This window comes from Lepus europaeus, chromosome 6 (assembly GCF_033115175.1).
Source record: "Lepus europaeus isolate LE1 chromosome 6, mLepTim1.pri, whole genome shotgun sequence".
Classification (NCBI taxonomy): domain Eukaryota; kingdom Metazoa; phylum Chordata; class Mammalia; order Lagomorpha; family Leporidae; genus Lepus; species Lepus europaeus.
This window is the reverse complement of record NC_084832.1, coordinates 19,418,457-19,706,814: the sequence shown is the minus strand read 5'-3', so window position 1 is coordinate 19,706,814 and position 288,358 is coordinate 19,418,457.

Below are 288,358 nucleotides of genomic sequence, written 5' to 3'. Positions count from 1 at the left end.
GTGTGTGACCATATCTATTTTATCACATATATCACTTCTTTTTTAGTGTACATTGTTGTTTATTTTTAAAATTTTTTAGTGTACAGATTCTTCTAGTTTCTTATAATGAGGCTTCCAACTATTTTTATATTTTATATTTTTCCTCAATTACTTACCCTGGATTTTTCAGTAAGTTCTATATTTTATGTGACTTCTTTTTTTTTGTAGAAATTGTGAATTCTTTAAAAAGAAATTAAAATTTCTTGGAGAAGGCAGGCAATGTTTTCACTGAAATTTTTTTCCTAAGTAAAATCTTCTAAAACTCATCTTCATCACTTTTTGAATATTGAAGGATGATTTACTAATCATCTATGGGTATATACAGAAGGACTTATTTTGCAGTATGCAAAAAGATGGTGTAGACAGATTATCAATGGCTAGCTTCTCTTTAATAAGCTGTGCTTAGAATCATTCCTCTTTGTATCCAAATGTTTGTTGTTGTTTGTTTCTGTGTTTTACCCTTTAGCTACTTAGGGTGTTGGAAACATTGAAACAAGGAAGTGATGAATGCCTTGGAGGAGCAAACAACTAATTAATAAGCTTTTATCTCTACACTGTAAGTCCATTGTATCTTCTACAGAGAGGGTGTGGTCAGTTTCTCGTGTTAGACATCATCTTTCATCTTTTGTCAGTACATTATCAGCTTCTATAGTTCCTTTGGTACTGGATAGCTTACTATTCTCTCACCAATGCCTGTTCACTTTTTGCTTCTTTTAATATATCCCTTTACACCATGTCATCTCTGTTTTAGAAGCCCTATGTAGCATCAAATGATCTGAGATCACAAAATCTGTGCCATACCCAACTCCAGCTCCCCTAGAAAATGAGAATAGCTCTCCATCTGATTGACCTTCACTGTGTTTCACTCTTGGCTCCCCATTCTACTATGATCATGATGTACAATTGTCATGTGCCTTATTGAAAACAACTTTATATTCACTATTTTGGAGCAACTGTTGAATCTAGGAGTCTTCTATCATCTTGTTCAATATTTTCTTTTATCTGGAAGACAATCTTCATAATTTTTGTTGAGAGGTAGTTGGAGATTGATAGTTTTGTTGGACATTATGTTTTTCTCTTTTTATGTAGTTTGTATATTTTGTTGAGCTTCAAGGATGGGAGCTTTGCCAGTGTTAAAAACGCATTGTCCTGAAAAAACCCTAATCAGCGCTTTTTAGCGTGACAGATTTGTGATTATTTCCTTCTCCTAAATTTTCATATGCTGCCAAGAAGCTCACAGGCTTCCAGGAATTTTTATTAAGAATTTCAGATATTCCAGCAAGGAATTTTATCTCTGCTTACAAGATCAAGTGTATAACTGGGACTGAACATGCCTTATTTCATGCTATCTTGCTGCTCAGTAGATAAATGTGAAACGTTCCTTTGTGGCCAAATGTACGATACAATGGAATTGCATTGCTTCAATTCTTTAAGTGCCTCCAAGTAGCAAGAAAAAAGAGTAAAGCTTTCCTGATTGACATATGTCAACTGCCATGAGCCTTATGGACATATACCAGGGTAGGAAAGTTAGTGACAGTTGGGACTCAAGGACAGTGCTTCTTCTATAAAATCTTCAGCAATATAGTGTTCACCCTTTTGAGTTGTGGGGCTTGTCTCTGGCCTTAAGAATCCACATTAAGACAAGCTGTCAAAGATAAGACAGGTTTTAAGAGAGGCCCTGCTACAGGGCACCTGAGGTAAGGTTAATAATTTGTGCTTGAATGAAAATCTGCCTGATGCCTAGTTTTTTTCTCCCAGTACAATGAAGTAATATCTTCATATTTCTTAAATGACACTTCCATCCGGGAGAAATACTTCACTGCACTAATTGATGCCAATTTCACCTAGAACAATTTTATGGAAAATATTTAGCTCTGATTTCTAGGTATATAAGAATAATATAAATATTCTTGTTTCAACATGTACAGAGTCATCTGTTGTTTTATGTATGACAAGAAGAAGAAAATGGCCCTGGATTCTATCTAAGTAGTAGGGTGTTTGTAAATAGGTAAGATTGGCATCTGCTTTTCTCTCGTTTATTAATATACTCAATTGATATACTACTGGAGTAAACTATATGTTACTGCATGAAAGTAATGTCATGATCATTGCTTGGCAAGCACACGATAGGTAGACTGAGGTATGAGAAGGCTGATACACTGCACAATAAACAGACTAAAGGCAGGCATTTTTCTGATTTTTCATTTTTCTTCTTTCTACAAATGTTCTCATATTTTTATATAAAACATAATTAAATTCCTTACAAGATAATACTGGGTATTTATACCTCTTCTCCAGGCCAGTTTTTCTTATGCATTACTCAGTGCTGACACGGAGCAATATCTCAGTGGTATCCCAAGGATTATCAGTCAATCACAAATGTTCATGGAGCACACAGTGTGTGTGTTGCGAACAATACCATCCATTCTGAAGTGGTTCAGGGAAAGCAGAATATCCGGCCATAGCTTTTGATCTAAATATAAGAACCAGAAGAGAAAAATGAAATGGAATACAATAAAGGACACGATTCCTGGTAGTTTTCAAAGGTTCATCCCAGGTTTATCTTCTCTCTTTCTCTCTCTCCCTGCTTCACAGGGCCCTGCTTCATAGGGATCCAGCTATTCACAGAGGCATTTAGTTCATGCATTATACAAGGAGGAATTGAGTGGTTCAAATGTGTCGTGCACTGGGCATGAAGCCAAGAATTCAAAGAATAAGACTTATTTTCTATACTCAATGAGCTTGTGGTATAGGGGTAAAGATGAGAACACAGATGAACACATGGACTCATTATGAAATAAGTGCATTAATTGCAAGCATATGGTGCACCTAGTAAAGGCATCTAATTCTTCCTGGAGGGGAGTAGGGAACATTTCCGAAGGAGCTAATATTTCTGCATACCTCTAAAGGGTGGATAAGAGTTAAAGCATGAATATATTCTAACCAGAGAGGACATCATGAGCAAAGCAACAAAAAAAGGGAAACTCAGAAGTGTTCAGTATTGCTGAAGCTGAGAGTGAAGATAGAATCAGACAGAAGAGATTCCATCACATTGAGCTTTAATTTCCATGTTGAGATACTTAGACTGGTAGCAGGCACTTTGTAAAATGGTTAAGCCATTGCTTGGGATTCCGCGTTCCATATCAGAGTGACTAGGTTTGAGTCCCAGCTCCACTGTCCATTCCAGCATCCTACTAAATGTGTACCTTGGAAGAGAGCAGGAGACACTTCAAGGAAACCCTGACTGAGCTCCTGGCTCTTGAAAGCAGACTGGCCAAGCCCTGGCTGTTCTGCGTTTTTGAAGAGTAAATCGGCAGATAGGAGATCTCTTCCTTCCCTCCCCCCACCCTGGTGGCAGGGACACTTTCAAATAAATAAATAACAAACAAAAAAAGAAAAAGAAAAAAAGAAAAGCTTAGACTGTATCCTTTGGGCAATGAGAATCATTCAATGGTTTTAAACAAATGAATGACAGAGTCAGATTTCTATTTTAGATCTGATGGTTCAGTGACAGACTAATTTGAAGTGAGCAATGCAAAAGTTAGAAAAATTGGTTAATAGACTGTTTCTGTGGTCAGGTTTCAAGATGATGAGAGTACCACTAGAGAAAAGAAGAACAAATCTGAAAAACATTGAAAGGTAAAACTGGCAAGACTGTCATTATTAGGAGCTGGAGTAAGGGATGGAGCAGAGTAAAAGAAACCCCACTACCTGATGTACTCTACAAAAGTGCCACAAGTGCATTCCCTTTTATTGTTCAAGGTTCCAGTTATCAGTCCTGAATGAATGTGATTCTCTTCATTGGTGAGCAACTTACAGATAGGACGGTTTCTGTGACAGTTATTTGTCTATATTTTCAAACATGAGAATCTTTTTATTGGTGTGAAATCTAAAAGGGACACCATGTACTTCCATATACCAGTTGGAAACAGTTAACCCAAAGTTCCTTGCCTTTTCTTTCTTTTTTTTTTTTTTTTAATTTTTGACAGGCAGAGTGGACAGTGAGAGAGAGACAGAGAGAAAGGTCTTCCTTTTGCCGTTGGTTCACCCTCCAATGGCCGCCACGGTAGGCGCGCTGCGGCCGGCGCACCATGCTGATCCGAAGGCAGGAGCCAGGTGCTTCTCCTGGTCTCCCATGGGTGCAGGGCCCAAGCACTTGGGCCATCCTCCACTGCACTCCCTGGCCACAGCAGAGAGCTGGCCTGGAAGAGGGGCAACCGGGATAGGATCGGTGCCCCGACCAGGACTAGAACCCGGTGTGCCGGCGCCGCAAGGCGGAGGATTAGCCTAGTGAGCCGCGGCGCCGGCCTCCTTGCCTTTTCTTGTATGCTCTACAAAAGCTTGTGCTTGTCCGTGTGCAAGCCTGGGGAACTTTTCATAGTGTTCCTCAGGAGTGCATGACCGAAAACAGGCAGAAGGTGCCGTAGCAATACCAGCACTGGCAGGTATGCTCTGTGCATCACAATTTCCCCCTCCTGTCTCCTATCTGTGCTACATTCACTCCCTATCAAAGTAAAGCCCATGAAAAGAAAGAAAATGCTGAATCTGCTACATCAATATAGCAAAATGAAATTCCTGGAGCAGTTGCTTCATTTTACCCTACCATATATGGCAACTGGCTCTCTCCCATCATAGATAAGTGAAGTTGTACTACATAAGTATGAAATGTTGGAGACTCTTTGCCCATTGATTTCCCCAAATGGCACTTTTTTCATCTCTCTGAGATACAAGACAATACAATGTGTTTTGTTTTGTTTTGTTTGTTTTGTTTTGTTTAGGTTTGGTTTGGTTTGGTTTGGTTTTTTTGAGACTTTTTAAAGTTTGAAGGGGGAGATTCCCTATTTCCACATTCAGCATATGTTTCAATGTATTTCTGCTTCATGTGTTAGTTTTCATCTGTTATAATAAAATACCTGAGGCCAGCTAACTTTATAAAGAAAAGAAGTTCATTCTGCTCACAATTTTGAAGGCTGGGAGTCCAAACAACTTTGCTCAAGCTCTGGCAAGTACTCCCCTGGGCGGCTTCATTTCATGGCAGAGGATCTTCTTGCTGGAAGGATCTCCCAAGACGTCACTGGCGCTTCACATGGTAAGATACAGGGAGTACATGTACATGCATGTATGTATGTGTATGTGTGTGTGTGTGTCTCCCTCATATAATCACCAAGATTCAAGCTGGGCCCCCAAAACCTCACCTTTAAACTCTGTTGTCAAATTAAATTTCTACCCTCTTATTACCTAAGGCTGTAACCAAGAGGGACAGAAAACATATCTAAACCGAAATAGGTAATACACTGCTACTTATATTAATGATAACAGCAAGGTTTAATGCCTGAAATTTTTTAAATGATGAATTAGTTGTAGTTCTAATAGAAAATGGCTGTAACCTTTAAAAAACATCATTAACAGAGTATAGATTAACAATATGAGATGAAAGCTATAAACATTCTTAATACAGAGAGATGACACAAATTGGGCCAAGTAATTACACCCAACTCCAAAAAAGCATAAGAAATAGTTACCTTAACATAGAAAGAAACTTCAAAAACTCATCTAGGAAAACAGAAATTTTCTTTTAAGATTTATTCTCAAAGCCACTGTGTAATTAAGAGTATGCAATTCAAATACAGCAAAAGAGAGAACAAGGCTAGCAATGCATTGCCAAAACAGCAAATGTTACAACAGCAAAAGCCACAACCAGAAAACAGTTTCTATCATAGTCTCTCAAGCAAAATTTTAAGAGGAAAATTACTGTGCTATCTTCCAAATTAAGTAAACATGGCTACTTGTGTGGCACTAAAACTCATTGCATGCACAGCATGCTTCTAGTTTGTATCTTGATGATGACTGAACTATTGTAAACAAGTGTGCCAGGAAGAGTATGTCAAGAATGATGTACTCATTTTATAGAGCTAACTAAGAAAACATGTTGCTAATCAAAATAACATTGCAAAGAGACAAATTCATTTCCCTATTGACACATTTATGGGCTATATTTATAGTATTTTAGTTCCTTATCCATAATCACTTTATAAACATTCAACCATCCTTAACTACTTTTATATTCTATCTTTTAAGAAATTTGTCAATATGAAAGAAATTAGAAACAAGCTCAAGATAGTACCACCTACAAAAGTAAAATAACATTCTTTTGGATCAATAATATAAAAAAAAACAGCATCCAAACTTTATGTAACTAATCAAATTGCATTCCTATAAATGATTGTTTAAATATTAGATTTTCTTTATTTTTTAATAACCAGGCTGTTAAGATTAAATTATTCATGTGCTGAAGTTTGATGTCCTGATTCCTAGGGGGCAGGAAAAGAGAACATGAGGAATCTGAAATTATTGAACATCATCAGCTCCTTTAATGAACAACCTCATCATGTTTTATCCTAGGGTCTTAGACAAATATTATCATTTTTTGCTGTGTGCCATGATGCTAGCAACATAGGAAGAACTGTTTTAGAAAATTAGTTCTGTGTTTTGATGTATGTAGGGGGTGGTGACAATGTATATTTGACTTTAATAATCTGGTTTATCTCTTAGTTCCCATCTAGTGTTTTTGTCTTGTGTCACCACGGCTTGGAAGTATATTCTTTAGACAGCCAGTGCCTCTGAGAGCGATAATAATACAATCGCCCTACAAATTAATGGTATTCCAACCAGGATAATCTTATGCACTGAATCTCAATTGTAAGAGCATCAAGCAAAAAGTTACCAAGCTTTGTACCTCCCCCTGATTATATAAATGGAAAATTCAAATTTTTCTCACAACAAAAATACTCCTTTTCTCATTATTCTTAGTTATTTGCTACAAAGGAAAACATGCAGGCAACACAGATTGTTATAGATGGGAATCATAACACTTCTTAGCCCAGAAGTCTAGGTTTTGTCTTCCCCACATTGGCCCTATGGGCTATTTGAGTTCATTGAGTTTATTTCAGTTTACTGAGCTGGAAGCAGCATTTGACAGTGACAATGGACCTGTTGAGAACACGCCTAACAACGAAAATTGCAATTTCTTGGGGAAAATGCAATCTTTTAGCCTAAAGAACATTATCAACAATAAAGATCATTTGAGGACATCTACTGCTTTGAAGCCTCAAAGTAGATTTTAATTCATTACAAGTCTCTTCCCTAAATAAACTTCCAATGCTCAGAGTATAATACAGTCTCCATTTTATCTTTAAATGCCTTGTATGATCTGTGTTTCCATGTGAATATATTGCATCTACCATTCCCACCATGGATCACCACATTCCAGCCTCACTGACTTTCTTTTCTAAGAGCAAACATGCAAGTGCATTCCAACTCAAAGAGTTGTACATGTGTTCCCTCTACCTGGTAGTCTCTTTCTCCAATTGTTCTACTTTTTTAACTTATTGCAAGTTAAGATTACTTTGCCTATTTATTTATTTGGCTGTTGTTTCTTACTTATATGTTTGCAGACTCATTTCCAGTTTCTTCCCACTAAAACTTAAACTGGATTCTACCAGAGATTATGGTAGACTGCAGTAACTACCACAATTAATCCATTCATTAAACCAATCCTCCTTTTCATATTTCTTTGTAATGGCTCCCATCACATAGATTATTCTACCTCTCAAATATAAGATGAGTGTGAGTCTATAAAATGCACAGAAAATGGCATTTGTGTCCCAATTTAGGCCTCAAAAAGTCTTGCTCAATCCACACACCATTTTAGTCTTCTGTCTGGCTTGCAATGAAGAAAGCTCCATGGAGCATGGCTGAATCATCTAGTTTTTGCCAACAGTCCACAAACATGTCAAAAATACCCAATCAGAAACAGCAAAGCTGAGCCATTTTGTCTGCATGCAGCTCAGCACCATGCCTGAAAGAATCCTGCCAGGATCAGCCATGATCAGCTATGTCTAGCACCGAACAGCAGAAATGCTCGGCTCACGTAGGCATGTAATCATTAACAGTAAACTACGCCTAATGTCCAATCTGAAATTGTGATTTATCCACCATCAGCAAGACCATAGGCAACAGTAGGCCTACAGCTAAATCCTAGTGACCCCTGAGAATCCTCCATGACCCTCTTCTTTCCTGCAGCTCTGGGATTTACTGCTGCCTTGGGCATAGATTTTCTTCCCAGTCCACTGAGCTGATTATTCTGTTCATTTCTGGTTGGATTCCACTGTCCTTCCTCATTCCAAAGTGCTGAATTTTGGTTTCCATGTTTACATATACAGCCTTTAAAATCTTTTCCTCCAATTTTATTTACAGTTTTAATTTCCAAAAACCCAAAATGAGTGATTTATATACCTTAGTGCAGGTTTCCTTAAAACCAGTTGCTTTGCTTTAAAGACCTCAAATTGATAAGCCATGTGGTCCACGAATTTCTTTGCAGAGAAATTGCAATCCTATAGCCTCAACACCTATTAAGTGGTGGATCTGAGTGCCTTTATTCTTTGCTAAATATTGTTCTTATTTTTTAAGTGAGGCCAGAAATGTTTGTAAATTATCATCTTATTTGAATTTCTTACATCTTCTGTGATAATAAAGAATCCATTATTTTGTCTGTAATCATTGATTCCATCTTTTGCTATTAATTCAATAATGTCTTGATTTAAACAGTGATAATCATATTGATTCTTGTCTTACATTAAAGTATATTTTGAGTTCACAGGATGCTGAGGACCATGTTTTTCTAAGATGGCTTAATGACATCTCCTGTCCTTCAGGTTTTTTGACAATGTGAGCTTGTTGCTTCTTTATCATAAAATGGAGTCTATATACCTCACCTTAAGCCTGAGCAGAATTTTTTTTCCCGTTTTGACTAGTATAATATGCCATTTGTGAAAACATGTGACTTTTGAAGAAAAATTACACAACAAAACTGGAGAAGATTAAAATGATACAAAACAACATAGCAATTAAAGGAAAAGCAAAAGCTTAAAAACAAACGACAACAGTGACTCTCACACTGTAGTACAGATGATCAGAACACCTAAAGAACTTGATTAAAGAGAGTCCAAGGTCTCACCACCAAAGCATCTGTAAATCTGGGATGGAGTATGGAAAACTGAATTTCTAACAAGTTCACAAGTTTCAAATGATGCTTTTGCTGCTGGTCCAGGGACTGCACTTTAAGAAACAAGAATGAAAAAAAAAATACAAACTGACAAAAAAAATTTGTTATTAACAAATTTAGTTAGACAACAAAAATGAAAAAAAATCCAATGTCATATTTCTTTATTAATGCACCAAACTAGATAAATTAAAATATAAGAAGCAGCCTGTTCCTAGTCTTTCAACTTCATTCAGCAAACTTAACAATGGTAATTTTAATTTTTTAAGAACCACAATACCTACATTTTCAGTTGGTCCCACATCTAAATATCACCTGTAGCTCACCAGTAGTACAACAGAGCACCCAACTTCTTCAGCAATTAAAGACAGCTTAACAAGTCCATAAAGACAGGAAAGCAATAAATGAACTACACTACTACACTTGACCACAATCTTAAGATTTCAACACAAACACCTCATGCTAAGATACTTGACCCTTTTTCCTAAATTGCAGGGTTTGAGAATTAACCTTTTTTGGGAGGTAATTAGAGAAAAATTAGTTTGATTTTGAGAATAAACTATATAAATTACTACATAAGAACTAGAAGTAATCCCAAATTATCATAGTTGCAAGCTGAAATAGATAAGCACACCTGAGTGTATGTAACAATAGTGATCTTCATAATGTCTAATCAAGACAGCATCGATGTTTTAGCTAAAAGTGTGACAATTGACAGACTTTTTTTTTCTTTTTTTTTCCTTAACAGGAAAAATATTGAAATGAGAGGACGTAATTGCAACTACCTGCTAATAAAATAGAGCATAAAAATTTTAAATTGTCAAACATCCTTTCAGTCTAGAAAAAAAACCCATTACACTTCTAGTTGCTATTTCACGTATTTAATGCTAACTTAAAAAATGACATCATTCTATAGTTTTACAGATTTTCTTTTCTCAAATACACCGGTTCTCTATAACAACAAGCCTTCTGTTTTCCTCCTCCCAGGAGAAAATGTTGAATCAAAACTGATATGAAGAGTTACACACAACAGCAATACGGGAGGATTGATTGCATTGTGAATTATTCTCAAGCATCTAGATAAAAATTCCAAGCTCTCGTTGGTTCAATGTCCATTATCCAAGGAATTGATAGGTAATTAAATATCTAAAAGCATTTTCAAGTATTTAACACTAGTAGCAACCCTAAATCCAATCATCAGTATCTGTGCTATGATTTTCTGAGTGCAGAAGAGGGAAACATTGCTACTAGATAAAAATTTCTAACTAAACATCACAATTTCTTAAGGGGCTTTAGTTTTCCCCTGAACAAAACATCATTTTCTTGGAGTTTGCTTACTAATTATCCAGAATGTAAATAAGGATTACTATTTCATTATTCAAAACAAATATACTCAGCAATCTGTATGTTCCAGTTAACCTGGTAGATACCAGGTATATGCTAAAAATAAGATATATTTTCTCTCAGTGAACTATGTTATCTAGTATGATTTTATACATGAAAATAAATAATTACAATACATTTCAATGAGTGTTATTTTAATGATAAATACTGAATATTTGAGCCATAAAGCATGGTTATAAATCCCTGTGTTAATTTGTTATAGGCACTCTTCACAGAAGCTTGACATTTAAACATCTAGTCTGCGTCTACTAGGAATTATGAAAAAGGAATTACAATAAAAAAGAACATAAAAATCTGTATGGGGGAGCTTCATAAGCATAGGGCATTGTACACTGATTGAAAATAAAAATCCTGGCTTCTGTGCAAGAGATGAACTTTAAGAGGAAAATACAGTGTGGGTCCTAGGGGACCCACATACCTGGTTCAGGCTTAACACCTGCAGCAACATGATTCCATCAAGGGAGAAGCATTACTCATTTTGTTTTGAATTAAGTGTTCTACTGAAATATAGGACTTGAGAGAACACATTACCCAAGGGAAATAAATTGGTTTTCATGAAGGTGAGGGAGCTACCTCTAGCCCTTTCCAACTTGCCTTGTATCACCAAAAAGTTTGAGGTTCAATTGGGCACCTGAGAATGGGCAAGGACACTGTTCTCTGTGCCTCCAGCTGGGTTACAGGATGGGTGCAGATGAAGACATACCTCCCACTTCACCAACTTCACACTTGCTCTTCCAGCAGTTCCTGTTGAGTGTGGGGGGAACAACGGTGTGTAAACAGTGTGTGAGCACCAGCAAAATACAGAGAACGAAACCATTTGAGAGGTCTATGAATTAGTACCAACGTTCATTTAGATCAGATAAGATGCTGATGGTACTCTGAACACAAGGTGATTAAAAACACATTTTTGAAAATCTCATTTGTGGTAGATATCACTCTCAGACTTGGCAGTAGTATGATCTTAACAAATATGGTTTTAATAATGAATTAAGGTTTAATTTATGGATTTTTCTTTCAAGATTGTTTAGAAATCAGTGACTGGAAAAAAAATCCTTTTGCACTGAGATTAGTGTGTGGGGAGTGGTATAACATTAATGAACTGGGTGTTTAGAATGTATTTTTTCACTCAGTCCATCAGTAAGGAAGTTTGAGACCTTAAAAAAATAAAACTATCACCATCTATACAGCAAGAGTTAGTTCTCATCAAAATACTTTGTTAAAATAGCCAGTTCAATTAAAAAAATCCTATCAAATCCATGAAGAGGATCTGTGAGACCCTTAGTGAAAATTTGTATGACTAAAATATAGGACTGAAGAGTTTAAATGTTTTGTCTAATGTGATTTGTACAGCATCAGCAAAGCCACAGACAATACGAGGTCTTCTGATTGTAAATCCACCTTTTCTTAGCTAGACAATAGGAACTCTGATTCCATGGCTGTTTATTTGTGTAAATTAGGACCATATTATTCTCTCATATGTAGGCATGAGCCATCAATCCAGATTGGACAGGAATGTACCAGTTAGCCTGGACATTGTTGCTATTAGGTAGCATACAAATCTTTCAAAGTAGCTCTCTGGTCCACAACTATGCCTTTTTCATGGGAATTTATCTCCCATTTTATAGATCTGAACCTCTGGAAGCCATGTTTGTATTATAATACCCAACATTCCAGTTTAGAAGGGACAGTCCAAGATTCTGGAATTGTAAATGAGAGGTTCTGATTCACTCAGAGCTATCTCTTTGAATCGAAGCAATGTAAATTCTGGAACTGCAGTCCTGCCAGCAGCCAAGAACTGCAGGTGAAATGTCAGCAGAAGATAAGAATAAAGCTGACATATGGAGAGGAGCAGAGCAAAGACCAGGTAACCCCAGGGTCAGATAGTGCCTTGGATCCTCATTATTTTCCAGTATCTGATGGCTGTCCAGTCCCAAGACTCATCTGTATTTTCTACTCTTGCATTTGGCAACATATTTCTGAATTCTCACAATAATATTCTTTGAATTCTCAAAGCAGGAAATGGCTTCTCACGCTACAGACTTGAAAGTATGAAGTCATGAGGATTCCCCTGGTATTGGGCAGGCAGCTGACAGTCTTCAAAAGTAAACTGGAAGGATATGAAAAAAAGCTTGGTAGGTCTCCCATATCTTGAGCATACAAAGTCAAAACGACACAAACTCTGGTCCATATGTTTTCCATGGAAAGTGAAAAAAATCAGGACATCCCACATAAAGACAGCTTGTCTCTAGGTCGAGAAATTTATAACAAAATTTTCTGTTTCACGCCTGTATTGCCAGAATAGTCTAACTGATATGATGAAAAACATCCAAGTTTCAGAAAGTTTAGCATATGAAAAGTTTATCTCTTATGCAAATGTTCTTTTTAGACAACTGCCTGTGACAGATACCCTACAAGTGTCAGAGCACAATAGCTCGGTGCATCAGTAGCTCATTGTGCCCTAGTGCTTTATTTCCTTTGTTCTATCTTCTATATGCAGGCAGTAGACAATTCAGAAATTTGGAAGCTTGCAGGTTAAAACTGTCTTCTTCAGACCTCAAACAAGAGATTTAAACATGCAAAAGATTTTGTGCTGCAAAAGACCTTTAATTTTCTGCCCCATAAAAATGATCACATTCAGGGTGCAGGCATTCCATCTATTATTTCAGACAGCATTAGAGAGATCAGCCACAAGTGAAGAAGGAGGCATGAAGGTGACAATGAAATGATGTGAACCAAGCATGAGAAATCTGCATAGAAAAAAACTCTGATTGGTGCTTTCACATTGAGCAAATTACAAGCCTAATAAGTTTATAAGAGTACTGTTACCAAAAGCAAACAAAATTAGAGCCTTAATACAGCTTTGACTGCAATAATCTTAATATGAATTTTGAGCTCTTGAATTTGCAAGAGAAACAGATGGGCTATGACAACTATATAGTAGCTAAGGAAAGCATGGTCCTTGATAGTGATTTCAGAGACAGTCATGAAAAGTATAAAAGAGGAAGCATCTTTCAGAAAGTACTTGAGTTTGCAAAGAGCATTATTAAAGTAGTGTCTCTAAAAGAGCAGAATTGGCTTTTTTTTTTTTTTTTTTTTTTTTTTTTTTTTTTTTTGACAGGCAGAGCGGACAATGAGAGAGAGAGACAGAGAGGAAGGTCTTCCTTTTTGCCATTGGTTCACCCTCCAATGGCTGCTGCGGCCAGCACATCTCGCTGATCCGAAGCCAGGAGCCAGGTGCTTCCTCCTGGTCTCCCATGCGGGTGCAGGGCCCAAGCACTTGGGCCATCCTCCACTGCCTTCCCGGGCCGTAGCAGAGAGCTGGCCTGGAAGAGGGGCAACCGGAATAGAATCTGGTGCCCCAACCGGGACTAGAACCCGGTGTGCCAGCGCCACAAGGCGGAGGATTAGCCTGTTAAGCCACGGCGCCGGCACACCGGGTTCTAGTTTTCTAAGATTTATTTAATTATTTGAGAAGCAGATAGAGGGATGGAGAAAGAGAGTGAGAGAGAAATACTCCATTCACTGGTTCACTCTCCAAATGGCCCAAATGACCAGGGTTGAGTCAGGCTGAAGCCAGGAGCCTAGAATTCTATCTGAATTTCCCACATGAGTGGCAGGGGCCCAGACACTTGGGTCATCTTCCACTGCTTTCCATGTACCTTGGAAAGTAGCTAAATCAGAAATGGAGAAGCCAGGGCTTAAATCAGCACATCTGCTTATCCAACAGTGCCACAATGCTGGCACTAGAATCAGGTTGTAATCAAGGAACTTTTCTAATTCTTTGAGTAAGATTATGCAGCTTTTATGAGTCCATTATTGCCATGTCTGTGCCATTTGATCTATTTCTATACAGGAAATTGGTGGCTATTTTCTGTTGATGTACACAATTATGAGCGGGAAATGTGGAGTAGATATCTTCTCACTTTAATTCTAAGATAACTGGATAAAAATACCACATTTTCATCGGATGGAGACTAGCCATTAAACTAGACTTTGAGCATATGTGGTAACTAAGTCTTTCTGATATGTGTATATATGTTGTGCAATATAGAGAAACAGTATTGGGAAAGAGAGAACTGTTGCAGTTACAAAGCCTGGCTTGATGTTTACCAAAGTCATGTCATTTTCCCTCAGAGGGCACAGCTAGATTTTTCTTTCATTGCATTTAGATACAACACTGTGACAACTTCTGGCCCATGGAGTGGCATTTTCCATTTCTAGACTTTGGCTATGCAAAATTCTCACAATCAATTAGCTTGTTCTTCCCTGTTGACTAGTTGTAGAATTCCAGGAAGAACTTGTAAAACATTTTTTTTTTAAGATAGCACAAAAGCAGGATTTTTTAAGAGGTTTTATTTATTTATTTGAGAGTCAGACTTACAGACAGCAAGAAGGAGAGACAGAAACAGGTCTTCCATCCTCTGGTTCACTCCCCAAATGGCTGCTATGATCAGATCCGAGCCCACCTGAAGCCAGGAGCCTCTTCCAGGTTTCCCATGTGGGTGCAGGGGCCCAAGTACTTGGGTCATCTTCCACTGCTTTTCCAGGCCAAAAGCAGAGAGCTGGACTGGCAAAGGAGCAGCTGGGGCACAAACCAGCACCCATATAGGATGCCTGCACTGCAGACGGAGACTTAGCCCACTATACCACAGTGCACCCAGAAGCAGTGGCTAAGACGATGCTTGGGACACTGACATCTCACATCAGGTTTCTGATTAACAGTCCCCACTCTGCTCCTGTTTCCTGCTTCTTGCCAATAATGTGGCCCCTAGAAGACAACAGTGATGTCATCTAGGTCCCTCCACCCATCTGTGAGACCTGGATTGAACTCTGGGCTACTGCCTTCAGATATCCCAGCCCTGGCTTTTGTGGGCACTTGGGGAGAGAATCAGTGCACACAAAATCTCTGACCATCTATCTGTCTATCTGTCTCTCTCTTAACCTGTGTCTCTTTACCTTTCGAACAAATAAGTCTAAATAAATAGAGAAATTAAATGAGGATGACACAAAGTTATCCCAATTTCTTGATTGACTGCCCACTCCAATGGTGGCAAACTTGATTTCATATGAATTAAAAACTTTTATTGTGATAAACTAAGAACTGAGGTTTCATCTATCAACAAGTAGAATTATCTCTGTTGATGAAATATCTTGCTCACTACTAAAAATGTTTGATGATTTCTTTGAGAGATGTATTTTCCTAGCAATTAAAACAAAAACAACTTAAAGGATCCTAGTGTGTGGCCATTCAGTATTCAGGCATCTCCAAGGACTACAAGATACTTTGTTCTGAGCCCAGTCCCATATGAATCAAAAATAACCTCGATAAATCAAAACATACATAAATTAAAAGTAAAACAAAAGACTTTGATCTTTAAAGCTGCAATGTAAATAGAGCCCCTGCTGTCTTTGAGTCTTTATTCTTAGTGAGGCCCTGAAGTTAAGGGCATTCAGGAGGAAATGATAGTGTTAGATTTCCTGCTAAGAATCTGAAGTCTTAAACTACCTGTGGCCCAAATTTGTATTTTAATTAAAATATGCAAGGATGTTCCCAAATACTTGCAAGAATGTTTTCAAGAATTTTTCAGATGCCTCTTGGTAAATAAAGACTCCAAAATTATCTGAAGTTGTTGTAAGAGAAGTGTAGTAACAGAAAAAAATGCCAGTTTTATGAAAGAGGAGCTCTGAGGCACTCAGATAGAACACCATTGTGCCCTGTAGTACCGGTTACAGAGGTGCAAAAGTAAATCTGCTAAGTTCATGTATGTGTGTCATCCCAAAAGGACTATCTTATCTCAAAATTTGATATGTGGTTCCCTCAAAAACGCATACAAAAAGATATTTCAGAGGGCAAAAATATCAGTCAGATATGCAAACCCATTATCACACATCATTGTATAAGCAGCAGGGCCTTTCATCTGCTTCTCTTTCCCGATGCTGTTTCTCCTTTGTACATGTGATTGTGATAGAGATTGGAGACAGCTAAGATATACCCACAGGCAGCTAGTCTGGTAAGCAAAGGCACCAGGACACTCAAGTCTGATGTACAGAGAGAGACTTAAGTGTGATGTGCAGGATAACTTGGAACAGAACACGTACCCCCATACACACACACACTCAAAAACGAGGTAGAGAAACTGAAAACAGGATGCAGTTACAACTGCTGCAGATATTGACTCCCCAGCAAAAAGAAAGTCATCAGTGACTGAGCAACGTGTTTGCAAAACCCTGTACAAACTTCCTCATAGCCTAAAAACCGTAAAGCCCTAGACAACTTTTCATTCATGGTTTCCCTGTTCAAGGACCCTCCTCCTGCTTTGCTTCTCTGCTTGCCTTTCTTTGTCGGTGCTTCTCATTCTTCATGGTCACAAGACACAAAGCCGAACTGCTAGAACTACAGAAACCTGGAACTTTTCTTGGGAGCCTGTCCAGGATTGGCATAAGGGTGGGTAAAGACAGACCACTTATGCTTTTCTTTTTCCCCTTTGGAGATACTACTCTAAATAGTTCTCTATCAATTCAAAACACAGGGCCTCTGTTGGCCAGTTAAAAGGGATTAGTGGGGGATGACAGTCCTGTAGGGATTAGACTTGCTCCTGCAGACCTCATTAACCCCTCCTCTGCCTCCTGGCACTAGGAATGTTTATCTTGTTCTACTTCGGTTTCCTGTCACAGAGATCTATGGGACACATGAGACTGGGATAAAGCCTTGGAGCAACTAAAGGTTTCAGGCTAGAGCAACACCCTGGCATTACCTGCAGGCTCCTAGACTAGGACACAGACTCAAACTGCCCATCACATTGTTGAGCTGAAATTTACATTCCATTCTCTGTTCATTCCTACTCTACCACCTTCTCGAAATTATCCTCTCATATTCATACCATACTCACCTTGATGACTTCTGGCTACTCCATTTGCCCTACAACTTCTCCATTCTTCCTCCGTCAAATTCTCTTGACCTAGGAATCAGGCTCTTCTGGGGCAACTTACTAACTCCTAAAAACAAACAAACAACAGCAAAAAAGACTTTAGGTACCTACTCTAATATGGCTGGTTCCTTCTACTTGTGGTCTTAGACATCGGTCACCTGAGTCCCCAGAGATATGGTGAACTGTATTTACTAACAATCTGTATTGTCACTAGCCTGGTGGCATTGGTCCTGGGACTCCTTGTGTTTGCACCCACTTTTGGCATTTTCTCTTTATAGCCCAGATTTTAGAGGTGCCCCACTGGGGCAAGTTTTATTTCCTGCTACTGAGCCTCTCTTCCTGCTCTTATCCTTGTCATATCACCCTGGCACTAAGAAAGCTCACTTTCCTTGCAAACCATTTGTTTCACAGTCCTATTTGAGAGGCTTTCAGGAGGCCCAGTTTCAGATCCTAGCCTTCCAGTCATGGCAAGCCACAAGGTGACATAAGAATGTTGATACCTCAGGGACACATGAAAGGGATGGAGGTGCACATAAGATAATTTATTACTGTCCTCTGACCTTTCTTTGCTATGGGCTCCAAGAGTTATTCTCTAGAAGCTGAGGAACTTGAGAAACGGCTCAAGTGGGCAGAGGTAGAAACTTAGGACTGCCTTTGTTTCTTGTTCTCTCATTCCACATGGGCAATAGGCCATCTTTGGCATGCACTCCTTTGAAGTGGAAGTGCATTGTCAGGCACTGGGATTCTTTGACCCTCAAATCTAGAAGAAAACATTAGGGCCAATGTTGTGGTATAACAAGTTAATCTGCAGCCTACGGTTCTGGCATCCCATAATAGCACTGGTTCAAGTCACGGCTGCTCCACTTCTGATTCAGTTCTCAGGCAATGATCCTGAGAAAGTAGCACATGACATCCCATGTACTTGGGCCCCTGCTACCCACATGGGATATATGGATGGTGTTCCTGGCACCTGGCTTCATTCTGGCCCAGCTCCGGCTATTGTAGCAACTTGGGGAGTGAATCACAGATGGAAGATATCTCTCTGACTTTGTGTCGCTCACTCTCCCTCCTTTTAACTCTGCCTTTCAAATAAATAAATAATAAATCTTTTAAAAAATGAAAAAATGCCTGATCTTTTACTGCACCAAGGCATGTCCAGTGTATAACGCAGAGGATGGAGGCACTTGGCCCCTCAGAGGGAAGTATTAATTATATCATCATCCTCCAATGAGATCTCTTTTGTCTTAAAAAAGGTAAATGGTTTGAGATCCCTTATGTCCAGGCATCCTTTGCCCTGCAGAATAAGCCCAATCATTGCCAACTCTGTAAAGCAGACCCATCACTTTTAACAGTAGTTACCCACAAGACTCCAACTGCCTCCTCTACTGTTCCCTCTGAAGCCTGCTGCACACTCTACACCATTCTCTCTGCCTATCCCTCCTGTTCCACGTTTCCTGCAGGACAGCATGTTATCACTCAGGAGGAGGCTTATCCTAAAAGAAACTAGATGATCCTACTGATGATTGGAAGAAAAAGTACTCCATTTCTTGTGTCTTAGAGGGACTGAGGAGGAAGAACCAAGACCTTCAGTTACTCCAAGTTATTTATAATAGACCAGGGCCCTCAGGAAAATCTCTCAAGCTTCTTACAGAAACATAGAGGTATTAGTCAAATATACCTTTTTATTTCCCAACTCAGGGTAAGACAGGCAATCCTAAAGGGTAAATTTATTACTCAGTCAGTCTCAGATAGTAGAAGAAAGCTGCAAATGAGCTATTGAACCTAAAAATGTGTTAGAAAATCTTCTGAAGTTCACCACTGCAATTTTTTACAATCAGCACCAGGAGGAGACCCTGAAAAAAAAGTTGCACCTCTGGTAGCATCCAAATGGTCACACTGACCTAGAGATTCTCAGGGGTCTCCAAAGTGCTATGGCTGCATCAAACAGGAAATTTGAAGAAGGAATGTCCACAAGCCTGTCATCAGAAAAAAAAACCGTCAAACCCTGTTCTATTTGTAATGGGAACATTGGAAGATTGGTTGACCCAAAGGCTAATGCTGGAGTCAGTTCTCAGATGACCCAACAGGACTGAGGGGGCCTGGAGTTTCTCCACAGGCTCCTGACATCAGCATTCATGAGCCCTGGGTAGTCCTAATGGTTAAAGAAGGAAAGTTGACTTGACTTTCTCCTTGATAATAGAGCCACCTGTTCTGTCTTTCTCTCAAATTCAGGCTTCCCCATTTCCCTTAGTATGGCTGTAAGAGGTGGCTCAAGAAAGCCACTAGTTGAATATTTCACCCAGCCTCTAAGATGCTGGGATAACTTGTTTTTAACAGATGACTTCCCAATCATATCACAGAGCTCAACATTTCTTCCAACAAGAGGTCTCTTACTCTGAATAGGAACAACCATCCTCATGAGCCCTGGGAAATCTGTATGCTTTCCCCTAATAGATGCAGATATTAATTCAGAGGTTTGGGCAAGTCAAGCAAAAATGGGCAAGGCAAACATTATTCAACTGATATGAATTCATCTTTTTTATTAAAAGATTTTATTTATTTATTTGAGAAGTAGTTACAGACAGTGAGAGTGAAAGACAGAAAGGTCTTCCATCCGTTGGTTCACTCCCTAAATGGCTGCAACAGCCAGAGCTGTGCTGATCCGAAGCCAGGAGCCAGGTGCTTCTTCTTGGTCTCCCATGTGGGTACAGGGGCCCAAGGACTTGGGCCATCTATTATTCATTTCCCAGGCCACAGCAGAGAGCTAGATTAGAAGAGGAGCAGCAGGGACTAGAACCTGTGCCAATATGCGATGCTGGTGCCCCAGGTGGAGGATTAACCTACTACGCCATGTCGCCGGCCCCATGAATTCATTTTAAAGATGCCTCCTCTTTCCCTCATCAGAGACAATACCCCTTAAAGTCAAACACCAGATAAGGAGTAAAAGCAGCAACAGACAGCTTAAAATCATCAAGAACTTTATAGCTATGTAATAATCCCTATGACACCCTAATCCTGGAAGTCCAAAAACAAAATGGGAATAAAGATTAGTACAAAATCTTTACCTCATAATAAGGCTGTGATCCCAATTCTCCTGGTGGTTCTTTACTCTCCAAAATTTCAGAAAGAAATAGATGGTTAGCAGTATTGTATCTAAAATATTTTTTTCTGGCCGGCGCCGCGGCTCACTAGGCTAATCCTCCGCCTTGCGGCGCCGGCACACCGGGTTCTAGTCCCGGTCGGGGCACCGATCCTGTCCCGGTTGCCCCTCTTCCAGGCCAGCTCTCTGCTGTGGCCAGGGAGTGCAGTGGAGGGTGGCCCAAGTCCTTGGGCTCGGCACCCCATGGGAGACCAGGATAAGCACCAGGCTCCTGCCATCGGATCAGCGTGGTGCGCCGGCCGCAGCGCGCCTACCGCGGCGGCCATTGGAGGGTGAACCAACGGCAAAGGAAGACCTTTCTCTCTGTCTCTCTCTCACTGTCCACTCTGGCTGTCAAAAAAAAATATATTTTTTTTTCTGTATATCCTTACACCTTTTAGCCCCCATATTTGCTTGCCTTTGAAGACTCCTCAATTCAACTCACTCAGTAAACTTGTACTGTGTTGCCACAGGGTTCTGGGACCATCCCCACTTGTTTGTGTATGCCTGATCCAAAGACCTGTCAGAGTTTTCCTAACCAGGCCACTGTCATACAGAACACGTTGACATCATCCTCTGTGCTCAAACTGAAGAGAATTCCCAAGAGATTGGTACAATCTTTGTCAATTTCCTGGTGAAGAGAGGCTAAAAGAGCTCAAAGTTCAAAACCCAACCTTGCCAGTCTTCTGTAAAATCAACTTCAGACCTAATGCCAGAGGATGACTTTGACACTTCCAAGGATGGCAAACAATCCTGCTATGTCACTGAAGGACTCAAATGCGTCTTTTTAAAAGAAAAGTGGTTTTGATTTACACAATCCTCCCCTCAGCCTTTTATACCTGAGTCACAATGTGGAGCTTCAGTCATTATGGGAATAGCTCTCCTACTTGGGTAATTGGTCTTTTTATCTTATTGTTCACCTGCTTACTTCTGCTAACGGCATCATGCCCTAGCTATACTTAATCAGCCTTGGTCTCTAATCACCCTCAATTGGCTGTTATCCTCCTCCATACTGGCTGTCAATATTTGCTCCCTCTCTCAGGAGATCCCATCTGAAGGTCTAACTTCCTGGTTAACATCTTTTGGATGGTAGCCTTGGGACAAAACCTTTCCAAGTGCTGGTTTTGTTTTCCCCAAGTAACATATTCCTCTCAGGATCGAAAGCAAAGACTACTCTAAAGTAACTATGAGTTAAAATGCCAAGAAATTTTTTTTTCTTAATTCAGAGGTGTTAGAGGACTGTTTCAAGATATGAATTAAAAAACCAGTAGTTAGAAAAAAGTTGTTGGGAGATCTATAAGTATGACAATGAATTCTTGATTAGAAAAGTTAAGAAAAATGAAGAAAAGTGTGTTTTCTGTAACATTTGTGGACGTTAAATGCTATGGGAGATGAGGATGGATGAAAGTAGGAGGCAGTGATTTTAAAGTTACCTCTTATATCTGAAAGACCCAGATAACAGGATTGCCTGATTATGTATGATGTTTTTAACTTCCCTATATTTTGCACCAGAGTCAGTAGGGTGTGATTCCAGCATGGATCCATCCCTCACACCTTTGTGTATGTCTTTACAGCCACAGCTATCTTTAAAAAAGCAATCCATTTACAAACAATACTTCATTCTGATCAATGAGAGAACAATTCCTTCTACTGAGGGTGCTTAGTCAGGCAACTTCTGTGTGTATCTGTCTTTGCCAACCTGCCTCACTATCACTGCCAGCATGAAATGGCAAGAACAGGAGCTGGCGCTATGGCTCAGTGGATTAATACCCTGGCCTGAAGCACCAGCATCCTAAATAGGTTCCGGTTCTAGTCCCAGCTGCTCCTCTTCTGATCCAGCTCTCTGCTATGGCCTGGAATAGCAGTAGAAGATGGCCCAAGTCCTTAAGCCCCTGCACCCACGTGGGAGACCTGGAAGAACCTCCTGGCTCCTGGCTTCAGATCAGCACAGTTCCGGCCGTTGCAGCCAATTAGGGAGTGAACCAGCGGATCGAAGAGCTCTCTCTCTCTCTCTCTCTCTCTCTCTGTAACTCTGCCTGTCAATTAAATAAAATAAATCTTAAAAAAAAAAAAAAAGAAATTGCAAGAACAGTAACTGGCCCTTCTCCCTAATAGCAGTTAGAATTACCTCTTCAGAGGGACACTAATGAAGAAAGGAGATAGCTAAGATATACATCCTAGCAGATAGTCTAGGACATCAAGGACTCAAGAGACTCAAGCCTGATGTGCAGAGGGAGACATAAGCCTGACCTGCAGGGGAATATTCTCATAAAAATGCCCCAGGGGCTGGAGTTGCGATGTAGCTGGTAAAGCTGCTACCTGCAGTTCCACCATTCCTTTTTTTTTAACTTTTATTTAATAAATATAAATTTCCAATGTACAACTCTTGAATTATAGCAGCTTTCCCCCCCCCATAACCGCCCTCCCACATGCAACCATCCCATCTCCCACTCCCTCTCCCATCCCATGCTTCATCATGATTCATTTTCAATTATCTTTATATACAGAAGATCAGCTTAGTATACAAATGGGCATGGGTTCAAGTTCTGGCTGCTCCACTTCCATTCCAACTCCCTGGTAATGCACCTGGGAAAGCAGCAGAAAATGGCCCAACCCTTGGACCTCTGCACTCATGAGGGAGGCCTGGAAGAATCTCCTGGAGATCCAGAGGAAACTCCTGATTCCTGGCTTCAGCCTGGCCCAACAGCCACTGGAGCTATCATTTTAGGAATCTACCAACAGTTGGAAAATTTCTCTCCCTGTCTCTCTCTCTGTAACTCTGACTTTCAAATAAATAAACATATCTTTTTAAAGAATCTCTCCACTACTTAAAAAATAAAACATTAATCTGGACAGAACTGCAGACTCCTCAAGTAATGTGCATGATATCTTGGACATGTTGGATTTTACCTATTTTGCTAAAAGAATTTAAAAAAAAAAAACTAGTTTTCTCTTCTATTCTTCACAGTCCTCCACTATAGGATAAAGATTTCAGTAGCTGTTGAGTGTTTCCTCAAGACCCTGTGACTCCTTGGGTCTGTGGGTTGCCATTCATTTAAAAATGTTTTTTTTCATTTACTAGGCTTTTCATTCACATCCCAAGGTCTTTCCTTGTGGGGAAGGTTAAAGTTCACCTGGTTTCCTTGGCCATAATTGTTGGTAGCTATATTGAGAAGAGCAGGCAGTACTATACACTCTGAGTTGGACATCATGCTAATTGTTTTTCTGACTCTCATAGCTCAGGGTTCCCACTAGTTTCCTTTTGTACTAGACTGAATGAAAACATTCTATTCTGAATCTTATTTTAAAGTAATAACTTCTGGGGAAAACGAAACCAAGGATTGTCTTCTCCTAAGGAACAAGACTTTTATTTCCTCTCTAATATTTATTCATTTGATTCTTTTTTATTTATATAAAAGAATAAATCTCATGTATTTCATATATAGAATTTCAAGCCCATAATGATACTTCTTACCCTACCCTTATCCTTCCTTTTCTATTTTTTTCCTTTTAATTTTTTGGGGATGATATACTTTCCATTTATTTTAGAATCATGGGATATTTACTCTTTTAAAAATGGCCCCTTACTCTTCCACAACTTGATAGTCAGTTATAATATAACCACATTTAATGCAAGTTTGAATCAAGTTGTGTTATCCTAAAAGCAAAGAATTTTAACACCCAAAGTATTTAACTTCTTATATATTAAACATGAATCAAAGCTAATTTTATTTTCTTTGCATACTCACTTTGGGCCTTATAATTTTGTACAGTTGGATGCAAATCTATTCTCCAGGTACAGAAGCACTGGCCTTTACTGAGTAACTCCAGCCCTACAGCATGTATATACCCTCTTCTACATAAGGTATTTTATTGAACATAAAAGGTAAGGAAATTAGAATGAAATGGTTTCTTCAGCTTGTCTGGGAATCTGCTCTTCTGTCTTTAGCTTGAAAGGGCCAACTTCATTGAGGCAGCTCAGCTCACATTTCTAGCCCTCCTTTCTGAACCAGTAGGTCAGCCCAGGTATACTTTTCTTCTTGGGGTAAAAGAAATACAAAGGAACCCCCCTGAAGTCACTTGAAGTTGGATGCTGCACATCGCCACTTCTGCTTTGTTTTAGTAGACAAAGTGAGTCATCCAGCAATAACAAAATGCCAGATGTCAGGAAATATACTGAACTTTTATCTCAGTAACAGAATCAAGTGTCATAGGGCATAGAAAGGAAAGTTTAAAAATCAGAAACTGTAACGCAATTTGCCACTAACCCACAAACCTCCTACCACCACCCAAAATTACAAATTGGAATAAATATTTTTATATCCTTTATATCTCTAACATTATGGTTTTCTAAAACTTGAATTTATGTTGTATAATTGTAAATTATGCTTATTACTGTACTCATCAGAGATATCTGTGCAAATAGAATTTATAACGCACTAGAGATACTTCAAGATATATGAAATATACATTGCTGCTTCTGGAGAGAACCACAATTATAGTCTATTAGAAAACCTATTAACTACGGTTTTTCTTAATGGGGAGAAATGATTTTGTCTCCTGGAAGGTAATTCATACATTTACAGAAGTTACTGGCCTATATAAATGACTGAGATCATATTAGCATTTTTGCCCTATCACATTTTACTGGTTCTGAAATCCACCTGTATAAATTTCTCTGGCTCCATCCTCCACACATGCACATCTATTGAATCATGTTTAGGAGTCCCCAGGTTGTACTGAGTATGCCTATAAATAAGTTCACTTATATCCACCAGCTCCAAATTCTTCACTGATATCCTTCTCCCTGTAAATACACTAAAGGGCAGCAACTTTACTGACATAAAGTAAAATGTGTCTGTCTGAAGCACACATTTCAGTGAGTTTTAATAATGCTGTACCCCTGTGTAACCTTTGCTATAATCTAATAATAGAGCATGTTCATCGCCTCCTAAAGGTCCCGTGACCCTGCCCATCAAACCTTCCTCTTCTACTCCTAGACCTAAGCAAACATTAACCTATTTTCTGTCACTTTAAGCTAAATTTGCAATTTTAGAGGTTTATATCATTGGGATTTTAAATCAAACTCTGTGTTTGACTTCTGTATCACCTCATTTTATACTGTTGCATGGATTAGTATGTTAGTCCTTTACATTGCTGAGTAGTATTCCAGTATTCCAACTTCTAAAGAATATTTGGCATTTAATCAATCAAGTTTAACATGCATAAAACTAATAGAACATTTTTGTACAAGTTTTACAATAGATACTTAAAATACTTTTTCCTTTATTCCTTATAATGTGACATGTAATGGAACTTGCAATTTTAACATGATATTTTTTAAAGATTTGTTTTATTTTATTTACTTATTTATTTATTTATTTATTTTTTTGACAGGCAGAGTGGACAATGAGAGAGAGAGAGACAGAGAGGAAGGTCTTCCTTTTTGCTGTTGGTTCACTCTCCAATGGCCGCTGCGACCAGCGAATCTCGCTGATCCGAAGCCAGGAGCCAGGTGCTTCTCCTGGTCTCCCATGCAGGTGCAGGGCCCAAGCACTTGGGCCATCCTCCACTGCCTTCCCAGGCCATAGCAGAGAGCTGGCCTGGAAGAGGGGCAACCGGGACAGAATCCGGTGCCCCAACCGGGACTAGAACCCGGTGTGCCTGCGCCGCAAGGCGGAGGATTAGCCTGTTAAGCTACGGCGCCGGCTTTATTTTATTTAAAATGGAGTCACCACAGAGAGAGAGTGGGAGAGAGAGACACACACACATACATACACATACAACACACAAAGAAAGAGAGGAAGAGAGATATCCTCCATCTGCTAGATCACTTTCTAAATGGATACAATTGCTCAGGCTGGGTCAGGCTGAAGCCAAGAGCCAGGAGCCTCACCCAGGTCTCCCATATCGGTGCAAGGGCCTAAGGAGTGGGGTCATCTTTCAGTGGTCTCCCAGGCACACCAGCAGGGAGCTGGATCAGGATTGGAGCAGCCATGTCCCGAGCCAGTGCCCATATAGGATGTTGGCATTGCAGGTGGCAGCTTATTCTGCTATACCACAACACTGGCCCCAACAGAATATTTTTAATTAATGTTATTGAACAGCATTTCCTTGTTCTGTTAACTAGGTGAACAAATACCTCCAAAAGCAACAACAACCTTGCAAAACTGAAGCTGATCCTAATAAATGCCAATTGGTTATAATGCTGTTAATATTTGATTTAAAATTATGCATATTTGTTTTCTGAGTGATCTTGGTGTACAGTACTTGTTGTTGCTGATAACATGTGTGAAAGATTTTCACATCAAAATAATGTTGCCTTAATATGCAAAATGTTCATTCTTGCCCTATGTTATGAAAGAGTTGGAGAGGCTGCTTGCATTTTGTATTCCATAAATGTTCTATTGAAATAAATAGCAAAGGCATTTTTTCCTGAACTGCCTTTGGGGGAGCTTTTCATTATTAAGTCAACTTTATTAATGTATGTATAAAACTATTCATATTTTCTATTATTTTTATTGATTCCTTTTTATAATTTGCTAGTTAAGCAATTGATTCATTTCATGTCAATGGTACAATTTATTAGTTTATGATTATATCTAAGATTCCCTTGTTATACTTTTAATGTCTTTTGATGCTGTTTTGACATCTTTTATTCATGATATTGGTATCTTATGTCTTCACTCTCTTTTCTTGATTAACTTCAATTATATTTGATTTCATGAGTTTGTCCATTTTTAATTTTTATGATTCTAGTACTTTAAATTTATTGATATATGTAGAACAACCTTTAATAATTTTTTATGAATTGACATTGCATCTTACAGCTGTGCTGAATTTGTTTGTTTGTTTGTTTAAGCATTTTCCTGGTGAATACTTTCCGAGTTTTTATATATAAGATCATGTCATCTGCAGAAAATGACAATTTAGCATCTTTTTTTCCAATGTGGAGGTCATTTATTTCCTTCTCTTACCTCACTGCTCTAGTTATGACAGCCAGTATTCAGTTGAATAAGACGGTGAAAGTGAACATCCTGATATTGTTTCAGATTTCACAGACAACTTTCAGGTTTCACCCATCCAAAATGATGCTAGCTTGTTGGTTTCTTATATATGGCCTTTGTATACTGAAGTATGTCCTTTGTATGTTATATATGGCCTTTGTTATGTTGAAGTATGCTCTTTGTATATTTAATTTGATAAGAGTATTTATCATGAATGGATATAAAATTTTGTCAAATGACTCTTCTATGTCTATTGAAGTGATCAAGTTATGTTTTTCCTTCATTTTGTTGAAGAGGTATATCACATTTATTGATTTGTGTATGTTAAATTCCTTGTACCCCTGAGATGCATCATGGTGAATGACATTCTTAACCTGACATTGGATTCAATTTGCCAGCATTTTGTTGAGAATTTTTGCATTTATGCTAATCAAGGAATATATCTTCAGCCTTCTTTTATGTTGCATTTGGGTCTGGTTTTGTCTTAAGGTAATATTGACTTCACAGGATTAATCTGGAAGCATTTCTATCCTCATAAATTTTTTTTTCCATTGGTCAATCATACATTTTTTATTATTTAATAAATATAAAATTCCAAAGTACAGTTTATGGATTACAGTGGCTTCCCCCCCCCCATAATTTCCCTCCCACTCGCAGCCCTCCCATCTCCCACTCCCTCTCACATTCCATTCATATCAATATTCATTTTCAATTATCTTATATAAAGAAGATTGATTTAGTATATATTAAGTAAAGATTTCATCAGTTTGCACCCACACAGAAACACAAAGTGTAAAGATACTGTTTCAGTACTAGTTATAGCATTACTTCACATTGGACAACACATTAAGGACAGATCCCACAAGAGAAGTAAGTACACAGTGAATCCTGTTGTTGACTTAACAATTTGACACTCTTGTTGATGGCGTCAGTAATCTCCCTAGGCTCTAGTCATGAGTTGCCAAGGCTATGGAAGCCTTTTGAGTTTGCCGACTTCGATCTTATTTAGACAAGACCATAGTCAAAGTGGAAGTTCTCTCCTCCCTTCAGAGAAAGGTACCTCCTTCTTTGATGGCCCCGTTCTTTCCACTGGGATCTCACTCACAGAGATCTTTCATTTAGGTTTTTTTTTTTTTTTCCCAGAGTGTCTTGGCTTTCCATGCCTAAAATACTCTCATGGGCTCTTCAGCCATATCCGAATGCCTTAAGGGCTGATTCTGAGGCCAGAGTGCTATTTAAGACATCTGCCATTCTATGAGTCTGCTGTGTCTCCCGCTTCCCATGATGGATCGTTCTCTCCCTTTATGATTCTATCAGTTAGTGTATTAGCAGACACTAGTCTTGTTTATGTGTTCCCTTTGACTCTTAGACCTATCAGTGTGATCAATGGTGAACTGAAATTGATCACTTGGACTAGTGAGATGGCATTGATACATGCCACCTTGATGGGATTGTATTGGAATCCCCTGGCGCATTTCTAACTCCACCACTTGGGAAAGGCCGATTGAGCATGTGCCAAATTGTACATATCCTCCCTCTCTTTTTCCATTCTTATATTTAAGGGATCACTTATATAAAAGGGATCACTTTTCAGTTAAAATTTAAACACCTAAAATTAATTGTGTGTTAATTACAGAGTTCAACCAATAGTACTAGAACAAAAAAAAAATACTAAAAGGGATAAAGTATTACATTGTACACCAACAGACAGGACAAGAGCTGATCAAATCACTGTTTCTCATAGTGTCCATTTCACTTCAAAAGGTTTCCCCTTTGTTGCTCAGTTAGTGTTCGCTGATCAGGGAGAACATATGATATTTGTCCCTTTGGAACTGGCTTAATTCACTCAGCGTAATGTTTTCCAGATTCCTCCATCTTGTTGCAAATCACCGGGTTTTATTTTGACTGCTGTATAGTATTCAATAGAGTACATATCCCATAATTTCTTTATCCAATCTACAATTGATGGGTATTTGGGTTGGTTCCAGGTCTTAGCTATTGTGAATTGAGCTGCAATAAACATTAATGTGCAGACAGCTTTTTTGTTTGCCAATTTAATTTCCTTTAGGTAAATTCCAAGGAGTGGTATGGCTGGGTTGAATGATAGGGTTATATTCAGGTTTCTGAGGAATCTCCAGACTGACTTCCATAGTGGCTTAACCAGTTTGCATTCCCAACAACAGTGGGTTAGTGTCCCTTTTTTCCCGATATCCTCTCCAGCATCTGTTGTTGGTAGATTTCTGAATGTGAGCCATTCTAACCAGGGTGAGGTGAAACATCATTGTGGTTTTGATTTGTATTTCCCTGATTCCTAATGATATTGAACATTTTTTCATGTGTCTGTTGGCCATTTGGATTTCTTCTTTCGAAAAATGTCTATTGAGGTCCTTGGCCCATCTCTTAAGTGGGTTGTTTGTTTTGATGTTGTGGATTTTCTTGATTTCTTTGTAGATTCTGGTTATCAACCCTTTATCTGTTGCATAGTTTGCAAATATTTTTTCCCATTCTGTCGGTTGCCTCTTCACTTTCCTGACTATTTCTTTTGAAGTACAGAAACTTCTCAATTTGATGCAATCCCAAATGTTAATTTTGGCTTTGACTGCCTGTGCTTCTGGGGTCTTTCCAAAGAAGTCTTTGCCTGTGCCTATATCTTGCAGGGTTTCTCCAATGCTCTCTAATAATTTGATGGTGTCAGGTTATTAATTTAAGTCTTTAATCCATGATGAGTGAATTTTTATGTAAGGTGAAAGGTAGGGGTCTTGCTTCATGATTCTGCATGTGGAATTCCAATTTTCCCAGTACCATTTATTCAATAGATTGTCCTTACTCCAGGGATTGGTTTTGGGTCCTTGATCAAATATAAGTTGACTGTAGATGTTTGGATTGATTTCTGGTGTTTCTATTCTGTTCCATTGGTCTATCCATCTGTTTCTGTACTAGTACCATGCTGCTTTGATAACTACTGCCCTGTATTATGTCCTGAAATCTGGTATTGTGATGCCTCTGGCTTTGTTTTTGTTGGACAAGATTGTTTTGGCTATTCGGGGTCTCCTGTGCCTCCATATGAATTTCAGCATCATTTTTTCCAGATCTGAGTAGAATGTCTTCTGTATTTTGATTGGTATCACATTGAATCTATAAAATGCTTTTGGAGTATGGACATTTTGATGATATTGATTATTCCAATCCATGAGCATGGAAGATTTTTCCATTTTTTGATATTCTCTTCAATTTCTTTCTTTAAGGTGTTGTAATTCTCATCGTAGAGATCTTTAACATCCTTGGTTAAGTTTATTCCAAGGTAGTTGATTGTTTTTGTAGCTATTGTGAATGGGAATTGATCTTAGAAATTCTTCCTCAGCCGTGGCATTGCCTGTATATACAAAGGCTGTTGATTTTTGTGCATTGATTTTATATCCTTCTACTTTGCCAAACTCTTCTAAGAGTTCCAACAGTCTCTTAGTAGAGTTCTTTGGATCCCCTAAATAAAGAATCTTATCATCTGCAAAGAGGGATAGTTTGACTTCTTCCTCCCAATTTGTATCCTTTTAATTTATTTTTCTTGCCTAAAGCTCTGGCTAAAACTTCCAGAACTATATTGAATCTTGCAAAGCTCTCATTTGAGAATGAAGGTGAAATAAAGACCTTTCATAGCAAATAGAAATTCTAAGAATTTGTTGCCACTTGTCCAGCCTTGCAAAAAATGCTTAAAGATGTGTTACACACAGAAACACAGAAACATGGTCATCAATATTAAAGAATGTAAAGGAAGGAAACCTCACAGCAAAAGATCACAGGAATTTCAAAGCATATATTAGAAAATATCTTTGGGAAAATGGCAGGGCAAAGTTACTACTTATCAATAGTCATATTGAACAGTAATGGCCTGAACTGTCCAGTTAAAAGACACAGATTGGCTGATTGGGTTAAAGAACAAAACCCATCTATTTGCTGCTTACAAGAAACACATCTTTCCAAAAAAAAGATGCATGCAGACTGAAAGTGAAAGGCTGGAAAAAGATATACCATGCCTACAGAAATGAAAAAAGAGAGGGCATAGCCATCTTAGTATCAGACAATATAAACCTTAACACAGAAACTGTTAAAAGAGACAAAGAGGAGCACTATATAATGATTAAGGGATTCATTCAACAGGAAGATATAATGATTATCAATGTATATGCACCTAATAACAGGGCACTGGGTTATTTAAAAGATTTGTTAAGGGACTTAAAGGGAGACTTAGACTCCAATACAAAAGTACTGGGGGACTTCAATACTCCACTCTCAGAGATAGACAGATCAACAGGACAGAAGATCAACAAGGAGACAGAAGATTTAAACGACACTGTAGCCCAAATGGATCTAAGATATCTACAGAACTTTTCATCCTACACATAAAGAATTTATATTCTTCTCAGCAGTACATGGAACCTTCTCTAGGACTGACCACATTCTAGGCCATAAAGTAAGTCTCAGCAAATTCAAAAGAATGGCAATCATACCATGCAGCTTCTCAGACCACAAAGGAATGAAGCTGGAAATTAGCAACTCAGGAATCCCTAGAGCATATGGAAACACATGGAGATTGAACAACATGATCCTGAATGAACAATGGGTCATAGAAGAAATTAAAAGAGAAATCAAAAATTTTCTGGAAGTAAATGAGGATAACAGCACAACATACCAAAAACCTATGGGATACAACAAAAGCAGTGTTAAGAGGAAAGTTTATATCAATAAGTGCCTACATCAAGAAATTGGAAAGGCACCAAATAGATGAGCTTTCATGTCATCTCAAGGATCTAGAAATCTGCAGCAAACCAGATCCAAATCTAGTAGTAGAAGAGAAATAATTAAAATCAGAGAAGAAATCAACAGGATTGAATCCAAAAAAAATATTGCAAAATAATCAGCCAATCGAGGAGCTGTTGTTTTGAAAAAATAAACAAAATTGACACCCCATTGGTCCAACGAAAGAAAAAAAAGAAAAGACCCAAATCAATAAAATCAGAGATGAAAAAAGAAATGTAACAACAGACACCACAGAAACAAAAAGAATCATCAGAAATTACTACAAGGGCTTGTATGCCAGCAAACAGGGAAATCTATCAGAAATGGACAGATTCCTGGACACATGCAACCTACCGAAATTGAGCCAGGAAGACATAGATACCTAAACCAACCCATAACTGAGACAGAAATTGAAACAGTAATAAAGGCCCTCCCAACAAAGAAAAGCCCAGCACCAGATGGATTCACTGTTGAATTCTACCAGACATTTAAAGAAAAACTAACTCTAATTCTTCTCAAACTATTCAAAACAATCGAAAAAGAGGGAATCCTCCCAAACTCTTTCTATGAAGCCAGCATCACCTTAATTCCTAAGCCAGAAAAAGATGCAGCATTGAAAGAGAATTACAGACCAATATCCCTGATGAACATAGATGCAAAAATCTTCAATAAAATTCTGGCCAATAGAATGTAACAACACATCAGAAAGATCATACACCCAGACTAAGTGGGATTTATCCCTGGTATGCAGGGATGGTTCAACGTTTGCAAATCAATCAATGTGATACACCACATTAACAAACTACAGAAGAAAAACCATATGATTCTCTCAATAGACGCAGAGAAAGCATTTGATAAAATACAACACCCTTTCATGATGAAAACTCTAAGCAAACTGGGTATGGAAGGAACATTCCTCAGCACAATCAAAGCAATTTATGAAAAACCCACGGCCAGCATCCTATTGAATGGGGAAAAGTTGGAAGCATTTCCACTGAGATCTGGTACCAGACAGGGATGCACACTCTCACCTCATAATTTTTTTAAATGTAAATTTGATTTTTAGTTATTTAAAAGGAATTTTGAGAGAGAGAGAGAGAGAGAAATAGAGAGAGGGAGTGATTCCATTCACTGGTTCACACACCCAAATTTTGCAAAAGCTGGGACTGGGCCAGACCAAATCCAGAAGCCAGGAGCTTTATTTGAGTTCCCACATAGATGCAGAGACCTATGTACTTTAACTGTCTTCTGTTGCTTTCCCAAGAGCATTAGCACAGAGCTGAATCAGAAGTGGAGAAGCCAGGATTTGAACTGGTGCTCATATAGGATGCCATTGTTACAGGCCCCTTCTCTTGCAAACTTTTGTAATATTTTAAGGATTTATGTTAATTCTTTAAGACTTTGGGAGAATACTTCATTGAAACCACCTATGTTTTTAAAAAAGAGTTACGTATTTTATTTGAAAAGCAGAGTTGCAGAGAGAGGAATAAATACACGCACAGAGAGAGAGAGAGAGTGATCTTCCAATTGCTGGTTCATTTCCCCAAATGGTCACAATGCGCAGGGATGGACCAGGCTGAATCCAGGAGCCAATAGTTTCATCTGTGGCTTCCATGTAGGCACAGGGGTCTAAGCAGTTGGGCCATCTTCAACTGATTTCCTAGGCCATTAGGAGGGCACTGGATCAGAAATGCAACAACTGGGAATAGCCCTGTGCCTGCATCCCAAGAGGCAGCTTATACTGCTATTTCACAATGCTAGCCTCTGAAGCCATCTTTGATAGAAGACTTTTAATTACTGTTTCCATCATACTAATCATCATTGTTATATTTAGGTATTCTATTTCCTCATGATTCAATCTTGGTGAAGTATATGTGTATAAGATATTTCCATTTGTTCCAGGTTATCAAATTTGTTGCCTTATATTTTTTTCATAGTAATCTCTATCAATCTGCTATATTTCTGTTGTACTACTTGTAATGTTTTCATTCTCATCTCAATTTCTAGATATCTGATATTATAATCCACTTTCTTTTTTCTTGGTTAGTCTCACTACGGTTTTACCAAATACCAGCTCTTGGTTTCATATATTTTTTGTGTATTTTTAGTCTTTAAGTCTTTCTTTGTGCTGAGTGCTATTATGTCTTTTCTTCTGCCTTCATTGGGTTGATGTGATTTTGCTTTCTAGTTTCATTTTTGGAGTGATAAGATTTTTTATTTGAGATCTTTTTGATGCATGCACTTTTTGCTATAAACTTAGTATTATTTTTTCTCTGTCTCATAGATTTTTGTATGTTGTGATTCTATTTTAAGACATTTCAAGAAATGTATTCATTTAATTCCTTCTTGATTTCCTCATTGATTCATAGACTGTTTAATTTTCATGTATTTGTTAAATTTCCAAAGTTTTACTGGTTATTGATTTCCAGTTTTATTGCAGTGTAGTCAGAAAAGATATGCAATATAATTTTGAATCTGAAATTTGTTGAAAATTGCTTTGAGACCTACCATGTGATCTATTCCAGAAGATGTTCCATGCACTACTCAGAATGATGTATATTCCACTCCTTTTGGATGCAAAGTTCTGTAGATATCTGTTAGATCTCATTGATCTATGCTGCAACTTAAAGCTGATATTTCCTTGAAGATTTTCTATCAAGATGATATCTCCATCTCTAAAAGTAGGATATTAAATTGCCCTATTATTATTATATCACATTGCAGTCTGTCTCACCATTCAGGTCTCATGATAATTGCATTGTATAGTCTGATGCTCCAATATTGGGTCCATACGTATTTATAATGTTCTTTCTTCTTTTTTGTGCTTGATTAAACATGTGATCATTATATAATAATCTTCCTGGTTTCTTCTGAAAATTTTTGATTTAAAATCTATTTAATAGAAGTATGACTTTTCCTTCTTTCCTTCTGGAATATCTTGTTTCATTCTTTCACTTTCAGTCTAAATGCATCATTAAGGATTAAGTTATTTTCTTGTAAGCAGCATATACTTATGTACTGTTTGTTGAATTTATTTTGTCACTCTATGTCTTTTAATTGGATAATTTGCTACATTGACATTTAAGATATTATTATTGATTGGTAAGGTCTTACTCTGTCAATTTGTGACTTATACTGAATTTTTATTATTGCCCCTGACTTTTTTTTTTCCTCCTGCAAAATTCAACTGTGGTTTGTGATTTTTCTCTAGTGGTATAATTTGATCCCTCGCTTATTATTTTTGGTAAGACTGTTATAGATTTTTGGTCTGTGGTTAACATGAGGCTTACAAAAAATTTTTCAGGCTACAACAAGTTATCATAAATAATAACAACTTTCTGTTGTCTATAAATATAGGGATAGAGAAGCACAAACAAAGTGATAAGGAATCCTGATCAAGACATCTACATTTGTGTTGCATTAACTCCCCAGATTTAACATTTGTTATGTTACATTTTAATTGTTTCCTCTCAATGTTTTAGTACAAGGATTATACACTTTTAATCTTGACAGTAAAGATGCAAATGACTTGCCAGCGCCGCGGCTCAATAGGCTAATCCTCCGCCTTGCGGCGCCGGCACACCGGGTTCTAGTCCCGGTCAGGGCACCGATCCTGTCCCGGTTGCCCCTCTTCCAGGCCAGCTCTCTGCTGTGGCCAGGGAGTGCAGTGGAGGATGGCCCAAGTGCTTGGGTCCTGCACCCCATGGGAGACCAGGATAAGCGCCTGGCTCCTGCCATCGGATCAGCGTGGTGCGCCGGCCGCAGCGCGCCTACCGCGGCGGCCATTGGAGGGTGAACCAACGGCAAAAAGGAAGACCTTTCTCTATCTCTCTCTCACTGTCCACTCTGCCTGTCAAAAAAAAAAAAAGAAAAAAGAAAAAAAAATATGCAAATGACTTATACACTATATTTACAACATTAAAACACTGTGAATATGTTCAGTTATACTTATCAGTGAGTTTTTCAACCATATAGTATTTTCTTCTTACTCGCTTGTCTCTTTCTTTCAATTTGAAGAACTCCCTTTGTCATTTTTAATTTTTATTTTTAATTAATTTTAATAGATTCAATATGATTTATAGATACAAGTCTAAGAACATAATGAAATCCCCTTCCTCTCACCCTCTCTCACATGCTCCTTCTTTTTACTATTCTTTCTGTATGCTTTTTTTAATTTTTTGAGATAAGAATTAAATTTACATTACAGAAAAAGCCATATTACTTCACTGAAATAGAAGTTTAACAAGTAAAAAAAGCAAGTTAATGGGGATATAGACAATGGCTATAAGCAATAATTGAGTGTATACATCACCATTTGAACCATGTACATTTTTTGGTCAATTTGTCATTCATAATTTCCTACAATAAAGTAGAAACAATGACAATGTAATATTTAGTATTTCTTGTGTGGCTACAAGAAAATAAGTAAGTTTATTTAGAGTTTAAGCCATTTCCTTTCAATAGCATATACACAGAAATAATTTTATGAAGATTGCAAAGCAAATAATTATACATTATTTTTTGTACTCTATTAGCTACCACCGATCAGGGAAAGTATGGCATTTTTCTGGGACTTCCTTATTTCACTAAGTTTAATGGTTTCCAATTACATCCATTTTGTTGTGAAGGATGAGATTTCATTCTTTTTTATGGCTGAGTAATATTCCATTGTGCATATAATTATAACATTTTATCTAATCATCAGTTAATGCACGTCTGGGTTGATTCTCTATCTTAGCTATCACGAATTGAGCTTCAATAAGCATTAGGATACAGATAACTCTTTCGTATGCTGATTTCATTCATTTGGGTAAATTCCCAGGAGTGGGGTGGTTGGGTCATAGGTTAGATCTGTTTTCAGCTCTGAAAAATCTCTATATTGTCTTCGACCATTGGTGTGCTAGCTTACATTCTCACCTACAGTGGATTAGGGAATCTTTTTCACCACATCCTCACCAGTATCAATTGATTTTTGATTTCTGTATGACACTCATTCAAACTAGGGTGAGGGGCAACTTCATTGTTGTTTTGATTTGGATTTTCCTGATGACTGGTGATCTTGGCCATTTTTTCCTAGGTCTATTAGGCACCTCAATTTCCTCTTTTGAAAAATACTTGTTCAAGTCCTTTGCTCATTTCTTAACTGGATTGTTTGTTTTTCTACTGTTGAATTTCTTGTGCTCTTCATAAAATCTGGACATTAATGCTTTATCAGTTGTAAAGATTGAAAATATTTTATCTCACTCTGTTGGTTGTCTCTTCACTTTGTTAAATGTTTCCTTTTCAGTGCAGAATCTTCTTATCTCGATGTAATCCCACTTGTCTATTTTTGCTGATTGTCTGTGCTTCTGGGACCTTTTCCAAGAAGTCTTCGCTTATGCCTATATCTTGCAGAATTTCCTGAAATTTCTCCTCCAGTAATTAGAAGGTATCAGGTTATATATTTAGATCCTTGATCCATTTTGAATTCACTTTTCTACAAGGTGTAAGGCAGTCGTATTTTTTCATACTTCAGCATGTGCAGCTCCATTTTTCTTAGTCCCACTTACTAGAGATTGTCCTTTTTACAGAAATAGATTTTAGCTCTTTTGTCAAAGATTAGTTGGTTGTAGATGTGTGAATTGATTTCAGGTGATTCTATTCTGTTCCATTGGTCTACATGTCTATTTTTGTTCCAGTCCCAGGCTGTTTGATTATAATTGCCCTGTAGTATGTCTTGAAGTCTGGTATTTTGGTGTTTCCAGTTTTGTTTTTGTTGTATAATATTTCTTTAGCTATTCAGGATCTCTTGTGTTTCCACGTGAATTTTAGCATGATTTTTGCAAGAGCTGAGAAGAATGTCATTGGTACTTTGGGATTGTATTGAATCTGTAAATTGCTTTCACTAGTACGGACATTTCGATGATATTAATTCTTGTGATCCACAAACATAGACTTTTTTTCTATTTTTTGCTTCTTCCATTTCCTTTTTTAATTGTTTTATATTTTCTTTGTAGAGATCATTTATCTCCCTGGTTAAATCTGTTCCAAGATATTTACATTTTTGTAGCTATTGTGAATAAAACTAATCTTATGAGTTCTTTCTCAGTCATGGTATTGTCTATGTAAATAAAGGCTATTTTATGTTAATTTTATATCATACAACATTATCAAACTCTCTGATGGGTTACAAAATTCTCTTATTGCAGATCTTTGGTTCCCCTATATAGAGAAGCTTGTCCTCTGCAAAGGGGATAATTTAACTTCCTCTTTTCTGATTTGTATATTATTTATTTCTTATTCTTGCCTAATAGCTGCAGGTAAAACTTTCAGGATTATATTGAATAGCAATAGCGACAGTGGGAATAGTTGTCTGGGACCAAATCTTAGTGGAAATGTTTTCCACTTTTCCCCATTCCCCTGATGTTGGCTATAGGTTTGTCACAAATTGCCTTGATTCTGTTGAGGAATGTTCCTCTATAACCAATTTGCTGAAGCTTTTTTCTCAAATGCTTTCTCTGCATCTAGTGAGATAATCATATGGCTTTTAATCTTCAATTTGTTAATGTGATGCATCACATTTGTTCATTCTTTTATGTTGAACCATCCCTGTATACCAGGGATAAATCTCACCTTGTCCTGGTGAATGACTGTGTGCTGTTGGATTCAATGATCTAGCATTTTGTTTAGAATTTTTTGCATCTATATTCAGCAAGGACATTGATCTATAGTTCTTTGTAGTATCTTTTTCTGGTTTTAGAATTAAGGTGATGCTGATCTCATAGAAGGAGTTTGTGAGGATTCCCTCTCTTTCAATTGTTTTCAACAGTTTGATAAAAATTGGAATTAGTTTTTTCTTAAAATTCTGGTAAAATTCAGTAGGGAATCCATCTAGTCCTGGTCTTTTCTTTTTTGAGAGGGTCTCTATCAATAATTCATTCTCTATCTTGATATTTTGTTGTTTAAATTTTCAATGTTTGCAGGCCTTGATTTTCGTAGATTATATCTGTTCATGAACCTATCTACTTTTTTCTAGATTTTCCAATTTGTTGGCCTAACACTGTGTGGTAATTCCTGATGATTCTTTTTATTTCTGTAGTACCCATTGTTACATCTCCTTTTTCATCTAAGATTTTATTCATTAGGATCTGCTCCACCCTTTTCCCCCTTGGTTAGTTGAGTCCAGTGGTGTACAAATTTTGTTAATTTTTTCAAAACATTAGGTTTTCATTTCAGAGATCTTTTATATTGTTTTTTGGTTTCAATTTTGTTTATTGCTTCTCTAATTTTAATTATTTCTTTCCACCTACTAATTTTTGGTTTGGTTTGTTGTTGTTTTGCTAGGTCCTTGAGAAGCACTGCCAGTTCATTTATTTGATGCCTTTCCAATTTCTTGATGTAGGAACTAATTGTGATAAACTTCCCTCTTAACACTATTTTTATTGCATCCCATAAGTTTTGAAATGTTGCATTGTTGTCTTCATTTATTTCAAGGAATATTTTGATTTCTCTTTTAATTTTTTCTATGATCCACTGATAATTCAGGACCATGTTGCTTGATCTCCATGTGTTTGCATATTTTCTAGAGAGTATTAGGTTTTTAATTTCCAGCTTAATTCCATTGTGTTCAGAAAAGATACATGGTATGATTTCAACTTTTGAATTTGCTGAGACTTGCTTTATGGCTTAGAAAATGGTCTACCCTAGAGAAAGTTCCATGCTCTGGTGAAAAGAATGTTCATTCTGTGTGTATTGTTTAAGGGTGGGATGAGATGTTCTGCAGCCATCAGTTAGATTCATTTCATCCATACTCTCTATTAGCTCTGTTGTTTCTTTGTTGATTTTCTATCCTTTTGAGCTGTCCATTGATGAAAGCAGGGTTTGAAGTCACCTATTACTATTGTACTGGAGTCTATGTCTTCCTTTATATCCATTAACATTTATTTTAAATGGCCAGTTGCCCCAGCTTTGGGTGCATATACACTTGTTATAGTCTCTTCTTCCTCTTGAATGATATATTAATTATTTCATAATGTCCTTCTTTGTCTCTTTTACAATTTTTGTGTTAAAGTATATTTTGTTTGATATTTTGAATGTTTACACCTGATAATTTTTGCTTTGCATTAGCATGAAATATCTTTTTTTATCCTTTCACTTTTGGTTTGCATGTACCTTTGATGGTGAGTTCTGTTCCTTGTAAGCAGCAAATAGATAGATTTTTAATACATTCTGCCAGTCTGTACTTTTTATTTAGAAAATATGCACCATTCACTTTCAAGGTTACTATCAATATGTAATGACTTGGCCCTGCCATTTTCCCATAAGTATTCCTATTTTTTTCTTTGGATTTGTGTTTCAGTTTTACTAGAAGATTTTCTGTTTTCACATTCTTTCATAGTGATGACTATCTTTCTGTGTTTCTGTGTGTAGCACATCCTTAAGCATCTTTTGTAAGGCTGGACAAGTGGTGACAAATTATTTCAATTTCTGTGTCTTATAGAAGGTCTTTATTTCATCATCATTCTTAAATTAGAACTTTGCAAGGTACTGCATTCTGCATTGATTTTTTTTTTTTTTTTGACAGGCAGAGTTAGACAGTGAGACAGAGAGAGACAGAGAGAAAGGTCTTCCTTTTCCATTGGTTCACCCCCAAAATGGCCGCTATCGCCAGCGCCCTGCAGTCGGTGCACTGCACCGATCCAAAGCCAGGAGCCAGGTGCTTCCTCCTGGTCTCCCATGCGGGTGCATGGCCCAAGCGCTTGGGCCATCCTCCACTGCCTTTCTGGGCCACAGCAGAGAGCTGGCCTGGAAGAGGAGCAACCGGGACAGAACCGGTGCCCCAACCAGGACTAGAACCCAGGGTCCCAGCGCCGCAGGTGGAGGATTAGCCTAGTGAGCCAAGGTGCTGGCTGAATTGATGTTTTTATCTTTTAAGTCTTATAGTATTTCTCTTCATTTTCTATTAGTTTGTATGGTTTCTGATGAAATCATCTTCAGGTAATCTGGCATTTATCTGATGCACGTTTTAGAATCTTTCTTTGTGTTTTACTGGAGAAAGTTTTACTACAATGGTCATGTCTATTAGGTGTTCTATGTGCTTCCTGTACTTGGATGTCCCTTTCTTTCTACAAGTTAAGAAAATTTTCTGTGATTATTTTACTTAAAAGGACTTCTAATCCATTCTGTCTTTCTACAACTTTAGGAACTCTTGAGACAGTTTGGTCATTTGATAGTATACTATAAACCTGTAAATTGTTCTAATTTCTTTCTTTTTTTGTACTTACTGATATATTCCCAAGTATATGTCTTCTAGCTTGGATATTTTTTCTTCTGCCTAATCAAGTCTGTTATTAAGGCTTTGCACTGTACTTTTTATTTGACATATGGAATTCTTCATTTCTAGTATTTCACTTTGACTTCTCTTCAAAATCTCAAACTCACGTGAAAATTTTTCATCCATGTCATGTATGGATTTCTTTAACTCATTAATTTGTTTCTCATTGCTTTTGAGTAATCCTGTGATCATTCTTTTGAACTTATTTTCAGGCATTTCATCAATCTCTTCATCTTTACATTCTAATATTGAAGTGTTTTATACCTTTGTGGAGTCATGTTGTCTTCCGTTTTCTTATTTCTTATATTTCTACACTTACTTTTAGGCATTTGTGGAAATACTTGTTGATTTTATCCACTAATGGATTTTTTTCTTTGAACTATACTTCTAAGGATTAGTGGAGTGTCTGCTCATTCAGTTAATACCAAGAGGCATGTGCTAGGTGGGGCCAGGGAGCTCTGGTAAGTACTTAACGATGGGATGAGAATCCAAGTGATACCCAATTGGGCATGATAGATCTACTCTATTATCAGCAGCAAGGGTTTGATCATGACTCTGGCATAATTACCTCACCTCTTCCCTTCCAAGGTGATCAATGTCTTAGGTTAGCCCACAGAGGGTACAACCTTCACCCATGCTGTTGCATGAGCCACATTATGGATTTGTAGTTCTCAGATTGAGCACAGAACTCTCTGCAATGACCTATCCCTGGCAGTCAGGGAGCTCTGATCCTTTGGTGCCAGACAGTGAATGCCAGAGACCCACCTGCACCCTCCATCCTAATGTGCAATCAGAGGAGTCCCACACTGACAGCGTGCACAGTCATGGAATGCAAAGGTGTCCCACACTCACAGCATCCACAATGATGGAATGCAGAGGATCCACTCTTCCCTGCAAGCCTGCCCCATCCATACAGAAAGCAGAGTCAGCTCCAGAGCCAACTGCTTGTGTTTGCTCCACAAGTTTCAGCCCCAGAACCTGTGATAGCTTGAGAGAATGGGATACCTCACAACTTTAATTGGGTGTCCTGCCCCGTGTCAAATCTCCCAGACAAAACTACAAGTCAGTGGGAAATGTAGATTTGTCCCTGTTAAAAGTCCCTGGTAGCACCTGAGAATCAACACAGCCTCTGCTTGTTTCAAGATGCAGCCTTCTCTCCGTGGGTTGTCAGGTGCCCTTTAAGGCAGATGGGGAGAAAGAAATGAGCTTCTTCTTCACCAGATTAGGTGATACCCAGAATCCTCTAGAGCTCCAAGTCGTACTCAAAGACAGTGCAGACATAGACCCTGTCTAGTACACTTGGGCCTCATTCCTTTGTAATCATAACCTCTACTCTACCACCAATGGCTCTACTCCCAACCTATGTGTACTGATGGTCCTCTTCCCCACTTAATGCTGTATAATTGTTCAGACCTGGTAAATGCCACTCTTAGGATCATTGGTTACTATCCTCAACCTGTCTTTTATGACCTTGTCTAAATATGATCAGAGTCGGGGAACTTGGAAGGCTTCCATAGCCTTGGCAACTCATGACGACAGCCTAGGGTGGTTACTGGTGCCATAAACTAGAGTGTCAATTTGTTGGGTCAACAACAGGAGCCACTGTGCGCTTGCTCCTGATGTGGGATCTCTGTCCTTAATGTACTGTACATTTTGATTTAATGCTATAACTAGTACTCAAACAGTATGTTTCACTTTGTGTTTCTATGTGGGTGCAAACTGTTGAAATCTTTACTTAATATATACTAAATTGATCTTCTTTATATAAAGAGAATTGAAAATTAATTTTAATGTGAATGGAAGGGGAGAGGGAGCGGGAGAGGGGAGGGTTGCGGGTGGGAGGGAAATTATGGGAAGGGGAAGCCATTGTAATCCATAAGCTGTATACTGGAAATTTATATTCATTAAATAAAAGTTTTTAAAAATAAAAAAAAAAAAAAACAAAGACAGTGCAGTCCATAAGGCTCTTACTCATGCAATATCACCAGCGGCCTAAGCTGCTGCAATCTTCCCTCACCTCACTCCCAGAACCTGGTTTCTCCTCAAGGTCCCAGCTGCAAGAATTAAGTGTGGTGTCCCCTCTTGCTGCTGTGTGTCTGTGTGTCTTTCCTCACTGCTCCATGATGTTCCTCTTTCTTCTGTAGAATTTCCACTGAAAACTTCTCTCCAACCCTATCCTGGGAATACACGTCCTCTGCTTTTCTTCTACCTTTTCCTAGTCAGAATCAGTATGTCTTTTCCCAATTCAGCCATCTTGGAATACTAGCATTTCCTGTAACACAAAAATGGTGGGGCAAATTCTTTCAGCTTTTGTTTGTCTGGAAGATGAAATATGTTTTTATGGTATTATCTGCTCTATCTTCAAGTTTCCATGTGCACTTGAATGTGAATTATGCTTTTGCTAGAGAAAATGCTATGAATGTAATTTAGATCAAGTTTCTTAATAACATTCTTCAGTCTTCTATATCCTTAATGATTTTTATCTACTTGTTCTATTGATTTACAACAGAGTAACACCAATAACCAAAATGACAATCAAATATCCCTTGCATAACAGAATTATTCCATCTGGGAATTTTGGATTAGAAGAAATCAAGCATACACCAAGAGACTGAGTAAGAAATTGTTGAATGGAAGTAACAAAAGTTAATATTTGCTTACTTTATAAGGTAGAAGTACACATGGAAGGAAAGTGAATAATATGAATGCTTTTGAGAGGAGAATTGCCCTAAGTGCACTGAGAGTTGGAGATGCAGGAAAGAAAGAATGAGGCATTAGTCCTGTGTTTGTTGCTTATACCTGGTAGATGGCTTTTTCTGAAAGGAAGGACAATAAGCAGGTCTTTGGGGGAAAAATATTAATTTTACTTTAGTTTGTTCACTATAAAGTATTTATGAAATATTCAAGGGATGATAGGTTTAGATAATGATTATTTCTGAATTGTAGAATTTTGTGTGCTGATTCTCTTTCCCATTTTCTCTATTGCTTTATTTATTAAATTGTTTATCTTCTAAATATGTATAATTCGCATAATCAGAAAGCCATTGCAATTTTCCACTTTGAAAAAATGAGCACATAATTAAACTTATGATCATAAATAATGTGTTTTAAAAGACATAGCTTTGTCTTATTTACTTGATGTCGTTAACTAAATATTAACATACATTTTACATTTCTGGATGATGTTACTTATATGTCAAATATGGGTTTTCTCTATTTTTTTGGAAGCCATATTTATGTGTACTTAGTACTAATATTAATGGATATACAATAAAGCAATACCTTTGCAACTGCTTGTTTGGTTAGTATGAATGCTCCAAAACATCAAGTTAATTTTAAGTTTTGCTTTATTTAATTCATCCAAATTAGATTTACATTTTCAGTCTTTGCATCATATGGCCATATGGATATAAAATCTAATCCCTGAATTTCAATGATGAATTGTTAAAATGCTAGTTTCTTCATGAGGTTTAAGAAAATAACAGGAATAGAAAATAAAATTTACCTTTCCATGATTCATGCTCATATACAGCACCTCAATAGAATGTTTCTAGTTTTACATAAGCAAAGCATATTTCAGTAATAGGAAAGAAATGAAATCACATTTCAGTGCCTAAAATGCTTTTGAATTTTCACTGCTGTGAACACAAGAATCTCCCATCAGAAAAGACTTTTCTAGTTTTTCCTGACTTCCTTTATTTTGTCTGACTTAGGTCGGTAGTAAATATTTCTGACAAGTACTTGTTTGGCAAATACTTTGTAGATATTTCCATTATATTTTCCTCCAAGGAGTAGATGAACTCTTTTAGGTTACGGGGGTCTGCACAGTACTGACAACATAATTAATGAAAAGTCACTGAATTGTATAAAGGTCCAAGAAGGTCAGGGGCCAACAGTTCCCATCCACCATTCAGCATTCTTTCCTAAGATATTCCCAGTTCTAATCGTGATCTGATTCATTTTGACATCTGCAGAAGTGCTCACTCCACCAATGAAAGTTTCCTGGTCATATATGTGACATTTACTCAAAGTTGTTAGCCTTCCCACAGCAGCTTATTATATGCATTTTGATTTTAGCTACAAAAATCAAAATGATCTCAGGCAACATTTAGGATAGCTTCTTTATCTTGGCTAGCTCTAAGGATGAACACACACTATTAAGATATAGGTTTTATTATGTGTGCATTCTTTGTTCAAGCCTCAGTGCAACTACATTTTCAACATGTACACACTATTAGATGTTAAGTTGCATTAATTGCCAAGGGAGATACTGGCTTACTCTCAAATTTTCACAGCTCTGGCCTAAACAATCAAAGACCAGAAAAAACCTCTGTGACAGATTTATCTATAATGATTTAATGTAACATGTATATTTTTCTAACCCTGATATCAGTAGGTAAACACAAACATAAAAATGAAATATAATATTTATATAAATTATGGCCTCTGAATGTTCATATACCCTTCAAATATGTTTTTAAGCCAGGTACTACTTTTTAGATGTATTCAATTATTACAAATTAGTGGTGATATTTGGGGGAGAAGAAAAAGAAAAGAGGGAGGAAGGGAAGGGATAGGAATTAAGAGAGGGAAACAAGAAGAGTTGTTAGATCATACAAGCGTTTTTAATTTTAATTTTATGAAAAGGGACAACAGAAGGTTTTAATGACAGATCAGATGTAAGAAAGCATTTTTAGGTCAATAAGCAGGACATGGAAAACACAGTATGGGTTTATTATGCAGACATGAGAAAATTTAGTTATAAGAACGTAGGTCCCTTCTTCTATGCAAGAATATTGAGGTCTATGTTTTATTACTTATCTGATAAGAATATGTTTACTCCAGTTTCTATCTAAGTATGCATTACATTATTGTGACACAAATGCTATTTGATTTTGTTTACTTGGCACTGAGTGCAGTGCCTGGCATATTCATTCATTGACTCAACAAGTACTTGTGGAAGTGCCACACACACATATATATGACATTATTCTAGGTTATTGACATATGAGATTGTAACCTCCTTCATGATAACCTCCTCTCTACTGTAACAGGAGAGACAGACATGAACAGATGCCTGAATGTGTAGTAATGGCTGGCTAGAAGGATGGAATGGACAGATGGATGCTTCAAATGGATGACAATAGAATTTGCATGAAACTCTCCAAACCTAGCACCTAGTTTATTATCTGGTATTTAGTTAATATTTATGAAATGTTTGTTCAATGTATGAATGCTTGACTAAGTGAAAAAATGTTAAGTGACTTCAAATACCGTGTTTTTTTTTTTTTTTTTTACTTACCATGTACTAAATGACTGACCACAATCAGGTATACTACTCGTATGATACAGCTCTTAAAAATGTCACTGCAAGAATCAACTGTTTCTAAAGAATATTCCAGAAAGTGCTCATTCTCCACTGCTAACTTATTAGAGCTATTAATGAATAATCATAGTCTGATGAATTAGATAGAAATTATCTTGAAAAGGAAGAATATCAGCCCTGAGAAAACAGATGAGTTTTGAGAGGGTATGTCAAGTGGTACAGGGTAGTAATGGAAAATGGTCATAAGTCCAAAATTCAATTAATGCAGGACCAACACTGATTTCAGAATTAGAATTTTAAGTTACTATTAAGTAATCATTTTAAAAACTACTGGTTCATTTGAATAGTGTAGGACTAATAAAAAGATAACTAAATGAAGAGATGGAGGAAATACACACAAAAAGCCATTTAAAATATACAGAGTAAGAGTTATTTTTATGTTACATTTAAATTCAAAAGAACATATTATTATTGTGAAATATAAGTCATATACTTAGTATTTGCATGTGCATAAGCCAGTTTTAAAATTACAGCCGTATTCAATTGCCTGATTAATTTATGAAAATGTCTATTAACTCAAGATATCTATATGTCTATGTTAATTGTTAGTGAGAAAAATCAGTTCAATTTTTTTGTACCTGAATTTATTTTGGTCTGTATATTTGAGCTATCTATAAGCCTATCAAAAATGCATAAATTTTGCTTTTCACCATTTTTTCTATTCAAACCTATCATTTCCTAATTCAAAGAAAGATTGTATAACTTGGGGATTTCTACCAAAAATTCTATCTTGAGATGATAACTTACCAACACTGGTGCAGATTATATTTAATTTAGTTCTTGAATGATTTTGCAGGCATACTCAGAGAATCTAAAGTAGCTTTGGCAACATTTTCTTATCTTCTCCTTACAGTATTAATGAAAATACACAACAGACAAAGGCTACAGTAAGCAGTATAACTGTAGGAAATGTGTTTGCTTGGAAGGCAGAATGAAATGATTTTGCTATTAAGTATATAAATGCATGTCTGAGCCATGTTCAAAAATATTTGTTAAATAAGTAACATTGACTTGTATTTAGAATTTCATATATATGCAAAATAAATTTAACTTTATATGGAGATTAAAACTATCACAACAAAATGAATGGTATAATTTGTTGACCTCAATTTAGAAATTCAATTAAGTCACTTATAAAACTAAAATCATCTTTATATGACAGTGTGTTGAAAAATGTATTGACATTTTGTTTTTTGCTTTCATCTTTTCTGTAACTTGCTTTTGTTCTGTATGCAACAAACTTTTCAAAGTGATTCTTGATGTTTAGAAGAAACTCATATAATTATATCATTGTTTTCTCCATCAAAAAGGTGAACTAATTAAGGCATAAGACCAAAAAGTCACATAGAAGGAAGAATTCAAAATAAAGTTAGTTACTGATAAAACCAATACTGGCAGCTGGCGCCGTGGCTCAATAGGCTAATCCTCTGCCTGCGGCGCTGGCACCCCGGGTTCTAGTCTTGGTTTGGGTGCAGGATTCTGTCCCGGTTGCTCCTCTTCCAGCCCAGCTCTCTGCTGTGGCCCAGGAAGGTAATGGAGATGGCCCAAGTGCTTGGGCCCTGCACCTGCATGGGAGACCAGGAGGAAGCACCTGGCTCCTGGCTTCGGATCGGCACAGCGCGCCAGCTGTAGCGGCCATTTTGGGGGTGAACCAATGGCAAAAGGGAGACCTTTCTCTCTGTCTCTCTCTCTCTCACTGTCTAACTCTGCCTGTCAAAAAAAAAAAGAATTATTAGAGATAATTCACATTTTTTCTCAAAAATTAACTATACGAGCTCAGAAGCCAAATAGACTTTTAAATGACCTATTTTCAATTGAAATAATACAGGCACATACAAACAGATTTAGAGCAGGTGTTGAAATCCATGTGCATGTTAATATCTGATGTGATAGCCAAATTTCAGTAGCTATGGCCTTTTTGTTGGAAAATTTTGAAAGGTGTGGAACTATATATGATTTTGTTTCTCCTCCTTGGAAACTCTATATCTATTATATGTGGTATGAAACAGCCGTTTACTACAAGGTTAGAAGTATCGGTGCATAGAATTGTTGCTTTGAGACTTCTAGATATTAATTTGAAATCTTGCTCCCTCTCTTTTTCCCTCCTCACACATACTTAACCTATTCCCCTTCTTGCCCCAGCAGATACCAGCTCAGGGAGAGTAAGGTATGTGATAAGGTTAAACATATTATTGGTCTGAGAGTCTGCCTGTTTTTTGTTTCCAAATGTAAGCTCTTAAAAAATCTAGCTAGTTTGTTGAAAGAACTTTTTTAAAAGGAGGTGTGAATAGAGGAAGGTTTATTTTAGAAGTTAGGAGACACAGGGCCAATGCCATGGCTCACTTGGTTAATCCTCCGCCTGCGGTGCTGGCATCCCATATGGGTACCGGTTCTAATGCCGGTTGCTCCTCTTCCAGTCCAGCTCTCTGCCCAGGAAGGTGGTGGAGGATGGCCCAAGTGCTTGGGCCCCTGCACCCGCATGGGAGACCAGGAGGAAACACTTGGCTCCTGACTTCGGATAGGCGCAGCTCCTACCGTAGTGGCCATTTGGGGGATGAACCAGCGGAAGGAAGACCTTTCTTTCTGTCTCTCTCTCTCTCTCTCTTTCAGTGTCTAACTCTATCTGTCAAATTAAAACAAAAGTTAGGAGACACATTTCCAAAGCCATGTGTTTCACGTTCCTAGCTATATATCCTCTATCCATCTATCATCCTTTCCTAGCAACCATCTCTTTATCTGTCTCACTTCTTGTTGGCAAGGGGAGGAACTGAGAGCTCTATTGTAATAATTTCCTTGGCTTGCTAATAGCAATACCTTTGTGGATCACTGGCACTTAGATTAAAAATTGCTATAGAACTAAAAAACCATGGGCAGCAGTCTTATTTTTTTCTCAGAGCAACTTGTAGAGATATACGACTTGGCAATCTACCCCCAAGGAATCTACCTCTATCAGGTCTCAGATTTTATATGACATTGAGGTAGAAGTACAATAATCACTGACAATTTCTCTCCTACCTCAGTAGGTAGAAGGCTGAAAGAGGAAATTAATGGATTTTTGGAGAATAAAGAGATATATTATCTCTTGCTTGCCCAAATTTATAGGTGGACATTCATGTTAATACAAACGGAAAAATGTGTGCTTTTCATTATGGTATCAAATAATATTTAAATTATAAATACTGAATTGAGAACTTATGCAGAAAATCGACATGAAGAAATTGATAGCAATTTGTGTAACAGAATAATAGGGAGACGTGTATTAAAAATTAGAAAGGTTGTGTTTAAGTCTCATCATCATTTTTGATTATATATTTGTAGTAAGTCACATCTTCTTGTCTATAATAATTCTTAAGCAACTATACTAATGATTTGTTTCAAGAAAGAAAAGGGAATTTCAGTCATTTGAAAATCACATTGATTTCAGAAATTAATGTAATGATTGTAATATCATTACATGATACATAGGTAGTATTGTAGGTAGATAAGAAAAGAGAAATCCCTATATGATAAAGACATAATTTATTAGACTTTGATTCAAGCATGTATTTTCATTTGTTTTATATTTCACATTTTGGGGGGTATAGTGAGAACATTTTTATATAAACACAATGTCAAATGATCAAACACGCTATTTGAGCTTTCCATTTCCTTAAAGATTTTTTTTTTAATTTGACTAGCATATAATAATGGCACATTCTTTCTGGGGTATAATGTGACTTTCTGATACGTGTATGAGTATATGATATGAGACTATTACTGTGTTTTTACATAGGACAGTCAAGCATATATTTTACCCCCATTCAGACAGCAAGGAGAAAGAAATTGGGTAACAAATTTACCCCATGCTAGACAACATGAATCTCTTGAGTGAGAACAACCAGTGATTGACCTTTGGAAATATTACCTCATGTTCGAGGAAGATGTCTTTTTGTTCTAATCTCTGAGCTTCAGTTTCTACATCTGTCATCTGGTGATATCTAAAACACAAAAATGAGAGAAAGACAGAACGGATGTGGGCAGTGTATTAAAGCTACAGAGAAGAACATAGCTCTCCTGGGATGATAAGGAAGAGTTCACACAAGAGTGATACTTGACTGGTTGCCCTATGTGTAGAAAAGAAGGATGGAGATGTTGTATGCAGCTTGGAAAGCAGTTGCAAAATCTTCTGCATCAGAGACGTGGCATTCTTAAGTCCAAATGGTGAGGAATTGCTGGACATCAGGATTTCTATGTTGGAATACAGGCAGTTGAATCAAGAACATTACTTGGGGCTAAAAATGATGGCTTTTCTGGGACATACTGAAGAGGCGAAGAATTGACCCAACTAGCAGAATTCTGAGGAATTTTTAAACAACTTATCATCTTGACATTACGGAAGTTTCCTGAGAATTGCATCAATAACACCTAAGTTTTTTCATGTTTCTTCACTACTTTGTGCACCTGTTCTAATTACTAATATAGAACCTGGCACCGCTAAACTCTGAAATCAGTTATTACCCTAATAAAAATCTAAAGGTACAATGGCTGATAAAGTGGATTACTCAAGGTGTGGATCCTTCTTGGTAAATGTATGGCCTATACATCCTACCCTTGTTCTTGAACTCAGGTTGTCACTTTTTCAAGGTTCCATAGTGGATAATTAATATGTATGAGATTTGTTTCATACTTAATATGTGTAATATTTGTTTTAAATTCAGTGCTTGTCAGGTCCTCTAAGTCCTATGTGTGTTGCTGCAATGACTGATTCTGACATTCACCATCTTTCTGGTCAGCTCATCTGATTCCAGCAACCTGGCTCTGATAGGATTGTTTTCTAACCACAAAAAGCTCTTGAATGTATCACCTCCCTAAGTCTGCATTCCATATTCTGCTTTAGGCTTCTTACTCAAGAACATTTTGGAATTTAAAACCTCTTACAACTCAAAATCCTGATGTTATGAACAGTCTTGTCACCCTCTCTCCTTCCCTAAAGTACAGTAAAGTGTCCAATGTAATCTGTGAACCCGAGTTAAGAAGGAAATGTCAAAACAGGTCAAATATCCACAGCCAATACTGTTTGAGTTCATGCTGATTATAAAAGTAAGACTGTCTTGATCCAGAATAGTTATAATATATACTCCTCTCTCACTTAAAAGTAATCTTCCAATTTTCAATAGACCATCTTTGATGTGAGCAAGATCATCCTGTATTTCATTTTACATTAGTATTTGGCAGGAAGAATATGTGGTATAGCTCTTTCTCCAGATGATCATAGTATTCATGAAACTCTTAGCCATTACCAACAAACCTGTTGCCAGTAGAAGCATGGTGGGGTAGGATCTGCCTGTGGCATGCTGGGTATCTAAATACATTGAACCTTGTCATCACTTTTCAGTCGCTATGTTCTGCTTGAAACAACTGAACTATTACCAAGTCCCAGGAACCAAGCAACCAGTATCAAAAGAAATAAATTTAACCATCCTTTTCATTTTTCCTTACTCTTGTCAGATAGCATAAAAAATAAATTTAAAAGTAGGCTGTGTTTTTTTTTCCTTACAGTGTGAAGCTCAATTCAAGTTTTAGATTTTCTACTTAAAAATATGACACTCCATCTTGAAAGAATGCTACACTTTAATTATTAAAAACCAAGCTCCTATTCACAAAATCTGGAGAACAATATTTTAGTGGACAAGTTTTATGATTTACAAAGTAGCAAAATAACAAGAAAATATTATAAAAAGGAAAACTCACATATAATTTGATCTTATAATTCATTTTCCAGAAATATATACTGCAGGTACGCATGTATACATGCAAAATAACACACATAAGAACATTGCACTCAGTATCGCTTATGACAACAAGAAAAATAATTTAACTATCCATTAAAAAGGGCCAATTAAATGTATTCTATTGCATTCATATGATGGAATTTGAAAAAATATTTATTTATTTGAGTCAGAAATACAGACACAGAGACTTCACGCTTAGTTGTTTACCTCCCAGATTTCTTTCAACCGTATCCAGCTTGAGAGCAAAGCCAGCAGTCAGAAACTAAATCCAGGTCTAACACATAGGAGAATCCAAATTACTTGAGTTGTCATTGCTGCCTCCCGGGATCTACATTAGTAAGAAACTGCAGTCAGAAGTCATAGCCACGTATTAAACACAGGTACTGTGATATGGGATGTGAGTGTCTTAACTAGCATTTTTATACCAGTAGGCTAAAAGTCAATTCCTGAAATAAAATTTAACTGTTTTAGCAAATGTAGCTATGCTCTATGAACAATTAGGAAACATTGCCAAGGTGTGTGTATATATATATATATGTGTGTGTGTGTGTGTGTGTATACTTAAATAAATGTAGTTTATTGTTATTTATGAAGGCAGGTGAATCTGGAAATTCAGCCAGTCACTAAAATTATTTGCAACCACCAAATCAATGATAACAGACTTTCTACAGTTATTCTGTGGACAGAGCAACAAAACTTGCGTGGTGTACATCTTCCCTGCTGAAACAGCAGGCTACTTTTTGCCTCACTGTTTCAGTTCTCACACTGCCCTCCTTTGGGTCAGTTTACCTCTACAGTTTTGTATTTTTGTGCTTTACATTAGTGTTTTTAATTGGACCCCAAGTGTAGTGCCAAATGCTGGGGCTAGTAGGATTATTAATCACAAGAAGAACTGTGATGTAACTTATGGAAAAATTATTTATGTTAGATAAAATTCAGTCAAGCATATGTTACAGTGTTGTTGGCAGTGTATTCAATATGAATTAATCAATAATATATATTAAATAAAGTGTCCTTAAACAGAGAGATATACAAAACAAGATTATGTATTGATCAGTTGATGGAAATATGACGAATGTCCATAGAAAACTAACTTTGTATTTCCCCATAGGCCCAATGGTTTTGTGCCTGCTAATTCTGTATTAATTGCGGCTCCATTGAAAACAACTACCACAAATAATGAAACTTGACTGTGTTTAGTACACCGTGCATGATAGGCTATCTATTGGTCAAAAGTATTAAAATAAAAATATTGATACATATATTTGTAAAGGCACAGAAGTGATAGTCTCTACGGAAGGCAACCAGATAGTAGGACAATAGGTTTTTGCACTTTGGAAGATTTTTTGCCAAGTGCATATAATACCATCAAAAACTAACTAAATAATACTATGAAAAAAAACAATAGGTTTTCTTTTCAATGTTTACAATTTAAGTGGTTTCTGATCTGTGGCCAATACCGAAACAGATTACCTGCAGAGGACTGTAACTACCAACACCATCCTTAGTGTCTATTGTTCCCAAGACAACAACTCCTGCCCAGTAGGGGCTGTCCATAAATAGCCTTGAAAAGGATCACCACATTGCATACTCAGCATCTTTTGCCCAAAGAGAAGCAATTGTACACTCTTCCAAAAATTGTAGGTGGGGGAAAAATTAGAGAGAGCAGCACAGGTGATTTGGGTATGTTTCATTTAGCAAGAACAAGTGATTGTGTATTGTTGTGGTTTCACAAAAGAATACTCTGTAAGTGCTACTTATATGAACATTTTCTCTGAAAGTAATAGCAGATAGCTTCACAGGAATTTCAGTCCCACCAAAATTTTGATTAAAAAAAAGTATCTTTGACAATGTCATAAATATTCTCTCAGATATCTCTTACAGCTGATGTAATCAAAAATCATAGAAAAGAAGAGGTGGTCCAGCGATGAAAACTTATATTTGGTAGGATTTGGACTCCCTGAATCTGTTCTATAAATATAAGTCAGAGGTAAGAGGGCATGCCAACATCATGAAGAAATCTGGGGGTAGATGAGATTTCCTTTTGTTCTTGCTTATTTAGGATATATTGAAATCAGGGAATTTGTGTGAATGTGGTACTGATTTTGGATGGTTGAAGGCAATTCCAGCAGCAAGACAGGGGTGATATGCAGCATCATACAGAAACTTGGGAGCATTTAATACCAAGGTCATTAGCACAGTTAGCAAGTCTGGTGCTGTAGCCTCCTGAATGTACAGCACATTCCACTGTGACACCAGAGATTACATTTTCCCAAGTTCAGTTTATCATGCCACCATCACCTGCTTAAAGTGGCTGATGTTGAAACCTTCTGTTAACCAGAGCACCTGAAAGAGAAAGAAAAGCCATGATTAACAATGTTTCTACTGACGATAACTTTAAATCGAATTATATTAAATTAGTAAGATTTCTTGAAATGAATAAAAAGTAAAATCAATTAAAAGTGTGGGCTTTTCAAAGGACAGCCTTTCTAAAGTGGTGCTTGTTGAACAGTGTCAGCTACTATTTGACAACGTTCATTTGGTCTTTCCAGCCAACACTTCAAAGTGTAATAAAACAGGGTTGATTTGGGGTATTTTAAAAACAATACAATTACTGCACTTGTATGTAGCTTGCTCTCACCATCACTACCACCAACAACCACACACACACACATGTGCACACACACACAGAGCTTTAAAAATACTATTTTGTTCTTGGATTCCTAATTCCTTGCCCTGTATTCTTGACCTTGTAGGGATGTGTTTATTTTCTGCTTTTGGTTTTAGAGGAGCTACTAAGCTGGTTAAAAATATGACAGATCATTAAAAAGTTCATGGCAAATCCATTTTATCTTTAACTCAATTTTTCATATATTTTATTTGATTAAGAGAGAAAGAGAGAAAGAGACAGAGAGAACTCCCAGCTCCCATCCCTTGGTTCAATATAAAAGTCTTCACAAAGAGAATTCAATCCAGTTATCTTACATGAGTGGCAGGAATCTGATTATTTGAACCATTGTGGCAGCTTCCCAAGATCTGCATTAGCAAGCAACTGAAGTCAGGGTCTGGAGTCATGCTCAGAACCCAGGAATTCCAATATGGGATGGAGGTGTCCTAACTGCTATGCCAAATGTCCACCTCCCACAGACATTTTGCAGTTCCCTCAGATGTGTTTCAGTGCCAGATAAGATAAATACATACTTCAGAATTTACTAGTTGTGTTACTCTCCTATTGTATTTTAACAAATTTCCAAGAAAAGAATCATGGTTTAAAACAACAAAAGTTTTCATCTATAGTTTTGGAAGTAACTGTGAAACAGGTTTCACTAGATTACTCTCAGGGTGCCAGCAGGGTACATTCGTCCTGGATATTGTAGGAGAAAACCTGAAAACCTATTCTCTTGTTTTTTGTTTTTTGTTTTTTTTTTTTCTGCTTCTCAAGTTCCCTGCATTCCTTGAGTCATGTTTCCCTCTGGCATCCTTAAAGCCAGCAGTTTTATCATCTCCTAGTTTCTCACTCCAAGCTTTTTATCTCCCTTCTTCATTTATGAGGACACTTTTGATTGCATTCTCCATGCCAGATAATCCAGAGTAATATTTCCATCTGAACACCATTATATCAGTGGAGTACATTTTGACATGCGAAGTAAGATATCCACAAATTCTAGGGGTTAGGATGTGAACTATTTTGTTGAGGATGGAGAAAAGTCACCATTTTGCCTCCTACATTTTGTGTCATTGAACAGGTAATGTTTCCTCTTTATGATGAGTTTATCATAAGCCAACAAGATAATATTTATCTCATAAGGTTCAAATATTGATTTGTGGGGAATAAATAAAATCTGCTTCCTTTTTTCCACATTTTAATTTGGCATGAACAAGGTATCTTCTAAGAAGGAAGTTTGGGGGTCTAATTTATATTATTAAAGATTCACTTATTTATTTGAAAGGCAGATGACAGAAGGAGAATGAGAGAAACAGAGATATCTTCAACCACTGGTTCATTCCTCAAATGCCCACAACAGTAAAGGCAAGGCTAGACTGAAGCCAGGAGCCTGGAACTCCTGCATGAGTGGCAGAAACCCAAGTACTTGGGTCATAACCCACTGCTTCCCAGGTATATCATCAGGAAACTGGAATGGAAGCAGAATAGCCCAGAGTGGAACTAGGCACTCTGACCAGGGTTGCGGGCATCCCAAGTAGCAGCCCATTAAATTTATTCTGAAAATCTCTTCATACTCATCAAAAATTTAAGGTCATTAAATGTTTAGAATTGCATTCCTTTTGTTCTATAATACTATACAAATGAGCAATTTGTTTCATATGAAAAGTTTCCTAAGACCTCTATTCCCATGTAATGAAATAGTGCCATGTGGACAGTTTACAGTTACTGCATAAATGCATGTGCATACAGGACTTCAGCCCAGAGGAGGAGCAGATGGAGGTTTAGATTGAAATAATCCTAAAGTATTGCCATGATAAGAAAGAGCACCGAGCGTACACCTTCATGTCTCCAAAATCTAAGCAAGACACTAATCATTTCTGAGAATCTGACCAAACCTCAGACTCTGTGCCATGAAAGAAAACAAAGTATTTCTCAAGGATACAAAGTAAGGCTGAGGACCATCTGATAATATCAAGATAAGATGACCCAAGGAAAATTGTTTACAATGTTTAACAAGACCTTCTAGACTTGTTTCAAGGATGAACTTGCTAAGCCCACACATCATCTTCCACCCCTACACTCGCGTTTATGAAATTAAAGTATACAGAGCGGTAAGAACAGGCAGACAGAAAAGTAATTTCATTAGACACAAAGCAAGTTTCCAGCAAGCATAAGAGTTCATAAGTCTGACTAGTGATCAAGATATTCCTGCAAGAGCATCCATTTCTAACATGACATATAAATTGACCACTTGGTACAATGAAAAACTAATTGGCACTCAGATCTTATTCATAATTTCCCCTCACCATTCCATTCAGAGGAGACTTAAAGGCCTCAGTGGCCTGTGTTCTTTGATAGGTAAGGGTCTTAGACTGTTTCATTTGAGAGCCATTTGGTTGGATTCTACTGAACCTCCAGATAGTCCAAGTACCAAAAATATAACCAATCTATTAACAAAGCAAAATCTGAGGCTATTAAACTGGCAGCAATATGGGGGAAAGAATTCCACTTTAACAAAGCTTTCAGTATAACAAGTTTAGTACAGGAGGGCTATTTATAGGTTTTGGGGTTTGGCCTCAATTGTTATAAGCAAGCCAATCAAGGAAGGGAAATGATTGGGATTGGATGTAGTCCAAGACACAATAGTCAAGATTAATGAACATTGTGAAGTAAGGATTTTAAGGAAAGTTTTGAGAAGTAAACTTTAGTTTGATAAGCAATCCATTTAGACAGATGTGAAGAATACTGTGTTGTTGTTTTTTTTTTTTCAGATGAATTGGTTTAGAAGCATTTCCTAAAGCAAGCAGTGAAGTTATTTATTTATTACAGTCTTATCTCTTATGAGATGGAACAAAAAACTAAGTCACGTTGACACAAGGGCTCTCCTTTCTTATTCTTAGCAGCTTTGCCATAATGATCTAAGTGCCCATACTCCTCAACCATGTGGTCACCTAGCTAGAGATACACTCCTTTACCTCCTACTCCCAACTGATAGGTAAACAGAACTATATGCCTTGGTTTTATTAAAGGGAAAAGAGTTGAAGCGATAAAAGCAAATATAGAGTTAAAAAATAAACACATCCCCCTACTCCCTTTTGCCTTTCCCAGTACCTGCAAATTGATAGAAGGATCAGAAACAGTCACTCTAATGGAAGTATGCGATTTCATGATAAAGATAACAGAGTTACAAAATAATAGAACCTAAGGTCCCCACAATTCTCTGTAATGAAAATTTAGAACCTTAAATTCTGATGGTTGCAAAGAAAAGTCTATCTTTTTTTTAAAATATCCTGTTATTTTTAGATGTTTTGCAGTGATACAACCTGTACTGTAACTGAAACTGCATCTCAACTTTAATATGTCCATCTACCTGGCTAATTGATTTTTTTTTTCTTTTACTTAAAAACCACAGTTAATCCATCAGCATATCTTGCTAGCAATCCTTGGAAGCCCATTCCAAATCCATGTACTTCTCTCTGCCTCCATGCCAACTACTCTAACTCAAGCCACCATCATTTCTTGCCTAAAGTACTCTCTTAGATTCCCAGGCATTTCTTGTTTCCTTATTTGGATCCTCCATAAGCTATCATCTACTTAACCAAGGAATTATCATTTCTCATATGAACTTTTTTTTTTGACAGGCAGAGTGGACAGTGAGAGAGAGAGACAGAGAGAAAGGTCTTCCTTTTTGCCATTGGTTCACCCTCCAATGGCTGCTGTGGCTGGTGCACTGCGCTGATCTGAAGCCAGGAGCCAGGTGCTTCTCCTGGTCTTTAAAAATGTTTACGTCTCTTTTTATATTTGTATTTATTTAAGCTTATTTATTTTTGTGTTACAAATCTAATACAAAATCACTGACGATGGTTTGAAAATTTATTTTTGAACTGAGAAGAAAAGGATAATACTTATTCATTGTCAAATGTTGCAAAGATTGTCCCTGCCAGTATATATTTTCCATTTCTGTCTTTGATACAGGCACATTCTGTATAAACTTCTTTTGAAATATAAGACACTGTCAAACAGTATATATATAAATTACAGTTAGACAATTTCTTTTCAAATTATTTTAGTGTATCACTAAGTGACAGAAGAGAATTCATGCTGGATATCAGAACTATATAATAAACTGTTATAATAGAACACATTTCAGTTTTCAAATTTATATAAAGGGAAGAGACTTCATGTATTTTTTTTTTTTTTGACAGGCATAGTGGACAGTGAGAGAGAGAGACAGAGAGAAAGGTCTTCCTTTTTCCAAAGGTACTCTTTCTTCAGTGGGCTCTCGGTACCTGTTGTTTCCTCTATGTGGATTGTACATTTCTCTGATCTTCATTATGTCTGTTTTATCATCATTTGATTCTCACTTCAGTCACTACTTTGGATTGAGAATTTACCCTACTACCCAGTGTGATTTTATTTCCCCTTCATCCTTCTCTAAAATTCTCTAACACAGTAGCTCTGTGGTTTCTTCATAGCGCAACATCTAATGAAGTAATCTTGCTCCCTCCTTTGTTTTTTTTATTTCATGTCTGACTTCACTCTATGAAAGCAAGGACTTGTCTACCTTATTCATCAGTACAATGTCTGGGGTACAGTAAACACTTTAATATGTGTAGAATGAATGTATGAAACAAGAACATGATAATTGTTCAATATATCATCAGGCATATAATTGGAGATAACAAAATCATAGGAAATAATTTTATTGAGTTCTCACCAGGCTCTTAGCATTGCAGTATTGGCCTTCGTATCGACTGGGTTCGGAGATGAGAAAGCCCCTCCATCAGCACTAACACATCTGAATTCCGTAGCACAGCTTCCTCCTCTTTTCCCACATATTTTCAGATCAAAAAAAGAATCCGATGCCAACCCACTTGGACATCTGAAATGTGTCACCAATAACTAGTCAATTGAATTGATTTACATTTCATGCACTAATAATTGCTACAAACATCTAAATCATCAACTAAATAACTCTAGTTAATTTGAATACATCCCTTGTTTAAAAGAAACTTGTACATGTATTATACGCTAGTCAAGGATTTCAAGCACCAAGGTGCATAGACTACTGATTTGATAATATCCACAAAGCAAAAGAGTTGGATTTGAATTAGAACTTGACTTAGTCATAGCCTAACACTCTCCTTACCACACCATGAAAGATTTCCAATTTTTAAAAGTGAAAAAAAAGTAAAAGAGCTTCAGGCCTCTGGAAGATAACTTAGACCTTGTGACTGAAATTTGAAAAGTTGAAGAATAGTTATAAGAATCATAATCATAATTCAAGGATCTAGATAATAAAGTTGCAACATGAATGTAAAGATTGAAATTTAGTTCTCTTCCTTCTGGGGTCCAATACCATTCTGCGGCCCAGAACATGGAAGTTACATATTCATGTGTTGGGAACCACAGTGGTTCCTCCTTCTTTCTGTTCTGTAATGTCTTCTCATTTTATGTCAATAGGAGACAGAACACGAAAGAAAGTATAGGTGCTAATCCAGTAAAGTTAGCTTCTTTACCTCATCCAGAAGAAATGTAGTGACATTACATAAGAATAGTAAAAATGATAATAATTAGATATAAAAACAAGCAAGTTTGATAAAATCTGTATGTTTTGTGTTCCCTGAGTGACAAATGTGAAGAAATCACTACATTTTTATAATAACATAGCCATATATATACATATATATAATATACACTCTAAGAATATTTCTTTCCCTCTCCCTCTCCCTCTCTCCCTCTCCCTCTCCCTCTCCCTCTCCCTCTCCCTCTCCCTCTCTCCCTCTTCCTCTCCCTCACCCTCTCTCCCTCCCCTCCCCAGGGGTATGATGGTTAGAAAGAGAATTATTGATCATTTAGAGAGGAACTGAGAAGGAATAATGAAGAAGAGATTCTGAATAGGCAGAGTAGCATAACAATGGGCTTTATGGGCTCCAAGCTTTGCCACTGCTATTCTTGAGCTGCGTGTCCTTAGACAAGTTTCTTCATCTCAGTTTCATCTTTCTTTTCTGTAAATGTGAGATTGTCAATCAATGTGTGTTCATGAGTTGTATAATCCCTATTCAGACTGCCTTGTTCATAGTGTGCCCTGACAGGTTTTTGCTAGTTTTGCCCTCCACAAATTAGTTGCTGTGTACAAAGATCCTGGAACATCCAAGTGTGCGTGCTTTTTTATGTTATCCACTTAATGTTTATTTTTCCCTAGAAACCTTTTATTTAAGGTATACAAACTTCATACATTTGATAAATACAGCTTTAAAACATAGTGATTCTTCCCACTTACCCACCTTCCCACCGACACTCCCACCGTTCTTACTCTTCCCTCTCTTATTTCCATTCTTATTTTTAACTAAGATCTAGGCTCAATTAACTTTATACAGATAAGATTAACTCTGTTTTAAGAGTTCAAAAATAGAGGCATGTGAGTTTGTCCCCAGGGGCTGTTTTTCAACACCAGTCACACTTTACAAATTGCTTTATATTTTTCTTAATTTAAAAGCATTTTTTCCTGCTCATCTATATAACATATAGATAAATCTGACTTCCCTCCTAATGACAAAATATACCATAGTATATTTATTGGGTTATGGAGTACCAGAGCCATGAAAGTCCCTAATATATCCCTATAAGTAGTCTAGACTTGGATGTATAAAATTGTATTCCAAGCATAGAATTGAAATAATATCTCAGTCAGTGTGGATTGTCTTGGTAAAATAATGGCCTGGATGGATTAAACAGTACATTTATTTCTCACAGTACTGATAATTGAAAACTCCAAATTCAAGGTGCCACCAGATCTGGTGTGTGACAACGGCCCTCTTCCTGGGTTGGAGAGGAGCCACATTCTCACTGTTGTGTGCACATGACAGAAAGAGGAAGCTCTGCAGCCTAATCCTCTTCTCATAAGGATCCATCACGTGATTCCACTCTCAAAAATTCATGCAAACCGACTTTCCAAGAGCATACCTCCTAATACCATCACATTGAGGCTTAGGATTTCAATAAATGAGTTTGAAGGCGTAAGGGGGCTGAAAACAACTACATAACAAACGGATTCTCCAAAATTAGAAGAGAGAGGTAAATATACCTGTTAATGCTTAACTTCATGAAAAACAGGATAAGATAACATTGCAAAATATAAACCATAGCAATATATTTTAACTTAGAAATAAACCCTGCTATTGTTAATTAGTGTTCAGCTTATTTACTAGAGTGAGTTCTTACAACAGTGAAAAAAACTATGAAGCCATCTTTTGGATCTTAAAATTAATGAGTAAAAGCTGTACTCTCTGGATCACATTTGCATTGAGAAATCACAGAATTGGAGTTAATACTTGTGACAGATTTATCAAATTTTATAGTGATGTCAAATTAAGGTGAGATTAGATTAGTATTCTTTTAAATTTCAAAACCACTGTTTTTCAACCTTAGAAATATTTATTTGGAGAATCAGGATAACAACACAAGAGAACCTCAGAATTTACCATTCATCATAACCCTGGCATCTACTGTTAAAAATTCTCTATTATATTTTGAGAGAAACAAAAGTCCATATAGCTCAGAAATATACATCTTCTCATGAATATAAAACAACCAGATGTTTTCTTCCTGGAAAAAAATGTTATCTTTGTTTAAAAAATGTTTGCTATCCTATCTGAATACCATTAATTGCACAATAGCAATTGTTTTCTGATAGTTTCTTATCTTTTCTCACAAATCATCAATAAAATTATGTTTCTGCAGAATAATGTGGTTTCCAAAGGTCATTTCATTTTTTGAAAAAAAAAGTTCTACTATAAAGAAGGATAAAGTATTATATAGTTTTCTGCTATTTTAAAGTTCAAAGAAATGCAATAGAGAAAGAAAACACAGCCGTAAAAATATCTCCCTTCTTTGATCTTATGTAACACCCATGACTTGTCCTACCCTGTGATTTTTATATTAAAATGAATATCTAAATTGGCTAACTAATCCCTTATATAATATAGTTGCTTTTTTTCAGTACAGTTTATAAACATGATTTGTAGTAGCTGCAAATGAGACAGAGAGATGTAGAACCTTGACCCAGGTTATAACCGTTAATGGTGAGAGCCAGTAACTTAGTTAAAGCACATACCAGATCCTCAATCATTCGTTCTTTTACTTCCCAATAGCCAGGGATTAAAAAGCAGAAAAAATGAAATAGTTAAGTCAGGGTAGATGAGAGGCACAGGAATTGTTTTATCACCACAAAGAGTTAGTTCTCTAGTACTAAATTCAGTGATGAAAGACAGTAACATTTAGTAGCAAATATCATATTCTTCATTGTAACAGTTCAGCGATAAAATGAAAGCTATGTGAAGGTATAAATCATGAATTATAACAGCTATTTTTCATAATACATTGTGAAACCTATTAATAAATAATTCAAGGTCTTGCCCTCAAGGAGCATAAAATCTACTAAGGAAGATAAAAGGTGAATAAAAAGAAGCTTCAGAAGAAAAATCAGACAACCAAGAAGAATAGACAAGACAACTGGATAAAAACAATAGTATTCATTTGCTCAAACATTATTTATCACTATTATAAATATGAATATAATCATTCAACTTTTATGATGTGGTCATAGAATAATATTTTAAAATCATAATATAATTATATATTACACTTTACATTATGTAACATATAATATTTTGAGTAAATATGATAGATAATAAAATAAATTTACGATGAGAATAAAACATTTTGCATAGCCCAAATGAAACAAATCATTTCCTTTAAAGGAAACAATTTAATTAAATGTAATGCAAATCTTGGTACATTGACAAAAATAATTTAGTGATTAAACTTCATTGATTTTCAGAATTCTACTGGACAAAGCAATATAATTAATCTACAATTTTATATGATTAGAGATTTATTTTTATGTGTGCTATTTTAAAAATCCACAGTAACATTGAATTATTCATATATTTCAATACTTTACATAGAATACTGATATATATGTGCTCTATTTGTGTAAATATATGCTGATTCATCCATTTGAGACCACCAGATCTTCATGTTGGTTTAAACATGGTTTGTATTTGTTGTATTTTATCTTTCCATGGCTTTGGGAATAGTAAGTAGTCTTTTAAAAACTGAAATATCACAACTTGCTAAAATTTTATTTTCTCCAAAAGATAAAGGCTGTAAAACAGATAAGATGTTAGCACTAAGTGAAAGTTCTGTATTTATTTTCAATGCTTTTTCCATTTATAATGGTGATACTACATTTTTCCTGGGTAGAATATATATGCAAACGATGTTAGAGTTTTGGTATACCATATAAAACATAATCATAACACTTAGAATATAACTTCTCCTTCAATTAAATGTCTTTAGGAAGGGTCATTCAGGATTTTCTCTTTTAGCTGCTGAACTCTTACTTAAATCACTATTTAACACCTTTAAGAGTCCTTTTCCTGAGCACAATTTCTCAAAATCCATAAGCATGACAGTTTCCTGAAATACTCACTAAAAAGTCATGTAGTTAATTTCTGAACAGGGCCTGAACAAAAGATTGTTCTACTACAAATTGTCAGTCTCATCTTTCTAACTTTGTAAAGATCACACGATGACACCATTCATTTACCAAGTGGCCATTTATTGTAATGCACTAATTATCCTTATATGGGAACTTGAAACGTTTTGTTAAGACAATCGGGTAAAATGAGGTCAGCACTTTTAGAGCAAAGTCATCTTTGTTCAGTAGATATCCCTGTATAATTAGGAACATAACCTCAGATGTGGTAAGCAGAAAAACAGAGGGGTAAGTGCAGTGGAGATTCACAGATTGACCCAGTGAACATGTGGCAGACACATGAATGCTCAATCATATGGTCTTGCATTGAATCCACCCTCATAGAAATGATTTAAGGATAGCAATTTACCAAGGACTAGCCACATAGAATGCATTTATTGAATACCTGTGGTAGTCTTCATCCAAGACTAGGCACATAGTACTTGGAGGTCACTATTATTTTCTTCATACATAGGGCTTTTATTCTGAGGAATAAAGACCTATTTAGATCTCCCCCTGTATTTAGTTTCATGTGAAGCAACTTTGAAAAGGGCACATGTTAAATTATTTAAAGTAAGTCTGGCAAAAACTAGGAAGGAGGTAATTCAATAGTTTCACTCCTGTCCTGCCTTGTGCCAGATCCACTTTCAGGATTTTTTTTTTTTCTGTGTAGCTACTGTTTTAAGCAATTAAATGCTGTACTTGAGTCTTTCAGTGATAATTTTCTAAAATCTGGACTGGTCAAGTTGGTTATTTAAGCACACATGAGTGGTCTGGTGTGTATTATTAGAAGTTAGGAACATTTAGCTATTAGAAGTGGGAAAGGAAAAGGTCAAAGAACAGATTTAATAAAGGATTCTGCCTCCAATTTTTACAAAAGCAGATCAAGTTTAAATATATTCTTGACATTATCATTCTACTTTAAGAACTAAACTCAATTACATTGGCTCAATAATATAAATCAAAATTAACAATTCTGGATATCTAATAATTTCTAAATTTCACATCAGTTTTGGAAAGCTATGAGAATGAATATTTGAGAAATAATGGCAGAGAACCTCTTGTCATTTTTTAGTTAAATGATATATCTAACAGTAGCAAAGACTTCTAAGTGGGAGAAACTCAAAGAGATCCACACTTAAACACAACATTATCAAACTATGAATAGCCAAAGGGCGGGAAAAAAGAGAAACTTGACAGCAGCAAGAGAAGTGACTTTTATGCAAAAGATTTTTAATAAGATTGATAGTTAATTTCTCATCAGAAACCATGAATTCCAGAAAGTAGTGGGATGGCCTATATAGTAGTCCATCTTATCCATGGGGAAATACATTCCAAGACCCCTTGTAGATTCCTGAAAGCATAAATATTGCTGCTCGAATACATACTTTATTCTTTCATTGTAATAAAGTTTAATCTATTAGTTATGTATAAGGAGAGATAGTAATAACTGATAATAAAATAAAATAATTATAACAGTATACCATGATAAAAGTTATATGAATACAGTTTTCTCTTTCTCTCGCTCTCACTCTCTCTTACTCTCTCTTTCAGTCTCTTTCCAGTTCTCTTTCCCTCTCACAATAACTTATTGTATTTTCGTTGTTTCACTTGCAGTAGTTGTTTTTATTTTTTTTCTGACAAGGGCCTTTTGGATATTTATAACATCATTTGTAAGCCATAAAGATTATCAAGTTGAAAATTAGCCTGCTACAGATTCACTGAATTTTTAGTCCTGTCTGCAGTTGCCTTGGCAAGACCAGACCAAATGGTTTTTCAGGTCTTATAAGGCCTGCAGGCCAGAAGTTCATATCCCTAAAGAGAAACGCTTCATGGTTTCTCTTTGGTATATCCAAACTGTCAGCATGGCAATTATTGTGTGTGGGGACCATAGTTACGTAAAATATGGGCTCGTGGAACTTAAGCAGTAAGTGCTGAAAGACTGTGATAGTGGATTTGACAACCAAGAGAACCACTTCACTAACATGAAGGTAATGTTGTAATGTATATAAACATTGATAAGTTGGACATAGGGATGATTTGTGCCACAGACAGGGTAGTGTAAGATTTTATCATGCTATTCAGATTTAAAACTTTTAAGTAGTTTATTTCTGAATGTTTCATTTAATGTTTTTAAACTTTGGTTGACCACAGGTAATAGAAACCTGGATGGTGAAACTTCAGATAAGAGGGTATCTACTGTATTTGTAGTCATTATAGAAAGGATTGTCAAGCAAGAACTCTGTAGCCAACAAAACATATTGAAGAACACTAAGAAATTCCAGGATGAACTGGAACAGAGTATTCATGTGCTTTGCAATAAAATACTGAAGGAGTCCTTCAGGCTACAAGGAAAGGACATATCCTAATCAAAAAACAAAGACCAGTGGAAAAGATATCTAAATAGGCAAGCAGAAAAGGAACTATAACTATATTCTTGTTACTATTTTCCTTTCCTATCTGAATTAAAAGAAAACAATGTAAACAATGGTAAATGTATGTTGACTAGGAAACAATTTGTAAAGATTTCATTTAGGTGACAATAGCAACTTGAAAGAGTAGAAAGGAAAAGAAGAGTAGAAGGGAAATGAGCTATGTAGGAGCAAATATTTGCATATTCTGAAATTAAGTTCTTATTAATTCTAGATTGATATAAACAGATTGTTAATTATAATCTCCATGACAATTACTAAAAAAACTCAAAAATCTGGTAAAATAAATCAAAAGCAAATAAAATGGTACATTAAAAAATGTCTATCACAAAACAGTCATAAGCAAATAGAGGAACAAAACAGACATGGAACATTTGAATACAAAAAGAAAATTAGGAAAAATTACATGTGATATGATTTTTGACTCAATCTTTTTGAAAGACCTGGAGTTGATAAAGCAGAGCATATGCGAAGGTTAAGGCAGTAGGGCCTTTTTGTTTCTTCTAAATTACCTCATCTTTTGCACTGACCTAGAAATCTCTTAAGAGTAAATACATTATCTTCCAAAAGTCTGCATATGGTAAACAACAGATGGAAAAGTGCCTTCGTGAAAGGGGGAATAATTATGCAACTTCCACACAACTCCTTCACTAATGGCCACGTTAGAGTAGCTTACCTGATGTTTTTGTCAAGTTGACTGCTAATCAGGAAATAAAGAAAGTGGGAGAGAGGAAAAGAAGGGGGAGAAGAGCAAGAAAATGAGCTACAAGAAAAGAAAAGGAAAAACGCTTGTTATCTAGGCTTCTACTTCCTTTTATAAGAAGGGCTGGCATTGTGGTATTGTAGGCATCCCATATGGGCTCTAGTTTCAGACCTCTACTTGTGATCCAGCTCTCTGGGAAAAAAGTGGAAGCCGGCTCAAGTCCTTGAGCCCTGCACCCACATGAGAGATCCCGATGAAGCTTCTGGCTCCTGCCTCAGGCCAGCCCAGCTCTGGCCCTCTCTCTCTCTCTCTCTTTCTCTCCCTCTAATCTATCTCTATCTCTATCTCTTTCTCTATCTCTATCTCTATCTCTATCTCTATCTCTATCTCTATCTCTATCTCTCTGTAAACTCTGCATTTCAAACAAATAAATAAATCTTTAAAAAAAAAAGGAAGAATATAATTACCATTTTGTTTCTTACTTCTTTCTTGACTCCCTCACTCTAGTCAACAAGTGCCCAATGCACACCCTGGTATTCCCTGCACACCCTCTTCTGTTTGGCACTTCCTTTGCTGCATCATCAGTCTGTTCTCTCCCAAATACAAAATGGCCTTTCTTTGAGAAGCACTTCAGATCCCATCTCCATTAAATGTTTCCGGATGGCCTCAACTCAAAATGATCTTAATAGTTGAAGTTCGCTTCTGTTATCATGTATTACTTTTCTCCTTAATTCTGGCCTGAGTCAACAAGTCGGGTTCAGATGTACGTAACAGTGCCTGGATTCCAAAAGGCTTGGCTCAGCAGATATGTAAAATCTAGTGGTAGGCAGCGACAAGATGGTGTAGAACAGGAGTTAGCAAACTACAGTCTTTTTTGTGTTGTGAACAGTTATAACTACTCATTTGCATATGTCTGCTTTGACACTAAAACCACAGATTTGAGTAGTTCCTGACCTTCATAGGAAAACATTTGCTTGCCCCTCATCTGCTTACTACAGTAAGTCAACAAGGACCCAAGTTTCTTCCACTGAATATTCCAACATCATCATACCAAATTTCTTTTTTTTTTTGCTTTTTTAAGATGGGCTATTTTTTATTTATTTTTTAAATTTTAACTTTAATTAGGTTTTAACAGATTCAATGTGCTTTGTAGATACAATTCTTTATTGTTATTATTATTTGACAGGTAAAGTTATAGACAGTGAGAGAGAGAGAGAGACAGAGAGAAAGGTCTTCCTTGTGTTGATTCACTCCCCAAGTGGCTGCCATGGCTGGTGCTGTACCAATCTGAAGCCAGGAGCCAGGTGCTTCTTCCTGGTCTCCCATGTGGGTGCAGGATCCAAGCACTCGGGGCATCCTCCACTGCCCTCCCGGGCCACAGCAGAGAGCTGGCCTGGAAGAGGAGCAACTGGGACTAGAACCCGGCACCCTTATTGCATGCCAGCGCCACGGCGTCGGCCCCTGTAGACACAATTCTGAGAACATAATGAACATTCCCACCAACAGTATATGAGTGTTCCCTTCTCTGCTCATCCTCATCAGCTCTTGTCGGTCTCTGTGTTTTGGAGTTTAGCCATTCTGACAGAGTTAGCGTGATATCTCACTGTGGTTTTGGTTTGCATTTCTTTACGACTAGTGACATTGGATATTTTTTCATATATTTGTTGGCCATTGTATTTATTCTTTTGAGAATCATCTATGGAGGCTCTTGCTCATTTCTTAAGTGGATCGGTGTGTTGCTGAGTTGTTTTTTTTTTTTTTTAAGTTGCTGAATTGTTTGGGATATTAATCTTTTGTCAGATAGGTAGATTGCAAATATTTTTTTCCCATTCTGTTGGATGTCTCTTCACTCTGTTGATAATTTCCTTTGCTGTGAAAACCTTTACAATTTGAGGGAGTTCCTTCGTTTAGTTTTGAGTTTGTTACCAGTGCTTTGGAGGTGCTGTTCAAGAAGTCGTCCCTAGCACCAATGTCTTGGAGTGTTTTCCCTACATTTTCCTCCAGCAACATCATAGTCTCAGGCCTTAAATGTAGGTCTTTGTTCCATCTTTTACTCCATCTTGACTGATTTTTGTGTATGGCTATAGGCATGCGTCTAATTTCATTCTTCTACAGTTCTATATCCAGTTTTGCAAGCACCATTTGTTGAAGAAACTATCCTTACTCTACTGTATTGTCTGAGCACCTTTGTTAAAAATCAGTTGGCTGTATGTATCAGATTAATTTCTGGGCTTTCTATTCTGTTTCATTTATCTCTATATTGGTTTTTAATCCAATACATTGGTGTTTTAATTACTATAGCTTTGTAGTATGCTTTGAAGTTAGGTATTGTGATGAGTCCTACTTGATATTTTTGCTCAGGATCGTTTTGGATATTCTGAGTCTTTTTTAATTCCATGTGAATTTTAGTTTATTTTTTCTAATTCTTTAAAAAATGTCATTGGTATTTTCTCAGGTATTGCATTGAAGTTGTAGCTTGCTTTAAGTAGTATAGATATTTCAATGATATTGATTCTTCTAATCCATGAGCAAGGAACCTTTTTCCACTTTTTTTTCATGTCCTTGATAAATTCTTCGTCAATATTTGATAATTTTCATAGTAGAAATATTCTACTTTTAAATTTATTCATAATTATTTCATTTTTTGTGGCTTTTGTGAGTAGAATTTGTTTCTGGATTTCTCCTGCAGTGAGTTCATCATTAGCATATAAAAAGCTAGTTAATTGTATTTTTATTTTATAACCTGCAACTTTACTCAACTGATTTATCAATTCTAATAGCTCCTTGGTGGATTAACTAGTACTCTCCATGTACAGTATCATGTCATCTGCAAATGTGAATTATTTGACTATCTCTTTTCCAATTTTGATGTCCTTTCTTTCTTCTCCTTAATTAATATTGTGAAAACTGCCTCCACTCTATTTAATAAGAGTGGTGAAAATAGACATCCTTGGATTGTTCCAGATCTGAGGGAAAATGCTTTCAGTTTTTCCCCATTCATTATAATATTGGATGTTTATTTGTGATAAGTAGCTTTTAAAATTTTTGAGGAGTGCTCATTCTATACCTAATTGCTTGAAAGTTTTATTTTTTTTATCATGAAGGGGTTTTGAATCTTATCAAAAGTGTTACTTTTACAATCTTTCCTTGCTGTAGATACTACATAACCTAATCAGATTTTGGGAGTTCAAAATAAAAATTTATGAGACAGAAAATCTCATTGATATAATTTGAATCATTTCTTTCCTATCTGATACATAAGTTGTGGTAATGATGATAATTTCCCATGGGTATGCATATAGTTATTCAATAGCCAAAATCTTTAGGCTTGTGTATTCCTTAGTCATATACCATCAATTGTAATGCATTTACATTTATTATTTGAGCCTTCATGAGTAAATATGTTACCTGTTGAGAATTCTGATTCTAAATTGAAGGACCACACTATGTAACAAATATAAGAATAAAGTATGCCTTCTTCTTGGCCTGCCATTACTTTCTAAGGGATCTCCAAAGCAGTACCCAAATACATTATGCAGAGTTAGATTTCTTGAAAAAATAAGGTCTCATTAAGACAAAAATGATAGGAAATTAATGGCAGATACAAGATCACAATCACCACTGTCCTAAAAATCAACATAGGCACATCTAGGCAAGAGAATCTCCATGTACAGAAATCCCATAAATTTTGTAATCCTGACTATATTATAACATGCAAGATAACAACCATACTGGTATTTATTTATCATTATTTTATTACACATTTGGATAAGTAAGGTGTAGTGCTTGTCATATGCATAAAAAAGGAAGAAAAACTCAAGGACATGATTAATACTTTCTGTACTCAATTCTCAGTAATACATTACCCACAATATATTACTTTGTCATTTCTAGAACTTGCTTATTTGATTATTTATTTGAAAGGGTAGAGAAAGGACAGATAAAGAGAAAGAGAGAGAGAGAGAGAGAATCCATCTACTGGTTCACTCCCCAAATGGCTGCAACAATCCCATCTGGGCCAAGCCAAAGCCAGGAACAGGAAATTCACCTGGCTTTCTCATATGGTAACAGAGGCATAACTACTGGAATCATCATTCATTGCCTTCTGGACATATTAGCAGAAAGCTGGATTGGAAGCAGAGCAAACAGGACTCCAAACAACACTGCAATGTGTGTTGCTAGTGTTCTAAACAGTGGCTTAATCCACTGCAACAAAACACTAGCTCCCTTATATATTTACATATTCCTTTTTTAGTCAATCACCTACAAACTAGTTATACAAAAATTAGTAATATTACTGTAAGTAAAATGTAATCAAGATTCTAGTTCTCTTTTTTATTAATTTAAACAAAACCAAGAACACTTCAATATCATTTTATTCTCACTGTCACATACGTTCCTAACATAAATTTCTGTATTTAAATAGAATGCTATTCCAATGATTTCAAGAAGAGTAGCTGTTTATGGTAGGGTCAAGGTGTGAGAGAGAATGGCCATGAGAGGCATTATCATCTGGTAGAAACACATCTCATGTATTTAATTCTTTTCTAATTAAAGCTGTTTTATAGCTTGGATACTTCTTTAGAACCTTTACTTTTAAGAGACAGAGCACTCATAGAAATTTAGTGAATCTAAACTAGGTTCTTTTTTTGTTGTGTTAATTTTTTGGTTTGACTTTATTTTGGAATTCTTTTCTTTATTTGTTTTAACAAGGCCATCCATGGAAAAGAATCACTACAGTAATGGACTTGGACTTCCTTATTCATCTGAGGTGACTGCTATCTAAGTATGAAGAGAGGATTACTGAAGATTGTAATTTCAAAATTGTAGCAATACCTGACTCCAAGCTAAAACATATCTTTCTAACCAGTTACTGTATGTCTGATTTTTTTGTTCATACTGTTATAACCATTGTGGATAAACATTAGGATACCTTCTTTGGTTTTCATAGGTTCAATTAGTTTATTTAGAAAGGAAAGAATAAAAAAGTTCTTTAAAAAACTGTGTCAACGTGTACTACATATCATGATTTTCCACACTCCCTTAATACTTTACATGGTAGAAATTGTCAAGTTAGACACTATGTGTGCAAAAACAAAAATTGCTTTGCATTGTACATCATGACCTTGCTTCATTGCTATCACCAATGATAATGGTCTTGTCTTAATGAAGTATTTTATCTTACTTTAATCCTTACAATGTGCAAAAAACCACTTTCATCATTGACATTGATTTGTTATGCATTTGACTTTTTGATGAAATAGAAGGATAAAACCCTCCTTGTTCTATTAGTGTGATGGCATGGCATTACAAATTGCATGTTTGTTTTCTAGTAAAATATAAATGACACTAGAGAAAGCAATTTATTCTAAAACCATAGTATAAACTACTATATTTTCAAAGAACTGATGTAATCAAGTTGATAAACCATGAACCAGGCTCATTTAAATGAGTTGTCTTTTGGCATATGGAGAGAATTATTTTTTGTTATGAAAATCAAACAAGCTGTTAGTGAATCACAGAAGACAAATACAGAAAATTGTCTTGTGAAATCACATTGCAGGAGGATCCATTGCCCATAGCAATGATGAAAGAACAGCTAGAATATCAGAAAGAAAATCATCTCAGTGTCAGAGAAAACAAAATTTCTTTCTTGATATCACTCTAAACAAATTAAATATTAATCATGCTAATAGCATAAATATTTGAGTAACTGAAATATATATAGTGCTGCCAAAACCCCATAAAATTAAAACTCTGTTTCCAGGAATTATGGTAGATTAATTACCCTGACTGCCCTTCTCATTTCAAACAACTACAAAGTCTGGATGAATTTTCTCTAATATTTTAAAACATATTTATGAACGGAAAAAAGTATTAAGAAATGCTAACAGGCTGAAAAGAAAATAGAAATTGTATCTCAGAAAAGTAAATGGATCATTAAATCTTATTTTCAAATTGACAAGGGTCTTGCTAACCAAGAGGAGCTTACGTTTAGCTTTCATAAACTTTGAGAAAATGTACACTCAGGGAAAAGCCAAGAAACATTCACAGTAAAGAGACTATTAGGATGTTTCCTAGATATTTTGGGGAAATCAAGTTCTATAATTCCAATGTAAAAGTAAAATTACAAGTAACCCTGGATCCTAAAATATCCACATAGAGGATTTCAGGAAAATTACAGAAGATCAATTTAGTATATATTAAGTAAAGATTTCAACAGTTTGCACCCACATAGAAACACAAAGTGAAACATACTGTTGGAGTACTAGTTATAGCATTAAATCAAAATGTACAGCACATTAAGGACAGAGATCCCACATGAGGAGCAAGTGCACAGTGACTCCTGTTGTTACATATTTTTTATGTTTTATTTTGTTCTATTCCTTGTTTTTCTTTTGTCATCAAGAATAAGCTATTAATATTGTATGTAGTCATTGTTTGTTGTTTTACTTACATGTTTGTCATATTTTTCCAGCCATGTATGAGACCTGTACTGAGTTTCAGACTCTAGGCTTTGGTCCATGCACAGCCTCAACCATTTGTGGGCTTTTGGGCATTGAAACTGTGGATGGGGAGCTGTTTTTTGTCTGGGTTTCTGCCTCATCGCCAGAAATTAAAAAAAAAAAAAAGTAAAGGAATATAATGTAGTTAAATTCAAAGGAAGGTGTATTCTGCTCTGTTTTCACTGTTAGGCCCAAAGGGATAAGTAAAGAAGCAATGACAAAAATACTTAAGGAAGAAGCTTTGGGAAATGGCTGTTTTTGAAGAGCAAGTATGGAATAAGGGAACCAGGTCTAACTGTGATGATCACATAAAATGGTAAATAAACTAAATCCCTCTCATCATCATTATCACGCCAATGTTCACCCTTAGGGAAACTCTCTCAGGTGACACATGGCAAAAGCAGTATAGAGGTATTCCATCTAAACAGGGCAGCGTCTTGGGGCACAGATTATGGAGAATGCAACACAAAGGATGAGTAGAGGAAATGGATTTCGAGCATCCAGGAGTGAGTGTCATTGCAGATTTTTGTTTCTCGTGTTTTCTTGGGGCAGAAGAACAAATAGTTAAATATGGTGGTCACAAAACATGAAATTTTATTCAGCATTTTGAGGTCAACAACCCATACAGTGAGAAAATAAAGGTAAATCATAGTGCTGAATGAAATAATCATGTAAAGAAGATAGGGGTAGTAGAATTATGGTTTCCTAAATTAAAAATGCAGATGTGCTTAATATGACCAAATAGAGGGACTCACAATTCCTTCCCTGCTCTACAAAGAACCAAAAAAACAAATAAATAAGTGTGTTTTAAGGTGACTGCCTAGAGGAGAAAATGGAACTCTACAGAAAATACAGAATAAGCAGGACTCAGAGAATATCTGCTAAGGCAAGATATTCAAAAGAAATGAAATCAGCATATGAAAGAGATAACTGCACTTCCTTCTTTATTTAGCCCTCTTCACAGTAGCTAGGATACATAATCAATCTAGGTATCTATCAATTGATGAATTGATTAAGAAAATGTGGTACATATACATAAGGAAATATTACTTTGCCATAAAAATAATGTTATCCTGACATTTGCCCACAAATGGATGGGAGGTTATTATGTTAAGTGAAATAAACAAGTAACAGAGAGACAAATATCACATATTTTCTTTTTTTAACTTTTATTTAAGGAATATAAATTTCCAAAGTACAACTTACAGATTACAATGGCTTCACCCCCCCATAACTTCCCTCCCACCCGCAACACTCCTCTTTCCCACTCCCTCTCCCCTGCCATTCACATCAAGATTCATTTTCAATTCTCTTTATATACAGAAGATCAGTTTAATTAATTTTCTATGCATTTTCCAAATTAACACCAGGGTTTTTTTTTAATTTTCAATTATCTTTATATACAGAAGATTGATTCAGTATATACTAAGTAAAGATTTCATCAGTTTGCACCCACACAGAAACACAATGTGTAAAAATACTGTTTCAGTACTAGTTATAGCATTACTTCACATTGGACAACACATTAAGGACAGATACCACATGAGAAGTAAGTACACAGTGACTCCTGTTGTTGACTTAACAATTTGACACTCTTGTTTATGGCGTCAGTAATCTCCCTAGGCTCTAGTCATGAGTGTCCAAGGCTATGGAAGCCTTTAGGGTTTGCCAACTTTGATCTTATTCTGATAGGGTCATAGTCAAAGTGGAAGTTCTCTCCTCCCTTCAGAGAAAGGTATCTCCTTCTTTGAAGGCCCCGTTCTTTCCACTGGGATCTCACTCGCAGTGATCTTTCAGTTAGGTCATATTTTTTTCCCTGATTGCTAGTGATCTTGAACATTTTTTCATGTGTCTGTTGGACATTTGGATTTTCTTTTTGGATAAATGTCTATTGAGGTCCTTGGCCCATCTCTTAAGTGGGTTGTTTGTTTTGATGTTGTGCAGTTTCTTGATGTCTTATTAGATTCTGGTTATCAACCCTTTATCTGTTGCATAGTTTGTAAATATTTTTTCCCATTCTGTCGGTTGCCTATTCACTTTCCTGACTGTTTCTTTTGAAGTACAGAAACTTCTCAATTTGATGCAATCCCAATAGTTAATTTTGTCATTGACTGCCTGAGCTTCCGGGGTCTTTCCCAAGAAGTATTTGCCAGCACCTATATCTTGCAGGGTTTCTCCAATGCTCTCTAATAATTTGATGCTGTCAGGTCACATATTTAAGTCTTTAATCCATGTTGAGTGAATTTTTGTGTAAGGTGAAAGGTAGGGGTCTTGCTTCATGATTCTGCACGTGGAAATCCAATTTTCCCAGCACCATTTATTCAATAGACTATCCTTATTCCAGGGATGGTTTTAGATCTTTGATCAAATATAAGTTAGCTGTAGATGTTTGGATTGATTTCTGGTGTTTCTATTCTGTTCCATTGGTCTATCCATCTGTTTCTGTACCAGTACCATGCTGTTTTGATAACTACTGCCCTGTAGTATGTCCTGAAATCTGGTATTGTGATGCCTCTGGCTTTGTTTTTGTTGTACAAGATTGCTTTGGCTATTTGAGGTCTTCTGTGCCTCCATATGAATTTCAGCATCATTTTTTCCAGATCTGAGTAGAATGTTTTCTGTATTTTGATTGGTATTGCATTGAATGTATAAATTGCTTTTGGGAGAATAGACATTTTGATGATATTGATTCTTCCAATCCATGAGCATGGAAGATTTCTCCATTTTTTTGTATCCTCTTCTATTTCTTTCTTTAAGGTTTTGTAATTTTCATTGTAGACATATTTAACATATTTGGTTGTTTTTGTAGCTATTGTGAATGGGATTGATCTTAGAAGTTCTACCTCAGCCGTGGCATTGCCTGTGTATACAAAGCCTGTCGTTATTTGTGCATTGATTTTATATCCTGCTACATTGCCAAACTCTTCTATGAGTTCCAATAATCTCTTAGTAGAGTTCTTTGTATCCCCTAAATAAAGAATAATATCATCTGCAAAGAGGGATAGTTTGAGTTCTTCCTTCCCAATTTTGTATCCCTTTAATTTCTTTTTCTTGCCTAATAGCTCTGGCTAAAGCTACCAAGCCTTATTGAATAGCAGTGGTGAGAGTGGGCATCCCTGTCTGGTACCAGATCTCAGTGGAAATGCTTCCAACTTTTCCCCATTCAATAGGATTTTGGCCATGGGCTTTTCATATATTGCTTTGATTGTATTGAGGAATGTTCCTTCCATACCCAGTTTGCTTAGGGTTTTCATAATGAAAGTGTGTTGTATTTTATCAAATGCTTTCTCTGCATCTATTGAAAGAATCATATGATTTTTCTTCTGCAGTCTGTTAATGTGGTGTATCAGGTTGATTGTTTTGCGAACGTTGAACCATCCCTGCATACCAGGGATAAATCCCACTTGGTCTGGGTGGATGATCTTTCTGATGTGTTGTTGCATTCTATTGGCCAGTATTTTATTGAGGATTTTTGCCTCTAGGTTCAACAGGGATATTGGTCTGTAATTTTCTTTCAATGCTGCATCTTTTTGCAGCTTAGGGATTAAGGTGATGCTAGCTTCATAGAAAGAATTTCGGAGCGCTCCCTCTTTTTCGATTGTTTAGAATAGTTTGATAAGAATTAGAGTTAGTTTTTCTTTATATGTCTGGTAGAATTCAGCAGTGAATCCATCTGGTCCTGGGCTTTTCTTTGTTTGGAGGGCCTTTATTACTGTTTCAATTTCTGTCTCAGTTATGGGTCTGTTTAGGTTTTCTATGTCTTCCTGGCTCAATTTAGGTAGGTTGTATGTGTCCAGGAATCTGTCCATTTCTGATAGATTTCCCTGTTTGCTGGCATACAAGCCATTGTATTAATTTCTGATGATCCTTTTTATTTCTGTGGTGTCTGTTGTTACGTTTCCTTTTTCATCTCTGATTTTATTGATTTGGGTCTTTTCTTTTTTTAGTTAGTTGGGCCAATGGGGTGTCAATTTTGTTTATTTTTTCAAAAAACCAGCTACTTGTTTGGCTGATTTTTTGTAATATTTTTTTGATTCAATCCTGTTGATTTCTTCTCTGATTTTAATTATTTATCTTCTCCTACTGGGTTTGGGTTTGGTTTGCTGCAGATTTTCTAGATCCTTGAGATGACTTGAAAGCTCATCTATTTGGTGCCTTTCCAATTTCTTGATGTAGGCACCTATTGATATAAACTTTCCTCTTAGCACTGCTTTTGTTGTATCCCATAGGTTTTGGTATGTTGTGCTGTTATCCTCATTTACTTCCAGAAAGTTTTTGATTTCTCTTTTAATTTCTTCTATGACCCATTGTTCATTCAGGAGCATGTTGTTCAATCTCCATGTGTTTGCACGTGCTCTAGGGATTCCTGAGTTGCTAATTTCCAATTTCATTCCTTTGTGGTCTGAGAAGCTGCATGGTATGATTCTAATTCTTTTGAATTTGCTGAGACTTGCTTTATGGCCTAGTATGTGGTCAATCCTAGAGAAGGTTCCATGTACTGCTGAGAAGAATGTAAACTTTTTATGTGTAGGATGAAAAGTTCTGTAGATATCTGTTAGATCCATTTGGGCTATAGTGTCATTTAAATCTACTGTCTCCTTGTTGATCTTCTGTCCTGTTGATCTGTCTATCTCTGAAAGTGGAGTATTGAATTCCCTCAGTACTACTGTATTGGAGTCTAAGTCTTCCTTTAAGTCCCTTAACAAGTCTTTTAAATAAACCGGTGCTCTATAATTAGGTGCATATACATTGATAATCGTTATATCTTCCTGTTGAATGGATCCCTTAATCATTAGATAGTGCCCCTCTTTGTCTCTCCTAAAAGTTTTTGTGGTAAAGTTTATGTTGTCTGATATCAAGATGGCTATGCCTGCTCTTTTTTCATTTCTGTTGGCATGGTATATCTTTTTCCAGCCTTTCACTTTCAGTCTGTATGCATCATTGTTGGAAAGATGTGTTTCTTCTAAACAGCAAAAAGATAGGTTTTGTTCCTTATCCCAATCAGCCAATCGGTGTCTTTTAACTGGACAGTTCAGGCCATTAACTTTCAATGTGACTATTGAGAAGGAGTAACTTTGCCCTGCCATTTGCCAAAGATATTTTCTAATATATGCTTTGAGATTCCTGTGATCTTTTGCTGTGAGGTTTCCTTCCTTTACCTTCTTTTATATTGGTGACCATGTTTCTGTGTTTCTGTGTATAACACATCTTTAAGCATCTTTTGCTGGGCTGGACGAGTGGCGACAAATTCCTTCAATTTCTGTTTGCTATGAAAGGTCTTTATTTCACCTTCATTCACAAATGAGAGCTTTGCAGGATATAATATTCTGGGCTGGCAGTTTTTTTCTCTTAGTACCTGGGCTATATATCACCATTCCCTCCTAGCTTGTAGGGTTTCTGGTGAGAAGTCAGCTGTGTCTAATTGGAGATCTGACATTTCTCTCTTGTTCATTTTAGGATCTTTTCTTTATGTTTCACTGTGGTTGAGTTTAATTACAATATGTCCTGGTGAGGATCTTTTGGTCATGTTTATTAGGGGTTCTATGAGCTTCCTGTACTAGGATGTCTCTGTCCTTCTCCAAACCTGGGAAATTTTCTGCTAGTATCTCACTAAAAAGGCCCTCTAATCCTTTCTCCCTCTCCATGCCTTCAGGAACTCCTAGAACCCAAATGTTGGGTTTTTTAATAGTATCCTGTAGATTCCCGACAATATTTTTTAGATTTCTGATTTCCTCTTCTTTTCTTTGGTTTGACTGTTTCCTTTCCTGTTCTCTGTCTTCTAAGTCCGATATTCTCTCTTCTGCTTCACCCATTCTGTTTTTAAAGCTCTCTAATGTGTTTGTCATTTGATCTATTGAGTTCTTCATTTCATTATGGTTTCTCGTCACTATCACAGTTTCATGGTCTAATAGTTGTTTCATTTCATTTTGATTCCTCCTTAATATTTCCTTTTCGCGCAAGAGATTTTCTATCTTGTCTATTAAGGATTTCTGTAGTTCAAGAATTTGTTTTTAAGAACTTCTTAATGTTCTTATCAACTTTTTGAGATCTGATTCTTGCATTTCCTCTATCTCTTCATCTTCATAATCTTGAATTGGGGTGTCTTGTTCATTTGGGGGCATCATAGTGACTTCCTTGCTCTTGTTACCTCAGTTTCTGCACTTGTTGTTTGGGATCTTGGAGATAATTTACGTTTTTTTTGCTGTGGTGTTTTTTTCTCACTATACTGTGCCTCTAGATTAAGTGGGCTGTCTGCTTTGATGGATCCTTAGAGGCTGTGATGGGTGTGGCCAGAGAGCTCTGTTTGATTCTTCAGGTTTAAGGGTGTGCCAAAGGTCACTCACCCAGATTGTTCTCTCCCTTGTTCGCTCTCTCTCTCTTTTTTTTTTTTTTGACTCAGTTGGGAAGTAATTCCGCACAGCTGAGTGGAATTGAGGGTAGTTGAAATCTGGCCTCTGTGGGTATTCCTTTGATCTACCCCTGGGACCACACAAAGAGTTTATGCAGCCCTCAATATGTTCTCAAATTTCTCCACAGTCCCAAAGTTACCAAGTTTATGTACTCGGTGAGTTCACTACCCCCCCCCCGCCTCAGTTCACTCCACCCTACTTTCACTAGTTTCTAACCTCCTGTTATTTTTCCCGACCAGAGTCAAGTTTTCCTGCTTTGCTACTCACGGTTGCCGCTTTACTTATGTAAAATGGCACCTGCTCTTTGTTTTGCTTGGCTTTGTAAGGTGAGTGGAGAGAGGCTAGTGTCCGTGCTGGTTCCCCTTATTTATTCACTTTTTTTTCTCTCCTCCAGTCAGCCTGGTGAACTTTCCCCAGTGGGGCCTCAGGCCTCATTCTGCCTTTCCCCGCCAATGTCTCTGGTTTCTGAGGTTTTTGTCTTACCTGCCGTTCCTGCGCTGGCGAGATTCTGCTTCTCGGCTCCTGCGGCTGGGCTTCCATGCGGTGGGCTCCACATAGGTGCTCTGTGTCACATCCACTAGATCTGGAAGCGTTTCCTCTGCAGTTTTTTTCTTGAGTATTTTCCTGAGGCTACAGTAACTCCACTTTTATTAAACTATCTTTTCCCAGACTATTGGTGTGCGCCCTCATTAACCGCCATCTTGGCTCCGCCCCCAATATCACATATTTTCTTTGGAAGTTAATACAATCATTATTTTTATTGGTGTGTATTTGATCCAAATCTAAAATAGTGATAATGGAGCCGGAGCCGTGGTGCAGTAGGTTAATCCTCCACTTGTGGTGCTGGCATCCAATATGGCTGCAGGTTCTAGTCTCAGCTGCTCCTCTTCCAATCCAGCTCTCTGTTAAGGCCTTGGAAAGCAGTAGAAGATGGCCCAAGTCTTAATACTGTGAAGATTTTATCAAAAACATTCATTGTGATGGGAGAAGAAGCTCCCCACTTCTTCCCTCAGGATGTTTGCTTGTTCCTCAATTGAAGTCAAGACTCATGATTACTAAACAAAAATTTTAGTAGTCTCAAGATTCTATATAGACAACAATTAATATTCTGAGCCCTATATATAGTGGGGAAAAGCACCATTCAACAATTCATGCTTTCAGTTGTAACTCTCAAAAGGCTACCAGGTAAGAATTAAACCAACAGTAAGTCAACTACCTTAAAACTGAAACCAAGCCTCTAATTAATTCCTTTTTAGAGGGCAATGAAACAGCCAGAAACTCAAATTATTCACACAATTTTTCTTACACAGCATTCAGTATCATTGCTTACTACTCAAAATATCAGACACAACTCCAAATCACCAAATGCTAAAATAAGAAAAAAGTATAAAAACACTTGCCATTCATTAGGATATTACAATGATCAGAAACAAATAAAATATACAGATTTCATCAATTAAACAAATATATTATGATGGAAAATGTCATTTCATAACTGAAAACTTTAAAAAGTATCAAATATGTAATCTAGAAGAATAATATTCAAATTTAAAAGAAATTTTAATGGATATAGTTAACAGTGAATTAGAAACAGCTAAAGAGAGAACTAATGAATTGAAGATACATCGAAAGGCATTAAACAGAGTGAATCTTAAAGAGAATATATATGTGTGTGTATATACATGTGTATATACATGTCTTTCTATATATGAATCTTGACATAAACAGAATCTGAAGAGTAGAAAAGAGAAAGAATGAGCGGCCGGTGCCATGGCTCACTTGGTTAATCCTCCTCCTGCAGTGCCGGCACCCCATATGTGTGCCAGGTTCTAGTCCCGGTTGCTCCTCTTCCAGTCCAGCTCTCTGCTGTGGCCCCAGAAGGCAGTGGAGGATAGCCAAGTGCTTGGGCCGCTGCATCCACATGGGAGTCCAGAAGGACCTGGCTCCTGGCTTCGGATCAGTGCAGCTCCAGCCGTAGCGGCCATTTGGGGGATGAACCAATGGAAGGAAGATGTTTTCCTCTGTCTCTCTCTCTCTCACTGTCTAATTCTATCTGTCAAAAAAAAGAGAAAGAATGAAACAGGAACAAGATTTGAAGAGAAATGTCCAAGAATACTATACTTAATTAGGCACAGATTCAGGAAATCTCCCAAATATGTATGAGGAAATAAAAAATAAAATGCACATATGCATATCTTTGTAAAACCATTGGAAGCTAAAGACATGAAAAAAATCAAGAAAAAAGAAATATCACCTTCAAAGAAATATAAAGCAGACTGAAAATTGATTTTGTAACAACAAAGAAAATGGAAGTCGGAAGTCAATGCAATGATATTTTCAATTTCCCAGTAGAGTGTAAATGCCAACCTCGTGAAAATATTCATCAAATGAAAGCAAAATAAAGATATTTTCAAAGAAACAAAAACTGGGGAATGTATTACAGCAATACACCAAAACTGAAGGTATCACTAAAAAGGCATCTTTAGTCAAAATAAAAATGATCCATGGGAAGCAAAGAGATGCAAAATAATTATTAGAAAAAATAGACATGTGAGTAAATCTTAATAGAGGTAAAAATATCATGTTTTGCAAATTTATTATCACCCTCTGTAAGAAATTATAGTCTAAAGTAAGAAATTGTCTACAAAGAGCATGAATGTATGTATACATGTAATATATATATAATTTTGAAATTATATATATCAATATGTATTAAATATATAGCACATATTCAACTCATCAAAGTATATATTCAAGAAGTTTGAATATATACTTGCTCAATAGCCCCCCAAAAATCATGCTAGAAATAATGCTAATAAAAGATGTTAATTCTGTTTCTAGAGAAATATTATGCATTATTTAAAAATCATCAGATAGTTAAATAACTTTGAAAATGTACTATACTCATAGATGGGGTTACTCAGTATTATAAACATGGTACTTTTCCCATATTAATCTATAAAGTCTAGACATTTCTAATCAGAAGATTTCACATCAAAATCCTAACTTTGGAGTCAGTGAAAGGTATGTGAAAAGGCAAATTCCCAATGTATAAATATATTGAAAAACAAAGAACTATGAGCAGCCATGAGAATCTGAAAAGCAGAGCAAGATGAGAAAAATCCCACTTATAAGATCACAAAACTTAATGATTTGAATGGTGATATTTTATAATGATGTAAAGATGAACAAACTCATTATTGAGTAGCTCTCACAGAAATAAGCCTAAGCATTTGTGACATGGCAGGTGCGGCAGATGCCTGAAGATGGAGCATAGGAAGCAGATAATTTGATAAATTGGATATTTGGGTACACATCTGAGGCACAAGTATGAAACTGGATGCTTACCTCACCACCTACAATATTGTTTTCAGATAAATTGAAGTAAATATAAAAGACAACATTCTCAAAGACATTACAGTGTATTTATTAACTCAAGGAAAGGAAGATTTCATAAACACAAAAGAAGGACTTTGAGACATAAAAAAGAAGAGCAAGAGCTCCAAGCTGGCAGAATAGGGAGGGAGTGCACTGATAGTCTGTGAAAAGATAGTTTAATAAAAGTGGAGATGCTGTAGTTTCAGGGAAGAGTTAGGGGAAAAAACTGCAGAGGAAACTCTTCTGGAACAAGTGGGAAATGGTGGACTTCTGTGGAGGGCACAGGTGCCCATGGCTCAGGACTCCAGCCACTGAGTCTACACAGCAGCACTGGAAAAGGAGGTGAGGCAAAACCGCAATAGCACAAGATACATGTGGAAAAGCGGTAGGAAGAGTCTAGAGGGAATGAGGCTTGACGCTCCAGAGGGGAAAGTTCACCAGACTAACAAAAGGAGAGAAAACAAAAATAAAAAGGGACCTGTATGGACCCGATTTTCTCTCTCCACTCACCTTACAAAGGCTGGGAAAACATTACAGAGGGTGCCATTTTGGACATACTTAACAGCTGTGCCAGCTCAGGTCCATGCCAGCCCTCAGCCAAGCAGAAAACCTGACTCTTGTAGGGAGAAATAACAGGAGGTTGAGACCTAGTGAATGTGTGGAGCTTATGAACTGGGACTATAAAAAGAAAAAAAGAAAAAAAAAAAAACTGAGGGTGTGTGGGAGAACCCATGGTGTGGCTGAGATATGAGTACTCTTGGTGGGAGACTCCACAAACTCGGTAACCTTGGCAACCCGGTGGGAGACATTGCAGGGGAATCTGAGCTTACACCGAGGACTGCATAGATCCTTTGTGTGGTCCTAGGGACAGAACACTTGAATATTATACCCACTGGGGCTAGTGCTCAGGCACTGATTGCCACCAAGGAGAAGAGCTCAGCTGAGTGGAATTACTTCCCTTCTGAATGAAAGAGAGAGAGAGAGAGAGAGAGAGAGAGAGAGAAGATTTACCACACCAAACCTGGGTGTGTCATCTTTGGCACACACTTAACCCTGAAGAACTGAACAGCGCACTCTGACCGCACCCACCACAAGCCTCTAGAGATTCACCAAAAGTAGTCAGTCCACTTAATCTAGAGTCATAGTATAACGAGAAAAGCCACCACAGTGGGGGGGGGGGGGGAAAGAAGAAGAAGAAACCAAAGAATATCACGCCAAACAACAAACGCAGAAATCAAGGAAACAAGAACAAGAAAGACATTATGATGCCCCCAAATGAACATGACATTCCAATACAAGATTATGAAATGATGAGATAGAAGAAATGCAAGATATGGATTTCAAAAAATTTATGATAAGAACATTTAGACATTATCAAAAACAAATTCATGAACTACAGAAATCCATACTGGACAGGACAGAAAATCTCTCTTGTGAAAATGAAATCTTAAGGAGGAATCAAAATGAAATGTGGAATTTAGTAGAACATGAAATTGTGATATTTAAGAGAAATCAAAATGAAGTGAAGAATTCAATAGAACAAATGGCAAACACATTTGAGAACCTTAAAAACAGAATCAGTGATATAGAAGAGAGAATATCGGACTTTGAAGACAGAACACAGGAAATTATACAGTCAAACCAAAGAAAAAAAGAGGAAATTAGAAATATGAGCTTGTCTAAATAAGATCAAAGTCAGCAAATTCAAAAGGCTTCCATAGCCTTGGCAACTCATGACAAGAACCTAGGGAGAAACTCCACAACAACACAGCAAACAAACCAGTTAAGAAATGGGAAAAGGACTCAGGCATTTTTCAAAAGAAGAAATCCAAATTGCCAATAGACACTTGAAAAAATGTTAAGGATCACTAGCCATCAGGGGAATGCAAATCAAAACCACAATGAGGTTTTATCTCACTCCAATTAGGATGGCTTTCATACAGAAATCAACAAACAACAAATGTTGGCAAGGATGTGGGGAAAAAGGTACCCTAATCCATTGTTGGTGGGAATGTAAACTGGTACAGCCACTGTGGAAAACAATATGGAGATACCTCAGAAATCTCATATGATCTACCATATGACCCAGCCATCCCACTCCTGGGAAATTACCCAAGGGAAATGAAATCAGTAAATAAAAGAGTTATCCGCACCCCCATGTTTATCACAGCTCAATTCACAATAGCTAAGATATAGCATTAACCCAAATGTCCATCAACTGAAGACTGGGTAAAAATTATGGGGTATACAGTGGTTATAAAAAATGAAATACTGTCATTTGCAACAAAATGGATGAAACTGGAAAACATCATACTTAGTGAAATAAGCCAATTCCAAGAGGACAAATACAATATGTTCTACCTGATCTACGATAACTAATAGAGCACCTAAAAGGTAATCTATAGAAGTGATGGGGCTGGTGTTGTGGCATAGCAGATAAAGCTGCCACCCACAGTGCTGGCATCCCACATGGGCACTGTTTCGAGCTCCTGCCGCTCCTCTTTTGATCCAACTCTCTGCTCTGGCCTGGGAAAGCAGTGGAAGATGGCCCAAGTGCTTGGGCCCCTGCACCCATGTGGGAGACCCAGAAGAAGCTCCTAGCTCTTGGCTTCGGATTGGCACAGCTCTGGCCAATGCGGCCAACTGGGGAGTGAACCAGCAGATGGAAGACACCCCCCCTCCCTCTCTCTCTCTGTGTGTGTAACTTTGACTTTCAAGTAAATAAATAAATTTAAAAAAAAAAAGAAGTGAAATTGACACTTCAAGATACAATGACTTTGGACAGCCCTTTTCTCAACTGTTGAGGAACAGCCTTTTTGTTCTTTTTTTCATATTATTTGTTGAACTCTTTACTTAGTATAGAGTTAATCATATATGTATAAATTTACTTGAAAAAAGATCTTAGTAAAAAATAAGATGGGAATAGGAGACAGAGGAGGAAGAAGGGTGGGAGTATGAGTGGGAGGGTGGTTATGGTGGGAAGAATCACTATGTTCCTTAAGTTGTATTTATGAAATGCATGAAGTTTACATTTCTTAAATAAAATATTTCTGGGAAAAAAAAAGAACCTAGGGAGATTACTGGCGACATAAACAAGAGTGTCAAATTGTTAAGTCAACAACAGGAGTCACTGTGTACTTACTCCTCATGTGGGATCTCTGTCCTTAATGTGTTGTCCAATGTGAATTAATGCTATAACTAGTAGTGAAACAGTATTTTACACTTTATGTTCTGTGTGGGTGCAAACTTATAAAATCTTTACTTAATATATCCTGAACTGATCTTCTGTATATAAGGATAATTGAAAATGAATCTTGATGTGAATGGAATGGGAGAGAAAGTGGGAGATGTGAGGGGTGCGAGTGGGAGGGAAGTTATGGGGGAGAAAAAACCATTGTAAACCATAAACTGTACTTTGGAAATTTATATTTACTAAATAAGAGTATAAAAAATTTTAAAAAAATATTGTTGTGTCTGCTAATACTGATAGAATCAAAAAGGGAAAAACAATCCAAAATACGAAGCGGGATACACAGCAGACTCATAGAAAAGCAGATGTCCTAAATAGCACTCTGGCCTCAGAATCAGCCCTTAAGTCAGTCGGATCTGGCTCAAGAGTCCAGGAGAGTATTTTAGGCATGGAAAGCCATGACACTCTGGAAAAAAAAAAGACCTAAATGAAAGATCTGTGCGAGTGAGATCAGAGTGGAAACAACGGGGCCATCAAAGAAGGAGGTACCTTTCTCTGAAGGGAGGAGAGAACTTCCACTTTGACTATGACCCTATCAGAATAAGATCAAAGTTGGCAAACCCTAAAGGCTTCCATAGCCTTGGACACTCATGACTAGAGCCTAGGGAGATTACTGACGCCATAAACAAGAGTGTCAAATTGTTAAGTCAACAACAGGAGAACTGTATACTTTCATCTCATGTGGTATCTGTCCTTAATGTGTTGTCCAATGTGAAGTAATGCTATAACTAGTACTGAAACAGTATTTTTACACATTGTGTTTCTGTGTGGGTGCAAACTGATGAAATCTTTACTTAGTATATACTGAATCAATCTTCTGTATATAAAGATAATTGAAAATTGTTAAGATTGTAACTGGTATTGTCAAGATTATAATTAATACTAGTTTTGCATAGGTTTTAGGTCAACTTGACCCTGGTAAGCATGTATTCCCCCCGATCCTAACAACCATGTATTCCCCTCCCGATTTTGTGGTTTTTGCCTTTATAAACCCTGTTGCTTTGGGCTTCAGGGTTGAGAGTTCTTTAGGGCATGAGCCCACTCTCCACCGCCGGCAAATAAAGGACCATCAAATTTAAAAAAAAAAAAAGAAAGAAAGAAAATGAAAAAAAAAACTTGGTGTTAAATTGGAAATTGTATAGAAAATTAATTAATTTTTAAAAAAAAGATCATGTAGGATCTCTGTCCTTAATGTGCTGTACATTGTGATTTAATGCTATTACTAGTACGCCAACAGTATTTTTTCACTTTGTGTTGCTATGTGGGGGCAAACTATTGAAATCTTTACTTAATATATACTAAACTGATCTTCTGTATATAAAGAGAATTGAAAATTAATCTATGTGAATGGAAGGGGAGAGAGAGTGGGAAAGGGGAGGGTTGCGGGTGGGAGGGAAGTTGGGGGAGAAGCCATTGTAATCCATAAGCTGTACTTTGGAAATTTATATTCATTAAATAAAAGTTAAAAAAAATATTGTTGGAAATCCATAGGGTACCATTAAAAACTCCAACATTCGAATTCTAGGAGTTTCTGAAGGCATGGAGAGGGAGAAAGGATTAGAAGGCCTTTTTAGTAAGATACTAGCAGAAAACTTCCCAGATTTTCAGAAGGAAAGGGACGCCCAAGTACAGGAAGCAAATAGAACCCCCAATAAACACGACCAAAAGAGATCCTCACCACGACACGTTGTAATCAAACTCACCACAGTGAAACATAAAGAAGATTCTAAAATGTGCAAGAGAGAAACTTCAGATTACTCTCAGAGGATCTACAATTAGACTCACAGCAGATTTCTCATCAGAAACCCTAAAGGTAGGAGGGAATGGGGAGATATAGCCCAAGTACTAAGAGAAAAAAAAACTGTCAGCCCAGAATATTATATCCTGCAAAGCTCTCATTTGTGAATGAAGGTGAAATAAAGACCTTTCATAGCAAACATAAAATTGAAAGAATTTGTCGCCACTCGTCCAGCCCTGCAAAAGATGCTTAAAGAAGTGTTACACACAGAAACACAGAAACATGGCTATCAATACGAAAGAAGGTAAAGGAAGAAAACCTACCAGTAAAAGAACAAAGGAAGTTCAAATCATATATTAGAAATATCTTTGGGAAGGCCAGCACCAGAGCTCACTTGGCTAATCCTCCACCTGCGTTGCCAGGACCCTGGGTTCTACTCCCGGTTGTGGTGCCGGATTCTGTCCCGGTTGCCCCTCTTTCAGGCCAGCTCTCGGCTGTGGCCCAGGAAGGCAGTGGAGGATGGCTCAAGTGCTTGGGCCCTGCACCCACATGGGAGACCAGGAGGAAGCACCTGGCTCCTAGCTTCAGATCCGCACAGAGCACCAGCTGTAGAGGCCATTTTGGGGGTGAACCAATGGAAAAAGGAAGATCTTTCTCTCTGTCTCTCTCTCTCACTGTCTAACTCTGACTGTCAAAAAAAAAGAAAAGAAAAAAGAAAAGAAAAGAAAAGAAAAGAAATATCTTTGGGAAAATGGTAGGGCAAAGTAACTACTTAACAATAGTCACATTGAATGTTAATGGCCTCAACTATCCAGTTAAAAGTCACAGACTGGCTGAAGGGATTAAAACCCAAAACACATCTAATTGCTGCTTATAAGAAACACACCCTACCAATAAAGATGTATGCAGACTCAAAGTGAAAGATTGGAAAAATGTAAAAAACAGAAACCAAAAATGAGCTGGAATAGCCAACTTAATATCAGAAAAAATAAACTTTAACACAAAAACTGTTAAGAGAGACAAAGAAGGGCACTATATAATGATGAAGGGATCCATTCAACAGGAAGATGTAACTATTACAAATGTATATGCATCTAATTACAAGGCACCTGTTTATTTAAAAGAATGTTAAGGGACTTAAAGGGAGACTTAGACTCCAATACAGTAGTATTGGGGGACTTCAATACTCCACTTTCAGAAATAGATCAACCAGACAGAAGATCAAAAAGGAAACAGCAGATTTAATTGACACTATAGCCCAAATGGATCTAACAGTTATTTACAGAATTTTTCATCCTACAGTTAAAGAATTTACATTCTTCTCAACAGTACATGGAACCTTCTCTAGAATTGACCACATACTAGGCCATAAAGCAAGTCTCAGCAAATTCAAAAGAATTAGAATCATACCATGCAGCTTCTCAGATCACAGTGGAATGAAGCTGGAAATTAGCAAGTCAGGAATCCCCAGAGCATATGCAAACACATGGAGACCGAACAACTTGTTCCTGAATGGACACAGGGTCATAGAAGAAATCAAACGAGAAATCAAAAACTTTCTGGAAGTAAACGAGGATAACAACACATCAAAACTTATGGGATGCAGCAAAAGCAGTGTTAAGAGGAAACTTTATAGCAATAGATGCCTACATCAAGAAATTGGAAAGGCACCAAATAGATGAGCTTTCAAGTCATCTCAAGGATCTAGAAAATCTTCAGCAAACAAGACCCAAATCTAGTAGGAGAAGAGAAATAATTAAAATCAGAGAAGAAATCAACAGGATTGAATCCAAAAAAACTTACAAAAGATCAGCCAAAGAAAGAGCTGGTTTTTTAAAAAAATAAACAAAATTGACACACCATTAGCCCAACTAAATAAAAAGGAGAGAAATGACCCAAATCAATCAATTCAGACATTAAAAAGGGAATGTAACAGCAGACACCACAGAAATGAAAAGAGTCATCAGAAATTACTAAAAAGAGTTGTATGCTAGCAAACAGGGGAATCCATCAGAAATGGATAGATTCCTGGGCACATACAACCTACCTAAATTGAACCATGAAGACATAGAAAACCTAAATGGACCCATAACTGAGACAGAAATTGAAACAGTAATAAAGGCCCTCCAAACAAAGAAAAGCCCAGAACCAGATGGATTCAATGCTGAATTCTACCAGACATTCAAAGAACTAATTCCAATTCTTCTCAAACTATTCAGAACATTCAAAAAAGAGGGAGTGCTCCCAAATTCTTTCTATGAAGCCAGCATCACCTTAATCCCTAAGCTGCAAAAAGATGCAGCATTGAAAGAAAATTACAGACCACTATCCCTGGTGAACCTAGAGGCAAAAATCCTCAATAAAATACTGGTCAATAGAATGCAACAACACAACAGAAAGATCATCCACCCAGACCAAGTGGGATTTATCCCTGGTATGCAGGGATGGTTCAATGTTTGCAAAACAAACAACCTGATACACCACATTAACAGACTGCAGAAGAAAAATCATATGATTCTGTCAGTAGATGCAGAGAAAGCATTTGATAAAATACAACACCCTTTCAAGATGAAAACTCTAAGCAAATTGGGTATAGAAGGAACATTCCTCAATACAATCAAAGCAATTGATGAAACACCCACAGCCAGCATCTTATTGAATGGGGAAAAGTTGGAAGCATTTCCACTGAGATCTGGTACCAGACAGGGATACCCAATCTCACCACTGCTATTCAATAAGGCTTGGTAGCTTTTGCCAGAGCTATTAGGCAAGAAAAAGAAATTAAAGGGATACAAAATTGGGAAGGAAGAACTCAAACTATCCCTCTTTGCAGATGATATTATTCTTTATTTAGGGGATACAAAGAACTCTACTAAGAGATTATTGGAACTCATAGAAGAGTTTGGCAATGTAGCAGGATATAAAATCAATGCACAAATAACGACAGGCTTTGTATAAACAGGCAATGCCATGGCTGAGAAAGAACATCTAAGATCAATCCCATTATAATAGCTAGAAATAAATCAATACCTTGGAATAAACTTAACCAAGGATGTTAAAGATCTCTATGATGAAAATTACAAAATCTTAAATAAAGAAAAAGAAGAGGATACCAAAAAATGGAAAAATCTTCCATGCTCATGGATTGGAAGAATCAATATCATCAAAATGTCCATTCTCCCAAAAGCAATTTATAGATTCAATATGATACCAATCAAAATACCAAAGACATTCTTCTCAGATATGGAAAAAAAATAATTCTTAAATTCATATGGAGGCACAGAAGACCTCAAATAGCCAATGCAATCTTGTACAACAGAAACAAAGCCAGAGGCATCACAATACCAGATTTCAGGACATACTACAGGGCAGTAGTTATCAAAACAGCATGGTACTGGTACAGAAGCAGATGTATAGACCAATGGAACAGAATAGAAACACCAGAAATCAATCGTAACATCTACAGTCAACTAATATTTGATCAAGGATCTAAAACCAATCCCTGGAGTAAGGACAGTCTATTCAACAAATAATGCTGGGAAAACTGGATTTCCACGTGCAGAAACATGAAGCAAGATCCCTACCTTTCACCTTATACAAAATTCCACTCAACATGGATTAAAGACCTGAATTTATGACCCAACACCATCAAATTATTAGAGCACATTAAAGAAACCCTGCATGATATAGGTACCAGCAGAGACTTCTTGGAAAAGACCCCAGAAGCACAGGCAGTCAAAGCCAAATGAACTTTTGGGATTGCATCAAATTGAGAAGTTTCTGTACCACAAAAGAATCAGTCAGTAAATTGAAGAGGCAACCGACAGAATGGGAAAAAATATTTGCAAACTATGCAACAGATGAAGGGTTAATAACCAGAATCTACAAGACATCAAGAAACTCCAAAACAACTAAACAAAAAACCCACTCAAGAGATGGGCCACGGACCTCAATAGACATTTTTCCAAAGAGGAAATCCAAATGGCCAACAGACACATGAGAAAATGTTCAAGATCACTAGCAATCAGGGAAATACAAATCAAAACCACAATGAGGTTTCACCTCACCCCGGTTAGAATGGCTCACATTCTGAAGTCTACCAACAACAGATGCTGGTGAGGATGTGGGGAAAAAGGGACACTAACCCACTGTTGTTGGGAATGCAAACTGATAAAGCCACTAAGGAAGACAGCCTGGAGATTCCTCAGAAACCTGAATATAACCCTACCATACGGCCCAGCCATCCCACTCCTTGGAATTTACCCAAAGGAAATTAAACTGGCAAATAAAAGAGCTGTCTCTACCTTAATGTTTATTGCAGCTCAATTCACAATAGCTAAGACCTGGAATCAACCCAAATGCCCATCTACAGTAGACTGGATAAAGAAATTATGACACATGTATTCTATAGATTACTATACAGCAGTCAAAAACAATGAAACCCGGTCATTTGCAACAAGATGGAGGAATCTGGAAAACATTATGCTGAGTGAATTAAGCCAGTCCCAAAAGGACAAATATCATATGTTCTCCCTGATCGGCGACAACTAACTGAGCACCAAACGGGAAACCTGTTGAAGTGAAATGGACACTATGGGAAACAATGACTTGATCAGCCCTTGTCCTGACTGTTGATGTACAACTTAATACTTTATCGCTTTTGGTAATTTTTTTGTTCTACTTAATACTATTGGTTGAACTCTGTAATTAACATACAATTATTCTTAGGTGTTTAAATTTAACTGAAAATTGATCTATGTTAAATATAAGAGTGGGAATAAGAGAGGGAGGGGATGTACAATTTGGGACATGCTCAAGTTGACTTTCCCCAAATGGTGAAGTTAGAAATGTGCCAGGGTATTCCAATACAATCCCATCAAGGTGGCATGTACCAATGCCATCTCACTAGTCCAAGTGATCAGTTTCAGTTCACAATTTATGACTCTGATAGGTCTAAGAGTCAAAGGGATCACATAAATAAGACTAGTGTCTGCTAATACTAACTGATAGAATCAAAAAGGGAAAAACAATCCAACATGGGAAGCGGGAGACACAGCAGACTCATAGAATGTCCTAAATAGCATTCCAGCCTCAGAATCAGCCCTTAAGGCATTCAGATCTGGCTCAAGAGCCCATGAGAGTATTTTAGGCATGGAAAGCCAAGACACTCTGGGAAAAAAAATGACCTAACGGAAAGATCTCTGCGAGTGAGATCCCAGTGGAAAGAACGGGGCCATCAAAGAAGGAGGTACCTTTCTCTGAAGGGAGAAGAGAACTTCCACTTTGACTATGACCTTGTCTAAATAAGATCAACGTAGGTGAACTCAAAGGCTTCCATAGCCTCGGCAACTCATGACTAGAGCCTAGGGAGATTACTGATGCCATAAACAAGAGTGTCAAATTGTTAAATCAACAACAGGAGTCACTGTGCATTTACTCCTCATGTAAGATCGATCCTTAATGTGTTGTCCAATGTGAATTAATGCTATAACTAGTATTCAAACAGTACTTTACACTTTGTGTTTCCCTGTGGATGCAAACTGTTGAAATATTTACTTAATATATGCTAAATTTATCTTCTGTATATAAAGAGAATTGAAAATGAATCTTGATGTGAATGGAATGGGAGACTGAGCAGGAGTTGGGAGTTATGGATAGGAGGGAAGTTATTGGGAAGAAAAAGCCATTGTAATCCATAAACTGTACTTTGGAAATTTATATTGGCTAAATAAAATTTAAAAAATTATCTAAGTATGCTGCTAAAGAAGACTTTATTAAACACACGTATGAAGTAAAAAAAAAAATTTAAAAAATAACAAAAGTACTCCATAGCCTTGTCAACACATGACAAGAGCCTTGGGTGATTACTGATGCCATAAATAAATAAGAGTGTCAATTGTTAAATCAACAACAGGAGTCACTGTGCACTTATTCCTTATGTAGGATCTATGTCCTTAATATGTTGTACTATGTGAATTAACAATATAACTAGTACTCAAACAGTACTTTACACTTTGTGTTTCTGTGTGGGTGAAAACGGTTGAAATATTTACTTAATATATGCTAAATTTATCTTCTGTATATAAAGATAATTGAAAATAAATCTTGATGTGAATAGAATAGGAGAGGAAGTGGGAGATGGGAAGGGTGCAAGTGGGAGGGAAGTAATGAGGGGGGAAGCCATTTTAATACAAAAGCTGTACTTTGGAAATTTATATTTATTAAATAAAATTTAAATAATAAAAGTAATAAAGAAGAGAAAAAAGGGAAATATTGATAAAATTCACAACTTAAAAACTTTTCTTGGGAAGCCACCATTTTTTGAAAGGATGAGTCATAAACCGGGAAATGTATCTGTAACATATTAAAATCAAGAAAATGCAAAGACAACCTACACATAAATGTGAAAATAATACATACTAAAGCCAGAATGGAATAACAAACTCCACCATCCCTTGTTTGGAAAGACTGAAGAACAACTGGAACCATTTCTTTTTTTTTTTTTTTTTTACAGCTAATAACATATTTATTTCTTATATGTCATATAGATGAGTCAATATCACTGTGAGAAATTCTACTTTTTAAATTGCTAACTTGGTGTTTGTATTTCTTTTTTTTCTAACTTTTATTTAATGAATATAAATTTCCAGTGTACAGCTTATGGATTACAATGGCTTCCCCCTCCCATAACTTCCCTCCCACCCGCAACCCTCCCCTCTCCCGCTCCCTCTACCCTTCCATTTGCATCAAGATTCATTTTCAATTCTATTTATACAGAAGATCAATTTAGTATAAAGATTTCAACAGTTTGCACCCACATAGAAACACAAAGTGAAACATACTGTTTGAGTACTAGTTATAGCATTAAATCAAAATGTACAGCACATTAAGGACAGAGATCCCACATGAGGAGCAAGTGCACAGTGGCTCCTGTTGTTGACCCAACAAATTGACACTCTAGTTTATGGCGCCAGTAACCATCCTAGGCTGTCGTCATGAGTTGCCAAGGCTATGGAAGCCTTCCAAGTTCACAGACTCTGATCATATTTAGACAAGGTCATAAAAGACAGGGTGAGGATAGTAACCAATGATCCTAAGAGTGGCATTTACCAGGTTTGAACAATTATACAGCATGAAGTGGGGAAGAGGACCATCAGTACACCCAGGTTGGGAGTAGAGCCATTGGTGGTAGAGTAGAGGTTATGATTACAAAGGAATGAGGCCCAAGTGCACTAGACAGGGCCTAGAACAAAGGACAGAGCCATTATTAGAGGAGCTAAGAAAGGTGCTGTCTAAGCTACAAGTAATTTTTCTGATTGAGAGGCAAATAGAACCTGATAGAAGGGGCTTGATAATAATCTGGTGGGCATTAGGCCTTGTAAATTCAGAGGCCCAGACCTATCTATCTCTTCACATGGGGTACATCCTAAGGGAGGTGTGAACCTCCTAGGGGAAGGCACTCTGTTAACTTTCATTACTTGGCTGGCCTGGGAGGAGAGCTGGCCAGGTAAAGACAGGGGGCATCTCTAACAAGAAATTTACAGTTCTGCCTGCAATTTTGCTGACCCTACTTGACCACACCCTCAGCTGCAGTGGTCACTTTGGAAGTTGGGCTGAGTGAAGGGCTTTTCATCTTAGAGCCAATAAGATCTGTGGCTCTGACCTGGGCATCCTTCGACTCCAGGGCAGGTCCATTTCCAGTGATCCAACTCTTGGCAGAGCTGCCAGGGCTCTTCACAAGCTGACTTCTGCTGAAGCCCAGGCTTACCACATTGAAAGCCACTGCAGCGGACTGGCCTGTTGGGTCTCCTTGAGGGCAGATCACTGTACAGATCAGCCAGTAATAGGCCTGCCACCCATTGCTTCTGATATCTAGCTTTCTTTTCCTCCTGGTTTGTGTTAAAGCAGACCAGAGGATGCAAGTCAAGGGAGTGCCCAAGTCCCATCTCTAATCTTCAGTGGCCTGAACTACAAGTCTCTAGTCACAGGCATGTTCTGTAGTAGTTTTTCTAAGGTAGACAATGCCCATGAGGAAAATTATATTCTCACTTTAAAACTTTCTTTCCCTTTGGTCTGAAAGGGAAAAGACATGATAGTTATCTTAATAAGAAAGCCCCAGAGACCTAAAGGGTTAAATACTTGTAAAATCCTACAGGTGCTTTCAAAAATACTGTGAAGTAAGCAAGTGCCTCTTGTTGGTTGATGAGTTTATAATTTTAAACATAGTGACTTAAAGTCTTTTGTCATCCATAGTTATATATGATTTGCTGCTCATAAAACTAAAGCGTTGTCACTTTTGTGTTTAGCTGTCCTCCTATAGGTTCATATGGACTTTTTCCAGCCACTTCTATTGTATTCAGTACTTTGGGATGGCTCTGTAAACAGATGAAGCCAATAATGTATTAACAGTACCAACTGAGAGAAAGTATGGTTAACTGAGGTTACTAAAAACAATAAGCAATTCAAATCAATTGGCAATCTACAAAAAGAGTTAAAGATTTTAAAAGCTAGTATTAAAATTGCTATATTGGTCTATTATGTTATATGTGTGTACATATTATATGTCCACATGGGGAAATTTTATTAAGAGTTTTATTTTAAATGGCTTATAGATAAGATTGTCCATAAATTTAAGCTGCTAAAATCAATCAAATATACATTTTAATTTGTGTGACCTGAATCTGTGTATCATATGTTTTAAACGTGTTGGTAGAAAGAAACTAAAAACATTTTAGATGGTTGTGCTTAAGTTTACTGGCTAAACAAACTACACCATGTTAGATATTTAAGAGGTGTTTTCAAATACATGATTCTTAAAATTTATAGAAGGCATCGGATCTTCTGGTAAATGTTTTCTTAAGTTGTTATCTAATGGTTGAAACTGTTTGCTAAGTATTCATGTGATATTGCTATTGTCAGCAAGCGATCTAGGACTTGCTCCCTCATTTCTCTATTCTAAACCCAACTTGTTCTTTCATTTCTCTATTCTCTTCAAGGTAGGAAACTAATTCTATTATAAAGGAATCCGTAAGACGCACAATTTAATCTTTAGACCTTATAAAAGAGATGGCTAACATTTTTCTGTAATAGCATAGCCAAAATAAGAACTTAAATAATAATCTCATAGCTAGATTCACTTCACCATCAGCGAAGTATACAGTAAGTGGAACCATTTCTTTAGTGTTGGTGGGAGAATATACTACTGAACAACAAAAAGCAAATTGCAAGCAAACACATGGATTTTATTTATAAAGTCTTCAAAAATTTGAAAATTAAGCTACATAAGATTTGGGGAAAAAAACATATAGAGGAAAACCATAATGCTAAACAAGGTATAACCTGCTTATATAGGCACTAATCAGGCCATGATTCTCTGTGATGGACAGAACCAGAAATTGAAAGGTAATGATAATATTCTTTTTCTTAAACATGAATCCATGTGTCATTATTCTTGATCTTTGATACTATTTTGTAAATATCCCAAGCAGAATTTTTTAGAAAAATTTAAGCATCCTTCCACACTGATTCCCAGTAGGCTTGATAGCTTGCTCATCATTTCCAAGAAATTTTACACTGTCTCCACAAGCTGGGTAGAATATTTGCTAATATTTGGAACTGAGTAGCTTCTGGTAGTCCCAGCCCTTTTGTTACCTTATTAAGGGCATATTTTTGGCAGATGACTATAATTCCTGGTCAAGGAAGAAATCCTTCAAATGGCTCTTGGAGTGCCCAATAATTAGGCATGAACTATCTAGGATTTTTTAAAAAATGCATCTACAAAGTATAATAATTTTCTGCAGAGAGTAGCTTCCAACAGGACACTCTTGAAGCTAAAAGTATAGGATATTACAGCTCTCCCTTATGAGATGGATATTGAGTTGTATGAGCTACAGCAGGCTTCCTGTTTGCTAGGTTCTTAACAGTAGATGTGTCTTATGTTTTCAATGTTGTATCATGTTAAAGCTCAGATGGGAAAGAGAATTGATCTTTTCTTTGTTAAACTTTCTGCACAAGAATTGAACTAGGCTTCCTGTGAAGGGCAGGAAGAGTGAGTCCTGGGTAAAGTGGTTTGACTTCATTTCTCACTTGACCCACAAAATATGTTCTTTATAGGCTCCTGCTTCTTGAAATTATCATCCCATATTTAATCGCTCGAGTAAAAGGGATAATCATCCCTTGGAATGAAGGTGTTTATAACAACCTTTCCTGAGAGACGTTAATTGGAGGGTGAGTCAAAGAAGCAGCAGAGGAAAGATGGATTCTTTTTTCCAAAACCCTCTGAATTCATAAATAAGGGCAGCATGGGATCATAGGGTGCTTAGTGGGGAAGAGCTGTGGAGATTGGAGAAAACAGTGAGGAAAAGTGTCATCTCCCCCACCTCTCTGTTAAATCACCATCCAACACCTTGGAAGGATCCTCAGGCAACTGTGCATTCTCCAAGTGAAACAACTAAAAAAAATAAAAATGGTGTTGCCATGCAGAAGGAGGGTAAACTATTTACACGTTAAACAAAAATCCAAGAAATGATTGGTAATGTCCAGGGTTTTTGCTGAAAGGTAAAAGAAACAAACAAGTCTCTTACTTATTTTTGTTTAATGGACCTAGAAAGGATTCCTTTTTTGTAAGAGTTTCAGCTTGTTTAAACTCATCTAGAAAACAAGAAAGAAAATTGGCCTATCTGAATATGTAATTGCCTTCCTTTAACAAGTTTTCTGTTTCTTAATAATTGACGTACACAAAAGATGAAATAAATAATATATAAATGACTTTAACACCAATGTCTAATACACAAGCAGATAATATAAAGTTGCTCTAGCAGCCCAAAGTTACATATAACTATTGAGCTGGTATGACTGAAGTTCTAAAATTTTTAATTGACCTTATTTTAAATTTAAGTGGCAAAACTAAGACTGAACATAACTATTTGAAATATTAAAGTAATTTGTAATAACTTTAGAATGTGAGTCTATTTTTTAACTTGAAATTTTGTAAAATGTAAATACAAATTAAGTATTTCAGATGTAAATTTAGCACCAAAAGAGAGAAACACTTTAGTGCACATTGGATTTTAAAGACTTGGTACAGTAAAGCAAATGTCTCAATATTATTACATTGATTATATGATGAAAGGATAATGTTTTAGAAATTGTGGGTCACGAAAAATAAAAAAAAGTTATTATCAATGCTAATTCCAGTTGTATTGTGTCTACAAGAAAAGTTTGTATGATATGTGGATCACAGTAGATTTCGATTGGACAGTGCTGATGGTAGGCAACGCTGGTTGAGTGTAATAATAGGGAGAAGAGTTAGAAGAGAGTCAAGCCTGGGCTCATTCAGTTTATACACATCACCTATCTGTTCCTTTACTAAAGTTTAGTTACTAAGGTGAACAAGATTGTTGTAATGCTTAAATAAAGTATATTTTGATAAAGCATTGGGATCCTCCACACAACTGGGAAGATGGCAGTTATTTTTCAGATATTTTTTGTTTCAACCAAGTGCACATTTAAATTGTAGGTAAAGTGAAAGCTTAAAAACAATCATGCTTACATTTCATCACTGAGAATGATAAGATTAGCCCTAAGCTATAAAACTGTATGCTATGAAGTTTCCAGAGTGCCAAGAAGCTCTTTTATAGCAGAGGTCCAAAGTGCTGATTTCCCAGGGAGGAGAAGACTGGCTCTATAATATTTTGGCCATTCTAGTAATTCTTCTTAGCAGTCTAAAGGTATGGCCTGCAATCTACTTTAATAAATGTGTTTTATTAGTTCCTGAACTGGGTAGAAAAAGCACAGTAGGGTATAAGGCAATTGAGGTGTTGAGTTAGGTACCAAAGTAAATCAGATCAGGGAGAAGAGAATTATATGTGCAATAAATAAAATTAAACAGTGGCATCATTTATCTTATTTAAAAGATTACTTTACCCTAGAAGGTAGGCTTGCAAAATGTTTGTGTGGATTGGAAATATTTGCAACAATCTTACTAGAATGTATAAGGCAGAAATGACCATCAAAATAATGTCTGGCCAGAACGTATTTTAATATATTTTAGTAGAAACCCCACTTTAAAAATGATATGTCACAGGCAGCAAAATAAAAAATAGGCAAATGAGATTATTTCAAACTAAGAAGCTTCTGTATAGCAAAGGAAACAATCAACAGAACAGACAACCTAGAGAGTGAGAGAAAATATTTGCAAACTATTTATTGTACAAGGGGTAAATATCCAGAATACATAAGGAACTCTGTGACAAAAAACAAATAATCCATTTTAAAAATAGCCTGCAGTCTGAACATACTGAAAAGTAGATATATGAATGGCCAACAGGAATATGAAAAAATGCTCAACATTACTAATCATCAAGGAAATGCAGTCAAAACTACAATGAAATGTCATCTCATACTGGTTAGATTTCTATAACAAAAAAGACAAAAGAGTGGCAAATTTAGGCAAGGATGTGGAAACTGTGGAACTCTTCATAACTGCTAATGGGAATATAAATTAGTACATTTATTAGGAACAAATATGTTTCTCAAAAAACTAAAAAATGGAGCCACCATATGAACCACCTATTCCATTCCTGCATATGTATCCCAATAAAATTAAACCAGGATATCAAAAAGATACCCGCAGTCACTATTCACATAGCACTATTTACAATAGCCAAAATATGGAACCACAGAGGTTCCAGGGACTGATGAGTGCATACAGAAAATGTGGGATATATGTATGTGTGTGTGTATTTCCACAACAAAATATTATTGAGCCATATAAAAAATTAAAATCCTATTATTTGTAGCATCATGGATGGAATTGAAGGACAGTAATACATATTCTCACTCAAATGGAAATTTAAAAAGTTGATTTCATGGATGTAGAAAGAAGAGGCTAGACAGAAGGGCAAAGGGGTTATGCAGCAGTTGACTAGCAGGTACCAAAATGCAGTTATAGAGGAGGAACAGCTTGTAGTGCTCTACAACACAGTAGGGTAACTATTGTCTGACACAAGTTACCACATATGTTATAAAGAGCTGGAAAACAAGAATTTGAAGTTTCCCAACACACACACCAAAAGAACTCATAAATGCCAAAAGAGATGGTTAGCATGTTTAAAGCTGAGCAGTTAAAAAGCCTCCAAGCCACCACAGAGTACCAAGGCTCAATTCCTGGCTCTGGCTCCTGACTCCACCTTCCTGTTAACACAGACATAGAGAGCCAGCAGTGAGAGCTCAAGTAATACAGTTCCTGCCACTGCCATGGGATACTTGGATTGAGATTCCAGTTTCCAACTTTAACTCCAGCTTCTCTTTGGCCACCGTGAGTATTTGAAGAGTGAATCATTGTCTGTCATCTCTCTTTCTACCCATCCCTTAAACACATTCAAAAAAAAAATTAAGGAAATGGAAATGCTAATTATTGTGATTTGATCATTATACATTGTGTACATGTATTTAGTTATATGGAATACCAAAAATACGTACAATTGTTATGTGTCAATTAAGTTTTTTTTTTGGTTGAAAGAACATAACAAGCAACATTACTTATTTTAACCCTTTAATTTATTTGAGTTACATGCCACAATTAATCAATGATATTTCAAGTAATTGATTAAAGTAACCTATTTTTGCATTGCAAATCCCCAATTAACAACAACAACAACAACAACAAACCCTTGTTGAAAGACCTCATTTAATGTAGTTTTACAACTGAATCCATTCTACTGAAAATCTTTGCAGCTTGTCAGAAGTCTATGCTATAGGCTGAAAGTAATTAGTAAACAAAATGAACTTGCCTTTTTGGCTTTACTACATCATATTATGTGAGCCTTTTCTTTCCAGGAACTGTTAATTCCTTTTTTTTGAAGATTCATTTTATTTATTTGAAAGACAGAGTTACAGAAGAGGTAGAGATAGAGAGAGAGAGAGAGAACTTCATCCATTGGTTCACCATCACCACCACCCCAGCTGGCCACAATGGCCAGTGTTGAGCCAATCTGCAGCCAGGAGCCAGGAGCTTCTTCTGCATCTCCCCCATGGGTGCAGGGGCCCAAGGACTTGGACCATCCACTACAGCTTTCCCAGGGAGCTGGATCAGCATTAGCAGGGAGCTGACTCAGCAGTGGAGCAGCCAGAACTAGAACTGGTGTGCCCATATGGGATGCTAGTGCTGCAGGCCAGGGCTTTAACTCTCTTCACCACAGGGCCAGCCCCTGTTAATTTCTTTTTTACCAGCTGGAAAGTTGACACTATAATACTTTTATTGTGATGACCTTGCCTATTTTATCAAATTTTTAAAAGATTCTGAGGTACAAGTAAATTAGAATTACAAATTTTGACTTAACTTTCTATTTTGTTAATGTTGGTAGCATAATTCTTAACTACTTACGTGTGATTTCCTGGGGCACCATAAACCCTTGGGCAGCCAGAGACCGAACCACTGTAATCTCTTGTCCTGTTTTTTTGCCATCCATCCTTTGATGATTGTTATAAGAGGTCCTTTTATGCCTTAGCTTTCTTGTCTAGAGAAGTCAACACGGTGGCCTCTATGTTAGTATGGAAACTCGATGACTTTTGCAAGCTAACACTTTTTGGAAGCCATTAACAGTGTAGGAAAAAAAAGAAACATATTACCTAGTAATATAAAATTTTTGAAGTTCATTTATGTATCATTTAGAAGGAAAAATATATAACTTCTGGAGACAGCTTTAAGCATTTGGCCAATTCTTTTACATTTTAGTAATCATGCTAATAGCTAACACTTAGTGGACATCATAACAAGTAAAAAAAGATAAACTATTGGTTCTTGATAACAATCCAAAAGTATGGATATAATTATTACTGCAGCATTACAGGCTCTCTGAGACTTAAAGACAGGAAGCAAATTGTAAAACTCAGATGACTGATCCATGGGAGGATTCATTCATCAGCCGGCCATGTACCCAGGATGATATATGTTCAATCTTTATGTGTGTTTCTTCCAAGTTACATTGGTAGTCGGAGACCTGCTCTGGTGTTTTTAAGCTTTTCTCTTGAAATTATAAGCAAAGCTGCACTAAAATTTCTTCAGCTGAAGCAAATTACGTGGCTTTATCCAATTTCAAATACAAGTCTTGCAAGTACCCAGAATTAAAACTGGAATCGCAGGGAAAAGCCCTAGTGACCCCCATACACATCACAGATATTCTGCCTATGTGATTTTGCTGGTCTGGAGTTATGTGAACACAATTAGTACTACATGCTTTATGTTTGAGTTTCCCTCTAACCATTCCAATTCCCATAATTTACTAGAATCACCTTCTATGCTTTCTTTGCAAGAATAAATTGCCCTAACAAAATATAGTCCATGAACTCAGAGTTCAATAATAAACATTTATCTTGAAACCCCTCTTTGTTTTTCTCACTTGCTAATTGAACAGGGGAAATATTTATGGATGCTGGTAATAATCCACATTGCCTTGTTTTTCTCCCTGAATACATATTTCATTTAGATCATCCTCCATCATAAATGTCCTTCTCAAAGTACCAGCTTCAAGTTTGTTCATGCTTCATCTAAATCATAAATATAATAAAAAGTGAATAATTTCTGTTCCTCTCCTTAATTTCTCTACTCTCTGCTTCCACAGTAAATAATCTTATTTTCTTTGAAGTTTTGGGCCATCTTTCTTGCAATTGTTGCAAAAGAGGTATAAAAAATTCTGTAACATTTAGGCGTAGCTTGCCTTAGTTTTGATGTATTCATTCATACCAGTAGGTTCAGAATTTCCTATTTTCTAGTGAATTTTATTCACTTGTTACTGTTTTCTGGTCGATTGAATTCAAACTGGTTCCTATCGTTTACTTCAATGTTTGAATGATGTAGTAGAATTCCACGTTCTTTCTTCCTACAATGAAATTATAAAATACTACCAGCTTTCTCTGTGACATTTTGTTCATATTATTGAAACATGGTATAATATTAAATTCATATTTTGGACAATAACTAAAATGGTTGTAGGCTAGATCATTTAGAAAATAAATATTAAAAGGTTAGGAATAACTTTGTTCCTTTGTGCAATGACACACTAAAACATCTCCTTTTATTTTATGGGATATTGGCTACAATTAAAAAGAAAAGTACTTGAAACAAAAAAAAATGAAGAGAAATGAGAAATAAAAGCAATCAATATTATCTCCTTAAATATTATTTCTCCCAATCAGTTTCTAACATCTATGCAAGTTTCATGAGAATGACTTTTTCTTGAGATAAAATTTTACTTAGCCAATAAATTTGTATAATTTGCCTGGTTTATACTTCAGAGGGACCTTTTCTCTCCAAAGATTATTTAAAAAGTGATGTTATCTTCACCACCTTTTAAGGAAAACATCCTGGATCCTTCCTGAAATGCTATAAATTATTTTGTCATTAGTCTAAAACATGATTAAAAACTATTGAGATTTTAATAAATGTATTTAATGGTATATATATTATTTGAACACTTATTTTAGAATGCAATAATAGTGATATTTAGTTTTATTATTTTTTGTTATGTAAAGTAATATCTATTTAGTGCAATTTTATTTTCCTTAACCTTTGCTAATAAAAATACATTTCCTAACATAAAACGTTAACAAAAGTATAAGAAAGTAGCTATGTTAGTGCTTTAAACTTTTATCAATACTTTATCATGTTAATTGCACTCTAACAGTTATCATGCTGTATAGTAACATATTAATTAGAAATAATGTCATCTATATTAAACCAAATCTTTAAAGATACAATAATAGCCATACTACTCTTCCTATTTACCTGTTTTTTCTATGATCATCCCTCACCTGAAAGCCTAGGAACAATAATAGCCCTCCAGAGGCCTTTTTATGAGACTTAGAGAGCATCCATGACATTTTGTTAAGGCGCCTGTGTACAAATGAGTGAAGAGGTAAGTGCTACACAATGCCAGCAAATCACTTTGGAACTGGGATTTCCAGCACTACCTTAGGAAACAAAAACTGAAATTATTCAACCAAACACTTCCATCAAAACGTTTCTCTTAGTGTACTTGATTTTCTTCTGCTGGGTGAATGTCTCTCATAAGAATAAGCATTGCCACTGTATAACAATATCAATTCATTTCTAAGTGGCAACCAGTATACTAACACCTAGAGTGGCACATTATCTCATTTAGACCTCATTTCAAGCCTGAAAGGTAAGTATATTTTGCCAAAATTTAGTATGGGACAAAACTAGACTGAGAAAAATAAAGAAATTTGCCTAATTTAAAATTCTTCTGAGCTCTTAAGAGTAAAAATATTTACATAGCATTGAGTAGTATTTGAAACCAATTTAAATTTGTCCCACCAAATTAACTGTTGCTTTCCTTTGTTGAAGACTTATTTTATTTAAGTCTTGCAGAGTGAGTAGAGGAAGAGAGAAAGAGAGAGAGAGAGAGAGAGAGAGAGAGAGAGAGAGAGAGAGAAACCTTTCATCTGCTGGTTCACTCTGCATATGGCCATACTAGCCAGGGCTGGGCCAGATCATAGCCAGGAGACAGGAGCTTAATCTGGGTCTCCAATGTATGTAGCAGGTCCCAAGCACTTGGGTCACCTTCCACTGTTTTCCCAGACCATTTTCAGGGAGTTGGATGAGAAGTGGAGCAGACAGGACATGAATCAATGCCCACATAGGAAGTAGGTATCACACATAAGGGCTTTACCTGCTATGCCACAACACTGGACACAACTGTCGTTTTCCAAAATACATTTATTACTATCATTGCCAACTGATTACATTCTCATTTACAAGGAGAAACATACAGGATTTGAGGAAATATTCTTTTTTTAACTTTTATTTAATAAATATAAATTTCCAAAGTATAATTTTTGGATTATAGTGGCTTTTTTCCCCCATAAACTCTCTCCCAACCCACAACAATCCCATCTCCAACTCTCTCTCCCATCCCATTCACATCAAGATTCATTTTCAATTATCTTTATACAAAAAACATCAATTTAGAATATACTAAGTAAAGATTTCAATAGTTTGCACCCACACAGAAACACAAAGTGTAAAGTACTGTTTGAGTACTAGTTATATTGTTAATTCACATAGTACAACACATTAAGGACAGAGACCCTACGTGGGGAGTAAGTGCACAGTGACTCCTGTTGTTGATTTAACAATTGAAACTCTTATTTATGAGTCAGTAATCACTTGAGGCACTTGTCATGAGCTGCCAAGGCTATGGAAGCCTCTTGAATTCACCAACTCTGATCTTATTTAGATAAGGTCATAGTCAAAGTGGAAGTTCTCTCCACCCTTCAGAGAAAGGTACCTCCTTTGATGGACCATTCTTTCCGCTGGGATCTCACTCAGAGATTTTTCATTTGGGTCATTTTTTACTTTTTTGCCAGAGTGTCTTGGCTTTCCATGCCTAATATACTCTCATGGGCTTCTTAGCCAGATCCAAATACCTTAAGGGCTGATTCTGATGCCAGAATGCTGTTTAGAACATCTGCCATTCTAAGAGTCTGCTGTGTATCCAGCTGCCCATGTCGGATCATTCTCTCCTTTTTAATTCTATCAGTTAGTATTAGCAGACACTAGTCTTGTTTATGTGATCCCTTTGACTCTTGTTCTATCATTGTGATCAATAATGAACTGAAACTGATCACTTTGACTAGTGAGATAGCATTGGTACATGCCACCTTGATGGGATTGAATTGGAATCCCTGGCACGTTTCTAACTCTACAGGTTGGGGCAAGTCGGATTGAGCATGTGCCGAACTGTACATCTCTTCCATCTCTTATTCCCACTCTTATATTTAAAAGGGATCACTTTTCAGTTAAATTTAAACACCTAAGAATAATTGTGTGTTAATTAAAGAATTCAACCAATGATATTAATTAGTACAAAAAAATACTAAAAGGGATAAAGTAGAAAGTTGTTCATTGACAGTCAGGACAAGGGCTGATCAAGGCACTCTTTCTCATAGTGTCCATTTCATTTCAACAGGTTTCCTTTTTGGTGCTCAGTTAGTTGTCATGAATCAGGGAGAACATATGATATTTGTCGCTTTGGGACTGGCTTAATTCACTCAGCATGATGTTTTCCAGATTGCTCCATCTTGTTTTTTTTTAAATTTTATTTAATGAATATAAATTTCCAGAGTACAGTTTATGGATTACAATCACTTCCCCCTCCCATAACTTCCCTCCCACCCACAACCCTCCCCTCTCCCGCTCCCTCTCCCCTTCCACTCACATCAAGATTCATTTTCAATTCTCTTTATATACAGAAGATCAATTTAGTATAAAGATTTCAACAGTTTGCACCCACACAGAAACACAAAGTGAAACATACTGTTTGAGTACTAGTTATAGCATTAAATCAAAATGTACAGCACATTAAGGACAGAGATCCCACATGAGGAGCAAGTACACAGTGGCTCCTGTTGTTGACCCAACAAATTGACACTCTAGTTTATGGTGCCAGTAACCACCCTAGGCTGTCTTCATGAGTTGCCAAGGCTATGGAAGCCTTCCAAGTTTGCCGACTCTGATCATATTTAGACAAGGACATAAAAGACAGGGTGAGGATAGTAACCAATGATCCTAAGAGTGGCATTTACCAGGTTTGAAAAATTATACAGCATTAAGTGGGGAAGAGGATCATCAGTACACACAGGTTGGGAGTAGAGCCATTGGTGGTAGAGTAGAGGTTATGATTACAAAGGAATGAGGCCCAAGTGCGCTAGACAGGGCCTAGAACAAAGGACAGAGTCATTATTAGAGGAGCTAAGAAAGGTGCTGTCTAAGCTACAATTAAGTTTTCTGATTGAGAGGCAAATAGAACCTGATAGAAGGGGCTTGATAATAATCTGGTGGGCTTTAGGCCTTGTAAATTCAGAGGCCCAGACCTATCTATCTCTTCACATGGGGTACATCCTAAGGGAGGTGTGAACCTCCTAGGGGAAGGCACTCTGTTGACTTTCATTACTTGGCTGGCCTGGGAGGAGAGCTGGCCAGGTAAAGACAGGGGACATCTCTAACAAGAAATTTACAGTTCTGCCTGCAATGTTGCTGACCCTACTTGACCATCCCCTCAGCTGCAGTGGTCACTTTGGAAGTTGGGCTGAGTGAAGGGCTTTTCAGCTTAGAGCCAATAAGATCTGTGGCTCTGACCTGGGCATCCTTCGACTCCAGGGCAGGTCCATTTCCAGTGATCCAACTCTTGGCAGAGCTGCCAGGGCTCTTCACAAGCTGACTTCTGCTGAAGCCCAGGCTTACCACATTGAAAGCCACTGCAGTGGACTGGCCTGTTGGGTCTCCTTGAGGGCAGATCACTGTACAGATCAGCCATGAATAGGCCTGCCACCCATTGCTTCTGATGCCTAGCTTTCTTTTCCTCCTGGTGTGTGTTAAAGCAGACCAGAGGATGCAAGTCAAGGGAGTGCCCGTGTCCCATCTCTAATCTTCGGTGGCCTGAACTACAAGTCTATAGTCACAGGCATGTTCTGTAGTAGTTTTTCTAAGGTAGACAATGCCATGAAGAAAATTATATTCTCACTTTAAAACTTTCTTTCCCTTTGGTCTGAAAGGGAGGTTTTTTCTACTTACTGTATACTTTGCTGATGACGAAGTGAATCTAGCTAAGAGATTATTATTTAAGTTCTTATTTTGGCTACGCTATTACAGAAAAATGTTAGCCATCTATTTTATAAGGTCTCAAGATTAAATTGTGCATCCTACAGATTCCTTCATAATAGAATTAGTTTCCTACCTTGAAGAGAATAGAGAAATGAAAGAACAAGTTGGGCTTAGAATAGAGAAATGAGGGAGCAAGTCCTAGAATGCTTGTTGAAAATAGCAATATCACATGAATATTTAGCAAACAGTTTCAACCATTAGATAACAACTTAAGAAAACATTTACCAGAAGGTCCAATGCCTTCTATAAATTTTAAGGATCATGTATTTGAAAACACCTCTTAAATATCTAACATGGTGTAGTTTGTTTAGCCAGTAAACTTAAGCACAACCATCTAAAATGTTTTTAGTTTCTTTCTACCAACAAGTTTAAAACATATGATACACAGACTCAGGTCACACAAATTAAAATGTTTCTTTGATTGATTTTAGCAGCTTAAATTTATGGACAATCTTATCTATAAGCCATTTAAAATAAAACTCTTAATAAAATTTCCCCATGTGGACATATAATATGTACACACATATAACATAATAGACCAATATAGCAATTTTAATACTAGCTTTTAAAATCTTTAACTCTTTTTGTAGATTGCCAATTGATTTGAATTGCTTATTGTTGTTAGTAACCTCAGTTAACCATACTTTCTCTCAGTTGGTACTGTTAATACATTATTTGCTTCATCTGTTTACAGAGCCATCCCAAAGTACTGAATACAATAGAAGTGGCTGGGAAAAGTCCATAGGAACCTATAGGAGGACAGCTAAACACAGAACCGACAACGCTTTAGTTTTATGAGCAGCAAATCATATATAACTGTGGATGACAAAAGACTTTAAGCTGCTGTGTTTAAAATTATAAACTCATCAACCAACAAGAGGCACTTGCTTACTTCACAGTATTTTTGAAAGCAGCTGTAGGATTTTACATGCATTTAACTCTTTAGGCCTCTGGGGCTTTCTCATCAAGATAACTATCATGTCTAGTAACACAAGATCATTAGACTTTTTAATTCTCAAACATTTGTATTAATAGCATTTTCCATTATAGAAACTTAAAATTTAGTACCACATCACAACTTGACAGTACTTCTAATATAATCCAAATAGCCTGATTAGTTGGTGTCTCTATAAGATGAGAGACATAGGTCCTTCAATTTTTTCAGTTGGGCCCACACTGGAAAGACCAAAGTCCAAGATTTACTGGAAATTTTAGAGTCCAGATTGTTTGGAACTTTGATTTTTTGATTGCCTGTCAAGAATGCCAAGAAGGCTCAAAATCCAAAATACCTTGTTAAAATAAGATTCCTTAAAATCATAACATAACATAGACCAATTTTGATCATTGTTACAAGGTGATTATTCAAATCTTTGAAAATAAGCACATATTTAAATAACCCATAGCTCTTAATAAAAAGTCAGCTGTTTTTGAACAATTAGAATTTAACAGACATCAAGAGAACATAATATATTATTTTAACACATTGCTTTAACAGAGCATCAGAGTTTAATTTTATGTCAAAGAGAAATTGAGCTTCCTGTGAGCTTTTGCTGTGAGGTTTCCTTCCTTTACCTTCTTTCATATTGGTGACCATGTTTCTGTGTTTCTGTGTGTAACACATCTTTAAGCATCTTTTGCAGGGTAGGATGAGTGGCAACAAATTCTTTCAGTTTCTGTTTGCTATGAAAAGTCTTAATGTCACCTTCATTCACAAGTGAGAGCTTTGCAGGATACAATATTCTGGGCTGGCAGTTTTTCTCTCTTAGTACCTGGGCTATGTCTCGCCATTCCCTTCTAGCTTGTAGGGTTTCCGATGAGAAGTCTGCTGTGAGTCTAATTGGAGATCCTCTAAGAGTAATCTGGCGTTTCTCTCTTGCACATTTTAGGATCTTTTCTTTATGTTTCACTGTGGTGAGTTTGATTACAACATGTCGTGGTGAGGATCTCTTTTGGTCATGTATATTAGGGGTTATGTAAGCTTCCTGTACTAGGATGTCTCTGTCCTTCTCCAAACCTGGGAAATTTTCTGCTAGTATCTCACTGAAAATGCCTTCTAATCCTTTCTCCCTCTCCATGCCTTCAGGAACTCCTAGAACCCGAATGTTGGGTTTTTTAATAGTATCCTGTAGATTCCCGACAATATTTTTTAGATTTCTAATTTCTTCTTCTTTTCTTTGGTTTGCCTGTTTCCTTTCCTGTTCTCTGTCTTCTAATTCTGATATTCTCTCTTCTGCTTCGCCCATTCTGTTTTTAAGGCTCTCTAATGTGTTTGTCATTTGATCTATTGAATTCTTCTTTTCATTATGATTTCTCATCACTATCACAGTTTCATGTTCTACTAGTTGTTTCATTTCATTTTGATTCCTCCTTAATATTTCATTTTCACACGAGAGATTTTCTATCTTGTCCATTGAGGATTTCTGTAGTTCAAGAATTTGTTTTTGAGAACTTCTTAATGTTCTTATCAATTTTTTGAGATCCACTTCTTGCATTTCTTCGATCTCATCATCTTCATAATCTTGAATTGGGGTGTCTTTTTCATTTGGGGGCGTCATAGTATCTTCCTTGTTCTTGTTACCTCGTTTTTTGCGTTTGTTGTTTGGCATATTGGAGATATTTGGTTTCTTCACTGTGGTGTTTTTTCTTGTTACACTATGGCTCTATATTAAGTGGACTGCCTGCTTTCGGTGGAGCCTTAGAGGCTTGAGATGAGTGTGGCCTGAGAGCTCTGTTTGGTTCCTCAGGGTTGAGGGTGTGTCAAAGATGACACTCCGAGGTTAGGTGTGGTAAATCTCTTTCTTTCTTTCTTTTTTTTGATTCAAAAGGGAAGTAATTCCACACAGCTGAACGGAATTGGAGGTAGTTAGCAGGCAAATGATATACCCACAGGAGCCAGAGATTGGAAGCTCTTTCCCAAGGACCACACAGGGAATCTGTGCTGCCCTCAGTGTGGGCTCCAATTCTCCTGCAGTCTCCCACTGGGTTGCCAAGTTAGATGCTAATCTCCTCTTATTTCACCCCTAACCCCAGAGTCAGGTTTTTCTGCTAGGCTCAGGGCCGGTGCAGACCTGAGGTCGCCCTGCTTATGACGTATGTCCAAAATGGTGCCTGCTCTTTGTTTTGCTTGCTTTTGAGAGGTGAACGGAGAGAGACAAACTCATGTCCTTATCAGTCACTTTTTTTTCCTCTCTCTCTTCTAGTTAGCCTGGTGAAATTTTCCCCACGGAGTTTCAAGCCTCGTTCCCTCTAGTCTCCTCTTTCCGCTTGCCCGCTGGTGTCTTGGGCTATGGAGGTTCGGCTCACCTCGCATTCCAGTGCTGGTGTGTTGAGTCTGCCGCTGGTGTCCCAAACTTGGGCTCCCACGCTCTCCACACAGGTCCACTTGGAATCACTAGTTCCAGAAGAGTTTCCTCTGCTGTTTCTACCCCTACTCTTCCTTGACCCTGCAGTATCTCCACTTTTATTAACTTGTCTGTCCCCCGGACTATCAGTGTGCTCCCTTCCTATTCCGCCATCTTGCCGCTCTCCCGGATTTCGTTGTTTTTTACTGCTGTATAGTATTCTATAGAGTACATATCCTATAATTTCTTTATCCAGTCTACTGTTGATGGGCATTTAGGGTTGATTTCCAGGTCTTAGCTATTGCGAATTGAGCTGCAATAAACATTGAGGTGAAGACAGCTCTTTTATTTGCCAATTTAATTTCCTTTGGGTAAATTCCAAGTAATGGGATGGCTGGGTCATGTCATAGAGCTATATTCAGGTTTCTGAGGAATCTCCAAACTGAATTCCATAGTGGCTAAACCAGTTTGCATTCCCTTTTTCCCCACATCCTCGACAGCATCTGTTGTTGGGAGACTTCAGAATGTGAGCCATTCTAACAGGGGTGAGGTGAAACCTCATTGTGGTTTTGATTTGCATTTCCCTGATGGCTAGTGATCTTGAACATCTTTTCATGTGTCTGTTGGCCATCTGGATTTCCTCTTTGGAAAAATGTCTATTGAGGTCATTGGCCCATCTCTTGAGTGGGTTTTTTGTTTAGTTGTTTTGGAGTTTCTTGATGTCTTTGTAGATTCTGGTTATTAATCCTTTATTGGTTGCATAGTTTGCAAATATTTTTTCCCATTCTGTCAATTGCCTCTTCACTTTCCCTACTGCTTCTTTTGTGGTACAGAAACTTCTCAATTTGATGCAATCCCAAGTGTTAATTTTCCTTTGACTATCTAGGGTCTTTTCCAAGAAGTCTCTGCCAATACCTATATCATGGCCCTGGCTAAAACTTCCAGAACTATATTGAATAGCAGTGGTGAGAGTGGGCATCCCTGTCTGGTACCAGATCTCAGTGGAAACACTTCCAACCTTTCCCCATTCAATAGGATGCTGGCCGTGGGTTTTTCATAAATTGCTTTGATTATGTTGAGGAATGTTCCTTCCGTACCCAGTTTGCTTAGAGTTTTCATCATGAAAGTGTGTTGTATTTTATCAAATGCGTTCTCTGTGTCTATTGAGATAATCATATGGTTTTTCTTCTGCAGTTTGTTAATGTGGTGTATCATATTGATTGATTTGCGAATGTTGAACCATCCTTGCATACCAGGGATAAATCCCACTTGGTCTGGGTAGATGATCTTTCTGATGTGTTGTTTCATTCTATTGGCCAGAATTTTATTGAGGAGAGGATTTTTGTGTCTATGTTCATCAGGAACATTGTCTGTAATTCTCTTTCTCTGCTGCATCTTTTTCACATTTAGGAATTAATGTGATGCTGGCTTCATAGAAGAATTTTGGAGGATTCCCTGTTTTTCAATTGTTCTGAATAATTTGAGAATAATTGGAGTTAGTTCTTTGAATGTCTGGTAGACTTCAGCAGTGAATCCATCCAGTCCCGGGATCTTCTTTATTTGGTGGGCTTTTATTGCTGTTTCAATTTCTGTCTCAGAAAACCTAAATGGACCCATAACTATGTCTTCATGGTTCAATTTAGGTAGGTTGTATGTGCCCAGGAATCTATCCATTTCTGATAGTTTTCCCTGTTTGCTGGCATACAACTGTAGTAATTTCTGATGACTCTTTTTTATTTCTGTGGTGCCTGTTACATTCCCTTTTTCATCTCTGATTTTATTGACTTGGGTCTTTTCTCTTCTTTTTTTTAATTACTTGGGCCAATGGTGTGTCAATTTTGTTTATTTTTTTGAAAAAACAGCTCTCCATTTTGCTGATCTTTTGTAATTTTTTTTATTCAATTCTGTTGATTTTGAAGAAATATTCTTAACAACAATGCTTGGAGGAGCCACATATTGCCACTTCCCAAACTGGAGCGGGAGGTTACTTTCTCCATTCTTATTGACTAACAGTTTAAATGTGTCCTTCAAATGATCAGTATGTCTCCTATGAAATGCTCAGGACATGGCTGCCTTAGGTACCCTAGGAGTACTAATAGTTACTTATTTGAGAGCAAACTCCCAAGATGCAACCAGGAAAATAGTCATTTTTATCAAAATCTTAGAATCCTAGAAAGAAACAACAGTAAATTCTGTAAATACCAGAAAAATGGGCTGGCGCCGCAGCTCACTTGGCTAATCCTCTGCCTGCGGCGCCAGCACCCCTGGTTCTAGTCCCAGTTGGGGCACTGGATTCTGTCCCGGTTGCTCCTCTTCCAGTCCAGCTCTCTGCTGTGGCCCAGGAAGGCAGTGGAGGATGGCCCAAGTGCTTGGGCCCTGCACCCACATGGGAGACCAGGAGGAAGCACTGGCTCCTGGCTTTGGATTGGCGCAGTGCGCTGGCCACAGTGTGCCGGCTGTGGCGGCCATTTTGGGGATGAATCAACGAAAAATGGAAGACCCTTCTCTCTATCTTTCTCTCTCTCACTGTCTAACTCTGTCAAAAAAAAAAGAAAATGAAAATATATTCCCACTTGGAATTTCAATAATACTTCCTATCAATTTGATGAGATATCACAGAGGGAAAGCTATAGTATATTTCACAAACAATTTTGGTATAATCAGAAAGTTGGCTTTGAATTTTTAGCTGAATGCTATCAAGTGTGCTATTTTAAAAATTAAACATTGTGCCCTAGGGATTTGGAGTTAAATAACTACTAATGACCCTGTATAATAAAAATTTAATATTTGAAAAGTAGGAAATATTTGATAATTATACTATATTCCTTTTGTTTTGTATTTTGAACATTCTAAAAACAATTAACTAATAGAAAAAGAGACATTTAAAATATAGAGATATGAATGGAAAAATTACTTGTTGGTTCTCAACAGGAGAGAGAGTTATATAATCCTTATCTTTGTCTATTCTGTGTAGCTAAAACAATACACCTGAGTTTGGGAAATTTATAAAGCAAGAAGTTTCTTTGAGTGTTGATGGCTGGAATTTCCAAAAAGAATGCTGTTATCATCCTGCAAGGGCTCCCTGGTTGCATCACAACACAGAGAAGCAGAATGGCAGCCAGCAAAGTGTGACATGGCCCTGGGTGTGCAGAAGGAAGGAAGACCAGGGAGGGGCCAGGATTGCCCTTATTGCAGCAGCCACTCAGAAGGGAATTAATTTACTCCTAGCAAACCTGATCCACTCATGCAAGACAATATCAATCCATTCATGACAATTGAAACCACATGACTTCTCTCTAGCTAGACTTAACTATCAGAAGTTTCATCACCTAAGCACCACCACAGTGGTGACCATGGTTCCAGGACAAAATTCTTTAAGAGACAAACCATATCCAAGCCAGAGACACTCAGCTGAAACTAGGAAAGTGTTGAAGCTAATTTCTTTATTTCTGGATCACATGGATAAATTCAACTTGGATTTCATTGGAAACCAAAATAATTTATCTCATTCATCAAGGTTAATCAAATTATCTACCTGAGCAAAACCTCTTCTAAACTCCATGTCTATCTATATTTTGGAAATTTAAGAAAACAAGCAGCTCAAGAAGTCGGAAAAAATGAAAACAATCATTCTTTCTTTAGAAAATGAGGTGAAGGCCAGATTTTTAAGGAGTTCACAAAAAACCAATAACTGAAATATCTGCAGTAAATACTTATTTATCAAATAGACTGATAAGACTCTTATTTCAATTAAGATTTTAAGCTACTACTTTTAGATGACCTCCAAGAGGGGAAAAGATGAGAGATGACTGATGGCTAGATAGACCTGATCCCTATTAAAAGTCCCAGAAGAACTCATTAAAAATAATCTTCAAGAAATAAGAATGATGAAAGTGGATGCAAAATATAACTTGTAACATTGAAAGATTAATATTAGTTACTAACATTTGGGCTCATAAGATTAATAAGCTTTAAAATTCCCCAAGGAAAAGACAAGGCACAGCCAGAGGCCTCCCCCAGGGCTAACCTCTGTGTTCAACCACAGGAAGTCCAAAAGGGTCAACAGAAACTAGCTTCGAGAAAAGAATAAATGAAGGTTGAAGTGAATCAATTAACTCAAATGATAACAGCAAAATCAAAAGACGGAACTTTTTAAAGAGAGGATTCATGATTTATTTGCTTTTTACGTTTTTTAGCATAATATTTTATAAACTTATAAGATAGGGGCCAGGGTTGTTGTGTAGCAGGTACATACTCCATGTGTGGTGTTGACATACTTTATGGGCAGAGGTTCATGTCCCAGCTGCTCCACTTCCAATGTAGCTCCTTGGTATTGGCTTTGGAAAAGCAGAAGATGGCCCAATTACTAAGGCTCTTGCCTGTGATGTGGGAGAACTGGAAGAAACTCCTGGATCCTGGCTTCAGCCTGGCCCAGCACTAGCCATTGAGGCCAACTGAGGAGTGAACCAGTGAATGGAAGAGCTGTCTCTCTCTTTCTCTTTCTCTCTCTTTCCCTTCCTCTGTAGTTCTGCTTGCAAATAAATAAATAAATACTTCTTTAAGAAGTTTTATAAGCTGCTATGATAAAAGAATAGCAAAATCCAGACTTTGGTTTATCAAGTTTTCTCTTATCCTTGGGTTTTTCTTGGTGTATTATCTAGTCATACTTATATTGCACACTCTCCAAGGTATCCCTATAGCTCACATACTATTGTATCCACTTTGTTGTCTAAAAAAAGACCACAAAGAGTTTTCTATATGGTAGGTCTTTTTTTTTCTAATTTGGAGGACTATATAAGAACTAAATTGGTTCACCAATAAAAATATAGATTCCATTGCCTGGAAGCCAATATCTTATATGGTATTGACCAGGTCTAATCCCTGGCTCTAGCATTTGAATCAAACATCCTGCTAATACAGTCATGAGAATCAGTGGTCACAGCTCAAGTACTTGTGTCCCTGCCACCAATATGGGAGACCTGGATTGCATTTCCAGTTCCTGACTTAAGCTCCTTCCTTGAAGCAGGCCTTTTGGGATTGAACAGTTGCTGAGAGTGCTCTCTGTAACACAACTTCCTCTCTCTTTGTGCCTTTCTGCCTTTCTGCCTCTCAAATCAGTACTTTAAAAAAAAATCCTAATTCTGTGTCTCATCTCATCTCCAGTCTCTAATCCAATAGATCTGGAAGGGAGATTGACAATCAGTACTTTAAATATGCATCCATAATGGCTTTTTAGGATGCAGCTAGTTTGGAGGACACGTCTTTCCACCAAGATCAATAGATCCTGATTTTAAGAGATATTCAACATAAATTGTTAGAAAATAACTTCATATAAGACAGAATTGCCATCTTACACATGAAACAAAAAGCACTTTTTGTTTAATAGGTCATGAGAACAGGACAGTGACATTTTTAGGCTTGTGTTAAAAAATGTAGCAGTACAAAGGTGACCACTTCATTCAGTAAACATAATACAACGTGTAAGCACAAAATAAGTGAAGTCAACACATCTGTTCAACACAGGAACAGTTGAATGAAGGGATAAGACAGTACAGAAATTGTAGCTCCCTTCCAGGGACTTAGATTAATTTAAGAGACCAAAACATAAACACATGTAAAATACTAAATAAAAAGTAAAATTCTTGCATAAGAGAATAATTTTAGGACTAGGAAATTTACTTAGCAAATCAATTGTTACTAATGAATAATATGAGTATATTCCACTAGCAGTACTTCTGACAGTGGGGCTTCCTACTTAAGTGACACTGAGTTTGAAACACAGGCAGATGTTATGCTAGAGGAAAAGAAGAATATAAGACTGGACTGCAGAAGAAGCATAGTACCCAGAGAATATGGAATGAGTATTCTTAAGTAGTACAGAAAATCAACAGATTTGTGTTAGCTACAGACAGCACTAGAAGAACTCTGAAGGGCTTACTTTGCATTGTACATCATCTTAGATTGTCTACTCATTCATTCATTTACTTAAGCAGTAATCCTTTCATAGAAAAAGCTTTGGTATTAGTCATTTTATGCAAACTAATAGAAAGCTTATTATCCAATTTAAAATTTGCCTTTAGTCATATTTAATTCTTCCTCACATAGATGAATAATAAACATTTAAATAAAATTATTTTAATAAAACATTTTTGCTTACTTATCATATTGCATCTACTACATTAAGATTTCAAAGTCTTATGGATACCATAGAAATAAAAAGAATCATCAGAAATTACTACAAACAACTAAATGACAACAGATTGAAAAGTCAAGAATAAATGGGTAAATTTCTGAACACATAACATTTTCCAAAAAGTGAGAAATGAAGACATAGAATACTTAAATATAATAATAATCAAGACAAAGATTGAACTGTTAATGAAAACTCTATCAACAAAGAAATGCCCAGGACTGGATGACTCCACTACTGAATTCTACCAAGAATTTTAAAGAAAAGCTAATCCCAATTCTTCTCAGACTATTCAAAGCAATTGAAAGGGAGGGAATCCCCTCACACTCCCTCTGAGGCCAGCATTACCTTAATTTCCAACCCAGAAAAAGATACAACAGTGAAAAAGAACTGAAGACCCACATCTCTGATAAGCCTAGATGCAAAAACCGACAACAAAATATTAGCTAATGGAATCCAACAATACATCAAAAAGGTCACCCACATAGACAAAGAGAGAAGAATCCCTGGGATGCAGGGATGGTTCAGCGTATGCAAATCAACAAATTTGATCCATTACATTAATATATTCAAGAATAAAAATGATCGTTAGCAATAGATGTAGAGAAAGGATTTGATAAAATACAATATTTCATGAAAAACCTTAAGCAAATTCTATATAGAAGCAATATACTTCAATATACTCAAGGGAATCTACGACAGACCAACATACAGTAGCATATTGAATGAAGAAAATCTTGATGGATTTGCACTAATCTGGAACTGAACAAGGGTGTCCACTCTTACCATTAATATTCAATACAGTTTGGAGAATTTTAGCCAGAGCCATTAGGCAACCAAAAGAAATCAAGGAGACACAAATGGGAAAGGAGGAGATAAAATTATCCCTGTTTTCAAGATGATATGATCCTATATTTAGAGGACACCACAAATCTCAACTAAGAGACTATTGGAGCTCATAAGAGAGTCTAGCAAAGTAGTAGGATATAAAATCAACACACAAAACAATAGCATTTGTAAATAAAAAGAATGCCTTGGCTGAAAAAAAACTTGTAAAATCAATCTCATTCAGGATAGTAACAAAAAATGTAAACATCTTGGGATAAACTTAACTAAGGACATGAAGGACCAAGGACATGAAAATTAATAGACATAAAGGAATGAAATATAAAAAGGAGGAAAAATATGTAAAAGCCTTCTATGTTCATGGATTGCATGATTTCAAACCATCAAAATGTCCTTACTACTCAGAGGAATTACAGATTCAATGTGATCCTGATCAAAATACCAAGGACATTCTTCTCAGATTAAAAAAAAAATCACCATAAAATTCATATGGAAACACAAGAGAGCTCAAATATCTAAAACAATACTAAAAAATAAAAACAAAGCTGGAGGCATCACAAAACCAAATTTCAAGACATATGACCGGGCAACTATAATCAAAACAACCTGGTACAGGCACAAAAATAGACATGCAAACCAATGAAATAGAATAGAGACCCCAGGATTTAATCCACACTTCTACAATGATCTAATTTTTGACAAATGAGCTAAAATTGCTCCCTGTAGAAAGGAGAGACTCATCAACAAATGGTGTAGGAAAAATTTGATCTTGCATGCAGATGTATCAAAGAAGACCCCTAACTCACACGTGATACAAACATCAACTCACAGTTGAACAAAGATCTCAACATAAGACCTAAAATCATCAAATTGCTAGAGGAAATCATAGGAAAAGCATTGCAACACATTAGTGTAGGAAAAGACATCTTGGATGAGATCCCAGAAGTACAGGCAATAAAAGCAAAAAATAGACAAGTGTAATTACACAAGCTAAGAAGCTTCTGTACAGCAAAGGAAACACTCTACAAAATTGAGGCAACCAACAGAATGGAAGAAAATATTTGCAAACTATATATCTGATAAAGGATTAATATACAGAATATATAAGGAGCTCAAGAAACTCAATAACAACAAAACAATCTAGTTAAGAAAGGCTAAGGATGTAAACAGGCATTTTTGAAAAGATGAAATACAAATGGCCAAAGAACACATGAAAAGATGCTCAAGATCACTAGCCATCAAGGAAATAGAAACAAAAACCACAATGAGGTTTCACTTCATCCCATTTAGAATGACTATCATCCAAAAATCCAAAAATAACAAATGCTGATGAGGATGTGTGGATAAAGGTGCCTTAATACATTTTAGATAGAAATGTAAACACGTATAACCATTAGAGAAGACTGTATGGAGATTTCTCAGAAATTTGAAAATAGATCTATCATATAACCCAACCATTTTATTTTTGGGAATTAACCCAAAGGAAATGAAATCAGCATTAGAAAGAGCTACTTGTACCCCCATGTTTATAGAAGCTCAATTCACAATATCTAAAGTATGGACTCAACCCAGATGTTCATCAACTGATGATTGGATAAAGAAAATGCAGCATATATACACTATGGAATACTACTCACCCATAAAAAAGAAAGAAATCTTGCCTTTAAAAACAATGGATACAACTGTATATCATTAGGCTCAGTGAAATAAGCCAGTCACAAAAAAACTAATTTCAAATGTTTTCTCTAATTTGTGGTAAATAATATATGCAATAGAAAAATGTATATGAGTGAAATTTATATTGACATTTTGATATCTGATTAATATTTATAGCCCTTCTCTAAACTCCTGAGGAACAGCAGTCTCTACATGCTACTTGTTGAATTCTTTATTTAGTGGAGGACTAAACTTATGATCATAAAGTAATTTGAAAGTATGTCATCACAAAAATCAAAAGAAAAATAAGAAAGGAAAGAAAAAAGACAAAGTAACTGAGGGAGGGAGAGAATGTAGAACACATTATGTTCTTAAAACTGTGTATACAAAATACATGAAATCTGTTCCTTCATATAAAGACATTTTCTGAAAAGCTAAAACTTTAATACAATAGGATATCAAATCTGGAAATGCAGATGAATATTATTTTCTTTGCACTAATCTTTTTATTTTAAATAAAGATACAAAGAGGGCTTTAAAAAATCTTATGAACCATAGTTAGCAGATAAACGTCCTCAAAAATCTGACTCATACATATGGTTTTTAATTCTCCTAATATGGTGGTCAAAGAGAAAAAAAATCTTGTTTTCTTCCATGAACCGTGAGTATATGGGTGGGTTTTCCAATCTGGTTTTCCTTTTCTCATTACACACATCCTTGGCACAATTTTAAATTGTTCTCTTTCTTGTTTTAAGCCCATAGACTTAAAAATCATTAGTTTTGGCAGGGATAAAAATTTAGGAAATGGCTTGTGATATCTCTACTGTAATAGACACACTGTAAATCCCAGCCACATGTATCCCTAATAGACAAACAGCATATTTTTTTATCAGTAGTGTTTCTATCAGACTTTAAGAGGATCAAAGTATATGATAGTTATTATCTCATAGACACTACCTTATCCTTTACAGGAAAAAATTGCCACTTTAAGTGGAAAATGATCTTTCTCATTACTCTTTAGGGCACTTGCTTTGAGATTACAAGCAGCAAGATAGTGTCATTTCTGAAACAATCTTTTCTCATAGTCTTTCCATACACCATTCCTTGCAGTTCACATCATAGCTATAGTCAACAGAATTTACTCAAGATGATATAAAAACAGACATAAGAGAGCTCTCTTTATGACATGAAATAATGCAGGAGAGACCTCTGGCTCTGTGTATCACGTCCCTCAGTTCCTCTTCCTCATTTCAGCTTCAGCTGTGACAGGACCACTCAGGCTCCGGCTGCCATTTACTCACTTCAAGCATGTGCCATGGATCTTCCTGGATTCTGCCAGGAACACACATTAACCCTAATGGAGCACATCGGCCCTTAGCAGGCATAGCCCAAAAGTGCTGGGTTAGTCCCCTCAGCACTAATCACTATCAAGGGACAGAAGCCAGCAGGTAAATGCTCCTGCCTTCTGCACTCAGATGACAATCCTGGGAACCCAGAGACACACTGTCTGCTTCTCAGTACTTAGTGGAATATAGTAAACACAGCAGAAAACGTGCCATCTTACTATTACACCTGCCTGCTACCAATTGTTCTGGCTCTGGCTCCATTTAGGCACTCCTTCACTCTTTTTTAAAAGATTTATTTATTTTATTATTTTTCTGCTGTAACACTGTTTATTTTGATGTTCTTAATGAAAATATTCAGCATAATTTCTCATGGCAAATGCAAAATGCTCTTCAATTTGATGGTTATGTGATGACTGAAAAAACTGCAAAATAAAATCATACAAATGAACCTATACATGGAATAAAATATTTAAGTTTCAATTTTTGAAGGTTACCTTTTTTAAAACTTTTATTTAATAAATATAAATTTCCAAAGTAGAGTTTATGGATTACAGTGGCGTTTTCTCTCCATAACTTCCCTCCCACCCATAACCCTCACATCTCCCACTCCCTCTCCCATTCCATTCACATCAAGATTAATTTTCAATTATCTTTATATACAGAAGATCGATTTAGCATATATTAAGTAAATATTTCAACAGTTTGTGCACCCACACAGAAACACAAAGTGTAAAGTACTGTTTGAATACTAGTTATAGCCTTAATTCACATTGCAAAACACGTTAAGGACAGATATCCTACATGGAGAGTAAGTGCACAGTGACTCTTGTTGTTGAATTAACAATTGACACTCTTGTTTATGGCATCAGTAATCACCCTAGGCTCTTATCATGAGTTGCCAAGGCTATGGAAGCCTTTGGAGTTTGCCGATTCCAATCTTATTTAGGCAAGGTCATATTCAAAGTGGAAATTATCTGCTCCCTTCAGAGAAAGGTACTTCCTACTTTGATGGCCCGTTTCTTTCCACTGGGATCTCACTCACAGAGATCTTTCATTTAGGTCATTTTTTTTTCCCAGAGTGTCTTGGCTTTCCATGCCTAATATACTCTCATGGACTTCTTAGGCAGATCCACATGCCTTAAGGGCTGATTCTGAGGCCAGAGTGCTATTTAGGACATCTGCCATTCTATGAGTCTGTTGTGTATCCCATTTCCCATGTTGTATCATTCTCTCCTTTTTAATTCTATCAGTTAGTATTAGCAGACACTAGTCTTGTTTATGTGATCCCTTTGACTCTTAATCTTATCATAATGATCAATTATGAATTGAAACTGATCACTTTAGTGAGATGGCATTGGTACATGCCACCTTGATGGGATTGAATTGGAATACCCTGGTACATTTCTAACTCTACAATTTGGGGAAAGTCCGATTGAGCATGTGCCAAACTGTACATCTCCTCCCTCTCTTATTCCCACTCTTATATTTAACAGGGATCACTTTTCAGTTAAATTTAAACACCTAAGAATAATTGTTTGTTAATTGAAGAGTTCAACCAATCGTATTAAGTAGAACAAACAAAAAAATACTAAAAGTGATAAAATATTAAGTTGTTCCTCCACAGGACAAGGGCTGATCAAGTCATTGTTTCTCATAGTGTCCATTTCACTTCAACAGGTTTCCTTTTTGGTGCTCGGTTAGTTGTCGCTGATCAGGGAGAACATATTATATTTGTCCCTTTGGGACTGGCTTAATTCACTCAGCATGATGTTTTCCAGAGTTACAGAGAGAGGCAGAGACAGAGAGAGATGTCTTGCATCCAATGGTTCATTCCCCAGATAGCCGCAACGGCAAGAGCTGCTCCGATCTGAAGCCAGGAGCCTGGAGCTCTTCCAGGTCTCCCACATGTGTGCAGGGGCCCAAGGACTTGGGCCTTCTTACACTAATTTCCCAGGCCATAGCAGGGAGCTGAATTGGAAGAGGAGGTGCCGGGATTAGAACCCAGCACCTATATGGGATGCCAGTGCTTCAGGCCAGGGCTTTACCCTGCTGCGCCACAGCGCCGGTCCCACTCCTTCACTCTTGTCACCTGTATCATCTCCAATGTGAACTATTTGTAGCCAGTGCCTATCTCTGGCTAAGCTTTCAAGGAAGCCCAAATTAAAACAGGAAACATTGTTATCAAGTTGCTCTTCCCTTAAGACAGGGTTTTCTCTCAAGGGACATATTGCAAATATTTATGGTTCATATGCTCTCTGTAACTGCTAATAAACTCTGCCATTTTAGTGTGGAAACAACCATACACGATACATAAGAACAGGCTTGGCTGAGGTCCAATGCAAATCTACTTTTGAAAACTGTATTTCTTCTGTGATCCATGGATTGCTGATCCTGTGAAACTTAATTCTCTCTGTAATGCATTAGAGTATGTTTAGTTCTTTCTGAGTTTAAGTGTCCTAATGATGATAATTAGTGAAATTAATAATTGACTCATTAAAATTATTATGTGTAAGGCATTATTCCCTACAGGTGTTTTACACACATCATCATATTAGATCTATAATTTTTAAGTTTTCATTTATGAAGAATCAAACCAAAATATGCTGTGATCTTCCATCATACTGTTCACCAAAGAGTTAGAATTCTCTCCTGTGTTTTTATGTATATTTTTTAATATTTATTTCTATTTGGAAGGCAGAGTTAGAGAAAGAGAGAGAAACCTTCCATATGTTGGTTCAACTCTCCAAATTGCCACCAAGGCCAGAGTTGAGCCAGCCTGAAGCCAGGAAACTGGCATTCCATTTGGATCTCCCATGTGGGAGCCTGGACAAAAGGATTCAGCCAACTCCTATTGCTTTCCCGGGCATGCTAGCATGGAATTGGATTGAAAGTTAGAGCAGCCTAACCCGGGCCCATATGGGATATTGGCATTGTTGGCAGTGGCTTAGCCCACGGTGACACAATGTCAGCCTCCCCTATTTTAAAAAGAAGATTTTGGGATAGCATTTGGCTGTTTAAAGGCCGTATTAAAGCATCAGCATTAGAGACACAGCTCCACTCCAGATATCAACTCCCTGCTGTGCTTACAATGAGTGACAGTAGAAGATGACTCAAGTAGTTAAGTCCCCGCTACTCCTGTCAGAGACCTGGGTTAAGTTCTTGGCTCCTGGCTTGCGTCTGGTCCAGCTCCAGTTGTTGTGGATATTTAAGGAGTGAACCAGTAGATGTTCACTTTTGCTCTCTCTCTCTTTCTTTTTTTTAAACTTTTATTTAATAAATATAAATTTTGAAAGTACAACTTTGGGATTATAGTGGCTTTTCCTCCCATAACCCCCTTCCACCCACAACCATCTCATCTCCCACTCCCTCTCCCATCCCATTCTTCATCAAGATTCATTTTCAATTATCTTGATATACAGAAGATCAACTTGGTATATACTAAGTAAAGATTTCAACAGTTTGCACCCACACAGAAACGCATAGTATAAAGTACTGTTTGAAGACTAGTTTTATCATTAATTCTCATAGTACAACACATTAAGGACAGAGATCCTATATGGGAAGGAAGTGTACAATGACTCCTGTTGTTGATTTAACAATTGACACTCTTGTCATGAGCTGCCAAGGCTATGGAAGCCTTTTGAGTTCACAAACTCTGACCTTATTTAGACAAAGCCATAGTCAAAGTGGAAATTCTCCCCTCCCTTCAATCCCAATCTCTCCTTTTCTCCTGTCTCTCAAATGAATAAAGTAAATATTGAAAATAAATTTTAATCCAGACACAAAAAAGCAAAGACTACACATAATCCCTTATATTAGGGGGCTAAAATTTTTAAAATATAGAAAACCATGTATTTATCAGCTTTCTAGCAAAACTGTCAAACTTTACTTTAAATATTTGTCCAATAAATTGATAGGAATTATATATATACATGTATATAACTACAGTATTAATTATCTTGTGACTACTTCAAAATTTACTTTATGTGATGAAATTGAACATCTTTTCATTTTATTATTATTCACAACTCTTATTTATATGATGAACTGTGGTCTTTTTATTTTATTTTTTGAACACTTTTTCAGTAGAACCACTAAGTCTTTGAGTGTAATGTATGTTAAAATGCTTTATCTCAAAGAAATAAAAAATGCACATATTTAATTATAAAACATAATAGTATAATACACATATACATAGTGAAATGTTTACTATAGTGAAACGACCTATCTACTATTTCACATACCAACTCCATGGCAAGAGTACATGGCATTGTACTTCTTGGCCCTTTTTTTCTTTTTTTAAAGATTTATTCATTCATTTGAAAGGCAGAGTTACAGAGAGAGAGGAGAGAGAGACAGAGAGAGATATATATCTTCCATCAGTTGGTTCACCCCTCAAATGTCTACAATGACCAGGGTTGAGACAGGCAAAAGGCAGGAGCCAGTAGATTCTTCTTGGTCTCCCATGTGAGTTCAGGGGCCCAAGTGTTTGAGACATACTCCAATCCCTTTCCAGATGTATCAGCAGAGAGTTAGATCTGAAGTGTCAGGACATGAACTTGTTCTGCCCACTATGCCACAGTGCTGGCTCCCTTGGCCCTCTTTCTGGTAGACTGAGTCCATGTAATTACTTCCAGGAAATGCAAATTAAGACATAATTGGTGCCAATAACCCTCTTTCTCCCTTTGACCCATTTTTGAAAATACCAGAGGGGCAGGTGTTCTGGCACAGGTTAAGCTGCTACTTCAGGTGCCCATAACCTTTATTGAAATTGTGATTTGAATCCCAAATACTCTGCTTCTGACCCAGCTTCCTGCCAATGCATCTTGGGAAGCAGCACATAATGGCTCAAGAATTTGTGCCTCTTGGGGCTGACACTATGGTCTAGTGGATAAAGCCACTACCTGCAATTCTGGCATCACATATGGGCATCTATTTGAGTTACAGCTGTTCCACTTCCAACCCAGCTCCCTGCCAATAAATCTGGAAAAAGCAGCACACGATGGTCCGGATGCTTGGGTCCTTGCACCCACATTGGAGACCCTGAAGATGCTCCTGGCTTCTGGCTTCAGCCTGGCTGAATCCCAACTCATGTCCATTTGAGGAATGAACCTCAAATGGATGGAAGACTCTCTTTCCTTAAACCCCTGACCTTGATATTGAGGCTAGAGAGCAGCCATCTTCATCCTACTCTCTGAATTAAGGTCTTCAGACAGAAACACAGCAGACATGCAGAATGTAGGCAAAAGTATCTGCAATCTTGGTTCTAGTGCCACATGCACTCCCAACACTGCACATAATGAGCTATTCCTCAAGTCTGTTATCAAATTACTTCCATTTCCTTCAACTACACAGGTCAAACTGGTGGGTTTTTTTTTTTTTTTTTTAGGCCAAAAGTCCTAAAAATCCAACCCTTTGTCTATGAATATCTTTACCCAACTGCTCAAAAATTCACTCACTAATTTAACCATAACTGATGTGTCACATCTTCCTGATAACCGACATCAGTGATCATCATGAAAAACCTTTGTTATAATCAACCAGTCTTAAGTATTTTTCAGGGGGACCATTGATAATGAACAAATCTCTAATGGTAGAATCTGAATAGAATTTGGAATATTTTAAACAGTTTCCTCTGCTATTGTCTTCAATTACCTTCATCTTCTTACTCAAATCACACTGGCCCTACCCAGGGCATGAGTGCAAACCTTAAGATGAGAAAACACATATTTCTTAATGCAAACCAAAACTTAGATTAAAATGTTTGCAATTTACTATACCTCCTGCTAATTGAATAGACAGGGAGAAAACAAAGTAGTGTTTTTGCTTTCAAAATACGGTCAGTTTTCTTGAATTCATTGCCCCAAAAAATATATCCTAAAACAAAATATTCTTGCTTTTCTCAAAGTGATAAATTATTCAAATTAAACAAATATCTCATTTTATCTCATAAATGGAAGTAAGTTATATTCTGTGAAAATGTCAGTAGCAAGTAATGTGATTCTATAAATCTAAAGACTGGTTGACTTTGCATCATTTCCTATATAAATAGAACATAAAATGTTAGTTTTTAAAAGAAAAAAAAAGATAAACAGCTACTTGAAAAATAAATCATTTAATACTTTGACTATAACCATAAACATAAGATAAATATAATATGTGGCTTGCATTAAAATTTTCTGAAATACAAGAGGCTAATCTGAATTAATATTACATATTGCCTCAGGAATTGCAGTTGGTTGCCTCTGGAAATATACTGATATATAGCTATATGTCTCTTGGACTGTTATGTAAAATAAAATTTAAGTAAATCAGACACTTTTTATTGCCTGAATATTTATAGTTTTGGGAATTTTAGCATCAGTAATGCTCTCAGCAATTTTTCTGTTTACTTATATGAGGTTTATTCTAAAATTATTGACATTAGAAGACTAATTGTAACTTCACATTATATAGTCCTTATTAAAGGATATTATTTTTCTTCTTACATGCTTTTTATGAAGTTTCTTAAGTTAGCCCACCTAACAGTTGGAAAAATGCTTTTCTGAAGGTATTCCATCTAAATAATAAAATATTTATATTGATATATGTTTTAATTAATAAAAATATTCTCTCATTCTAAAAATCTGACTGATTTAAGTTTTCATTCAGATCTTGGAACCGTCATGATAAGGTAGAGGTCAAATGCTTAAAGTTTAATTTTTGGCATGAATTAATTTTGTATTATTACCAATGATAAAAATGAAATAGTGTCTGATAGAATTAAAATTTCTGATTTATGAATTCACATTTTGGAGAAAACTCTGAACACATTAAACTGCTTACATAAGGTTTTTTTTTTTTTTTAACAGAAGTAAGGGCAAAATGAAAAGCAAAATTTGCAGTGCCATTTGGCTGGCCAATTTATTTAAAATATGATAACTATAAAACCAGGTAGAAGGTCATAATTATAACTTTTTTCAAAGAGAAATCTGATTTTTCCACATTTAAAGAATTCAGCATTTTTTGCCCATTCTTATAAGGTTTTTTTTTTTTTTTTTTTTTTTTTTTTTTTTTTTTTTTTGCTGGAGACAAATATCTTTATTAAAGATACTACCAAAAATTTGGCAAACATTTCAAAACAGATTTGTAAACATAATGCTTCCCTTTTCAACTGGCAGCACTTTGAAAAGACAATACAACAAGACAAAACAAGTTGAATCAACATTAGTTCAAAATCCTTATATTTTTGACCACATAACTTATGTTCCCACATGATAAAACAAGTGATAGTTTAAATCAACGTCAACAGATAAACTCCATGAAATGAAAGTTTGTGCTGTTTGATGAATCACAGTATGTTATGGTTAAATATATCTGCTCTTTTTTTTATATTCCCGGAACCCAGGATGAAAAAAAAAAAATCTTTAAATATACATCACATGTAGGTAATAGCTTCTTTGCATATCTCTCTTCAAAAAATACTTTATAGCAGTATATAAATAGGTTACCTACACATTTAATTTTATAATTTTGCCCCAAAACTATAGATGTTTCATTTTTATAATGTATCAATTTTTGACCAACATTAATAAAGCTGACAAACTGTTGAAATGGAAATGCTTTTGTCTTCCACTATAGAAGTAGCAATTGGACAGGAGAAAAAAAACACAACAACCCTACAGTAACACTCGTCAGTTGTTTCACCTGAGCGTTTGGCCTCCAGAGAGTAGCAGCTTTCTTCCTTCACGCACACGCACACCCACACCACCTCTGCACACAAGACAGGTCGAGCATACGCTTTCACACGCCGGTAGGCCACAGTGGGCTTCCCATTGCTGGAATCAAGTGGGAAGCAGTGTAGCTAATGATTAACCACACTATGTACACAACTAGCAAACACCTTAAGGCAACCATTGCAATGGGGGGTTAACTTGCAGGGTAGATTGAATATTCCAGATCAAGTCAGCCTGTAGAGATGTGTGTATGGAAAAATCTATACACACACTCAAACACCTTTCTGTTGTTTAACCCTCCAAAACAATGTTTTAAATTTTTTTTGTGTTTTGTGCAAATTTCTATATATTCTACCATTTCTATTTTCTGACCTTTCTTAATGCAAACTCTTTGCATTCTTATAAGGTTTTTTAAGAAAGTATCCAAGAAAAGACAAACCACACTTGTAATTCCTTACTAATTCTGTGTGTAAGACCCACATATGTTAATAATTCTTACATTTCAGGAAGGAGAGAGAATAACTCTTTTTTTCTACCCTAAACATCCAGAAGAGTGGTCCTATTAATTCAAGGTCTCTTACCCTTTCAAAGGAAATCATCTAAAATTTTATGCAGCCGTTTAAATGATTGCTTTGGGAAATTTATATGGTAGTCATGGGAACAAGTAAAGAAGTCAAGGCAACGTTGATCATTTTAATGGTGTGCAAGTGATCCATCCAATTTGTAAATACCTTGGACCACTCTTCTAGGTCATGAATGATCAGAAAAGGCATTTATGCAAAATTAATGAAATAAAATACAAGCTCATTACTAGCTAGAATCCCCTGAAGTTTTTTAATTGGTCAGGTTCATGGTAAATACTCCATCTGAGATTTTGAAAGAGAGAATAATCCTTCTTCTCAGGGTTATTGCATAGGTTTAGAAGAAAGCATATTTCTCTTTGATGATTCAGAGTTGATTTTTTTAGCATTCTGAGAATTTCCTCTTCTGTGCAAAATATACTTCTCTACTTTCTGCAGAGAAGATATGCAAAAATCTCAATGTAGCCACTTAATGTTTCACTCTTATTACAATCCAAAACTAATTCCTCCATGTGTTATGAAGATCTCCTACCACTTCTGTTTATAGGGAAAGTTAAATTGTTTGTGTAATTGAAGAAACATACGCCAGAATAGGGTATCACTTTGTTTGCTTGGTCATGATCTAGATTTTCCAGATCTCTTTCATGCCCAAAGCTGAGAATATGAGTTTTTGTATCCTTTTCTGTCCAATTTCATCACCAACCAACCTGGTAATGAAAACAAGTACTAACTACATCTATCACTGTAACCAACATATATATGCCCATAGAACAAAGTTTTAGGTATCTTCTGGAAACATGTTGAGGCAGTAAAATAAATTTTAAAAACCTGAATCTAGTAAACTTTCCTCTTACAATTTTATTGCAATCTGACTAAGGGAAGGATAAGGAGTTCTCATGAGGCAGAATCCATGCTGGTCATTGCAACTCTTCCTCATCACTATCCCCTGAAGAGCCACCATTAATGAACCACTCCCAACAACCATTGACCTATGTAGATGTTTTATCAGTCTAGCAGAATTGAACTGTTTTGATATTGTGGTTTATCACTATGGCAAACATCAGAGGATATCATATATCATTTTTGAAGAGTTACTTATATGAGTAAGATTTTCAAAAACAATACAAGGTTTTGGCATTATATAAGAAAGAAAATGTTATACCAATTTACTTTTTCCCGAGGAACAAATAAAACAGGTCATGGGATATAAAGTAGCACATTTGTATGCCCACTTGTGAATGTATGTACACAAATATATTCAACAGTAGCTGTTTCTTATATTTCTTAGTACCCTTAATTTCAGTGAAGAAGGAGAGCTCTTTGTTTTCAGATGACTTATCTTGTGAAATATTGTTCAAGAAAAATATATTCCTAGAAATAAGAAAGAACACAAACATCCAAGTGAATTCTGTATGTTTCCAAAGACACTATCACAAGTGTTCTGATGTGGTCCTTGGTGATTTTATACTGGGACAGTTTCACACATGTTACCTTAATAAGAAGCACCAATGGCTCTCAGAAGAAACATGGTTCCCTCCTCCAGAGAAGGAAGAACCAGGGGTCCACTTTGGATTGTGTGTCTTGTAGTTATGCAGTAGGAGTTTGCAGTTCAAAGTAAGAGTGTAAGGTCAGTGTTCAAAGAATGTTTTGTATTTTATTCATGGTTCTTGTCACTTATGCTAAATGTACTCTGGCAGTTCTATCACACTCATTGAGTTATTGCTTCAAAGAGGTATGAGCTTGGCACATGAGACAGCTGGATTCTTTAAAATGATATAAAACCTCATTTACCATTATAAGGCAGTAAGCTTACTTCCTTTTATATCACCCAACAGATATGAACCAAAATTAGGAAACTGAGGCTTGTTGGCTTTTTCCTCTAGAACAATGATTTATTTACCCACTCTAACCTGAAGACATTCATTTTTGAAATGCTGAGGGAATGGCAAACTATCACACAAAAATGTCTGAGAGCATCCGTATCCATAAAATTCTCCCTTTCTTGGCCGGCGCCATGGCTTAACAGGCTAATCCTCTGCCTTGGGGCGCCGGCATACCGGGTTCTAGTCCCGGTTGGGGCGCTGGATTCTATCCCGGTTGCCCCTCTTCCAGGCCAGCTCTCTGCTATGGCCCGGGAAGGCAGTGGAGAATGGCCCAGGTCCTTGGGCCCTGCACCCGCATGGGAGACCAGGAGAAGCACCTGGCTCCTGGCTTCAGATCAGCGAGATGCGCCGGCCGCAGCGGCCATTGGAGGGTGAACCAACGGCAAAAAGGAAGACCTTTCTCTCTGTCTCTTTCTCTCTCTCACTATCCACTCTGCCTGTGAAAAAAAAAATTAAAAAAATAAATAAATAAAAATAAAAATAAAAATAAAAATTCTCCCTTTCTAGCTAATGGCTGAAATCAAGTAATGGTCAACAGTCATATTGGTTTATTCCTATATAATCTCCCTTTGAATTGTGAATTCATTAAAAAAAAAAACACTTAGATTGATAAGATCTGCAAATTCCATTGTCTTGATCGTCAAGGAAAAAAATATGAATGGTGGCTCAAAAATGTTTTGATGTGATGATGGACTGTCACTTCAAACCAAAATAGTGATTGCATGAAAACAATTCAATATGGATCAACTTACATACAAGATCAGGAAAACCTTAAACTTGAGCCAATTTGTGTGTGTGTGTGTGCATATAAATATCTACATACATAGTGTCTATTTCTAATATTTTCAGCATCATTAATCAGTTTCAGAGTGAGAAAATATATATATATATATGTGGGGGAGAAACTGTTTTATTTTATTTATTAGCCTGTTTCTCTTGAGAAATACTACACAAGACAATTTTTTTCTTTTCCTAGAAGACAAGCATCTAACTGGGTTTTGCCTCTGTTTCCACAAACACAAGAACCAAGTGACACTTGAGGTAAAGACAAACACTCATTTCCAAAAGTCAACACAAATCTTTGCTGTGAACAGCACATAGTCTATCCTACCATCCAGAAAAATAAGTGCATACTTTTGAATTGACTTCTTTTATTTTGCTTTAAATCTTTTGGCTTATCTTAAAATGCTGTTAACCAACTGCATTCTCACCTTCAACCTTCTTGTTGCTCTATCGTGGTCTACACTGGCAACCTTGGAGCATGATTTGAATTTTCAAATTTTAAGTATTTTCTTTTAACACATAAATAGCAACAGAAATAATGCCAATTGTGGACAAATTCTCAGTAAAATATAGTTACTTGAACAAAATCAACGATCACAAACAGAACCAAGTAGTCTACAAACCTACCATTAGCAGTAGTCATTCTATGTTAGGAGAGTGTTCACATCCTTTGATTCATTAATGCCTTTCCTGGAAATTTAAGCTGAAGATAATTACTAAATGATAAGTAAGAAAAATATAGCATGTGAATGTTAAAGGATCCTAAATATCCTAAATAAACATTCTTTATTACAGCAAAAAATATATATCCCAAGCATATAAAAACTGGAAAATGTGATTAGGCTGATTCTGATGTTTGACAGATTGGTATACAATGATTAAAATACAAGTCTGAAAACTGTGCATCATCTAGAATGTTTACAATATAAAGTTAAGATAAAAATCCAACTTCAATACAGCATCTGCACAATGTTTATGTCTTTGTCAAATTATATGTGTGTAACTTTGAGAACTGGAAACAATTTGAGAACATGAATCAGAACAGAACAGGGAAATTTTGAGACATAGTTCATTTAAAAGTCTCCTCATTGCTCTAATGTTTGAGCATCAGTTTAAGAAATGTTTATCTACTTCCACTAATGAGCTGAAACTTTAATGTGGAATAAAGTAGCTTGTAGTGGTCTTGGTCTATAAGTCCCCATAGTGGTCTTGGTCTGTAAGTCCCCATTATTGATAAGGGTAAATTTGATTTCAGTATTTAAATTTAAGTTTCCAAAATCCTTATTATCCTGAATCTTAGTCCAGGGTGTTCCTTCTTTGAAGAATCCCATTGTCATTGCTTCCCCCTTATTGATTGATTGGAGTCTCCAGTAAGTTGTTCCCTTTAAGACAACTTTACCTCTCTCAGAAATGTGAGAAATCATCTCCTACTTTCACACTCACCTGGAAAGTGGAGTTGAAATTCTTCCATCTCTTCTATTTTGAAGTTTTCCAAAATAATCTGTTGAAAATTCAAGGAAGAATGAAAAAGCTAACCAGGAGGCCACCAAATATAGTCAAGTATTTTTCATAGAATTTTGGTGGGAGAAAAAGAATTGTGATATTAAGTAGAACAGAAGAAACTCATTAAATTTTTTGTTTTCCCTGTTTAAAATATTCCAGGTATTTATACACAGAGATCATAATTTTAACTGCATATGAACAATTGAAAAAAATCTTAACAAAAAACTCCTCAGAAGCAACTTTTGTTTTATCATGTTTTTATATTTCTTATCCTTTTATTTAGAAATATGCCACTGTGTTAATGAAGACAGTGTGGTATTCTTGAAGACATGGACAAATAGCTTGATGAAACAGAATAGAGAGCTTAGAAGGAAGCCTACTCACACATTGTCAACAAATCTTCAACAAAGGGGCACAATTAATACAGTGGGGGATAAGGTTACAGGGAAGTCTCCAACAAATGTCCTTGGGGACACTGGAAATTCACGTGTAAAGAAACAATCTTACATTTTTACATGAAAATTAACTCACGATGAATTATAGGCCTAAATTTAAAATACCAAACTAGAATATAACAGAAAATAATATAGGTGACCTTGGTTATGGCGCTTTTTAGATGCAACCCAAAGGCATACGTATGAAACAAAGAATGATAAGTCAGACCTCATTGAAATTAACAGCTTTCGCTGAGTGAAAGGCACGTTCAAGAGAATAGCAGGACAAGCATCAGAATGAGAGAAAATTTTGTAGAACGCGTGACTAACAAAGGACTATCACCTAAGATAAACAAAGAATGCTTAAAACTTAACAGTAACAATGAAAAATCTGCTTTAAAAATTAGGCAATCGGTTGGGATACCCACCTTAGAAAATATACTGATAGAAAATTATCACATGAAAGGATATTCCACACGTTATCCTGGAGAAGACCTGAGGGGAACATTAATCATTCTTAGCGGAAATACAAAATAGTAAAACCACTTTGGAAGACATTTGGGCAGTTTCTGGAAACTAAACTTACTCTCACCATACAATCCAGAAATGCTGCTTCTTACTTATCCAAATGAATTGAGAAATTATGTTCACACAACAACTCACACAATGATGTTTACAGCAGCTTTATTTTTAACTGTCAAAACTTGGAAGCAACCAAGATGTTCTCCAGTAGGTAATTAGGTAAATAAACTGTGGTACATACAGAAAATGCTAAAATGAAATGTGCCATTAAGACATGAACAGGCATGGAGGAACAAATGTGTATTATTCAGTGATGGGAGCCAACTGGAAAAGGCTATGACTCATAGAGTATGATTCTAATGACAAGCAATGCTAGACTAGGAAAAACCATGGAGATAGTGAAAAGATCAGTGGATGCCAGAGGCTGGAGGAGAGGGAGGGATAAACAGGTATGGTGTAGAGAATTTTTAAAGCATTCATGTGACAATATAATGGTGAATATATGTCATTATGCATTTCTGCATAGAATATACAACACCAACAGTGATGCCTAAGGCAAACCATGAATTTCAGGTGATAATTACATGCTCAATTCAGTTTCTCAAGGGCAACAGGATTCTGGTGCAAGATTTTGATGGGGGATAGCAGCAGAGACTATGTCTGTAGGAAATACAAAGGATATACGTGAACTCTCCATACTTTCTGCATTGTTTTGAGAACTTACAACAGCTCCAAAAATAAGATCTATTTGAAATGGGAAAAAAGGTCTAATATTGTGGCAGGCATAAGATTCAAGAAATACAATAAGACCCTATAATAATAACTAGAGGTGCCGGTGCTGTGGCATGGCGGGTAAAGACACTGCCTGCAGTGTCAGAATCCCATATGGGTGCAGGTTCTAGTCATGGCTGCTCCACTTCCAGTCAAGCTCTCTGCTATGGCCTGGGAAGGCAGTAAAAGATGGCCTAAGTCCTTGGGCCCCTACAACTGCATAGGAGACTTGGAAGAAGCTCCTGGCTCCTGGCTTTGGATCAGCTCATCTCTGGCCATTGTGGTCATTTGGGGAGTGAACCAGCGGAAAAGAAGACCTCTCTCTCTCTCTCTGGCTCTATTTATCTCTGTAACTCTGTCTTTCAAATAAATACTTTAAAAAAAAAGATGGCCCAAGTTCTTGAGCCCCTGCACCCGTGTGGGAAACCCAAAGGAGGCTCCTGACTCCTGGCTTCAGATCCGCGCAGCTCCAGCCATTGCAGCCATCTGGGGAGTGAACCAGTGGATGGAAGACCTCTCTCTCTCTCACTCACTCTCTCTCTTTCTCTCTCTCTCTCTGCTTCTCTGTAACTCTGCCTTTCAGATAAAATAAATAAATCTTTAAAAAATAATAACTAGAAGTCTCTAAATATTATGTTAATTATATATTTATATATCTTCATAAACATTCTATGTGTCTTTACATCCCCTTACAAAGAAGTCTTACTTTAAATAAATACAATTTTATTTGCTTGCTCTGTAGTATTTTCACTTTAAAAATCGAGGAATTTAGAAAATATTCTCTAAATTATTTTGTTTGTCTAATTCCTATGAATAGGAACTTTGTTGTAGTTGGACTTAATGAACCTTTTCCTTCTTGCTAAAATAAAGAATAAATCGTCTCATTATTATCTGACACAATAAGCCAATTGTGTTATTTTAATGGACAAGAGAGTTGGAATAAAACATTGTGGTTGGAGGAATGATACACAGATTTGATGGAGAAAATTACTTAAGAACACATCATGTGAGTTCTTATGGAAAAATTTTGAGTTCACACAAATTTGCTAAACAGTGAATTTATGAATAAGAATTCTGATTCATAGACACATGAGAGATGCAACTGTGGTGAAAAATGAGCATTCTACCAAAGCCACAGTTTTGCTGCGGGCAGCCTTCTGATAGCCTGTGGACCCTCAGTCACCTTTGCAAAATTCATCTTCTCCATTCTTCATGGTACAAGAGGATTTATTTTATATAGGTTGTAACATATGTGCATCTCCAGAAGTCCCTTTGAGAACTGGCCCTGCCTGAAGGTATCACTGTAGCAGACCATCCAGGGACAGTTCAGCTGTGATTATTTTATCAAATGTCAAACTTGTCACCTAAATACCCAATACTAAACGGAGTGATTTGTTGTTCAATAAACAATACTGAATGTCTGCACCTGACAGATCCCCATCAGAAAACCATGGAGATAACTGCTGTTCCAGAGGATAAGGGCAGACTCATAATTAATTTCCTGGGAGAAACAAGGAGGGCAAGATGGTGGAATAGGAAGGGAGCACACTGATAGTCCGGGAAGAGACAGTTTAATAAAAATGGAGATACTGCAGGTTCAAGGAAAGTAGGGGAAGAAACAGCAGAGGAAACTCTTCCGGAACTAGTGATTCACAGTGGACCTGTGTGGAGAGCGTGGGAGCCCAAGTTCGGGACACCAGCTCAGACTCAACACACCAGCGCTGGAACGTGAGGTGAGCCGAACCTCAATAGCCCAAGACACCAGCGGGCAAGCGAAAAGAGGAGAATAGAGGGAACGAGGCTTGAAACCCGATGGGGAAAATTTCACCAGGCTAACTAGAAGAGAGAGAGGAAAAAAATAAAAAGTGACCGATACGGACACGAGTTTCTCTCTCTCTGCTCACCTCTCAAAAGCAAGCAGAACAAATAGCAGGCGCCATTTTGGACATACGTCATAAGCAGGGCGACCTCAGGTCTGCACTGGCCCTGAGCCTAGCAGAAAAACCTGACTCTAGGGGGTCAAATAACAGGAGATTAGCATCTAACTTGGCAACCCAGTGGGAGACTGCAGGAGAATTGGAGCCCACACTGAGGGAAGCAGAGATTCCCTGTGTGGTCCTTGGGAAAGAGCTTCCAATCTCTGGCTCCTATGGGTATATCATTCGCCTGCTAACTACCTCTAATTCCGTTCAGCTGTGTGGAATTACTTCCCTTTTGAATCAAAAAAAAAAAAAAAAGAATGAAAGAAAAAGAGATTTACCACGCCTAACTTGTGAGTGTCATCTTTGGCACACCCTCAACCCTGAGGAACCAAACAGAGCTCTCAGGCCACACTCATCTCAAGCCTCTAAGGCTCCATCAAAAGCAGACAGTCCACTTAATATAGAGCCATAGTATAACAAGAAAAAACACCACAGTGAAGAAACCAAATATCTCCAACATGCCAAACAACAAACGCAAAAAACGAGGTAACAAGAACAAGGAAGACACTATGACGCCCCCAAATGAAAAAGACATCACAATTCAAGATTATGAAGATGATGAGATAGAAGAAATGCAAGAAGCGGATCTCAAAAAACTGATAAGAACATTAAGAAGTTCTCAAAAACAAATTCTTGAACTACAGAAATCCTTAATGGACAAGATAGAAAATCTCTCTCGCGAAAATGAAATATTAAGGAGGAATCAAAATGAAATGAAACAACTAGTAGAACATGAAACTGTGATAGTGATGAGAAATCATAATGAAATGAAGAATTCAATAGATCAAATGACAAACACATTAGAGAGCCTTAAAAACAGAATGGGTGAAGCAGAAGAGAGAATATGAGACTTAGAGGACAGAGAACAGGAAAGGAAACAGGCAAACCAAAGAAAAGAAGAGGAAATTAGAAATCTAAAAAATATTGTCGGGAATCTACAGGATACTATTAAAAAACCTAACATTCGGGTTCTAGGAGTTCCTGAAGGCACGGAGAGGGAGAAAGGATTAGAGGGCCTTTTTAGTGAGATACTAGCAGAAAATTTCCCAGGTTTGGAGAAGGACAGAGACATTCTAGTACAGAAAGCTTATAGAATCCCTAATAAACATGACCAACAGAGATCCTCACCATGACACGTTGTAATCAAACTCACCACAGTGAAACATAAAGAAAAGATTCTAAAAGGTGCAAGAGAGAAACATCAGATTACTCTCAGGGGATCTCCAATTAGATTCACAGCAGACTTCTCATCAGAAACCCTACAAGCTAGAAGGGAATGGCGAGACATAGCCCAGGTACTAAGAGAGAAAAACCGCCAGCCCAGAGTATTATATCCTGCAAAGCTCTCATTTGTGAATGAAGGTGAAATAAAGACTTTTCATAGCAAACAGAAATTGAAAGAATTTGTTGCCCCTCGTCCTGCCCTGCAAAAGATGCTTAAAGATGTGTTACACACAGAAACACAGAAACACGGTCATCAATATGAAAGAAGGTAAAAGAAGGAAACCTCACAGCAAAAGATCACAGGAAGCTCAATTTATCTTTCACATAGAATTAAATTCTGATTCTCTGTTAAAGCAATGTGTTAAAGTAATCTACTATGTTCTCTTGATGTCTGTTAAATTCTAATTGTTCAAAAACAGCTGAATTTTTATTAAGAGCTATGGGTTATTTAAATATGTGCTTATTTTCTAGATTTGAATAATCACCTTGTAACAATGATCAAATTTGGTCTATGTTATGTTATGATTTTAAGGAATCTGTGTCTCTCATCTTATAGAGACACCAACTAATCAGGCTATTTGGATTATATTAGAAGTACTGTCAAGTTGTGATGTGGTACTAAATTTTAAGTTTCTATAATGGAAATTGCTATTAATACAAATGTTTGAGAAATAAAAAGTCTAATGATCTTCTGTTACTAGACATGATAGTTATCTTAATGAGAAAGCCCCAGAGGCCTAAAGGGTTAAATACTTGTAAAATCCTGCAGGTGCTTTCAAAAATACTGTGAAGTAAGCAAGTGCCTCTTGTTGGTTGATGAGTTTATAATTTTAAACATGGCAACTTAAAGTCTTTTGTCATCCACAATTATATATGATTTGCTGCTCATAAAACTAAAGCGTTGTTGGTTCTGGGTTTAGCTGTCCTCCTATAGGTTCCTATGGACTTTTCCCAGCCACTTCTATTGTATTCAGTACTTTGGGATGGCTCTGTAAACAGATGAAGCCAATAATGTATTAATAGTATCAACTGAGAGAAATTATGGTTAACTGAGGTTACTAAAAACAAAAAGCAATTCAAATCAATTGGCAATCTACAAAAAGAGTTAAAGATTTTAAAAGCTATTATTAAAATTGCTATATTGGTCTATTATGCTATGTTATATGTGTGTACATATTGTATGTCCACATGGGGATATTTTATTAAGAGTTTTATTATAAATGGCTTATAGATAAGATTGTCCATAAATTTAAGCTACTAAAATCAATCAAAGATACATTTTAATTTGTGTGACCTGAATCTGTGTATCATATGTTTTAGACTTGTTGGTAGAAAGAAACTAAAAACATTTTAGATGGTTGTGCTTAAGTTCACTGGCTAAACAAACTACACCATGTTAGAGATTTAAGAGGTGTTTTCAAATACATGATTCTTAAAATTTATAGAAGGCATTAGACCTTCTGGTAAATGTTTTCTTAAGTTGTTATCTAATGGTTGAAACTGTTTGCTAAGTATTCATGTGATATTGCTATTGTCAGCAAGCGATCTAGGACTTGCTCCCTCATTTCTCTATTCTAGGCCCAACTTGTTCTTTCATTACTCTATTCTCTTCAAGGTAGGAAACTAATTCTATTATGAAGGAATCTGTAGGACGCACAATTTAATCTTTAGACCTTATAAAAGAGAAGACTAACATTTTTCTGTAATAGCATAGCCAAAATAAGAGCTTAAATAATAATCTCATAGCTAGATTTACTTCGCCCTCAGTGAAGTAAACAGTAAGTAGAAAAAACCTCCCTTTCAGACCAAAGGGAAAGAAAGTTTTAAAGTGAGAATATAATTTTCCTCATGGGCATTGTCTACCTTAGAAAAACTACTAGAGAACATGCCTGTGACTATAGACTTGTAGTTCAGGCCACCGAAGATTAGAGATGGGACACGGGCACTCCCTTGACTTGCATCCTCTGGTCTGCTTTAACACAAACCAGGAGGAAAAGAAAGCTAGGCATCAGAAGCAATGGGTGGCAGGCCTATTAATGGCTGATCTGTACAGTGATCTGCCCTCAAGGAGACCCAACAGGCCAGTCCACTGCAGTGGCTTTCAATGTGGTAAGCCTGGGCTTCAGCAGAAGTCAGCTTGTGAAGAGCCCTGGCAGCTCTGCCAAGAGTTGACTCACTGGAAATGGACCTGCCTTGGAGTTGAAGGATGTCCAGGTCAGAGCCACAGATCTTATTGGCTCTAAGCTGAAAAGCCCTTCACTCAGCCCAGCTTCCAAAGTGACCACTGCAGCTGAGGGGATGGCCAAGTAGGGTCAGCAACATTGCAGGCAGAACTGTAAATTTCTTGTTAGAGACACCACTTGCCTTTACCTGGCCAGCTCCCGTCCCAGGCCAGCCAAGTAATGAAAGTCAACAGAGTGCCTTCCCCTAGGAGGTTCACACCTCCCTTAGGATGTACCCCATGTGAAGAGATAGATAGGTCTGGGCCACTTAACTTACAAGGCCTAAAGCCCAACAAATTATTATCAAGCCCCTTCTGTCAGGTTCTATTTGCCTCTAAATCAGAAAACTTAATTGTAGCTTAGACAGCACCTTTCTTAGCTCCTCTAATAATGACTCTGTCCTTTGTTCTAGGCCCTGTCTAGTGCACTTGGGCCTCATTCCTTTGTAATCATAACCTCTACTCTACCTCCAATGGCTCTACTCCCAACCTGTGTGTACTGATGATCCTCTTCCCCACTTAATGCTGTATAATTGTTCAGACCTGGTTAATGCCACTCTTAGGATCATTGGTTACTATCCTCACTCTGTCTTTCATGACCTTGTCTAAATATGATCAGAGTCGGCGAACTTGGAAGGCTTCCATAGCCTTGGCAACTCAAGACGACAGCCTAGGGTGGTAACTGGTGCCATAAACTAGAGTGTCAATTTGTTGGGTCAACAACAGGAGTCACTGTGCACTTGCTCCTCATGTGGGATCTCTGTCCTTAATGTGCTGTACATTTTGATTTAATGCTATAACTAGTACTCAAACAGTATGTTTCACTTTGTGTTTCTATGTGGGGGAAAACTATTGAAATCTTTACTTAATATATACTAAATTGATCTTCTGTATATAAAGAGAATTGAAAATGAATCTTGATGTGAATGGAAGGGGAGAGGGAGCGGGAGAGGGGAGGGTTGTGGGTGGGAGGGAAGTTATGGGAGGGGGAAGCCATTGTAATCCATAAGCTGTACATTGGAAATTTATATTCATTAAATAAAAGTTAAAAAGTAAATTAAAAAAAAATTTTTCCTGGGGTTCTGTAATGCTCACTCCTTTATCAGTTCTGATCATGAAGAAAGAATACACATTAACCCTAGTCACATTATATTAACACATCCAATGTAGCACTATCTTCTTAGCCTATAATTCAGTATAACTTTTCTTTGATCTGCAGAAGTTTGTCAAATGGTGGTGCTAGGTTACATATGGTTATATTTGGGTTTTTTTAAAGAATTATTTTATTTATTTGAAAGACAGAGTTACAGAGAGAGGTAGAGCCAGAGAGAGAAAGAGAAGTCTCCTATCTGCTGGTTCACTCCCCAGATGGCTGCATAGCTGAAACTATGCCGATCGGAAGCCAGGAGCCAGGAGCTTCTTCCAGGTCTCCCATGTGGGTGCAGGGGCCCAAAGACTTGGGCCATCTCTACTGTTTTTCCGGAGCACAGCAGAGAGCAGGATAAGAAGTGTATCAGCCAGCACTTGTAACGGCACCCATATGGGATGTGGGCACTACAGGCTGGGGCTTTAACCTCCTATACCACAGCGCTGGCCCTGGTTATACTTTACATCATGAGACTTTAATTTGAACACAATGCCTTGTGGTAAATTCTTCTGCAATCAAAACTAGGACATATTGGTCATTTCTATGTATGTAGCTCCCTTATCAGATGAGAGTTATTCAGCTAAGAAGGCCATCGTCTTTTCATTTTGGCTTTCAGAACCTGAGTAGTGTTTCTGCTATTGCTTCATGAGCCTACTCCTCTTCTCATCTTTTACCAATGCTTTTGTTTCAAGTTTGACAAATGTCACGTTGTTTCTCTAACAGTTCAAAGCTCTATCAATTTCAAGGCAATATATTCCAGGCATGTTTGTAGAGCAATTACTCTGTGGACACCCAGTGTACTAAATGAGATCACAGAGGTAAAAAGTCACATTGATGATCCTGTAGTAGCATCTTGAATGCCCACAGCAGGTTTGACATCCAAACATTGTCACAACATGAAGTACACAGAGTAATAGAAATTGATGCAGTGTACACAGGGAAAAGAGAAGGAAATTTCTTGGGGGTTGTTAGACTTCACAAGAATGTAACCTTTTAACATGGGTCTAGAGGGGTAAGTGGAAAATTCTAAGCAAATATTTTTGTAATATGTACATGGACATAATTTCCAGATGCAAGAGCAAGATATAGAAAACTTTTAATTATCATTTTCCACAACTAAATGTATGGAACTTGACCTTGGGACTTAATATCAATAATCTGGCCTTTATCTATCATCTATCTATCTTTCTATCTATCTATTTATCTATCTATCTCTATCACAAGCCTGTTAAGGTACCTGATTTAGGAAATTTGAGGAAAAATCATTTTGATTGGTTTTATATCTTTCTAAACCTAGTCTTTTTACTGGATGTTGGCTGTTGAAACTCAAATGTCAAGAAAGCAAGTGCTATAGAACCCAGCATTGTGTGCCATAGCAAAATAGTATGAAACGGATAATCTTGGAAGCATCTTACCTGAAAGATGCCTCAATGGTAAAAAGTAAGCTCTTTGACTCAGCTCACAGGATAAAACGTTGATATTTAGGGGCTGGCATTGTGGTGTTAAGCTTCCACTTAACAGCACTGACATCCCTCATGGGAACCAATTCAAGTCTCAGCTGTTCCACTTCTGATAAACTCCCTGGGAAGGTAGTGGAGGATGACCGAAGTAGTTGGGCTTCTTCACCCATGTGGGAGGCCCAGATGAAGCTCCTGGCTTCCTCCTGCCTAGCTCTGGCCACAGTGGTCATTTGGGGAGTGAACGAACGGATGGAATATCTGTGTCTCTCTCTGTCTCTCCTCCCTCTGTCTCTCTGTAATTCTTCCTCTCAAATAAATAAATATTTAAAAATTAAAATGTAGAGTGACATTCCCAAGGTCATGCCCGTCAGTTGAAGATAGGGATTGAATTCAACCCCAGCTTCAGCAATGGTCCAGGTCTCTTCAACATGTCTTTAATTCGAGGAATGAAAGAATTTCCAAGGGAATTGTGATAATCTGGGTGTCTTCCAAAGTCCCATGTGTCTCTAGGGGGTTAGTTCCAAAGTTCTGACAATGGTAAATGAGTTAAGGGTTAAGGTTTAAACCAATCATTGTGCTTGAAGGTAGGGTCTTTGAGACATAATTAGATTGAATTGAGTTTCGAGGGTGGAGGCATCATTCAATCATGGTGGCTTCATGGAAAGAGACACAGGGACATGAAGAGCATGCTTGTTGTCCCTCTCTGCTTCCTGGCTTGCCAAAAACAAACTCCTCTGCACACATTCTACTATCTGTCATCCTCTGCACATACCATACCAACAGGCTGCATAATCTTGAACTGTGAACCTACAAAACCATGCATCACAATAAATTTTCTTCCTTCCTAAGTAGCCCCACTTGATCATTTGTTATGGTGATGAAAAGCTGACTAATAAAGGAATTTGTTGAAATGTACTAAAAGGGTGGGAACTGTGGTACAGTGGGTTAAGCCACTGCTTGTGATGCTGGTAACCTATATGAGAGCGCGGCTCAAAGTCCCAACTACTGTGCCTGATCCAGCTTCTGGATGATGTACCTCTGAAGGTATCAGAGGAGGGCTCAAGCATTTGAGTGCCTGCCACCCATGTGAAAGACCAGGATGGAACTTCTGGCTCCTGGGTTTGGCCTGGTAGAGAACTGGCTGTTGTGTTCATTTGGGAAATGAATCAGTGAATGAAAAATCTCTCTCTCTCTTTGTCTCTCTGTATTCGTCTCCCTCACTTTCTCTCATCACTCTGTGCTTTAAATAAATAAATGTTTAAAAATGCACCAAGTGAATATATATTTCAGGGCACTTCTGCTAGAGATTCAACACCACCACAGGGTTTGTGTTGTGGTACAGTGAGTTAAGCCTCCATATGCAGAGACATCGTCTCATATCATAGCGCTGGTTCAAGTCCCAGCCGCCCTACTTCCAATTCAGCCTCTTGTTTATATGTCTGGGAAGGCAGTGGAAGGTGGCCCAAGTGCTTAATCCCCTGCCACTTATGTGGGATAGAGTTCCTGGCTCCTGATCTAGCCAGGTCTATGCCTGGCTGCTGCAGCCATTTTGGGGGTGATACTGGGTAGAAGAGTCTCTCTCTCTCTCTCTCTCTCTCTCTCTCTCTCCCCCAACTCTGATTCTGCTTTTCCAATAAATAAATAAGTTTTAAAAAAAAGAAATGAGAGCCAGAGACCTGTATATTTAATAAACATTCCAACATTCCAGGTAAGAGTAACACAAAGGACACACCATCTAAGAACACTGAATTATAAGTCAGACTTCTGTAAAAGCTGAGCCCTATTTTCACTCATATTTTTATCCCCAGTGCTTACAAAGCACATGGAATATAGAAAATTTCTGATCTCAAATAGTTGAGTAAACCATATTACTAAAAATATGCACCACCTTCACTTGCTGTTTGTTTCTAATAAAAGCTTTGCCAAATTTGTTCTTTGCTAGAATGTTTTGAATTTTTAACTTTGAATTGTTACGTTCCTACATTTCTTTATAGATAAAGCTTTTCAATATAAAGCCAAGATCAAGCTTTTTCAACACAAAAGCTCACAGTCTCAACAAAATCCCAGGAAGCAGAATTCAAGCAGTGAAAGATAATGTTTTGCTTAAGTTATCATTGTTCTCTCTTTCAAAATATGAGATACAATTCCAAACAAAAATCTAGGTTGCTTTTATTGATATTCTTTGATGTATTATAGCATTATCTATATTTATAAAAAATATAATGAAATAGAATAGTATAGTAATATGGAAAATATGGCTTTTTTCAAATAAGAATGTGACTATATATGTGCATACATGAATAGTATACAAGAAAAACATTTAGATACAAGTAACAGGAGATCAGTTTTCAAAGTTTGTCACATAATTCACAAGGTGGTAATTACTATCTTCTTGTTTCATGAAAGTTTAGAGAGAGCCTCTGTACAATCAGCCCCTAACTCATTATCTGCTGGAGAGCCAAGTTCTGTATCTCATAACACATGGCTTTCACCTTCCAACTCTGATTCTCATAATCTGATTATCAGGTTCTGTAAGAATTGCAAAAGTCCATTTCAGTGGGGTAATTGCAGGTGAGTGATATCTAAGACTGCGGAAATGTAGATTATTAGATTTAACAAAATGTTATAGTATGATTCATATTTGTTGATTGTGAAAATGCTTGGGGGAGATTAAATTAGCAGAAAGAAGACCTTTTAGGAGGCTCAGAGAAAGGAATCTCAGGAGTATAATTTTGGAATGAATTAAATTATTTGTGGATCTAAATGAGCATGTCTGAAAATTAATATAACAAAAGAAGAGTAGTACATAAGCGTAGAAAGTCAGCATATAAACCAGATTGATTTTGACATTTGACAAGCAATTATTATAGTGAAAGTAATCATGAAAATTCAGGATGACTGCATGTCTAGTGATTAATTCTGGCTACAGAATGACACAATTATCAAGATATTCAGACACAGGCAAAAACATGATAATTTGCTCAACATTTTCTGTATTATTTCAATAATTGTTTTTATATTATTACTGAACTTTCCTCATATGGTTTATAATTTTGCTACTAGAGCAATGGATCTTTTAAAAATTCCCATCTTTCCTCATTAAGAAAAATTCCAGGCCAGAGTCCAGAAATAAAACTAAAATCCTACTTCTTAAAAGTTTTCTATTTCTAGGATACATCTTCATTTTGATTGGTAATAAGTCTTAGGGAATGAAATGATTCTCAAATTATCGCTTAAAGGGCATTACAACATGGTAGAGTTAGTGTTGTGGGAAAGACCGCAGAAACAGACACAAAATACAGCCAAAAACTGTCTCCCTCCAACCGAATTGGGCCCTAATATTGAGTCAATGAGGCCTGCATTAATGGTGACATACTATAGATTTTGGCAGTGACTACCTTTTCATCAGAAGATATTAGTAAAATGATGAGAAGTAACCATCCCACCCCGACCACCCATTTTTCAGTGGCCCCATGCATCTTGAATTAGGGACCCCAAGTCCACTCACTCTGAGGAATTAAAGCTGTAATTTTACACAGTGAACAGAGTCACTGGGACAGCATGGTAATTTTGCTTTTTCACAACGCACCACAGCTTTCTTTTACAAAAACAGTTCATGAAAGGACCAGAGGAAGTCATCTATGTTAAGTGTCATGTACTCCAAGTGAGAAATTGTATGTGGTTTATCGAAAGGACAAAACACAATATTTTACCCAATAAAAGCCATTGTATAATTAACAAAACTGATTTTCTATTTTTCTCCTAAGTGATTTTGTTCATTTAATACATAATAAGATGGGAATTTAAACCATAAATACTAGGAGAAGGGTTACAATTCTTCATGCCCAGTAGATGATATTTGAGGGTTTTCGTTCTCACTCATAAAACTACAAATAGGTGATTTGTGATGTGATTTTGTCCAACTCCTTCCCCATGCATATTATCTCTGTTAGATGAATCTTCTCTAAGACATGGATTGCTCTTTTATGCTGACTGCATGCGTGCGTGTGCATAAAATGCCACATTTCCAATTAGGATGTGTGTACTCGGGAAGGATGACATATCAGGGTTGTCAGGCTAAAAGCCCTACAGCACAGGAGAATTTTTCATACCTCTCCGTGGTTCTGCCAACGTTAGAGGACTCGTCTCTTAGTTTTCTTCATCTTCTCTTTTCTTACCTTTGACTCCCCAACCATCCTCCCTCTCAAGCTAGAAATTATTTTTCTGAATAGCTCTAGGAATTACTTGCTGATCTCTTTGACTAAATTTTAACTCATGCTTTCTTTTATCCCGGTAAGATGCACTCCCCGTTGTTTCCAATATGGATTAGTTTCCAACAATTTAGCTTTTCTGCTTCATATAGAAAAATGTTGTGTTAACATGCTACTGAACAAGATTACTTTCTGTTGAAAGAACTACAGGGGGACATGTGTACTGAATTCTAACCCTTGATTATGCTTTCTTTGAAAGTCTTAAAAATTTTGCAAGTGGAAGTGTCATAACATCACAATATGTTAGTGGTATACCCATTTAGCAGAATAATGCTTAATAGGGTAATGACATGAGATCTTCAGAAAGACATTTTCAACCCTTGAAATGTGAATGAGGAATTTATAAACACAAGGTATTTACCTGAAAATTTAAAAATTCTTATTTATTGACAGGGAAAAATGATGCAACAGTTGGGGAAATGTTGCTATTAATTTAGAATGTCAAGTAGAAATACAACTTTTTAAATTTGCAGCTTTCAAAAAGCTGTGTCAGGGCCGGTGCTATGGCTTAGCAGACAAAGCTGCCAGCTGCAGTTCTGGAATTCCATATGGATGCCAGTTTGAGTCTTGGCTGCTCCACTTCCAATTCAGCTCTCTGTTATAGCCTGGGAAAGCAGCAGAAGATGGCTCAGGTTCTTGGGCCTCTGCACTCATGTGGGAGACCTGGAAGTAGATCCTGGCTCCTGGTCTCGGATCAGCCTAGCTCCAGCCATTGCGCCATCTAGGGAGTGAACTCTCTCTGTCTCCCTGCTTCTGCCTCTCTGTAACTCTGCCTTTCAAATAAGTAAATAAATCTTTAAAAAAAATTAAAAACTTGGGTCAATATTCAAAAAAATTCAAATTTTCATTCAACTAAATTTAGTTGCATATTAAATTATCAAGTATGAGGCTAGATGTAAGATATATGACTGAAGCAAAGAATTTGTGTGCTGTCTTCTCAAAGACACTCTTGGTGATCCAGGCACCATGGATATAGATGCCTCTGAGTTCATCTGAAAGTACCATTCACATCTTTATTACACTGAGAGAATTAGATAAGATCATAGAACTCGAGAAGACTCAGTAGATGATTCGGTCCATTTTTCCTGCTATTCATAGAGTAATTACCATATTTTTCCAGGCTGAACAATCAATAATGCATCCTAATGCTTTCCATTTGGTTCTCTACAATATTGGTTTTAATGTCCTCATCTTGCTGTTAAAGTTCCTTTTCTCTAGTTTTCTAATTGGCCCAAGTTGATCTTTTTAAAAGGGAAGAGGCAATAACCAGCTAAGTGACAAAGCACATTTGCTCTCTTTCAGAGACTATTAGAGAGCAGCTCTGCCCATAGCACTTAGTCCTTCTGTAGTCTCAGAGGGAAGAAGGATTTTATTATTCCCTGGGGGGGAAAGCCAGGCCCATGAATAAGAAGGTCATTTTCCCTTTGCTCATTTACCCAACATAATTGCAGGCATACCTTCAAGATTGCCTATTTTGTTTATCTGTTAAGTTTTAACACTATGGTTTGAATGCTATAACTGTTAGCTATGAGACTCATTCATGTTAGTAAAAATTTAATAATATAAGATTTATTATTTGGGACATAGTAGATTTATATAATTTTTGCTTGTATAATGCATTTCTGCTTTGTGAGATATGCATGCTCTCTTGATGGATGGATGAAAGCACAGAAAAGATGAAATGACATTGTAGGATCAGATCAACATTTAGAAGCTCAGTTCAAATCAGAGATCTGGATCACAACTCTGTGTTCTAAATTGCAGACCACATAGTCACCCATATTCCTAAAACAATGGCTTGTGTAGTAAGGGAAAGATTATGATTTAGCCTTGCTGTTAATCTATGTCATTGATTTTGTTGCTTTATTACTACAAAAAGGTGTGTAGATTACAGTTGATGACCTTAATCAAAATCCTTGCTCCATCATATATTCTAAAATAAAATAAACTTATCTTTGAGTTCCAGTTTCCATGAAATGTTAAAATATTTATTTAATTTACTTATTTGAAAGGCCAAGTAACAGAGATGGGGAAAGAGAGAGAGAAACAGAGAGAGAAACAGCTCCAGCCTTTGTGGCCATTTGGAGAGTGAACCAGCCGGTGGAAGACATGTCCCTCTGTCTCTCCCTCTCACTGTCTGTACTTCTACCTCTCAAATAAGTGAAAAATAAAAAATCTTAAAAAAAAGAATTCTATCATGAAATTCCAAGTACTTGATCCAACTTCTGCTGCCTTCCCAGGTACGTTAGCAGAAAGCTGGATTGAAAGCAGAGCAACCAGGAATCAAAACAGCACTCTGATATGGAATGCCAGCATTTGCAAGGACAATGCTGGCTCCCTCCATGGGATTTTTGAATATTGGCATTTAGATTATAAAATTCTGAGATCAGATTACAGCCTTTAAGCAAGATCAAGATTTTGGATTGGCCAGTGCTGCAGCTCATTTGACTAATCCTCCGCCTGCGGAGGCACACCGGGTTCTAGTCCCGGTTGGGGTGCCAGATTCTGTCCCGGATGCTCCTCTTTCAGGCCAGCTCTCTGCTGTGGCCCAGGAGTGCAGTGGAGGATGGCCCAAGTGCTTAGGCCCTGCACCCGCATGGGAGACCAGGAGGACCTGGCTCCTGGCTTCAGATCGGCGCAGTGCGCCGGCCATAGCAGCCATTTGGTGGGTGAACCAATGGAAAGGAAGACTTCTGTCTCTCTCTCTCTCTCTCTCTCTCTCTCTGTCTAAAACTTCCTGTCAAAAAAAAAAAAAGATTTTGGATTATACTCTGAAAAAATATATAAATCAGTTAAATCATTTTGAGCTGAGAAATAATTTGACTTGACATTTTATGTTTTTTCCTCTATTTTTTAAATGAATGGCTTTGCTCTTAGGTTAAGTAAAGACTATAGGCTTCAAGAGTTAGAGCACAAGATCTTTGGGGGACGTGGGTCTCAGTCTGGGATTGGATTAGCATTGTAGCGATGGAGACTGCAGCATAAATTCAAGGCAGTCAACATAATTTGTTTCTTATGTGTAGCTTATATAAGAAAGAAAGGAGTCAAAGGTGGGTTGATATTTAGCCTGAGCAACTGATCAATAGAACTACCATTTTATGAGATATAAAAGTCCCAAAGAGGGCAGGTTTGAGGTTGAGAAGGTGAAGGTTCAGTAGCTCTAATTCGGAAATGTCAAAGCGTCTATTTGATAGCCAATGGGAAATGTTGCTGGTGTCTACAGTTCAGGAGAGAGGTCAGTGCTGAAAATGTAAATGTGATGGCTGCCAATATAAATATATTGTGAGGAGCAGGGAAGAACAATTGATAAGTCTGGAGAGGATTAGAGGGCCTTAAATATGGCAGTGCAGACTTCAGGGTTTTACAATTGCAGCTTACATTGTGTCTCACTTACTGCTCTGAGAAAAGAAGTGGTGCCGTATTCATTTTGGTTGCTTAACCCGCAGCTCAGTGGCAAGCCCCTGATGGTCTCTTAGTAACTATGTGTTGAATGAATGGTGAACGAATGCATTAGTGAATTGGAAGCTATTGCAATGTTAGGAGGAGAAGACTTGTACAGCTAGAAGTCATTCCCTCTGCCCTCAGGGAACCACAAAGCAGCAGACTTAGCAAAGTTTGCTTGTCAGTTGAACAGCGGAAGAGCTAAAACCTAAAAGGTTCACAAAATGGAACTGTAACCCTAGCAACTAGACACGTGATCTTGGCCAATCATTAAACTCTCAGAAGTTCAGTTGCCTATCACAGTACTTGGCATATAAAAGATGTCTAATGAAAATTATCCTTACTTATTTCCTTTTAACTCCTGTAAGAGGACCTGTGACTCCACCATTTATGAATTTAAGAAAATGTTTAGTTCATACCCAAAAAGGACAGAAAAGTATTTAGAGTTCTAAATCATAAAGACTGTTTTTTTTTTTTTTTGCTTGTTTGCTTGTTTCATTTTTTTTAAAGGGAAAATGTTTATTGGGGGAAACCCGACAGACTGGAGGGAAGGGGCAAAGAAGGAAAAAGAGAGAGAAGGAGAGTGTAAGAGAGAGGGTGAGAGAGAAATCAAGAGACGAGAGAGAGAGAGAGCCAGACAGAGAGATCAGGAGATGGCAATGAAGAGAGCCACATGTTCAGGAACAGATCCTTTTAAAATTTTGCCTGGGGGTGGGCAGGGAAGTAGGAGCAGCGAATCCCAATAGGATGGGGATGGGGCTGACACAGGTGGTTGGGCCACATGGCCACCTGGCTTCCAGCAATGACGGCCAGGGCTAGAGCCTAGGATGGTGTCAGGATGTAGATCAACCATAGATAAGACTGTGCCATTTTACTATGTTTCCTTTTTAAGAAAGTCATGACTTGCCGGCACCGTGGCTTAACAGGCTAATCCTCCGCCTTGCGGCGCCGGTACCCCGGGTTCTAGTCTTGACTGGGTTGCCAGATTCTATCCCGGTTGCCCCTCTTCCAGGCCAGCTCTCTGCTATGGCCCGGGAAGGCAGTGGAGGATGGCCCAAGTGCTTGGGCCCTGCACCCGCATGGGAGACCAGGAGAAACACCTGGCTCCTGGCTTTGGATCAGCGCGATGCGCCGGCCACAGCGGCCATTGGAAGGCGAACCAAACGGCAAAAAGGAATACCTTTCTCTCTGTCTCTCTCTCACTATCCACTCTGCCTGTCAAAAATAAATAAATAAATAAATAAATAAATAAAGGCAAATTCTTAAGAAAAAAAAAAAAGTCATGACTCATTTTAACCTGCTCATCCAATTATATAACACACTGATAATCTAGTATTATAATATAATAGATTCAGTGGAAATTTCAAAGTCCTTGTTACCTTTTCCCCCATATAGGTCTCACTCCCATTTTAAAATACTATTTATTAGAAACTGACCACATACTGAACAGTGTTCAGGCATTATGGATTCCATGAAACTCAAGTTTTAACTCAGCTTCCACTTGCTCTTATTGGTGTTTGGGCTCCAGCTCATAAATTATATTTACAAGAGAACAACTAACTTGATGGTTAATTTAGAAGTACCTCTCTACCTTCACACATACAAGAAAGAAGCTATATTTATATCTCAGAAAGTTTTAAAAATGTTTATGGAAAGCATTGAACCAAAAATAAAATATGGGTTATATGCTGTAAACATTATGTGTGATGGAAAAATTTGGGAGACTGGTTTATTTCATTAAGCATAATGGTCTCCAGGGCACCTATTTTGTTGTGAAATACAGAATTTCTTTTTTTTATGACTGGGTGATATTCCATCATATATATATATATATATATATATATATATATATATACCACATTTTCATTAGTAAGTGGGCATCTGGGTTGATTTCATATCATAGCTATTGTGAATTGAGCTGCTATAATACATGGGGGGACAGATAACTCTTACATATGCTGATTTTATTTTCTTTGTGTAAATTTCCAGGGGTAGGATGGCTAGGTCATATAGCAGATCTATTTTCAGATTTCTGAGTAATCTCTGTACTGTCTTCCATAATGCTTGTATTAGTTTACAACAGTGTATTAGGGTATATTCTTCTATGCATTTGTTATTTTTTTCATTTTTGGATGAGAGCCATTGTTAACTGGGGTGAGGTGAAACCATATTATGATTTTTATTTGCATTTTCTTGACAGCTAGTGATCCTGAGCATATTTTCATGTATCTGTTTGTCATTTGTATTTCATCCTTTGAAAAATTCCTATTCTTATCCTTAGCCCATTTCTTAACTGCATTGTTTGTTTTGTTGATGTTGAGTTTCTTGAGCTCTTTATATGTTCTCGATATTAACACTTTTTCAGATGTAATAGTTTGCAAATATTTTTCCCATTCTGTTGTTGGTTTTCTCTTCATTTTTTAGAGTGTTTCCTTTGCTGTGCAGAAACTTTTAAGCTTGATATAATCCCCCCTGCCTATTTTTGCTTTTATTGCCTCTGTTCAGGGCAAGATGTATTTGCCAAGCATTCCAGAAGTATTTGCCTATAACAATGTCTTGTAGTGTTTCTCCTATGTTTTCCTCTAATAATTTTATAGTTTTAGGTCTTAAGTTCATATCCTTGATCCACTGTTAGTTGATATATGTTTCCTCTGATTTGTGGTAACTAATATATAAAGTGACAAAAATGTAACCTATATGAGTGAAATTGACATATTGAGATCTGATTATTTTTTATGGCCACAGTATATATCCCTGAGCAACAGTGGTCTCTCTGTTTAGTACTTGTTGACTTCTTTATTTAGTGGATGCTCAAGTTTGTGATTATAAAGTAAATGAAAATATGTCATTGCAAAGTTAAAAGACAAATAAGAAAGGAAGGAGAGGAAGGGTGGGAGCAAGTGAGGGATGGAAGGTGGGAAGTATCATTTTCTTCTTAAAACTATATATTTGAAATACATGAAATCTCTTCCCTTTATATAAATTTGAAAACTGAAATGTGTACTATTATAACAGTTTATTATGTAGCTCTTATATCCAGCATGAATTCTCTTCTGTCACTTAGTGATACACTAAACTCCAATTTGAGGTTAATAAAATAAAATAATTTGAAAAGAAATTGTCTAACTGTAATATATATATATACATATATATATATAAACTGTTTGACAATGGCTTATATTTCAAAAGAAGTTTATACAGAATGTGCCTGTATCAAAGACAGAAATGGAAAATATATACTGGCAGGGACAGTCTTTGCAACATTTGACATTGAATAAGTATTATCCTTTTCTTCTTAGTTCAAAAGTAAATTTTCAAACCATCTTCAATGATTTTGTATTAGATTTATAACACAAAAATAAATAAGCTTAAATAAATACAAATATAAAAAGAGACGTAAACATTTTTAAATGTAATGACTGTCCTCAAGTAGCCAACATTTTTTAGAAAAAATAGGAGAGATTGTAGACTCAATGAGACTGCACGTGAAATATGTTAGAAATAAAATACTAGGAGGGGCCGGCACTGTGGCATAATGGATAAAGCCGCTGCCTGAAGTGCCGGCATCCCATGTGGGCACTGATTCCTGTCCCAGCTGCTCCACTCCCAATCCAGCTCTCTGCTATGGCCTAGGAGAGCAGTAGAGGATGGCCCAAGTCCTTGGGCGCCTGCACGCATGTGGGATGCCAGGAAGAAGCTCCTGCCTCCTAGCTTCAGATCGACACAGCTCCAGCTATTGCAGCCAATTGGAGAGTGAATCAGTGAATGGAAGACCTCTCACTCTCTCTTCTTCTCTCTGTGTATAACTCTGAATTTCAAATAAATAAATCTTTTAAAAAATACTAGAAGGCAGGCAATAAATGGATGAAGAAAAACAAAATAATAAATTGTATAGGGGCTGGCGCTGTGGCGTAGTGGGTAAAGCCGCCACCTGCAGTGCCAGCATCCCATGCGGGAACCGGTTCCAGCCCCGGCTGCTCCACTTCCAATTCTCTGCTATATCCTAGGAAAGCAGTAGAAGATGGCCCAATCCCTTGGAGCCCTGCCCACTCATGGGAAAACCTGGAGGAAACCCCTGGCTCCTAGCTTTGGATTAGCACAGCTCCGGCCGTTGCAGCCAACTGGGGAGTGAATCAGTGGATGGAAGACCTCTCTCTCTCTCTCCGCCTCTCCTTCTCTCTCTGTATAACTCTGACTTTCAAAGTAAATAAATAAATCTTTAATAGATTGTATAATAATTTAAGAAGCCAAGCTGAAGACAGGAAACAAGAACTCCATCGTGGACATGGAGACAGGTGCCCTTGAGCACTTGAACCATTTTCTGCAGCTTTCATATCAGCAGAAAGCTGGATCAGAAGCAGAGCAACAAGGACTCAAACAAGCATTCCAATATGGGAAGCCAGCATCGCAAGTGGCAGCTTAAACCAATGCACCACAACACTGGGCTCGAAAGGTAGATTGTATTTAATATGTAACATTGATAAGTATCATTGAGAAGTTTTCCTAGTAAAGAAAAGCCTACTCAATCTTAAACACTAAGCTTTAATATTTATTAGGAGAGACCCTGGGGAGAACTCAGAGTCTCTACCTCGGGTCCCCACTACTCTCCTACTCTGCCCTCGTCCCTGTGCTGTCTGTATCCTCAGTGGTAGTTAAACAGTTGCTCCTGTTGCAGACTCCACATCCATGGATGACAGCACCTAGGAGTAAAGGAAAGGAATTTTTCTATGTGGCACCCTTAAGAGTAGAGAAACAGGGAACTGTTCCAAGGGAAGCAGTTCCAAGGGAACTCTGACTCACATTTTATTTGCTTGTGTCAATTCACATCAGAATTTTCTTTGTAAAGCCAATTTCTGTTAGTAGATCAGAATGTTATTGGCTCAGCTCTAGAGCCCTGTGCTGACCCCTGGGTAGATATAGCTCCTGCGATTGAGTGAATCACCCTGAGCCTACTCCGGGATCAGGAGTCAGTCACTCAGTTGTCACACTTGGGGTGGTGAGTGAAATGTATTTTGAGATGGCATCTTCCATGTCCACCAGCTTCAGGGAATTACTGAGTTATGTTTCAGACGGGGAATTACCATGAGTAGGGAATTGTACTATCTGAGATTCAACCACTTACAAATAAACATCATGAAAACTCTACACATAAAATTATTTCCACAATAACCCTTTGGGTGACTAATTTCATTAATAAATGTGTATTATAAATGAATAATTATAAAACAACAAAATCTTGAGGGAAAATCATCCAATAATCACAAAAATGAATACAAAGTACAAATAGAAGTGCTCTATTTACATGAAAAATTTCTATGCCACAAGTAATACTCTAAAAGTGTGAACTTTAACATTAAAATATATACTTACTTCCCCTTTAAACTGGGTTTTTGAAAAACTAGTATCTGTTGATATTAACAAGATGTGGTAGAGGATAAAGAACTACAACACTTACTGAAAGAAATTTACCACTATGCTTCAGGAGTCATCAATTGTCATTGACCTTATAGTCACAGTTTCAGGGATGAAAAATAATCAAGAATGAAATGAAAGATTTATACATGAAGCCTTTCGTAGCAGCATTCTATATAATAGCTAAAACCCAAAGAAAAGTTTTTTGACAACCAGCAACAGAGAAGTGGCCACATAATGCATGGTTCATTCCGTGGAAAACTATGCAGCATGGAAAAGAATTTTGATGATAGAAGAAATTACTCAATGTAATAACTATAGGAACTCAAATGTATACTTTTTAGAGTTGGTGAACAATTTTATTTGAAGAGAGGGAATTTTTAAAGTGTCCCTTTTAAAAGTTTGACTATATTTTTACATACTTTGAATAAGGGTCTACCTAAAAATAAGACAGCATTTCCTATGGCTAAGATGAAATGAAAAACAGCATTGTGAGTGATCTTTAAAGTTTTTCACAATGACACTTTTCTTTCTTTCTGCTTCTTAATATTTACTTATTTATTTTAGAGCCAGAGAGTCAGAGAACGCCCATCTACAGGATTACTCTGAGTATTCACAATAGTAAAGCATGGCCAGGGTCACAGCCAGGGACTCAGGGACAAGGACCACAACCCAGATCTCTCAAGGAGGGGCAGTTACACAGGTACTCCAGCCATCACTAATGCCTCCTCATGTTGTCATTATCGGGAAGTTGGAGTCAGGAGCCACAGCCGGTATCAAAGCCAGGAACTCCAAGATGGGATGAAGGCCTTGTTCTCAGTGTCATGACTGCTAGGCTCAACACCCAAACCACAATAGTAGGTTTTCAGAAGCATCCCTAAATTTCTATAAAGCCTGTTTAAAATTGAAGAAATGAACAAACACATAAAATAATGAATAAAAACCTTATTTGGATTATTAAGCAGTAATATTCTTCTGAAAGCATTGAATCTACCATGAGTTCATCATTGTTCTGTACATAGGCATACCCAAGTATTAGCAAAATTTGTTAAAATGAGTTTGATATTTTGATTCGGGGCTCAAGGCCTTTGAGTCCTCAGAGTGTCTGTGTAAAACATTTTACATGTGGTAATTGTTGAAAATCAGTAATGATTACATGGAAATTGAGTCCATTAGTCTACCTAACTTTGTGTACATTTTCAACTTTTCATACTAAAAACTTAAAAATAGAATAATTTATATGGATTCAGTTAAAGTATATCTAACCCATAAGGATTAGTTTCTAAAACTTAAATTTTAAACTTTTCTCAATTACCATAATTGTCCAGTTATCAGAGTTTGGAAGTAAATCATTTTCTATAAACAAGTATAAACAATATGTTTGTGTATATGTAAACTGCCACATGTGCATGTGAAGCATTATTTAATATATTGCAGATGTTATTTTATAATCAGTGACATGTACAAACCTTGAATTAGAAAAGCTTTATTTTGATAAAGAAAAAATCCATCATAATGATGGATTCATTTTTAATAACCTAGCATTTTATTAAGGATCAACAATTCTATCTTGATAAGAAAACTAATTCTACTATACCCTCTCTAGTTTGATTATTAGATTTATCTGCAATTGAACATCATTTTATTTTCCACATGTAATATACTTTAATTATCAGAAAATAATGAGAATATTTTAGTTATAAAAACCTTAGAAGTCATCCAGGCTATGAAACAGTTGAAGGCAGGTCCCATGGGCTTTTCATCAATAGAGCACTAATTGTGGGCATTCAATAAGAATGTATTTGACGAGGAGAACTTAATCTGTTTTTCCATCTACTGCAAGTTTCCTATCCCTTGCACTCCTGTCTTAATGCATGTTTTACCTCTACAGAAGTATTTCCAGTGACAAGGAGTTTATTATACACCCGTGTGCTGATTTTCTAGGGTTGGAATTACCATGTACCCCAACCAAGTATCCACAAACAATAGAAATGTATTATCTCACAATTCTGGGGGCTAGAAGAATGAAATCAAGGTGTCTGTAGGGCCTTACTCCCTGTGTCCTTTCTTCTTACTGACTCTGGTTTGTTGACATTCCTTGGCTCACAGCTGCTGCACTTCAATTTCTACTCAATGAAAATGTGTCATGTGTCATTCTTCCTCTTATGTCTCAGTATCTTTACACAATGTTCTTCCATCTTGAGTGTGTGTCCAAATTTCCCTCTACTTACAATGATGTAAGTCATATTGAGTTAAGGCTCCTCCTAATGACCAATCTCATCTCACCTGACTACATTTGCAAAGACCTTATTTCTGATAAGGACACTTAACAATGGGTTGGTAGGGGGAGGGTAAAGAGAGCTAAGAACAAATACTTCACATATCTCTTTTCAGAGATGCAATTTGTGCCATAATACCATGACACTGGAAAATGGCATGTAGACAGTATGGGAAATGGAAAGAACTTTCATCAATCTCTTAAATTATCTAGAGTAAGGCTTACTAATTTTTAATTAAACTGATTAAATGGCAAAATAACAAAACTAACACATAATCAAACTAATCATGTGCTTGGCACATGTTATGAGTACTGTAGAGTAATAATTCCTTGAAGCTTCATACAGACGCTCTTACCTAGTACTTTCAGTCCCATTTTACGGATTTATACCTGAGGCATAGAGATATAAAGTAGCTTTTCCAAACACTCAGAACTAATAATTGGAAAATTGAGAAGAAAAGTCAAACCATCTACATCTGAACTCCATATGGATTAAACTGGATAGTTGATTCTGAGTCTGAGCCCATTGTTCTTATTTCTGCCATCACAGTCCTTCCAATGCTCCAAGACAGCCATCATAGTCTTGCTAAGTATCTTCTTTTTCCTTATCAACCTTGTCAGTTCCTACTTCAGTTTCCTATGTTGAATTATTTCCAAATATTTCACTGTGAATAGTCCTCAAATGACAGTGCATTATTAGGGTTAGGATTATCTGACCTGACTCCTAACTAAAATGTATATATAACATCCACTTCTTGGCCAGCGCCGCGGCTCAATAGGCTAATCCTCCGCCTTGCGGCGCTGGCACACCGGGTTCTGGTCCCGGTCTGGGTGCCGGATTCTGTCCCGGTTGCCCCTCTTCCAGGCCAGCTCTCTGCTGTGGCCAGGGAATGCAGTGGAGGATGGCCCAAGTCCTTGGGCCCTGCACCCGCATGGGAGACCAGGATAAGCGCCTGGCTCCTGCCATCGGATCAGCGCGGTGCACCAGCTGCAGCGCGCCTACCGCGGTGGCCACTGGAGGGTGAACCAACGGCAAAAAGGAAGACCTTTCTCTCTCTATCTCTCTCTCACTGTCCACTCTGCCTGTCAAAAAATTAAAAAAAAAAAAAACACTTCTTAAGTTTCCAGAATTCACTAATTTTCTAGACTGGATTGAATGAATTTATTTTCATAGATTACACACTAGTAGAGCTAGAGTTAATAAAGCTTCACAATACATGCTGATAGTACTGTTCTACTTTGAAACTAGGCTGCTCTGAATATTTTTAAAGCATTCATAGTCACTATCACCCCTCCCATTTGTGATTATTTTTTCAAATAAAAAAAGTGAAGTAAGGAGTTTGAAAGGCCTTGGGAATTATTTCCACATAAAATTGAAATGCCCGTTTTAATGTCACATCCCTATTCACAAGACATTTCTAAAAGAATTTACTCAAACATGAAACTTTTAACTCTGTTTGCAAGTAATGTATTTTTATTTCAGAAGCAAATCTAATATCTTGTTCTATTTTTGTATATAAAAATGTCCCGAAAGGCTCTTAGATCTTCATTTGGATCCACATACATGGTGTCTGCAATTGGATTAGATAAATTAGAGCTTCATGAAAATGAGGCAGATTTAAACTATTTCATGGTCTGGTTTCTTATTGAGAAATAATATAATTTAATCATGGACCCATGGTGCCCTGGTGCTAGACAAATACTGAAGCCAACAGGAGGCTTTTATCAAAAATGAAACTTTGACATGGAGCCAAAATTCTGGTTTTGAGCTAGGATGCTTTATATCTATGGCAGCTTTGTACTTATGGACTAATTGCTATAATGCACGATTATTGATGCAGAATCCTAGATGGTTCTCTTTGGTCTAGTAAACTTGCACACTGAAGATTGAATCTTTAACATATTTAATAGTACAAGTGACTAACTTGTCAAAATTTTTTCCTCTTAAACCCTAACATACTCAGCTCCCTAAAATAAGGATACCTTTGCTGTATCCCCACTGAAGCCACACTTCTGCCTACTTACCATTAATATTGCTCAAATTGTCAGATCCTGGCATCTGGCAAATCCAATTCTTAGTGGCCTGGAGAATGTGCTAATTATATCCTACAGCTAATTAGAAAGCAGCCTCTTAGCTAGAGAACAGTTTATTTAGCTCATCAATGAATAAGACTTGGTTTGAATCTTGATTTCAAAATCAAAGGGAAATGGAAATGGGATGAGGTGGAAGAAAAGATATCCTCCATAAAGTAAGAATCCTTGTTAATTAAATTTTAAAAAATAAATATAGATTTTTCCATAAGAGCTGGGATGAAGGAAATTTAGTCTAAAGCACTAAAACTAGAGAAATTAATGAATGCATTCACATTTCAAGAAATTTAGTTGCAAAGTATAAAAATATGTCATTTTAAACTCCCAAATCAATTGCAATAGATGTGCCAATGAGCTAATTTGCAAACTGGTCAGATTCTTTAGAAAGGAATGGGAAAGGTTATGTTTTATTGATGAATGTTTCATGAATTACATGCATAATTCAATACTTATGCTTAGGTTAAATTCCTTTGAACAATCAAATTTCAGGAATCTATGTTTGTGTTAATTGTTTACATTGGATTTATTAAAGAAAAGATACAGTTCCTCACTTGTCTGGGATTTATCATAAATTTGGGGGTGACATAGGCAGATGCCTTTCCAAAGCTGCTCATAAGTAGCACAGAAAGACATTTCCATGCTAATTTTGAAAATTGCTAACAATTTACCATGTCTAATTAAAATGTAAAGCTCCACAAAATTTTACTTCAGTGGATCTCCACCCAGCTGCACTTGAATTTTTTTAAAACATTTATTGCCCCCGATATGTCACCCCACACATTATACTATACAGTATTTCTAGGCATGGGACCCAAGAATCAACATTTTTGGAAGTCTTCCAGGTGATTCAAATGTACATGTAGCATTAAGAATAATCATTCTATGGAACTGTCGGTCCCAAAAGTTTGGGAAATGTTAAGAAAGCTTTCTTGGGTTGCTTAAGAAACATATAAAAGCTGGAAGTTGATTAATGAAAAGAGTATTCTCAAATTCACAAACTCATACATAATATCTAGCTTCCATGGAGCAGAATTTTGTAAGAGGCACCTGGATATCCCCGAAAAGCTCAGGATAGACCTATCCCCAAAATAACTCACACATACACAAACTCATGAAACTGACGTAGAAGGAAATGAATTTCCCAGAGAATCAGAATCTCTGTTGAAACAAGAATTCCTAAACCCCAAAGACTCCTTGAATCCTTGCAATAAATGTTCTCAGACATGGAAGGTCTACACTCAAGAAATAAAGTCCACACGTTGTAGCTGCTGGATGCTGCAGGCAGAAATTAGGTATCTTATTGACATAAAGTTCTATAAAGTAGAAAAAACAATCACAAATGGCAATTACTTGTCTCCATCTAGAATGGATATATGAACTTCCGGAGAAGAGCTAATCCTTTCCTGCATTTAACATCTTTCAGTCCTGGTTTCCAAATCCTGCACCTAAGGTAAAGAGGACCTATGTATTGCTTATTGTATTCTTCCTGCCATTTTCCTGAGAGAGTTTTACAAGTTTCATCTATTCCCTTTCTTTTAAAGAACATTAGACCAATGCTGCTAACCCAGTTCCCCAAATTATAAAGTCCTTTAGATTTCAACCTCAAGTCACTACAGGATACAGTAGTTTTCTATTTCAAGGACTTTTTTATAGTTTGAATTTTATTTCATTCTATCTCTCTAGTATTCTCACTCAATACACCCTGATTTTCTTTGAGCCATTCTTGATCATCTCATTCAAATCACGTGCTTTAAATTTTCTCAATCCTCTTTTCTGTATTACAAACCTGAAAAGAGGAACTTTCGTGTTAAAACCAGCTTGGAAGCTATTCGAACTATATTCACAGAGCCTAATATCTCCTAGATTATTCAATGCTTTTTTAAAAACACAGAATTATTGAACCATCAGGTAGTCTAAATCAAAAGATTCCTTAGAAGTTATGACATTTTAGATTCATTGGTGTGTATAAGTAGACCAAGCTATAGCAATACTTTTTTAAAACTTTAGACTATTTCAAGGATTTTCTTCACGCTGGTTTTTGTATCTTTTCAGCGAATCCATTATCCTTGATATTGTTATTCATACACAAGCCGAAGACTAGATTTGTGTCTGTGGCACACTAAACAGCATGCATATGTCTCCAGCATGGGCAGCAGCAGAAGTGATATAAAAGACTAACAAAGTAAAATCCACAAGACCAAAGTTCACATCTATATAAAGATGTATTTACAGAGAAATTTATTGCAAGGATCAATGTGGAAAGTTCACCGTCAAACAATAGAACATTGAAGGAATGCTGAAGGTCCAGCACACATAGCATGCAGTGTCTCATTTCTATTTTTGTTGTACCAGTAGGTGGTGAATTGGATTGGATATTAAAGTATGGTACCAAGTGACACAATAAACTTAATCTAAATCAATACTAAAATCTTTGTCCTCTGGTGACTAACTGTATTATATTACAGCTGTTAATACTGACTAGTCCCCTTAGTAGAATCCTCATGACAGATTAATTATGCAAATTTGCATGAGAGTTCCTTGAAATAAGATCACCTACATTGTAAATGATATATATTTAGAGACATAAATATTGCAATTTACTGTTATCCATTTAAACTTCTTAAATGGATATATTTCTTTGTTTTGATATAATAAACATTATATATATATATATATATAATGAGTCAAAATTTCATTGGAAAAAATATAAAGTTTAAATTATCCTAAAGGTATCCCAAAAGAGCAGAAAAATAATCATAATGTCTATAAGTTTGCCCTTGACCAGCGCCGCGGCTCACTAGGCTAATCCTCTGGCTGCGGCGCCAGTACCCCGGGTTCTAGTCCCGATTGGGGAGCCTATTCTGTCCCGGTTGCTCCTCTTCCAGTCTAGCTCTCTGCTGTGGCCCGGAGAGGCAATGGAGGATGGTCCAAGTGCTTGGGCCCTGCACCTGCATGGGAGACCAGGAGAAGCACCTGGCTCCTGGCTTCGGATCAGCGCAGCACACCGGCGGTAGCATCCATTTGGCCGGTGAACCGATGGAAGGAAGACCTTTCCCTCTGTCTCTCTGTCTCTCTCTCTCTCACTGTCTAACTCTGTCTGTCAAAAAAAATTAAAAATAAATAAAAATAAAAGTTTGCATTCATAAGTGTTCAATAAATATTTGAAGAAAGACAATTCAGAATCACTTTTGTCAACATATCCAAGCAAAAGAACATTTTACAACTTCTGTAAAACTTAGCAAGAACCTCTGAAAAGCATATTTATATCCAAATACCCTATCTGTCATTATCAAAATGTCCGTTGGTGTTGTGTAATGAACTAAACAGTTATATGACACCAAAGTGTGAAAAGTTCTGTAGTTCTGCACCTTTCCTCTTCTTATAAAATTTTATAAATAGAAGTCATCAAATTTGAATTTTATGAGAAATCTGATTTCAAATACAATGAATACCAAAAGTAAAATACTATGTATTTTACAAATACTATGATGAAGTTTTTATTCTTCTATCACCCTCTGGACTGCATTGGACCCATGCGTCACCATTTCAGTGAGACTTAGCTTGCCGTAGGAGTTAAGAGCCCAGGCAACAGACCAGAAGTATGTTACTCAATGAGATGCAGCCTATGCTTCAAGCAATGGCTCATCAAAGTGAAGCACTGGAAAACAACAAGTGTAGATTAAAATAGAGAAAAGTAAAACCAGAAGTAAAAACTAGTGTTTAAAAGGAAGGAAAGGAAGATGGAAGTTGGACAAATTACAGTTGCAGTATCTAATATCTCACTTAAATTCAGATTTTGGTAATATTAAGAATCCAATAAAAAAAAAGTTAGGTATACATATGCAGGAGTTTTGAGCTTGTGTATATATGCAGGAGTTTTTAGCTGCAGTTTCATAGGCCAATAGCAGGACCATCAACTAATGGCAGCTGGTGACAGCCAATTTCTAGCTTGAAACATTAAAATATAAATAACATTAAAAGTGGTAATTTAACAGAAGGAACAATTAATATTTAATTTATGCAATGAGAACCACCCTCCACTCTCCCAAATTAGATTTATGATCTTAAACAGATAGTCTGTGTTACTTAAATGCCATACATTAAAAAGTAAATTAGCTTGTATGTATGCATATGTATATTTTGCCATAGTTTGTTTGGGCTTCTGTTACCAAATACTTAGGTCTGGAGACTGGGAAGTCCAGGACCAAGATGCCATTAAATTTGGTATCTGGTGAGGGCATCATTCTGTTTCCAATATGACACCTTCTTGCTGAATCTTTTCTGTGTCACTAATCCCATTCACAAGAACTCTGTCCTCATAAACTAGTACACTTCGAGATATGCTACCTCTTAATACCAACACAGTGGGTATTATATTACAACATATCAATTTGCAGGTTAAAGCCAAAACATTTATACATCTTTAGCAATATAGATAGAGATTCATGGTAGTAATTCGAAGACACCTTAAATGAGCTAGCTGCTTAGTAGAACAATCATGTATATTCCCCGGGTGAATTTCAAACATGGGTAAAAGAACAACCTTTGTTTGCAGAATAAAGGAGAGTATGTCTAGTTGGAATACTGCCATACCACTGAGTGATCTACTGATAACTTGTGGCTCAAAATGCTGCTATCATCAGATTCTTTCCTCTGGTAGTACTATGCACACTTTGATGTGGAGATAACATGTACATTTCATATGCAAGATACAATGGGAGCAGAAATTACAGCCTTGACTTAACCAGTAGTTATTTATGAATGTTGAGCAGTGCAAAATTGTGGTTATTTGCAGATCTTCACTAATAACTCCTCATACTCTTTCTGCAAAGGCAAATGCATTTTGACATTCAATATTTTTCTTCACAATTATTTTAATTCCCTCTGGACAGGAAAAGAAAATAGGTCATTGTGCCCATGGTCCAAACAGCAAAGACATTTTACATTAGGATTGAGATGAGAGCCAATAGCTTCTTTGTTTGCAACAGTGTTGTAACAAATGGAATTGTTTCTCTTCTCACAGCATAAAATGTTGGAATACTACTACTTTTTTGCAAAGTGATCATGCAAAAGAATAGTTACATGGTTAAAAATCCCTTGAGTTCTAAACCCTATCATTAAAATTATTCTAATTGAATAGAAAAATACAACCTAAGAAGCAAGGTTAGGTAACACTGGAAAATCATAACAGTGATAATTTGGAAGAAAAGAAGTAGCTGAAAACTAAATGTTTCCTTTTGTAATATTAGTTCTAATTTATGTTCCATATGAGGCATTTGGATGTTCATCTAATAAATGCTTACTAAAAATTGTTTAAGAACGCTAGAAAAAATTGTAATTAAGGTCATTTGTCTCAAATGATAACCACACTTGTATTCCTTCTTCTCATCATACTTCCAGGGGGTTCTGTCCCATTCCTGTCTGCCTACTATCCTCAGAATGGATCTTGACACATAGGAGTCTCTCATTCTTCAAGCTCCTCCTATTAGTTTCTATTTCCCTCTCAATGGGAAAACTTGCTTGTGGTTTAGACAGCACCTTTCTTAGGTCCTCTAATAATGACTCTGTCCTCTGTTTTATACCCTGTGTATTTGATCTTTCTCCAAACTTGAAGCAATGAGATTCTAGTTGGCTATGCACATAAAACCTAGGATGGAAGCAGTTCTGGCAAGCTGGAGCTGCATCTCCCTCAAGAGTCCATCTTCTTTTTCTTCTTTTTTTTTTTTTCTGCTGAAGCCCTGTCTTGATTGCAGTTCCCAATGACACCCCATTTCAGCATAAAGCAGCTAGAGCAGTCAGACCCAATTCCCCTAACAGAAGTTGGGGTCCATTCTTCTAGGGTGGGAATGTAAGGAGTCACATGGGTTAATGCGCCGTCAGGTTGGTCCCAGTGGAAATTGCCGTTGCAAAATACTTTCTTCCCCCAAAATTATCTTTAGCAGGATCAAAAGTGCCTGTTCTACTTTTTTTTTTTTTTTTGACAAGCAGAGTTAGACAGTGAGAGATAGAGACAGAGAGAAAGGTCTTCTTTCCGTTGGTTCACTCCCCAAATGGCCATCATGACTGGCGCTGTGCCAATCTGAAGCCAGGAGCCAGGTGCTTCCTCCTGATCTCACATGCGGGTGCAGGGCCCAAGCACTTGGGCCATCCTACACTGCCTTCCTGGGCCACAGCAGAGAGCTAGACTTGAAGAGGAGCAACCGGGACTAGAACCTGGCACCCATATGGGATGCCGGCGCTGCAGGCGGAAGATTAACCAAGTGAGCCATGGCGCCGGCCCCTGCCCTACTTCTTTAGGAATCTGTAATCTTCTCAGGAGAATAGCAAGGGAGTGGTGACCACCCTTCTAAGCTCCCAGTTTACTGTAAAACAAATTAGGTGCCCTACCCTTCCAATGGTTCTTTTGTTGTATCATGAGCAAGCCAGACAGGGTTGAAAGATGGAGTTACAAGGGGCTGTGGGGAGTCAGAGAGAAAGAAGGGAGGCAGGTAGAGACAGTCTTTCAGCCACCCACCAATTCACTCCCCAAACGGCTGCAATGGCTGGGGCAGGGACAGTCCAAAGCTGGGAGCCAATAATTCCACCCAGATCTCCCGTATGGGTGCAGGGGCCCAAGTTTTTGGGCCATTCTCAGCTGCTTTCCCAGGTGCTTTGGCAGGGAGCTGTATCAGAAGTGCAGCAGCTGGGACGAGAACTGGTACTCATATGGGATGTCAGCATTGCATGCAGTGGTTTTACCAGCTACGGCACAATGCTGACCCTGAGTCTCTCATTCTTAGCACACCATTTCACCAAGTATTATTTGTTGATTTTCTAGAGGAAAGCATACCCGTTCTGATTATTTTCCCACAGAATATGTTAAACAATGATATTCAACCTTGAGTAATTTTCCTTTAAACATTCTATTGAAACATATGTCACATTGGGATTAAAATTAAAATGTCCCTTATTCAAGGAAGATACATATGTGTTTAGATGATTTCCTTATTTGATAATTAGATTTGTTGCCTTTTTAGGTGATTTTCCTACCTTCCTCTCATCCTTCCTTCCTTCATTCTTTCCTTTCTTTCTATGTTATTTTAAGTTATCAAGGACTGTTATATACCCCCATGAAACTGTATTTCTTGAAGGAACATAGCCTCTTTTTTTTAAGATTTATTTATGAGGCCAGATTTATTTATTTATTTATTTATTTACCTGTGACATAGCAGGTAAAGCTGCCATCTGCAGCACTGGCATCCCATACGGGTGCCGGTTCAAGTCCCGGGTGCCCCACTTCTGATCCAGCTCTCCACTATGGCCTGGGAAAGTAGTGGAAGATGGCCCAAGTCCTTGGGCCTTTGTACCCACATAGGAGACCCTAAAGAAGCTCCTGGCTTTGGATTGGCTTAGCTCCAACCATTGCAGCCATCTGGCAAGTTAATCAGTGGATGGAAGACTTCTTTGTCTTCTCTCTCTCTCTCTCTGCCTCTTTGTAACTTATATATTTGAAAGGCATAGTTACAGAGGCAGAGGCAAAAAGAGTGAGATCTTCCATCCACTGGTTCACTTTCAAATGGTTGTGATGCCTGGAGCTAGGCTGATCCAAAGCCAGGAGCCAGGAGATTCTTCTGGGTTTCCCATATGGATGCAGGGGTCCAACAACTTGGGTCATCTTCTGCTGCTTTCCCAGGCCATAGCAGAGAGCTGTATCAGAAGAAGAACAGCTGGGTCTTGAGCCAGCACCCATATAGGATGCCTGCACTGCAGGCAGAGGCTTTAACCACTATGCCATAACACTGGCTCCTCTGCTCATTTTTGAAAACTGTAGTGGCACATGATGGTAACTGTAGTGGCACATGATGGTTACTCAATCACTGGTTGAACATAATAAATCACCTCTAATTTAGTTCATAGTCATGTCTCCCTAATAAAGAAAATTCATCCTCAGAAAATGGGTGTGAAGTTTAAAGAGTTAAATTTTTGAAGGTTACTAGATGGATTTGGAGAGTTATGAACCATCAACTAATCAAGAGATAAATCCCCATATTGCTCCTTGAAGAGCACACAACTCGGTTACCCTCCATGAAGAATATCCAACATCACACCAGTGTTTAAAATTTTCAAGCATTTGTTCATATGACATTCATTCTGATTACCCACATTGTTTTAGCCATTTGATTCATACACAGAGAATTCATGTTAGCAGATATTGACTTATTTCACCCTGGGAGTTTCCTCCAAATCAGTCAGTTCACATTCTGTTGTTGAAAGTTAGTTTTTTATGTACTACTCTACCTGTGTTACAAGATGGATATCCCACGCCCACAACCACACACACACTACACACACTACACATATTATGAAAAGATTGTGCATAAATGTGAAAACTTACATGCCAAAATAAGTATTTTTTATTCCATTTCTCCACAAACTTTTGAAGTACCCTCATGATACATGTGTATCCTTGAATGAGGTTTAAATTTCAGGGTCCATTTGTATGTGGGTATTTTTTTTTTTTTTTGCTTTTTTTCAGAGACTTGTGACAGTTTGACAAAACTTACAGAGGAATCTCATTACCTAAAGATACCAGAAAAATTAAGACAAAAGTTAGATATTCCATGAACGCATAAAGTATAGATCAATAGTCTATTTGAACATTACTATTATAAAATACATACAGATCTATGTTAAAATGTAAAGATTCAAATAGAAATATAGTCTAATAGTTAAGACACCACTTGAGACACCTTTATTCTATATTGGAGTGCCTAGTTTCCAGTACTATTTTTTTTTCCTGATTCCAGATTCCCGATAATACACACACTGAGAGACGGTGGTGATAGCTCAAGTGGTTGGGTCCTTGCCACCCAAGTGGGAGACTGGATTTAGCTCCCAGATTTCCGTTTGATACAGCATCATCTTATCCATGCCCAGAGATGAGCATTTGTCTCTGTTTCTCAAATAATAATCTTTTCAATTAAAATTTATCAAAACATAATGCATAGAAACAATTATACTTCATTATACAGTCAAGAGAAATGTATGCAAACATAAGATGATGTACTAAATCATGACTGCATTAACTTGTGTTATAAAATATAATATCATAATAATTTCCCAGCGCCCATCTGTTGCTGTTGTGTGAACTTAAGTGTTACAATTGTCCCCTTAAAAAAGCCTTGATGCTGCTCATCTCCCATGATTGCTTATCCTAGCAAAGGTACTCTCTTATGGTTCTTGCTTCTCACCATATTTAATACATATAACATACAAAATTTGCTATTCATAAAATACTCATGTTATCAGTGGGTCTTCAAGTCAATAGTAGGCTATTAACAATTAAGATTTGGGGAATTCAAAAATTAGATATGGACTTTGACATGTGCAGTGGTCAGGGGTCAGAGCCACTAATCCCTACACATTGTTCAAGGGTCAACTGCATACATATGGAAAAGAAGGGAGGTAGAGATAGAGAGGAAAGAGAGAGAGAGAGAGAGAGAGAGAGAGAGAGAGAGAGACTTGGGCTTACTTTGATTTATTTAAAAGAAGTGAGACAGAGACAGAGATAGAAACAGAGAGATTGATACAGACAGAAAGCTGGCATCCACTGATTCAGCCCCCAAATACCTACAATGGCTGGAGAAAAGTGGGCTGGAAGGCAGCTTCTGAGGATTCAATTCAGGCTTCCCATGTGGGTGGCAGATACTCAAATACTTGAGCTATCAGCAGTTGTCTTTCAGGGTCTGAATTACCAGGAAGCTGGAGTGAGGAGTTAGAACTGGGTATGAAACTGAGGCACTCCAATGTGGGACACGGGCATCTTAACCATTAGTCTAAATGCCTGCCTGTAGACCTTGATGGTAAAGGACTGGCTTCTGTGATTATAGAGGCAAGAACAAAATCTCTACGGTAGACTGACAGACTACAGTCCCAGAGAAGAGATGCCGTCTAGTCCAAAACCAATCTGCTGGAAGAGTTCCTGTATTTGCTTATAGATCTAACTTTTTTTCCCCAAAGAAACTGTTTATTGAATGAGTACAAATTTCATAAGTAGAAATTTAGGAATATAGTGATTCTTCCCATCATACCAGCCCTAACACCCCCACTCCCATCCCACCTCCTCCACACACTTCCATTTCCAGTTTCATTCTCCATTAAGAAAAATAAATAAAGAAACCTGTTTCTCCACAGTCAAGGCAAGGGTTGTTCAAGTAATTTCCTCTCAAAATGTCAATTTCAACTCTACAGATTTCCTTTTAGGTGCTCTATTAGTTCTCACAGATCAGGGACAACATATGGTATTTGTCCCATTGGGACTGGCTTAATTTACTAAGTATGATGTTTTCCAGATTCCTCCATTGACTTTTTTTACTAAGTCCTCAATGGATTGGATGAGGTTCACCCACATGAAGGTCATCTATTGTATTCAAATTATATTGATTTAAATGATTATCTCTTCTAAAAAATACCTTCACAGAAACTTTCAAAACCATGGTTGAGCCAAGATTTGGATATCATTGCCTGGTCATATTGGCACATAAAATTATCCAATGCATACTCCAAGCATTTGGATTCACCTACACTACTGTGAAAGATGAAAGAACTTATTTTTGTTCATATTAAAAATTCTTTTTCAGCCTTCATGTAAGGCTGACCCAATTCTCCCTGTTAATCATTAATAAGAAGACCTGTGAAGAGATACTATGTCTTTGGTTCTATGTCTTCATTTTGATGGAAATACCTTTAAACACAACACATGAGGCTTGTAGAATTAAGTTGCTACCATAAAGACTGTCATACTTTATGACACATACTAGAAGAATCTGCACTTCTCATAACATTTGTTTCTTAACTAGCTACCATAAAACTTCTTTATTACAGAGTCCATAAAGCATTTTAACCTCCTAAATTCAATTCTTAAAGTATCCATTAAGGGCCTACAATATACCCATTTGTAATGTTATTAATATCAATTATGTTACCAATTCCAGCCAGCAAGAAGAGGGTGACATATAATTAAAATATTATCCTAAAAAACTGTATATACTATAATCTTCTTTGTGGTGGAAAATTTCTCTGTATACACAAACAGAAAAATAGGAAATTGTATCTCTTTATTTTATTAAAGAAACATGTTTTCTCTATCCCAAATCCAGAAAAAGGGAGATGTGTATGTCAACTCTTAGTGTCAGCAGCCATTTTCATAGGATGTTCTCATGTCAAGGAACTGCTCAGAAATATTTGATAGAGCCTCATGGTCAGTGAAGTATGCCAAATTCAGCTTGTGGCCTGTGTCTATATAGTCTCAAAGCTAACAATAAGTTTTGAATTTTTAAAGGCTGCAAAAAAAAGTAAAGAAGAGTATGCGACAGAGACTATTTGTGGTCACAGAGCCTAAAATATTTATTCTCTGGCCTTTTATGGAACAGGTTAGCAAGTTTGCCAACCTCTCTTCTATAACATGACATTTAAGGGCTTCCACGCTCCAAAGGCAAATTGATAGACTTACCCGACTTCAAATGTTGTTGGTACTGGCATGTCCTTCTTTTCCTCTCCTGTCATCTGTATTCAGCTGTCCATCAAGGAATAGCTCAAGCTCATCATCTCTATGAAGCCTTATCTAGTTATTCTGTTCCACAGTAACCTTTCTTCCTTATTACTCCAACAGGCATCAATATTTGCTTCACTCATTGATGACCATTCTTTTCATGTCCTATTTTGATCTAACCCTATCTTCTTTACACAACTGTAAGATCTATACATACTTTCTAACAGTGTCATACAAATAGTATTGTAGATTTTAAAGATTTCCTAGGAATGCAAAACTAATTTCTTTCTAAGAACCAGTTGATCAATACCATTCATGAGTAATCACTATTCATGAGTAATAACTATTGCAAAGCCTACACATATATTTTTCTTCATTTAATCCTTACAAAATTTTATATAATAAGTATAATTATTTTATTTTTTGCACATAAGAATGATATTGCTAGTCTATTTACAGGTAAGACTTTGATAAACTAAGAAACTTATTCATTTTATGCCTTCATTAATTCGATAGGTATTTATTAAAGTATTAATATTTGAAAGGTTGTGAACAAGACATAGTCCTTTAATAAGTGACAGAATGTGAATTTAAACTCCACTCAGTTTACAGCCTGAATGTTATATTATTTTGTGCATTCTTTTATTTTCCAGAAGTAGACATATTATTATCAAATAGCTAAGCTAAAATATTAAAAAGAAGAAGGAATTGGGGGCCAGTGATGTGGCATGGCAGGTTAAGTCACCACCTGTAGTGCCAGCATTCCATATGGGTGCCAGTTCGAGTCCTGACTGCTCCACTTCCAATCTAGTTCTCTGCTATGGCCTGAGAAAGCAGTGGAAGATGGCCCAAGCCCTTGGACCCTGCCCCTGCATGGGAGACCCAGAAGAAGCTCCTGGCTCCTGGCTTCAGATCAGTGCAGTTCCAGCCATTGTGACCAATCAGGGAGTGAACCAGCAGATGGAAGATCTCTCTCTCTCTCTCTCTCTCTCTCTCTCTATCTTTCTCTCTCTTTCTTTCCCCCCTTCTCTCTCTGTGTAACTCTGACTTTCAAATAAATAAATAGGTCATTTTAAAAAAGGATAAGGAAGTACACACTGTGCCAAAGAGCAGAAGAGCTAGAGAAAGAGAGATAAAAAATGAAAAAGTATTGATAGCAATTGTGGAGCTCTACTGGTGACAACTTTATGAAGATTTGACTGGTCAATCCCTCAATAAAGCAGTAATTCATGGGGTCTACTATCTGTACAAAAGATAAATGTAATAGATGTCTTTTATGACACTATATTTGGTAATGTTTTAGATCTGATACAAAATAACAGGCAACAAAAGTGAAAACAGATCAATTGAACTACCTCAAAATTAAAACTTATTATACATAAAAACAGGAAAAATACAACCTTTGAAAGGGGAAAAAATATTTGCAAATCACATATATGAAAATGAGTTAATATTTAGAATATATAAAAACTCTTGCATTTTAACAACAACAAAACCTAAATGATTCAATTAAAATATGTACAAGGTACTGAAATAGGCATTTCTCCAAAGATCTGTAAATGGTCAACTGGCACATGAAAATATGCTCAACATTTTAATCATTAGTAATATGAAAGTTTACACCACAATGAGATACCATCTTGTATTCATGAATTTGGCTAATGAAGAAGGAGAGAGCAAAAGGATGTTAAAGGAAGAAGAAATTTGGGCAATGATATGGAGAAATTGGAATGTAATTGGAGAAATATGGGATGTAAATGCTGCAGGTGCCGTGGAAAATAATATGGCTATTTTTCAAAAAGTTAAAAATCATCACATTAACACATGATTCAACAATATCATTCATGGAAAAAAGCTTGAATCTATGATCCCAAAGAGATATTGTGATGTCTATGTTTAAAGAAGGATTACTCATGGCAGCCAAAAGGTGAAAGGAAACCAACTGTCTATTGATGGTTGAATAAATAAAGTGTAGTGTATCCATACAATGGAATGCTATTTGGACGTAGAAAGGAAGGAGACTCTGACACATACTATAACATGGGAGAACCTTGAAGATATTATGGTAATTAAAAAAGCCATTTAGAACAAGACAAGGATTCTATGTTCAAACTTTTATGAAATACTGAGACTAGTAAAATTTATGAAGACAGGAAGTGAAGCAGTGATTATTTCTCTAGTAAGGGAGAGTAGAGAGTTATTGAATCAGCATTACGTTTCAGTTTTGAGAGGTGAAAAGGTTTCTAAAAGTTGATTGCACAACAATGTGATTATATTTGGAACCACTGGACTTAAAAAGACTGAGCTGCTTGCTGGAGGGAGGGTAGGCTGGGAAGTATCCCTATGTTCCTAACTCTGTATATATGAAATACATGAAATTTGTATACTTTAGATAATTTTTAAAAGATAAATGTTATGAATATCTTACCACAATTAAAATTATTTTTAAATAATATAAACTTAATAAAGGCCTTCTATTCCTATCCTGAAAGAACTTAAGCACATTAATAGTATTTTAATTGTTTGTGTAATATGACAAAATCACAACTACGCTGGCACCGTGGCTTAACAGGCTAATCCTCCGCCTTGCGGCGCCGGCACACCGGGTTCTAGTCCCAGTTGGGGCGCCGGATTCTGTCCCAGTTGCCCCTCTTCCAGGCCAGCTCTCTGCTATGGCCCGGGAAGGCAGTGGAGGATGGCCCAAGTGCTTGGGCCCTGCACCCGCATGGGAGACCAGGAGAAGCACCTGGCTCCTGGCTTCGGATCAGCGCAGTGTGCCGGCCGCAGTGGCCATTGAAGGTTGAACCAACTGCAAAGGAAGACCTTTCTCTCTGTCTCTCTCTCTCACTATCCACTCTGCCTGTCAAAAAAAAAAAAAAAAATCACAACTACTACCTAAAGCCAAGAGTCACAAAATGAATCAAAGACCCAAACTCAGAGGTGTCAGAATCTGCTTGTTTTTCACACCCTGTGGAAATGCTGAAAAGTTAATGCATTCTCCAGGAAGGCAAAACTCTTGCAAATTTACAAAAAGACTTCTCTATACTTTCATCTGGCAAACAATGACTTTACTCTTGCGCTAGAGAGCAAATACTAAATATCTCATGATTTGTTAGTTCACCTTAAATGTTTGTCTTTTGCTTTTTTCAATATAATAGAGAAACTGTGTAGAAACCCAAACTGTTTTTGTTTATGAGGTTAACTTTGTGCCCAAGCAGAAAGGAAACAACTGATGGCTTCTGTCATTTTCTTCCCATCTGACCAGACAACAGTGATGTGAGATGATGCTGAAGTTTATTAGGTGTTCTAAATAATTTCATATCATAAGAGGATTCAAATTATAATGCCATGAAAAGATCAAATCATCAAAATGTTAATGTCTGAGTAAAACATAAGAAGTTATTAAGACTTAGTAAGTACTCCATTTCTGTTTTAAAGAAACTTTCAGAGAAGCTGAAGAGAGGCTTATATGAAAAGTTACATTAAAAGTTAAATTGCGAGCCGGCGCTGCGGCTCAATAGGCTAATCCTCCACCTTGCGGCGCCAGTACCCCGGGTTCTAGTCCCGGTCAGGGCGCTGGATTCTGTCCCAGTTGCCTCTCTTCCAGGCCAGCTCTCTGCTGTGGCCACGGAGTACAGTGGAGGATGGCCCAGGTGCTTGGGCCCTGCACCCCATGGGAGACCAGGAGAAGCACCTGGCTCCTGCCATCGGATCAGTGTGGTGTGCCGGCCACTGCGCGCCAGCCGCCGCGGCCATTGGAGGGTGAACCAACGGCAAAGGAAGACCTTTCTCTCTGTCTCTCTCTCTCACTGTCCACTCTGCCTGTAAAAAAAAAAAAAAAAAAAAAAAAAAAAAAAAAAAAGTTAAATTGCAGGGCAGGTGCTGTGACATCACAGCTTAGGGCACCACCTGCAGTGCTGGCATCCCATATGGGCATCGGTTTGAGATCTGGCTGCTCCACTTCCAATCCAGCTCTCTGCTATGGCCTGGGAAAGCAGTGGAAGATGGCCCAAGTCCTTGGGCCCCTGACCCAGCATGGGAGACCCAGAAGATTCTCCTGGCCCCTAGCTCCCAGCTCTTGGCTTTGGATTGACACAGCTCCAGCTATTGTGGCCAGTTAGGGAGTGAACCATCAGATGGAAGACCTCTCTCTTTCCCTCTCTCTCTGTGTAATTCTGACTTTCAAATAAATAAATAAATCTTAAAAGCAAAAGTTAAATAGCAATGTAGGACTAGAAGTACAATGAAAATTAGGGAAAGGGAGTTAAGAAGATGCAGGTTTAACTGAAAATAAAGAGATTAACAATAAGGGTGGATACTTGGCATAGTAGTTTAAGACACCACTTGGAATGCTTTCATCCCACATGGAAGTGCCAGGGTTCAAGTTCTAGCTCAGTTCCTAATTCCAGCTATCTGCCAATGAAGACCCTGAGAGGCAGTGGTGTGAAAGCTCAAGAAGTTGAGTTCCTTGCACCTATATAGGAGATTCAGATCAAGTTCTACAATTCAGGGTCTTTGACCTGACCTAGTCCCAGCTGCTGTGGGGATATCAAGGTGTGAAACAAGGAACAGGAAATCTTTCCACACCACTCTCCACCTGCTTTCGCTTTCAAATGAATGTTTTTTTAAGCAAAACAAATTAAAAAGACATTAACAAAAAAGGCCTTGGTTCTCAAGGGGCACACTTAGAGATTAGGACATCTGTGTAGGTTTACCTATCCCAGAAGAGTGGGGAAAGAGGAATAGAAAAAGAATGGTTAATGGGTACAGAAGTACATTCAGGTAAGAGAACAACTTCTAGTGTTCAGCATTAGAACAGAGCAGTAGGATAACTATGATTGACAACAATTAATTGTTTATTTCAAAATAGCTCGTGGACAGAGGATTTCAAATGTTCCCAACACACATTAATGATAAATGTTTGAGCCGGCGCCGTGGCTCACTAGGCTAATCCTCTGCCTGCTGCGCCAGCACCCTGGGTTCTAGTTCCGGTTGGGGCGCCGGATTCTGTCCCGGTTGCTCCTCTTCCAGTCCAGCTCTCTGCTGTGGTCCAGGAAGGCAGGGAAGGATGGCCCAAGTGCTTGGGCCCTGCACCTGCATGGGACAACAGGAGGAAGCACCTGGCTCCTGGCTTCGGATGGGCGCAGCGTGCTGGCAGTAGCATCCATGTGGGGGGTGAACCAACGGAAGGAAGACCTTTCTCTCTGTCTCTCTTTCTCACTGTCTAATTCTGCCTGTCAAAAAAAAAAAAAAAAAGATAAATGTTTGATGTGATGGGTATGCCAATTAATCTTATCTGATCATTATACATTATATACATATACTTAAATATCATGCTATATTACATAAAGGTAAACAAATATATGTGTCAGTTAAAAATTTTAAATATATGGGTATATAGATGTGGATATTTATATAAAGATATATTAGAAAAAGGGAGCTCAGTTCCTGTGATTTTGCCCTCCTGGGGATGTTCAGCAAGGTCTCAAAATATTTTGGGTTGTCACAGCTGGGAGGGACAGTGCTATGGGTGTCTAGTGGGTCCCAGCCATGGACGCTACAGGACATCATACAATACACAGGACAGCCTCCTCCCTCGCCAAATAAAAAATTAATCACACATGCACAACATCCAGTTATGAGGTTGAGAAACCCCGGGCTTGAACTCAGTTGTTTGAGTGGAAGGATTTTACGGAAGTGCTGAAACCCAGAGAAAACATGGTAGAGAATGAGAGGGCTAAAGGTACAAAGGCTGGAAAATTAAAACATCAAGATGTGCTAAGTCAATCAGTTCACCGCAGTGAAGACTTTGTACAGGTGTGGCCATGTTTGAGTACACACTGGAAAGAGCATGAGCTTTGGAGCTCTGTTATTAGCAAATGTAAGACTTTGGACAATTATTTGGTTCCTTGAAGGCAGATTTCCTTATCTATGAAATGAAGACAATGTATATTCCTTGTATTTGCTCTCAGGATTAAAAGAGATAACCATAAATGTCTCTCAGTAGGGCAATATAGAGAAGACAATTAATAGTAAACAAGGAAATGTCTTTTTCTTTAATTCTCTAGACCCTGAGTATTACTAATGTTTATTTTGTGATTCTCCATTGCCTTTGTAACCAACCAAAGCTAAATTTTTATTATCTACATCTGTCATTTAATTCGTTTATTGTCAAGTATTTCTTCAGTGATCCTTCTTTGCTGGGGCTGTTCCTTTCTTTTAAGAGAAATGTCATCCTTTTAGAGAAAACAGATTTATTAACAGCAACACAAACAAAAAATAGGAGGACATTTTAACAAAGCTTCTGGATGAATAATACACACATTATTCCAAAATTCTAAGTTGACAGTTTCCTAAAGAAGGATACTAAGGGATCCTAAGTCTAGAATTTCTTCTGATGATCCTTCAATTCATCTTTAACTCTGATGTTGTATCAAGCAGTTGTCTCATAATGTGATCAAATCTTCCTTGCTCAAATTAAAATGATTTTTCTCTGCTGTATCACTACCTTTTTTTCACTTGTTTCCCATATCAAACTTTGCTTGCTAAAATTAATTCTAGGTTCAGATGAGATTTTCTTTACAAAAAGCCTTGGGTGGATAAACATGGATATTGACATTTACTTCCAGTACAGGATGGGGTGCTGGATATGGAAATATAGGATAGGACAGAAAAATAAAGATGCCATGACATCCAGAAAATATCCCATGTTGGACAAAATGAGAAGGAATGGATGACGTATGGCCCACCTGAGCTGTGACTTGACAGATATAAGGTGCTTACTAAGTAGAAACAATATCCCAACAAACTGACAGTTTGAAGATTAAAAAAAAAAATTTCACAAGTGGACAAACAGCATTGCTATGGATCAAAAGTTAGTTCATGTCAGCTAGGCTGTGGAGCATGAGGAGGGGAGTGGCAGGAGAGGCACAGAACCCTAAGGATGAATTTGGCGTTTTCAAAAGATTATGTGGAGCTATTAAGGAATTTTGCTAAAGAAGGTAATAATATTCTCATATCTGTGCTTTCAAAGATCATCTGACTACAATGTTCAAGTTGGGTTAGAAAACGCACAGCCAGAGAATGAGTGTGTCAAAAATAAAACAGAAAATTCATTTTTTGAAAATTTTTATTGATATAAAGAGGACTGATTATATACTTTTCATAAGTACAATTTTTTTTTGAGGTTTTATTTGTTTATTTGAGAGGTAGAGTAATAGACAGTGAGAGGGAAAGACAGAGAGAAAGGTCTTCCTTCCTTCGGTTCACTCCCCAAATGGCTGCAATGGCCAGAGCTGCACCAATCCGAAGCCAGGAGCCAGGTGCTTCTTCTGGGTCTCGCACATGGGTGCAGGGGCCCAAGCACTTGGGCCATCTTCTATTGCTTTCCCAGGCCATAGCAGAGAGCTGGATTGGAAGAGGAGCACCTGGGATTAGAACTGGCACCCATATGGGATGCCTGCACTGCAGGCGGAGGATTAACCTACTGCCCCATTGCGCCACCCCCATAAGTACAATTCCAAGATAATCATAGTTCCCTCCCTTTCTCTCTTCCACCTTCCATCCCCTTCCTTCCTTTCTTTTTTTCTTTAATTTTTGCAAAAAACATAATTTTGAACCTCTCTATAATTACAGGCTTAAGTCAACACTAGCAATAATATTCAAAAAGTTGCAGCCGGCACCGTGGCTCAATAGGCTAATCCTCTGCCTTGCGGCGCCAGCACACCAGGTTCTAGTCCCGGTCGGGGCGCCAGATTCTATGCTGGTTGCCCCTCTTCCAGGCCAGCTCTCTGCTGTGGCCAGGGAGTACAGTGGAGGATGGCCCAAGTGCTTGGGCCCTGCACCCCATGGGAGACCAGGAGAAGTACCTGGCTCCTGGCTTCAGATCAGCATGGTGTGCCGGCCACAGCGCGCTGGCTGCGGTGGCCATTGGAGGGTGAACCAACGGCAAAGGAAGACCTTTCTGTCTGTCTCTCTCTCTCCCTGTCCACTCTGCCTATCAAAAAAAATAATAATAATATTCAAAAAGTTAAAAATATAAAAGACCACAGTTCCACAGGAGTATAAACAAGGGCTGAAAATTACAATCAAGTTACTAGATGTCCATTTCATTCCTATATATTTTTGTATTCTATATTAACTACCATATATCAGAAAAACATGATTTGTTTTATTGGGCTGGATTATTTCACCAAGTATAATCATTTCCAGTTGTTTCCATGATGTTGCAAAAGAAACAATTTTAGTTTTTGTGGCTGAGTAGTTTTCCATAATGTACATATTCCATATTTTCTTTATCCAATCATCAGATGATACACATATGAATTGATTCTATATCTTAGCTATTGCAAATTGAGCTGAAATAAACATGGGGATATAAATAACTCTCACATACTGATTTCACTTTGGGTAAATTATCAGGAGTTGGATGGCTGGGACACATGATAGATCTATTTTCAGATTTCTAAGGAACTCCATAACGTCTTCCATAATGGTTGTATTAATTTACATTTTCACCAACAGAGTATACCAGGATACCTTCCTGTGCAACAAATAGTATGAAGAGCAAAAAGAAAAAAAAAAAAAGAAAAAAGAAAAAGCACTGCTCCTCAATAGAGGAGACAAGGCTGTAAATAATTATAGAATCTCAAAATGTCTATTTCACATCAATACACTATATTTCAGTTCTCTAATTGTTGAACTCTTTTACTTAGTGTAGGGTTAACTATACAATCATTAAGTTAACTGAAAATAGATCTTTGTAAAAATTAACAGTGGGAATGGGAAAGGGAGGAGAAAGAAGGGTTGGAGCATAGAAAGGAGGGAGGATGAGGGGAAGTGTCACTATGTTCCTAAATCTGTATATATGAAATACATTATTTCATATATTTGTATAACTTACATAAATTTAAAAAGAAAAGAAAAATGCCTGTCCATACTTTTTGCCCATTTCTTAACTGGACTGTTTTGTTATTCTTGAGCTTCTTTAGCTCTTTATAAATCCTGGGTATTAATCCTTTATCAGTTGCATAATTTTCAAACTAATTTCTGTGGGTTTCTATTCAGTTCCATTGTTCAACATGTCTATTCTTGTGCAAGTACCAGGCTGTTTTGATGATAATTGCCCTGTAGTATGTCTTGGGATCTGGAATTGTGATGCCTCTGGCTTTGTCTTTGTTGTTTAAGATTGCTTTAGATATTTGGGATCTCTGATATTTTTACAAATTATGTTTTCTATAACTGAGTATGTCCTTGGTATTTTGATTGGAATCACATTGAATTTGTAAATGGCTTGGGGTAATAAGGATATTTTGCTGTTAATAATTCTTGCAATCCATGAACATGAAAGATTTTTGCATTATTTTGTGTCTTTTATTTCTTTTTTATTGTTTTTTTTTATTTTCATTGTAGAGAGTCATGTCCTTGACTTCCAAACTTGATCTTATGACTATTTCCCCAGAATAAAGCAGACTATAGTTAAGGTATACCTGTACATATCTGTTCAGAACATAATAATACCTGCAGGAAAGCAACATCTCTCATTTAGTGGGTCAGGTTTCTTCAAAGAAATGGAATCAATATGGAGACATGCAGATGGAGCTGGAGATGTGGCTATAGATAGTCCTAGATATAGATCATTAGACTTCCTGCAAACCTAGAAATTCAATTTATTCAATTACATTGTAATCCAGCTAATGTAATGATGAGATTTTGTTGTCAATAATCAGTCTTAGTTTGCAATAATCTGAGCCTTGATACTATAGGAGATAAGTGTTAGGAAACATGCTCTCAGGTCATTTATGCAGCACTTGAACTGAGAATTAAAATTCCTAAGTGCTTTCTTTTCTTTTCCCACTTTGTCCAGCAATATTAGGAACAAGCAGCCAATATCAGTACTCATTCACTTGATAAAAAAATATTTGAAGGTACCACATATGTAATTATCCAGTTCTTTGACTCTTTAAGTTTTGATTAGGAGTACCCAGTGGTGATATTTCTCATGTCTCTATTGCCACATCACACCATGGACTATTGTTCCCCTCTTTATGACTGGAAATAGACTCATTAGTGTTTTTCAGTTTGTCCGATAGGAGTACCCATTCCAGAATCCTGGAATCAATTCAGAAAACACCCTAAAGATGCTTTTCTTTGGAAACCACTTCTGGTGCCAAAATTCCTACTAATCAGGGTAGTAAAGACAGAACCAATGGGGTGTGCGTGTATGTGTGTGTGTGTGTGTGAGAGAGAGAGAGAGAGAGAGAGAGAGAGAGAGACAGAGAGAGAGAAGAGAAGAGAAGAGAAGAGAAGAGAAGAGAAGAGAAGAGAAGAGAAGAGAGAAGAGATTCACTGTAAGGAACTGTTCATGTGATTAATAAGGAAACTGACAGGTCCAAAATCTTCATGGCTGGCTGGAAAGGTGGAGACCCAGAGAACAGGAACTGCTGCATTTCACATCAGAAGTCTGTAAGAATGGAGAGCCAGGAATGAAGTGATCTTACAGTGTAATTCTAAAGGAAATATTAGGAATGGAGAGGAAATAAGTGCAGCTAGCTATGGACCTGTTTGGCCAGATATTTCTGAAAGCTGACCTCAGAGGACTGCATCTTAGAGACCATGATCAGGAACTTAAATAGGGGAAGGGTGAACAATCAGATATTCACGGACACTAAACATACCACTTTTTCTTTTTATTTTTTTTGTACAAGGAGGGTTATCTGGCAGTTTTTAGTGTCTAATTAAATGAGATATATCCAGTTACCACTTGAAGAGAAATTATCATTATTCTGTATACCTAATAATGTGACCACAGGTAAATGACCCTGTTATCTGAGACATTCCTATTCTTTTAAATAGATGCTGAAAAAGTCTGAGTTATTTTTTCTGAGGGTCTAAACTACAGGTCATGATTCTTTCCTGATTAAGTAACTTATAAATTCCTTTCTTCATTATTGGATTTGATTAACTATTTGGAAGTTCAAACTTAACACATATAGGACTATAGATAGCTACTTATTTAAAGTTTTTTTTTTTTAATAAGGAAGGAGTGTAATCCAAATGATGCATTTTAGGCCTGCAAATCTTTCATACTTTTTGTTGAGATTAATGTCAGAGAGGTAATTATAGTATCCCAGCAATGAAGGTAAGAAATAACAAGGTAGTGACGATAGAAGAATAAAGAATGGGACAGATGGAAAAGGCATTCAAAGCACAAATAGAACCTAGTGGTTTGGCATGAACGAATAGTTCCTATTCCAAAACCAAGAAAGTACCATAGGTAACAGATCAAGTATCTAGAAGGAAATGGAGCATTCCATTTCCCAACTGCTGGATTAGCACTGCCAAACTGGTACCCAGGTATCAATGTTCATGCCACAGAATGCAAGTGGTCTAAGAACCAGAACAAGAAATTGAGATGGAAAGAAAAACTTCAATAGAGGTTAATTTTAAAGCTAGCCTTGGATGTATAAAATCTGAAAGAAGGGCTAGTAGAGAAAAAAAAATAAGACTGAACATGAAAATAATCTGGCATACCTTTGAGAACACTAACTAGCAAATTAAATGAAAAAGATGCAGTAAAAACAAAATAGAAGCACAATAGTGTAACCAAGAGAAGATCCCACTTCACCTTCCATGTGTCCCCCCAAATCCCTGCATAAACCTGGCCGGGTGCTCTCACCAGACGTTGAGCCTGCCAGCAACTTTCTCTTGGACTTCCCAGATGTGAAATGTGAAAAATCAACTTTATTTGAAGTTGTGCAGTTTCATGAATTTGGTTAGAGCAGCCAAGATGGGCAAAGATAGTGAACTATTAAAAAGGCAAATACAAATAAATTCAGTATCTGCTGTAAATGGTGTGGGGTGAGGAACAGGGAAGAGTTGAAGTTAATTAGCACTATTTTGGCTAAGGTGATTTACAGAATATTACCATGGCAATTTAACCCTTCTTCAGAAATTAATAGTTTCATAAGTTGTTAGTATAAGTGTTGACTTTAGTTAACCACAATTAAGAGGAATGAGCTAACTTGAACATGTCCTTTTCTTGACATCCAAACCCAAGCTCAATCATGTTTAAAACAATGGTATTTATTATTTATTTCATTATTTTACAAAATTTGTTCTTGCTGTTAAGAGACACCAGAGGAAAACTAATTGCTGCATTTCTTTGGTCTCTAAGGATGGGATTATGATAGTCTACATTTTTGTTTTCGAATTAAGTAGATTGAGCTTTCACTTGTAAAGATGACCATGAATGTTTACCACATACATGGATTAAATGTCTTTAAATATCAGTTTACATTTGCTATTCAAACCACAGACAAGAAAATCACTAATTTTGATGATCACAATAAAAGACCATTACACTACTCTTTCTACAGTGTTGGTTTAACTGCAGCCCGATCTGTACTTTCTCTTTTCCTCAGTTAATGATGCCAAAAACATATGTGATGAGTTAACAGCCAAAATAATTGAAATATGGGATTCTTGGCTGCTGGTAGGGCAATAGCAAACCTCGGGAGCTAACAAGAGGTGGCAATGATTCATGAACAAAACATAAAATTGTGAGATGGGTGGCTGAGCATCCAGAAAGAGCCAATTACTATGATGAGCTCTGTGAGTTTGCCATTGGCTGGGAAGAACAGCCAGGCAGCTGCCTCACCATTGGCTGCCATTCTGTGTGAAAGCAACCGCTGACAGAGCAGAATGTATGGGCTATTTAAAAAAAAAACATGGAATGGACCAATGAATTGTAAAGCTCCCCTACTTGTCATCACAGAATTAGTCTAGAGGAAAATTAAGTGGAGTCTCCAGTGCTAAAAATTAGGAAATCTTCATGTTAATGACAGACATGTTATACTTAAATGGTGGGTTTGTTTGAAGAGTTTTCACATGTTTTTGATTGGCACTAGTTGTATATTTTAGATGATATACTTACTTCCCAAGTAGAGATGACCAAGGAACTCAGAAATGTTTAATAATTTCTTGCCCGGAACACAATGGTCCAATTCCAGTGTCCATTCAGTGACCCAAATCAGCATAACTGCACAAACAATGCTGAGCGAAATAAGCCAGTCCCAAAGGGACAATATCATATGTTCTCCCTGATCAGTGACAACTAACCGAGCACCAAAAAGGAAACCTGTTAAAGTGAAATTAACACTATGAGAAACAGGGACTTGATCAGCCCTTGCCCTGACTGTTGATGACCACTTAATATGTTATCCCTCTTGGTATTTTTTTTTTGTTCGTTCTACTTAATACTATTGGTTGAATTCTGTAATTAATACACAATTATTCTTAAGTGTTGAAACTTAACTGAAAAGTAATTTCTGTTAAATATAAGAGTGGGAATAAGAGAGGAAAGAGATGTACAATTTGGGACATGCTCAAGCTGACTTGCCCCAAACGGTAGAGTTAGAAACATATGAGGGTATTCCAATTCAATCCCATCAAGGTGGCATGTACCAATGCCACCTCACTAGTCCAAGTGATCAATTTCTGTTCACAATTGATCATAATGAAAGGACTAAGAGTCAAAGGGATCACATGAACAAGACTAGTGTCTGCAAATACTAACTGATAGAATCAAAAAGGGAGAGAATGATCCAGCATGGGAAGTAGGATACACAGCAGACTCATAGAATGGCGGATGTCCTAAATAGCACTCTGGCCTCAGAATCAGCCCTTAAGGCATGCGGATCCGGCTGAAAAGCCCATGAGAGTATTTCAGGCATGGAAAGCCAAGACACTCTGTCAAAAAAAAAAAAAAATGACCTAGATGAAAGATCTCCGAGAGTGAGATCCCAGTGGAAAGAACAGGTCATCAAAGAAGGAGGTACCTTTCTCTGAAGGGAGGATAGAACTTCCACTTTGACTATGACCTTGTCTAAATAAGATTGAAGTCGGCAAACCCAAAAGGCTTCCATAGCCTCAGCAATTCATGACAAGAGTCTAGGGTCATTACTGATGCCATAAACAAGAGTGTCAAATTGTTAAGTCAACAACAGGAGTCACTGTGCACTTACTCCTCATGTAGGATCTCTGTCCTTAATGTGCTGTACATTGTGATTTAATGCTATAACCAGTACTCAAACAGTATTTTTCACTTTGTGTTTCTATGTGGGTGCAAACTGTTGAAATCTTTACTTAATATATGCTAAACTTATCTTCTGAATATAAAGAGAATTCAAAATGAATCTTGATGTGAATGGAAGGGGAGAGGGAGCGGGAAAGGGGAGGGTTGGAGGTGGGAGGGAAGTTATGGGGGGGAGGAAGACATTGTAATCCATAAACTGCACTTTGGAAATTTTTATTCATTAAATAAAAGTTAAAAATATATAATAAACAAATAAATAAATAAAATGAACAAAAAAACATACTAAATTTTATTAGCTTGCTTATTAAAGCATTTACAATTCAATAGCTTTTGAAATAAAAAAGGGTCTGCCTTTCTTTACATTTCACTCCAATGAAAAATATTTATAAACTTTTAGCATTTCACTTCATTTATTAAAAAAAAAATTCAAGATCCCTAACCAGCAGCTGTCAGCTAACACTCAGGAAGGTACAAAGGAATTCCCCCCAGATTGTCACATTTCATGTCATGCCTACTGCCTCACAACTCTCATCAAACAGAGAAAGTTGATGATTATTTAACAAAATAATGACAAGTCTGAGTTGTTTTTTCTGAGAGTCTAAACTACAGGTCATGATTCTTCCTGATTAAGTTTTCTGATGAACTTCTTTCTCCGTTATTGAATTTAATTAACTATTTAGATTTTCAAACTTAACATAATGTTGGACTACAGATACTTGATTATTTAAAGATTTTTCTTAAATAACGAAGAAGTGTAATCTGAATGATGCATTATAGGCTTTCAAATCTATAGTCAGAGACAAATCATGCAAATAAAATAAAAATCATACCTGTGCAGTACTTAGTGTTTCAATATTTAAATTTTCTTCATAAATCTTATTAAATGGGTATAGTATTTTAAGCATCCTCCTTTTAACTTATGCTCTTGAGACCTTACTTATATGGTTATTTTTCATTGAAATCGTCTTTAATTATTGTTTTTACATGTTTTAAAAGTTTACTGACAGTCCACTGTCTTTCAGACTGTGCATAATACTTGCTTTGGAGTCAATTTGTATTTTGAGATTATTGCATGGCATGGGGTTAAGTTTAAAGTGGGTATCAATTGTGATATTGTGATAAACTATGAAGTATATATTTGATAGCTATCCTTAGTTCTTGGCTCAGAGCTCTCAAAACGCTTGGAGTCTCCAAAGTGTTGAAAGTAGTTTGTATGTTAATGATATTAGTGACTGGTCACCAGAAACAGCAAGGTACGATCTGAGGGTTGGACAATCAATCCCACCCCTCCACTTGCCCAATCTCTGGGGAGGAGAAGCACAGAAACATTTTTGATCAGTGGCCAATGATGTGATATGATGTGATATAGGACTTGTAGAGTTCAGAGGGTGCTTGAGAGCTGACTGAACACTGAAAATTCTAGAAGATATGAGTTAAACTGTAGGACACCCAGATGGTATCCACCACTCAAGAACTGCTTGGTGAGGAGGGGAAATAACACGCATCTAGTTATAGAAATGCTCTGTATTGAAAGATTAGAGGGAGAACAAATCAGCTTTTTTTTTTTCTCTCAGACCAAGGAACACAATATGCAAATAATTAAATTGTGCACTATTGTTATTCTAATCTACTGAAGAAAAGCAAGCCCCAAAATTACTCATTTTCTGTTAATAGAAGATAAGAATATCCCTTAAAGTTTTGTGTCTGTCACATGTTGTCTCCATGAATGAAGATTAAAACTGAATGAAACACTGGGGAAAAACATCCAAATGAAAAGTGAGAAATCCGATCAACCATCTGGAACTTTCATGCACAATGCCAAACATCCAGATTCTTGTTAAATCTTTATGAGCATTAGTTGTCATTTCATTATAACTTGAGTTATTTCTTTCAACATTCAGATGGTTCTAGTAAATGTTGACTTCCAGAGACTTACGTATTTGTAAAATAGTATCTCATCAATAACATTAAACTTTTGATTTTAGTGTTAATATTTTGAATAAAAACCTAAAACCTATGATTAATAAATTTTTCAGTAACACAATAACAACTGCCAATTTACTTGTCAAAATACCACTTCAACTAAGAGTGCTATGCCTGATTAGAAGACTGGATTTAACTTTTGTGAAAATGTAGATACAAAAGTTAAGACTGTTCTTAGGTTTTTTTTTTTTTCTAATAGAAAACAAAAGTAACCATAGAAAGATTTGTTTTCTTTTTCTAACTTGTTTTTATTGGTTTGTTCAAGAGGCAGAGAGGGAAAAGGAGAAGGAGGGGGAAAGAGAGAAAGAGAGAGGGCAAGTAAGAGAGAGAGAGAGCGCATTCCCATCTGGTGGTTCATATCCTAAGTGCCTGAAACTGGACCAGGCAAAGCCAGGAGCCAAGAACTCAATCCAGGTTTCCTTGTGGGTATCAGGGTCCCATATACTTGAGTCATCACTACTGCCTCCCAGAGTCTGTGCTGGCAGGAAACTTGACTCCAGAGCCAGAACTGGGATTACAACTCAGGCACTCTGATTGGGATGACATCTTAATCAGTGGGCCATACACCTGAGCCTTTTGTGTGACATTTACTAGTAACATGATTGCCTTTGTTGAAAACAGTTCTGTCATTGACAACTAGTTCACTGTCACCACTAAATAAAAAATATTTAGAATGAATCATTCAACAAATGTAAACACAACACTGCTTTCATACAAGTTTTTACAAATAACAAATTGCCCATGGTTACACCCATAAAATTTTTGAGCAATCACAGAATCAATGTTTGCTATTTATTATTTTTATCTCTCTACCAATAATTCTTATCACTCACTAATAAAATGCCCTCTCAAATAGAACACTATTTGATGTTCTCAATTTTCTAGGGATTAAACAGGTTATTCTTTCTAATTAAATATTATTATATTTCCTTAAGTGTATACTATAGTTTTAAAATTTAATAAAAAGTAAAGATTATTATATGCTTTTAAAGTTAACATTGTTTGATGTCTTAAAATACAAAGCTTTACAGAAACATTATGTTTTAATTTTTATTCATGAATAATATAATACTTAAGCATAATTTAAAAATCAATATAATTTTAAAATATTATTCAATATTGAAAATTACTGTCAGAATTTTCAATACATATATATTAATATGTATACACAAATGATATACCAACCTAAATGCCCATCAACAGTAGACTGCATAAAGAAATTATGGGACATGTACTCTATAGAATACTATACAGCAGTCAAAAACAAAGAAGCCCGGTCATTTGCAACAAGATGAAGGAATCTGGAAAAGATCACACTGAGTGAATTAAGCCAGTCCCAAAGGGACAAATACCATATGTTCTCCCTGATCGGCAACAACTAACTGAGCACCAAAGGGGAAACCTGTTGAAGTGAAATGGACACTATGAGAAACAGTGACTTGATCAGCTCTTGTCCTGACTGTTGATGTACAATGCAATACTTTATCCTTTTTAGTATTTTTGTTGTTGTTGTTCTAGTACTAGTGGTTGAACTCTGTAATTAACACACAATTATTCTTAGGTGTTTAAATTTTAACTGAAAAGTGATCCCTGTTAAATATAAGAGTGGGAATAAGAGAGGGAGGAGATGTACAATTTGGGACATACTTAAGCTGACTTGCCCCAAGTGGTGGAGTTAGAAATGTGCCAGGGGATTCCAATACAATCCCATCAAGGTGGCATGTACCAATGCCACCTCACTAGTCCAAGTGATCAATTTCTGTTCACAATTGATAACTCTGATAGGTCTAAGAGTCAAAGGGATCACACCAACAAGACTAGTGTCTGCTAATATTAACTGATAGAATCAAAAAGGGAGAGAACGATCCAACACGGGAAGCAGGAGATACAGCAGACTCATAGAATGGCAGATGTCCTAAATAGCACTCTGGCCTCAGAATCAGCCCTTAAGGCATTTGGATCTAGCTGAAGAGCCCATGAAAGTATTGTAGGCATATAAAGCCAAGACACTCTGTCAAAAAAAAAAAATGACCTAAATGAAAGATCTCTGCGAGTGAGATCCCAGTGGAAAGAACAGGTCATCAAAGAACTACCTTTCTCTGAAGGGAGGAGAGAACTTCCACTTTGACTATGACCTTGTCTAAATAAGATCGAAGTCAGTGAACCCAAAAGACTTCCATAGCCTTGGCCACTCATGACTAGAGCCTAGGGAGATTACTGACGCCATAAACAAGAGTGTCAAATTGTTAAGTCAACAACAGGAGTCACTGTGTACTTACTTTTCATGTGGGATCTGTCCTTAATGTGTTGTCCAATGTGAAGTAATGCTATAACTAGTACTGAAACAGTTTTTTTTTACTCTTTCTGTTTCTTTGTGGGTGCAAACTGATGAAATCTTTACTTAATATATACTTAATTGATCTTCTGTATATAAAGATAATTGCAAATGAATCTTGATGTGAATGGAATGGGAACAGGAGTGGGAGATGGGAGGGGTTTGAGTGGGAGGGAAGTTATTGGGGGAGAAAGCCATTGTAATCCATAAACTGTACTTTGGAAATTTATATTTACTAAATAAAAAATAATAATAATTATCTTATAACTGCATGGTTAAAATACTACGTACAAGCAATGTATCATAGGTACTGAGCACTCATTCATGTCCAATGAAACTAAATCATTGAATTTTTAATTTATATTTAAAATATAATATCTTTAGCAGAAAAACAAACATCACATGATTTCACTTATATGTGAAGTCTAAAAGAAGGATGATCTCATAGAAGTTGAAAGTGTAATACTAGAGACTGGCACTGTGGAACAGCAGGTTAAGCTGCTGTTTACAAAGCCCGCGTCCTATATCAGAGTGTCAGTTTGAGTCCCAGCTACTCTGCTTCTTGTTTGGCTCCTTGCTGACGTGCTTGGAAAGGCAGCAGATAACAGCCCAAGTGATTGGTCCCTGTCACCCATGTGGGAGACCAGGATGGAGTTCCTGGCTCCTAGTTTGGCCTGGCCAGTTAGCTGTTGCTGTCATTTGGATAGTGAGCCAGCAGTTGGAAGACCTCTCTCCCTTTCTGTCATTCTGTGTTTCTAAAATATACATACATAAATATACCTTTTAAAGGAAAGATTACTTGGTTGTAGATAGGTGGGTTTACTTATAGGATCTCTTAACTTCTATTGGTCCATGCATCTGTTTTTGTGATAATACCATGCTGTTTTAATCATTGTAGGTTTTTAATACATTTTAAAGTCAGGTAGTATAATCTCTCATGTTTCATTACTTCTGCCCATGGTTGCTTTGGCTATTCAGGCATTTTTGTGCTTCCATACAAATTTTAGTAATGTTTTTTCTTGTATTGTGAAAAAAAATTCATTGGGATTTTAATAAGTATTGCATTGATCTGTAAATTGCTTCAGATGACATGCACATTTTAGCAATATTTATTCTTCCAACTCTTCCAGAACATAGGATATATTTCTATTTGTTTTCTTCCTTTTAAATTTATTTCATCAGTGATTTATAATTTTAATTGCAGAGATTTTTCATCTATTTGGTGAAATTTATTCTCAGAGGGTTGCTTTTCTTTTTGTTTTTTTGGTAGCTGTTCAGCTGGGATTGCTTTCATGACTTCTTTGCCAGGTGATTCATTCTTGGTGTATAACTGCACTACTGACTTTTGTGTTGTGACTTCACATCCTCCAGATTTGCTGAATTTGTTTATTACTCCTAAAAGCTTTTTGATGTAGTCTTTGGCATTTCTATATAAGATATGGTCTTCTGCAAACAGCTACAATTTGACTTCTGCAATCCAATTTGGATGTGCCTTATTTTTTTTTTCTCTTGTCTAATTGTTCTTTGTTAGATTTCCAGTACTATATTCAATAAAAGCAGTGAAAATGAGTATCCTTGTGTTGCTGCAGATCCTAGAAAGAGTTTTCAATAAGAGGTTAGCCATTGGTTTATTCTATATGGACTTTGATATATTGAGATATGTTTCTTCTATATTTAATTTGTTCAGATTTTTTATCATGAAGGGATATTTAATTGCCTTTTTCTGCATCTATTGAGTTATAAGATAATCATAAGATTTTTTGTTGATGTGGTATATCACATTTATTTGTGTGTATATATATTTGTATATATTGAAACCTCCTTGCATCTCTGACATGAATCCCACTTGTTCATGGTGAATAACTTTTCTAATGTGCTGTTAGATTTTATTTGCTAGTATTATGTTGATATTTTTGCATCTATTTTCATCAAGGGTATTGGTGTGTTTGATGTTGTTGTTGTTGATGTTGTGTCCTTGTCTTGTTTTGGTACCTAAGTGATGCTGGCCTCATAGAATAACTTTGAAGAAGGTTTTTTTTTTAGTTTTTTTGAAAAAACGTAAAAAATTCACATTAATTTTTCTTTTTAAAAGTGTGGTAGAGGGGCCAGTGCTGTGGTGCAGCAGGTTAACACCCTGGCCTGAAGTGCCGGCATCCCATACGGGCACCGGTTCAAAAACTGGCTACTCCACTTCCGATCCTGCTCTCTGCTATGGCCTGGGATAGCAGTGAAAGATGGCCCAAGTCCTTGGGGCCCCTGCACCCATGTGGGAAACCCAGAAGCAGCTCCTTGCTCCTGGTTTCAGATCAGCGCAGCTCCACCATTGCAGCCAACTGGGGAGTGAACCATCAGATGGAAGACCTTTCTCTCTCTCTGCCTCTCCTCTGTCTGTGTTAACTCTGACTTTCAAATAAATAAATAAATCTTTAGAAACAATTATGGTAGAATTCAGCAGCGAAGCCATCTGGTCCTGGACTTCTCCTTGAAAAAAGAGTATCTTAATATTTTAATGTTGTGATAGCAATTATTTTCGTCTTCACAATAAACATAAATGGCATATAGATAATGTTTGTAATATTAGAGCATTCTGAATTTGTTTTATAGTTTGTCTTATCAGTAATTTCCTGTCTTCTGATATTTTGCTCTTACTTGTAGCTGTCTCTTTATTTTAGTTTGAAGACCCATTTAGCATTTCTGGTAACAGGTGTAGTGGTATAAAATTCTCTGCTTTTGTTTGTCTTGGAAGGTTTTTATCTGTCCCTCATAGCTGAAGGATAGTTTTGCTGATAGCATTCGTGGATAGCAATTTTTTTTCCTTTCTGTCCTCTAAGGTTTCTGTTGAGAATTCTGAAGTTAAACTGGAATAAATATAAATAACTGTGTTATTTTCTTATTAACTATTGTAGCTTTGAGAACCCTCATTTTATCTTTAACCATAGAGATCTTGACTATAATATGTCCAAAATATCTTTTGAATCTGACTGATGACCTTGACTTCCCCATATTTATATAATTGCATGTTTTTCTAGGTTTTCAGAATTTTTCTATCATTATCTCTTTAAATGGGTTTTCTTCCCCTCTGGAGTTCATAGGCCCTCTTGAATCCCAATCACTGCAATATTTGCTCTTTTCATTGTATCCCATATTTCCCATTGCTCTCTTCATTCCTCCTGATTCTTTCTCCTCCAATGATGTATTTTCAGATAACCTCTTTCTGAGCTGATTCTTTTCTTTGTTTGAACTATTCTGCTACAGATACTTTTGATCACATTTTTAATGTCACTTAGTATACTTTTCAGATGGTTTCATTTAATTACTTCCATCTCTCTATCCAATCTGTCTGTTTAAATGTTGAGTCATTTCTCTGTATTCTCTTGATTTTCATTGAGTTGACTTAAAACAACTATTTTGAAACCTTTCTCTCAGCATTTGGAAATTTTTATTCCTAGATGGCTGGGTTCTGGCATATTATTTTACTCCTTAGGTGAGGTCATAGTTCCCTGGAAGTCTTGATGTTTTTGGTACACAATGTACCTGCACATTGAATGATTAATTATAGTTATCTGTCTGATGATTCCTGGCTGAGAATCTGATGATTGTCTCTGAGCCTAGAGATACATTTGCTTTCTTAGCACTGTGTAACACTTTCAATCATGATTTGCCATAGGTCTGCTATGGATGTGTTTGTATTGATTCAGTCTTGTAATACTCTGCAAGCATAAATTTGTGCCAAATCTTCAGCTGATGCATTGTTCACTATGAGTTGTGGAAGAACCTCAAAAAGGATAGGCCATCCTTACAAGCCTCTTCTGGGCCAGTGGTGGTCTCAGAGCCTTGGTCCTGTGTCAGTAGATGTCATAATGCTAGATCATATCCGGGGCCCTCAGTTACTGAGACCAGTGCAGCCTGCAGTAGGACCAAAGCTCACTTTGATATGGTTTGTGTACCATGAGGAGAACTCACTGCCTGATCCCATACTTATCAGTCACTGGCAATGTTGGTTAGGATATAAGACTGCTCAACAAGGACTATGGAACTATGCTGTATTTTCTTAATATTATTTAAGGTATGCAAGTTTCATGTGTTTCATGTATACAGATTTAGGAACATAGAGATACTTCCCACTCTCCCATCCCTCCCACCCATACTCCAACTCTTCTTCCTATTCCCTATCCTATTCCCACTCCTAATTCTTACAAAGATCTATTTTCAGTTTACTTTATACTCATAAAGTTAATACCACACTAAGTAAAGAGCTCAAGATATAGTATGAAGGAAAAAACACTAGGTCTGGAAGTTCTATCTACAGCAGTAGCTTGGGAATAGGGACCACTAGGACCTGCTCAAGGCTGGATTTTGTCAGCCTGACACTGATTCCCAAAACAGTCCTGTGATTCCTTGATGTCTGCCCAAGGTTGTAGGAAGATAGATAGAGGAAGTCTCTCAAATACTCAGTCTGGCCCTAGGTAGGTCATATGTGGGTCTCATAGTCACCTACACAGTCCTGGCAGTGCATACCTGGCCTACAAGACCAACACAATCTTGTCTCACCCGAATGTAGGTATCTACCAATTATTAGGGCAAGTCCAGAGGTTGCCTTGGGTTGGAAACCATTGGAATTTGCCCAGGTTTGAACTTTACCAACCCAGCTCTTATGGCTTCTCCATGTCTGACCAAGTTGGAAGACAGGGATAAAGATAATCCTCTGGCCACCCAGGCTAATTCAGGCTCATCCCCAAATCAGTGATCCCTAAAAAGCACAGGGTATCCACCAAGCCCATCAGAGGCCATCAGGAACATATGTCAAAATGGGTGTCATCCCCCAGAATAGAGGTCTCTGAGGTCAGACCATTCTAGAGGCTCAGTTTGAGCCACCAGCCAGCCAGGCCTCTGGGCTTCAGCAGGTGCTGGGTCTTTGAGTTCCAAGGTCCTAAACTCCTTCTCTTGGCTTCTTCATTGGAGTTTCATTTCTGGTGGTGGTTGGGGGAAGGGTGGCAGAGGCTTCTTGGGTGTGGAGGCTCCAAATACTCCACTGGTATAGACAAGGGGACTAGGGCAGGGTTGTACAGTTGATTTTTCTGCAGTGGGCCTGGCATTAGGGTTCTAGGAATCATCTCTCTTTGGAGCTGGGAAAGGCATGATAGCTACTCTTTCCTTCTTGCTTTCTTCCATGTGACTTTTCTTGTGATTATAACAAGACAAGGCACTCTGAGGATTTTGTGAGGGTGATATATTGTGTGCACAGCTGTCCATACCGTTGTCTCTGTGGGGAGATAGTCACCAGAACTTCTTAGCTAGGATCTTGATTCCTGGCTGAATTTACTTTCAGGGCTGGTGTTGTGGTGCAGCAGATTAAGGCACTGCCTGTGATGCTGGCACCCCAATATGAACATCAGTTTGGGTCCCTGCTGCATCACTTTCAACCCAGCTCCCTGTTAATGGTCCTGCAAAAAAAGGGGAAGACGGTTCAAGTACTTGACACCCTGCCACCCACATGGGAGACCTGGTTGGAGTTTTAGGCTCATGGCTTCAGCATTTCAGCATTTTGTGGAGTTAACCAACAAATGGAAGATTTCTGTCTCTCTCTCTCTCTCTCCATCTCCCTCTCTCCATGTAACTCTGCTTTCAGATAAATAAAATACATCTTTTTAAAATATGTATTGAATTTATTCAATTCAGAGGATAAAGATTTGTTGGAATTTCTATAAATATTGGTCTCTTGATTTCAGTCATGGATATCATCATAAACAAAATCACAATACCATAGAATTAAAATAATATTAAGATATGGCTTATGCTACTAGCTAATATCCAGATATAGAATTCCATTAAAATGATATAGCTTGATGAATAAAAAATCTAAATAGTACTGTGTTTCCATGGATTCCACCAACTTCAGATCAAAAATATTTGAAAAAAAGTTAAATTATTGCTGCCATAATATATATTTAGGCAGTGGTTGCACATTTGTGAAACATGTACAGGTTATTTTATGTTATCATTATTCTCTAGGCAATACAATATAACTATTTACATAGCACTTATATTGCATTAGGTATTATAAGTAATCTAGAGGTGATTAAAAGTTATGAGAGGACTGTTTAGGCTAAATTAAACTAGTAGGCCACTTTATATAAGGAACTTGAGCCTCTGAGTAAGGATTTCAGTGTCTGGTGAAGGTCCTGAAACCAGTCACCCAGACACCAAGGGATGACTGTAGAAAGCCAAGAATTTTAGTATTGCTTTTTGCAAAGAATTTGTTTTCCAATTATTTGCTTTTTACTTAATGTTGAAAAGTATCTTGGCAATTTAAATGTGCATTTGTTTCTGGATTCGATATTCTGTTTCATTGATCTATTTGTCTATTGTTATTCCAATTTCATATTGTCTTGACAATCACCTCTGTATTATATTTCTTGTGGCCTCACAGACACCAAGGGACAACTATATATTCTTACTGTATTTCTTATGATAGCTCATTTCATAACATAAGGAAACTGGAGCTGCTAACTTTCATATTGATATATGTAGTGTGTCTGGTTCTGTTTTTCTTTTCCCTGCTTCATTTATTTAATGGTTCCTTGGCAGTGCTGCATTTCAAATGCCTTGAAATAGAATGGCCACAGCATGTGAGCGGTAGTTAACTATTCAATCTATTCCTTTGCTTGCAAGTCACCAGGTCTGTTTCTCCCAGATCTATAGATTACCTTCTGGAGGTGTGTTGCTCCACACAGGCCAGGCCGTAATAACAAAATACCTGAGACTGGATAATTTCTAAACAGCAGAAAATCATTGCTCATTGTTCTGGAGGATTGGAAGTCCCGGGTCAATGGGCCAACAGATTAGTGACTGCTTCAGGCCTGTTCCTCATAGACGGCTCAGTCTTTATGACCCTACAGGGCAGAAGGGCAAAGGCATTCTCTCAAGCCTCTTTATATGGGCACTAATTCCATGCACTTCCTAAAGGATCCCTCGTTCAGTGTTATCACACTGGGGACTAAACGTCACCATGCTATTTTGGGGTTATAAAAAGTCATAAAGAGGAGGTTCTAGCAATATCTTCGAAAGTTATTGAATAAATCCTTTGTTTGATGCTTTGTACTTTAATCAAAATCCTGAAATAACAGGCTTGTCTCTTATAAATTAAAAGCAAAATGTCCATGATGGTGGTTAAAAATCCATATATGGTTTTTCCTCCAATGGATATTTGAGGACATCCCTCTTTGCCTCCCTAAGAAATCAAATAACTCTTCAAATTCTAGGTTTGACAGCTTGAAGAAATCTGATAATATTTTGAAATACATTGCAGAAGTGCACAAAATTTTAAGGACATGATTTGTATTTTGATTTTATTTGAAATAGCAAATGAAAAGATGTCAGTAGGCATCTACCAGATAAAGTGAATAAGATATAAACATTAAAAATAAGTGATACAAAATCAATCCAAGAGAGATGATAAATCTGCAGATCAGAAAACCCAGGGTTTTCCTTATATCACTAAAAGAATTTTGGGGCCAGTGCTGTGGCATAATGGATGGAGCCACCGCCTGCAGTGCCAGCATCCAACATGGGTGCCGGTCCGAGTCTTGGATGCTCCAATTCTGATCCATCACTCTGCTGTGGCCTGAAGAAGCAGTGGAGGATGGACCTTGGGCCCCTGTGCCCATGTGGGAGACCAGGATAAATCTGCTGGCCCCTGGCTTTGGATCAGCGCAGCTCCAGCCATTGTGGCCAACTGGGGAGTGAACCAGCAGATGGAGGACTTCTTTCTCTCTCTCTCCTCTCTCTGCCTCTGTCTCTCTCTAACTCTGCCTTTCAAATAAATAAATAAATCTTTAAAAATGAATTTTGAGGATTTTTCAGCAAAATAATACAGGTTCCCATTAGAATCATTTGTGTTTTATTGAAAGTGTATATAAATTAAAAATCATATGGAAATATGAATATGTGATTTATACTTGAGTACATTGCCAAGTCTACTCTCTCAACTAAAACTAAAAGAGGAAGAGCTCACAGATGCTTTTAAATTTGCTATGATTGCAAAAAATTCTCAGATGTGGATAGGACATTGGCAAAACCTAGCTGGTTGGCATCAGAGTTAGTAACAGGTGGCATAGTAGGCAGTAAAATTGCAAAGGCAGAACTGTTTGCATTTCCTGTGTTATCTCTACCTTTTTTAGTAAGTATAATTCTGGTAATTAAGAACATGTGTTTTCTTCTCAGTTTTTTTTTAATGGAAGCTGAAATGTACAAGAATATTTCTTATAATTAATAATTTACTTATATAGGATTTAGTCTATAAATCTGAAATAAAACGGTAACATTTATGCATTTGATGGTAGTATAGAATTCCTTTCATGTGTGTGATTTTATTTTTCACCACTATGATGTATGAATAAAGCACACACAAATAATAAAACAGGTCATATTAATAATATATATCATAAACTAACTTTCTCATTGTGCACTTGATTTTTAAAAGCACTGCACCATTTTTCCAATATTCCTTCTATGACACTTTATTAATTAAAATCATTCCCTTTGTAAGCACTTAAAAATATCTTGCACAAAAAGTAATTTTTGAAATTTTATTTAAAAATAATGCTTATGCATAAATCATGACGTAGGATGTGTTTTTGAATTATTGTTTAAAGTCTACATTGTGCAGCCACCCCTGTGGCATAGCAAGTTAAACTGCTGCCTTCATCACTGGCCTCCCATATAGTCGCCAATTTGATTCCCGGCTGCTCCACTTCTGATCAAGCTCCTAGCTAACGCACCTGGGGAGACTTCAGCAGATGGTCCAAGTGCTTGGACCCCTGCACCTATGTGGGAGACCTGGAAGAAGCTCCTGGCTCCTGGCTTTGGTCTGGTCTAATCTGGGGAATGAACCAGTGGAAGGAAGACCTCTGTCTGTCTATCTCTCTCTCTGTAACGCTTCCAAAAATTTTTAAAAAATTAAGTCTACAGTGTTATTAAAATTAGAAACACCAATTAAAATATTTAGTATTATTAATATGCTTAAAATTAATGTTAAGTATTCTGAAATAATGTAAATGTTCACTTTTTAAGTCTAATAGTAAAGAAAAGTATCCACACATCATAGTCATGAAGAGTTCACTTGTCTCTAAACTTTGCCTGAATAAGGAGGGAAATAGTGCACATTGCAAAAGCCAGTGATGAGAAGTAAACAGTTCCTTCTGATCCTTGTCCCCATCATTTACAGATAGCTGTCATCTCCCCACATCTCTTTACACAGTCTATCTTCTATGCATGTCTCTGTCCAAATTCCTCATTTTATAAGAACGCCTGTTATCCTGGATTTGTGCCCATGTTAATGACCTTAGTTTAACTCCCTTACATACGTAACATTCTGAGTTGCTGAAGGTTAAATATCAACTTACGAATTTGGGGGATACAATTCAACCCATAACAGACACCGACCTAAAAGGACTTTACCTTTTTCAGGAAAACAAAGACTTGTAATTGTTAAAAAATGAATTGCATTTGAATTCTTTATGGAACAGGACAATTTGTATACTCAATTACAGTTTTATTGACATCAGTTAAGGCAAATGGGTCCCACAAGAGTTAAACTTTTCTGTTAGCAGCATGTTGAGATTTGTCATAGTCCACCCCCTTAATTTGCCTTAGCCCTTCTGTTTTTACCCTGTTCTTGCAATGCATTCCCATGTTTTTCTGTCTCTGTCCCTCTACCAACCAAGTGTACGTTGTACAATTTTGAATTTTGCATCTTTGAAAATGCTAAATTTGAAATAAAATAAAAAGCCGGTATTTAACCTTTCATGAACGTTTTGGCTCACTTCCATATTATTGGTCTTAGTGACATCCAGTGGCCATGACAGGTCAGCAGCAGGATTTCAGATCTTCCCAGAAGAATCTCTATGATATACTCGTTATCTAAACATAGAAAAAGGAATATATTAGGCTTGTGATCGTTTTAACATAAGAATAAAGAAATATTTCCTGGTCTTTTTTGATTTATAAACAGAACTGCATTTTTACCAGAAAAAATAGAGTTTATTACACTTAGTTAATTTTATTGCACTTTTGCTGATGAATTAGTATCTCTCATTGCTTAAAACTGTTTATCTTACCAAAGCTATTTTAAAAGCTCTAAACAGACATAACTTATACCGTTGAATAGCACTTTGTTTTCACACATCTTGATGTTAGGTTGCTTTTTAAAATTATTAAGCATATTGTTACTGTTTTTTTAAAATTATTAACTATATTGTTAATGTTTTGTGTGTTTTAAAACAATCAATAGTTTCCATTCTAAGTTTTTTTGAGGTAATAACATTAAATATTACATATTTTATTAGAATGCAGTGAAGAATGTTTGTGCTGACACAGGACTATTAAGGTCTGACTATGCCCCAGGTGTTAGATTCAGAGACTAAATAATCAAATTGTTGCTGGATCTAAATGAAACAAAACAAAGAGTGCACAGAATTTCTGCAGCAAATATTTGTGGCTTGAGGCAACTTATTTAATTCTTCAGGCCAAGTTTCTGGTAATAACAGTATAGATCTATATTACAGTGTTAAACTAAGAACTAACTGCAAATAAAGATTACTGAGTACTTTGTAGTTTAAAAAGTCAATCATGCAAATTTGTGTATACATAAAACCTATTGGAGCTGGAAAGTAAATCTTTCTAATAGCAAGGCAAGCCTGGGTAATCCCCTTCTTTTATGTAGCACAAAGTCAGGAACATGGCATTACAGAGTAGGCTATGGAGCACTCGCTCAACACACACTTGCAGTGAATAGGACTCAGGAGTAGAGCACTTATAATTTCACTGGGAAATTGATATACGCATATGAAAACGAAAATAAAGTTTCCATTGGGTCTGTCATTAAATGCTAGGCTCTGAGAGAAGTAAGGAAGTTAAGAAAAAAATGGCTGTGGGCCACAGTAATAAGTAAGGCTTCAGGAAAAGGAATACCAATCTTAAAGAAAGCAGAGGCTTTCCTCCCTCTTGGCTCTCCGCTTGCGGTAGACCAGTAGCCCCAGAGCCAGAGCCAGCAGGAGGGAGATGGCCACCACTGTGCCTAGGAATGTAGAACAGGAGCAGCTTCTGCCTGTCGGCCCCATTGTCGCTTTGAGTGGCCACTGTGTCCCCACCTGCAGCCATGCCATGGCCAGCTGCCCCTGTGGTCTGCTGAGTGCCAGGCTCCGTCCAGACACCAGGGGGCTCGCCGGAGGCCAGCATCTCCCTTGCAGCAGAAGTGGTGGGGTCCCCGGGTGGGAGGAGGGGAGGTTCCCTTGCTTTGGAGGCTGCCTGAGAGGTGCCCTCAGGGCCTCTGGTGGTGCTGGACACTGTGGCAGGAGGCACGGTACTCCCCTCGCTGTCTTCTTCATGCGTCTCTTGGGGAGGCCCAGATGACGGTCCTGGGGACGCCAAGTCCATGATGCAGGAGACCCCATCGGCGGCCAGCTCCTTGCCTGGCAGGCAGCCACAGCGGAAGGAGCCCGGTGTGTTGAAGCACAGGCTGTCATAGGGGCTGCCCCCGGGGATGGCACACTCATCCACGTCCTGGCACTGGGTGCTGTCCTCTCTGGCCAGGATGTAGCCATCCTCGCAGGAGCAGTGGAAGGAGCCGTCAGTGTTGGTGCAGCCCTGGGCACAGGGGGAGCGGCCGGGAGCACACTCGTCCACGTCGAGGCAGGACGCCTCTTCCCCGGCGCCAGCAGGCTCGTAGCCCACCCAGCACTCACAGAGGAAGCTCCCGAGGGTGTTGACACATTCCTGGGCGCAGGGCGACTCCTGACACTCGTCCACATCCACGCAGCCCAGCTGAGTCGAATCCAGGCGGTAGCCCGAGAGGCAGCGGCAGGTGTAGCTTTTCCCGTGGGGCCCATGAAAAACAGGGCAATATGAAAAACAGGGGAAAGGATGTAATTAAATTGGGTGCAGGAGATGCATATAAAACGTGGAAGTAATGATGGTCGTTTGGTGCATTGGTTAACAGAGTGCTTAGGACACCCACATCATGCATGGATCAGAATGCCTGGGTTTGTGTCTCGGCTCCATTCCCAATACCAGATTCCCAGTAAAATGTTACCCTAGGATAGATCTGGATTAAGTTCCTCATTCCTGGCTTCAGGCTGGCCACCCAATGCTGTTGCACATATTTGGGAAGTGGATCAGCAGACGGAAAATCTCTCCTGTTCTCCTTACCTTTCAAATAAATTAAATAATTAAATTTTTGAAAATAATAACTAAAAATGAATATACAAAGCATAGAAATAAGACATAGCATATTGGAACTATTAGGAGTTGCAACTGTTTGGGGGAGAGCAAATCACCTGGCCAAGAAGTGGGAGCAGCCAGCTGACTTATGTCTTTAAGAGAGCTTCATAGATGGATTCCCAAGAGGAACAAGGATTCCTTGGGGAGTTTTAGAATCGAATGACATGCAGTCAATATGGAATGATATTTAATCTATTATTGGAAATGAAGATGTTGCTTGTGAGCATTAGAGAAAACCAGACATAAGCTCACAAAAACCTAATGATGTTGCCAAGCAAAAGATTTAGAGACTCCAAGGCACTAAATGAGCTCATTGATTGGCAGACTGTGGAAGGTCAGTTCAGCAAGAAGGCAAAAAGCCATCCAAGGCATTGACAATGTGAATGGGCTTGCTTATCAAAGAAAAAGCATTTGGAAAGAGAATATTTTTGTAGAAAGAACAAACAGATGTATTAAGAGAAAAGTCCTGTGGAGAGCTAGAAGTGTTAGAGAATGGGTCCAAAGGTGAGAATTTCAGTGTTAAAAGCCTACACAAGATTGTTATATCCTCAAATGTATTATGGAAAATGGAAACTGAAAATCTTGGTTCTCTTTCTCTCTCTGTTTCTCCCTTTCTCTCTGTCACTCTGCCTTTCATATAAATAAGTAACTCTTAAAATGGGAAGGGGGAGAGCACTGTGTTGTAGCAGGCTAAGCTGCCTCCTGCAGTGTCTGCATCCCATATCAGAGTGCCTGTGGGAGTTCTGGCCGAAACACTTCTGGTTCAGATCCCTTCTTTTTTTTTTTTTTTTTTTTTTTTTTTTTTTTTTTTTTTTTTTTTTGACAGGCAGAGTGGATAGTGAGAGAGAGAGACAGAGAGAAAGGTCTTCCTTTTTGCCGTTGGTTCACCCTCCAATGGCCGCCGCAGCCGGCGCATCTCGCTGATCCGAAGCCAGGAGCCAGGTGCTTCTCCTGGTCTCCCATGCGGGTGCAGGGCCTAAGCACTTGGGCCATCCTCCACTGCCCTCCAGGGCCATAGCAGAGAGCTGGCCTGGAAGAGGGGCAACCGGGATAGAATCCGGTGCCCCAACCGGGACTAGAACACGGTGTGCCAGCGCCACAAGGCGGAGGATTAGCCTGTTAAGCCACAGCGCCAGCCCCAGATCCCTTCTAATGTGTCTGAGAAAGCAACAGAAGATAGTTCAAGTACTTGGGTTCCTGCTATCCATGTGGGTGACCAAGATCCTGGCTTTATCTTGCCCTAGGCCTGGCTTTGAGGCCATTTTTAGGTGAATCAGTGGATAGGAGATCTCCTTCTCTCCTTCTCCCTCTCTCTCTGCTAGTCTGCCTTAAAACGTTAAAAATTAAAAAAAATAAAATAAAATAAAAATGTTAAAAATAATTAATCTGGGGGCTGGAATGAGGTGGGGGAGAGGATGGTAAGAGTAGCAGAAAAAAAGCAAAACAGTAAAATGCACAGAGCACCCGAAAATAGGAAAATGCATTGCCTCAGATGTTAAGAAAATATTCTTCTGAAAGAATGGAAGGGTAAATAGATTAAACTGTTGCAGAGCAATCAAGGAGAATCAGCAATGAAAATAGGCACTCAATTCAGTTAGATTTTGCCTTTACAAACTTCAGACAAAATGTTTTCATGGAGCGATTGGCCCCCATCCAAATTTCCAAATTTTGAGGAGGAAGGAGTTGGTGAAAAAAAAGTCAAGATTGAATTGAGCAAGATTATTCATTCAAAGACTCTGTCTGATAACAGAAATGGAATGATACTAGAAAAAGAAAGACGTAGTAAAAATTTCATTTTAACAGAGAAAACTGAAGCAGCACTTAAAGCAAAGAAAGTCTTCCAAATTGGGAATGGGGGGAAGATCATGATAGGTTAAGGAAAGTTAAAAAGGAAGATAGTGAAGTGTGAATAGATGAGAACAAAGAAATATCAGACACCCATCTGCAACATCAATCATTAACTTTGGAGAGAAGGCACTGTCTCGCTTTGAGACATGAGGAGCAGAAAATTTGAATTAAAAATATAGAACTAACAGAATGAAGACTTAAAGAAATAAAGTGAAGCCTGAACGCTTTCTGTGGAAAATGATCATTTTCCAAATGATCTTAAGATTCTTCCCAAAGCAGAAAGAGTAAATGAGGACTAAATCAAAGGAGCTTTGAGCAGAACTTGGCCAAGTTGAAGTTGCCCAGCAGGTTCTACCAGGGAGCCAGCTGTACTGAACCACACAACTTTCTCCAGCAGGGCTCTGCAGTGTGTAAGCAGAAGGCTCATCATGGAGCAATCCAAGAGTAAAGACAGGAAGGGCCCTTGAGGGAGACCAAACTATAGAGGCAGCTGACCATGTAAAACAAGATGGAAAGGAGTTGAGTTTGATCTAATGAGGGAAGCTTTATCTTCACTGGGATGAGTGATGTATTTCCCAGTCAAAGCAGAAAGAATGTTTAAACAGTTACAGAAAATGTAGAGATAAGAAGTGTGTGCAGAAGAGCTGATTTTGATACTTTACTTCAGGGGGACTGGGAGCCATGTATTATATTAGGGAGTTCCACAGGTGGCCATGTGGCACAGCAATGTTATCCACGAGGTCAAGAGTTCTAATAGGTTAAGAATTTGACACCACAAAATGTCATTTTGGATATGAGAGAACAAAGCACAAAAGAAGGAGGCCAAGAGCTGAATTCTCATAGTTTGGGTAAAGGGTTTTGTTTTTTCTTTCTTCTGAGAAAGTTATATTCATATCAGCCACACGAGCAACATCTATAAATTGGGCAGATATACAATTTCTTGGGAGCCACTTCTAAATCTGATACTCCAGTGCTTATCAATGTATGTTTTTTAAATTTTTGTTTTGTTGGATATATTTACGGTGGACACTGATGATTTGATATACATCTGCATAGGGAAATGATTACTACAGTTAAATTAAAACAAATTTTACATGTTAGCAAGCATCCTCAAGTTTGAGGACAATGATCTTGGACAACCTAGGAAGAAGGACAGATAGGGTCTCTTTTATTAAAAATGGAGAGAGAGGCATGGTGGTGTGGCATAGAAGGTTAAGCCTCCACCTGCGGCGCCAGCATCACATATGGGCACCTGTTCGTGTCCCGGCCACTTCTCTTCCAATCCAACTCCCTGCTTATGGCCTGGGAAGGCAGTAGAAGATGGCCCAAGTGCTTGAGGTTCTGCATCCATGTAGGAGACTCAGAGGAAGCTCCTGGCTCTTGGCTTCAGATAGGACCAGCTCCAGCCATTGCAGCCATTTGGGGACTGAACCAGCAGATGGAAGACCTTTCTCTCTGTCTCTCCATCTCTATGTCTGTAACTCTACCTCTCAAATAAATAAAAATAAAATATTTTTTTAAAAATGGAGTGAGCCTTGGTCAATATTCTGACATGATCAATAAAGAGTATAATAAATAAGCAACATATATTAATTTAGACCTTTTTCATTTTATAAGATAAGTCTTTCCAGTATATCTGTAAATTGAATGAGGTAGTGTTTTTCCCAAGAATTTGGAATGCAGGAAAACATTGGAGCGGAGAATTATCTAGAAAACAGTGTCTTCTGAGTACAACATTTAAGATGAGACAATGAGGGGCCGGCCGGCACTGTAGTGCAACAGGTTAAAGACCTGGCCTGAAGTGCCAGCATCTCATATGGGCCCCGGTTCTAGTCCCGGCTGCTCCTCTTCCAATCCAGCTCTCTGCTATGGCCTGGGATAGTAGAAGATGACCCAAGTCCTTGGACCCCTGCACCTGCATGGGAGACCCTGAAGAAGCTCCTGGCTCCTGGCTTTGGATTGGCACAGCTCCGGCTGTTGTGGCCATCTGGGGAGTGAACCAGTGGATAGAAGACTTCTCTCTCTGGCTCTACCTCTCTCTCTGTAACTCTGTCTTTCAAATAAATCTTTAAAAAAAAAAAAAGATGAGACAATGAAATCACATGGAATGTTTTTAAAGTAAAGGGGTATTGTGCCTAAATTTAAAAATGCTTTTCCATAGAATACAAGGAATAATGAAAAACAAGAGGAATGATCTAAGGAAAAATAGATGCTGTGATTAAATTTCTATGGATGAAAAGTTGGTTCCAGAAGCAATGATTTGTGGAGTATTTGGCTGAGGGAACAATGTGTTGGGATGGGAATATAAGACTCACTTTTGGTAGAGGAGAAGTTCTGAACTCAATGGGCTATGTTTCTTAGCACAGGACTACAGAGTTTGGTTCAAAACAGAGTTTGTCAGCTACTACTAACAGGGACTAGTCATAAGATGTGGAAGATGTGCCTTCTCTGGCACTCAGCTGCCTCCTTTACAAAATAAATATTTATATCCTCCTCTATTGAACCATTGTGAGAATGAAAAGAAAACTCTATGTACTATTGGTACACAATGCCTACTAAATATAAATGATTCATACACTTTTCTCTAATTATTTCTGTGTGTCCTCCTGAATTCTAGAAAGTTCTCAGTGGTATGGGAAACATGGAGATAAGTCCAACATATCAGAAAAAATGTATTATAAGATAGCTATCACAGTGACAAATTTTGTGAAGCTGAAGCTAATTTTGAGTTCTCAAAATAATAATGAAAATATGTGAGCTTTCTATAAAGTAACAGAAGCAAGGAAGAGCAGCAAATATGGGAGAATGTATTACTTGTGATAGAAAAGAATATTTTCTGCTTACATTTATCATTCATGTGATAGATCTGTGTCTTTTAAGACCCAGGCTGTTGCATTGGCAATATATGGTGGTGATTAAGCAGGCAAGCATTCTACCACTACATTCACGTGCCAAAAGCTGGTTAAAGTTTTAAAAATAGGTATGGTAATTAACTTTTTATATGAATTTTATATATTGGAAAGATAGACCATATGAAGAACAAACAAGTTGAGAAGTGGTTATTGGGCACAGAACAGAAAAATATACATCAGATACTACATTACCTGGTAAACAATTGAATGACATTGAAGGATTTTCAAATGCAATATTCATTTAGACTAAACTCCTACTTGAGTTTCTTAATTTGAAAAATGAGAACTTGGGATAGATCAATTCTAAAATCTCTGGCAACTCAAAAGTTCTATAATTCTATGCATTATTTTGATATAACATTTCATACTGAGAACCTGAAGACCAAGGCCAACTAGTATAATAATCTTTTCTGACACAGGACTTCTTCGATGATCAGCAAATAAGAACTTGTCCAGGAGATTTATTTTATGATTTTTCTCAGATGAATTTGAGCATAAATACATCAATCTACAAATATTGCTCTAAAGGGCTTTCTTTTCGAACTTGCTTTATTATGTGAGAGGGAGAGAGAGAGAGAGAGAAATATTTTATCAACTGGTTCACTCCCCAAACACCCACAACAGCCAAGGCCAGATCAAAGCCAGGAGATGGAATTCCATCTGATTCTACCACATGCGTGGCAGAAACACCAGCACTTAAGCCATTGTCTGCCACCTCCCAGGCACATTACTAGGAAGCTGAATTGGAAGTGGAGGCAGGACTCAAACCAAAATACTCGGATTTGGGATGTGGACATCCCAAGCAATGACTTAACCCACTGTACCACAATGCCTGGCTTTTAAGTTTTTATTATTTACTTGAGGGTCAGGGAGAAAGAGAGAGAGACAGAGAAAGAGAGTTCCCATCTGCTGGTTCACTCCCCAAATGCTCACAAAGGATCCCTGCTGTGACCCAAGCACAGAATGAGGAACTCAAGTCAGGTCTCCCATATGGATGCCAGTAACCCAACTCCTTGAGCTTGCTGCATCCAAAGTGCACATTAGTAGGTATTTAGAATTAGGAGCTGAGCCAAAATTCAAATCCAGACACTCTGATATGAGATTCAGGCTTCTTAACCATTATATTAAATGCCTGATCTATGAATATTACTAGGTAGCCAATTTTATATATTCCCTGTGTACCTCTGTGCATTGACTGATAAATTTATCCTACTACTTATACATAGGAATCCATACTGGGCTTCTAACTCCACCTGTTCCTCTATGATAATTTTATGACAAATAATAAGAGTGCTTACCAAACATTCATGGAAAAGAATTCAAAATTGCAAGAATATACACAAAGTTTTTAGGTGCTGCATTTTAACAATATAGAAAACAAATCATTTCAGGGAGAAAATTGCATGTGTAATTTACATTATAAATATGAGGGGCCTTTGTTATTTTCCAAGAATCATGACATGTTAGACATGTTACAATCTTCCTAATATTTTATGGAAAAATAACATTTGTTGTTAGATAATTTACATAAAAACAATTTACAGTGTCATTTGAATTTATTTAATTATTTAAATGCCAGGCTAAATAGGTTCTCTAGAGAAATCTTTGCAAAATTGTAATTTCATTAGTAATTGGAAACAATGATGCTTATTACTTTCAGTTTTGTACAATGAGCTGATTCCATAATAATAATCAGTGATGGCCAAGACAGGATTCAAATAACTGACAGGAGCTAGAAGTTCAAGTGTCAATGTGTACCTAATTAGAAATGAAGAAATACTATATAGATGTCTTCCCATCCAGTTAAGTCTATATATTCAACTCAAATGATTCTTACTCTATGAAATACAAACACAATGTTAATGAAGTCAGTTATCACATCTGATAAAATTTTTTTTAATTTCAATGTCATCTTAATTACAAAAGCAACATCTTATTTCAATCTCAACATAATCTGTGAATTGTAGAAAATAAGAAAATGTAGGTAAACAGAATCACAAAAATAGAGATGTCATATTTCTATAATTCATAAATTACTATACACATATTATAGGCTACACTTTAGAACAAATCCATCCAAACATTTTCGCTATGCATGTACAAATACACACATAGTTATGCATGCAAATATATTTTTATTTATTTAATATCAACATGTCATTATCAATAAGTTTTCATCTTACCTAGTATATAAGAATATTTCAAAAAGTCTGTGGAAATTGGAATTAAAAGTTAAGTTTGGTTTGAAGAAAATAATTTTGAAATGAGTGCAGTTTTTTTCATAATATATGTTTTTGCAAACTTTTTGAAGACCTCTCAAGTGCATATGCTTCACAATATTTTGGCACCAAAATAAACTTCCCTTTGATTTCATTTTCCACAACTTTTTGAAGGACCTTCATGAAATCCAGGTTCTATTTTCCACAAAAATGTCCCAAAATGTCTCAGAAATTCTCCTTACTATAGCTTAATTTAAGCTAGGGCATATACTGGCATTGACTTTTATAGTTCTTGAATCTCTTCTTTTTATTTCATTAAATATTTATTTATTTATTTATTTATTTTTAAAGTCATAGAGAGAGGGAGAGACAGAGCAACAGAGAGATCTTATTCCCTCTAGTTCACTCCCCAGATGGCTGCCGCAGCCAGCAGTGGACCATGCAGAAACAAGGAGCCAGGAGTTTCTTCTGAGCCCCCAGTGGGTTGCAAAGGCACAAACACTTGGGCCATCTTTCACTGCTTTTCCCAGGCCATCATCAGGGAGCTGGATGGGAAGTGGATCAGCCAGGATTAAATTGGCACCCATATGCGATGCCAGTGACACAGGGCATAGCTTTTCAACTATGCCACAGCATAGTGAATCTCTTCTTTTTAAATTGAATACAACTTCGCCTTCTTTTTAAAATTTCCAATAAGAAGACATTCACCTATTGAGGGGACAGTGCCAGTTACACTGAAGAGCAGTCCTCCTTGATATGCCAAAGAGTAATTTAGCTTATTCTTCTCTCCCAAAGGTAGTGCTAAATGCTTGTTGGATTAAAAGTAAATCATAGGGAATGCGATACACATCACAATATCAGAAGATATATTCATAAGCACCATTAATGACACAAGATCAATCACTGAATTAAGGCTGGGACAGTCTGATTCCTTGCAGAAAAGCTATTTCTCTCCATTGGGACTAGAAAGTTATCCCTGTGGTTTTATTTTGGCACCGTTCACGTATCTAGTCACCTATGAATTCAAATAGTCTTTACACTAATTGATAATCCTTGCCAGAGTTGGAGTTTAATTAGGAGTTGAAAATTGATGCTTTATTAATCCTTTAAATTCAGGGTATAAAATTAAATAGAATTTCATTTATCACTTACTGAGTGCTTACAAAGTGTCAGAGTCTGTGCAAAGGATTTTGTGAGTACTGAGTTATTTAGACCTCATATCAATCCTATGAGGTAGGTAGTTTTTTGAAAATGTAGACAATGAAAAAAACCAAGACTATTAGGCTAAGTCTAGTATACCTTTAAACTCAACTCAATAGCAATAGAACAAATAGCCCAATTAAAAAAAAATAGATGAAGAAGCTGACTATCTATATAACTCAAGAAGAGACATACAAATGACAAGCACGTTGACGAAAAAATGCTAAACACTGGGGTTGTTATGGCACAGCAGTTGAAGCCTCAGCCTGTGTTGCTTACATCCCATATCACAGTGCCAGCTCAAGGCTACTCCATTTCTGATCTGGTTTCTTGGTGATGCATCTGGGAAAGCAGCACTGCTGGCTCAAGTCCTTCAGTCTACACCACCCATGTGAGTTGCTAGAAAGGAGTTCCTGGCTCTTGGCTTCAGACTGGCTCACCCCTATCCATTGTGGCCATTTGGGGAATGATGAGATGTTGCCTCCTTTCTGTTGGAATGCCTGTTATAAAAAAAAAGAAAGAAAGAAAGAAAAAGTGTGGGCAAGAATAGGGAGAAAATGGAGCACTAGTACTCTGCTGGTGGGAATGTCATTACAGAAAATAACCTAAAATTTCCTCAAAAATAGAATTACCATGTGATTCAGTAATACCACTTCTGGGCATACATTAAAAAGAAATGAAATTATTGTGTCAAAGATATGCCAGTACTACCATGTTCATGCAACAATACTCACAATACCCAAAATATGGAATCAACTTAAGTGTCTAACAATGGACAGAATACTACCAGTGCTGTAGGGTAGTGGGTAAAACTGCCCCCTGCAGTGCTGGCATCCCCTCTGGGAACTGGTTCAAGTCCTGGCTGCTCCACTTCCAATCCAGTTCTCTGCTAAGGCCAGGGAAAGCAGTAGAAGTTGGTCAATGGGCTCCTGCACCTGCTTGGGAAACTTGGAAGAAGCTCCTGGCTCCTGGCTTCCGATTGGTTGTAGCTCCGGCAGTTATGGCCAGTTGGGGAGTGAACCAGCGGATGGAAGACCTCTCTCTCTTTCTATGCCTCTCATTCTCTCTTTGTGTAACTCTTTCAAATAAATAAATCTTAAAAAAATGGAGAGAATACTAAAGAAAATGTGCTATATATACTCAATGAAATATTATCCAGCATTTAAAAGGAAGTACATTCTGTTATTTGCAAAAATATGGATGAACCTGGAGGAGACAATGCTAAGTGAAATAAGCCAACACTCCGTGATTCACTCTTATGTCAAATGGAAAAAAGTGAAACAGTGAAGTGTGTAGGCTGGTGGTTACTAGATGTTTAAGGGGACAGGTGTCAGGCAGGTAGTGGGGAGAAGTTAACCAACTGGTACACATTTTCAGTTACACTGGAGGAACAAGTTTTATAGATCAATTGCCCAGCATGATGACAATGATAGTTAGTTAAAAGTGTATTGTTTATTTCAATATTCTGATTCCAGAAATGTATGAGGTGATGGATATATTAGCCTGATATAGTCATTCCACAATGTATATATATATATATATATATATATCAAATACCACACTTTGCCTTATAAACATATATGATAATAGTTAAAATAAAATTTCAAATTTAAAAATTTAAATAATCAGTTATTATTAGCATCTCATTAGTGCTGGAGTCAGACATTATTGATCTATCTGACTCCAAACAAGTTGAAATTTACCATTAAGTAGTATCACCTGGGATGAGTATTTGGGGTAGAAGGTAAGACACCGCTTGGGATGACTCCATCTCATATCCAGAGTGCCCAATCGTAAGTTCTGGCTTTTTTCCTGGTTCCAGCTTCTTGCTAATGCTCACTGTAGGAGGCAGTGGGTGAGTCCTTGCCACGCTTGTTGGAGAGTTGGATTGAATTCCAGGCTCTTGACTTCTGTCCTGGCCAGTCCCAGCTGTTGTCAGCATTTGGGGACTGAATCAGTGAGGGAAATCTCTCTCTCTCTCTCTCTCTCTCTCTCTTTCTCTCTCCCTCCCCTTTCTTTTCTCTCTCTCTCTCTCTCTCTCTCTCTCTCCTTTCTCACTTTCCCTTTACCATTCAAACAAATAAAATGAAAATATTATTTGAAAAGTAATACTGCAGCTCACTAGGCTAATCCTCCGCCTGCGGCGCCGGCACCCCAGGTTCTAGTCGCAGTCAGGGAGCCGGATTCTGTCCCAGTTGCTCCTCTTCCAGTCCAGCGCTCTGCTGTGGCCCGGGAACGCAGTGGAGGATGGCCCAAGTTCTTGGGCCCTGCACCCGCATGGGAGACCAGGAGAAGCACCTGGCTCCTGGCTTTGGATCGGTGCAGCGGCAGCTGTGACGGCCATTTGGGGAGTGAATCAATGGAAGACCTTTCTCTCTGCTCTCTCTCTCACTGTCTAACTCTGTCAAATAAATAAAAAGAAAAGTAATACCACCTCCCCACATTAAAAGTAGTTTTGTTTTGGTAAAATACTAACAATGTTAAAAACAACTTCATGAAACATAGGTAAAACCATGAGTTCCCAGTAAATAGTCTTACTATATCAAGTTATAGCAGTTTACCCTATCTTACCTGTGTCCTCTCTTTCACTCTTATTTAGCATTGAATTCCTAAAATTCACTTAATTAAATTTAATAATCTTGACACATTTTTAGAGTATGGAAGGGGTCCAAAGAAATGCTATCTACCTTGTGAACAAACCTCTGTTTGTTTGGTTTTGGTCCCTCTCCATAACCAATGAGCCTCTGATAGTGACAAAAGCAAATTATTGTGCAGGGAGTATTAACAATGTAATCACTTTCCTATGATTTCCTGGGAAACCTTCTTTGTCTTATTTATTCCATTTACTTCAATCTAGAATGTTAGAAAAGCTTATTATTCCCTTGAAACCCTTGAGTTTGTAGACATTTTTCTTCTTTTCAGTGTTTTTATTAAATATTGAGCACATACAAAGTTCTATTTATAATATACATGTAAGACATAGTGAACACTTGTTTAAAGAAAACACCTGCTCTCCTGTCATTCCACGTAAGAAACAGACAGTTATGCAAGAACCACCTGTGTAAGCCTCTCCAGATGGCATCTTCCACATTCTCCCGGCACAGGGGCTAGTCATCAATTTGCCATTTTATGACATCAACAACATCATAAATTTTTCTAGTCCTGTGAGTGCTGCATGTTATTAAATGGTGACGGTGTCAGTAAGGAAACCAAAATAAAGTGTGTTAATTAGCCATTCTCCTTCACTTTTTGGTAAAATTCATTGTTCAAATTTTCTTATCTTTTTAGAATCATTTGGTTTTAAATTGCATTGCAGTACAATTACTAACACAAATGAACTTAGCACTTGGTTTAAACTCATTCAAATCTTTTGCCCCCTTTCATGGAGCAGAAGTGGGATAGTGCTGTTTGTGTTTTGGGTGCATTATGTTGCTGCTATTATTTTTATGTTCTGTGACTATTTTGAATTTTTGCTGCAAATTCTCATTTCAATTGCATGGCTTATTATTTCACTATTAGTGTGGTATATTAAAATTACCAAAAGTTCTTTATTGTAATGGAGATAAATTTATCCACTTTTTTTCTTTTGAGTTTCATACTTCTCTCTTGTTTAATAAGTTCTTTCTAACAAAAAGGTATAACAGTATTGTATTCTATTTTCTTTAAGGACATACAGTTTTATTTTTCGTATTCAATCTTACTAAATTTGCTTTCCCTTCTTTTATTTTTTGTATGTCACATGAGTCACTGGTCAAATGTTTGTTTAATTATTCAAAGCTAACTTTTTTCATTGAATTTGTGTAATTCTGACATTCAAATAAATATATAAACCTTGAACAAGATAAAGGTTTTTGTGTATATATTTTACTACTTTCCAAGAATTACACTATTGAATAGATTAGTTATATTGAACACATTTTGCAGTGTCTTTTGATATCTATTTTTTAATTGTGAATTGCACTAATATATTTTGCAATGGAAATCTGCCCTTGCCTTATAGATAACATCATTAGATAAAATGCATTATATTTTTATGTGTAATGGGATTTGGGATGTTCATCTTTTGTTTAGTATTTTTGTAGCTGTGTTATTGCATAAGATTGACCTGTGAATTTCATTTATCTCATTATGTTTTGTTTTATGGTAAAATACTTTAAAGACTGCTATATATAAAACTAAAAATATTTGTTTTAAATAAATGTTACTCATATAAAACCTATGACTGATGTTTCATGTGAAAAGGGATTTCTTAACTACAAGGTACTTTTGCTCATTTTTATATGCCATATAATTTGTATCTCTTTTTAACTCAGTTTTGCTTTTATTTTTTGGTAGAGGTTGTTCTCTTTGTATGAGTTTATCAACTGCTTTACAAAATTTATTGATAATGATATCTTATTCAAATAGCAGCATCTGGAATTGTAATATCTCTTCCTAATATTGTTTATGGGCACACACTGTTAATTTTCATTTAAAAATTATATTTCATTCTATTTTAACTGATGTAATAATTTACAAATTTATGGGAAACAAAGTGATATTTTGACACATATATACCTTGTGTAATGGTCAAAGCATCTAGCTTACCCAATTTGACCCAATGGTCAAATTTTGCTAGCTTACCCAATGAGCCAACCGAGCTGGTTTTGTGATCTCCAATATCATGTGTGTTTCTTCCTTAACTGTTTCTTATTTACTATTAATATTTCTTTCATTCTATTATTTAAGAAGCCTCTACTCTTGTCTTTCTTTGGACATTTGATTTACAGTTTTCAGCATGTAATTTTTTAAATACACAACTAAGATTATAAATTTCCTCTACATAAAATTTTAGTTGTGGCATATAAATTTTTTATCTCAAGAAACATTTACTTCTTCTGACTGAAGATATTCTAGTTTCCATTTTTATTTTTTCTTCATCTCATGAGCTATTTAGACATTAGTATTAAAATTGAAAAATATGGAAAATTTTCATGTAGATATTTCAAAGATAGAATCTTTGAAATTTGTTGTTACCCAGAGAAAGAATCTTCTAGGTAGGCGAATGAATGGCCTTGGCTTAGAAAGTATCTAGCATATTCAAGAACATCAAGAAATCCAGTGTGGCAATAGGAGAGTCAACAGAAGAACAGAAAATGTAGTCCAAGGGATGGCATAAAACCAGATCCATTTGGGCCCTAATGATCACTTCAAGGGCTTGGTATTTATTCTGAGTAAGATAAGAACTTCTGGTAGGGTTTTAAGGGAAACTACATTTTAGCAGGATCACTCTGTCAAGCATAGGCAAAGGTAAGGCATAGACAGAAGTAAAGAGACTAATCTGAAGTTTATTGCAGTAATCTAGATAAAAGACATTAAGGGCTTTGACAAGTCTGGCAGTAAAGACATTGATAAAAGATCAAACTGTGGATGTTATCTTGAAGGCAGAGCTGGCAATAACTTTTGTCACACTACATGTGGTGCATGAGAGTAATTAAAAGGTTAATGATGATACCAAGATATTTAACTCAAGAAACTAGGAGAATATATCTGTGAGCAACTTAATTGGAGAAGACAATGTATTTCCAGGCTTAAGATGGTAGGCATCGAGCCTGGAGATAAAAATCTGAGACATCAATTTATATATAATATTAAAATATAGAGAGATAATATTTAAAGTTAGTTGACTGGAATAGTTGTAAACAAAAAGCAGAAAAAGTCCAACTATACTATGGGGCAATCCAACAACTAGAGAAAGAGGAGAAGAGGAATAGCAAAAGGTAAGGAGAATGAGGAGCCATCAAGGTAAGAGGAAGCACATTTTTTTAAATTCTTTTATTTTAAACAGGAATAAGAAAATTAAGTAATGATGTTGAAGGAGATATGGAGTCAGGGGAGAGCATGCTATGATGTGTTATAGCTAGTGCAGAACTTGTCTCCTTAAAATTCATGCAGATATGTTAATTCTGAGGTCCCAGTGTTGCTGACGATGGGTTAAGGGTCTAATTATGGCCCTTGAGAGGTGGAAGTGGAAGGATGTCTTTAGGTTTTGGGGGGCATACTCTCAGAGGGTGGTTCTTACGAAAGGGGTTTTTTAAATTTATTTAATTGAAAGGAAGAGTTACAGAGACAGATGAAGAGACTTTGCTGTGTATTTATTATATATGTGGTTATTCTCTTTTAGAACTTGCTAGCTGAAATTTTTTGCTGATTTTTCTACCTGTTAAATTTTCTCCTATTGATTTTTAGGAATTATTGATGGATTATGAGCCATTTGGTTTAAGGATTGCAAATATTTTCATTTATTTGGCTTATTTGCTGTCCTAAAAAACTGATTTAATAAATGGAAGAGCTTACCTTACATGTAGTAAAAATTCTCCATTATTTCCTTGTTAGTGCCTTTTCTCTTCTACTTTATACTAATCTTCCAGTAGAATAGTGAGAAAAAGCTCTAATAGTAAACATCCTGGTCTCACTATAAAGTAGAAACTATCAATATTTTACCCCTAAGTATGGCATTGGCATTAAGAATTTTGATTTGTTTGCTTTGATATGCTTTATTATCTTAATGAAATTCTTGTCTACCTGAATTTTATAAAATTTTTTATGAATTGTTAAATATTTTATCAACAAGCTTTTCTGCAAGTTTTTTAGTTACCGAATACAGTTATGGTATTTTTCTCCACAAGTTTTTAATAGAGGGAAATAATTAGGAAATAGTGAAGGGAACTTTTAAGATTGAAGAAATTTTGCCCTTCCAAAAAATAAAAGAGCCTGTCTTTCACATGAAAGGATGACATGATATGTGATTCTTATCATTATTGCTGAAGTCAGTGTTGATATCTTGGAAATGTTGCATCAGCGATCACGCGTCAAATGACCGTAACACCCATGAGTCAGTAATGCTCACATCAGGTTTTGCTCTCAAAGTCATCCTGACCTCACAAAATGAGTTATGGAATGTTCCATATTTCCCAAATCACTGGAAGAATTTGTCAAATATGTTATTTTGTTGCTACAAGTACTTAAGAAGAATCAACTCTGGATTTGATATTACTTTTTCCTTAAATATCAAGAACTGCTTCCTCTGTGAAGATGTACCCTTCAGATTTTCATCACCACAACCTCCATTGAAGTCCATCTCTGTTTCCTGGGCTCAGCAAGATGCGTGTGCTTTGCATGGGTTCGCCTGGATCAGGATGTTGTGTCTGCTCCATGATACTCCATCATGTCCAGAAGAGATAAAAGCACACAACAAAGTGCTTGAGATTATTTTGTCCCTCAACACTTTATCAAGAAAAGTATTGATATTAATTTTGAAAATGAACTTTTTCTGTGTATGTTTTATAAATGAAAAAAATAAAATCTATTTCATCCAGGGACTTAAATTTTCTAGCACAGGAAAAAGAAATTTAATCTTCTAACTTAAATATTTCTTTTTTTTTTTTTTTAATTTATTTGACAGGTAGAGTTATAGACAGTGAGAAAGAGAGACAGAAAAGTCTTCCTTCCATTGGTTTACTCTCCAAATGGCCGCTACGGCCAGCGCTACGCCAATTCGAAGCCAGGAACCAGGTGATGCTTCATGGTCTCCCATGGGGGTACAGGAGCTCAAGCACTTGGGCTATCCTCCACTGCCCTCCCGGGCCACAGGAGAGAGCTGGACTGGAAGAGGAGCAACCAGGACTAGAACCGGCACCCATATGGGATGCCGGTGTTGCAGGAGGAGAATTAACCAAGTGAGCCACAGCGCTGGCCCCATAAATATTTCAATTGTCTATTTTAGAGGGTGGCGCTTTGCATAGTGGGTAAAGCTGCACCTGCAGTGCCGATATCATATGTGGGTGCTGATTCAAGTCCCTGCTACTCCTCTTCCAATCCAGCTCTCTGCTATGGCCTGGGAAAGCACCGGAAGATGGTCCAAGTCCTTGGGCCCCTGCACCCACGTGGGAGAACCTGAAGAAGCTCCTGGCTTCTGGTTTCCAATCAGCCTAATTCCAGCCATTGTGACCATTTTGGGAACAAACCAACAGATGGAAGACCTTTCTCTCTGTCTCTTCCTCTAGCTGTAACTCTATGTCTCAAATAAACAAGTATTTTTTAATTGTCTATTTTGTTTTGTATAATCCTTTTTTCTTTCCTTTTTTTTTTTTTTAAATTTTTTGACAGGCAGAGTGGACAGTGAGAGAGAGAGAGACAGAAAGAGACAGAGAGAGACAGAGAAAGGTCTTCCTTTTCCGTTGGTTCACCCCCTAATGGCCGCTGCGGCTGGCGCTGTGCCGATCCAAAGCCAGGAGCCAGGTGCTTCTCCTGGTCTCCCATGCGGGTGCAGGGCCCAAGGACCTGGGCCATCCTCCACCACCTTCCTGGGCTGGACTGGAAGAGGAGCAACCGGAACAGAACCAGCGCCCCAACCGGGACTAGAACCTGGGGTGCCGGCACTGCAGGCGGAGGATTAGCCTAGGGAGCCACAGCGCCGGCCTGTTTTCTTTCAACTTTTAAATAAAGTCACTGTTGTTTTCTTTTTTAAGGAAATTTTTAAGATTTATTTATTTATATGAAAGTCACAGTTATAGAGAAGGAGAGGCAGAGGCAGAGAGAAAGGTCTTCCATCTGCTGGTTCACTCCCCAGATGGCCACAACAATCAGGCCTGGGCCTGGGCCAGGCAAAAGCCAGGAGCCAGGAGTTTCATCCAGTCTCCCATGTAGGTACAGGGGTTCAAGGACTTGGGCCACCTTCTGCTACTTTCCCAGGCACCTTAACAGGGAGCTGGATCAGAAATGGAGCAGCTGGGTCTCAAATTGGCACTAATATGGGATGCTGGCACTGTAGGCCACAGCATTACCTGCTATGCCACAGTGCAACCCCCTACTGGTATTTCTAATTTACTTCATTTTTCAGAGAATTCAGAAATTATTTAGATGTTATAATTTTTAAAACTTCTATATTTTACAAATAGAGCTTTTTGCTCAGATAAACTTCAATAATTTTTTCCAGAATTAAATTAGACTCTTTAAGATTGCTAGAGTTTTTTTTTTTAATATTTCTTACTGATCATAAGATAATACATAATTTAAATGCAATATTATTACTGGGCTGAAAAGGTGCTATTGTTGTGCATGTTTTCTTTTCAAATGTTTCTACATTATCTCTACATGTTGATTAGATTCATTACAATGTATTATTTTTTTTGGCAGGCAAAGTTAGACAGTGAGAGAGACAGAGAGAAAGGTCTTCTTTCCGTTGGTTCATCCCCCAAATGGCCGCTACGGGCGGTGCGCTGCGGCAGGCACACCGCGCCAATCTAAGCCAGGTGCTTCCTCTGCCGGAGCCGCAGGCGGAGGATTAGGCTAGTGAGCCATGGCACCGGCCAACAATGTATTATTTTGATCTTCATGTACTTAAGAAGAATCAACCCTTGAAATTATTCATTACTTAAAATATATTTCTATTTATTTATTTACTTTTTTATTTACATTTGTCTTATACCTGATGACTATAGAAACCTCTTATTCTCCTTTTTAATGCTATTTATTTTCTTTCTTTCCATTTACACATTTAAAATGCTTTCATCACAAGATTACCTCTGGGTATTGATTTAGAACTACCAACATGCATTTTAATTCTAACATTCTAATCAACTGTTATTGCCCATATTATTTTATTTTAACTACTTCTATTGAGTAGTGAAAATTAAGGAGTACTCATATCTATAAAGCACACAATCACTGAATTTTTGCTTTTCAACATTTTGTTTCTTGGTTTGCTGAACTGAAATTAGAAATTTCCTATAACTGATAACCGTTTTCAAGTTTCTAATAAAGACCAGTTTAAAAGCTTTTATGATTATTTATATTTATATTCTCAATTCATTGAACATATATATGAATTCAAAATTATATATGTATGCATTAATTTAACTTTTATGTCAATATAAGCCTTAATATCTTTATTTTTACCCTTATAATGTGACCTTGATCTAAAATGTTTCATTAAATTATCAAAATTACCAATTACCAAAGTATTTTATTAAATTATCTCAATGTAATAATGCTCTATTGTGTTCCACTTTCCTTATTACCTAATTTTTAAATTTTTATTTATTTTTCTTTGAAAGGCAAAGAGATAGTGAGAGATATGCATAGACATAGAGGCAGAGACAGTCAAAGAGATATCATCTATCTAATACTTCACTCCCCAAATGCTTACTGGGGCTGGGCCAGGCCAGTCAGGAGCCCAGAACTCAACCTGGATCACCCATGTGCTAAGCAGGGGCCAAACTATTTTTGCTATCATCTGCTTCTTCTCAGGATGCACATTAGTAGGAAGCTCGCATCAGAAGCTAAGCAGGGATTGAATTCAGACACTTGGATATGGGATATGGGTATCCAAGAAACATCTTTTTTTTTTATATTCGTGATATTACAAGTATAATTTACAGTGAAAAGAATTTACTCCTTTTTCTGTATTTTATTTATTGTCACTATACAAGTGTACATTGTTCCCATTAGGTTTTAGTCACAAAATAAGATGATACAATAAAATCTAGTAATTTGAGAAAAGTTGACAGGATGAGAAAACCTCAAAGGATAATGCAAACCCCAGAACAGGTAGGAGCAAATTACCTCTCCTAGGTTTGGAGGAGGAGAGAACTATATGAAGACGGGGCTGCCCACTAGGGCAGAGGTTTACAACGAGCCTTCAGCAATCCTCTACTGGATTGAGATGTTCTCCTTAGACCAGGAGAAGCACCTGGCTCCTGGCTTCAGATCAGCGAGATGCGCCGGCCGCAGCGGCCATTGGAGGGTAAACCAACGGCAAAAAGGAAGACCTTTCTCTCTGTCTCTCTCTCTCTCACTATCCACTCTGCCTGTCAAAAAAAAAAAAAAAAGAAATGTTCTCCTTTTCTCACTCCCAGTTTTTGGCTATTAAGAGAAGAAATTATTTTTAGTAAGTTGAATGTATCTGAAATTCCTCATTTCCAAGAAATTGATGGAAACTCACAAGTGTTCTTCCACTCAAACCCATTCATGCAGAGGACGGCATTGTGGCACCGTGGGTTAAGCCCATGTATCCCATAACAAAGCTCTGATTGAGTCCCAGCTGCTCCACTTATAGTGTAATTTCCTGCTGATGTGCCTGGGAAAACAGCAGAAGATGGCCAAAGTACTGGGGTGCCTCACATTCACAGGGGACCCAGAGGGAGTTTCTGGCCCCTGGCTTTGTCCTTGCCCAAACCTGGCTGTTGCAGCCATTTAGGGAGTAGAGTGAATGGGCAGATTCTCTCTCTCTCTCTCTCTCTCTCTCTCTCTCTCTTTCTCTTTTTCTTTCTCTCTCTCCATTTCAAATAAATAAATAGGAGGAATAAGTTGTTGGGGATCTGGGATAGTATGTGACAACTGAGCTCAATCCTAGACACTTGGCATCACTACGCTTTCCTTGCATTGCTTTGTGAGAAAAATAATCTCCATCTTTTTGAAACTACTGTTATTTGAATCTTTCTTCCAATGTTAAACATATAACTAATTGAAAAAAAAAACCTTATAATTTACTCAGCTTTGTCATTTACAAACTGTTTTGTTTTGTTTTACTATTTCCTCCATTTAGAAATATTTTTAACATAGAAAATACTACTTCTAAAGGAACAGAATGGATATATGAATTAATATATAAAATGTAAATGAGGTTCAATACAACTTTTGGAAAATGATTAATTGTATTATAATTTATTTATTTATTTGAAAGGTAGAGTTTCAGAGAGAGAGGGAAGGAGAAATAGAGAGAGAGAGATCTTCCATCCACTGGTTCACACCCCAAATGGCCATATTGGCCAGGGGTATATCAGGCCAAAACCAGGAGCCAGGAGTGTCTTCCAGGTCCCACATATGGGTACAAGAGCCTAAGTACTTGGACCATATTCTGCTGCTTGCCAAGATGCATTAGCAGGGAGCTGGACCAGAATTGGAACAGTTAGGACTTAAACCAGCACCCATATGGGATGCCAGCACTGCAGATGACTGCTTAACCCCCCATACAACAGTTCTCATCAGTGATTAATCTTAAGATAGCACTTTAAGAAAAAATAATTCAATATACTTTTAAGTTACACCACCAGTCTTATTTTATTTTGTTGTTATTGCTTTGCTGACTCTCAGAGAAGAATCTTCACACTAGCACTAGCAGATCTTTGTCTTCATAGTTTTCTTAGAAAAATATAATGCAAATACCTGAATTGAAGGGAAGAGCACATGGAGATAATATTTCTTAAAATTTTAAGATTTGAAAAGATTCCCCAAATGGTTAAATAATTGATTTTTAATTAGTTAGAAGTTAATTATGGCTTTTGTTTAAGCTATCTTCACTTTTCATTTCATTGCAATATGGACAAGATAAATAACAATAGCAATACAATAGCAATAATAATAATATAAAGAAGACAGGAAGGTGAAAGAAGCTGCATTAGCTAGAGGGATTCCAGAGCTCTTGTTACCCTGGGACCCCAGCATTCAATTTGCCTCCCTAGGCACACACATAATCCATTTTTAGAGCACCATTCACCAGTGGTTAGAAAGCTCCAGTTGGAGGCCCCAAGTATTCCATGGTCAGAGGATCACTCCAAAAGCAAAAGCTATTTTAACAAGAAGTTGGATGAACATACAGACTCATTGATAGCATACTGTTCATGTATGCTCCCAGAAGAGAGAAACTGAGAAAATTAAACTCACAAAATGCTATTGTATCATCACTCATTAGCATTTATTGAACAAGGAATCATTCAGGGAATAAGGACATATGAGTTTATAGTAGAAGTAGTTATTCCCTGATGATGCTCTGAACTTGTTTAGCCCATATAATCCTGATATTTTGTGACATTTCAAGTATGTGGTAAGCACAATAATTAAAATTCTATGTTGACATTTTCATGTTTTTAATGAATTTCTCATGAAATTATCTGAACAGTACATGTAATAAATTAGAATTTAATATGAGTAAATCTTTGAAATTTAAAGAAGTGGCAAGGTTTACTTGTGTTCTTGACTTAAACACTGGGTCAGTTTTATAAATCTGAGACATATCTTTGGTAATGAGCTCCTCACTCAGTAAAACTATTTATATCTTCAAAAATCTGAAGAGAATGTAAATGTGTATTCAAGAAAAGTGACAGCATAGTAATGAGAGATTCACATAGGATCAAAGAAGCCTTTTATCTAACTATTATATAAACATAATTATCACTTTATTACAAATAGATATAATAACATAATGAGGGATGCCATTTGATGATACTCTTCTGGTCCTTGACAAGCACTAGCTCATTTATATTAGTTTTTAAAACAACCCTTCAAGGTGAGTTTATTACTTCTATTTTTCAGATGAGAACATGATGTTTGGACAGGTAGAGAAAGTCAATCAAGGTCACTGAATTAGTAAGTGGTAAACTAATTCACAATTAGCCTATTAGCTAATATGTCTGGAATATCACAGCTCTATTCAATTTCCTTAATAAAATTAAGTTTGTATCTGAGCCCCAAACATATTGCACTAAAGAGAATTGCTTCCATGTCTTTCTTGGTTTCCCTGGGAGATATTCAAAGTGCATGAGGAACTGCTCCACCTGAAAGAAGGAACAAGGTCCCACAATGCCTAGACTCACAAGCATTTCTGTTTCTCCTGTTTTGGGCATTGCTTCAAAATCAGAAGAATCCCTCTTTTTTTCTGTTCTGCAAACCCCATTATTATTTTTTAATTTAAAAAATTGAGAGCAGCAAGATGGCGGAATAGGAAGGGAGCAAACTGATAGTCCAGGAAGAGGCAGTTTAATAAAACTGGAGATACTGCAGGTTCAAGGAAGAGTAGGAGAAGAAACAGCAGAGGAAACTCTTCCAGAACTAGTGACTCACAGTGGACCTGCATGGAGAGCGTGGGAGCACACAATTCAGGACACCAGCAGCAGAATCAACACACCAGCACTGGAACACGAGCTGTGTGGAATTGCTTCCCTTTTGAATCAAAAAAAGAAAGGGAGAGAGAGAAAGATTTACCATGACTAACCTGGGAGTGTCACCTTTGGCACACCCTTAACCCTGAGGAACCAAACAGAGCTCTCAGGCCACACCCATCTCAAGCCTCTAAGGCTACATCAAAAGCAGACAGTCCACTTAATACTGTCATAGTATAACAAAAAAACACCACAGGGAGGGCAGAAAAATCCAAAACATCTCCACAATGCCAAGCAACAAAGGCAAAAATTGAGGAAACAAGAACAAGGAAGACATTATGACACCCCCAAAAGAACAAGACACCCCAAGCCAAGATTATGAAAATGATGAGGTAGAAGAAATGCAAGATATGGATTTCAAAAAATTTATGATAAGAACAATTAGAAGTTTTCAAAAACAAATGCTTGAGGCATGGAATTCCTTACTGGACAGGATAGAAAATCTCCTTCGAGAAAATGAAATCTTAAGGAGCAACCAAAATTAAACACAGAAACTAGTAGAACAGGAAAGTGTGATAGTGAAGAAAAATCAAAATGAAATGAAGAACTCAATAGATCAAATGACAAACACATTAGAGAGCCTTAAAAACAGAGTCAGTGAAACAGAAGAGAGAATATCGGATTTAGAAGACAGAGCACAGGAAAGTATACAGTCAAACCAAAGAAAAGAAGAGGAAATTAGAAATCTAAAAAATATTGTTGGGAATCTAAAGGATACTATTAAAAATCCCAACATTCGGGTTCTAGGAGTTCCTGAAGGCATGGAGAGGGAGAAAGGATTAGAAGGCCTTTTTAGTGAGATACTTGCAGAGAACTTCCTGGGTTTGGAGAAGGACAGAGACATCATACTACAGGAAGCTCATAGAACCCCTAGTAAACATGACCAAAAGAGATCCTCACCACGACACGTTGTAATCAAACTCACCACAGTGAAACATAAAGAAAAGATCCTAAAATGTGCAAGAGAGAAACGCCAGATTACTCTCAGAGGACCTCCAATTAGACTCACAGCTGACTTCTCTTCAGAAACCGTACAAGCTAGAAGGGAATGGTGAGACATAGCCCAAGTACTAAGAGAGAAAAACTGCCAGCCCAGAATATTATATCCTGCAAAGCTCTCATTTGTGAATGAAGGTGAAATAAAGATCTTTCATAGCAAACAGAAATTGAAAGAATTTGTTGCCACTTGTCCAGCCCTGCACAAGATGCTTAAGATGTGTTACACACAGAAACACAGACACGGTCATCAATATGAAAGAAGGTAAAGGAAGGAAACCTTACAGCAAAAGATCACAGGGAATTCAAAGCATATATTAGAAAATATCTTTGGCAAATGGCAGGGCAAAGTTACTACCTATCAATAGTCACATTGAAAGTTAATGGCCTGAACTGTCCAGTTAAAAGAAACAGATTGGCTGACTGGGTTAAGGAACAAAATCCATCTATTTGCTGCTTACAAGAAACACATCTTTCCAACAAAGATGCATGCAGACTGAAAGTGAAAGGCTGGAAAAAGATATACCATGCAAACAGAAATGAAAAAAGAGTGGGCGTAGCCATCTTAATATCGGACAACATAAACATTCACACAAAAACTGTTAAGAGAGACAAAGAGGGGCACTATATAATGATTAAGGGATCCATTCAACAGGAAGATATAACGATTATCAATGTATATGCACCTAATTACAGGGCACTGGTTTATTTAAAAGATTTGTTAAGGGACTTAAAGGGAGACTTAGACTCCAATACAATAGTACTGGGGGACTTCAATACTCCACTCTCAGAGATAGACAGATCAACAGGACAGAAGATCAACAAGGAGACAGTAGATTTAAATGACACTATAGCCCAAATGGATCTAACAGATATCTACAGAACTTTTCATCCTACACATAAAGAATTTACATTCTTCTCAGCAGTAAATGGAACCTTCTCTAGAATTGACCACATACTAGGCCATAAAGCAAGTCTCAGCAAATTCAAAAGAATTAGAATCATATGATGCAGCTTCTAAGACCATAAAGGAATGAAGTTGGAAATTAGCAACTCAGGAATCCCTAGAGCACGTGCAAACACATGGAGATTGAACAACATGCTCCTGAATGAACAATGGGTCATAGAAGAAATTAAAAGAGAAATCAAAAATTTTCTGGAAATAAATGAGGATAACAGCACAACATACCAAAACTTATGGGATACAGCAAAAGCAGTGTTAAGAGGAAAGTTTATATCAATAGGTGCCTACATCAAGAAATTGGAAAGGCACCAAATAAATGAGCTTTCAGCACATCTCAAGGATCTAGAAAAACTGCAGCAAACCAGACTCAAATCTAGTACGAGAAGAGAAATAATTAAAATCAGAGAAGAAATCAACAGGATTGAATAAAAAAAAAACATTACAAAAAAATCAGCCAAATGAGGAGCTGGTTTTTTGAAAAAATAAACAAAATTGACACCCCTTTGGCCCAACTAACTAAAAGAAGAGAAAAGACCCAAATCAATAAAATCAGAGATGAAAAAGGAAATCTAACAACAGACACCACAGAAACAAAAAGAATCATCAGAAATTACTACAAGGGCTTGTATGCCAGCAAACAGGGAAATCTATCAGAAATGGATAGATTCCTGGACACATGCAACCTACCTAAATTGAACCAGGAAGACATAGAAAACCTAAACAGACCCATAACTGAGACAGAAATTGAAACAGTAATAAAGGCCCTCCCAACAAAGAAAAGCCCAGGACCAGATGGATTCAATGCTGAATTCTAAAGACATTTAAAGAAGAACTAATTCCAATTCTTCTCAAACTATTCAGAACAATCGAAAAAGAGGGAATCCTCCCAAATTATTTTTATGAAGCCAGCATCACCTTAATTCCTAAGCCAGAAAAAGATGCAACATTGAAAGAGAATTACAGACCAATATCCCTGATGAACATAGATGCAAAAATCCTCAATAAAATTCTGGCCAATAGAATGCAACAACACAACAGAAAGATCATCCACCCAGACCAAGTGGGATTTATCCCTGGTATGCAGGGATGGTTCACATTCGCAAAACAATCAGCATAATACACAACATTGACAGACTGCAGAAGAAAAACCATATGGTTCTCTCAATAGATGCAGAGAAAGCATTTGATAAAATACAACACCCTTTCATGATGAAAACTCTAAGCAAACTGTGTATGGAAGGAACATTCCTCAATACAATCAAAGCAATTTATGAAAAATCCACGGCCAGCATCCTATTGAATGGGGAAAAGTTGGAAGCATTTCCACTGAGATCTGGTACCAGACAGGGATGCCCACTATCAAAACTGCTATTCAATATAGTTCTGGAAGTTTTAGCCAGAGCTATTAGACAAGAAAAAGAAATTAAAGGGAAACAAATTGGGAAGGAAGAAGTCAAATTATCCCTCTTTGCAGATGATATGATTCTTTATTTAGGGGCCCCAAAGAACTCTACTAAGAGACTACTGGAACTCATCGAAGAGTTTGGCAAAGTAGCAGGATATAATATCAATGCACAAATAACAACAGGCTTTGTATACACAGGCAATGCCATGGCTGAGGAAGAACTTCTAAGATCAATCCCATTCACAATAGCTACAAAAACAATCAAATACCTTGGAATAAACTTAACCAAGAATGTTAAAGTTCTCTACGATGAAAACTACAAAACCTTAAAGAAAGAAATAGAAGAGGATACCAAAAAATGGAAAAATCTTCCAGGCTCATGAATAGGAAGAGTCAATATCATCAAGATGTCCATTCTACCAAAAGCAATTTATAGATTCAATGTGATACCAATCAAAATACCAAAGACATTCTTCTCAGATCTGGAAAAAAATGATGCTGAAATTCATAGGGAGGCACAGGAGACTTGAATAGATAAAGCAATCTTGCACAACAAATACAAAGCCAGAGGCATCACAATACCAGATTTCAGGACATACTAGAGGGCAGCTGTTACCAAAAGAGCATGGTACTGGTACAGAAACAGATAGACCAATGGAACAGAATAGAAACACCAGAAATCAATCCAAACATCTACAGCCAACTTATACTTGATCAAAGATCTAAAACCAATCCCTGGAGTAAGGACAGTCTATTCAATAAATGGTGCTGGGAAAATTGGATTTCCACGTGCAGAAGCTTGAAGCAAGACCCCTACCTTTCACCTTACACAAAAATTCATTCAACAGGGATTAAAGACTTAAATCTATGACCTGAAACCATCAAATTATTAGAGAGCATTGGAGAAACCCTGCAAGATATAGGTACCGGCAAATACTTCCTAGAAAAGACCCTGGAGGTGCAGGCAGTCAAAGCCAAAATTAACTATTGGTATTGCATCAAATTAAGAAGTTTCTGTACTTCAAAAGAAGCAGTCAGGAAAGTGAAGAGGCAAAATACAGAATGGGAAAAAATATTTGCAAACTACGCAACAGACAAAGGGTTAATAACCAGAATCTACAAAGAAATCAAGAAACTCCACAACATCAAAACAAACAACCCACTTAATAGATGGGCAAAGGACCTCAATAGACATTTTTCTTTTTTTTTTTTTATTTTTGACAGGCAGAGTGGACAGTAGAGGGAGACAGAGAGAAAGGTCTTCCTTTGCCATTGGTTCACCCTCCAATGGCTGCCGCGGTAGGCGTGCTGCTCCGATGGCAGGAGCCAGGTGCTTCTCCTGGTCTCCCATGGGGTGCAGGGCCCAAGGACTTGGGCCATCCTCCACTGCACTCCCTGGCCACAGCAGAGAGCTGGCCTGGAAGAGGGGCAACCGGGACAGGATCGGTGCCCCGACCGGGACTAGAACCCGGTGTGCCGGCGCCGCAAGGCGGAGGATTAGCCTGTTAAACCACGGCGCCGGCTCAATAGACATTTTTCAAAAGAGGAGATCCAAATGGCCAACAGACACATGAAAAAATGTGCAAGATCACTAGCAATCAGGGAAATACAAATCAAAACCACAATGAGGTTTCACCTCACCCCGGTGAGAATGGCTCACATTCAGAAATCTACCAACAATAGATGCTGGAGAGGATGTGGGGAAAAAGGGACACTAACCCACTGTTGGTGGGAATGCAAACTGGGTAAGCCATTATGGAAGTCAGTCTGGAGATTCCTCAGAAACCTGAATATAACCCTACCATACGACCCAGCCATACCACTCCTTGGAATTTACCCAAAGGAAATTAAATTGGCAAACAAAAAAGCTGTCTGCACCTCAATGTTTATTGCAGCTCAATTCACAATAGCTAAGACCTGGAACCAACCCAAATGCCCATCAACAGTAGACTGGATAAAGAAATAATGGGACATGTACTCTATAGAATACTATACAGCAGTCAAAAACAATGAAATCCTGTCATTTGCAACAAGATGGAGGAATCTGGAAAACATTATGCTGAGAGAATTAAGCCAGTCCCAAAGGGACAAATATCATATGTTCTCCCTGATCGGCAACAACTAACTGAGCAACAAAGGGGAAACCTGTTGAAGTGAAATGGGCATTATGAGAAACAGTGCCTTGATCAGCTCTTGTCCTGACTGTTGATGTACAATGTAATACTTTATCCTTTTTAGTATTTTTGTTTTGTTTTTTTTCTAGTACTATTGGTTGAACTCTGTAATTAACACACAATTATTCTTAGGTGTTGAAATTTTAACTGAAAAGTGATCCCTGTTAAATATAAGAGTGGGAATAAGAGAGGGAGATGTACAATTTGGGAAATGCTCAATCGGACTAACCACAAATGGTGGAGTTAGAAACATGCCAGGGGATTCCAATACAAACCCATCAAGGTGGCACGTATCAATGCCATCTCACTAGTCCAAGTGATCAATCTCAGTTCACAATTGATCACACTGATAGGTCTAAGAGTCAAAGGGATCACACAAACAAGACTAGTGTCTGCTAATACTAACTGATAGAATCAAAAAGGGAGAGAAAGATCCAACATGGGAAGCGGGATACACCGCAGACTCATAGAATGGCAGATATCCTAAACAGCACTCTGGCCTCAGAATCAGCCCTTAAGGCATTTGGATCTGGCTGAAGAACCCATGAGAGTACTTTAGGCATGGAAAGCCAAGACACTCTGGGAAAAAAAAAAAAAGAAGAAGAAGAAGACCTAAATGAAAGATCTCTGTGAGTGAGATTCCAGTGGAAAGAATGGGGCCATCAAAGAAGGAGATACCTTTCTCTGAAGGGAGGAGAGAACTTCCACTTTGACTAGGACCCTGACGGAATAAGATTGAAGTCAGCGAACTCAAAAGGCTTCCATAGCCTTGGCAGTTCATGACTAGAGCCTAGGGAGATTACTGACGCCATGAACAAGAGTGTCAAATTGTTAAGTCAACAACAGGAGTCACTGTGTACTTACTTCTCAGATGGGATCTGTCCTTAATGTGTTGTCCAATGTGAAGTAATGCTATAACTAGTACTGAAATAGTATTTTACACTTTGTGTTTCTGTGTGGGTGCAAACTGATACAATCTTTATTTAATATATACTAAATCGATATTTTGTATATAAAGATAATTGAAAATGAATCTTGATGTGAATGGAATAGGAGAGGGAGCGAGAGTTGCGAGGGGCATGAGTGGGAGGGAATTTATGGGGGGGGAGCCATTGTAATACATAAACTGTACTTTGGAAATTTATATTTACTAAATAAAAAATAAAAATTAAGATTTATTTATTTTGAAAGCCAGAAATACAGAGGGAGAGGAAGAGACAGAGAGATCTTCTATCTGTTGGTTTACTCCCTAGATGCCCACAAGCAGGGCTGGACCAAGCAGAGGTCAGGAGCTAGGAGCTTCATCCAGGTTTGCCATGTGGGTGGCAAGGATCCAAATACTTAGGTCATCCTCCTATGCTTTTCCTAGGCTATTAGCATTGAGCTGGTTCAGAGTGGAGCAGCTGAATTACAAACCAGTGCCAATATGAGATGCTGGCAATTCAGTTGGCAGCTTTACCCACTATGCTATAGCACTGGCCCCCATACCCAATTATTTTACAAAGAAATTCATCATGGGATAAAAAAAAATCCATGATTGTTCACAAACCAATACATTTAGTGCTGTGCATTCCTCTTTTGAGAAAATGAAACACAAGTCAAGTTGTTTAGATGATAGATTGAAAATAGAAGATAAATAAATATATTAAATGCTCTTAAATATAATTTAGAAATATTACCCACCATACCACATTCTTCTTAGAAGACAACTAGAGGCTGTTAAAGCAGGAGTGCTGTATTATCTAGACCATCTAGACTCTGACCATGAATATCAGACAGATTGAATAAGATGAGTTACCAACACCAGCCTGGCTCACTCTTCACTCCACCCCACCCCCATTTAGTAGAACTAAGTGATTTTGCCCTTCTCTTGTAAAAATCTACTCCTTGCTTGAATGTACATTACAATCTTCTTTAGGACAATAAAAATGTCCACTAAAGGGAAATATAGTTCCTTTTTAGAGTAGGAAAGGAACCAAAGGCTATTATGCGCAGTAGCCAGGCTTTGCTATTTATGCAAATGATTCCCTTCTGAACACAGGGTTAGCGATGTTCACCACTTTAAATGAAAGGCAATGACTATTCTCGAAAGTGCCAAGCCTGCTATGATCTAAAAAAGAATAGGCTCAGTAGATGAGCACTACTCTCATACTTGAGGGACTATGAAGATATACAGTCTCTAGAATGCAAGCCAGGGGAGAACATGACTCTGTGGCACTACAGTATTTCTGAAAAGCCTTCCAGAAAGAGTCTTAAAACATAGTTGTGGGAGCCAGCACTGTGGCATAGCAGGTAAAACCACTTCTGCAGCACCAGCATTCCCATGTGGGTGTTGGTTCAAGCACAGCCTGCTCCACTTCCAATCCAGCTTCCTGCTAATGCACCTGGGAAAGCAGTGGAAGATGGTCCAAATACTTGGGCCCCTGCACCCATGTGGGAGAACCAGAAGAAGCTCCTGACTCCTGGCTTTAGATCAGCTCAGTTCTGGGCATTGCAGCCATCTCTCTTCTTAATCCTATATTTAGACAGAATGAAATATTTGTGTGAAGTATTGAATCAAAGGACCAAGATGCTGCCATGTATACGGGGATGAGGTTCACAAATAGAAATTAGGATTGGGACAGGATTCAGACTCTGAGGAAAGGCCAAAGGTTAGACATACACACATGAACCCTCCTGCCCTCAGAGGTTTTCCTATTGGTGTCTTCAATACAATTTAGGTTGTCAAGAAGTTTAGTTGTTAATTTCAAAATTGTCAATTTTTATAAAGTGGCCAGATGGTAAGAGGGAAATGAGGCATGCTCCATTTGATTCCTTTTTCCACTCTCCTATGCAGAAGAAAGCTCTCCAAGTCAAGAGGGCTATTACCTGGTGTGACAGCTGTTGAGCAGCAAGGAGTCACTCCCAGAGATGACAGGAAAAGTGAGGAGGAGCTCCAAGTATCCAAGGGCATGGAGGGGAAATGCTACATAATTAGTAAGACTGAACATCCTGCTTCTTGGCACAACTTGGGCAAAAGTGTCATCTGGAGAAAAGTCCATGCAAAAAGGGTATGGAAACCAAGATTGCACTTACTCACACAAAAGTTACCAGCAACTACTTATAACTTCATTATTCCATTTATGCTTTCAACACAAAGGTTTCAAGTGCCTCCCATATGCCAGACACCATAGTGAAAGAAAGACAATTAAAAAAAAATCTCTGTTTTATAGATATCAATATACTAAAGTGGAACATGGTCAACTAAACAGAAGTATGATACAGTAAGTACCGTGATAGATGTACATACATGTTTCTGTGGTAGCACATTAGTGAGCAAGCTCATTCAGCTGAGGAAAAGTGGGGACAGCTTACCAGGAAGTTGATTCTTCAGCTGAGCCTTCAAAAGGGAGGACAATTTATTCAGGAACAATTTGTGATTGAGGATGGCAAGATGGAGTAAGGGGAAGCGGTGAAGTTATTGTGTGCAATATGCAAGGCATGCAAGACAGAAGAATCGTGACTTCAAAGGGAAACTGACTGCTTGTTGAGATAGTGCAAGGATGTAGGAATGGGAGCTAGGGAGACAGAGAGCTGGTGGGGTGGGCAGGGTTGAGGTTGTTGATGAACTAAAGAGCATGCAAAGGATATTGGAGTTTGTTCTATAGTTATGCAGAGGTTTGTATGTCAAAATGCTTACTAACAGAAATAGAATATACTGGAAGAGAGTAAGACCTGCTATAAAGAACAACTCCTCTCTATAAGAAATTTTATGAAGACTTGGAGCATAGGCAGCGACTGTTGAAATAGAGATAAGGATGCAGATTAGAGAAACAGTATATATATAAAGTTGATATCTATTGGTGATCAATTAGATATATGTGGGGAAATAAAAAAAAACAGAGCTGATCCCAACTGTATAGCTTAATAAATGCATTAAGGGTTACTTAATTTAATAAAAATGATAGATATAGATATAATTCTGAAGGCACTGTATTATATGTCTGTATGGCCAAAAGAAAAGTGTAACAAGAAAATTACTGAACAACTGAAAATATAATAGATGATGGCCCATTCATGTACAACAATAAAACCTGACCCACAACCACCGTACTGCCTGGAAGTGCTGCAAGCAGATATGCAGGCTCTGTCTTGCCACAGGTATCCAGGGAAAGGCCGTGTAATGAACCTGTCTGTGCCTGAGAGCTGCTCAGAACAGACTGACCAAGCAGAGTAGGGCTGTGAAGAGCAATCAGATACCCAGGAGAGGGCATGGTGAGGAGGAGGGTCAGCCCTTTGTGGTTCGGATGGGAGAAAAGGAAAAGCTTCTCTAGCATGGACATCTGAATTCCAGAAGACACAAAAGTTCAGTGCTACTCAGCTCACAAATGAAGGACTATGCAGTCTGGACCCAGCAGGCAGGCAGACAGGTTGTGGAGACCAGGCAGATGGATGTTTGTGGGATGCAGAGTGGCCGAATAATATCTAAGGCTAAAGGCAACAGAGGAGTGAGTAGAATCACATGTCATCAAAGACTCATTCTGAACTGCAGGGCTCTGGGTGGCACCTCCGGGGAGACCGTCAGTGGCCTTGAGATCTGATGCTACAGCAGAGCTCTCTACACTTCAATGCCAACTGCAGACTTGTAGACTTCCCAGGATCAACCACAGGTTGGTGAGCAGCTCTTTCACTTGGTTGACAGCTTGTTTCTTTTACAAACACAAATAGCATTACTCTATGTAGATACTTGCAAGTGCCTTATAAATATGAACTTGTCAGGGCTGGTGCTGTGGCGCAGAGGGTTAATCTCTGCCCTGCACACTGGTTCAAGTCCCAGCTGCTCCACTTCTGATCCAGCTCCTTGCTAATGTGCCTGGGAAAGCAGTGAAGGATGGCCCAAGTCCTTGGGCCTCTGCACGCTTGTGAGAGACCTAGAAGAAGCTCCTGGCTCCTGTCTTTGGATTGGGTCAGCTCTGGCCATTGCAGCCATCTGGAAAGTGAACCAGTGGATAGAAGACCCCTCTCTGTGTCTCTACCTCTCTCTGTAACTCTGTCTTTCAAATACATAAAATAAATCTTGAAGAAAATATGAACTTGTCTAATTGCTTAAATCAATGTCATGTTTTAGATGAATAAAATGAAGAATGGAGAGGTAGAATGCCTTATCAAATTCAGACAGCTAGCAAGTGCTAGAATCAGATGTAACCCGAGGCCGTGTGTCCAGATTCCTTGCTCTCAAACACTAGCAGTGAACAGTTATTTACTAGTCTTGTTAGGAAAACCAAAGCACTGTCAGAAACCATCCCAAAGTCCTGTGGAAAATTTCATGCCAGCTACTTTTCACTTAATCCTTCCAGCAACTCTGTGAGATGATAGATGAGGAAACAGGCCAGTTAATTCATTCAGAGTCCCATAGGTAGAAAGGCAGTATCAAGAGCGCAACACAGGTCTGACGCCAGTCCAGGGTTCCTCACACTACACCACTTTGCCAAGGCCTGGAAAGATTTGGGCAAAGGGAGTGAGGAGGTTAGAAATGAGACAATCCTTTAGATGTTTTCTTAAAAAAAGAGAAATCATGATTCAAACCTGTGTGCCCTGTTGTCTGCTCTTCGGCTTTCATAACATATCACAAGCAGTCAATCTCCACATTACTGTGGCTTTGTCAAAACCACTCAGTGCAACTGTAAGAATTTGTTGAATTCATGTTGCAATCTAATACATTATAAGAACTCTAAAATAATTAGACGCAGAATCAGAAATTGCATGTAGTCCACCCTCGTGGGGAGCAGAGATGGATACAGTATCTTAGTTAGGTGCCCTGTATACTCATTACCGCATTATCTGTAACGTCAGAACAACATCAAACAAGAGCTACACAGGCGCCTGCACTGTGGCATAGTGGGTAAAGCCACCTCCTGCAGTGCTGGCATCCCATATGGGCGCTGGTTCGAGTTTCAGCTGCTCTGATTCAGATCCAGCTCTCTGCTATGGCCTGGGAAAGCAGTAGAAGATGGCCCAAGTCCTTGGGCCCTTGCACCCAAGTGGGAGACCCAGAAGAAGGTCCTGGCTCCTGGCTTCGGATCCGCATAGCTCCAGTCTTTGCGGCCAACTGGGGAATGAACCAGCCGAAGGAAGACCCCTCTCTGTCTCTGCCTCTCCTCTTTCTGTGTAACTCTGACTTTCAAAACAAATCTTAAAAAAAAAAAAAAAAAAAGAAGAAGTACACAAACTTCATTTCCCAGTGGATGTAGAAATTTGGGGACTGCAGGAAAGGCCAATTCTGATGACAGCAGATAGAGTAGCCCAAATATGTGAAATAAATTTGAGTAAACTAAAAAACAATTCCAAACATTAACCATATTCCCTAAACCAACATTACTATGATGGTAGTGAAAAGCTGGTCTATAATATTAAGGAATATGTAATTCTACATTGTTTTCTTATGACTCAAGATTTTCATTATCAAAATAATTTCATCATGTTTGCTGTCCTAAACTCTTTTTTTTATCTTGTAATATCTCCTTTCTGTTTTCATTGTTGTTATGAAATTTATTTTCAATCTAAAAGAATTACTTGGTTGAATAGGTGAACGTAGTCATATTTTGATCTAGCCAGTGATTATGAATTTTAAAATAATTATGTAGTATATATTAAAATCAACAATATATATAAAATTATATACAATGCTATATATATGAAATATATTACATGTATAAAGAATATTCCTACTTTAGAAACTGCATTATAGAGGTAATAATGAACATACCATCATGAATGACATTTAGATTTCTAACAGATTGCAAAAATGGATAACTACAAGTTTCTCAACACAAAGAAGTGAAATAGCATACTTTGGGTTGGACAAATATAAAATGACAGAAATGCTGAGGAAACCAACTTTAGGAAAATTACTGAAAGGAAAATAATGAGCTCATAAAAAAGAAAGAAAGGATGCAGCTGGGACTCAACACAAACTGAGTCTGAACTCAAATGCCTGGAACTTCCCTCTTTGCTATCTCTTTGTGTGCATACTCTCCGCTATCGCCTCCTGCAACAGTGTTGTGTTCTGCCTCCCAAAGTAACGACGGCAAATTGTCACTGCAGACTGCCCCCAACTGTGTATATTCTCTGTCCAAAAGAGCACTGGAATGCAGTCTATATACCAACATGGGGATTTCATCAATCAATATGGATAAAAGGGGAAGAGCTGTTCCCCCATGACAAGGTGGGTGAACCACATAAATCAGCATCTACCTACTCTTACAAGTTTGAAAAGAGAAAAGGGTTCAAAACAAATCTGATAGACATATTATATCAAAATCCCAGAAAAAAAAAAGAATAGTCAGTACTGGAGCTGGCATTATTACACAGCAGATTAAGCTGCTGTTTGGGAAACCTGCATCTCACAGTTTGCAATCTCAACTGCTCTGCTTCTGATCCAGCGCCCTTCCAATGTAGTGCGGAAGGCAGCAGAAAATGGCCCAAGTCCTTTTGCACCGACCACCACTTGAGAGATCAGGACAGAGTCCCATGCTCCAGGCTTTGGCCTGGCCCAACTCTAGCTGTTACAGCATGTCGTCCATTTCCAAAGAAGCACTATTTGTTTCTTGAGAAATTTCAAGGACATGGTGTTCCCTGACTAATGTGGAATTCTAATGTACTAGGGAATCACTACTATAAAGAAAGCCAGGGCAGCAGCTAATAATATGTAAATGGGCTATCAAAGGTACTATAAAGTATGCAGAAGTAAAGTATACAACACTTCAAGGAAAGTTCAAAATTTCATTTTTATGAAAATAAAAATATTCAAAATATGTACCACCAGCTATAATCTTCCCTTCCAGAGAAAAAGAAACTGAATTGCTAACCCCTAACAAAATCCCCAAAGCATTGTGAGCCAAAAAACAGTATACATGTTATTAGAAAGTTTCAACTCTACATTGCATAATTTAAAAAAGCACCTAGATGACACCATAATACTTAAAATGACATAGGAGAGAGAGATGGAAATAGTGTGATATCTAAAATAATTTACAAAGTTCCATAACAAAAATATGTATTCTAGTGTCAACCAGACAGTTAAAAATCCAAGGTTAAAGGTACATCTTTGTAATAATGTGGTGTTACTTATCTACAAAACATTTACTCCAGAATAACTAGAATTAAATTATTTCCAAAGGAAAAAAAAGCATGGAAAACACCATTTTTTAAGTTGCAGAAAGGAAAAAAAATACACATTTTGATCCATAAATATTCTGTGATTGAAGCTAAGAAAGTATCCAAGTCAGAAATTATGTTGAGTAAAAAAATTGAGCATCTTGGGGCTGGCAGTGTGGTGTAGCGGGTAAAACCACCGCCTGCAGTGTTGGCATCCCATATGGGTGCTGGTTCGAGTCCCAGCTGCTAAACTTCCAATCCAGCTCTATGCTATATCCTGGGAAAGCAGTGAAAGATGGCTCAAGCCCTTTAACCTCTGCACCCATGTGGGAGACCCAGAGGAAGCTCCTGGCTCCTGGCTTCAGATCAGCCATCTGGGGGAATGAACAAGCGGGTAGAAGATCTCTCTCTCTCTCTCTCTCTCTCTCTCTCTCTCTGCTCTCTGTAACTCTACCTTTCAAATAAATAAGTGAATATTTAAAAAACAAAATGAACTTCTTAACCCAGAAATGAGCATGAGCCTTAGTGTTGGGCTTCAATGTGGAATGTGCCAGTGACGTTGGGAGGTTTCTCAGTATGTGATGGAGAGTAAGGTGAATTTTGAAGTTCAAGAAATGATATAGGGAATTCAGTCATCCAAAAATGAAATTACATTTCCAACATCTAACTAGCCAACAGGAGTTGTTTGGGTTTTTTTCCTTTGTTTTGGGTTTGTTTGTTTGTTTGTTTGTTTTGTTCTGCTTTGGTAGAGCTCTAATTTATTTTGAATGTGATCAGAAAAATCTGTTCAGCTTCAGTCTGGAAGACCAAGTCTATGAAGCACAGAGTAACATTTTGGGCTTTGAAAATAAGGAAATTAATCCATTTTTTACATTTTTTTCAAGATAGGCTTTTCTAACACTTTTATCAAATTGAAGCTTTACCTTTATAGAATTGGTACAGCTTGATATACAGATGCAATAGGCACTTGTTGAAGTGATTAATATTCTCTGAGTTTTAGGTAAATTCACAATACATGTGTGATGTTGTTTACATTTTTCTCTATATGCATTCTTTTAAAATTTTCAGTTGGTGGTATTCTTAAAGGAAACCAATAGAAGGTTGAATTCATAAGCACATCAGAAATTTTCGATTGCTGCAGTTCTCACGTGTTTATCAGTCACTTGTTAACTGAGAATTATGGCACAGACAATACCATTTGCTTTTCACATTTCTGTAGAGCAAGCCATCAACTCATGCCTTTTTCAGCATTCAAACATAAAACTACCTCAATATTCACATATTGCTATAAAAATGAAGCAACACTCATTTAAAACAGAGATAGAACTATCCCATTGTAAAACAATAAAAGTATGTTTCTCAAAACAAGAGATATTTTCATGCTTCATTAGAGACAGTAAAATTTCAAGGATTTACACTACTACAAGTATTTGTGCAGACTGAGGACTATAAGTCAACAAATTGATTGAGAAAAAATGAGAGTGAAATTCAATGAAAAACCAAAATGTCATTAGTTATAGAAAATATATCTTTGTCTTGCTTCTATCTTTATTTCCCTTTATATTGTTTTTGTCCCCCTGTATTGCATTTCTTTCCACTAGATCAAAGCCTCATGATGAATGGAATATGTATTTGTGCTGCTGTCTGCTTTGTGCTAAGAGCAACATATATGCCTGTCACTTAGAAAACGCTTCAAACTTTGCCAAGTAAATGAACAAATATATGACTGTGAATCTAAATTGAAAATTTCAAAATTTTGCCAAAATATATAAAAACTAATAAGACAATTGAAGAGGATGAAGTTTTGTAAACCAAATGTATAAAAGCTTAACAAATATACTTACCAGGGACTTCAAAAAGTTCAAGGAACACTGATTTAAGAGATACATTTATTTAGGTACAAAATATTTTTAAAATCTATGCATAAATTTTTTCACAATGAACATTTTCCCATTAACATTTTAAGACACCATGTGCCTCAATGTTGCAGAGATATCACTACATAAATATATATATATATATATATTTGATATAGTTCTAGTCAAAATTAAATTCTTTTAGAATAAATCAACTATCCCATATTTTAGTAAAGGAAGTATTTAAAGATGAAAAGTAATTATATTGATAAGTTTTCTCCTGAAGATCACATTATCTGCATCATGGTTATCACAATTATGTGTGTATATTTGGAACACCTACTACCTCCTCAATGTAATTTTTGTTTCCCAACTAATTGATGCTTTTAAGGGTAAATATCACATTCTGATTTATATAACAGGATATTTGGTGCCTAGATCTAGTATTAAGGAATTGTTGCCCCACAAACATTGATGCGTACATGCACTTGTCTATCACTATAGATACAAGGGAGAAATTTTATTTCAAAAAAGAGGAAGAAGAGGCATGGGCATTTGATGAAATTGTTAAGTCACCTCTTTTTATTTTATTTTTTGAAAGGTTCATTTATTTATTTGAAAGGCAGAGTTACAGAGAGGCAGAGGCAGAGGGATGGCCGAAGCTGTGCAGATCCGAAACCAGGAGCCAGGATCTTCTTCCAGATCTCCCACATGGGTGTAGGGTCCAAGGACTCAGGCCATCTTTCACTGCTTTCCCAGGCCACAGTAGAGAGCTGGGTCAAAATGGAGCAGACTGAACTCAAACCGGCACTCATATGAGATGCCAGCGCTGCAGGCAGAGGCGTTACACACTATGCCACAGTGCCAGACCCAAGTTACCTCTTAAGATGTCCACATTCCATGTGAGAGTGCCTGCTGGGTTCTGGCTACTCTGCTCCAGATCCAGCTTCTTTCTGGTTAATGCACATGCTGGGAGGTAGCATATGATGGCTCAAGTTTTCCAGTCTCTGTCACTCTTGTAAGAGACCAGGACTGAATGCCAGGCTCCTCCTGGTTTCACCCTGTCCTAGTCCTGGCTGCTGTAGGCACTCAGCAAACCAACGGATGGAAGATCTCTCTCTCTCTCTCTCTCTCTCTCTCTCTCTCTCTCTCTCTCTCCTTCTCACTCTCTCTTTTTCTCTTTTTTCTCTCTTTTAGACTATGCCTGTGTGCCTCTCAGATAAACAATACTGGACCAAGAAAAGAAGAAGCAGTTAAGAAGTGGAATGAACTAATGGAATGATGCCTGTTACCTATTTGATGCATTCAAATGCCTTTGAATCCTTAAGATCCAGGGTGAGAGAAATAGTTCTTCTGTGAGACTTAACAAGCACAGGCTGTGGAGAATTCCTGGTGATGCGTGTGGAACAGTTACCCATGCATGCAAATATAGTGCTATTCCTTACTTAAAAATAACAATTCAGGGCCTGGCATGGCAGCAGAGTTGGTAAGCCACCACTTATGATGCTGACATCATATATGGGAGTCTTTTTTTAAAATTTTATTTAAGTTATAAAAGTTTCATGTATTTCATATTTACAGATGTAGAAACACAGTAATACTTCCCACTCTAAACTCCCTCTCGCCCTCGCTCCAACCTTTCTTCCTCTTCCCTCTTCCATTCTGTCCATTGATGAAAGTGAGATGTAGAAGTCCCCTGTTTCTTTTTTTTTTTTTTTTTTTGACAGGCAGAGTGGATAGTGAGAGAGAGACAGAGAGAAAGGTCTTCCTTTTTGCCATTGGTTCACCCTCCAATGGCCGCTGCGGCCAGCGCATCATGCCGATCCGAAGCCAGGAGCCAGGCGCTTCTCCCGGTCTCCCATGCATGTGCAGGGCCCAAGGACTTGGGCCATCCTCCACTGCACTCCCGGGCCATAGCAGAGAGCTGGCCTGGAAAAGGGGCAACTGGGACAGAATCCGGAGCCCCAACCAGGACTAGAACCCGGTGTGCCAGCGCCGCAGGCGGAGGATTAGCTTGTTAAGCCATGGCGCTGGCCAGAAGTCCCCTGTTTCTATTATATTGGAATCTATGCTTCCCTTTACATTCATTAACATTTCTTTTAAAAAGCCAGTTGCCCTGTAATTCTTTTTTTTTTAACTTTTATTTAGTAGATGTAAATTTCCAAAGTACAGTTTGTGGATTACAATGGCTCCCCCCCCCCATAACTTCCCTCCCACCTGCAACCCTCCCATCTCCCGCCCCCTCTCCCATTCCATTCACATCAAGATTCATTTTCAATTCTCTTTATATGTAGAAGATCGATTTAGAATATATTAAGTAAAGATTTCACCAGTTTGCCCCCACACAGAACACAAAGTGCCAAATACTGTTTGAGCACTAGTCATATCATTAATTGACACTGAACTACACATTAAGGACAGAGATCCTACATGGGGAGTAAGTGCACAGTGATTCCTGTTGTTGACGTAACAAATTGCCACTCTTGTTTAAGGCGTCAGCAATCTCCCCAGACTCTAGTCACGAGTTGCCAAGGCCATGGAAATCCCCTGAGCTCGCTGTCTTTGATCTTATTTAGACAAGGCCCTAGTCAAAGTGGAAGTTCCCTCCTCCCTTCAGAGAAAGGTACCTCCTTCTTTAATGAGTTGCCCTGTAATTCTGCATACACATTTATGATAGTCACATCTTCCTGTTGAATTGATCCCTTGATCATTACATGGTGCCCTTCTTCATCCTTTTTAACAGTTTTTTGTGTGTTAAACTCTATTTTGTCTGATATTAGGATGGCTATACCTGCACATTTTTGCCTTCCATTAACATGGAATATCTTTTTCTATCCTTTCACTTTCAATCTACGTGTATCTTTGTTGGCAAGATGTGTTTCTTGTAGGTAGCAAATAGATGGTTCTTGCTTAATCCATTCAACCTGTCTGTATCTTTTTAACTGGAGAGTTGAGGCCATTTACATTCAACGTGACTTTTGTTAAGTAACAACTTGGCCCTGCCATTTTTCCATAAATGCTTTTATTGTTTACTTTAGATTTCTTTTGTACTTTTACTGAGGATTTTTTTGCCTTCACGTTCTTTTGTAATGATGGCTATCCTTCCATGTTTCTGTGTGTAGCACACCCTTAAGCATATTTTGGAGGCTGGATGAGTGGTAACAAAGTCTTTCAATTTCTATTTGTTATGGAAGGTTTTTATTTTACTTTCATTAATAAATGAGAACTTTGCAGGGTACAGTATTCTGGGTTTACAGGTTTTTTGTTTTTTTGTTTTTTTCTCTTATGACTTGGACTATGTCTTGTTATTCTCTCGTAGCATGTAGGGTGTCTCATAAGAAGTCAGCTGTGAATCTAATTGGAGCTTCTCTGAAAGTAATCTGGGATTTCTCTCATGTACATTTTAGAATATTTTCTATATGGCATACTGTTGAAATTTTGACTACACTGTGTCCTATTGAAGATCTTTTCTGTTCATGTCTACTAGGAGTTCTGTGTGCTTTCTGTACTTGGATGTTCCTATCTTTCTCTAAATTGAGGAAATTTTCTGTAATTATTTCACTAAATGGACTTTCTAGTCTACTTTCTCTTTCCACATCTTCAGGAACTCCCAATACCTTTATGTTGGGTTGTTTGAAAGTATCCCGTAAATTTCCAACACTATTTAAATTTTCAAATTTCCTCTTGATTTTTTTGGCCTTATTGAAAGATTTCCAAAGATTTTTCTTCTAGCTTAGTTATTCTTTGTTCTGCATCACAAAGTGTGTTCTTAAGGCTTTCCACCTCATTTTTAAATTTGATCTATTGAATTCTTCATTTCTAATATTTCAGTTTGATTTCTCTTTACAGTCTCAGTTTCATGGGAAAATTTTCATTCATGTTATGTATGGTTTTGTTTGTGAATTTTGCTTCGGATTGCTTTCGAGTAATCCCATGATTAATTTTTTGAATTCCATTTCTGGCATTTTATCAATCTCTTCATCTTCACATTCTAATGTTGAAGTGTTCTTGCATTCTTTATTCTTCCTTTTTCTTATTTCTTGAAGTTCTGTGTTTATTTTTAGGCATTTTTGATGATTCTTGTTGGTCTGATGTCATGTATCTTTGACCTATGCATCTGTGGCTCAGTGGAATGTCTGCACTTTCAGTGAATACCAAGAGGTGTGTGCTGGGTGGGGTCAGGGAGCTCTGGTCAGTGCTCCAGGGTGGGGCAAGTATCCAGAGTAACACCCAAATTTGGCATGGCTGATTTCTTATTAACAGAAGCAGGGAATGGTCACCTGTGTTAGTGTGATCACCCCCTCATCTCTTCTCCAAGCTGAGCAATGCCAAGTGTTTTCCCTCAGTGGATTCAACACTCATCCATGCCACTGTGTGAATTGCACAAATGATCTGCACAGTCCTCAACCTAGGCACAGCTCCAGCTGCAATGACCCTCCTAGGCAACAAATGAGCTCTGAGCATTTGGGAGCCACACCCAGTGATTGCCCAGAGACTGAGCTACAACCTACCCCCTTTCATGTACACACTGAGTCCCCATGGTCTCAGCACACCAGGCTCCCAAAGTCACTGGGTGCAAAGGTTCAGCTCTGCCCTGCCAGCCTGTCCAGTTGACAGAGAGGCAGATGTTCCCTGATCCAACTCCATCTAGGAGACTTGAACCCCAGAGCCTGTGGTATATAGGGAGGCTGGGGGTACCTGACAGTCCTACCAGTGTGCCCAACCACCTGTTAATCCTCCTAGCCAGGCTCTAATTCTGTGGGACTGCAGATTTTTCCCTCTGCTAGAATCTCTGGACCACAAGCATATTCAAGAAGCACTGGCTGAATGTTGCCTTCTCCTCACCACTGATGCCAGAACCGCAAATAAAATGGCGTCCTGTCAGCCTGTTGCTGTGCATGTGTACAAAGGCTTCCACAGCTGCCTCCTGAGCCAAAAACAGTACCTGCCCTTTCTCAGCCAGATAGTGGACATCATTGTAGGGAGGACTGGGCGAGATAAACATGCCCCTTTCACTTCCACTGGGTCCGTGGGTTACTGCTAGCCACCAGGAGTCTAGTCCGACTCAAACCACTCTCTCCCTCCAGTTGTATCACCATGAATTGCTGCGCTCTGGTCTCACCTATGTCTCCAAACCGCCTCCCACTTCAGCTCTCGGCTGCTGCAGTCTGAGTGTGTGCTGCGTGTCCCCACCTTCCACACAGGGTCACAGCATTCCTCTTCTTTTTGTAGAATTTCTAGTGCAGTTTTCTCTTTAATTCTCTCCTTTTTTCCCCTGAGAGTCCATTTCCTACACTTATTTTTAACTACTTATCCCTGGCCTAGCACGTTGTTCTAAATCCACCATCTTGGATCACTTCACCAGTTTATGTCCTGACAGATCCCCTTCTGATCCAGCCCATGCTGTGCACCTGGAAAAGTAGCATAAGATGGGCCACATGTTTGGGCCCCAACATGGAAACTCAGAAGTTCCTGGTTCCCGGCTTCTGTCTGGCTCAGCCCTGGCTGTTAAGCCATTTGGGGAGTGAACCAGTAAATGGGAGATCTCTTTCTCTGTATCTAACTCTTTCAAATAAATAAATAATTGTTAAAAAATAACAATTCCTCCTAGAAAGATGTCACTTATTAAAATTGTATAAATTATATCAAAATACTTAAATACAAAATAGCTGTATTGGGGCCAGCTCCATGGCGTACTAGGCTAATCCTCCACCTGCAGCGCTGGCATCCCATATGGGCACTGGGTTCTAGTCCCGGCTGTTCCACTTCAAGTCCAGCTCTCTGCTGTGGCCCAGGAAAGCAGTAGAAGATGGCCCAAGTGCTTGGGCCCCTGCACCCACATGGGAGACCTGGAAGAAGCACCTGGCTCCTGGCTTTGGATCAGCACAGCTCTGTTCATTGCAGCCATTTGGGGAGTGAACTAAGGGAAGGAAGACCTTTCTCCCTGTCTCTCTCTCACTGTCTATAATTCTACCTGTCAAACAATTTTTTTTAAAAAAAAAGCTGTATTAAGACTTTTATTTGAAAATGCCAGAAACCTGAATTGAATGGCTTTAGTATTTAAGATAAAGGATTTTTTTTCATAAATTTAGTGGAATACCTGTAGAGCAGGTATATATTCAGGCCTTAAGGGCAACTGGAGCTGGGCTCCTGAATGTTTTGGGGACTTTTTCTCAAGATTTGCAGATGCTTATTCATACATCTTGGCTTTTTTTTCTTTGAAAACTTCCTTTTCCACCTGGGAAAACAGAGTTGCCAATGTGTCCTCTATTAGTTTCCTAGAGCTACTACAACAATGGATGGCAAACCAGATTGCTTTAAACAAAAGCCATATATTGTCTCCCCGATCTGGAGGCTGGCACTCTGAGATCAAGGGGTTGCCAGGGCCACGCTCCCCTTGAAGGCACTAGGGAAAGATTGATCACTGGCCTCTCTGAACTTCTGATGGCTTCTTGGCTTGTGGCAGCATAACGCCAATCTTTATATGATGAGGCATGTTTCTGTGCCCAAATTTCCCCGTATATTTTAAAAAGGAATCTTGCCACTACAGCCTATGATTTTGTTATAATTCTATTATTCAATTCAGCTTTATTGTGGTCTAAGTGACAGAAATGAGATGTATATGTTTAAAATATACATCATGATGTTTTTATATACACGCTCAATGTAAAGCAGTTCCCATAATCAAGCTAATTTCCTTATCCATCATTTCACAGTTACATGTGTGTGTGTCTGTGTGGGTGTGCAAATACTCAAGATCAGTTCTCTTAGCAAATTACAAGTATATAACACATTATTAATAACATGTGAGTATGCTAGACATTGGGTCACTAGAACTCATTCATGTTATAACTGTAAGTTTGTATGTTTTGGAACTATTTCTCGGTTTCTCACAACTCCTTGAACTCTGGTAACCAACATTTTACTGTTTTAATCTGAATTTAAATTTTTAGCTCCTGCATAAGAATGAGATTATGCATTTGTCCTTCTCTGGCTTATTTCACTTAGTGTAATGTATTTCAGGTTTATCCATGTTGTCACAAGCGGTAGGATTTCTTCCCTCTTTTTTGAGGTCAGATAATATTCCTGTGTATGTGTGTGCATGCATGTGTGTGTAACAACTTGTCCATTCATCTATCAATGGATATTTATGTAGATTTTTATATCTCCGCTATTGTGAAAAATGCTGCAGTGAACATAGGAATGGAGGTGTCTCTTTGAGACACTTTTTTTCCCCTTTGGCTGTGTACTCAGAAGCAGGAGTTCTGAATCATATGATAGTTCTATTTCAATTTTTTGAGGAACTTCCATACTATTTTCCATTATATGGCTATATTTACATTTCCACAACCATGAATCATTTTGTTTCTTCACAAACACTTTAAAAGTGTCCTTGCATATATGTACATAAATATGTCATCTGTATTATACCTTTATTATTATATAATTGATATATGTAAAGTACATATATCAATGCATAATGTATTTTATAAAACAATACCTCCAAAACTTCTTGGAGGGCTAGGCATGGTAATACAGCAGGTTAGATTGCCAGTAGGAATTCCTATATCCATTATCAGAGTGTCTTGTTTGAATCCTGGCTACTTCATATGTCTGATCCAGCTTCCTGCTGAAGCACATGGGAAACATTGAATGATGGTCCATGTACTTGTATACTTGCCACTGATGTGGCAGACCTAGTTAGAGTTTCTGGATACTATCTCTAACCTGGGACAACCATGACTGATTCAGGCATTTTGGGAGTGAAACAGCAAATGAAAGACCTCTGTTTCTCTCCTGTTGTCATTTTATCTATCAAATAAATAAATCCTTTTTTTAAAAAAACTTCATGGAAAATTCATGTTATGAAAAAACTATGAAGTAATTTCAAAATTTTGTACCAAAATAAGCTCACTTTTCCATGACCTTTTCTGCTTTATTTCAGTGCAAAAAAATTAAAAACCATGTACTGTTTATTCATGATATGCATTTTAATGAATTTTGTGAAGACTATGTACACACACACTCTTCTCATAAGAAGACTGACATTATTTCTATTGAGAGTAGGGAACTGAATATAGCCCTACCATACAACCCAGCCATACCACTTCTTGGAATTTACCCAAAGGAAATTAAATTGGCAAATAAAAGAGCTGTCTGCACCTCAATGTTTATTGCAGCTCAATTCACAACAGCTAAGACCTGGAATCAATCTAAATGCCCAGCAACAGTAGACTGGATAAAGAAATTATGGGACATGTACTCTATAGAATAGTATACCGCAGTAAAAAAAAAAAAAAATGAAATCCGGTCATTTGCAACAAAATGGAGGAATCTGGAAAACATCATGCTGAGTGAAATAAGCTAGTCCCAAAGGGACAAATATCATATGTTTTCCCTGATTGGTGACAACTAACTGAATACTTAAAAGGAAACCTATTGAAGTGAAATGGACACTATGCGAAATGGTGACTTGATCAGTCCTTCTCCTGACTGTCAATGAACAACTTACTATTTTACTCCTTTTAGTGTTTTTTTGTTCTATTTAATACCATTGGTTGAACTCTTTAATTAACACACAATTATTCTTAGTCTTTTAAATTTAAATGAAAAGTGATCCCTGTTAAATATAAGAGTGGAAATAAGAAAGGGAGGAGATATACAGCTCAGCACATGCTCACTCGGACTTACCCCTAATGGTAGAGCTAGAAACATGCCAGGGGATTCCAATTTAATCCCATCAAGGTGGCATGTACCAATACTATCTTACTTGTTAAAGTGATCAGTTTCAGTTCATAATTGATCAAAAAGATGGGATTAAGTGTCAAAGGGATTACATAAACAAGACCAGTGTCTGCAAATAATTGATAGAATTAGAAAGGAGAGAATGATCCTACATGGGAAGCGGGATACACAGCAGACTCCTAGAATGGCAGAGGTCCTAAATAGTGCTCTGGCCTCAGAATCAGCCCTTAAGGCATTCGGATCTGGCTCAAGAGCCCATGAGAGTATTTTAGGCATGGAAAGCCACGACACTCTGGCAAAAAAAAAAAAAAAAAAACCTAAATGAAAGATCTCTGTGAGCGAGATCCCAGTGGAAAGAATGGGCCATCAAAGAAGGCAGTACCTTTCTCTGAAGGGAGGAGAGAACTTCCACTTTTAATATGGCCTTGTCTAAATAAGATCAGAGTTGGTGAACTTAGGAGGCTTCCATGGCCTTGGCAGCCCATGACAAGAGCCTCGGGTGATTACTGATGTCATAAATAAGAGTGTCAATTGTTAAATTGTTAAAGCATCAGCGGGAGTCACTGTGCACCTGCCCCCCTTGTAGGACCTCTGCCCTTAGTGTGTTGTACTATGAGAATTAATGGTGAAACTACTACTCAAACAGTGTGCTATACTTTGTGTGTCTTTGTGGGTGCAGTCTGTTGAAATCTTTATTAGTATATACAAAGTTGATCTTCTGTATATAAAGATATACAGAATATATATATATATATATATATATATATATATATACAGAATATACATCAAGATAATTGAAAATGCCGGCCACGGCAGCCATTGGAGGGTGAACCAATGGCAAAGGAAGACCTTTCTCTCTGCCTCTCTCTCTCTCACTATCCACTCTGCCTGTCAAAAAAAAAAAAAAGAATCCAGTATAAAAAGCAATATCTAGCTCGTGCCACGGCTCAATAGGCTAATCCTCCACCTGCGGCACCAGCACACCAGGTTCTAGTCCTGGTCAGGGCGCCGGATTCTGTCCCGGTTGTTCTTCTCCCAGTCCAGCTCTCAGCTGTGGCCCGGGAGTACAGTGGAGGATGGCCCAAGTCTTTGGGCCCTGCACCTGCATGGAGACCAGGAGAAGCACCTGGCTCCTGGTTTCGGATCAGCGCAGTGCGCTGGCTGCAGCAGCCATTGCTGGGTGAACCAACAGAAAAGGAAGACCTTTCTCTCTGTCTCTCTCTCTCACTGTCCACTCTACCTGTTAAAAAAAAAAAAAAGCAATATCTATTCTGCTTGGCTTGGTCTCTTTCTGTCACCACAATCCAGTCACCACATTGTAAAGAAGTGTAGGCCACAAGAAGAGGTTTGGGAGAAATCTCCAAAGGTCTCAGGAGACAACCAGCATCAACTATCAGACTAGGAACAAATGACCTTCAGCCTTTTTCTTCCCCTGTCTGAGATTTCTGCTGAGTCCCCAGACATTGCAGAGCAGGAAATCTGTCCCCACTGTACTTTACCCAAATTCTCAACCACACTGCCTTGTGTAATAAGTAATTATTGTTCACTTTAACCAATGTTGTAGACTGAGTTGTGTCTACTGCCAGGTTCATACAATGAATCCCTAATCTCCAGTCCCCCAAAATGTGACTGTGTTTGGAGATACAGCTTTACAGAGGTGGTTAAGCTAAAACAAGGCCATCAGCATGTGTCCAAATTCAACCTGATTGGTGTTCTTAAAGAAGACCACAGCATCCTTCCTCATGCAGGAAAAGCCACGTGTGGACACAGCAAACATATGGCTATATGCAAACCCAGAAGGCAGATCTCAGAAGCCAAACTTGCTGAAACCTTCATCTCAGGCTTCAGTCCCCCAAATGGTGGGAAAATTATTTTCTGTTGCTTAAGCCACTCAGTTCATGGTATGATATGAGGGCAGCCCTGGCTAATTGATACAGTGGCTGTGTTTTGGTTTGTTATTTATCCGCAGATAGCTAAAACAATGATTTTCCACTAGAGCAGTGCATGTGAGATAAAACAAGTCATCTTTGACCTTTATGGGCTTAAAATAAAAATATTACCCACTACTGACAGTTAATTCAGAAATAGCACAGTACCAAGTCTAAACAAATTTATAAACCTATAATAATTACTTACATTATATGCATACTTAGGGCAAATAGATTGAAAATCCAGGCTCTTTACAGATAAAGCACCATAAAAGCATGCCATAAAAATGTCTTCAGCAATAAATATTTCTATCATCATCTTTAACTAATGAATGTTATAAAGTTTATGAATTATTATAACATAGAAATATAATGTTTAAAATACTTCCACTTTAAGTACATGTGTCACAATTATCCATCTAAGAATCATTCAAAATATGAATAAATAATAAAACACTTTCTCTAATATCACTTCAGAAGATATAATCTTGTGGGAAATCATGTCAACAATAAGCAGTTTTGTTATGCAGAGCTAGAAATGGAGTGACCAGATTAGAAAGGGATGTTTGAAAAGATGTTGAGAAATCCATGAATTAAATAAATGAAAGCAAAAATACAGAATTAAGTGAAGTGTTGGTCTAAACAAAGAATAACAGGGCCTGAGTTCTGATGTAGCAGTTTAAGCTACCACCTGTGATGCTGGCATCACAGGTAAGCATGGATTTGAGTACTATTTATTCTGTTTCCAATCCAGCTTCCTGCTACTGCACCCACGAAGCAACAAAAGGTGGCTCAAGTGCTTGGGCCTCTGGCATCCGCGTGACAGACCTGGACAGGGTTCCTGGCTCCTTGTTTTAGCCTGGCCCAATCCTGGCTTTTGCAGCCATTTTGGGAGTAAACCAGTGGATGGAAGATCATTCAAGTAAATAAAAAATTTTCTTCAAAAGTAAGAAACTAAATAAGAACAAATTAAATCGAAATAAAATATGTCATAGCAGAAACAAATGACACTTTGTAAAGTGTCAGATAATAAAAAAAGGGAATGGAAGTACCAATCATTGGACAATAATTTAGAATAGAATTCACGCATTTTATTCTAATGCATACAATAGTTATCTCCACTTTACAAGGGAATGAAAATGCAGCTCAGAAAGATTTAATAATGTGTATAAAACCACACAATTAGGAACTGCCTGGAAGTGGTACAATCATTGCCAGCAGCTGCAGCCATCGTAGCCAGGATGACGGCAAAACCATGTGTCTTGTACTTACATATGAGCCAGGTAACCTAAACTTTCCAATAACAGATTATATACATGGTTCCATTCATTTATCTAATGTCCATGTATACTCCAATTATTAAACAATGTGAACCTCAATATTTTATGGTCCAGAGATAGTCATGGCTAATATTAGAAAAAAAATGTATTAGTCAGTTTGTGTTGCTATTTTAAAAATCGAGTATTTATAAATAGTCCAATTTAAAAGCCATCAAAATTATTTCTTACAGTTTTGGAAGATGGGAAGCCCAAGATCAAAACACTGACAGATTTAGCATCTGGTGAGGGCCTGTTCCTCATAGGTCCCACCCTCTGTGCATCCTCACACAACACAAGGGGGAAGAGTCAGTTCCTGGGACTGTCATCCAAAGAGTATTAAATGGAAATTTCTGCCAGGGACTGGATTATAGGCAATAAAGTCATAGAGAAATGTTCACAATTTCAATCTGGCCTTCTATATAGACATCCCATCCCCTGATGGGAAATGAGGAGCCCAAGGTTCTCACGGGTGGGACATTCTTACACAGCATTATCTGTGAGCTGTGGGGTTGGGTACAGGTCTAGGGTAATGAATAGGGGTATGATCATTGACTTTTACAGTATTTGATTCTTAGAATGATATCCTTTATCAAAACTCTTGCATTCATACCTGGAGAAAGTCTGAGGGCCATTTTGTTGTAACTTGAAGCTTTAGAGATTAGTCCCTAGTAACAAAATTTGAATTTCTGATGTATTGCCATGCCTCTGTTGGTGAAACTTTACCCCTTTCTAAGTAAAGGAATCATCTCACAAGCACACCTGTAATCAACTATTAGTGTCTCTCAACTTTGAACACATGCCACTGAGGCACAGTTCAGTAAAATGTTGTAGCCCAAGATTGACCCCAGATTCTCAGTTTCCGGCCAATTATATTGGCACTCAAAGAGTGGCCTCCTACATGTCCCATCCTTTGTAACCCAGAATTTGGTCAGTGTATTATGTGGTTTCTGTAGGCTTTAAGAAGAAGAGGTTTTATCCTATACCATTGTACCACTGTGTACTGTTCTTTCTCCATGAACAAAGTCAGTACATTTGGAAATTTGGTATCTTAGCCTGGGATCTTAAAAATCATATTTAAGCCGGCGCCGCAGCTCAGTAGGCTAATCCTCCGCCTTGCGGCGCCGGCGGCACACCGGGTTCTAGTCCCGGTCGGAGCACCGATCCTGTCCCAGTTGCCCCTCTTTCAGGCAAGCTCTCTGCTGTGGCCAGGGAGTGCAGTGGAGGATGGCCCAAGTTCTTGGGCCCTGCACCCCATGGGAGACCAGGATAAACACCTGGCTCCTGCCATCGGAACAGCGCAGCGTGCCGGCCGCAACGCGCCTACTGTGGCAGCCATTGGAGGGTGAACCAACGGCAAAAAGGAAGACCTTTCTCTCTGTCTCCCTCTACTGTCCACTCTGCCTGTCATAAAAAAAATCATATTTAGTGGAGCAGACTTTGTGGCACAGTCAGTTAACCACTGCTTGGGATGCATACATCCTGTATCAGAGTGCTGGTTTGAGTCTCAACTATGTCACTTCTGATCCAACCCATTGCTAATGTGTTTGGAAGGCAGAGGATGATGCCCCAAGTGCATTGGTTCTTGTACCCAAATGGGAGATCCAGATCGATCTCCTGGCTCCTGGCTTTGGTCTGGCCTGATATCAGCTGATGGGCTCATTTGGGAAGTGAGAAAGCAGAAAGGAGAGGTCTTCCATTCTGTCACCCTCTCAGTGTGTCACTCTGGTTTTCTAATTTTATGTGTGTGTGTGTGTGTATTCGTATTTGTATTTAAAGTTCATCAAATAAGAATGTGTTGAAACTCTCTTCAATCTTCAACCTCTGCAAATTACTCATTTTGAACTGAGATTTTTTTAGCACTGTGTGGAATCTCATCAAATGCAACTGTATCACAGTCAACTGGTAATCTTCAAATGAGGAAAGATATTTTATATCCTGCCCTTATCCTACACACCAATGTTTCAACAGAGTATTCTTCATAGTGACTGCCATTGGAAGTATGGGATTCATGAGGATTTTTGACTTTCCCATAATCGTGGATGAAAACACAAAGTATTTTTGACCCAGGCAAATTTCTTTACTATGGTTAATCAAATAAAACATGCCTCTAAGTAATACATGTGCCTGACTGGTAGGTCATGCAATATCCCTCTCCACCCCACTACATCAAATTATAATCCTGAATCCTTAGATGACATCCATAATGATTGTTAAATATCATCATTGCTCCTTATGTTACACAGTATATGATCAGCCATAAACATAAGCATTTTCTATTATTGTGATTCATTTTCAGCATTGAATCTCAGTAAACATTGGTCAACCATCATTGTCTTTTTTTTTTTTTTTTTTTTTTGACAGGCAGAGTTAGACAGTGAGAGAGAGAGACAGAGAGAAACGTCTTCCTTCCATTGGTTCACCCCCCTCCAAATGGCCACTACGGCCGGTGTGCTGTGGCCAGGGCACCGCGCTGTTCTGAAGTCAGGAGCCAGGTGCTTCCTCCCAGTCTCCCATGCAGGTACAGGGGCCAACCACTCAGGCCAACCTCCACTGCCTTCCCGGGCCACAGCAGAGAGCTAGACTGGAAGAGGAGCAACCGGGACAGAATCTGGCACCCGGACCAGGACTAGAACCCAGGGTCCTAGTGCCGCAGGCGGAAGATTAACCTAGTGAGCTGTGGCGCTGGCCAACCACCATTGTCTAATACCACTGAACTTGGCATCTTAAAGAGATGTTGTACGCAGTTTTTCCCATCCCTCGACCTAACAGCAACCAGAACAGAACCTTGACTCCATGTTCACTGAGAAAGTGCTGATGCTCCTCAGAAACAATATGACAGCATTGACAAGCCTCCTACTACTTACAGAAATTGTGCAAAAGTGTATGTGTGTGTCTATATACATATATACCTGATATAATACTTATATACTTATGATATAGTATTTATATGATTCTATTTCTCTATGATTTAACTCTGACCAATACAATTATGCTTTTCCTTTCTGGAAATTCAAACATCATGCTTTGCATGATTACCATATAAATAATGACTTACATAGGGAGCTGTCTGCATGACAGTCCCTGTAATTCCATAATTCTATCAGTTGAATGGGAAGGGGCAGGAGTCTCTGATTATGGATATTTATCATTGTTTTGGTCAGTGCATTATTTCAGAGGTGATAAGGCAAAGAAACAGAGAAAGACAGACAGACAGACATAGCTCCCAGCTTATGGTTCACTCCCCAAATGCCCACAATAGCCAGGGCCAGCCCAGGTCAGACCTGGGGGTCAGGAATTCAGTTCAGGTCTGGTTCATGAGTGTCAGGGACCCAATTATTGGGGCTATCACCTGCTGCCTCCAAGGGTGCACAATAGCAGGAAGCTGGAATCAGGATCTGAGTCAAGATTTGAACTAAGGTACTCCAATATCATATATAAGCATCTCGAGCAGAATCATAACCACTAGACCCAACACTCATCCCAAAAGATTGTTTTTTGTTTTTTGGTTTTTTTTTGACAGGCAGAGTGGACAGTGATAGAGAGAAGCAGAGAGAAAGGTCTTCCTTTGCAGTTGGTTCACCCTCTAATGGCTGCCTCGACCAGACCAGTGCGCTGTGGCCGGCGCATCGTGCTGATCTGAAGCCAGGAGCCAGGTGCTTCTCCTGGTCTCCCATGGGGTGCAGGGCCCAAGGACTTGGGCCATCCTCCACTGCAAGCCCGGGCCATAGCAGAGAGCTGGACTGGAAGAGGGGCAACCGGGGCAGAATCCGGCGCCCCAACCGGGACTAGAACCCGGTGTGCCGGTGCCGCAGGTGGAATATTAGCCTATTGAGCCACGGCGCCGGCCAAGATTGGTTTTTAGTAGGACTGCAGCATTAAGATGAGGACTTATCCATGTCCAATCTGTGCTATCTTAGACTATTCCCAAATCAGAAGTGATAGGTCATTGATGAAGTCCCTAGAAGGGATTGTACACTATGTATCACCCTGGAAACATTTTGAATGTATTTTGAAAAAAATAAAATAAAGGAGTAAGTAAGGTAAATCTCCCAAGGCAGGCTCTTCTAGCTACCCAATAACCAACTTATTCAGTATATTAGGAATAAGAGAATGTCAAAGGTAGGGAGCCTAGATGCAGGATGTGCATGTGAATGTGTTTGCCCCTGTGTACTGAGGGTATGGTCAGGAAATGGTATGTAAAATCTAGAACATCATTTTACTCCAGGGAGTGTTTTAGCTCGTTTGTCAAAGATAAATTGGTTGTAGATGTGTGAATAAATTTCTGGGATTTCCAATCTATTCCATTGGCCCACATGTCCATTTTTGTGTCAATATCAGGCTATTTTGATGATAACTGACCTGTAATATGTCTTGAAATCTATTATTTGATGTCTGTGTTTTTGTTTTTAAAAATTACTTTAACAATTTGGGGTCTCTTGTGTTTCCACGAGTTTAGGGTCATAGTCTTCAGAAAATGGTGTGGACAAAATTGGTTCTCTGCATGCAGAAATGCAAAACAAGAACCCTAACCTATACCCTATACAAAAATCAAGTCACAATGGATCAAGAATCTAAATCTAATACCTGAAACCATCAAGTGTCTAGAGGAAAACATAGGGAAAACACTGTAAGAAATTTGCCCTGGAAAAAAGACTTCTTGGATAAGACCTCAGAAGCACAGGAAATAAAAGCAAAAATAGGCAAATGGGATTACATCAAACTAGGAAGTTTTGGCACAGCAAAGGAAAAAAAAAAAACTCAGCAATGTGAAAAGGCAACCAACAGAATGAGACAAAATATTTGCAAGCTAGAAAAGATACATATCCACAATATGTAAGATACTCAAATATTGCAACAAGAACAAAACAAATAATCCAGTTAGGAAAAGGGCTCCCGTATGTATAGGATCATACATCTGCAAACAGGGATAATTTGATTTCCTCCTTTGCTATTTGCACGCTTTTGATTTCATTTTCTAATTTCATGACTCTGGCTAAATCTTCCAGAACTATATTGAATAGGAATGATAAGAGTGGGCATCCTTTCTGGTTCCAGATTTTACTGGAAATGCTTCCAGCTTTTCTCCCATTTAATATGATGCTGGCTGTGTTTGTCATATAGTGCTTTGATTGTATTGAGGAAAGTTCTTTTTATACCCAATTTCCTTAAGGTTTTTATCATGAAAAGATGTAGCATTTTAGCGAATGCTTTCTCTGCATCCATTGAGATAATCAAATGGTTTTTAATTCTTCAATTTGTTAATGTGATGTACCGCATTTACTAACTTGCATATGTAGAACAATCCCTGCATACCAGGGATAAATCTCACCTGATCTGGGTGAAGGATCTTTCTGATGTGCTTTGGATTCAATTATCTAGTATTTTCTTAAGGTATTTTGCATCTATGTTCATCAAGGATACGGGTCTATAGTTCTCTTTCTTTGTTGTATCATTTTCTGGTTTGGGAATGAAAATGACACTGGCCTCACAGAAGGAGCTTGAGAGGATTCTCTCCCTTTCAATTGTTCAGAGCAATTTAAGAAAAATTGGAATTATTGTTCTTTAAAAATTTGATAGAATTCAATTTTCATGAAACCATTCATTCCTGGGATTTTCTTTGTTTGGAGGGAAGACTCCACCAAGAGATTATTGGAACTCTTAAGACAGTTTGGCACAGTTGCAAGATATAAAACTAATAAAAAAAAAAATCAATAGCCTTTGTATACACAGGCAACGCCATGGCTGAAAAAGAACTTGTAAGATCAGGCTGAAGGCCGGCGCCGTGGCTCAATAAGCTAATCCTTCGCCTGCAGCGCCGGCACACCGGGTTCTAGTCCCAGCCGGGGCGCCGGATACTGTCCCGGTTACTCCTCTTCCAGGCCAGCTCTCTACTATGGCCCCGGAGTGCAGTGAAGGATGGCCCAAGTCCTTGGGCCCTGCACCCACATGCAAGACCAGGAGAAGCACCTGGCTCCTGGCTTTGGATCAGCGCGGTGCACCGGCAGCAGTGCACCAGCCGCGGCAGCCATTGGAGGGTAAACCAATGGCAAAGGAAGACCTTTCTCTCTGTCTCTCTCACTGTCCACTCTGCCTGTCAAAAACAAAACAAAAAAGATCAGTCTGATTCACAATCACTACATAAAAATTTAAATACTTTGGGATAAATTAACCAAGGAAATGAAAGATCTCTATCATGACAATTATAAAACATTAAGGAAAGAAACAGAAGACGACACCAAAAATTGGAAAAATGTTCCATGTCCATGGATTGGAAGAAGTAACAGCATCAAAATGCCCATACTGCCCAAAAACAATTACAGATTCAATGCCATACCAATCAAAATACCAAAGACATTCTTCTCAGATCTGGAAAAAAAAAAAAACTAAAATTCACATGGAATCATAGCTACAGCAATCCTGAACAATAACGTTGGAGACATACAATGTCAGATTTCAATACATATATAAAGCAATTATAATCAAAACAGCCTGGTACTGTCACAAAACATGCAGACCAATGTAACAGATTAGAAACTCCAGAAGTTAATCCATGCATCTACAACTGACTGATCTTTGACAAATGAGCTAAAATCAATCCCTAAAGAAAGGGCAGTCTCTTCAACAAATGGCGTTGGGAAAATTGGATCTCCACATGCAGAAGTACTAAACAAGACCCCTATCTTACACTCTGTACAAAAATAAATTCACAGTGAATCAGGGATCTAAATAGAAGACCTATGTTCCCTAGAAGAAAACATAGGGGAAATACTGCAAGACATTGGCATGGGCAAATAGTTCTGGATATGACCCCAGAAGCACAGGCAATAAAGACAAAAATAGACAAATGGGATTATAACAAGCTAAGAAACTTTTGTACAGCAAAAGAAAACATTCAAAAAAGAGGCAACCAAAGAACAGGAGAAAATATTTATAAACTGTACATCTGATAAATAATATCCAGGATATATGAGGAGTTCAAGAAACTCAGCAACAACAAAATAAGCAATCTAGTAAGTAAATGGACTAAGGGAAATGAACAGCCACTTTTCAAAGGATGAAATACATATTGCCAACAGACACATAAAAAATCCTCAGGGTCAATAGCCATCAGGGCAATGTAAATCAAAACCACAATGAGGCTTCACATCACCCCAATTAGAATGGCTATCATCCAAAAATCCAAAAACAACAAATGTTGGTGAGAATATGGGGAAAAGGTCCCCTAATATATTGTTGGTGGGGATATAAGCTAGCACAACCATTATGGAAGACAGTATGGAGATTACTTAGAAATCTGAAAACAGATTTACCATATGACCCAATCACCCGACTCCTGGGAATTTACCTAAAGGAAATGCAATCAGCATGTGAAAGAGTTATTTGTACTCCCATGTTTAGAGTGGCTCAATTCACAACAGCTACAATGTGGAATCAATCCAAATGTCCAACAATTTATGACTGAGTAAAGAAAATTTGGTATATATTTATAATGGAATACTACTCGGCCATAAAAAAGAATAAAATCCTGTCTTTTGTAAGAAAATGGATGCGACTAGAGACCATTATGCTTAGTGAAATAAGCCAGTCCCAAAAAGGCAAATATATTTTCTCAGATTTGTAGTAATTAATATATAGATTATAAACCCATGTAATATATATGAGCAAAATTGACATTTTGAGATTTGATTACTGTTTCTAGCCCTGTCTAAATTCCTGAGGAACAATGGTTTTTCTACTTGGTACTTGCTGAATTCATTCTTTAGTGGAGGATTAAGCTTGTGTTTATAAAGGAAATTGAAAGTATAAAATCACAAAAATTAAAAGAAAAATAAGAAAGGAGGGAGGAGGGGAAGTGGAAGCAAGGGAGGACGGTAGGAAATGTCATTATGACCTTAAAACTGATTATATATGAAATACATGAAATTTGTTTCCATTATATAGATAAATTTTGAAAAGTAGAAGAAAAGGACACCAAACAGTCCAGTCTACCACAAATGACATTGGTTTTCGACATGGAAAGCCAGGGCTTCAGATGGACACAGAAGTCAGCTTTAGGAGAGACCTGACAGCTCTGCCAGCCAAGAGCTGGGTCACTGGAAATGGAACTGCCCTGGGGGTTGAGGGACTCCTGAATCACAGCCATAGACCCTGTTGGCCCTAAGCCGAAAAAAACCCTTCACTCAGCCAGCTTCCAAAGTAACCACCACTGTTGAGGGGGATTGCCAAGAAGGATCAGTAACATTGTAAGCAGAATTGCAAATTTCCTTTTAGAGACGGCACCTACCTTCTTTTCAGGCCAGCTCTCCTCCCAGGCCAGGTAGCTAATAGAAGTCAGCAGGGTGCCTTCCCTAAGGAGGTTCACACCTTCCTTACACCTCCCTTCCAGTACCCCATGTGAAGAGATAGGTCTGTGTTGCTGTGGGTTCGTTCTAAGAAGCTCAGTGAGAGCAAGAGGCTCAGAGTCACCACACAGATACCGGGAGTCAGGTGAAAATGGGCCAGAGGTGAGCAGCCCGCAGGCTCATTTATTTCAGTTGGTACAGCAGCTTATATAGCCGAGGCAGCCAAGCCAGTCAAGGGGAGGTTTATGCCATAACCAATCAATGCCTATTGCTAGGCAGGCTCCTTTGCCAGGTATGTTCTGTAACCATTTCCTGAGTAACTGAACCCACATCTCGCTGGCTCACCAGCACCATCTTGGCATGGCCTTTTTGTTCCACCACATTTTCCCCTTTTTGTTTAATTTTGAGCAATGGGAGGCATGATCCTTGGCTATACCATTGTTGACCCTGTTCCCATGTGATCTCCTCATGTGGCTGTGCCTGTCTTAGGTTTTCCCCCAGGGGATCTTACCTGTCACTGGCTAACCAGCCCTCAAAACAGGAGACCACTGGAGTGCTTGCTCAGGTGGGTGTAGGAATGAGGAACAATGGCAATCAGGAATAGCGTGACCACACGCAGGCTGTGGGCTATTGTAGTGGCTGACCGGAGATAGTGGGGTATAAAGCAGTAGCAGATGTGACTGTGGGCAGTTCCTCAGGGCAGGATGATAAGGTAGCAGCTTGACAATCGGTAGCAGGTGCGTCCATTTGCTAACAAGGCGGTCTCTCAGTCTTGTTCAGCTGGTTCTGGTTGACTGTCAGTTGCAGGCTTGATGTTTCTGGCTGGCACCCAAATGGGCTGTCCCACATTCTCTGGAAAGACACAAGCATATCCTTGGTCCTTGGTTAGCAGAAGCCTTTTTACAGGAATTGGGATCCAGGGCCTGAATTCTGTGTCCGCTCTGAAATTAACAGCAAACATGCGGGTAAGATGGGGTCTAGTGGCCGCCCTGAGAGCCTGAGGTGCCCGGGGACTGCCACAAACATGGGGATCCTCACTGGGTGCGGATGGGATGATCTCGCATGGGTTATCCCCTCGAGGTCGTCTAAGTTCATCCCACGGATATTTGAGGGGTGGCTGACTAGGCATTGCTATGTTGTCTGCTGTCATATCATTTTCACTGTTGGAGCTCTCTCTCCCCAGGACATTAACTGTTGTCTGTGAGGCAGCGGCTTGGAATGACAGGCTCTTTTTTTTATTATTTTTGACAGGCAGAGTGGACAGTGAGAGAGACAGACAGAGAGAAAGGTCTTCCTTCCATTGGTTTACCCCACAATGGCCGCCGCGGCCGGCGCGCCGCGCCAATCCGAAGCCAGGAGCCAGGTGCTTCTCCTGGTCTCCCATGCGGTGCAGGGCCCAAAGACCTGGGCCATCCTCTACTGCACCCTCAGGCCACAGCAGAGATCTGGACTGGAAGAGGAGCAACCGGGACAGAATCTGGCGCCCCATCCGGGACTAGAACCCAGTGTGCCGGCACTGCAGATGGAGTATTAGCCTATTGAGCCGCGGCGCTGGCCGTGACAGGCTCTTATCACTCACAGATTCATTATGTTTGGTAATCTGTATGCGTTTTCGAGAGGGGGGTATCTTTCCCACGTTTGAGCGCTTAAGAGCAGTGCGCCACACCAACTTTAGCCGAAGGAAAGACACCCACAGCACTGCTGCCATAACAAAGCAAATTCCTAGCACCTCAGTGGCTGATGGCATTATGCAGGGGGTTCCTTGTGTTAGAGGAACAGACAGTGGTGTAGCAGATCGTACTTATGTCCTTAGTGGGGGACTTCCTTGATTCGTTAGGTCAAGGCCGTATGTCCACATGGTGTCTCTGGAGCGTCACCTCTCTCGAGTGAGGGAAGATGATTCTGAGATGATCAGTCCCTTCATGTGAATTCACTGGGTGAACTGAAAGTAAAAGGAGGAGTTGAGAAGCAGCCTTATGCTTCCGGGCAGTGGGTGCCTAACCTGGGGTCACTTCGACCGGAGGACAAGGACAAGGAAAGGGGCATGGGAGGGAGTTCTGTGCTCACCCTCACAGAACCATCAGCACACAAAACACCAAGGGGCCTACTTGCCCAAATCAAGGGGGGACCTCATCAAGTCCAACACGCTGTCTCTTTCTCAGCCACATTGATCTTGGGGCAGCCCCTAGACCCCATCCCACTGTGCTTCTCCTCTCAGAATGAATCCACAGCAACAAGTCTGGACTTCTTATACACCTGGCCAGACCTTAGCCCACCTGATTGTTATCAGGTCCCTCCTGTCAGTTTCTATTTGCCTCTTGATCAGAAAACGTCCTCATGGTTTAGACAGCTCCTTCTAGGTCCTCTAATAATGACTCTGTCCTTTGTTTTAGACCCTGTGAGTTTAATCTGCTTCTTAGATATATTTCTCCAGACTTGAAACAGTGAAATTCTGTATGTCCATGCACATGAAACCTCAGATGGAAGCAGTTTTTGCAAGTTGACACTGTGTCCACCACCTTCTGGCACCCTGTCTTGACTGTTGATCCACCCCTACTCAGTTTGAAGAGGACAGAGTAGTCATCATCCCATACCCCCTAATAGAAGTTAGTCTATTCTTCTGGGAAGAGAATGTGGGGGGTCAGACGGGTCAGTGGGCACTCACGGTGGTCCCAGTAGAGATTTAGAGTGCAAAGTGCTTTCTTTCCCCAGATGTTATTTTAAGTAAGATCAAAAGGGCTGCCTGCCCACTCCTTGGAAGCTTCCAGTCTTAGCATGAGAATAGCAAGGGAGTGGCGATTCCTTCTGAGCTCCCAGTTTATTGTAAGGCAAATCAGATATTATCATGAGCAAGCCAGTCAGGATAAAAGATTGCAAATCGGGTCTTTTGATGGTTTTTGTCCCTGCCTTGTAACTGAATGCCAAGTTTGTTCTCCCCCCAAATTGTGCTTACAACCCCAGAACCACCAGCCCCTTCGGGGTTGCCTGTTCTGGAGCCCTGCTCCCTGCCACTCTGGCTGGAGGTCTCCGATTCTATAAAGCTTGCTTTTAAATCTGAAAAGAAAAGGAAAGGAAGGGAAAGGGGAAGGGGGAAGAGGGAGGGAGGGAGAGAAGGGGGAAGGAAAAGAAGAGAGAAAAGCAAAGCAAAGCAAAGCAAAGAAAAAGAAACAAAGCCACGTTATTTTCATCTAAAGGATAAGAGCAAATCATTAAACATATCAATATAGGAAAATAGCATAATCTATAGCATTTTATATCAAGATTACTTTAGCTACAATATGGAGAAAGGTTTGGGAGTGGCCAACTTATGTCCTCAGTGAGACCTGCAGAGATTATTATATCAGTACAAGACAACGTAATTCTAAAGAATCTATCATAAGAATATAAAGAAGTATTCATAAAACACTTTATAGAGAGGAGTTGATGAATCCAAACCACTTTTCCATTCCCATCAGTCTTCAGCCTTCACATACTCTCCCCATGTCATACCATATGATTTGTGTGATCTTGCACATGTTCTCCTCCCTATCAGGCATACCTCCTCCTCCTTTTTCCTTCCATCAAACATTCTTTGGCATGTCCTCTCCCCAGTGCTGTTTCTGCCTCTGTGCACTACAGTGTATGCTTCTGCAATAAACTTTTCATATCTTGTAAATTCTTTGATCACATGCTTTCTCCTTGACAGAAGGAATTGTATTATACTTTTCCTGAGACTGTCTGTTAGGTCTTATGGTAAATATTAAATAAAAGTTTTTTTCACTTTATGAATCAATAAAAGTATATCCTTAACAGTGTCACCAAAAGAATGAGTAGGAATTTTACTTGGATATCTAGGAAACTGTCAAAAAGAACTGCTCTTTCTTTTTTTGCAAATGAAATGTGTCTTTTCTCTCTCCTGTAATAACAAGAGATGAGCAAAAAACAGATCATTAAGAGAAATTTTGCACAGAACTTCAAAATGCTGACAAGGGAGAGATGATTTCACTCCTTCTGTAGGTCATGAATGCATTGGAAAGAATGACTCTGAAATCAGAACTCCACAGCCCTCTCTTAAGCATGGGGGATGTGCTCCAAGAACCCCAGGAGAAGCCTGAAACTTGAGATAGTACTGAACCCTACATACACTGCTTTTTCTTATAATGTGCAAGTCTATGATAAACTTCAGTTTATAAATTAGGAATATTAAGAGATTAACAACAATAGCTAATGATAAAAATAAAACAATTATAACAATGTTTTACAATACAAGTTTTTTGAACTTATGAATTGTTCATCTTTGGAATTGTCCAATCAACGTTTTCTACCCACAGTAGATTGTGCATAGCTAAAATCACAGATAAGGATTTGGATATAATCAGCTCCTTTATTTTAATTTTATATAACAGTGCCAAATTTGTCTGTACTTTTCTCTCTAGGTAGTACAAATCAAACTTGTCCTTATACTCTCAATTATGATGGTCTTTTAGATAACATCTATTTTTGTGAAGAACATATATTAATTTTTAAATTATTCTTATTTTGAAATAATTTGTAATTTATATTATTACATACAAGACAGATTTGAAACACATGTTAAACCTTATTGAGTAACACAAACTGGGGAGAAAATACATTAGTAAAGTTCAATTAAAAGCTAGTTCTCTAGATAAAATGTGTCTATTTGTTTATAATATGCCATTTACATATCCTAATTGGTTATCTCAGTATTATAAAGGTAAATTTCTCAAATAATTTTCTTATTTGAACTTTAATTTGCAAACTATTGTGTCCTTTTACATATTTGGATATAAATTTGCATAAACAGTATAATTACAATTATCTGCTTTCCCCAAAAGATTAGAAAGGAAAAACTACTAATTAATCTCATTTACATGTGGATAAGGTTAATTGCTAAGATCAATTTTTATTTTCTCTTGCTAAGCTGTAATAAATGCTGTCATGCTTATTAAGATACAACATAGATATTATACCACATATCAAATTGAATAATAATTATATATTTATGCTGCACTATTCACTCTGTATTTTAAAAAATAATTTTCTCCTTATCAGAGAACATGTGATCGAAATGGATAGGTGCTTTCTCTTTGCCAGAAAGATTGCAATCTAGCCTTTCTTTAACTGGTTACCTTCATTCCTGCTCTTATATTTCTTTATCTTTTTATATCTGTAAGAAGATAAATGCAAAATAGATATCTTGTGTTTGTAAAATATGAAACCAATATTAATTTGTACTAGTGCAAAATAAATACTTACAATATAAACATATAAGCTATTAACTTTTAATTTCTATCTAAAACAATGCCTATTTTTATTTACTCATTGTTGAACATTTACTCCTTTAAAAAAAAAAAAAGGATTGTTTATTTACTTGGAAGGTAGTGTTACAGAGAGTGAGAGAGGGAGAGAGAGAGAGATGTTCCACCCACTGGTTCACTCCTCAAACAGCTGCAACAGCTGTGGCTCAGTCAGGTTGAAATCCAGGATCCTGGAACTCCATCTGGTTTTCCCGTATGGGTGGCAGGGGCCCAAGTACTTAGGCCATCTTCTGTTGCTCTCCCATGGTACCAGTGCTCACTAGTGGCTATTGAATTTGTGCCACAATGCTAGCCCCTTTAAAGGAACCATATATAATAGGTTGAATATAATCAGGATTCCTGAACATTGTTAGAAGCATTGAGTTACAGAATAGACCAAAATAGAACCAGCAGGCACCTAGGTAAAGGAGTAAGTATTCATGCGACCTGCATTGTGGCACAGCAGGTTAAGCCACTGGCTGCAATGCCTGCCTCCCATATGAGTAGAGTCCTGGCTACTCCATTTTCAATACAGCTCCCTGTTGATATGCTTGAGAAAATTGTGGAAAATGGCCCAAGTGCCTGGGCCCCTACAATCCATGTAGGAGACCCAGATGGAGTGCCAGGCTCCTGGTTTCAGCTTGGCCCAGCCCTAGGTGTTGTGGTTAGTTGGGGAGTAAACCAGGGGTTTGTAATTCTCTCTTTCTGTAACTCTGCCTTTCAAATAAATAAATAAATCCTAAAAAAAAAATCATTATAAATGGTTCCCAGTAAGTATTGACAAACCATCCTAAGACTACATATCCTACAAATTTCAATTTTCTTTATAAAATGTAAATTTAATTCTGTAACTTTCTCCTATAACATTTTTCACAGTGTAGCTTATAAAATTCTTCACTATTGGCTTTGGCTTGTTTGTCTACCCTCAGCTCCAACTGTAATCCGGAGTAACCCTGAGTTCTGAAAAGTCACATACTTGAAGTTCCTGAAATTCAAGGTACATTCACACATCGGGTCTCCCTGCTCCCAAAGTTAGTGAAACAGCAGCCAGTCCCTTGTGCGTGCTGAAGGTGTCTCAGTTTTAGCATGCTCTAGGAAGAGACAGAGACCTGAGCCACAATTAGAAAAAATTTCTATGTGTGTTTGTTAAATTGCCTAAAGGGATTTCAGAAGAAAGGGATTTAAAATTTCCAAGGCTCCAGTATTCATAATTTATTTATTTGTTTTAAAAACCTATTCCATTTCATACACTGCTTGGATTTATACATTTGTAATAGTTTTCCTAAGGAGCAGAGGAGGGAAGTTGGGAACATGGGCAGGAAGGAGGGTAGGGTGGGAAGTGTCACTATGCTCTTAAATGTGTGTATATGAAATACATATAATTTGTTCTCTTTATATAAATAAAAAATTTAAAAATAAAGTAAGATAAATTTTAAAAACCAGAAGACAAATCTTGTCTCTGAAATTTTGCCTTATCATCCAACTGGAAAAATCCTGCTGAACCTTAAAGATTCAGCTTAAAATTCCCTTCCTAGGGGCCGACACTGTGGCGTAGTGGGTAAAGCTGCAGCCTGCAGTGCCAGCCTCCCATATGGGCACCGATTCTCGTCCCGGCTGCTTCATTTCAGATCCAGCTCTCTGCTGTGGCCTGGGATAGCAGTAGAAGATGGCCCAAGTCCTTGGGCCCCTGCACACGCCTTTGAGACCTGGAAGAAGCTCCTGGCTCCTGCCTTCGGATTGGCACAGCTCTGGCTGTTACAGCCAATTGGGGAGTGAACCAGAGGATGGAAGACCTCTCTCTCTCCCTCTCTCTCTCTCTCTGCCTCTCCTTCTCTCTCTCTGCGTAACTCTGACTTTCAAATACATAAATAAATAAATCTTATTTTAAAAACATTCCCTTTCTTTGTTCTCTTATCCTCAATCATCCCAGAAATGTTCAGAATTCATTGTCTCTTCTGCTAGAGACCCCAGCACACTGCAGGAATATTTGCCCGCTACATACTTACTCGTTCTCACCTTCTTTAAAGACAGGACACTGGGCGTTTGTGGCTGTTCACACACAGAAGGTCTGTGCTTTCCTCACACTAACTCCACTGTCTTCTAGGGAATTCTCTGTCTCCCACAGGTCTCAGTCATGGTGGAGAGCGCTTTCAATTGCTTGGTTCTCACACTCCAGTGCTCTATGGCTCCTGGAAGCTCCTTCACCCATATGTTTTATTTTGCTTTCAAGCATAGTAAATGCGTTTCCAAATAACATCTCCTCGCATTCTGGGAATGTTTCTGCTGGGATTTCAAACCTTGATGTCCTAAACAGATGGCCTCTTTGAAATGGATCCTTCCGCTAAGAACCCTGTAACTTCTGGGATCCTGAGTTTCTTGCTCCTAAGAGGAGTCTGCTACTCACCTCCTAATAGCTATACCCCTCCTGCTATGTCACAAGCCCTTCATTGCAGTGAGATGTGGCTCTCTGACCACACTCTCACTGATGGGAAGGGCCTGCCACAGCTCACCAGCGACTCACCTGTCGCATTCTCCTTTGCATCTCACCGTGTTGAGCAGCACACCTAACCCACACAGGTCCCTTCCTGGGACTGCAGCAGTTGGCAGGCATAGTGTTGTACTGTTTTGTGGAAAGAGTGCTGTACAAGCTGTACACGCCATGAAACCCAACTGTACCCCTGTGGAGATCCAGCTGCTTTCCCCATGAAAGGTGGCTTACCTCAGAAGTATGAGAAATTCTCTTTAGAATTTATTACATACCTAAGCTTAATCAAAGAAGGGAGTTTTGGGGCTGGCGCCATGGCTCACTTGGTTAGTCTTCTGCCTGTGGTGCTGCCATCTCATATGGGTGTCAGTTTCTACTCCCGGTTGCTCCTCTTCCAGTCCAGCTCTCTGCTATGACCTGGGAGGGCAGTGGAGGATGGCCCAGGTGCTTGGGCCCCTGCACCCGCATGGGAGACCAGGAGGCTCCTAGCTTCGGATCAGCGCAGCACCGGCCGTGGTGGCCATTTGGGGGGTAAACCAACAGAAGGAAGACCTTTCTCTCTGTCTCTCTCTCTCTCTCTCATTGTCTATAACTCTACCTGTCAAATAAAAAAAAGGGGAGTTTTTTTACATTGTATTACCCCAGTATCTTGCATTGTGCTTAATATACATTTATTGAAATATATAATTAAACAAGGCTTAATTTTTAACTATTAGGATATGAAACTCTGAATTAGTTGATCAAATTAGTACCATGTATTTCTTTATTTAAATATGCATTAATCAGTTATAAGTGTTATTTCAATATATGACTAAAAATTTCAAGTAGGCGAATTTGGTTGCATTACAAGAAAAACATCATTTATGGCACCTAAATTATAATTTTTCAAAACTTCACTGTTTGATACCTTAACATATCTATATCTCAGAGCCTATATGTCAGGTTTGTCAGCAACAAAATAGTTTGTGATTAGTGTGCATATTCAATTTTTTTCACTTTTGGGGAGTCTTTCTAAACAATCAAATTAATTCCATTATCTATTCCTAACAAAACAACATTAGGAGTTGAAAATTTTCTATCAGGTATTTGGCAGATATACATCTTAATCCATTAGTTTCCAATTTGTCTGTAAGTTATAATTACTCAGAGAACTAAAAACAGAAACAAAAATCATGCTTGCATTCCAAATCCAAATATTTTGGTTGAATTGGTCTTGGGAAGGGCTTTGACATCTATATTATTTTAAGTCTCTCCATATGATTATAATATACAAAGGTTTAAAACAAAGATTTGGAGGAGAACATATCATAATTTTCCTCCATTCTACTAGAAATTGTACTGATTAAGGGAATGCCCTGGCTGATTAGCTGCTATGCACACCAAAAATAGGAAAATGACTTTAAAATAGGAATAATTTGTGTTTACATATGTCGTAAACATGCATCAAATGCATCATATATACATCAAATATAAGAGCACATTGAGGGCAATAAAAGAAACTCAGGCTCCTTGGAGAACTGAGTGGTATTAGGGCTGGAGCAGAGAATATGCAGGCTTGTCTTAGAACTACACATTGTAGCAGGAAGTCAGGATTTACTCAAAAATGCAATCACAGGGATTTGTCAAAGGGACACAAAAGTCAACTGAAAGACCTCCAAATGGCCAAACTTGGAACAGTATAAGAACAGATGGAATAGTATTGGATTGTAACCCAAAACATAAAATAAATATCCTTGAGCCTACACTGATACAAATAAAGATTTAATAAATAAATAAGGAACAATAAAATTTCCCATGCAGAATTCCAAATAACTTATATAGAAACTACTCCCTTCAGGAAGTAGACTACCTTGATGAGTTTCTTCCAATTTCTTACACCCAATCTAAATATGTATCTAAATATCCATATATCTATCCATATATCTAGATAGCTATATCTATATCATAGATATATAGAAAGATATTTACCAGATAAACTCTTCAGCAATACTTCTTACAACTGTCAAGGTCAAAGGAACTAATACAAGTCTGGAACATTGTCACAACCAAAAGGAGCCTAAGGAGACAAGATGACTAAATTCCTATTTACTAAGCAGTAGAATTACAATATCTCAAAATGTTGGCATCTTAGGATTTTGTCTACCTAAGAGTGTTGAATCAAAGTTTTTGTTTAGAGTAGAGAGAAAAGCAATATGGGTTTTGGACTGCACCCTAAACACTCATGTAGCATTAAATTGCTTGTGATCTGGAAGTTCCAAGCAAAATTTGAAAACAATCAACAGATAAGTCTATCTAACCAGGACTTGCAAGGAGTTAAATAAAAAGTTTTTCCAACATAAGTCTATTATCCATCTCCAGGCCAAGAGAAGACCAAGAATGTCTTAGAGTGGTTGAACATGTTAGTCATTGAGGGGACCTCAGAGAGAATAATGATGAACGTTCTATTCCGCCACCACTAATGAGATGAAGAGAGCCCTTGTGTCAAGAAAACAATGAGGGATGAGGGTGAATTCTGAAATAGCCATAAAAATCATCTGTTAATAAAAATCAAAATTTGGGGCCGGTGCTGTGGCTCACTCGGTTAATTAATCCTCTACCTGCAGTGCCGCCATCCATATGGGTGCCAGGTTCTACTCCCGGTTGCTCCTCTTCCTGTCCAGCTCTCTGCTGTGGCCAGGGAGTGCAGTGGAGGATGGCCCAAGTCCTTGGGCCCTGCACCCGCATGGGAGACCAGGAGGAAGCACCTGGCTCCTGGCTTCTGATCAGCATAGTTCTGGCCATAGCAGCCATTTTGGTGGTGAACCAATGGAAGGAAAACCTTTCTCTCTGTCTCTCTCTCTCTCACTGTCTAACTCCATCTGTCAAATAAACAAATTAAAAAAAAATCAAAATTTGGTTAACCTGCCACTTGGGTTGCTCACATCCCATTTCAGATTGCCTAGGTCCAAGTCCAGTCTTGGCTCTCCATTCCAGCTTCCTACTAATGCACACGCTAGGAAACAGCAAGTGATATCAAGTACTCAGATCCTCGCCACCCTCTTGAACAACCAACTCCTGGCTTTGGGCTGATCCAAACCTAACTGTTGTGGGCATTTGAGAAGTAAATAAGGAGATGAGATCCTCTTTCCCCTCTCTACCCTCCCTCTCCTCTCTCCTCTGCTCTCTCTCCTCCCTCCCCTCTCATCCATAGCCTTCCTCTCCTCCCTCTTTCCCTCCCCTCCCTCCCTTTCCTCACCTTCCACTCCTTCCTCTCCTCCCTCCCTTCTCTCTCTCCCCTTCCTCTCTTTCTTCCCCTCCCTCTCTTTTCTTCTCTCCCTCCTCTCTCTCCCCTCCCTTTCCTCTATCCCCTCTCTCCTTTCTTTTTACCTGTCTCTCTGCCTTCTTAAAATATTTATTTTTATTTTCAGAAGAATAAAATTTGAACTTAACCACATAGAGGAAGCACTAACGCCACATTCCAGCCTAAGTAGTACATAGAAGCTTCTTCTTCTCTCAATGTTCCATCTACAATTGCTGCGTACTGCCCCCTAAAACACACAAGTTGAAAACAAGCATTTCAGTATACTCACAGATTCTGAAGATGAGAAATCCAGAAAAGGAACAGAGAGGTGGTTTATCTCTGCTCCATGTATCTGGGAGCTCAGCTGGAACAACTAGGAGGTTGGGATTTACAGATGGCTGAGGACTGCAATCAACTAAAGGCTTATTTACCCTCATGTCTAAAGCTTGGCTGAGGTGATTTAATGATTAGGATTCCCAGCTGGGTCTGAAGACTCGCACCTGGACTCTTATGGTTTGGCTTCCTCATGACCCAGGGATCTCAGAACAGGCAGATGTCAATGTGGAAGTTAGGATTCCAAGACTGTGTGTTCCAGAGAGCAAGCAGAAAGCTGTCTGGCCTTTGATCCACCCAACCTCAAAGTCACACAACATCACTTCTGCTGGAATGTCAACATCACATTGTGGAAATGGTCATGGAACAGAAGATGCAGGAAAATACAAAGATCTGCCAGACATTCTACCCCCATTGCATGTTGGATGAAACAGCTGTCAATAAGGGAGAAAAGAAAATATTCATCATACCTTCCTTGCCTTCCTACTTTAGGTGCCCTAGTCTGAAGATTTGGTGGGAAGAGGGAAAATGTTAATTCAATAAATTTTGAGGCTAGAATATTAGAGTTGGATTCGATGTAATGAAGTTTGAATACAGTTTCATACCCATTACTGATCAGACAAGCATTAAGACATCCCTGAAATTTTATCCAGGAAATGGTTGACTATGTATCCCCTGCAGAGCGAAAAAATAAAGCTTTTACTTTATTACATTCCAGACCTATATCTACTAGCACATCTATTTGGCTGAATCATCTATAAGATGCCGTGATGTAGTACCTCTTTAGTATGAATCTCCAAGAACAAGATCATTTTCCTACACAAGTCACAATTCTACTAAGGAACTGAGGAAAGTTAAGATTTATTTGACAACATTATTTAATATGCACTACATATCCAAATTTGCTCAATTCACTCCTATATATTCATTATTTTGTATTTGCTTGCTGTATTTTGTTGGTGTTCTTTGATATAGAGTTCTTTATTGACATATTTTAAGTTCAAGCTAGTTGTTTGGTAGAATGACCCTCAGTTGAATTATCTTGATTGTTTCCTCATGAACAGTTTCAGATTCAGTATCTTCAATAAAATATTACATAGATGATGTTGGTGTTTCTCGGTTTACCACATGAGAAAGCAAGTATTTTTGCTCCTGCTATTGGCTACACTAGATTAGATCACTTGGTTAAGATAGGATGTACAATATTTAAAATAACTCTTAGAAAGTGAGTAGAGAAATTGGATTTTTTTCTATTAAATACTTCTCAGCAGTTTTTATTTTATAAGTTGTTAAATTCAATACTGTAGAAATGCAAGTAATTTTATTAAGTGTATAAAGGTTATAAAAAGAATATAAATGCCTTGGCACCCATGATTCATTTTAATTAACAGAAAGTAATCAACACCTTTGAAGTCTTATGTACTCCAGGGCATCCCACCCAATTACTTGGAATTTAATGCTGATATACATTTATTGTCCAACATACATTCCCTTTACTATAGAGTCTGTATCCTTTAACAATATATTATTTACTAAAGCCTAGTTTTAAGCTTTATATCAATGTAAAAATGCCTGTATATTCATCTACAGCATTATGTTCCTGAGAATCAACTAAATTTTTGCTTTAAATTTTAATTTATTAATTTTTCAATGACTCAGAATTTCATCAGTTAATGCATATGCATTATTCACAGTGGGTTTTTTTTTTTTTTTTGGTTTTCTGTTTGTTGCGCTGTGGAAACTGCACTGCAGTGAACATTCTAGAACATGATTCCTAGTGCATGTGTGCAAGTGCTCCTCTGAGACAGGAATTAAACTGATTAGTTAATGAATATGTTTGTCTCAGATTAGCATACAATTCTAATTGTTTTTATAAAAAGGTTTTTCCAATTTATCATTCTGCTGCCTATATATGCATGCAATTGTTTAATCACCATAGTAAAAAATATAGACATATCTATCACCTCTAAAATGTTCCTTGTGCCTTTGTGGGTTTTGTGGTGGAGGTTGGGGTGTTTCTGGTTTTACTGTGTTTTTCCCTTGATCAAATTTCATTAAATATGCTTCTTTTTTAAAAGCTTTTATTTAATGAATGCAAATTTCTGAGGAATATAGTGATTCTTCCCCCCTTACACACCCTCCCACCTCCACTCTGGTCCCACTTCTTACTCCCTCTCCCATCCCAGTCTCCATTGAGGTTCATTTTTAGTTTAACTTTATATACAGAAGACAAACTCTATACTAAGTGAAGATTTCAACAGTTTTCACCCCCACACACACACACACACAACATATAAAGTATGTTTGAGAACACGTTTTGCAGTTAGTTTTCATAGTACAGAAGTCCTACATGGGGAATAAGTGCATAGCAACTTCTGTTAATTTAACAATTAACACTCTTTTTTATGATATCAGTGATCATCCAAGGCTCTTGCCATGAGCTGCCAAGGCAATGGAAGTCTTTTGTTACCACAAACTCTGTCAGTATTTGGACAAGGCCATAAGCAAAGTATAAGTTCTCTCCTCCCTTCAGAGAAAAGTACATCCTTCTTTGATTGTCCCTTCTTTCCACTGGGATCTCACTCACAGAGATTCTTCATGTAGGATATTTTTTGCCACAATGTCTTGGCTTTCCATGCTTGAAATGTTCTCATGGGCTTTTCAGCCATATGCAAATGCCTTAATGACTGATTCTGAGGTCAGAGTGTTACTTAAAGTGATTGTCATTCTATGAGTCTGTGTGGACTGCTTCCCATGTTGGGCATTCCCTCCTTTTTCTTAACTTAGGTCTCTGGCTAAAACTTCCAGGACTATATTGACTAGCAATGGTGATAGTGAGCACCCCTGTCTGGTACCAGAACTCAATGGGAAGGTTTCCAACTTTTTCCCATTCAATATGATGCTGGCCATGAGTTTGTCATAAATTGCCTTGATTGTGTTGACGAATGTTCCTTCTAAACTCAATTTGATTAGAGTTTACATTATGTAAGGGGTTGTATTTTGTCAAATGCTTTTTCTGCATCTATTGAGATAACCAAATGAATTTTGCACTTCAGTTTGTTAATGTGATGTATCACATTTATTGATTTGCAAATGTTGTACCATCCCTGAATCTCAGGGATAAATCCCACTTGGTCCAGGTGAATGATCTTTCTGATATGTAGTTGGATTTAATTGGCCAGAATTTTGTTGAGGATTTTTGTGTCTATGTTCATCAGGGAAATTGGTCTATAGTTCTCTTTCTCTGTTGCATCTTTTCTGAGTTTAGGAATTAAGGTGGTGCTGGCTTCATAGAAAGAATTTGGGAGGATTTCCTCCCTTTCAATTGTTTTGAATAATTTGAGGAGAATGGGAGTTAGTGCTTCTTTAAATGTCTATTAGAAATCAAAAGTGAAGCCATCCAGTCCTGGGATCTTCTTTGTTGGGAGGGCCTTTGTTACTGAATCAATTTCTATCTTGGTTATGGTTCTGTTCTGGTTTTCTATGTCTTAATGTCTCAATTTAAATAGGTTGTATGTGTCTATGAATCTATCCATCTCTTCTAGGTTTCTCAGTTTGTTGGCATACAGCTCTTTGTAGTGGTTTCTGATGATTCTTTTTATTTCTGTGGTGTCTATTGTTTTCATCTCTAATATTATTGATTTGGGTCTTATCTCTCCTATTTTTTGGTTAGTTTGGCCAATGGGGTCCTCTCAGACTTTTATTAGTGAGGTAGAGTTATGATATGTAAGGTCCTTGCATGTCAGATCAGAAATTGGAAGCCTTGGAATTCAATGTATTTTAAAGTTAATTTCATATCAAGCAGATTTATCTAACACTTTCATTAATTATAATAATGTTTCATTATTTTCTTGAGCTCCATTTGCAGAAAATCATATTGTCTACATTTGTATCTTCCTTTGCATTCTATTGTCTTAATTACTCTTTTGTGACTTTTTAAATGGAAATGTTGGTATAGGACACCAATGCCTTGGGCAAATGCTTTTACCATTTCACTATTAAGTAAGATATTGACTGTACATGTTTGTATTTATATGTTTTTGTGTTAAGAAGATTATTTCTAGGTCTTCTCTCCTAACATTTGGCTTGAAAAAAATGTCAAAATTCAGGAAGAATTTAGATTTCAATACAATTTCAAACATAACACCTTCCTCTGTTTTCTGTTGCTATAAGAAAATACCTAAGGCTGGGCACTTTACAAAAAGAAAGAGATTTTTTTAGTTCACAGTTTGTGGTTTCAAGAGCATGACTCCAGCATCTGTGCTACCCTGGTGAGGGCCTCATGGCAGATGGTATTGCAATGATGGGATGCATGTGAGTGTGCTGACTGGCATGTTCAGAAAAGTGATGAGGGATATGAAACTCATAAATGCCCAACTCTTGTGGAAACTAATCCAATCCCATGAAACCCTCATTAATCTATTCTGAGGGTGTTGTCACCGATATCTAATAACCTTCCACTAGGCTCTACCTCTTCAAGGATTCAGAATGTCAACACAGGGGAACAAGTGTCCAACACCTATATCTTTAGTTCACACTCAAACAATATCTAAAGCATAGCACCTAATAGTAGTAAAATTAATATCTGTGAATTTTCCTCTTTAAACATGTGAAAAGACTTACTTTATGTTCGATAATTAGTAATTCCAATATTTGATGTTTTCTGAGCTCAGGTATAATATTTCTACTTGACTGTTAAGACTGTTGCAGTTTCAGAGCTATTTGAGCTACTTTGAGATACTTACCTCGGGCCAGTCCTATGCAAGTTTGAGGAACAAAGCTCAAGGGCTCCACATTTAAGCAATGCCCTGACAACAAGGGTCACCTCTAGTGCTCTGCTTGCCTTTCTCTCTTTCCCCTTTTGCTCAGCTTATGGCCTCAATATTCCTTACTGAAATACCAGCCCATTAATTAGTTTTCAATAATATTTATCTTTTACTGAATATCTTTAGTTTTCTTTCATTAAAAAGTCCAGTTGACATCTCTAATACCCACATTTTGCAAGAAATGGAATTTGGTGTCTCTGGGTAACTCAGAACCACACACTGACGTCCGTCTTCCCTACAGCTCATTTCTCCCTTCCCTTCATGAGGGCTGCTACTGGCACAATCACTCATAGACATCTTTCCTTTCTTCCACACAAAATCTATTAGCTTCACAAACTTTCCTAGTATAATTAGAGAGGTTTCTCACCTAACACAGCTATTTAAATCAAATGCTAAACATTAGTTTGCAGATGCAAACATAGGGTCCCTGCAGTGAAACTAGCAAAACTGAGTTTTCTGAATGCAAAAATTTGCCAGTATTTCCTTCTTATCTCTGTGGGGATTTACAGTTGCTGTGCAAGGCAGGGTGACATGACACAGGACAACTTGTTCCTTTAGAACTCTTTGTTGTTCTTAATTGTTTCATTTTCTAGTCATCTGCTGGCTATTTAAAAATGCACTCCATAATTATATGAAAGAACTAGAATTAGACAAATCTGAACAACTGTCAGTTTCTTACCTATACTGTAGGCTCAATGGAGCTGACCAAGACAAAATTGTGAAGAATGTAACATATGCCTTCAGGGCTCTTCCCTCACTTGCAGCTGTCAACTGTGACTTTTCCTAATAAGTATCTGTTATTTTCTCTAAAATCAAGAAAAGTAAGCAAAAGGAGGATGATTGTATCCCTATGGCTACTGTTTCTTTTTATGTATTTCTGCTGGTCCTCCTCTCTTCAACGTGTGCACCACTGAGCCCAGATGATTTCACTCCACTAGGATACAATTTTGGCATGGGTACGGAGAAGGGCAGTTCAAGGTATATGGCCTCACATATTTCCAAGGACAAGCACGATTTTTATGTATTAGTTTCTTAACGCTACTATAACAGGCTAATGCAAATTTAGTGGCTTAAAACAGCACCACTTCATTTTCTTGGCAGTTCTGGAGATCAGAAGTTTGGAATAAATGTAATATAGGTAAAGGAAAGGTGTCCATACGATTAGTTTCTTGTCAGTAGGCCCTGAGGGGAGAAGCCATGTGTATGCTTTGTACAAGTGTCCATCTTTGCGCATGGTCCCTTGCCCATCTTTATCTTCCTCCAGGCCCTATGTTATCATCGCCTTGCCTTCCCTCTGACCCTGAGTCTTCCTGCTTTCTGCTCACAAGAACAACTATAGTTGCATCAGACTCACCTAGGCAATGCAGCATAGCCTCCTACCTCAGGATCCTCAGCTTAATCACATCTGCAAAGCCCATTTTGCTATACGAGGTGACGTATTCAAAGGTTCAGATTCAGAGATTTCAGTGTGGAAATCTTTGGGGAAGGGGGACACCAGTCATTCTAACACAGTCTACAATGTTGAACAGCGCCCAGGCTCCCTAATTCTCTCTCCCAATGCCAGTTTGCAACTGCTGGCTTCTCACCTTAGTACTGAAGTCTTCTCTTCTCGTCCGTTTATCCTTTTCTAGCATGTCATGGATCTCCCTCGTAAATCATTTCGTGGGCTAACATTATTCCCTGGGTGGCAGTTTGTCTCGGTGGTTAAGACAACATGGGGGATGCCTCTATCACAAATGGCTCCGCTCCTAATTCCATTTGCCTCTTAATGTACCCTCTCGTGGCAGGAATTGATGGCTCAAGTACTTGTGTCCCTGCCACCCACACAGTAAACCTGGATTTAGTTACTGGCTCCTGGTTTTGGCCTGGGGCAGGCCTGGCTACTTCAGACATTTGAAAAGTGAACAAGTATGTGGGAGATTTCTGTGTGTCTCTGTCACTCTGTGTCTCTGCCTTTCAAATGGATGAACAAAAATTTTAAAATAAATGTGCCTCACATCCCTTATCCTGATTCTTCTGTCATAAATTTGGTGTATTCAAAGTCTATATTTAGAAACTTTCCTAGTTTGGACCTCAGGGTACTACAGTTCATTGTTTTATACCCACCAAAATGTAAATTTAAATTAAGTTACACTCATATATGTCAGACCATTCAATTCTGAAGTGTTTTAAATTACATTATTGGCAGCACAGCAATGCCTATATCACAATTTATTTTCTTCTGTTGATAAACATGCTGATAACAGTATAACGGAGTTTATTTTTCTCATAAATAACATCTTAGATAATATTCCTTGTAAATAATAGCAAAAATATGTTGCTTATGTAATAACTGAAATATGAGTACCCCCAAAGCCATAAAGTAAGTGAATAGATACAAAGACAGCTCTTGATGGTTTCTGAGTTATGTTTGTGTATGTGTGTGTGTGTGTGTGTATATATATATATATTTCCACAGACTTTGCCAGTTTTAGTAATAATACTAAATTCATAAAGGTCAACATTTAAAAACTTTAGTGTCAAATTTCTTCCCAATAACATTCCTGTGGTGTAGCTATTATTAGCCTATTTTGTTCAACTAGAAAGAAAGTAGAAACTATTCAACTTTAAATCCAGCTGATACTAGACAATTTGATAGAGAATGATGACATTGAAGTAGTTCACAAGAAAAAAAAAGTCTTTTTTACCATAAGACAGAGGGAAAGGCAAGCAGATTTGCTCCCAGCATCTGGGCATAAAGTTAGGTCACGGTTATTTCTCTGCTAGCCCCTCAGATGCTCGGCCCTGGTGACCAATCCCATCGAGACCCTGACCTCAGTTCTAGGGGCAGTCCTGCATTTTCTCTGGGAGAAGGACCAGGACAGCAGCAGAATAGGAATTTAGAAGATGCTTCTCTCCTCTTCTTGACACCTTTGAAAGCATTCCCCTGGCTGTACAGGGCCTTTCTCAGCATTGCTCTCAAATTTTAAGTTCACTTTAAATATTGAGATTTGAATTTTTATCTAGAAGTCCTTCCTTGATTTGGTAACTCACACAGAAATAAATCTTTCCTTAACCAGGATTTTTGTTGATGTAATTTCAAAATGTAGTGACTTAGACATCAAAGATACAAAATCGTGAAAGACAATTCATTTTAAGAATATCCTTTAAAAGTATATCCAACTAAGAAAATAAAAGTGTAGAACTTGATTTAAAGGAAGAGAGAAAGGAAGAAAAAAGAGGCAGCAAGTGAGAATGTGGTGTACTATGGAAAACAAAGAAAGGCAAGGGAATGGAAATGCTGGCCTTATAACCCCCATTCTGGGATTAGAACCGAACCTTATGACTGTGAAAGGTTAACAAAGAGTATAAAAGCAAACCTGCCTAAAACTAGTTTAAGATTTGCCATCCATGATTTTTCCCCCTACTGGGCACCCAAAAAAAAATACATTCCCATCCCTTCTTGCAGTCAGGTGGGGCCATATTACCTTCTGGCCAATGCCATAGGAGTTGAAATGCTGCTGGATCCAGCCTTTAAAGTCATCCTTGCCGTCTCAGTTCACACCCTTCTACTTTGGCACTGAACCCAAATAGAGAGCTTTAAGTGGCAGCCCAACAAACTGCACAGAACAGAATCACTGTAACAAAGAGAGAACTACCAAGGAGATTCACGAGAACAGTGCTTGAATGTGACAGGACCAAACACTATACCCTTGTTGTTTTGAGTTTCCTGAGATGTTGGTCCTGTTTGGTATAGAAGCCCGAATTAATTATTAAACAGTAGATGAGTGTCAAGATCAGATTTGAGTTTTATCTAAGTCCCTTGCACTTGTACATGATGGGTTAAAGCAGGCAAATATTAAAGGAAGTACAGTGAGCAGAACTTGGGAATGGATTGATGTCCGTCTTTAGGAGGTGACTAAGACAACTTCCAAGCAGCTTGTGAGGAACTTGGAAGGAAAATTAAAACGCAACTGAGACAGCGCTGGTCAGAAAGCGATTGTAGGTCGGCACCGAGGCTAAACAGGCTAATCCTCCGCCTGCGGCGCCAGCACATCGGGTTCTAGTCCTGGTCAGGGCACCGGATTCTGTCCCAGTTGCCCCTCTTCCAGGCCAGCTCTCTGCTATGGCCTGGGAGTGCAGTGGAGGATGCCCAAGTGCTTGGGCCCTGCACCCCATGGGAAACCAGGAGAAGCACCTCAGCGGCCATTGGAGGATGAACCAACGGCAAACAAAGACCTTTCTCTCTGTCTCACTGTCCACTCTGCCTGTCCAAAAAAAAAAAAAAAAGTGATTATACGGAGTTCTCAGTACTCTGAGTTATGCTCTCTTCTTTGTCACTGCACTCTTGACATTTGGAATTTATTTATTTATTACTCAATCCTTTAATCTGTAACGTTTTGTGAGGGCAGGGATTTAATGGGGTATTTAACTCTTGGTTTCCATCACAAAAATTATTCCTGGCCCAAAGCAGTCACACAACTGCTGAATGAAGGAATGAAATTATGGATGATGTCCCAAGCAGACCTTCAGATGTATACATTTTAAGGAAACAATCTGAGTTGAGGAGTTCAAATCAGAGCTCATCAGCCTGAAACATGGGGATGAAATTCTGAGTGTGAACACAAATTTCCTCGAAGAAAAGGGGGAATGAATTAAAGAGAGAACTGAGAAGACAAAGCAAAGAAAGCTTCCTATTCTCTCATAGGAGAGGATTTCTTCACAGCCTAGGAAGAAGAACATGACTGAGAAAAAGATACATAACAGCAGGAGAAAGACTGTGTAGCCAGCCAAGAAGAGAGATTGGCCCCTGTGGATACACTGACTCAACAGAGAAGGACGAGTTGTCTTAGCCTGGAGGAGAGAAATTAAAGGTGGATGTGGGGATGCTAAACTTGCAGGTGATGGGAATCAACTTGACAGAGATGATATGGATAGGAGGTATATGGATGCAGAGAATGAGGGAGGCCCGGGATACACATTGACAAGTACAGCATGAAGAGAAGTGAAGAAAAACATATTTCTAGACAATGTTTAAGGTAGAGACCGTGGTATTTGTGCCATGAAAACGGGGAGGCCACATGTAAGATTCTTCATTCGCTCCACAAGCATGTATTCAGCACCGTCCATGTTGAAGCACTGTGCTGGCTGCAGCAATAAACGTGTGTTAATGACGTTAGTGCCTTGTATTTATTATAGGTGAAGCACAATCATTTCAGTAAAAACAAAACAACGTATTAGCTGGTGGCCTGTAGACAAAGTTATTATTGTCTATGTAAAATTTTCTCTTTTCAACCCATTGTTTTATTATCGTGGTGCACACAAGGTTCCCTGCTTTATTTCTCAAGTGAAAGTGTTTAATGTGATTAAATAAATCACAGTGAACCTGACAGGGTCTGGAGACAGGGCTGGGGAAACCTGGCAGCTAGGGAGTCTGCTAAGGTCTCTCTCTCTCTGTGGCTCCACTCTCCTCTGGTAGCAGAATTTTCTCTTTACCCATTTCCTGTCCTTCACAGGCTAATCTCCATGTAAATAGTCTGATAGATAAGTGACTTTAGCATCACTAGAAAGCTGAGAGTTTCTCTCAAAAGAAATAGAGATGCTATTATGCCTGTCTGTGTGGTTTAGGCAAGGGTTGAGGACAATTTTCTGGAACCATCCAAATGGACCCCACAAGGCCTGCTTTCTCAGTGTGTATATGATGCTGACTGGTAATGTTTAAGCTGGTTAATTATTAAGTTTTTTCTCCGGAAATGAAAATTGCACATGATCAAATTACTTGGCTATTGAGAAAGACTGAGAATCCATGCCTCATTCACAGTTAAATGAATTTTCCACTGGACACAGTGACCCCAACAACATGCATTTCCCATTATATCCCAGAATCTTATTGACATACTTTTATCAAAGTAGTTTTGTTGGTTTCTAAAGGCATATGGATTTTTTTTTTTCAGGATACCAGTGCTGCACAGTAATGCAGAAAGAGTATTATGCAAATAGTTCACTGATAGCCTCATTTTCTGTATTAGTGAGTGTTGTTTTGAGAATGTTAAATGCAATTCCATGTTAAGATATGCAATTTGCGAGGAGGCTTTGGGGGAAATTATTGAACTATAGTGGTGATTCTGGCCCTGCATACCTTATCTATCTGCTCCATTAGTGAATCAATTTGAATGACCTGTGAATTATTCCAGTGAAATAGCAGAATGGTAATAACAGTCAATTAGGCTAATTTCTAAATTCACCTGCTTGCATTTACCAAGGTCATCCAAGCAAACAAGATTTTAGAAAAATTAATATTCTATCTCCTTTTTTATTAAATCATCGCCAGTGGGCTTAGGAGAAAGAAATGTTGAACACCAATTTGGTCTTTTTGTTTTGTTTTGTTTGACAGGCAGAGTGGACAGTGAGAGAGACAGAGAGAAAGGTCTTCCTTTGCCATTGGTTCACCCTCCAATGGCCGCTGTGGCTGGCGCACCGCGCTGATCCGAAGCCTGGAGCCAGGTGCTTCTCCTGGTCTCCCATGCGGGTGCAGGGCCCAAGCACTTGGACCATCCTCCACTGCACTCCCGGGACCATAGCAGAGAGCTGGCCCAGAAGAGGAGCAACTGAGACAGAATCTGGTGCCCCGACCAGGCTAGAACCGGGCTAGAACCGGCGCCGCAGGCGGAGGATTAGCCTATTGAGCCACAGCGCAGGCACCAATCTGGTCTTACCTTTGGATCTTCTTAGTCTACTTAATTGAATCCACTCTGGTTCATTTAAAAAAAAAATACACCCTGTGTAACTCACATAACAAAGAAAAGAATAAGGAACTTAAAAAGCCCTTGGGACAATTATACTTGATCTTATGTTTATTTCTTTAACACTAAGTGATTATTTACACCTTTGTTTTGTTCTGTTACTTGGTGCTGGAAGTTATTCATAGTTTATGGTCCCCCTTTTGACAAAGCTGTATCTATAGAACATGAGTTGTTTTGTGCAGCATGGGAATAAAAGTCTTTGGGACACATAGTGCCCTGCATTCTCTATCATTATTACATTTCACTATTGAAATTGACACCGCTATAACTGTAATTCAACTTCATAGTCACTTTCACTGTAAAATATGAACATGTAATTTCGGTGTACATTGTTTAGATTCTACCTCCTACACATCCATCTTTCAAATTCACATATTTTTCTGAATTCCCTCACCTAGTTCTGATCACCACCATCACTTTACCACAATAACCTTCCACTTGGGCCCCTTCTTCCAGATCATTTATTAAAAATTTCATAAGCCTTGAGGCATTATGCTAAGTAAAATCAGTCAGTCACAGAATGACAAATACACATGATTCCACTTACATGTGGTATCTAAAAATAGTCATATTCATAGAAGCAAAGAGTAGAACAGTGGTTGCCAGGAGCTAGGGTAACTGGAGCTTCGGAGTTGCTAAGCATAAAGTTTTAGTTGGGTACTGTGAATAGGTTATAGACATCTGCTGTCCAACATTGTGCTACAGTTAACAAACAGCATTAAATACTTACAATACCCCCCCACACACTGTGGCACAGCGGGTAAAGATGCCCCCTGAAGTGCTGGTATTCCCATATGGGCGCCAGTTTGAATCCCTGCTACTCCACTTCTGATCCAGCTCTCTGCTATGGCCTGGGAAAGCAGTAGAAGATGGCCCAAGTCCTTGTGCCCCGTGTGGGAGACCTGGAAGAAGCTCCTGGCTCCTGGCTTCAGATCGGCATAGCTCCAGCCTTTGCGGCCAACTTGGGAGTGAACCAGCAGATAAAAGACTCTCTCTCTCTGCCTCTTCTTCTCTCTGTGTAACTCTGACTTTCAAATAAATAAATAAATCTCTTTTTTTAAAAAAAAGAAATACTTACAATGTATTCAGAGGGAAGATCTCATAGTAAGTGCCTTACTACAGTAAAATTTAAAAAAAAATCATTCAACAAATTTTCATTATATAATATATGTTAAGTGATGCTTAAAGCATTAAAACACAACCAAACTCCTGTAGGAGCTTACAGGACAAACCTGTATCGCAAATCCGTTTACATCATTCTCTTCATTAATCCCTCTCAGCAGTTTCTCACAACACTAACAATAAACACCAAACATGTTAACATGGTATGAGGACTCCTTCACAGGCTGGTTCCTCACTGCCTCTCTTTTTTCTCTCTCTTTACGGGTCATACCAAAACTTCCAATAGCCAGCAACAAATGCTGAAGTTATAAAAGACAGGTTTATTCATAGTACACAGAGAGGGTTAGCTCCTAGAAGTGCCATTTGTGACGCTTAGCTTTCAGGAACCATGCTGAAAATCCCATGGGAAATTTGGCCCCATATAGAAATTCCCGCCACCATCAACAAGCACCAAATCTTGAATTGTTCTATTGCTACTTCAGGCTTAGTATTTTACTTCTGAATCTGCTGTTAAGTGAAGTGAGGATGTAAGACAGACAGACAGAGGCTGATTTCTCTTCTTACTTCTTTCATCACTAGCTCCCCAGTTCAAGTCTAGCATGCATGTATCTGGTTAGTGGAGCTCAGGCCACATGTCTGTTTGAGGTAGAAGAAAGCCTGGGAATACAAGTATATATATACCATTTGTGTCCTATATGATTGAGGAAGTTTAACCCTTTACCAAGACTCGCAAATTGAGAG